The 288,358-nt window shown below is 37.2% G+C and overlaps 3 protein-coding genes and 1 long non-coding RNA gene across 12 annotated transcripts; 2 read left to right on the top strand and 2 right to left on the bottom strand.

Annotated features, from left to right (window-relative positions):
- Positions 1–72,073: 72,073 nt before the first annotated feature.
- EXTL2 (exostosin like glycosyltransferase 2) lies at positions 72,074–95,958 on the bottom strand. Of its 4 annotated transcripts, none has more exons than XM_032155241.2 (6): positions 95,339–95,958; positions 94,639–94,791; positions 88,455–88,530; positions 77,169–77,596; positions 76,481–76,551; positions 72,074–74,113 (listed from the first exon to the last, which is right to left on the bottom strand). In XM_032155241.2, the coding sequence occupies exons 3-6, from the start codon at positions 88,457–88,459 to the stop codon at positions 73,625–73,627; spliced, it is 993 nt and encodes a 330-aa protein (XP_032011132.1). In that variant the 5' UTR covers positions 88,460–88,530; positions 94,639–94,791; positions 95,339–95,958; the 3' UTR covers positions 72,074–73,624. The 4 variants fall into 4 exon arrangements, with proteins under 4 accessions (XP_032011132.1, XP_058295514.1, XP_032011133.1 ...); XM_058439531.1 differs by lacking the exon at positions 95,339–95,958 and adding an exon at positions 94,935–95,122; XM_032155242.2 differs by lacking the exon at positions 95,339–95,958 and having other exon boundaries at positions 76,481–76,548; positions 94,639–95,123.
- Positions 95,959–96,094: 136 nt separating this feature from the next.
- Positions 96,095–182,354, top strand: SLC30A7 (solute carrier family 30 member 7). 4 transcript variants are annotated; one of them, XM_058439530.1, is made up of 12 exons: positions 96,095–96,117; positions 96,576–96,677; positions 97,610–97,667; positions 106,815–106,928; positions 110,983–111,070; positions 112,030–112,156; positions 113,586–113,729; positions 117,985–118,035; positions 121,635–121,770; positions 161,458–161,548; positions 165,322–165,471; positions 174,356–182,354. In XM_058439530.1, exons 4-12 carry the CDS (start codon positions 106,843–106,845, stop codon positions 174,401–174,403), a joined length of 921 nt encoding a protein of 306 aa, XP_058295513.1. In that variant the 5' UTR covers positions 96,095–96,117; positions 96,576–96,677; positions 97,610–97,667; positions 106,815–106,842; the 3' UTR covers positions 174,404–182,354. The 4 variants fall into 4 exon arrangements, with proteins under 4 accessions (XP_058295513.1, XP_032011129.1, XP_032011128.1 ...); XM_032155238.2 differs by lacking the exon at positions 97,610–97,667 and having other exon boundaries at positions 96,098–96,348; positions 174,356–174,448; positions 174,773–182,353; XM_058439529.1 differs by lacking the exons at positions 96,095–96,117; positions 97,610–97,667 and adding an exon at positions 96,128–96,348 and having other exon boundaries at positions 174,356–174,448; positions 177,311–182,349.
- Positions 182,355–189,550: 7,196 nt separating this feature from the next.
- On the bottom strand, positions 189,551–266,660 carry DPH5 (diphthamide biosynthesis 5). Of its 3 annotated transcripts, none has more exons than XM_032155232.2 (8): positions 266,554–266,655; positions 224,454–224,611; positions 220,795–220,919; positions 212,875–212,983; positions 200,962–201,082; positions 194,605–194,644; positions 192,127–192,230; positions 189,551–190,116 (listed from the first exon to the last, which is right to left on the bottom strand). In XM_032155232.2, the coding sequence occupies exons 1-8, from the start codon at positions 266,573–266,575 to the stop codon at positions 189,893–189,895; spliced, it is 903 nt and encodes a 300-aa protein (XP_032011123.1). In that variant the 5' UTR covers positions 266,576–266,655; the 3' UTR covers positions 189,551–189,892. The 3 variants fall into 3 exon arrangements, with proteins under 3 accessions (XP_032011123.1, XP_032011124.1, XP_032011126.1); XM_032155233.2 differs by lacking the exon at positions 266,554–266,655 and adding an exon at positions 224,831–224,952; XM_032155235.2 differs by lacking the exon at positions 192,127–192,230 and having other exon boundaries at positions 266,554–266,660.
- Positions 225,074–284,068, top strand: LOC116469703 (uncharacterized). The gene is made up of 6 exons (XR_004248321.2): positions 225,074–225,214; positions 268,809–268,989; positions 271,603–271,924; positions 277,381–277,492; positions 279,946–280,059; positions 283,633–284,068. It is a non-coding gene; the product is annotated as an uncharacterized LOC116469703 (long non-coding RNA).
- Positions 284,069–288,358: the final 4,290 nt, after the last annotated feature.

The following is a 288,358-nucleotide window of genomic DNA, read 5'->3' as shown; positions in this document are numbered from 1 at the left end:
ACAAACATTTATAAGGATGAAAGAAACATGATTAAATTTATGTTTGAAGATGCAAATTCAGACTACAATGCAGAAATGAAGCAAGTGAGGAGATGCTGATGGATGTGATGGAAAGGGGGGAAATACTGATAGAAACTGTGAGGGCTGAAATTAAGCAAATGGTGATAAGAATAGAGAAACCACTAAACTTCAAAGATAGTTGGTACAGGTAGTTGCAGAACAGTATACTTGTAGGAAGAGATATATTTGAGAAACATACTACTGAAAACTCAGAAATGCTGAGAACAAAAAAGAAGGAAAAGATTTTACCTATGTCAAGAATGCATTCTTCTGCGTTTATAGTTCCAGCATCTCTTGAGTCTATATTCTAAATTAATAATGACTGAGCCCCAGTTGCTTGTTTACATTTTATGGGCCTAATTGAATTAGGAAAAACAATCACCTGCAAGCAAAGATGATGTGATTCACTTCCTGTATGACCAAAAAATACTCTCAGATTACTACATTCTCAGTCTCAGGTACAAGCTAAGTAAATGAGGCAAAAAGTTCTAAAGATGCTGGATTAAGAGATAATCAAGAATAGATGCAAGAACAACTGAGATCCAGTGCACAGGAGGAGAGATGAAGGTAATTGGCCCTTCCCTTAGTTGATGTGTAATAATTGCTTGTTAAATAAAGTAATGACTACCCATACCACTGACAAGATGCTATGGATGGGGCCTGCCTCAGTGGCTCATGCCTGTAATTTCAGCACTTTGCGAGGCCAAGGCAGGTGGATCACCCAAAGTCAGGAGTTCGAGACCATCCTGGCCAACATGGTGAAACCTGGTCTCTACTAAAAATACAAAAATTAGCTGGGCGTGGTGGCACATGCCTGTAGTCCCAGCTACTCGGGAGGCTGAGGTAGGAGAATCGCTTGGACCGGAGAGGCAGAGGTTGCAGTGAGCTGAGATTATACCATTGCACTCCAGCCTGGGCTACAAGAGCAAAACTCTGTCTCAAAAAACAAACAAACCAGCAAACAAAAAAACCAATGCTATGATTGGAACAGATGGAAAATGGTAACTCTCAGAGGAATAGTTTTTTACAAAAGGAACTTACTGGCTATGTTTACTTAGCTTTGCCAGAATTTTCTCACTTTCATATTAGGAAACGTCTACATTATTTAGTCATCTTCCCAATACATGCTGCTGTGTTTTGAATGTATCTCCCAAATTTCATGGGTTGGGAAGTTAGTACCCAATTTCCTATGTTGATTGGAGGTGGGGCCTTTCAGAGGTAATTAGGATTAAATAAGGTTATCAGGGTGGGGCCCCTAAGATGAGACTGGTGGCTTTATAAGGAGAGGGAGAGAGACCTAAGCTGACGTGCATGCCCTTGCCCACTTGCCATACGATGCCCTCAACCATGTTATGACCAGCAAGGAAGGGCGTCACCAGATGCCAGTGCCATGCTCCTGAACATCCCAGCCTCTGGAACTGTGAGCTAAATAAACTTCTATTCTTCATAGATTACCCAGTCTCAGTTATTCTATTACAGTAACAGAAAATGGACTATGACAGATACTGAATTTCTAATGAGCAATCACTTCATAGCACCTACCACAATGATTAGTAATTGTAGACTTTGAAATTAGACCTGAGTATGAATCCTAGAACTGTCAGTAGTGTGTATCTTTAGAAAATTACTTAAACTCTCTGAGTCTCAGCTTCCTCTTCATGGACTTGCTGTAGTAAATGAATAAGTAAATGTATGTTAAACACCTAACAAAATGCGTTACACATAAAAACCATAAATTGCCAACATCACCAATTCAGGGAGATCATAGTGCTTGTCCCACAAAGTTTCGAAAATTCACTAGGGAAATACATATGTTCATAGAATAATATATTAGAAAAATAAATGGACTTTTTTTACCCACAAGTTTGAGCTCCTGAGTATAAAGATGTCTCTTACATGATATTGTCTTTACCACTGTGCTAAATGTGACAAGTTGAACTGAATTTGGAAATTGCAGAAAGTTTATTCCAAGGCATCCACATACTTTAACCACATGATTTTTAGTCTTTTCTATGTTATCTTATGCACAGAGCCCTACTGGGAAGCTATCTGAGAAGCATGTTGTTAGTGGCACATTTAGTGCTGACATATACCACTATTAAAGGAATCTTTTTTTTTTTTTTTTGTCTAAGGATGTATATATTTGATTTTTCTTGAAGCTCAGGTTTAAACTTCTTTATTTCTTTTTTTAAAATTTAATTTTTATTTTTATTAAAGTAATAAATGTACATAGCTAAAAGGTCAGATAGCACTTAAAAGCTTGCACTAATGGTTACAACCTCTACCCAATCCTACTCTCCCCTAATTCCTGCTTTTCACAGGTGACCACTTGCTTTTCTTGGAGCTTCTTCAGCATAATCGCCTCTAATTTCTTTTTTTTTAAATTTTATTATTATTATACTTTTAGTTTTAGGGTACATGTGGGAGTTTAAGCCAAGTTAAGTTTGTAAAATTGGAGGCAAGATGTCCAACAATCTCTGTGGCAAGATATGCACCATTCTTAGGTATTTTACTTCTCCTGTTACATCCAACTAGTAATTTACAATTTTACTTCTCCATGAACACAAATATCAGTCAAAGATGAGTTAGAATGACTTGGAAACTCAGTGGCTTAAAGCAACAAAGACTTATTTCTTTTTCATGCTTTATATCCATTTTGAGGCAGTGGGGTCAGAATAGGGGGACTCAATTTATCCCAGTCAGGGACCCAGGCTGATGGAACAACCATTATCTTACACTTATCAGTCACTCTGCAAAGGAAAAGAGAAAGATCTGGGGGTCTCATCATAAAAAATTAAGTGTTTTAACCCAGAAGTGGCACATGTTATCTTACTCATAACTCATTGGAAAGAACTTGTCACATGATACCCTTCCTAACAAAGAGGGGACATGGAAGTGTAAGCCCATAATGTGCTCAGAATGAGACAGAAACAGAAATATCTGGCAAAGAGCACCAATGACTACCACTAACATTGAGTCTGAAATAGGATTAATTGTCTTGGAATGATGAACAACTAAGTTTGGCCATTTATGACATTCTGTCTCTTTAAGTAGTTTGCATGCATCTATATGTTTCTTACATTGATAAGTAAACAGACTTCTGAAAGACTAGAATGTAAGACAGAGAGAAACAAGGCCCACCTGAGATGAGCAGACCAGTAATTATTTAGTCATATTCTTTCAATGTGCCATTTGTAGTGACATGTTGCAGGAAGCTGACAACATCTCCCTGGAAAACAATTCTGCTATTGTTTCCCAGGGAGAAAGAAAACAAGTCTGGGAATAAAATACTGTCTGCTGTGCATTCACTGAATATGATTCATTTAAAAAATCTCTGCTTACACTAAATATTTCCATTGTCAACAACATCTACTTATCAGTAATTTCCATAGCTTTCCATATTTCTAAATATTAAACCTATGAATATTAAGACTGTTCTAAGATACTCAGCGAACTTTCAGCTAGCCACAGTAAAACAGACAAACAAACAAAAAAAAACACCTCCTGGTACCAGAAAATGAGAGCACAAGCAGTACCATAGACACAACTTGGTATTTCATGAGGAAGAGGAAGGCTATGTCTGTAACCACTCCAGAAAAGTGGGGGAATGCTGAGGTAAGGACTTTGGTGTTTGCAGCTCAGTTATATAAAGACAGCTAAGCTGGTTTATATTTCCCCATTCCTTTGACATTCCAGGCTAGAAACAGGATATTTGCTATTGAAATGACTATTAGCTACAGTCACTTGAGAGATTTGTCAAATGCTATGAAACAGCAATTTGTAAAGAGGTTTGATGGCCCTAGGAACACAGCGATTCACAATAAGCACCTCAGACCAATTTCCTAGATTCTCAGTTTAGTACTAAGGAGGAGAAAGGGTCTCTGGACTAGCATGCCAGGTAGTATAAAAGTCACTGTGTCATTCTGTGTCATTTCACCCAGATGCCTGTGGTTCCCTTTATGGGTTCTGGGTATCTATCTCCCAGCTTCTGCATGCTTTACTCCTAAAGGCTGGCACATGCAGTCTTCCTCAGAGAACTGCGTGTGGGCTGATAGGATCCCTCTGCCCAGCTGCCCTGAGACCAGAAAGTGCCCAGAAGCCGATAGCCAATGACTACCTAGTGCAGGAATATGAATGCTTAGCTGTTTTGCCTCAACGTGACCACATTAGTTCTGACTCGTGGAAGATAGAAGGAGTGATAAGACCCAAAGCGAGTCCTGATGGGGTGAGGTAGTATGGACAAGGATTACCCCAGAAGGAAGGGAAATGTCTAACAAAATGCACATTGTTACCTCCCTTTCCCAAATGACTTATACCATCTGTGTGATTCATTAAAAATAAGGAATAAAGCTGGGCCCATGTGTTTTTAGAAACAGGAGTCAGACAGATTTTTAAGTTCCTGGAGAATCAGATAACAAATTGAGGTTTTGCAGCTACCAGTGTATTTAGAAGATCAACTAGCCAAAGAAATAATCCATGAAAAGGAGGTTCAGAAAGGCAGAACTAGCAGGATAATCCATGTTCACACACACACACACACACACACACACACACACACACACACACACACACAACACACACACACACACACACACACACACACACACACACACACACACAGTTACGGGAAGTCAGGGACCCCAAACGGAGGGAGTGGCTGGAGCCACGCCAGAGGAACATAAATTGTGAAGATTTCATGGACATTTATCACTTCCCTAATAATACTCTTACAATTTCTTACACCTGTCTTACTTTAATCTCTTAATCCTGTTATCTTCGTAAGCTTAGGATGTATGTCACCTCAGGATCACTGTGTTAATTGTACAAATTGATTGTAAAACATTTGTATTTGAACAATATGAAATCAGTGCACCTTGAAAAAGAACAGAATAACAGTGATTTTTAGGGAACAAGGGAAGACAACCATAAGGTCTGACTGCCTGCAGGGTCAGGCAAAAAGAGCCATATTTTTCTTCTTGCAGAGAGCCTATAAACAGACATGCAAGTAGGAGAGATATCACTAAATTCTTTTCCTAGCAAAGAATATTAAGACCCTAGGAAAAGAAGTGCATTCCTGGGGGGAGGTCTATAAAGGACCACTCTAGGAGTGTCTGTCTTATGCAGTTGAGATAAGGACTGAAATATGCCCTGGTCTCCTGCAGTACCCTCAGGCTTATTAGGGTGGGGAAAAAGACACTCCCTGATAAATTTGAGGTCAGAACGGTTCTCTGCTCTCGAGCCCTGTTTTCTTTTTTGTTATTTTTAGTTTCTTTTTTTTTTATTATTATAAGTTTTAGGGTGCATGTGTACAACGTGCAGGTTTGTTACATATGTATACATGTGCCATGTTGGTGTGCTGCACCCAGTAACTTGTCATTTAACATTAGGTATATCTCCTAATGCTATCCCTCCATCATCCCCCCACCCCACAACAGGCCCCGGTGTATGATGTTCCCCTTCCTGTGTCCATGTGTTCTCATTGTTCAATTCCCACTTATGAGTGAGAACATGTGGTGTTTGGTTTTTTGTCCTTGAGATAGTTTGCTGAGAATGATGGTTTCCAGCTTCATCCATGTCCCTACAAAGGACATGAACTCATCATTTTTTATGGCTGCATAGTATTCCATGGTGTATAGGTGCCACATTTTCTTAATCCAGTCTATTATTGTTGGGCATTTAGGTTGCTTCCAAGTCTTTGCTGTTGTGAATAGTGCCGCAATAAGCATACGTGTTCATGTGTCTTTATAGTAGGATGATTTATAATCCTTTGGGTATATACCCAGTAATGAGATGGCTGGGTCAAATGGTATTTCTAGTTCTAAATCCCTGAGGAATCGCCACACTGACTTCCATAATGGTTGAACTAGTTTACAGTCCTATCAACAGTGTAAAAGTGTTCCTATTTCGCCACATCCTCTCCAGCACCTGTTGTTTCCTGACTTTTTAATGATTGCCATTCTACCTGGTGTGAGATGGTATCTCATTGTGGTTTTGATTTGCAATTCTCTGATGGCCAGTGATGATGAGCATTTTTTCATGTGTCTTTTGCCAAATCATGAGTGAACTCCCATTCACAATTGCTTCAAAGAGAATAAAATATCTAGGAATCCAACTTACAAGGGATGTGAAGGACCTCTTCAAGGAGAACTACAAACCCCTGCTCAATGAAATAAAAGAGGATACAAACAAATGGAAGAACATTCCATGCTCATGGGTAGGAAGAATCAATATCATGAAAATGGCCATACTGCCCAAGGTAATTTATAGATTCAATGCCATCCCCATCAAGCTACTAATGACTTTCTTCACAGAATTGGAAAAAACTACTTTAAAGTTCATATGGAACCAAAAAAGAGCCCGCATTGCCAAGTCAATCCTAAGCCAAAAGAACAAAGCTGGAGGCATCACACTACCTGACTTCAAACTATACTACAAGGCTACAGTAACCAAAACAGCATGGTACTGGTACCAAAACAGAGATATAGACCAATGGAACAGAACAGAGCCCTCAGAAATAATGCCATATATCTACAACTATCTGATCTTTGACAAGCCTGACAAAAACAAGCAATGGGGAAAGGATTCCCTATTTAATAAATGGTGCTGGGAAAACTGGCTAGCCATATGTAGAAAGCTGAAACTGGATCCCTTCCTTACACCTTATACAAAAATTAATTCAAGATGGATTAAAGACTTAAATGTTAGACCTAAAACCATAAAAACCCTAGAATAAAACCTAGGCAATACCATTCAGGACATAGGCGTGGGCAAGGACTTCATGTCTAAAACACCAAAAGCAATAGCAACAAAAGCCAAAATTGACAAATGGGATCTAATTAAACTAAAGAGCTTCTGCACAGCAAAAGAAACTACCATCAGAGTGGACAGGCAACCTACAGAATGGGACAAAATTTTTGCAATCTACTCATCTGACAAAGGGCTAATATCCAGAATCTACAATGAACTCCAACAAATTTACAAGAAAAAAACAAACAACCCCATCAACAAGTGGGTGAAGGATATGAACAGATGCTTCTCAAAAGAAGACATTTATGCAGTCAAACCCTGTTTTCTGTTGTTTAAGATGTTTATCAAGACAATATGTGTACAGCTGAACATAGACCCTTATCAGGAGCTTTTGATTTTGCCCTTTGCCTTGTGATCTTTGCTTTGCCCTTTGTCTTGTGATCTTTATTGGACTCAGAAGCATGTGATCTTTGTTCTCCTTTTTGCCCTTTGATGCATATGATCTTTATCACCTACTCCCTGTTCGTACACCCCCTACCTTTTTGAAGTCCTTAATAAAAACCAGCTGGTTTTGGGGCTCAGGTGGGCATCATGGTCCTACCGATATGTGATGTCACCCCTGGAGCTCCAGCTGTAAAATTCCTCTCTTTGTACTCTTTCTTTTTATTTCTCAGCTGGCCGACACTTACGGAAAATAGAAAGAACCTACACTGAAATATTGGGGGCAGGTTCCCCCGATAACACCCCATACAAAACATATATACATAGAACCACAAAAAGAACCCAGGTTGAGAATAGGCAGGAATTAGGAGTGTGGCTAGGTAAAAACTCTGAAATTCAGGAAGACATGTTAGTCAAGCCAAAAACAGTACAAAATGAACCTGATGCTGAAGCTAGGCCATGCTTATGTACCTGACTATCACAGCAGGAGCACAAGCAGGACAAGTGAGAAGACCTGTCCCACAAATCTTGGACTTTGCTCCTGAGGGGGCACCTCAACAAGACGTTCCACAATCTCCCACCTTTCAACTAATGAAGATGTGAGTGATCGCTGAATTGCTAGAGATATGAGGGAAACTATGGAGAGCCAGGATTTTTAAAGAATTTCAGTATCTGTTGATATCTGAAACTACAATTGTGTGCCATAAAGCATTATGGAGGAACTGATATAATATACTGTTTGTGGGTTGATTTGTATTACCATATTTTTATCTAAGTAATTTATAGTTACAGATTTCATTTATGTATTTATTATTTCCAAGCAGGCACTTTAGTCCCTGAGTATTGTAAAGACCAAATTAGTCCTATATATTACTTGTGATAATGAGCTAATTCCTGTTTAAAATAATTTTATACTTGTCGCAGGCCTGACTACAAAGATACCAACATATGCATCTTCAGACACCAGTGTTCTTTTGTGAATTGAAAGTACATATAGGAAGGGTAAATATAGTCAAGTTCAAGGTCTGTAAATTTAACATCAACAAGAGAAAGCAAATAAAAATGGAACATACAGAAAGATAAAGTGAAAGAAGGAAGGAAATGTGCTCGAGAAAGTAATTACCATTGTTATAGTGAGGCAACTGAAAAGAAAAATAAGAAAATTTGACCCACTATATGTAAGATTGAAGTAATATGTAATTGTCATAAAGAAAACAACTCTAAGGAGCTTACAAATATGTATAGAAAATAAAGTTAGGCTACTTCTGCTTCTATTAATAGGTTTGGGATAAGTCGATAACTGATTTACTGAATCAATTTTTTAATGAATGGATAGGAATAAATTTGTTAATAACCTAGCTTCTGAATAAAACATAAGTGAAAAACAAAATGGTTACTGATTTGTTTAGATGATATCCTGTTTTGTAACATGTTAAAAACTAGCTAAATAAGCAAAAAAAGGTGATGTATTAAATTAGATTAATACAAAGTAAACTGAGAAATAGATCAAATAGAATACAAATATGCAGTCCATTATGAAGGAAATTTAGAACACAAGGAGAAAATATTGAGACAACATTTTAGGCCACCAGGTTGATTTCAAATAAATAAAATTTCAGATTTGATATCTTCTAGCCATTTGACTACAAGTGAACAATGTAATTTTATTTATTCATTTATTTATTTATTTGAGACAGAGTCTCACTCTGTCTCCTAGGCTGGAGTGCAGTGGCGGGATCCTGGCTCATTGCAACCTCTGCCTCCCAGGTTCAAATGATTATCCTGCCTGAGCCTCCTAAGCAGCTGGGACTGCAGGTGTGTGCCACTACACACAGCTGATTTTTGTATTTTTAGTAGAGACAGGTTTCCCCATATTGGCCAGGCTGGTCTCGAACTCCTCAGATGATCCACCCACCTTGGCCTCCCAAAGTGCTGGGATTATAGGCATGAGCCACTGCACTCAGCCAATATAATTTTAAATGAAGAAATCCATATTTTTTTATTTATGCTAGGCTTTATATTTTAATATTGTTTTCATCTTATTTCATCTTACTAGTTCTTCATGACACACACTTTTGTGGATGAGATGCAAAAATTGAGCTCTCATGGGTAGAAATAAAAAGGCAATAATTGTTGAGATTTTTGTCATGACTCACATCCTGCAGTCTCAAAATGCATTTATAGGATTATAATATTCACCTGTGAAATATACCAACTGTACTGTGCATGACATCTATATTATCAAAGGGGATTTGGGACAAGATGCCACAACTCCCAACTTATACATGACACATAGACCAACTCTCCGAACTGAGAGTGTTCACTTCTCCTCTCACTTCTGATTGGATGCCACACTATATTCTCCCTCTTAGAATCAGAACCCCACTTTTCTCTGGTGTCATATTGTTCAAATTAAGACTTACATAAAAGATCAACAATGTCATTGTTTATGCTCAAAACTGTGGATAAGAGTTCATTTTTATAATCACTTGTTGGTTGCTGTAGTGTGCAAAAATGGAGTCTATATTGGGATAGGCCTTGGTTTTTCTAGAAGTGGTGATAAGGTCATCTGGACCCAGTGCCACGCATTTACCTAATTCACTGAGTTCAACAGTCTCAGTATCCAAGGTAGCTGCCCGAGATCTGGGATGCAGCATAAATACAGAGCAGAGAGGAGTCTGCAGGGGCTTTAAGAGAAGTGAGGAGCTAACCCACAAGCACAGCTTCATGAACACTGTGCTTTAACCAACAGGAGACACTGAGAGTGATAACAATGATCATAAATGTACCATTACTAGATTGAGACAGTGGTATGTTTTAGAAATGGCAGTAGAAATATTAATAAAGGCAAAAAGCTCCCTAATCCTATCATCCACATTTTAAATTACTGAAATCTATGAGAAAGTGATTTTGACCTATCAGTAAACTCTGTATGACAAATGCAGCTTTATTTCATATCTGTGTTCTTCATTCCTTTGTATTTCCTTATCCCTCCTCAGCTCTCACTTCCTTTCCTCTGTCCTCTTTCACACCTTGTCCTATTCTCCTCTTTTTCCTTTTCCCCTCTCTCTGAAATGCAAGAGTTTTTCCCCATTTGCTTTTGAGACTGTTGCACAGTGTCTTTGTAAGTGGCAACATGTAGCAGCTGTCTGTTAGTCCCACTCGAGTCACAGCCTCATGGTGCACTCCTGGGGTTGGGGGCTTTCTTAGCAGGGTGGGTGAGTGCAGACATCAGCATCTTTCACAGAGCTCATCTTAGTCAATTCCGAAGTGCTAATTCTCAACCCCCTCAGCCATAACATATGCCCTATCCTTACTTTTGAAGTCCAGATGGTACTTGCCAAATTATCAGGACACATTTGAATACGTGCAACTTCACAAGATGTATATTCAACTTAAAAGAATATTCTGCTCAGCATTGCCTGCCCATGAATTCTTACCACTGTCCTTGCCTTTTCGTTTTACCTGCTTATTTTTTCTCTGCCTATTATGAGGGCATTTTCTGTCTGTTTTCTCAAGTTTACTAGTGCATTTGGGTTAGCCAGTTCCACTTAGAGGTAATATAATATAGTAGTTGACAGTATGGATTCTGGAGCTGAAGCACCTACGTTCAAGTCACTCATTACTGTGTGACCTCAGGCAAGTTATGGCTGTTGGGGATTCAGTGAGTTAACATGTTTAAAGCTGTAAAGTTTTGAACGCAATGTTTGGCACACAGTAAACAAGCCCTCTGTTCATATTCAGAACTTAAGGACTGAATAAGCCTATGCCCTAGGAAAGTATTGTTCAATTGTAACTCCGTGTAATCTGGATTCGATGGACAAGTCTCAGACTCCCAAACACAATACACTTGTTCCCCCTTATCAGTGGGGAATATTTTCCAAAACCCCCATTGGATGCCTGAAACCATGAATAGTAACGAATCCTATATATACTATGTTTTTTCCAATACATACATACCTATGATAAAGTTTAACTTATAAATTGGGCACAGTAAGAGAGTAACAACAATAATTAATAATCAAATAGATCAATTATAACAATATACTGTAATAACAGTTATGTGCAAGTGATCTCTCTCTCTTTCTCTCTCAAAATACCTTATTGTAATATGCTCACTTGTTTTTGGATTTCAGTTGACTGTGGGTAACTGAAATCACAGGAAGGGAAAGTGCAGATAAGGGGGGACTACTGTATAGAAAAAGCAGAGCCTGGGGTACTGTGCAAGGATTTGGTTCTGGAGCTGGGCATAGATGTGAGAGGTGAGACAGGCTACTCCAAGAGTTACAGAATGTGTGACAAAAACACTGAAAGACGGTGTGGGGCAAATCAAAGTATTTGAAACTAAACAAAAAAATCCAAGTAAAGAGTCATTCTGAAAGTGTCTGGTGGAGGGAGAGAGAATTAACCTCAGAGAAAGGAAAAACAATATAAAGACAAGCAAAAAGGAAGAGCTTGATAAAACTTTGAGGAATTACTTGAGACTTCAGCCTTACTCATTGATAAGAGGGAACCTGGCAAAGACCTTGAGTTTGTTCAGACAAATTCAGAGTTCTTTGTAGCATTCCAGTTTTAATATCACTGTTAATTAACTACAAGACCATAAGCAACACAAGAAACTGTCCTATGACCCAATTTCATTATCATTAAGATCTCTTTTAAATGCAATGCAATTTATTCATTCAACAAACCGTACATGGAGTGAAACAATCACTGGACTGGGCACTAGGAATACCGCAGTGATGATAAACATTGCCCCTGCCTCCCCAAAGCTATGGTTTCATGCAGGGGTGTCTGATCTTTTGGCTTCCGTTGGCCACGTTGGAAGAAGAGGAATTGTCTTGGGCCACACATAAAATATGTTAACACTAACAATAGCTGATGAGCTTTAAAAAAATCACACAAAAAAATCTCATAATGGTTTTAAAAAAGTTTATGGATTTGTGTTGCGCTGCATTCAAAGCTGTCTGGGCTACATGCAGCCCACGGGCCACGCTTTGGACAAACTTGGTCTAATGGGAGAGACCATGCTTCACATTTGAAAAACAGAGCCTATCAAGGAGGAGCCACCCTAGTCCAAGGTCAAGAAAATCTCCCCTGAGGAAATGACATGTAAGCTGAGAATTGAAGGATGAGTAGTATTTAGAACAATAAAATGGCTCTAGATAGAAAGAGCAGCAAATAGGCCAGGTGTGGTCACGGCTCACACCTGTAATCCCAGCACTTTGGGAGGCCGAGGTGAGTGGATCACCTGAGGTCAGGAGTTCGAGATCAACCTGGCCAACATGGTGAAACCCCATCTCTACTAAAAATACAAAAATTAGCCAGGCGTGGTGGCATGCGTGTAACCTCAGCTACTTGGGAGGCTGAAGCAGGAGAATCACTTGAACCTGGGAGGTGGAGGTTGCAGTAAGCAGAGATTGCACCACTGCACTCCAGCCTGGGTGAGTGAGCGCGACTCCATCTCAACGAAAAAAGAGCAGCGAATAAAAAGGCCCTGTACCAGATACTTTCTGCTACAGAAATATTCTAAAAATAAAATATGCCTTCTTAAAATAAAATTTTTAAAAAAGACTGGGTACTTTAACTTTTGTTTTATTAATACCCAGATCTAACCAAAATGAGTTATTCATGCTGAGGAATGATTGATGACTGATTTCATTCTGGAACCATTTCCATTTTAGTGAGCAAGATTCAGCAACATTTTATTTGGTATAGACTGTCAAGCCAAAAATTAATTTTTAATAGGGAATATTAAAATAAATTTATCTAACATCTGTCTATCAAAATGGAAATTAAAACTTCTAAGTATAAACCCAGCATAATAACTTGATCTGGAATGAGCTTCTAAAGGAGACTGTGATCACCTTCCAATTGATCCCATTGCTTCCAAGTTGATTCCAAGGGCCTGGCTGGTCTCATCAAGGAATTAAGCTGTATATGGACCCAGCTCCTGGCAGATTTGATATCTCACAGCAGCAGTAGCAAAATTAGCTTTAGTGAATGGGATCCCACATAATCCCTCATATCCTTTGGCGCTGTCAACATGCCTACTCCATTCATGAACCCATTGTGCTAGCACAGGAGTGGCTGATGACAGAGGCCGGATAATGTAATGGCTGAGTCATTCTGTCAAGTTGGAGGTTATTCATATGCCTCTTTTCCAGAATTTCTTATCCCTGATCTTTAAGTATTTCTCTTTCCAGCTTCTAAATATTCAGCTAAGCCATTCACCATTACCCATGAACGTCAGTATATCCTTATTTTGAGGCACTTCTTCTACACAAGGAAAAGAACACACTCCACAAACCTGTGTCCATTGTGAGGATATCTCCTTACTGCTGAATCTTAGGGCCATACCTCAGTGGCACTGCAATGCAGCAGCAGTCTTCTTTGGCTTGCACCCACACATTGAGCTACTGTATCCATAAACTAAGGGTGGCTTTTTTCCTCTTTCACCAGGTGTCATAAAAGGAATCCCCACCCTTGTGACCATACATACAAGCTAAGGATGAGAGCCCAGGCAGCAGTGTTCAGTGACATGTGAATCTGTGGCACTTGTTCATGCAGCTACTTTTGTCCTCTGGCCTGTACTCATGGCTGCTTCCAGATACAGCATTTCCATCTTAAATGAATACTGGTGCTAGACTCACCAAATCTTATGACTTTGTGAATCTGACAAAACTCAACTTACGATAAGCAGCTCTGGCCACATAGTTACTTGTTGCCTCCCAGTCAGGCCCTCTGTCTACCAGTGTGCCTGGTAGCATGCCTGGAGCTGTTTTCTGAATTGTTTATAATTCTTCTTGGCTGATGGCATGAACTTTCTCTAGAACCCTAGGGTTCTACATGATGATTCTCTTAGCTTTAGTGGAACAACCCACCAAAATAGGATTTTAAGGATATAATAATATTAAGGTTATTTTATAGATATGTCTTTAAATCCAAAAAAATGCACATAGGTGGTAAGCTTTTTTACTGGATAAGTAAATCACAGACCTCATATTTTATACTTTCATAGGAGCTGGCCAGTTTATCGTTAGTATTTCAATACGTGGATAGTATAATAAACATTGCATTTGAACTTTTTCACACTTTTTAAAGCTTATTTTACATGTGTCTAATATTATTTTCTTTTTTCTTTTCTAATCCCCCTTCTCTGATTCTATTACCCCTCACTACCACTACAACTATCACCATTATACATATATGTCAAATGGGATCTGAATGTATAGTTCAATCCTGATTTTATGCTTCTGCAGTGAGAAATTGGTTTGTCATTTTGTATTTAACATAGCAAGTGTCATGACAATTGAATGTTATTGGTTAGGTGGCGTTCCTTTCTTTCCATATACCTAAAGTATGATGGTTGCTATAACAACAGAACAAGGAGTAGAAAGCATTGCTTTTAAACAGATTTCTGACACAAAAGGGACTTTCAGGACAAACCTTCAGAAAAGAGCTCATAGATTTAACTACTTAAATTATTGGGTATTTGTAGGAATATAGGCTATGACTCTATTCCAGAAATGTGCAGGCAGTAATCAGTCTGTCACTAAGGGTTGAACACTCATAGCTCTGTTCTAGCCTTGTAATGTCAGAGATATTTTGTACAGTTTGATGGAATTTCAGTGATTCAGTATAGATGGATCTCGTTCATGTATGGGAGTGAGAATTTCCCTAAGTGCTCTTTGGAGGCTTCTAACAGGATGAAATGAGAAGAGGGATTTTATTGCTAAATAGGCTTCAAAAAGAGATGATTCTAGTAAGGTAGAAATACAGAAGAGTTTATATTTATAGCATAAAAGAAGTTTCTTGTTCTGTGATGACTCTGAAACTGTGTTCTGTGCTGATTTTCCCATTCATAGTTTAGAACATGAAAATATATGTAGTATTTATGTATTTGAAGAAAACACAATTTATTCAAGGGAATAAGTAGACATTTGTCACTAAAATATCAATATGATCACTCATTTATAAGGCAGACCACTTGATTTCTGGAAATTACTTTATGTCCTTTTCACGTAACTTAGAGATCACAGCCATTACTTTTTTTCTCTTCAATTACTGACAATAGAGGTGGATTTGCTAGATATTTACAGTTATTTATTTTATTACTTATCAGCTGCTCATGATTGACAATAGAAGATCAATCTTGCAGTCCAGTAGTGGATAAGAGATACTTATATAACTTGTAAATAACAAGAAAAATTATTTAAAATTTGTATCATATTCTGAGATAAAATGGATATAATATCTAATACATAGCTGGGCACATAACAAATGCTCAATAGCTTTCAGTAAATTCATTGATAAAGTAATTTATCAAATAATTAACATTTCAAAGTTTTTCAGCTCCAACTTTTTTTGTAGAACTTTGAGTAATGGAAAAAGCAGAATTTATTTCTTTAGAATCTCCAAACGCCTGTTCAGGAAGGGAATGCTATACATTTAGATAACAATGGAGTTTTAAGCAGGGGAATGGCATAATCCGATATATATTTGTAAAGAGAAGGCAGACAATTATTGGTACTGGAAGCAGGGAAGGCCAGAGGCAAAACAACCAGGTAAGAGCCTAGTCAAGATGAAAGAAGCTCTAAACTAAAGGGTGGCAGTAATACTGCAGAGGAGCAAAAGGACATGGAGAAAATAAGGGGTAGGCCGGGCGCGGTGGCTCACGCTTGTAATCCCAGCACTTTGGGAGGCCGAGGCGGGCGGATCACGAGGTCAGGAGATCGAGACCACGGTGAAACCCTGTCTCTACTAAAAATACAAAAAATTAGCCGGGCGTGGTGGCGGGCGCCTGTAGTCCCAGCTACTCAGAGAGGCTGAGGCAGGAGAATGGCGTGAACCCGGGAGGCGGAGCTTGCAGTGAGCCGAGATCGCGCCACTGCACTCCAGCCTGGGCGACAGAGCGAGACTCCGTCTCAATCAAAAAAAAAAAAAAAAAAAAAAAAAAAAAAGAAAATAAGGGGTAGAGGGTGGGTAGAAAGATAAAGTGTTCATGGAAACTGCCAGAAAATGAAATCAGCAATGAATCCCAGATATCTAGCTTGGGCACAAATGTGGAGAAAGGTATCATTGATCAAGGTGGAGAAAAAAAGGCAAGATGTTTTAGGAAATACAAGTATGAGGCATTTTTGAGATATCAAAATAGAAAATCCAAAAAATGGCTGAAGAATGCAGGTCTAGTGCTCAGAAGGTATCAAAACCAAGAATATGGTGAATAAAGGAGCAGTGGAAATGAAGGTATGTGGAGTTGTTAGAGATAAGGCCCAAGAATAATGAAGACTAACATTTTAAAGACATATAGAAGATGAAGAGCTTGTTTTTTAAAAAAGGACTGAAAATGTGTGAAGAGAGAGTTAAGAGCAAAATCAGAAGAAGATGGTGCTGTGGAAGCTGAAGCAAGAGAGAATATCAGAAGGACGTAGTCCATGGTGTCCTTGTTAGAAACCTAGACACCCAAAGACAAGAACCACGAAGTACACCTGGGAAATTCATTGCAAAAAAATCATTGCCCAGGCACATTGTCATCAGGTTATCTAAAGTTAAGATGAAGAAAAGAATCTTAAGAGCTGTGAGACAAATGCACCAGGTAACCTATAAAGGAAAACCTATCAGATTAAGAGCAGATTTCTCAGCAGAAACCCCACAAAGTAAAAGGGATTGGGGCTGTATCTTCAGCCTCCTCAAACAAAACAATTATCAGCCAAGAATTATGTATCCAGTGAAACTAAGCTTCATATATGAAGGAAAGATATAGTCTTTTTCAGACAAATGCTGACAGAATTCGCCACTACCAAGCCACTGCTACAAGAACTGCTAAAAGGAGCACTAAATTTTGAAACAAATCCTGGAAACACGTCAAAACAGAAACTCTTTAAAGCATAAATCTCACAGGACCTATAAAACAAAAATACAATTTAAAAAGCAAAAACAAAAAACCAAGATATACAGGCAACAAATAACACAATGAATGGAATAGTGCCTCATATCTCAACACTAACACTGAATGTAAATGGCCTAAATGTTCCACTTAAAAGATACAAAATTGCAGAATGGATAAGAATTCACCAAGCAACTATCTGCTGCCTTCAAGAGACTCACCTAACACATAAGGACTCATATAAACTTAAGGTAAAGGGGTGGAAAAGACATTTTATGCAAATGGACACCAAAAGTGAGCAGGGGTAGCTATTCTTATAACAGACAAAACAAACCTTAAAGCAGTTAAATTTATAGCAGTGATAAAAGACAAAGAGGGGCATTATATAATGATAAAAGGCCTTGTTCAACAGGAAAATATCACAATCCTAAACATATATGCACCTAACACTGAATCTCCCAAATTTATAAAACAATTGCTACTAGATTAAGAAATGAGACAGACAGCAGCACAATAAGAGTAGTGGACTTCAATACTCCACTGACAGCTCTGGACAGGTCATCAAGACAGAACGTCAACAAAGAAACAATAAATTTAAACTATACCTTGGAACAAATGGACTTAATAGATATATACAGAAAATTCCATCCCACAACCTCAGAATATACAGTCTATTCAACAGTGCCTGGAACTTTCTCCAAGATAGACCATATGATAGGCCACAAAATGACCCTCAATACATTTAAGAAAATTGAAATTATATGAAGCACTCTTTCAGAGCACAGTGGAATAAAAGTGGAAATCAACTCCAAAAGGAACCGTCAAAATCATGCAAATACATAGAAATTAAATAGTCTGCCCTTGAATGATCATTGGGTCAAAAATAAAATCAAGATGGAAATTAAAAAATTGTTTGAACTGAATGACAATAGTGACGCAACCTATCAAAACCTCTGGGATACAGCAAAAGTGGTGCTAAAGTTCATAGCCCTAAATGCCTAAATCAAAAAGTCTGAAAGAGCACAAAGAGAAAATCTAAGGTCCCACCTCAAGAACTAGAGAAACAGGAACAAACCAAACCCAAACACAGCTGAAGAAAGGAAATAACCAAAGTCAGAGCAGAACTAAATGAAAGTGAAACAAACAAAAAATGCAAAAGATAAATGAAACAAAAATTTGGTTATTTGAAAAGATAAATAAAATTGATAGATCATTAGCAAGATTAACCAAGAAAAGAGGAGAGAAAATCTGAATAAGCTCAATAAGAAGTGAAGTGGAAGATATTCCAATTGACACCACAGAAATACAAAAGATCATTCAAGGCTACTATGAATACCTTTGTGCACATAAACTGGAAAGCTTAGAAGAGATGGATAAATTCCTGGAAAGACACAACCCTCCTAGCTTAAATCAGGAAGAATTAGATACTCGGAACAGACCAATAACAAGCAGCAAGATTGGAATGGTAATTTAAAAATTACTAACAAAAACAAGTCCAGGACCAGATGGATTCACAGCAGAATTCTACCAGACATTCAAAGAAGAATCAGTGCCAATCCCATTGACACTATTCCACAAGAGAGAGAAAGAGGGAACCCTCCCTAAATCACTCTATGAAGCCAGTATCACCATAATACCAAAACCAGGAAAGGACATAACCGAAAAAGAAAACTACAGACCAATATCCATGATGAACACAGATGCTAAAATCCTTAACAAAATATTAGCTAACCAAATTCAGCAATATATCAAAAAGAAAATCCACCATGATCAAGCAGGTTTCATACCAGGGATACAGGTATGGCTTAACATACACAAGTCAATAAATGTGATACACCACACAAACAGAATTAAAAACAAAAATGACACGATCATCTCAATAGATGCAGAAAAAGCATTCGACAAAATCCAGCATTGCTTTATGATTAAAACTCTCTGCAAAATGGGCTTACAAAGGACACACCTCAATGTAATAAAAGCCATCTATGACAAACCCACAACCAACATAATACTGATTAGGGAAAAGCTGAAAGTATTCCCTCTGAGAACTGGAACAAGACAGGGATACCCACTCTCACCACTCCTCTTCAACACAGTACTGGAAGTCCTAGCCAGAGCAATCAGACAGCAGAAAGAAAGAAACGGCATCCAAATCAGTAAAGAGGAAGTCAAACTGTAACTGTTTGCTGAAGATATGATTGTTTACCTTGAAAACCCTAAGACTCCTCCAGAAAGCTATTAGAACTGACAAAAGAATTCAGCAAAGTTTCCAGATACAAAATTAACGTACACAAATATGTAGCTCTTCTATACACCAACAGTGACCAAGCTGAAAATCAAATCAAGAACTCAACCCCTTTTACAATAGCTGCAAAAATAAATAAATAAATAAGTAAATACTTAGGAATATACCTAACCAAGGAGGTGAAAGATCTCTACAAGGAAAACTACAAAACACTGCTGAAAGAAATCACAGATGACACAAACAAATGGAAACACATCTCACGCTCATAGATGGGTAGAATCAATATTGTGAAAATGACCATATTGCCAAAAGCACTATACAAATTCAGTGCAATTCCCATAAAAATACCATCATCATTCTTCACAGAATTAGAATAAAAACAATTTTAAAATTCATATGGAGCCAAAACAAAGCCTGCATAGCCAAAGCAAGACTAAGAAAAAAGAACAAATCTGGAGGCATCACATTACCTGATTTCAAACTATGCTATTAGGTCATAGTCACCAAAACTGCATGGTACTGGTATAAAAATAGACACATAGACCAATGGAACAGAATAGAGAACCCAGAAATAAACCCAAATACTTACAGCCAACTGATCTTTGACAAAGCAAACATAAACATAAAGTGAGGAAAAGACACCCTTTTCAACAAATGGTGCTGGGATAATTGGCTAGCCACACTTAGAAGAATGAAACTGAATCCTCATCTCTCACCTTATGCAAAAATCAAGGACTTAAATCTAAGACCTGAAACTATATAAATTCTAGAAGATAACATTGGAAAAACCCTTCTAGACATTGGCTTAGGCAAGGATTTCATGACCAATAACCCAAAAGCAAATGCAACAGAAACAAAGATAGATAGTTGGGACTTAATTAAACTAAAGAGCTTTTGCATGGCAAAAGGAATAGTCAGCAGAGTAAACAGACAACTCACAGAGTGGGAGAAAATCTTCACGATCTATACATCTGACAAAGGACTAATATCCAGAATCTACAAGGAACTCAAACAAATCAGCAAGAAAAAACCAAACAATCCCACCAAAAAGGGATAAGGACATAAATAGACAATTCTCAAAAGAAGATATACAAATGGCCAAAAAACACATGAAAAAATGCTCAACATCACTAATGATCAAGGAAATGCAAATCAAAACCACAGTGTGATAACCTTACTCCTGCAAGAATTGCTATAGTCAAAAATAGTACATGTTGGCATGGATATAGTTAGCAGGGAACACTTCCACACTGCTGATTGGATCGTAAACTGATACAACTACTATGAAAAACAATGTGGAGATTCCTTAAAGAACTAAAAGTAGAGCTACCATTTGATCCAGCAATCTCAGTACTGGTTATCTACACAGTGGAAAAATCCCAGTACTGGTTATCTACCCACAGGGAAAGAAGTCATTATATGAAAAAGATACTTGCAAACGCATGTTTATAGCAGCACAATTCGCAATTGCAAAAAGGTGGAACCAACCCAAATGCCCATCAATCAATGAGTGGATAAAGAAACTGTGATATATATTATATCACATGTACATATATGTGATATATATCACATGTACATATATGTATATATCACATGTACATATATGTATATATCACATGTACATATATGTACATATACACATATATAACATGTACATATATGTACACATACACATATATAACATGTACATATATGTGTATATATACACACACATATATGTATATGTGATGGAATACTACTCAGCCATAAAAAATGAATTAATGGCATTCACAGCCTCCTGATGAAATTGGAGACTATTATTCTAAGTGAAGTAACTCAGGAATGGAAAACCAAACATCATATAGTCTCACTCATAAGTAGGAACTAAGCTATGAGAATGCAAAGGCATAAGAATGACACAGTGGACTTTGGGAACTCAAGGGGGAAGGGTGGGAAGGGGGTGGAGGATAAAAGACTACAAATAGGGTGCAGTGTGTACTGCTCGGGTGAAGGGTGCACCAAAATCTCACAAATCACCACTTAAGAATGTACTCATGTAACCAAACACTACCTTTCCCCAATAATCTATGGAAATAAAAATAAAATAAAATAAATAATTAAATACATAAATAAAAATTTTTTAAAAAGGAGGCCATAGTCCATAGTGTCAAATGACGATAATAACTTACATAGGAAAAAAAAGCTGAATAACATCGTTTGGATTGGCAGCTAAGTGTTCACTAGTAATCTTGATTCAAGCATATTCAGGTGGAGGGCTGAAGACAGAAACCAAATGGCATTTGGTTTGAGGAGTGAAAGGGAGGTAAGGAAATTATGTGCTACATTTTTAAGAAGTCTGATGTGAAAAGAAGGAAAACAGAATAATGTCTGCAGCAGGGTTTGGCAAATATTTTGTGTGGAGGTAAAACAGTAATTTTCAACAATTCATTGTTATTATAGAAATACAATCGCTTTTTGTATTTCTCTTGTAATCTTGCTAAGTTCATTTATTAGCTTTAGTAGCTTTTTGGAAAGCCCTTAGAATTTTCTAGATAAGTGATCATATTATCTGAGAATAGTTTTACTTCTTTCCTACTAATATATATGGTTTTTATTCCTGTTTGTCCTTATCGTATTGGCTAAGACATGAAGTACAATGTTAAATAAAAGTGGTAAGGGCAAACATCCTTCCCTTTTTCCTGAACTTAGAGGGAAAGCATTTTCCTTTCACTATTAAGTATAATGTTAGTTGTAGCTTTTGCCTAGATAAACATTTTCAGGTGAAGAAAGTTTCCCTTTATTCCTAGTTGAATAAAAATTTTTAAAAAATTACAGTGGGTGTCATATGCATTTTATTCATCTATTGAGATGATTTTTTTCATGTGCTAATATGAAAAATTGCATTGACTTATTTAAATACAAATACAACTTTGCATTCTCAGGATATATCCCACTTGGTCACACAGTATTATCTTTTAAATATATTGCTGATTTTCATTTGGCAACATATTCTTAAGGATTTTTGCATCTATTTTCATGTATGGGTATTTTCCCAAAGTTTTCTCTTCTTGTAATATTTGTCTGGCTTTAGAATCAGGATACTGCTAGCCTCATAAAATATGTTAGAAAATGCTTCTTCTCTTCTATTTTCTGGAACAGTTTACGTAGAATTAGTATTATCTCTTGCCGAAAGTTTTGGTAGAATTCACCTATGATGCCATCTGAGACTAAAGTTTTATTTTGTTGGGAGGCTTTAAACTACAAATTGAATTTCTTTAGTAGAATATAGGTATATCCAGGTTATCTATTTATATTTGAATGAACTTGGGAAGTTTTGTTCATCTATTTTACTCATGTTGTTGGATTTTATGGCATAAATTTATTCATAATATTCCCTTATTTACCATTAATATCTGTAGGATCTGTTGTAATCTTTGTCCATTGTATCAGTAATTGTGTTGTCAGGAGTCTGACTAGGGAAGTTTCTCAGTAACAATCAATACTAATGACATTAGGGTGGGGGGGCAACTAGGGTACTAGTGACATTCTTGGTTGTGGGAGACTGCCCTGTGCATTGTAGGATGTTTGGCAGCTTTCCTGACCTCTACATTCCAGTACCACCTCTCAACTGTGGCAACAAAAATGTCTCTGGACATCATCAAGTGTCCTCTGGGAGGCAAAATTACCTCTGGTTAAGAACGACTGACCTAGAAAATTAACAATTCTATTGTTCTTTACAAAGGTCTAGCTTCGGGTTTCATTACTTTTCCCTATTGTTACTCTGTTTTTTATTTCAGTGATTTCTGTTCTTACCTTTATGGATTCTGTTTTTCTTTATTTGCATTTAATGTACTTTTTTTGTAGGAGCAAAAAGGTGGAAACTTTGATCATTGACTTTTAAATCTTCTTTTCTAATATAAGCATTTAATGATATAAAATTTCTGCTACAAGCACTGGTTTAGAAGAATTCTCTAGATTTTGTTTTTGTTTTCATTCACTTGAAAATATTTTCTAAATTCCCTTATGATTTCTTCTTTGATTCATGAGTTAAAGTACATGTAAAGTAAATGGTTTAATAGCTAAATATTTAGGATACTTTTTAGATATATTATTAATTTATGGTTTAATTCTGTTGTGGTCAGAATATACTTTTGTTATTTAAATCCTCTTAAGCTTAAGACTTATTTATTGGGAAGACACGTCCAAGATGGCCAGATAGGAACATTTCCGATCTACAGCTCCCAGTGATATCAAGGCAGAAGATGGGTGATTTCTGCATTTCCTACTGAGGTACCTGGTTCATCTCATTGGGACTAGTTGGACATTGGTTGCAGCCCACGGAGGGCGAGCCAAAGCAGGGCAGGGGCATCGCCTCACCCAGGAAGTGCAAGGGGTCAGGGGATTTCCCTTTCCTAGCCAAGGGAAGCCAAGAGTGACTGTACCTAGAGGAGCAGTACACTCCTGCCAAAATACTGCTCTTTTCCTACGGTCTTCACAACTGGCAGACCAGGAGATCCCCTCCTGTAACTGGCTCGGTGGGTCCCAGGCCCACGGAGGCTTGCCCACTTCTACAGCAGCAGTCTGAGATCAACCTGCAAAGCGGGAGCTTGGCGGGGGAAGGGGTGTCTGCCATTGCTGAGGCTTGAGTAGGCGGTTCTATGCTCCTAGTGTAAACAAAGCTGCAGGGAAGCTTGAATTGGGTGGTGCCCCCTGCAGCTCAGCAAGGCCTACTGCCTAACACAGGAACAGAAAATCAAACACCACATGTTCTCACTCATAAGTGGGAGTTGAACAATAACACATGGACACAGGGAGGGGAACATCACACACCGGGGCCTGTCAGGGGGTTGGGGGATAGAAGAGGGATAACATTAGGAGAAATACCTAATGTAGGTGACGGGTTGATGGGTGCAGCAAACCACCATGGCACGTGTATACCTATGTAACAAAACTGCACGCTTTGCGCATGTAACCCAGAACTTAAAGTATAATAAAAAAGTAAAATAAATAAATAAATTATAGAGTTAAAAAAAAGACTTGTTTATTGCCTTGAATATAGTCTACCTTTGTTAAACGTCCCATATTAACTTGAGAAAATATACATGTATTCTGTTGTTTGGTGCAGCATTCAAAAAATGTGTATTATTATTTTTCTTTTTCTTTTTTTTATACTTTAAGTTCTGGGATATATATGCAGAAGGTGCAGATTTGTTACATAGGTACACATGTGCCATGGTGTTTGCTTCACCCATCAACCCGTCATCTACATTAGGTATTTCTCCTAATGCTATCCCTCCCCTAGAACATCACACACCGGGGCCTGTTGGGGGATGTGGGACTAGGGGAAAAATATGTATTATTAAGTCAAGCTGGTTGATAGTTTTGTTTAAGCCTTTTATATCCTTGCTGATATCTTATTTACTTGTTTATTAACTACTGAGGGAGAAGTGCTGAAATCTACAACTATCATTGTGAATTTATCTATTTATTCCTTTAGCTCTATAAATACGACCTGGTTTTGGGTGCATACCACGTAAGATTGCTATAATTTCCTAAAGATTTGACTCTATGTCATCATGAGATAGTTTTCCTTATCCTTGCTATTACTTTTCATCTTAAAGTCCATTTTGATACAAATAAAACCACTGCAGGTTTCTTAAGTTTGCATGATCTTTTTTCAATTATTTTAATTTTAATTTATGAATTGCTTTGTATTTAGGCAACTACTTTTACACAACATATAGTTGGCTCTTGCTTTTTAATCCAATCTAATAACTTCTACCTTTTAATTTGAGGAATTTAAGCTATTTTTATTTAATGTAATTATCTGTATAATTGCTTTTAGGTTTATCATCTTGCTATCGTTCTCCCACTCTGTAGGTTGCCTGTTTGCTCTGATGGTAGTTTCTTTTGCTGTGCAGAAGCTCTTTCGTTTAATTAGATCCCATTTGTCAGTTTTGGCTTTTGTTGCCATTGCTTTTGGTATTTTAGACATGAAGTCTTTGCCCATGCCTATGTCCTGAATGGTATTGTCTAGGTTTTCTTCTAGGATTTTCTATTAGTCCTGTCTTCTTGTGGTTCTTTCTCTCTCTGTTACTGCCTTATTTTGGATTATCTTTAATGATTCCTTTTTATCTACACATTAGCTTATTAGCCCTACTCCCTCTTTTTCAATGATTGCTTAATGGTTTACAATATATATCTTTAATTTGCCACATTCTACCCTCATATGTAGCATAAGAAACTTACAGTAGTCTATTTCCTTCTCCCATATTTTGTGCCATTGTTATCATATATTTTACTTCTTCATGTGTGGAAGTCTCACAAGGAGCTGTTTGTGCTTCTTTAAGCAGTTATCTTACAAAAAAATTAAAAATTAGAAAAATACATTTTTAATACTTGCTCATATATTTATTATTTCTGATACTTTTTATTCCTTTATCTAGATCCAAATTTCCATTGGGTAGCATACTTCTACTCCCCAAATAACTTCCTTTAATATATATGTGTCTTTACCTTAAAATGGATTTTTTGTAAAGAACACAAAGTAGGGTCTTTAAAATTGTTGATTCATTCTAACAATTTCTCTTTTAATTGGTATATTTAAACCATTGATGTTTAAAGTAATTATTGATATAGTTGGATTTATCTGCCATATTTGTTCTTTTTTACTTGTTGCCTTTATGCTTTGTTCTTATTTTTTCTTCCACTCTTTTATTTTGCCTTTTGTGGTATTAACTGAGCATTTTATGGGATTCCATTTTCTCTCCTTTCATAGCATGTCAATTATACTTCTCTTTTTTTTTTTAGTAGTTGCCCTAGAGTTTGTAATATACACTTACAACTAATTCAAGTCCATTTTCAAATAACAGTATATCTCTTCATAGGTAATGCAAGTAACTTGTAATAACAAAATAATACTAATATCTGAATCCTGTCCTTTGTATCATTGCTGTCATTAAACATTACATAAGTGTATATAATATATATGCATGTATAATACATATGATATATAAGGAAACATAATTAAAAACTTTGTTGCTATTATTGTATCAAACAGTTATCTGTTAGATTAGTTAAAAATAAGGAAATGAAAGGTTTTTTTTACCCTTACTTACTCTTTTTATAATGCTCTTCCTTTACGTAAAGCCAAGTTTTTGACTTGCATAATTTCCTTTCTCTCTGAAGAATTTCTTTTAACATTTCATGCAAGGCAGATCTACTGGAAACAAATTTCTTCAATTTTTATCTGAGAAAGTATTTCTTCTTCACTTTCGAAGGACAATTCCACATGGTACAAAATTCTAGGTTGGTGGGTTTTGTTTTCTCTGAACATTTTAAATATTTCACTTCATTCTCTTCTTGCTTGCATGATTTCTGAGAAGTCCGATGTAATTCTTATCTTTGTTTCTCTATAGGTAAGATTTTTTTTCTCTCTGGCTCCTTTCAAAATCTTTTCTTTGATTTCCTCGAATATTAGAAATACCTTTGAATATTAGAAAATATTCAAACTGTAGTTTGATATGCATAAATGCTGTTTTCTGGTATTTATCCTGTTTGGTGTTCTCTGAGTTTCCTGGATCTGTGATTTGTCTAACTTTCACAGTCATTATGATTCACAGTCATTATGGCTTCAAATATTTCTCCTCTTCCTTTCTTTTTTCTCCTAGTAATATTCCCATTATGCACATGTAACACTTTTTGTTGTCTCACAGTTTTTGTATATTCTGTTCCATTTTTTTCAGCCATTTTTCTCTTTGCCTTTCCATTTTAGAAGTTTCTATTGACATCCTCAATCTCAGATATTCTTTCCTCAGCAGTTTCTGGTCTACTAATGAGCCCATCAAAGGCATTCTTTATTTCTGCTAGAGTGTTTTTTATTCCTAGCATCTCCTTTCTTTGTTTTGCTTTTTTAGAATTTTCATCTCTTTGCTTACATTGCTCATCTATTTTTGCATACTGTCTACTTTATACTTTAGAGCCCTTAGTATCTTAATCAAAGTTGTTTTAAATTGTAGATCTAATAATTCCAACATCCCAACCATATCTAAGTGTGATTCTGATGGTTGCTTTGTCTCTTCTGACCATGTTGGTGTTTTTTTTTGTTTGTTTTTGCTTTTTAGTATGCCTTGTAATTTTTTCTTTCTTTTTTTCTTTTATATATATATATTTCTTTTTTTATTAATTTTTTTGTACACAAAACAATAAACATTTTCTAAAAATACATACAAACAAAAAGATGCATATCAAACATATTAGGAAGGTTGCACATGGGAAGACGGGGAATAGAAATGGGGAGTGGGAATTAAAGAAAATAAATGAGAGAGGGACTTTGTATGGATCAACGATAATAACTCAATCCTCTATTTGACAAAGAAGAAGGAGAAGGAAGAGGAAGAAAAAGAAAGTGGGATAAAGGATCAGAAAGGGAGGAAAATAGAAAAAATTAGAGTATGACTCCAGGGTAGACCTGTTTTGTTGTCGCTGGGTTGGTTGGTTGGTTTGTCTGTTGTATTTTTCATATGTTTCACCATGTTGGCCAGGCTGGTCTTGAACTCCTAGCCTCAAGTGATCAACCCACCTCGGCCTCCCAGAGTGTTGAGACTACAGGCGTGAGCCACCACATCCAGCCGCCACATTGCGTCTGGCCTCTGTGGTAGACCTCCCAGACGGGGCGGCCGGGCAGAGGCGCTCCTCACATCCCAGACTGGGCAGCCGGGCAGAGGCGCTCCTCACATCCCAGACGGGGCGGCAGGGCAGAGGCGCTCCTCACATCCCAGACGGGGCGGCAGGGCAGAGGCGCTCCTCACTTCCCAGATGGGGCGGCCGGGCAGAGACGCTCCTCACTTCTTCCCAGTCGGGGTGGCCGGGCAGAGGCGCTCCTCACTTCCCAGACGGGGCGACCGGGCAGAGGTGCTCCTCACTTCCCAGACGGGGCGACCGGGCAGAGGCGCTCCTCACATCCCAGATGGGGCAGCCAGGCAGAGGCACTCCTCACTTCCCAGACGGGGCGGCCGGGCAGAGGCGCTCCTCACATCCCAGATGACGGGCAGCCGGGCAGAGGCACTCCTCACTTCCCAGATGGGGCAGCTGGGCAGAGGCGCGCCTCACATCCCAGAAGATGGACGGCCAGGCAGACACGCTCCTCACTTCCTAGACGGGGCGGCGGCCGGGCAGCGGCGCTCCTCACCTCCCAGACGGGGCGGCCGGGCAGAGGCGCTCCTCACATCCCAGACGATGGGCGGCCAGGCATACACTCTCCCCACCTCCCAGACTGGGCGGCGGCCGGGCAGGGGCTGCAATCCCAGCACCCTGGGAGGCTAAGGCAGGCGGCTGGGAGGCGGAGGCTGCAGCGAGCCAAGACCACGCCACCGCACTCCAGCCCGGGCGACACCGAGCACCGAGTGAGCGAGACTCCGTCTGCAGTCCCAGCACCTCGGGAGGCGGAGGAGGGCAGACCACTGGAGGTCAGGAGCTGGAGACCAGCCTGGCCAACATGGCGAAACCCCGCCTCCAGCCATAGGACAAAAACCAGGTAGGGGTGGTGGCGCGCGCCCGCAATCCCAGGCAGCCCACAGGCCGAGGCAAGAGAATCACGGGAGCCGGAGGCAGGCAGTCTGCAGGGAGCCGACTACACTCCAGCCTGGGCAACAGAGGGAAGAAAAGAGAAAAGGGAGGGAGGGAGGTGCCTTGTAATTTTTTCTTGAGTACTGGGTAAAAGGAGCTGCTGGATATAGGTCTTTAGTAATGTGGTGTGTGATGTGAGGGAAGGGAAATGTGCTACAGTCCTATGATTAGGTCTCAGCCTTTTAGTGACCAAATGCCTCTGGACTGTGCAGTTCACAAGTATTTCTCTGTCTCCCCCACCCACATGCACACACTTAGGTGTGACAGGATGGATAAAGTGGACTGGAATTGGGTATTTTCTTTCTCCACATTGAAAGATAGCAGAGGCTGGGGTTGAGCATTTTCTTTCCTCATGTCAGTGAGACTTTGAAAAAATCCAGTAGTTTAGGCACTGGTAAAATATTTTATCTGAAGGGCAGGCCTTGTTAAGAACAGAAAGCTCTGACATATTTTACATGGTTACCTTTCCTCTGCCTTTGTCAGAAGCATGAGGGGACTTTTCTCCATTATTGGCTGTAAGAACCTGGTTGAGCTCCTGGAAACAAAACTTACAAAAGTGTGGGGACAACCTCCACCCCTGGGACAGGGCCCTCTGGCATTTATAACTCCCAGGCTTGTCCACACTGAGCCTTCAGCAATTCGTCAATTATAGTGATTGTTTTCTAACCCCTGCAGTGATTCCCACAGAGATTTCTGCTCATGGGTTTCTGCTCTGGTGTTTGGAATTCTCTGTGTTTGTCTGCCTTTCTTGTTTTGGGGGCAGCAATTTTCCCCATGACCTCACTTCTATGACAGAACCAAGAAGAGTTGAATATTTTTTAGACTGTTCAGCTTTTAACTTGTGAGCATGTAGTGATCACTTAAAAGCTCTTTACATGCCAGATTGAAAACTGGTCTCTCCCATTTTATCATTTTAAAAAAAAACTATCAAGGTCTATTGCTTTGGTGTTTGCTGTCACATTGTATTATGCCAGAGGCCATAATTCCAGCCCATAGAGTCCCCTGGTTTGAGAGAATAAAGCCTGATCTTTACAGAGAAGCAGAGCCCAGAGTTAGAGAGAAAGGGTCCTCGGCCTGGATATTCCTGTCCTCTTTAGCAGTTTAATTAGATGACCCTCTCCTTTTGATTTAACTACTTACAACCACTCATATGGTCTCTATACTAAATGAGCTTGTTCTCTAAAATAAGTAACAAGGAAAAAATGTTAGAGATACACATGAATACAATAGAAAAATAGCTTATTTCTAACATTCGTACTTTGAATTTTCAAGTTTATGTACTTTCTTATTATAAAACAATGTTGTTCCTCTGGCTAACATTTTTTGTGATGCTTCTTAACTTAAAAAATAAATGGCATATAAGCCCTTTACAATATAATTCCAGCCAGACTTCCCAATGTGTCTCCAGCTATTCCCTCTTACATATTCTAAAATGATCCCCATCAGACTATTTCATGTTTCTAAAACATGCCATAAAAGTTTTTAAGTTCCAAGATATATGTGCGGGATATGCAGGTTTGTTACACAGGTAAACCGTGTGCCATAGTGGTTTGCTGCACCTATCAACCCATCACTAGATATTAAGCCTAGCAATGATTAGCTATTTAATCTGATGCTCTCACCGCTACGCACCCCTCCCTGCTGCTGACAGGCCCTAGTGTGTGTTGTTACCCTCCCTGTATCCATGTGTTTTCATTGTTCAGCTCCCATTTATAAGTGAGAACATGTGGTATTTGCTTTTCGCTTCCTGTGCTAGTTTGCTGAAGATAATGGCCTCTTGCTCCATCCATGTTTCTGCAAAGGACATGATCTCATTCCTTTTTATGGCCACATAGTATTCCATGTGTATATGAACCACATTTCCTTTATCCAGTCTGTCATTGATGGGCATTTAGGTTGATTCCATGTCTTTGCTATTGTGAATAGTGCTGCAGTGAACATACACATGCAACATGCCATAAATGTTAATCATCAGTGTTAAAATAGAGTTACTCAAATGTAGACATGTAATATTTTCTAAACATTCACTGATATTAATAATTAAACAAATGAAGAATAAACTTTAAAAATTTATCAAGCTATTACTTGAAGAAAAGTCACTGTAAATTTTGATGAGCAAATAAAGAATTGTGGATATTCTCTAGAAAATATCTAGGTATTTTCAAGGTCTGTAGTAATAAAGATTTTGTTTGTTGTTTTCAATGTTGTCTAAGCTCACACCAAAACTTAGTACTTTCATTGTTCTTGCTATAAGTAAGTAATTTTAAATACCTATGAATAATATATAACTATATTTCCAAGGAGGCAAACTCATAGTGACTATCCTTTCCCCAACTCTGACTCTACGTACTTTGGATATTCTGGATTTTTCCAGAAACCACTGGAGTTCATATAGTTTAACATGGAGGCCTTAAAGTCAGAAACAGATTTAAACTGTGTAAATCCCAACTCAATCACCTACTAGCTGTATGAGCTTGTATGACTAATGTGATTATAATAAACCTTTGTTTTATGATATGTAAATGATCATTGGACCTACCTAGGAGAACTGTTGTGGAGAGTAAATGAGATAATACAAGTCACATGCCTGATATGCAGTATGTTTCAATAACTATGAGCAATTATTATAAGCATGGATGATGGCATCAGGCTCCTAATGGAGTGGGGCTGAAGCCTATGGCATGATTTAGATGTCAAGGTTCTCTGTGTAACCAGTCTGGCCTTGAGCACTGATTATTAGTAAAGAGCAAGATAGGTCCATTCCTACTGCTAGATTTATCAGATTTTTTAAAATGCAATGCATTCTAATAGCACTGGAATGATCATGAGAGTAGAGCCATGGATGAATGCATAAACCTGATTCAAAGTTAGGAAAAAATGTTATGGGGACCCTCTCTTTTACCTCTCCCACTCTTTCGGGAGAGCTGAGATACTGTCCTTTCAGAGGATGCTAACCTGTTCATCTGTACAGCAAGAGAGATAAGCATGGGTCTGAGTAGGTGCTAAACCTCAGTAACACCCAGCTAGCTGATCCACCTACCAGTCAAGCAAAAGTTCAGAATAAGAAGATTAAAACAATGTTATGAGAGGTAGTATTAGCAGAAAAGGAAGAGAAGCCACAGCAACTTCCATTCATGAAATTAAGACCCCGATGCCAGTGGCCTTCTGTACAGAAGAGGCAAGCCTGATTCCAATACTTGTATATTGACTAGGAATTATTGTAAGGACATACTGAAGAAATACACCAAGTATTATAGATTATTCCAGCAAAGAGCCCCTAAAAGATTAGTTGAAAAAGACTCAGTATTGGTTTCTGCTAAGAAAGAGAAGATATGAAGAAATAGCTTTCCTTCATATCAATTTGTAGATACCTCACTCATAAGCCTTTGGCAAAGGTAACAGGTATTGCTCTCCTGAAAACTGCACATATACACACACATTATTTTGCTTGCTCTTTCGGTAGAGATATAAAACCCCAAAGACTCCCCCTCCACCAGTGGATCTGGGTTTTGATGCTGAACTTCTGCTCTTCCAGTACAGAAAATGACTTAAACTTATTGATAGCCCTCTGAAAACTCACTGTTTCTCATCTCATATGTTTTGCTTTTTTTTCCATCACTACTGTCATTTATGCCTTAGAGATAAATTTTGTACATTGTTCCCCTACTCCTAATAATAAACCAATGGAGAACACAAGAAAAACCTTTTTTTCTGTTTTACTGTGCCTGGTCTTCTAGTGATTCATTAGCCAGCAGTAACAATAGCTCAGCAACCTCACAGTCGGGATTAGCTTTCATCTTAACACTAATTACCATATTACAAAGGAATAGATGAGTATAAGAACAAAGACAGTAGACATACTGAGCGCCATCACACCACACACAAGAATGGGGCTCAGAAGTTTGAACAGAGAGAACTGCTAAAGATAAAGCTTTAGATTTCACAGTAAAATGTGCAGAAAATTTTTATTATGTTCATCAAGGTGAGAAGTTTAACACTAACTTGTAATGATATCTCATTAAAAATATGACTTCTTGTCACTGATGATATGCATTTGTTAAGAATACACTAATAATTAAACTATACCAAAGTAAAAATGTAACACTAATAACTAACATTGGTCATAGCATGACATGGCTAATCTCAAGAGTTAGGGTTTTTGCTTTGTGGTCTTTTTTTTAATGGGTTGACTGATTAGTCAAAGAGATGTACTTTCATACACTACTGATGGTGGAATGCTACGGGACATCAGACATCAGATAGACATCAGACTATCTGGGAAGAATTTTAAAAATATAATTGCTTGTCACCAGCCCTTGTACTGCGCCCTGGATTCCCCATCTTTAATTAGAAATTTTGTCCACAGGCCCAGACAGCAATGTTTATTGACAGTTCCTCAGGCAATTCTAATGAGCAGTCAGAGTTGAGACCCTCTTGTAGACCCTCTGTATCAACTTCCAATTTAAATATAGCCATTTTGATGCTTTCTCTGATTGGAGCCTGTGATTTGCCTTTTAAGGAAACTGGTGAAAACTAAATCTAACACCCCTTGTTTTCACAATAATTTGAAGACAGAGTAATTATTCTGAGCCATCTTGCAAATATGTCCTGTTATAAAGGTTATTTTTAACAAATTTATATAGTTTAAGGCCCATATAAAGAAATCAATCTATTTGCAGATAAACAATGTTTAATCTGTAAGAGACAAGTCCCGAAACTTATCTGCAAATGGGCTAGATTTTGCATATGGCAGATAACTTGTAACTTAGTGGATATCCCAACAACTCTGTTGTCTTTCTTTAGCACAGTACGCTCTTATCTTCCCTGGTTTGATTCTGTCTACCTATGCCCTAATAAAGTCTTACTATATGGTTTGTTTTCCTATCATTTTTATGACATGCATTCCCCTTTACATTAAATAAAAGTTGTTCTTAGTCTTCATTAATTTCCTTTAAACTTTCCTGACAGCATTTCACCTGCCTCTCTTCTCAACTATGTCAATTGACATTGTCTTTTTCTTTACAGATTCTGTTTCAAAAACATCCTAGGAGTTAGAGTTAAGCATCTTTCTTAAGTACTTGATGTGTATTTAGTAGAATTAATGTACCCATTATCTTTGTTTTACTTGTGAAGGCCAAAGAAGTCTATGCTTTGGAAATGTTCAATGACTTACTCAAATGAAAAATAAAGGTTTCTGTTAGAAATAAGCTATTTTCCTCCAGAGTAGCAGTTACTGAACTAACCATAGTTTATGGCCTATGATTTATGACATTGATAATAGGAATAATTGAAGTATCTTCATCACCAGTTAAGGAGGTGGAAAAAGCATCAGATTGGGAATAGACTGGGAATTGATTGGATTTCAAATTCCAGTCAGTTGAAGGGAGAAGATCTGGGCTCACATTTTATCTTTTCTGCTTGCAGTAACTTTGATCAAGTTACTTAACCCTCTGTGATCCTGTTGAGGATAATAGTAGTCTCATCTTACTGGGTTGTTGTGGAGAAAACTGAGATAATAACAGAATAGGAACTCAGTGAATGTTTGAGGCTATTTTAAGGCATATAATTTTTTTTTTGCAAACATGGACTAATAAAAAGCAAATAGCTTTGGAGTCCAGGAGACCTGAACAGCTGTGTAACTTCTGGCAAGTTACTTAACTTCTCTGTTTTCTCTTACTGCCATGAGGATTAAATAAAAGACTTATGTATATAATTGACTATCTTCCCTGGTATCATCAGTATGTGAGAATGAATGCAGTAAAATTAAGAATACATTTTATCAGCTCCTCCCCCTATCCCTTGCTTACAGCCTCCATACTTTTTGGGGCTGAGACTCCTCCACATCCACTTGCCAAGCTGCAGTTCGGCAGGGCCATGAGGCTTCTGATTATTGATTTGTAAGTAGAAGCAACATGTTTTTTATTACAACCTAACTTCTCTTGACTAATACATTCATCTCACTGTCTAAAGACTTTCTAGAAGTAATAGTGAATTTCTATAAGTGCCAATGAATATACTGTCAGTTAACAGGGGAAATCCAGGAGATCCCACTGCTACTTCTGAAGTATCTGCTACCTAACCACCGGGGGCTATCATCACCTACTGGGCATTTCCATTTTCACTGTCTCCCTCAAGATGCCTGATATGGTTTGGCTTTGTGTCTCCACCCAAATCTCATGTTGAATTGTAATCCCCAGTGTTGCCCTAGTGGGAGGTGATTAAATCACGGGGGCAGATTTCCCCCTTGCTGTTCTTGTCATAGTGGGTTCTCACAAGATCTAGTTGTTTGGCAGTGTGCGGCACTTCCCCCTTTGCTCTCTCTCTTCCTCTTGCTCCAGCCTTGTAGGACTTGCCAGCCTCCCCTCTGCCTTCTGCCATGATTGTAAGTTTCCTGAGCTACCCCCTACCCCAGCCATGCTTCCTGTACAGCCTGTGGAAGTGTGAGCCAATTAAACCTCTTCCCTTTATAAATTGCCCAGGCTCAGATGGTTCTCTGTAGCAATGTGAGAGCAGATGAATATGGCCAAAACTATTTGTTGGGTTGTAATAAAAAGGGGGCATGCCTCTTTTCCTTTTTTATGTTACATTGAATTAGAAGACTACCAAAGTAGTGTTGCTGGTGCCAATACCTTACTGAGTTTTAGTGGAAATGCCCTTTTATTGCTTGCTCTCTCTCCCTGACTGAGACAGGGTCCATGAGCAGGAGACAATTCCAAGTGACCCAGTATTATTGAAGACTGAGTAGACTCAAAAGTTGCCCTCTCTTCTGATGACTAAGGCTTTCATATTGGGTTAGGCACATGGTGTCTTACTTTTTCTGCCCTTAAGGTGAGTTATTTTCCAGGAGGATCTCCTCAGCACCTTCATAAGAATGGATTTGCCCAAATCTGTTCAGACATGCCTGAATTGCTTACGTGGATGCACTTAGCCTCAAACTGAGCTATACTCTCACGTATGTGTACAGCACCCAGCGGAGCACTGGGAAACAGGTCCCACAACGAGTGGTGCTGCTGGTGGGAAAGGTAGTCACCGCAGCTTATATGGTAAGTTCTTTTTTCTTGTTTCTAAGATTTAAAATAAGTTCCTTTCTCTCTTCTTCCAGACTTCTCTATTTTTCATCCTTTGATTCATTATTATCAGAGAATTTGATTAGCTTTCAGTTTTATGCAGAGCAGCGCAGTCTTCCTGGCCACTGGGTTGGATTTATTTTTATATCTAATAGGAATCAGGTCACAGAAGATGGTTTCAGAATGTCTCACATCCGGCCTTCCTCAGTCACTAAAATGTTAAGCTTTGTTCTTTTAAAATATTGATAAACACAATTGTTAATGAATTTTCCTTCAGTTTTCAACAGATCTGAATCTTTAGACTTTTGGAATCTCATGAATCATGGGAAGTTCCCAAGGAAAATGGGACTTTTTGGTGCTACAAAGTTTTTAAAAGATTTTGGTCTTTCTTTCAAGGTACTCTTCATGGGGAGTATGTGTGTCAAAATTTCACTTAGCTGATGTATTGCTATTAAAAGTGAATTGTTTCATTTCCTTTAGGCAATACTAAAGGGAATGCTTTCTGCCGCTTTTAAGCGATAAAAATCTAAACACAATAGGTCTTAGTATAATAAGCATTTGGGTGTTACTTTTTCCTCTGTTAAGAGAAAAAACAACCCCATTTATAAACTGTTATTAAATCAAATTATTAATCCCAGTGGGACTTGAAACTCAGTAACAAAAATAATTGATATAATGTTACTTTTTCTGATTTTCCTGGGCTTCTTTACTAATTGGAAATTTTATTGCAAAATGAAAGCCTAAATAATAATAATAATAATTTTTTTTTTGAGACAGAATCTCACTCTGTCACCCACACTGCAGTGCAGTGGGATGATCTCAGCTCACTGCAACCTCCGCCTTCGGGTTCACGTGATTCTCATGCCTCAGCCACCCTAGTACCTGGGATTACAGGTGTGCACCACCAAGCCCAGCTAATTTCTGTATTTTTAGTAGAGATGGGGTTTCACCATGTTGGCCAGGCTGATCTCGAACGCCTAACCTCAAGTGATCCACCTGCCTTGGCCTCCCGAAGTGCTGGGATTATAGGCATGGGCCACCACGCCTGGCCAACAATTGAATTTTTGAACTGGGAGAAAACCTATTTAACTGAAACATTTATATTTATATAAATTTATATTTATGTCTCTCTGTTTCCATACACACACACACACACACACACATGCTGAGGCCCAAAGAGTTTACATTATGTACCCAATGATACTGCCTTAGTCCGTTCAAAGTACTGTAAAAATCCCACAGACAGAGCGACCTAAATGACAAACATTTATTTCTTACAATTCTGGAAGTTGGGGAGTCCAATATCAAGGCACCTGCAGATTCAATACCTAAGGGTTTACTTCCTGATCCACAGACTACTCTCTTCTTGATGTGTCTTCACATGGCAAAAAGAGCAAGGGAGCTCCCTGAGGTCTCTTTTATATGGGTACTAATTCTATTCATGTGGCTCCACTCTCAGGACCTCATTACCTTCCAAAGGCACCACCTCCCAATACCATCACCTTGGGGATTAGGATTTCAACATATGAATTTGAGGAGGACACAATCATCCCATCTATGGCAGGCACAAAGCTAGTTAATGAAAGATCTGATTACATGGTAGTTTCTATTTATTAGTATAAAAATAGCTCCTTATAATAGGCTTTGATTTATGTCAAAAATATTTATATTTAGGCAAAATGTAAGCAAGAATTTTGCTAACATTGTGCACATACCATTAATATATACTAAGCTCAGTCTACTTTTTTCCTCATCTTTTTGTTACAGGTACAAAAATCTCCTTCTGTTGCTAAATATAAGTTAAGAAAGAAAGGGAAGTTCTATAAAATAAAGTGTTGAAACCTACTTTTATGAGAGAAATGCTAGTAATCTCCCATCTCCCTAAAGAAAAAAATCTTAGTTTTAAATACTTCAGAAGGTCTCATGCTGAAATCTCCTTTGCAAAAATTATGACAATGAGAAAAATTTGACATAGGAAAATTATGACAGGGAAAGAAATCTGACCAAACTGACTCCATCTTGCTTCTAATCTCCAAGCTGCCCTCGCTCATCCCTGGGTGAAGGCCATGCTAACTATGGGAGGAATTTACTTTACTGTTTAACTTTGAGAAAAGAATGACAAGAGCCCCTTCCCAAAACAAACTTCTTCCTTGTTTGGGGACAAGACCACCTTTGTAAAACTAACAAATTAGTCATAAGATTAGAAATTATGGCTCAGGAGTGATGTAGCCAGAGGCCACAAGATTCCTAACCTCTCCAATTGCTCTTGTAAATAACATCACTATGGTAAAACCTAAGACTTGTGTTTGAGGTATTTTTCAGACCCTGCAATCAGATGGACTGTCTAGCACCATCCATACCAGTAAACTGGCTTATCTGGTCTTGTGGCCCCCACCCAGGAACAGACTCAGAACAAAAAGACAAGTTTTGACTCCCTATGATTTATCCCCAACCCAACCACTCAGCATTCCCCATTCCCTAGCCCTCTGTTCCCCAAACTATCCTTAAAAAACCCTAGCTTCCAAATTTTCATGGAGGCTGATTTGAATAATAATAAACTCCTGTCCTTTCACTTGGCTGATACTGCGATTATTAAATTTTTTCTCTATTGCAAAAACCTGCTGTTCTCAGTGCACTGGTTTTTCTAGGAAACAGCAAGATTAACCCTTCGGGGGAGTACAAGACTATAATTGTATGAACTTGGTGTTTCACACTACCAAAATAGGTACATTGAAATTCCAACTTCATGTCAATACACTGCATGTTTTTACAGCAACGAAAGCATCAGCCTCCTTACCACATATGGATATTCAATTGAAATCTGAAATAATTAAAAATTAAGGTAACGACCTTTAGTAATATAAAGAGAAGTTTACAATTACATTAACAAGTGTGATGACATTTATTTGAGGACACTATTCTGCTGGGTCACAGAACTGTGAATCTTTTCCGTGAAATCCCTACCTCAATTGAATTAGGCATTTCCCTAGTACCCTATACATACTTTTATCATAGAATGCTTATTAGATATCTCTTGCACACTACTTAAAATCCTTTCAGCCTCACTTCTTATTCCAGCCACTGCTGCAGCTACCTAATACCTGCTTTGGTCAGTTTCATCCAGGAGTAAACTGACAGTCTCTCCCTATGTGCCTCTCACTTTCTACCTTGCCTGGGGCTTTTCTGATGCCTTCAGGTATGGGACACCTACAAAAACTTGCCCAAAACTTGTATCAGTCTGAGTCCAATAAGAGAAGCAGAACCATTAGAGGCTCAATTTATATTTATATTTGTTACCAGGATTTCACCTTAAATAATTGATGCTAGTTAGACTATCAGTGTAAAGCCACAGTATTGTTTTAATATTGTCTCTTTTTTTTACTGTAAATAATCATGTTTCATTTTCAATGTAAAGTTCAATGTCCTTTGTACCTGCAAAGGACATGAGTTCATTCTTTTTTTATGGCTGGTGGTTTGTTGCACTCATCAACCCGTTATCTACATTAGATATTTCTCCTAATGTTATCCCTCCTCTTGCTCCCCACCCCCTGACAGGCCCCATTGTGTGATGTTCTCCTCCTTGTGTCCATGTGTTCTCATTGTTCAATTCCCACTTATGAGTGAGAACATGTAGTCTTTGGTTTCAGTTCCTGTGTTAGTTTACTGAGAATGATGGTTTCCAGCTTCATCCATGTCCCTGCAAAGGACATGAACTCATTATTTTTCATGGCTGCATAGTATTCCGTGGTGTATATAGTGCCACATTTTCTTTATCCAGTTTACTATTGATGGGCATTTGAGTTGGTTCCAAGTCCTTGCTATTGTGAATAGTGCTGCAATAAACATATGTGTGCATGTGTCTTTATAGTAGAATGATTTCTAATCCTTTGGGTATATACCCAGGAATCCCATTCCTGGGTCAAATGGTATTTCTGATTCTAGATCCTTGAGGAATCGCCACTCTCTTCCACAATGGTTGAACTAATATACACTCCCACCAACAGTGTAAAAGCATTCTTATTTCTCTACATTTTCTCCAGCATCTGTCGTTTCCTGACCTTTTAATGATCGCCATTCTAACCGGTGTGAGATGGTATCTTACTGTGGTTTTGATTTGCATTTCTCTAGTGACCCGTGATGATAAGTGCTTTTTATATGTTTGTTCACCACATAAATGTCTTCTTTTGAGAAGTGTCTGTTCATATCCTTTGCCCACTTTTTGATGGGGTTGTTTGTTTTTTTCTTGTAAATTTAAGTTCCTTGTAGATTCTGGATATTATCTCTTTGTCAGGATAGATTGCAAAATGTTTTCTGATTCTGTAGGTTGCCTGTTTACTCTGATAATAGTTTCTTTTGCTGTGCAGAAGCTCTTTTGTTTAATTAGATACCATTTGTCAATTTTGGGTTTTGTTGCAATTGCTTTTGGTGTTTTAGTCTTAAAGTCTTTGCCCATGCCTATGTCCTGAATGGTATTGCCTAGGTTTTCTTCTAGGGTTTTTATGGTTTTAGGTCTTATGTTTAAGTCTTTAATCCATCGTGAGTTAATTTTTGTATAAGGTGTAAGGAAGGGGTCCAGTTTCAGTTTTCTGCATATGGCTAGCCAGTTTTCTCCACACCATTTATTAACAAGGAATCCTTTCCTTTCCCCATTGCTTGTTTTCATCAGGTTTGTCAATGATCAGATGGTTGTGGATATGTGGTGTTATTTCTGAGGCCTCTGTTTTGTTCCACTGGTCTACATATCTGTTTTGGTACCAGTACCATGCTGTTTTGGTTACTGTAGCCTTGAGGTATAGTTTGAAGTCAGGTAATGTAATGCTTCCAGCTTTGTTCTTTTTGCTTAGGATTGTCTTGGCTATATGAGCTCTTTTTTGGTTCCATATGAAATTTAAAGTAATTTTTTCTAATTCTGTGAAGAAAGTCAATGGTAGCTTGATGGGAATAGCATTGAATCTATAAATTACTTTGGGCACTATGGCCATTTTCATGATATTGATTCTTACTATCCGTGAGCATGGAATGTTGTTCCATTTGTTTGTCCTCTCTCATTTCCTTGAGCAGAGGTTTGTAATTCTCCTTGAAGAGGTCCTTCGCATCCCTTGCAAGTTGTTTTCCTAGGTGTTTTATTCTCTTTGTAGCAATTGTGAGTGGGAGTTCACTCATGATTTGGCTCTCTGTCTATTATTGGTGTATAGGAAAGCTTGTGATTTTTGCACATTGATTTTGTATCCTGAGACTTTGCTGAAGTTGCTTATCAGCTTAAGGAGATTTTGGGCTGAGATAATGGGGTTTTCTAAATATACAATCATGTCATCTGCAAACAGAGACAATTTAAATTCCTCTCTTCCTATTTGAGTACCCTTGATTTCTTTCTGTTGCCTGATTACCCTAGCCAGAACTTCCAATACTATGTTGAATAGGAGTGGTGAGAGAGGGCATCCTTATCTTGTGCCAGTTTTCAAAAGGAATGCTTCCAGTTTTTGCCCACTCAGTATGATATTGGCTGTAGGTTTGTCATCAATAGCTCTTATTATTTTGAGATACATTCTGTTAATGCCTAGTTTATTGAGAGTTTTTAGCATGAATGAGTGTTGAATATTATTGAAGGCCTTTTCTGCATCTATTGAGATAATCGTGAGCTTTTTGTCATTGGTTCTCTTTATGTGACAGATTATGTTATTGATTTGCGTATGTTGAACCAGCCTTGCATCCCAGCGAGGAAGCTGACTTGATCGTGGTGGATAAACTTTTTAATGTGCTGCTGGATATGGTTTGCCAGTATTTTATTGAGGATTTTTGCATCGATATTCATCAGGGATATTGGCCTGAAATTTTCTTTTTTTGTTGTGTCTCTGAAAGAGTTTGGTATCAGGATGATGCTGGCCTCATAAAATGAGTTAGGGAGGAGTCCCTCTTTTTCTATTGTTTGGAAAGTTTAAGAAGGAATGGTAGCAGCTCCTCTTTGTACCTCTGGTAGAATTCGGCTGTGAATCTGTCTGGTACTAGGCTTTTTTTTTTGGTAGGCTTTTAATTACTGCCTCAATTTTATAACTTGTTCTTGGTCTATTTGGGGATTCGACATCTTCCTTGTTTAGTCTTGAGAAGGTGTATGTGTCCAGGAATTTATCCATTTCTTCTAGATTTTCTAGTTTATATGTGAGGAGGTATTTGTAGTATTCTCTGATGGTAGTTTGTTTTTCTGTGGGATCAGTGGTGATATCCACTTTATGATTTTTTATTGTGTCCATTTGATTCTTCTGTCTTTTCTTCTTTAGTAGTCTGGCTATCAGACTATCTCTTTTGTTGATCTTTTCAAAAAACCAGATCCTGGATTCACTGATTTTTTTAAAGGGTTTTTTCTGTTTCTATCTCCTTCAGCTCTCCTCTGATCTTAGTTATTTCTTGTCTTCTGCTAGCTTTTGAATTTGTTTGTTCTTGCTTCTCTAGTTCTTTTAATTGTGATGTTAAGGTGTTCATTTTAGATCTTTCCTGCTTTCTCCTGTGGACATTTAGTGCTATAAATTTCCCTCTAAATACTGTTTTAGCTGTGTCCCGGAGATTCTGCTACGTTGTGTCTTTGTTCTCATTGGTTTCAAATAACTTATTTATTTCTGCCTTAATTTTATTATTTACCCAGTAGACATTCAGGAACAGGTTGTTCAGTTTCCATGTAGTTGTGCAGTTTTGAGTGAGTTTGTTATTCCTGAATTCTAATTTGATTGCACTGTGGTCTGAGAGAACATTTCTTATCATTTCCGTTCTTTCGCATATGCTGAGGAGTGTTTTACTTTCAATTGCGTGGTCAATTTTAGAATAAGTGCTTGTGGTGCTGAGAAGCATGTATATTCTGTTGATTTGGGGTGGAGAGTTCTGTAGATGTCTATAGGTCTGCTTGGTCCAGAGCTGAGTTCAAAGTCCTGAATATCCTTGTTCATTTTCTGTCTCATTGATCTGTCTAATATTGACAGTGGGGTGTTAAAGTCTCCCATTATTATTGTGTGGGAGTCTAAATCTCTTTGTAGGTCTCTAAAAACTTACTTTATGAATCTGGGTGCCCCTGTATTGAGTGCATATATATTTGGGACAGTTAGCTCTTCAGGTTGCATTGATCCCTTTACCATTATGCAATGCCCTTCTTTGTCTTTTTTGATCTTTTTGGTTTAAAGTCTGTTTTATCAGAGACTAGGATTGCAACCCCTGCTTTTTTTTTTTTTTTTCTTTCCCTTTGCTTGGTAAATATTCCTCCATCCCTTTATTTTGAGCCTATGTGTGTCTTTGCACATGAGATGGGTCTCCTGAATACAGCACACCGATGGGTCTTGACTCTTTATCCAATTTGCCAGTCTGTTTCTTTTAATTGGGGCATTTAGCCCATTTACATTTAAGGTTAATATTGTTATGTGTGAATTTATCTAGTCTTTATTATGCTAGCTCGTTATTTTGCCCATTAGTTGAAGCTGTTTATTCATAGTGTTGATGGTCTTTACAATTTGTTATGTTTTTGCCATGGCTGGTACCGGTTGTTCCTTTCCATATGTAGTGCTTCCTCCAGCAACTCTTGTAAGGCAGACCTGGTGGTGACAAAATCTCTCAGCATTTGCTTGTTTGTAAAGGATTTTATTTCTCCTTCACTTATGAAGCTTAGTTTGGCTGGATATGAAATTCTAGGTTGAAAATTCTTTTCTTTAAGAATGTTGAATATTGGCCCCTACTTGCCTCTGGCTTGTAGGGTTTCTGCAGAGAGATCCACTGTTAGTCTGATGGGCTTCCCTTTGTGGGTATTCCAACCTTTATCTCCAGCTGCCCTTAACATTTTTTCCTTCATTTCAACCTTGGTGAATCTGATGATTATGTGTCTTCAGTTTGTTCTTCTCAAGGAGTACATTTGTGGTGTTCTCTGTATTTTCTGAATTTGAATGTTGGCCTATCTTGCTAGGTTGGGGAAGTTCTCCTGGATAATATCCTGAAGAGTGTTTTCCAACTTGGTTCCATTCTCCGTGTCACTTTCAGGTACACCAATCAAATGTAGGCTTGATCTTTTCACATAGTCCCATATTTCTTGGAGGCTTTGTTCATATCTTTTCATTCTTTCTTCTCTAATCTTGTCTTCATGCATTATTTCATGAAGTTGATCTTCAATCTCTGATATCCTTTCTTCCACTTGATCAATTCAGGTATTGACAGTTGTGTATGCTTCACGAAGTTCTCATGGTGTGTTTTTCAGCTCCATCAGGTAACTTATGTTCCTCTCTAAACTGGTTACTCTAGTTAGCAATTCCTTTAACCTTTTTTCAAGCTTCTTAGCTTCCTTGCGTTGGGTTAGAACATGCTGCTTTAGCTCAGAGGAGTTTTTTATTACCCACCTTCTGAAGCCTACTTCTGTCAATTTGTCAAACTCATTCTCAATCCAGTTTTGTTCCCTTGCTGGCAAGGAGTTGTGATATCTTGGAGGAGAAGAGGAGTTTTGGGTTTTGGCATTTTAAGCCTTTTTGCACCGGTTTTTCCTCATCTTTGTGGATTTATCTACCTTTGGTCTTTGATGTTGGTGCCTTTGGATGGGGTTTCTGTGTGGATGTCCTTTTTGTTCATGTTGATGCTATTCCTTTCTGTTAATTGTCCTTCCAACAGTCAGGCCCCCCTGCTGTAGGTTTGCTCGAGTTTGCTGGAGGTTCACTCCAGACCCTATTTGCTTGGGTATCACCAACAGAGGCTGCAGATCAGCAATGATTGCTGCCTGTTCCTTCTTCTGGAAGCTTCATCCCAGAGAGGTACCCACCAGGTGACAGCCGGAGCTCTCCTGTATGAGGTGTCAGTCAACCCCTGCTGGGAGGTGTCTCCCAGTCAGGAGGCATGGAGGTCAGGGACCCACTTGAGGAGGTGGTCTGTCCTTTAGCAGAGCTTGAGTACTGTGCTGGCAGATCCACTGCTCTCCTCAGAGTCAGCAGGCAGGAACACTAAAGTCTGCTGAAGCTGCGCCCACAGTCGCCCCTTCCCCCAAGGTGCTCTGTCCCAGGGAGATGGGAATTTTATCTATAAGCCCCTGACTGGGCCTGTTGCCTTTCTTTCAGAGATGCCCTGCCCAGAGAGGAGGAATTTAGAGAGGCAGTCTGGCTACAGCAGCTTTGCAGAGCTGTGGTGGGCTCCACCCAGTCCAAACTTCCCTGTGGCTTTGTTTACACTGTGAGGGAAAAACCGCCTACTCAAGCCTCAGTAATGGCTGATGCCCTTCCCCCCACCAACCTCCAGCATCCCAGGTCCACTTCAGACTGCTGTGCTGGCAGTGAGAACTTCAAGCCAGTGGATCTTAGTTTGCTGGGCTCCATGGGGGTGGGATCCACTGAGCTAAACCACTTGGTTCCCTGGCTTCAGCTCCCTTTCCAGGGGATGGTTCTGTCTCAGTGGCATTCCAGGTGCCACTGGGGTATGAAAAAAACTCCTGCAGCTAGCTCAGTGTCTGCCCAAATGGCCGCCCAGTTTTGTGCTTGAAACCCAGGGCCCTGGTGGCAAAGGCACCCAAGGGAATCTCCTGGTCTGTGGGTTGCAAAGACCATGGGAAAAGCATAGTGTCTGGGCTGGATAGCACCATCCCTCACAGCACGGTCCCTCATGGCTTCCCTTGGCTAGGGGAGGGAGTTTCCCAACCCCTTGCACTTCCTGGGTGAGGTGCCCCACCCTGCTTTGGCTGGCCCTCTTTGTGCTGCACCCACTGTCTAACCAGTCCCAGTGAGATGAGCCAGGTACCTCAGTTGGAAATGCAGAAATCACCCACTTTCTGAGTTGGTCTCACTGGGAGCTGCAGACCAGAGCTTTTCCTATCGGCCATCTTGCCAGCCACTTTCTTAGCCATTTTAAATTACATGGGCTATCTCCCTTGTTCCATGCCCTGTCCACATGCTCTTTTTAAAAACATTCATATTTTAGTTTAAAAATACTTTATGATGTAATATTTTATATGCTCAAAAGAAATTGTATAAATTGTGCTAGCTTAAAAAGTTAAAATAATAAAATAAACACCTGTTAATCCATTACCCAACCTCAGAAATTTACTATCACCAATATCGTTGAAGCAACCTGTTTGTTCCTCCCTGATCCTATTGCCCTCTTTCTCCCAGGCGTTAACCACTATCTTGAGGCTTATGTTTACTTTTAGTCTTTCTATGGTTTCACCACAAAATCAGCAATGTATTTTTTTGGTTTTGAAATTCATAAAAACAGCATATCACACAACATGAAGGGCTATCAGCATATCCTCACTAGAATGTCAGCTCCATAAGAGTAAAGCCTTTTGTCTATTTTGTTCACTGATATATCCCAAGTAACTATAAAAGGATCTGGCACATGGTAGGCACTCAACAAATATTTGTTAACTAAATTAATAAAAATATAAGCCTTCCAAATAGTTTTGTCCATTTCCTCATATCTGAAGCTTGACAATTAGGCTTAGTTGCTTAAATGATTGAACACCATGATTGTCAGGTACCATTTTTGGTGGTTTACTACCTTACCTAATACAGCTATTTCACTTGTGGCCTTAGTTAATGCTCTATGCATGAACTAAACTCTTGTAAATATATCCACTTTGATAATGTAAGTTTTCTTTCTGCTTTTCTCCACTGTCTGATTATAATTAGCCCAAACAAGAAATGCTTCTTTAATACAATGAATTTTGCCTCAGTCATAGAAACTGTAAGATAGGACAAAAGAATAGATTTCTTTCTTTCTGCTGCTGAATCACAGATTCTCCTATGTAAGGAATACTTACTTAACCCAACATCTCAGGAATTCATAGGTCTGACCAAACATTAGAGTTCTTTGTTGTCTTGTAATATGTATGCTGTTTTGCTGTATATCACTATCGGCATACTTTATACATTTTTAATGTAATTTACAATGCACAATTCCTTGAGTCAAATGTCCTGCACTGAGAACTCTTTCAGGGATTAGTTTTTTTTTTTTTTCAAATGTGCATTTCTTAGGTTTACTATTTCCTTAGTATATATATTTAGAGTGCGTGTGTGTATATATATATATTTTTTTTTTTTTCTTTTTCTTCCTATTGCTGTCATGGAATCTTTGCTGGAGGTCCTGTGTGATAAAACCTCCAATATGTGGAATGTTATTAACATTTGCTAAAGACCTTTGGATGCAATGCAGAGCTTCATTTTCATGAGAGAATTGTGCAGTGGAAGAGAGAAGACTGCTTTGTGATTATAGCAGTTCTTTAACTGAATTAAGAGAGGCAATCATTGGTGTTTCTACTATGTTGCCAGGGACTTATATTTATTATCAAGGCATCCCTTTATATTCTGCTTTGTAAAACTGGAAATTCCCTGAGAAATCTCCAAGAAAGCTGCCATATAAAGGAAAAGAAAACTGAAACTAAGGAGGACAATATGTGGGAAAAAAAGAAGCTAAGACGTTAGAACTGTGCTACTTCCTGAAGATTAACATGTGTTTGAAAGATATAACAATGTTAGTTTTTGGACATAAACATACATATTGTTTGTACTAAGTGTTGCTTTTTCCTAGTCTATAATCAATGAACAAGCATCTCTTGAATATATAGTATTTACTTAGCACAGTTTGAGACACTGTGGGATATTCTAAAGAATAATCTGTAGAGCCCTTGCCTTTCAATAGCCTACAATTGAGTAGGAGGAATACAATGACACATTTAAGCCATGAGATAAGGCAAGATGATACTTAATTACCATAAGTACTAAATTATGAGGTACAGACTATTAGTACTGTAAAATGTACTGGGTTCCCAGAACACTTTACTTCCTATCTGAGTGGTAGTTACATGGGTATTCTTTTTACAACCTGTTTTAAAACTGTACACGTTTTGTTTACCTTTTTTAAAATCATAATTCACAATAAAAATGTTAAGTGACAGAAAGAGAAGGAGATGAATAAGGCCTGGAATAACTGGAATAAAAGCTTGTGGGGAAAATATAACTTAAGAATTGGCACAGAAGAGAGAGCAGATCAATACGAATGCAAATGTAGCACAGCTGTGGATGAGTTGGGGTGCAAATGGGTTGCAAGGAAAGAGGGTACCAACTGGAGTGGACTTGGAGTTTGGGGTGGGTTTTATGGGGTGGTGCAGTAGCTAACATGAGCCTGGACAATTTGAGAGTCAAGGGTTGTGGGGTTGAAGGAGGACCTTGAGATGGAGGTAGAGAAGCTTAGACCGACGTACCAGGTCATCCATATGTTTGGGGTTTTAAATCAGGTGAAAGATTGATGACAATGGAATTAAAGAAAAAACTAATGAAATTAAAGAAAAAACTCCATGAAAACAGGATAGGAGCAGGAGTGAGAAAGGGAAGCAGCAAATGAATCATGTAGCAACGAGAGCCTCCTCATCATTACTGGAGAGGAAGAAGTAAATGTGAGAAACACTACAGGTGAGAAATGCTCGTGACTACGTAGCTGAGAGGAAGTGGGGATGAGCAGGATAAATGAACCACGTATTTTATGCTCCTGGGAGAATAATAGTGCCAGTGATAGAGTAGTTGGTAGAAACAGTTGGTTAAGAGGAGGAGGTAATTCTGGTCTTTCAAATGTAGAATTTGGAGTGATAATGACAGTAGGAAGTAGCTATATGAGCATAGGACAAGGGCACATAGAGAAATTTTGATGAGCATTTTCAAATATAAAATACCACAATCAGAAATGAATCCTCATATTGTGTTATATGACAGATATCATGAAGCACCTAAACAATGCTGCTGTCACATCAAAGGCTAAAAATCAAGGTAATTCTCCCTCGTTGAATGTGGTAGCCAAACCCACATATTCCTCTCCCTTTCCATTTCTGAGAGTTCTATAAATACCTAAATTAAAAGCAAAGCCTGTTTATTTTATTGGGGAGAAAGCAGATGTTCCAGCTGTTGGTGATTTCTATGCAAGATGAGCCATCCTTACTATATTTTAAATCATTTTGAACTTGTGTCTTTTTAGCAAACTTGGAGAATTATACTATACAAATGGAAATCTATAAAACTCCAAAGGGCAGACAGAATTAAGGAGGCAGATTTTGATTCAATAAAGAAGGAACTTTCTAAAAATGTGAATGATCCATAAATGGAAAAAACCTAAGTATATTCCCTCTTCTGGAAATATTTTAGCAAAAGCTTGACTCTGTAGAGATTCTATATATAGGATTCTTACTTTGAGTCAGTGATTGGACTAAAAGACTTCCATGACACTTTATATATTTATTTTCTCCCTCTCATATATTGAGGCTCAGTGAGGAAAATTTTAAATAATACCAATAAATTGGTTCATTTATTCATCCAAGCAGGTTTGTTTTTCCTATGAGCCAGGAACTGGGCTAGGCATTGAGGATGAAACAGTGAAAGAGACTCTGATCCTTGTCCTCAGTAATCTTGTAGTCTAATAACGCATACAGTGAACAAAGTGTTAAATGCTAACATGGAAGTAAATACCTGGAACTCAAAGTGAGCACAGCTCACTCTTAAGGAGTCAAAGAAGACCTATCTGAAACATCAACTATTGCACCAAACTGGACTGTTGAAGACAGAAGAGGCTTAAGTCCTTTCTATCAGTCTACTTGCCCAATATTCACTATCTGCACACAAAAATTCTATTAGCAAAGTCCATTTTTAGAAAACGCAGCCTTATAGAAGGACTTTCAATATGACAGAATGAACTACAGTTTCAGAAATGTAGTTTGGCTTTCTAGAAAACATAAATCCATTTGAGTCTAAAATATTTTAAAACCTAAAAAAATCCTTATCCCCCTGAGATGATATTGACAAGTATTAATTGTTTCTTCTATATTACCTTGACCCTGAACCTCCCCTATCCAGGCAACTAAACTGAATCATTCCATTGGCCCAAGCAGAGATGTGAGGAAGAAGGGAAAGGGGGGGAATTACAGCCCGATCAGAAAATAAATACAACACATTCTTGGCTTTTCAGTTTAAAATGCCCACCTATGTGATACAAAGATTAAATCAAATATTTGCTGGAGCATTTTCCTCTCTCAGAAGGAAATAACTTAAACCTTTATCTGGACTAAGAGAAGAAAAGGGATATAGTGGAGATGGGAAACAAGATTGTTAAGACATTGATGAAACTCTCTTAGAAAAGATCACCAGACCCTACTTCCCCATACCTCTCCCTCAGTAATTAGCCCCTAGCGGAGATGAAAGCAATAGAATCTTTAGATGAAGTCAAGGTTCTGAGGGTAAGTTGCAACTCTATGCTGTATCTCTGATCAGTGCTTTGCAAATTTCAATGTGCATAAAAATTACCTGAGGATTTTATTAAAATGCACTTTTAATTGAATAGTTCTGGAATGTGGCCCAGGATTCTGCACATTCCCAGGTGATCCTAATGCAGATAATCCATGGTCCACTCTGAATAGTAAGATCATGGGGAATTTTTGAAGACAACATTGTCTCCAGAAATTCCGTCTACCGTCATGGAACAGGCTTAGTAGCAGATATGGTTGTGTATGTGGGTGTGGGCACTTAGAGCCCAAGGTCACCTTACTGAGCTTCCTAAGAGCCAATAGTGGTGTATGAGAGGAATTAATTTTCTTGTTTTTCAAAAGGGGTGCAGAAACTAGCCAGAGAATTGGCAAGGGGCTCATGGTCATAATGAGGTGACTCCATGATGAGGGGGAAGCAGGAGGGACCACACCACTATATGGTGCAGGTGGGACCAGGGACACCTCTGCAGATGCCATCAAGAAGGTTTGTGCAAGTCTCCATGGGCTAGAACATCTCCATGGGAGCCAATATGAAGGACAGATGACAAGCATGAGCCAGCTATCCTTCCACCACTCCCATCAGAAGCCACAATGCCATAAGCTCCTGGAAATTAAATTTCACATCAGAGAGGAGAGAAGACCCTAACAACTGAGTTTACCCAGAACTGATCAAATTATTTTATCTGCTACTGGGGAAAAAAAAAGGATATCTTAAAATCAAAACCAAGTTGTTACATAAAAATAAAATTATTTTCTTAAATGCTCATACTTATGACCCAAGAACTTCATACTCACTATAGAATATACATAAGAAATTTGATGGTTAATGCTCCCAAATAGTAATTTACATGAAAATTAAAACTACCAGCAAATTACAGGTTTATTCTGAGAGAAGAAACTGATGTTTTATAGAGTCTTGTATTCCATGTAGGCCCTAGGACAGTACTTTAAAGAGACTGGAGGATTCAAAATGATTTTAACTTCTTTTGGAAAATAAAAATTTGAAATGTTGTGAAAAAGATGGATTAAAAGTCAATTAAATTAAATTAGAATTTTATCTCAGTTTTTTAAAGAAATAATGCAGAAAGTAAAAAAAGAGAAAAATCTGTCCATGGAGAGAAGGAATTGCTATGTTTTGATTACCCACTATGTGCCAGGCATTGTGATGGGCACCCACAATAACAGAAACTTGCCCTAATGCTGTCAACAGCCATGTAAATAGATTTAATTCTTCCCCTTTGTAGATGAGTAAATAAAGGCTGAAGAGGTTATGTGGTAGAGCCAAGGTTTAAATTCAGGCTTATGTGGTTACAAAGAGTCAAGTTTTTGGGGTTTTTGTAAATGAAGATGAAAGATCCAAAGAATAATAAATGTTTTAAGATCAAAGATGTGGGATTAGCAATGCCAAAAACTTAGTCATAACACAGTAATAAGAATAACAACCATCAGACAGAGACATGGGGTGAAGAACACGGTAGGGCACGGAAGAAAAGATAAGGAAAACTGGCATTTATTGATGTCTAGAACTGAACCAAAGCTTGAATGTTCATTAATGCTCACAGCAGCAAGAAACTTCACTCTGCAACCATTCTGTGCAGATCACTTTGGAGCAATAGCTTTAGAAAAGATGTGTATTCAACATATTAAAGAAAAGTGCTCCATCTTAGCACATCTATTCCAAATGATAATAGCTAATACAAATTGAATATTTATTATATGTTAGGTAATATTTTAAATACTTATATGTATCAATTCATTTAATGCTCACAAAAAATCCTATGAAGTAAGTATAATTATTATTATACAGTGAACACCTGAGAAACTGGGGCAAAGAGAGTTTATGTCATTTGCTCAAAGTCACACAGCTCAGGAATAATGGAGCCAGGATGTGAACTCAAGCACCAGGCTTCGGTTTCTAGGTGTATTACTGATGCCCTCACTCACTTTCAGTCATTTATTCAAGCATGGAGCATCAGCTATCTTCGCAGACCTGCATTAGGCTCTCTGAGGCATATAGAAAAGCACAAGATATGTTTTCTGCCCCAGCTTATAAAATAATAAAATAAACTATATTGATTTGATGTACCTTTAAAATGTGTGTGTGTGTGCGTGATCATTCCAATGCCTGAAAATTGACTGTTGTGATTACCTAAGGCCATTTTATGCTGTTCATGAGACAAGAGTATTGTAGGTCCCAACACAAGACTGAATGGATCAGTTCTAGCAATTGGCATTCACTGAGTAATTTATTTTGAACCCATTCAATATGATCTTATGATGAGAATTATGTTAATTATAATAAATAGTTAAATATATTTCCTTATGCATGTAACCAAACATATTAGGAAAAAAATACTTGAAAAAATATTTTCCAAATATTATAAAATAACAGTAAATAAAACAATAACTATTGGAACATAGCCAAATTCACTAGTCTAGCTTTAATTATAATATATTCAAGGACTTTGCATGCATATTCACTAATCCATTTAAAATGAGTTTTGAAGAATCACTGACAACTGGAGATAATCCAGATGACTAGAAACAATACTATAGCTTCTTAAGAAAGAGAATATCCTTGGTAATTGCTATCCTTCTGTGGATGACATTGCATTTGAGATACATCATTCAAGTATATATATATTTGAATAAATATGTATATATATTTGAATGACGTTATCTCAAATGCAATGTCATATATATATGCAACGAACTGGTGATGGAAATATGAACAACATAAGAAAATTATATCTTTTACAGGACAGGTCGTACTGCACAATTAACAATTTCTTTTCAAATTTTCAAATTAATAGGTAAAAGAAGGAAGTGTGTATTGATTACCAAACTTTAGTAATAAAATAGTGCCTCTCAAAAATCATCTCGCAAAGTTCGTGTGAATCTGGATGGAAAATCTCACACACACAAAAAAATATATATCCAGTGGCAGGCCTAGTAAATATGTTTTGAGGATAAAACTCAGATATGAGAGATACATTTTCTTTAACTTTTAACTCAGTTTTATTTTCTCCTTATTTCAGGTGATTTAAAAAAACTATTTTCATACACAAATCCAGGTAAACTTAAGACCTTTGTGTTTAAATTCAAACAATTCATTGTTTTTATACCATCCCAAATAGTCCTTGGGGTAACATCCAATTTCCAAGAAAAAAATTTATAGGATATACCTCGTTTAATCTATGCTTCTGATGAATGGCATTCTAGAATTTTTTAAAGCTATATCAACCTTACATTTTTGAGATAATTCAACTTGATCATGATGTTTCATAATCATTTTGTACATTGTACATTGACAGTTTCAATTTGCTAATTTTTTTAAGGATTCTTACATCTACACTCATTAGTAAAACTGGCCTGTTATTTTCCTTTCTCCTACATTCTTTGTCTGATTGTTATCAAGGTTATACTGAACTCACAGAATGTGGCAGAAAATGTTCCCTCTTTTTCTATTTTCTTTGGGAGTTTGCAAAAGATTAGAATAAGCTTTTCCTTAAAAATTTGGTAGACAGGTCAACAAAACCGTCTGGGACTTTTTTTTATGAGAAGATGTTGAATTACTTTATCAGTGTCTTTAATTGTGACTAAACATTTCTGAAGGTTTAGACACACACACACACATTTTTTGGGGGGGACAGGGTCCCGCTCTGTTGCCCAAGCTTAAGTTCAGTGTCATGATCCTCCCACCTTAGTCTCTCAATTAGCTGGGATCACAGGCACATGCCATCATGCTCGGCTAATTTTTTAAAAAAATTTTGGTAGAGACAAGGTCTCCCTGTGTTGCCCAGGCCAGTATCAGACTCCTAGGCTCAAGCGATTCTCCCTCCTTGGGCTCCAAAAGTGTTGGGATTAAAGGCATGAGCCATTGTGCTTAGCCTATATATTTTTTTTAAATTTTCAAATTTATTGGCATAAAATTAACCAAAGTATTATTTTAAATCTTTAAAATCTTGCTGGATATGAAGTTATTTTCCTTTTTCATTGCTAAAATTATTTATTTGTGCCATATCTCATTTTCTTTTTTAATATTGCTAGTGGTTTATCTATTTTATTTTTCAACTTTTATTTTAGATTCAGGGGATACATGTGCAGATTCGTTACTTGGGTAAACTGCGTGATGCTGTAGTGTGGGTGTGAAAGACCCCATCACCCAGCAACTGAGCATAGTACTCAATAGTTAGCTTTTCAACTCTTTCCTTTCTCCATCTCTCCCCACTCTCTAACAGTCCCCAGTTTCTATTGTTGCCATCTTTATGTCCCTGAGTATCCCATGTTTAGCTCCCACTTATAAGTGATAACATGTGGTATTTGGTTTCTGTTCTTGCATTAATTTGCTAAGGATAATGGCCTCCAGCTGCATCCATGTTGCTGCAAAGGACATGATTTCATCATTTCTTATGGCTGTGTAGTATTCCATGGTGTATATGTACCACATTTTCTTTATCCAATCCACCATTGATGGGCACCTAGGCTGATTCCGTGTCTTTGCTATGGTGAATAGTGCTGTGATGAACACACACGTACATGTGTCTTTTTGGTAGATTCATTTTCTTTTGGATATATACCCAGTAATGGGATTGCTGGATTGCATAGTAGTTCTGTCTTAAGTTCTTTGAGAAATCTCCAAACTGCTTTCCACAGGGGCTGAGCTAATTTACATTCCCACTAGCAGTGTATAAGCGTTCCCTTTTCTCCACAGCCTCATCAGAATCTGTTATTTTTTGACTTGCTAATAATAGCCATTCTAACTGGTGTGAGATGGTATCTCATTGTGGTTTTGATTTGCATTTCTCTGACTATTAGTAATGTGGAACGTTTTTTCATGTATTTGTTGGCCACTTGTGTGTCTTCTTTTAAGAAGTGTCTGTTTGTGTCTTTTGCCATTTTTAAATGGGATTATTTGTTTTTTGCTTGTTAAGTTCCTTATAGATTCTGGATATTAGCCCTTTTTTAGATGCACAGGCTGTAAATATTTTCTCCCTTTCTGTAGTTTGGTTGTTTACTCTTGTTGATGGTTTCTTTTGCTATGCAGAAGCTTTTTAGTTAAATTAGGTCCCATTTGTCAATTTTTTTCTTGCAATTGCTTTTGAGGATTTAGTCATAAGTTATTTCCCAAAGCTAATGTCTAGAATGGTGTTTCTTAGGTTTTCTTTTAGGATTTTTTTTCTTTTCTTTTCTTTTCTTTTCTTTTTTATTTTGAGATAGAGTCTTGCTCTGTTGCTCAGACTGGAGTACATGGTGTGATCATGGCTCACTGCAGCCTCAACTTCCTGGACTCAAGTAATCCTCCCACTTTAGTCTCTCTAGTAGCTGGGACTACAGGCATGTAACACCATGTCTGGTTAATTTTTGTATTTTTTGTAGAGATGGGGTTTCACCATGTTGCTCAGGCTGGTCTTGAACTCCTGGACTCAAGTGATCCACCTTCCTTGGCCTCCCAAAGTTCTGGGATTACAAGCATGAGCCACCACAATCAGTCTCTTCTGAGAGTATTATGGCTTGAGGTCTTACATTTAAATCTTTTATCCATCTCAAATTTATTTTTGTATATGGTGACAGGTAGGGGTCCAGTTTCATTCTTCAGGATATGGCTAGCTAGCTACCTGAGCACCATTTACTGAATAAGGAGTCCTTTCCCCATTGCTTATTTCTGCCAACTTTTTCAAAGATCAGATGGCTGTAGGTGTGCAGCTTTATTTCTGGGTTCTCTGCTCTGTTTCCTTGGTCTATGTGTCTATTTTTGTACCAGTACCATGCTGTTTTGGTTACTGTAGCCTTATGGTATAGTTTGAAGTCAGGTAATGTGATGCCTTCCACTTTGTTCTTTTTGCTTAGGATTGCTTTGGCTATTTAGGCTCTTTTTTGGTTCCACAGGAATTTTAGAATAGTTTTTTTCTAGTTCTGTGAAAAATAATGTTTGTAGTTTGATAGGAATAGCATTGAATCTGTAAATTGCTTTGGGTAGTATGGCCATTTTAATGATATTGGTTCTTCCAATTCATAAGCATGAAATGTTTTTCCACTTGTGTCATGTATAATTTCTTCTAGCAGTGTTTTGTAATTCTGATGTAGAGATCTTCTATCTCCTTGGTTGGATGTACTCCTAGGTATTTTATTTTTTTTCTGTCACTATTGTAACTGGGATTGCAACCTCCATTTGGTTCTTAGCTTGAATGTTTTTGGTGTATAGAAATGCTACTTATTTTTGTACATTGATTTTATATCCTGAAACTTTACTTAAAATGTTTATTATTTCCAGGAGTCTTTTGGTGGAGTCTTTAGGGTTTTCTAGGTATAGAATCATATAGTCCTTGAAGAGATATAGTTTGACTTTTTCTTTTCCTACTTAGATGCCTTTTGTTTCTTTCTTTTGCCTGATTGCTCTGGCTGTCCATTCCAATACTGTGTTGAACAGGAGGGGTGAGAGTGGTCATCCTTGTCTTATTCCATTTCTCAAAAGGAAATCCTTTCAGTTTTTTCCCATTTGGTATGATGTTGGCTGTGGGTTGTCATAAATGGCTCTTATTATTTTGAGTTATATTCCTTCAATGCCTAGTTTATTAAGGGTTTTCATCATGAAGAAATGTTGGATTTTATCAAAAGTTTTTTCCATGTCTATTGAGATGATCATATGGTTGGGTTTAATTCTGTTTATGTGGTGAATCACATTTATTGATTTGCATTTGTTGAACCAACCTTGCATCTCAGGAATGAAGCCTACTTGATCATGGTGAATTGACTGTTTAACGAGCTGTTGCATTGGTTTGCTAGTATTTTGCTGAGGATTTTTTATCTATGTTCATCAGGGATATTGGCTTATAGTTTTCTTTTTTTGTTGTTTCTTTGCCAGGTTTTGGTAAAAGATTGATGCTGGTTTGTAGAATGAATTATAGAGGAGTCCTTCCTCACTTTTTTGGAATAGTTTCAACTGAGTTAGTTTTGACTATCTTATTATTATTATTATTATTACTATTGAGATAGGGTCTCACTCTGTCACCCAAGCTGGAGTGCAGTGGCAGAATCATGGCCCACTGTAGTCTTGACTTCCTGGGCTCAAGTCATCCTTCCACCTCAGCCTCCTTAGTAGCTGGGACTACAGGCACACCCCACCATTCTGGCTAATTTTTTTTTATTTTTGGTAAAGACAGGGTCTCACTATGTTGCCCAGGCTGGTCTTGAACTCCTGGGATCAATCAGTCCTCTTGACTTGGACTCCCAAAGGGCTGGATTATAGGTGTGAGCCACTGAACCCAACCTGTTTTGTCTATTTTACATCTTCTCAAAGAACCAACTTTTGACTTTATAGATTCTATTTATTGTACTTCTGTTTTTGAGACCATGAATTTTGCTCTTAACTTTATCATATTCTTTCTTACAATTTATTTTGTCTTGTTCTTTTTTTTTTTTTTTTAGATGAAGTCTCGCTCTGTTGCCTAGGTTGGAGTGCAGTGGTGTGATCTCGGCTCACTGCAAGCTCCACCTCCTGGGTTCACGCCATTCTCCTGCCTCAGCCTCCCGAGTAGCTGGGACTACAGGTGCCCACCACCATGCCCGGCTGATTTTTTGTATTTTTAGTACAGACAGGGTTTCACCGTGTTAGCCAGGATGGTCTCGATCTCCTTACCTTGTGGTCCACCTGCCTCAGCCTCCCAAAGTGCTGGGATTACAGGCATAAGCCACCGCATCCGGCCCTTTTGCAGACTTTTTAAGTTGCATGCACAGCTTGCTCATTCTTTCTTAACACAAAAATTTAAGGCTATTTTTCTCTAAAAACTGCTTTTTCTAAGTCCTTTATGCTTTGATATGTAATCTGAGGGAAGATACACATTCCAGGCAGAGAGAACAGCCAAGACTGGAGACAAGTGTATGCCTGAAATGTTTAAAGAACAGTCCAGAGCTGATGTGGCAGAGGAAGGTAAGTGAGGCACACAGTGGCAGGTCATGGGGTCAGGAGGGAGGGTGAGACCAGATCACTTAGGGACATGTAGGTCACCCTAAGAACTTTGGCTTTTGAGTGAACCAAAAAGCCATTGGAGAGCCATGAGAAGAATTGTGATATGTCCATCTTATCTTCTTAGAAGTGCCCTCCATTAAGGCCAGGGTCAGGAGTTTGATTAGAGAAGCTCAAGAATGCTAGATTCATTTAGTTTCATTTGCTGCCTTTAGTAAGTGATTACTAGGTGTTAGACACTGTGCTAGCTACTTTTCAAACATTTTATTTTAATTTTCAACAGCTCTGTGAGAGAGCTATAACAATAACAAACAATAATAACAGCAATAGGAATAGTTGACATTTATTGACTAGTTACAATGTGCCAGGCACTATTTTATGCACTTTCATCACTTAATCCACCCCCAAACCAATGAAATAGGTAAAACTATTGTCCCCATTTTATAAATGAGTAAACTGAGGAATAGAGAGACTAAATCACTTGTCCAAGGTCACCTGGCTAAACTCAGGCAAGCTGGCTGCAGAGCTTTACCTCTTGGCCAATATATAATACTGCCTCCCTTGCAGTAAGCTGCACTTTGAGGATGAAGAATGTTGGGCTTAGTGAAGTTACAAAACTTGCCAAGGTCACATCCTAGTAAGTGATGGCTATGGATTTTGAACCCAAGTTCATCTGACTCCCGATCCTGATTCCCTAGTGGCAGATGGTACCAGCTGATAGCCTCTCTGAAAATCCTGTTGGACATGAAAGGTCAGAGTGAGAGAGAGTAGGCAACATCAGCTTAGAAGAGAATGGCCAAACTATTCTGTAGGCCATGTATTTTCTCCTTTTGCTCATTCTACCTTTCAGATAGAACTATTTTACCCTGTGTAACACTTGATGTGCTTGTTTCCTTCCATTCCTTGAGAACACTGGCCACTTCTTGGCCTTCTCTGTATCTTGAGCACCTAACACAGTGCTAGGAAGTAGGTGCTTAATAAGTGCTTGTGGAATGCTAAAAGATAATTTAACCTCTTTCCTAGAAAGGAAGACCCAGATTCATAGGAGCTTAACCTAATGCATGAAAAAGAGAGATCTCAACACACCCAGTGTCAAGTAGGGTACCCGATCCTAGCCAATATATTTTTCATCATAACAAATAAGGTGAGAAAATATATAGTTAAATTATATACATTGCTCAAAACAAAATACATTGATCTAAACTGCTGAGCTTTAATTGATTTTTGATAAGTATTGAAATAAATATATCAAGAAAGTTAAAAGTTGTATTTTTAAAAAACAGCTTTTTAATAACACAGTGATTAATAGCAAATGATAGGTAAATATTACTGAAACAGAGATACAAACTAAATCTGACTTTTGATGTGATATACAACTATATCAATAATGCTATATGCAAATTCATCAGAACTAGAAATTTTCTGGTTCTGTCCTCATCCCTTCTTCATCCACCATCCCTGCAAAACAAAACAAAACAAAAAAAACCCAAGAAGTTTCTAAACTTTTAAAATTGTTGTGAAGAGGGAAGTAAAGACTATGGCTGACAGCTATTTAAAATGAGGGAAACTCAATGGAGCACAGAGAACTTTGCTTTAGACATTGTATTAGTTTCACTGCTATAAAGAACTACTGGAGACTAGGTAATTTATGAAGAGAAGAGGTTTAATTGACTCACAGTTCCACAGGCTTAACAGGAAGCATGACCCAGGTGGCGGGGGCAGGGTGGGGGGGCTCAAGAAACTTACAATCAGGGCGGAAAGCAAAGGAGAAGCAAGGACCTTCTTTCCATGATGGTGTAGGCGGAGAGAGAAGCGGCAAGTGCCACACACTTTTAAACCATCAGATCTCATGAGAACTCACTTACTATCATGAGAGCCAATCACCTCCCACCAGGCCCCTCCTCCAATTCGACATGAGATTTGGGTGGGGAAACAAATCCAAACCATATCAGATGTTCTGACTAAAAGGACCTATTATGTTTTGCATTTAGTCTGTAACTCTGCATCATGTCATGAATCACATTGCTGCCAAGAATGTGTAGTGAGCTAAATGCATTGCAGGAGTCAAATTACAAAGGAAAATCTCCACTGTCTTCAGATACTCTCTTGAGGTCTTAGATAACCTCTTCTCAGCCCTCACATCTCCATTTCAACTAAAGGGGATTGAAGGAGGAGCAGAATATTTTCTCAGTACAAGTAATTTTAATCCTTTATCAGAACTCAAGACTGTCCTACTGGGGTTGGAGGCTAAGGGCAAATCACTCTCTGTACCTTGTTCCTTCTCCAGTACCTTGTTCCAACTCCACTTGCCCTTCCCTAGCCCATTTCAGTAAACAGGTAAAACTGGATTTAAGTAAGCCTCAACGAGAATCTTGCAAGAGAAGAATCATAAAGCAGTAAATTGTAGCAATTAATTACATGCATTTTTAATGAAACAGGTGAGTTTTTTTTTTAGCACTATCTTCATTTATTCCCACCACTACTCCTAGAGTTACTAGTATCTTTGGCTTTCCGAAGAGTAGGGAAATTACAAAGCCCTGGTCAGGGCAGTGGTTTTTATTAATGGTAGCCTGAGTAGGATATATTATTAATAGTTAAGAATATAAGCTTTGTAACTGACTGACCCAGGTTTGAATTCTGACCTTTTACTTTGTGGCCTTGAACAAATTACTTAACCTCTCTAATTCTTAGTTTTTTAAATCAGTTAAATAAGGTAATAATACCTATTTCATAAGATTTATTTGAGAATATTAAATAAGAACATTGTATAAAGCATGATGCATGCTACGTTGTAAATACTCAACGTGGTAGATGTTAATATTACTATTATTATGATATTTTATTCATTCAGTAAAGGTTATTGATTAATTATGAATCCGGAAATTGTGCTGACTGGACTCACTTTAAATTTGTAACTACAAATCTCAAATGACTCAAAACAGTCCCAAATTATTCTATCTCATTGCCCTGGTAACTTCATTTTCCGCCTTTCCAAGATAGCTATTTCACAATGTTCTCTTCTCTCAAATCCCCATACCTCCCACATACACACACACTCACACTCAACTGATACTCATACTCAGACTTTCATCATAGACAATAAATGTCAACATGTAAAATGCCCTCTTTCTCATCACAAAATCCACTTGCCTGCCTACATCCTTGTTTATGAACTTTGTCTTCCCTCCTCTTCCAGGAAAACAGAGTTCCTGCCCCTTTGGCCACCCTTCCCTGCGCCTGGAACACATCCTCTAGGGCCTTCCCAGGCACCTCACTTCTGTACTCATGTACGGGCTTCTTCTGCTCACTAGAACTTCAATTCTGGAGTGTCTCAGGCTTTGTCCAGCCCTCTCTCCTTCTCTATTTATGCTATTCTGCTAAATGATTTGACCAACTCTGAGGGCTCTTAATATCATCTATGCTTTAATGATTGATCTCTAGTCTTCCTCGTTTCAATAAATATTACCAACATCTACCTCATGTCTTCAGCAAAAAACCCAGGAGCCCACATCTAATCTGTCAACAAGTCTTGTATGTCTTACTGGCTAACTCCAAACATACCTTAAGTCTAACTACTTCTGACAAACTTCATTACTACCACCGTGGTCCCAACTACCATCATTTCTGTCTAGATCAGGGTTTCTCAATCTTGGCATTATTGACATTTTGACCAAGTAATTCTTTGTTCTGAGGGCTGTCCTGTGCTCTGTAGGCTGTTTAGCAGCATCTCTTCTCTCTACCCACCAGATGCTAGTCACACTCCCACTATACAATTATGAACACCAAAAATCTCTCCAGACATGGCCAAATGTCCCTTATGGGGCTTGGGGGGTGTCAAAATCACTCCCAGTTGAGAACCACTTCTCTGAATTAGTGCCAGCAATCTCTTAATTTGTCCCCCTGTCCCACTCTTGCCCTTCTAAAATCTACATCCTATGCAGCATCCAGAGTGATCTTATTAAGCACATGAATTGTCATATCCCATCCCCAGTGAAAACATTTCAGTGGCTTCCTTTGTACTTAATCCACAGCTCAAGATTCTGACATTATTTCCTTCTACTCTCACCTCAGTTACTGCTCTACAGTCTTCTGGCATTCTTGTCATCCCCCAAACTTGCCAAGTTTATTCCCATATTGGGGCCTTTGCCCCTGATGTTCTCTCTGCCTGAAATTCTCTTCCCACAGAGCATGCCTTAACAACTCATCATTCAAACCACGCCTCACATCCTCCTCCAGCTTTTCCCGAACCCCCAGTGAAAGAAGTCTCCTATAGCTACTCTTCATCACATTACTCTATTTTCTTTATCGGGGCCAGAGATTATATCACTTATTTTCACCAACTTATTGTCCCCCTGCGAAAATGTTTACCCATGAGAGGAGGGGCTTTATTTGGTCTTGTTTGCCTCTTGCCACTTTAACATTAATTTCCTGAAAAGTGCCTGACCAAAATAAAGATCTGGAAAATATGAACCAATATATTTTTATCTGATCAATTAGCTGATTAAACACCTATGTGATTCAGGTTTGGGGTTTGGGGGCTGTGGCTAGAAAAATAAATAATGAGACATGGTTCCTGCCCTCAAGGAGTTAGATCCAGTGGAGGTTTTGGAGAAGTAAAAAGGAAATTACAACATAGAATAGGAAGTGCTATAATAGAGGAAAGCTTAACTCAGATCTAGGGCTTCAGAGACTTCCTAGGGAGGGTGACATGAGCAAATGCATCCAGAGGGGTGAGTGAGAGTTACCTGGGTTAGTGGGTGCTAGGGTCTGAACTGTGTCCCCTCCCAAGTTCATATGTTGAAGCTCTAACCCCCAGTACCTCAGAACATTACTGTATTTGGAGACGGGGCCTTTAAAGAGGTAATTAACTTAAAATGAGGCTGTTAGGTTGGGCTCTAATCTAATCTGACTGATGTCTTTATTATAAGAAGAAGAAACATGGATACTCAGAGAGACACCAGGGTTGTACACACAAAGGAAAGACCATGTAAGGCACAGCAAGAAGGCAGCCATCTATAAGCCAAGGGGAGAGGACTGGAATGGATCTTCCCTCATGGCTCTCAGAAGAAACCGCCCCTGCTGACGCCTTGATCTTAGACTTCCAGCCTCCAGAACTGTGAGAAAATAAATGTCTGTTGTTTAAGCCACCCAGTCTGTGGTCCTTTTTACAGCAGCCCTAGCAAATGAATACAGCAGGGTGGGAAACTGAGGTGTGTGGGTGGGGTGGAAAGCACCTGCGTGTGGAGCACAAGCTGTATGGTGGTTACAGGGGAGGCTGGAGAGGTTGGCAGGGCTGAGCGCATTTGGCCTGACCAAATAAAGGCCAGGATAGGAGTGTCAGCACTATGGTGAAGATTCTCAAGAACACTGAAAAATCACAAGCAGCACAGTAAGGTGATCAGAGTTGCCTCTGAGAAGAATTTTAGTGGTAGCGTGATAAGTAGAGTGTAGGTGAGGAACACCAGAGATCCTGAGAGCAACAAGGAAGCATGTAGCTTTGCAGTCCAATAGACCGAGGTTCCCATCCAGGCTGTGCCATTTAGAATCCCTATGACTTTGGACAAGTTCTTACGCCTCTTTGGCTTCTGTTTCCTCATTTGTAATTATAGGTATGATTCTTACCTCAGGGGATAATGTGAGAATTAAATAAGACAGCATGTGTAAAATACTTGGCATAATACCTGACAAATTAGAAACAATGATTGCCGGTAGCTATTAGAATGTCCAAGACAGTAATAGTAGAGCTGGGAAAAAGGGACAAGCTTGAGATATCTTAAAGATGAATAATCTTTAAAACTTGGCCATTGATTTTATATTTGGTGATGTGAGAGAAGATAAAGTAAAAAATAACATCTAGACTTTTGATTCGGGCAGGTTTTGGATTGTAATGTCATTCACCAAAGTAGGAAATGAAAACAAAGAAGCAGGGAGGGGAAGAGGATGAGTTTAATTTTGGATACGTTGAGTTTGAGGGATCCTTGGTACATATCAGAAGAATGTCTCATAGAGAGTTGAATATAGAGATCTGGATTCAGGAAAGAGGCTTGGGCTAGAGATGTAGACTAGATTGATAAAGCATTTCATTGAAAGTGTGCAGAGTGAGAAGAGAAGCAAAATAGAGGTGGAACTCCAGGGACATATCCACCATCAGAAGAAGAGAAGACAGGACAGGAGGCTAAAAAGGAGCCTACAAAGAACAAGGAGAAAGAGAAAAAGTTAAGTCAAAGGAAGAAAGACATTTTAAAAAGAGAGTAGTTAACAGTGAAAAAGCCAAAGAGAAATCAAATAAGGTAAGAACCAAGCCATACCCACTAGACTATGTAATGCCTAGATATCAGGCAAGACTTGGAAAAGGATGATTTTAGGCAGTGATAGGGATATAAACCCTATTGTAATGAGGTAAAGAAAAAATGAGAGGTGGGGAAGTGAATATTATGAGCTTTATTATTCCATTTTTATTTTATTTTATTATTTTAGAGATAGGGTCTTACTATGTTGCCCAGGCTGGTCTTGAACTCCTGGGCTCAAGCGATCCTCCCGCTTCAGCCTCCCAAAGTGCTGGGATTGTAGGCATGGGCCACCACACCTGGCCAATATTGTGAGTTTGAGAATGAAAGAGAGAGAGAGAGAGAGAGAGAGAGAGAAATCTGTAGAAGAAAAATCCTTTTGTTCCCTCACCCTTCATAACTCCTTGTTTCCCAGCATCCTAACCTCTATTCAGCCCAGGGGTTTTAACCCTTAACCTTGGGTTCATAGATCCACCTCAAGTGGGTCACAAACAGAATTTAAGGGGTCCATGTAATTTTAGAAAACATTACAACTTTAATTTCATTCGACTGAAGTCTAGCATTTTCACCAATTGTGAATTTAGGCAAAAACTACAGAAGATCAGCAGTACCTGTGACTGTCAAAAATATTTTTTCATATCATGTTACAGTTGTCGCAGATTTCTCAAAATATCATTTACACTCTTCACTTTTACGAAATTATAATAGTTATTTTAAGCCTACTGCTAGATCTTATAAATAGTTTTAAATATTTTGATAACTATATTTAAATTCAATTAGTTTTCTTTGTAATCTTATGTGTTTTATGTTTTTAAAAACATTATTTGGAGAAAGGTTGATAGGCATCCTCAGATGTCTTTGCACAATAAGATTAAGACTTCCTGCTAGTTCATTCCATAAGCCATGTATCTGCCCCATTATCTCAAATTTTTGGATTCTATATGCTGCTGCCCTTACTCATCTTTCTATAAGTCACAATTATCCCATATGCTTTTCCAGGGAAAATAGGCATGTGTCTCTACCTGTTTTTCAATTGATCTCGCCACCCCTTAGTCCTTTTACTTTTCACCTGGTCATAGAAACACCACCTGTTTTGAGATGGTAAAATTGTTTCAAATATTCATTTACTTTTTTGTTCACCATCAACCAACCTTTATTGAGCACAAGATGCTATGCTGCCTGCTTGGGTACACAGCACTGGTATAACCCAGGAATTTATGGTTTGAAGAGTAGTCAAAAGAGATGAGAAGTAGATTTATACATAAATAGTTATAAGACAGTGTGGAAGTTGCTTTACTTAGGGTACATAAAGTTTTGTGGTGTCGGAGATGCCAGGGGAAGGCTTCATGCAGGGAGCGACACAGAATGACGAGGATGCTGTTAAAGGACTGAGTGTGGCAAGCCTGGGTAAGTAATGCCCATAAAGCCATTGCTTTGTTTCCTAAAAATCTTTGAAACATTAAACATCATGGAGTAAAAGATGTTTTTTTCCATCTTTATATGTAGATTTAATTAGCATACCTGATGAGGACTAAGAAAAAAATGGAGGACTGGATTGAATTCTTAGGATATCTTCCTTCCTGTAAGCATTTACCCAGAGAAACAATATTCATAATCGCTACAAATGAAAATATGAAGCAAACATTCATTTGAAAAAGCATTTGGATATGAGAATTATCAGTTTTTCGTAAATGAGTGAATGACACCTGCTGGCCACATTGAATAATTACCCTCTCTGAAGGAATGGTGAGGGCTAATAGTGAATACTGTGAACCCCATTTCTCTACCAAAGCAATTACATGTGATACTTGGGCTTTTCTTGAATGATCAGCAAGGGGGAGAATTTTTGGAACGGTGAACCTCATCCTTTTTGGGGTTTGTTTTTCTAGATTGAAGAGTCCAAGAAGTTTAAAGAATTTAAATATTTAATGCAATTTATTTAATAGTAACTTAACTGAGACTTGGAGAGAAGTAATGCCTCACTCAAGGTCACACAAGTGGGTTGGCAAGCTAATACAAGAGCCCTGGTTTCTGTTCTCCTGCATTCCCAGACTAGGCAAAGATTCGGGTTGTTTGTTAACTCTTCTTCTATCTCTTATTGTTTGACTCAACTCTTCAGAAATTTTATTAATGGTGATGTCACTAATACTTTCTATATGTCTAATGTCTTTCACTTTTTAAAAAAAGTCTGATTTGTTGAAGTAAAATTTACATAAAGTAAAATTCACCAATTTTAAGTGTACAATTCTATGAGTTTTGATAAATGTATATAGTCATCACCATTCACCACAATCAGATCTAGAATATATTTATCATCCCTGGAGATTTCCTTGTACCCTTTCATACCCAATCCCCCACTTCTACCTCCAGGCCCTGGCAATCACTGATCTGTTTTCTGTCCCTAGAGTATTGCCTTTTCCAGAATGTCATATACATGGAAGTATATGGTATATGGCTTTCTGTGTCTGTCTCCCTTCACTTGGCTTAATGCTTTGGAGGTTCAGCTATGCTGTTGCATGTAAAGGTAGTTTGTTTCTTTTTATTGCTGAGCAGCATGCTACTGTATGGATAAACCACAATATGTTTATCCTCTAACTAGTTGTTGGAAATTTGGGTTGTTTTCAAGTTTTGATGATTATGAACAAAGTTTTGATGATTATGAACAAAGTTTTGATAAATATTTGAGTATAGGTCTTTGTGTGGATATATATTTAATACATCTTAGGTAAATACCTAGGCATGGGATTGCTATTATATGGTGAGGGCATGTTTTACTTTATCAGAAATTATGGCTTTTGCTTTTCAAAAGTAATTGTACGCTTACTCTTTCATTTATTCTTAGTGTACTTCTCCTTGTGTGCCATATCATTGTTGTAGAAATATTTTGTATAAAATATAGTTTTAGCATTAAGTGTGATAAATGATGAGAGGCCTTTTCAATAAAAGGTCATAAAATAGCATTTTTAAAGGAATGGAGTATTGCATAAAGGGAAGAGTACAGCCTTGGAACTATCTGAAGTTTGTCATTTTGGCTGCTGTGTAACTTTTATTAGAAAGATTACCTAACCTCTTTGAATGTTAGTTACTTTATCCTCAAGATGTGGGTGACACAGGCCTCTACATGGCAGAGTTGTTAGAAAGATTATATGGGATAATATAAGCTGAGTGTTCAGCACATAATAGGTGCTGCTGTTATTGTCATTACAGTTACAATTTTTGCTGAATGCAAAAGGCTGCATTGTAGAAAACAAATGGTATCACATTACTAATGTTTAGTCATTGGGAATTAATGGGTTCTTCCAAGGCTTTGTATATGTCACCCAGAGACAATTAAGTTACATTTGGCTCAAGTGTCTATGATATGTGAGTTTTTAAAATAACGTGCTAGTCTAACACTTCGCCACAGATTAGCATTTTGTATTTAATTAAGGTCATGTCTTCTATATGTCACTGAGAAATGCTATTGTCACATAAATTATAACAAGGTGTCATAACTTACGTAATATGATTTATCTAGGCAAGGACCCATTTAACTTAACTTTTGAAGGATTGATATTTTCTGTAGCTCTACTAAGATATTCTTAATCAAAAACATTGACAGTAGGTTTTTAACTTTGCTATTTTAAGCCTGCTTCACTTAGTTTACTGGCAGGTATTTAAACGACTAAAAATGTTAGTTAATTAGGTTGCACTGACATCTGCTGGTCAGACAGTAAATTCCATAAAAATCGTGTTTCACCAGTTTACATGAAATCAAATAATTTAATTGTTTTTACAACTTGTATTTGCATTCTGGGTTTAACAAATTAGCTGCTGTATATGATCATTTCTGATTCATAGCTCAATTTGAGTCAAGTGGTTTGTTAGCCTGCTGTAACTGTCTTCGAGTTCTTCATAATGGCCAGTGGTATCCATTAAATAGCTTTGTGAAGAAGTAAAATATCTGTGAAATCACAACCTCTTCCAGTCGGTGTTTACCACTGAGTGATGACATCATCATCACGTATTTTGGCCCAAAAACACAGCAAACAACTAGTGATGTTTATTAAGTTAGAATTCACTTGGAGACAGTGTTCCTGGGGAGATAGGCTTAGGATGTAGGGGAGGTTCCAACAGAGCTAGACTCTATGGGATAATTTTTTCTTGCTGGGAAGTATAATATAGCTACTTTAAAACCTACTAATTCAATACTCAAATTTAGGGTTACAGAATTTTACAACGGGAAATAAATTTCCTGACCATTTAGTTCATCATTCTCTTTTGTAGATGTGGAAATTGAGACCCAGATAAATTTAATTAACTTAGTCACCTAGCTGATACTAGAAAGAAAGTTCCCTGATTCTCCCATTCCAAGATTCTTTTCTATATAAATTGTCTTCACTAGCTGTATATTATTTATTGTTTAAACCAAAAATATTTGGACATACATACATACTCACACATAAGTATGCTTACTTGAGAATTTATATTTAGCTTATTTTAACTCAACCATGCTGACTTTCTCTAACTAGAGACACTATCAAAATACACAACATATTATATAATATTTCTCTGTGGTGCTTCAGAAATATATATATTCATTCATATGTTCCCTCCCAGAAAATCAAGCTCCATTCTCTATTTCTTCAATATGTGAAAATAGAAAGAGGTATGTGGATCAGAAAAAGAAAATGAATCAAAAATAAACCTTAACCAGGGAAATTTCTGGCTCTTTGATCAGGTTGAGGGTCATAGTATCATGCATCAGCTGTCTTATCAGAAATATAAGCACATTTTGTCTTAATGTTCTGTTCCAATAGGCATTGTTATACAGGATAAAACTTAAAAATGCAACTTTCATTGTGATAAGGAGTGTGATATGATACAAGACTGATGAAATATTCCATAATATAATGCCAAATATATTTTTTCTCAACTTTAGCACTACTGACATTTTGGGACACTTAGTTCTTTGTGGTGAGGGCCTGTCTTGTGCATTGTAGGATGCTTAGCAGCATCCCTGGCCTCGACTCACTAGATGCCAGCAGCAAGCCCTCCATTGTAACAACCAAAAATATCTCCAGACATTGCCAGATGTCCCCTCAGGGGAAAAATCAGTCCAGGTTAGGACCTACGGCTATAAAGTAAGACTGATTTCTTCAGATATATTTATTTTTAAACTACCGAAAATATTCCAATCAAGAATTTGATTCTTTTAGATAAAAGAAATATTGACATAAGAAAAAAGAAAAGAGACTTGAGGCATCTCTAGATTAAATACTTCATTTACATATTCCGCGCTAGAGCTAAAGTGGGCTCCTTGAATTGCTTTCAGTACTTGCATATTTACTCTCGCTTCTTTTTATACTCTAAGGTATAATTTTGACACAGTTACTACTTCACAACCAAGCTTTCTTTTTAACTGTTGGCCAAGCTGCTGTTTATCAGTGATGGCTTTTACAATATTCTTTAATTTTCCTGCTATTGCAAAGTTCTCTTTACACATTATGGCCTATGAATCTTAGAGCAGGTATTTTCATCCTTATTCTTCAGATGAAATTAAGTCAAGCCAGGACTCAGTGCATGTTTCCAGGGTACCAAATGGTCTTTTTTTCATCTATGGTAGCTATATGTTTGAATTGTATATTAAGAAGGCTTTCAAGCAGTGGAAGAAAGAAGAATGAGGGAGGGGAAGAAGGAGGGAAGGGAGAAAGTGAACAAAGTTGAAAGCACCTTAGTGGAACAATAAACAATAAAAGCTGGCATGGGATAGAGGATGATCTAATCTCACCATTTAAGTCATTGTGGTAACCTTTGAGATTCAGTACCTTCATACTCCTCCTCCAACACAGCAATATCCTCCACTCCCTCTCCCACATTCCAACCCCTGCCCCTCCTACCCCCTCAAGTGCATGTATTCTAGCACACACAGATATCCCTTCCTGACCTCGGGTTCAAAGCCTTAGGTCTTCCCAGGGGAAAACAAGTGTGGCCATTTCTGTTGCTTCCAAATGGTTTATTGCTGGTACCAGGAAATTTTCATTGTTTATACTCTAAAGCTTGGAGTAAAGTTTTTAGAAGCTGTCAAATGCTCCCTGAAGCTTATATTGCCCTTCAGTTTTTTTGATAGTTGATTGCCTGCCTTTTCAGCCTCCTCAATACAGAGTTCTATGAATGAGCAGCCTTTCAAATCCAGCACCATTTGCGTATTTTATATATAGAAAAAATATATGAAAGAACCTGTTAAATAATACTCAATTTTGGGAAAACTGACAGGAAACAGGTGCTCTCAGATGTGGTATGAATAGGCTAGCCATGTCAACACCTCTGGAAGCATTTAGCAGTATGTAGCAAAACCCTAAAAGCACACACACTGCTAGATAGACCCAAGTACTGAACTTTGTTGGACTTGATTTTAAAGAAATAATTATAGATATGCTCAAAGATATCTTTTCAAGGCAAAGATACTTATCCAAATGTTCTTATAATGTGGTAAAAAAGTATAAAATAAAATGGTAGTATGATTGAGTACATAAATTATGGCTTATTCATATAATAAAATACCAGATAAATCATGCTACTAAAATATATGCCTAGAAAAGTCTGCAGGAATAAATACAAAAATGCCATTGTTAATTGGGGTAGTGGGCTTTTATTTACTTCTTTATACTTTTCTGAATATGCCAAAATTGCCAGAATGAATATATACTGCTTTAATCATAAGAAAAATAGTATTTGACAGAGCAAGATTCCGTCTCAAAAAAAAGAAAGGAAAAACAGTATTTGAAATAAATAATGAATAGGAGATGAAACTGCCATGGTTCCTTGCCCATAGTTAAATGTAAATAATTTCCTGAATGTCTCACCTGGTGGATGCAGAGGCTTCCTAACACCTAGGTGGTGAGTGGAAGGATTAATTCTGTCCTTATTATCAATAACAGTCATCCCAACAGCTTTCATTTATTGAGCATCTAAAATGGGCAAGGCACTGTGCTGTATTTATGCAAGTTATCTCCTTTATTCCTTAAAACAAACCCCAGGCAGACATTATTCTTATTTTGCAGATAAGGAAACTGCGTAAAGTGAAAATGAGGTCTAGCAATGATTTGAGCCCAAGTATTCTAATGGCAAAGTGTGCATAATTGACCTGCTACGCTGCATTGCTTCTCTTAGAAAGTTTTAAGCCTGAGCATCTCTTCTCTGGATCATTTGAGGCAAGAATAAGAGGCGTTCAGGGAAAGACAGCTTTAATAGGAGTCTACCTACAATGCAAGAGTCTTTGTAATGTAGACTGAATTGCATTTTGGTTTCATATTATTTGCTCTATAATATCTGAAAACATGATATGATTAACTTATGTGATGCTTAAGACAAGTTTAAAGACATAAGATGGGAAATAAAATTTGGGAATATTTTTTCATGGGTAATGTGGCTAATGTCTCTACCTTATTCTCAGCAACAGATTAGAGTATCATATCTAGAAATGTGTAAGAACACCAATCACAAAAACATGAGTCTGCTTAGTTAACACAGAACACATGGATGGCAAAAGTTTATTTTATTTATCTGCTAGAGGAATCATAAGAGGCAAAAAAGTACTACCAATATTGGACAAAACAGATAACTGACACTATCGATTTTTAGTAAGGTTCTTAGTTTCTTTGTTTTTGTTTTTTACAATCTGACTGCATTAAGACACATACACTCTTTAATGTAAAAAAAACCATCATATGTGGAACTAAATGCACAAAGACCTCATTATTGGAACATTAGCCATGATTATTTTAATATTCTCACAGCTTTGCAATTTTGAGAATATACTAGCATTATATAAGAAGAAAGAGGAGAAGGAGGAAGAAGAGGGAACGGAGGGGAAAGAGAAGGTGGTAAACAGAGGCCTAGTTAAGAATTCCTAGCCCTAGCGGTGAACAAGGACTAAACACAGACAATAGGTGGAACACAGATGCTAATTCCCATAACAGAGAGTAGGCAACCTTAACAATGAATTGATGCAGACTCCTATAGAATTCCTCTGTTATGACTGGGTTCTTATTTTCTCCTCTTTGTATGTAGTTGAAATTTCATCATTATGAATAGTACCTTGGATCTTCTTTTTTTAAAGTTGTGAATGCAAGTGTTTGGCTTTGTAATATAACTTTTTAGTATCCAGAAGATAACCAGTGCTCTATCAATAAAGATCTTTTGATACAAAGGGTTTTAACTTCTGCCAATTCTTACTCATTTTTTTCAGGTTTTTTACACATTTCTTAAACAACACATACATTACGTAAAATATAAGAATGTACATTCTCAAGGTCAGATTCAGTGACCAAATGCACTACCCGAATCTAGTAACACATTTACTCTTTGCTGCATATAAGTTGCATATAAGAAATACAGGGTATATTGTTTTGTGATCCATGCAGTAAATGTTCACAAAAATCAAGCAAACAACTAGACGTTCTTCAGCTACTAAAATTAACTGTCCCAGTCACAAAAGACTTGACAAAAATAAAAGCACGGATGGTTACATCAAAACCATGCTGGACTGAGTTCGTCCTGGAAGAGCTGGTTGGCAGGGCCACAAGGAAAGCACTGGCAGCTGCAAATTTTCCTCTTCATATGTGACTGAGACTACTCTCTTCTTACATGGCTTTACCCCATACCACAGGCTTTTGCTAAAGAGGCATTTCAGGCTTCAAATTAAAACAATTGACCTTTAGTGAAAAAGCAGAGAAATGCCTCTCTTGAGGTTCTGATCCTAGAAACAGCTTGCTATAGGTCCTTAAGGCAAATGCCAGGAGTCAAAGAAACTGTAGAACAGTCTCAGGATGTAAACAATGAAATCACTGACCAAGGAGTTATATCCCTGGATGAAAACTCTTCATAAGAAGACCTAACTGGATAAGACCAACTTCTTGGCTTTCAAAAGTAATGTGAATTTTATATCCTAGAAGCACTGCACTTTTTTTTCTATTGTAGAGACTTCTGGAGTAGATAAAAGTTCATGATGTTGCTTAAAAAAATACATAGCATGGAGAAGCTACTCAAATGCCAAGCAGTTTTCAGGTTTGTTTTTGTTTGTTTTACTTTTATATTTTTCTTTTGTAGTTGGCATATGGAAAACCAAACTGGGAAATCATAATGTTGGAGTATTTTAAGGGCATGCTATCATAGATATTAACAAGCTTATTTATACAATAAGACCTCTGCAGAGCGTGCTCAGCTCGATGCCACATTCCAGAATAGCCACTGTTGGTTTCTTTTTCCAAATTGTCCATGTTTACAGGCTTCACAAATATCCCTGAAGTCTTGCCAATATGCTTGGCAATGATAAAATTCATGGCAATATCATCACAATTTTGAGTATCATCTATCAAAGCATGGACAGCTGCAGGTTGCCTCTGAAATAATTCAAGATATTTGCTATTGAAGAATGAGGCTCCAATCAGCACCATAGAGTACTGGTCACCATTTCCAGACCCCGGTGCTTGCATTTCAAAACTTCCATAACTGTAGATACCTGATGAAGTAGAGACGTGCTTTCTAGGAACAAATCCTACAATTTGATCAGGAAATTGCTGAAAAGGGGGAAAAAGAACAATTAAATGTCACATATTTTTAGAGAAGACATAGTGAAAAAGGCAATGATTTATTACAGAGAGAATGAAACTGATTTGTCAACTCTTCCTTATTCCTGGTTTCTACATTTCAGTTTTATCTAGCTCCAGGTAACTTCATAAATCTATGTTCTGATATGTTTACAGGTCAAATTGCATCACAACCCAAACATCTCTGAAAACAAATATTCTACCCTTACAAATGTTCTCCTAATTCAAACATTACCTGACATTAACAAATTCCAGTCACCAAAAAGTCCAGTCCTTCAAAATCTGCTGCGAGAAAAGTTGACTGCCTGAATGCTATTTATTGTAGAAGATAAGAGATAATGGGATCATTTTGAAAATTTGTTCTAATCTCGCAGGAGTATATAAAATTATGGACCTACATGTGTGATTATCTCTTTTTCATGTTGATTTTGATGTTCATAAAAGTTACTGTTGATTTTAAACAATGTTATATTTTATCCTATTTCAGCTTGGGTGTTTCCTTTTTTAAAAACATGAGATAATATAAAAAATGTTTATATTTATCTATATAAAATAAATGTTTATATTATATATATGTGAGAGAGATGCATGAGAATCTTTGATGAAAGGATAGATGGTAGATGAGCATGACTAAAAATAAAACAACAATCAGCAAACAAAAAAAACACTGAAGCATGGGAAATAGGTAAGAATTTATAGGGTTGAAAATTTCATTCACTCTCATAAATAATTTGAGTTTCATTCATTTATTGAACAGACGCAGAACTAGGGACACACACACACACACACACACACACACACACACGAGGCTGAGTTAAATGCTATTTCAAAGCACTTATAGTCTAGAGAGGGTAGAGGGGTATGATATGGATATGCAAACAAGGAAATACAATACTGTGAGAAAGTTGTTTTAAGTGCAGCTGGGTAAATCCGATGAGAACATTGAGGGTAGGATGACAACTGTGTTGCTGGGAGGCAAAGGGGAAGGTCAGGGGATGGGGGATAAAGGCTGGGAGGCTTCAGAGAAGATGCGCTATTTACACAATCTAGGAGAATGAAAGAAATTTCACAGTTGGCTAGAGAGGGAAAAGGGAAAACACTAAAAGTGGAGGTAACTGGGCAAATACAAAGACACAGATGAATGTCTACTTGAATCTCGCTTGCTTATACACAAACCTCAGATCATTATGCTATGCAGGGTTTGGGTTGGACTGAATTTAAGTTGGTCAATGGATTGAAATTGTTTTTGATATTTTTATAAATAAAACCTGAAATCATATTTATATATCTTTAATTTATAGTTTACTCAGATGGTTCCAATTAACCACAGTCCCCAAATTCTGCCTCCATTTTTACATTTTGGGCAAATGGATTTCTAAGCGTCAATAGAAATCTCACAGTTGAATTATCACAGTAGAACTTTTTGTCCAAGAAGCTTTCATTTATTTCATTTCATTCCAAGGGCTGGAAAAAAAATTGTTGATATGGAAAAATTTCGTTGATCAGCACACTAGGCATGAAATTAAAAACTGAGGTTTTAAAAATGCTGATATCTGCTGAGTATTGTGATCACTTACCATTAATATCTAATGCTGTTATATCCCAAGAAGCTAATTTTAAAAGTTACCACGGTATAAATTAGATCATTTACTGGGTAGCACAGTGTTTAATTATTTGACACGGCTTCCAAGTACTTCTATGCAGTTCTGGTTTCAGGTAATAGCAGTGCAACTTGTAAAAGTTAGCTATTACTAACACATATTCAATAGGAGAGAGCTGCTTTTATAGGATACTGACCAATTTATGCCTGCTTATTCAAGCTGGGAGTTAGGAAAAAACAAAACAAAATAAAACAAAACCTCCTACCACAATGGTACATGTAAAATTATTACTGCAAAATTTCTAAACAATCCTCTCAGAACCAGGATTATGTTTTGTGGAGGTAATAAATACTTCCTTTTACAAAAAGTTCTACACAATATTAATATAGAAATATGCTTATCATTTGAGACACATGTCTGTGGTCTAGGCAAAATATCTCCTCATTCTAGTTTTTGCTGGACCACATCATTTCCCCATTGTTCTCTGGAAGGCAGTTCTAGCTCTTTTCCCTAATACACCAAAATATAAATTAAATCTAGATAAAAGATACTATAACTTTCCGGTTGGCTGAACTAAGCTCAGAAAATCTTGATTAGCCTATAACAAATTCATCCATCTTTTAGATAAATATTATCTAAAATATTTTAGGTAACATCTATATTAACCATGTTGCCCTGGTTAAGTACTAGTCAAGATCTTATAAAGATGGTTTAATAAAAGAGACAGCAACATTACCTGCCAAACTGAGAAAGCAAAAACAAGGTCTGGGGTGCTGATGAGTGTGTCATCATCTACCATCAACACTGCTAAAATGAAAGGACAAAAATTTAAGTTGAATAGTTTGGAAATTAAAACAAAAGTAGTAAAATACAATAGTGTCTACATAGATCATTCAAATGAAGTATTTTCTGACCCAATAAGTAAATAAGCAATGTATTCTTGGGGAGATTTGTCCAGTAGAAAAAAATTTTTTTGGTATCATAACTGATTGTATAACTGCCTGAAGGGAAAATAATCAAGTAGTTATTATCCATCATCCTAGAAACTATTGGGCCTATAAATAAATAAAGCCAAGATTCTTTTAAGCAAATTGCAACCTCATGAAACTGTCAGGAATGGGAGGAAAAGAGGAGTGGCAAAAAAATATATTAAGCATAAGCTAAATGGCATCTTACTATCAACTGTAATGCAATAATATGTAATTATAGCATATCCTTTATTGCAATATTAACCTCTTTCTCAGGAAACCACTTCTTGACATCTTGGAAATTGTCCCTCAAGCTTTCCAAAGTGCTTTCTTAGGACTAACTTCCTTCATTTTTCTCCAGACAGTTAAGACAAGCAGAAGGCCAGAAATTCACTTGTCTGTCCCAGCTCTGGATAGCGGCAGCCTTTCCAGGCTGAGAACTCCACTGCAACTCACCATTGGTTTCCAGTTCAGGAAAGACCTGGAGTCGATTTCTCATCCTGTTTGCTGTCTGTTGTTTGAAGATCACAGGGATAGGGTGGGGCCCTAGAGAATTCCATAATTCATCTGGTGCCTTCTCTCCAATATTGTTCCATACCACAATCACTTTGTGCAGATTTGGTACAGCCTGATAATGATTTAAAAGTTTCAATAAGAGATCTGTTCTGTTGTACGTCTGCATTATGAGAGTAAAGGAGTCCATGGTGGACTTGCCCTGGGATTTTATTTCCCTACGCAACATGAGCATCTTGTCTTCTTTGACACTGGGAAGTAAGGCAGTCAAAGCACCAGCTACCAGTAATAATACGAGGATGACCACCAAAGAGAATCGAAGCACTCGAATCCCCATTACTCTCCCAGGAAGTTTGCAGATGTGGCAACACCTAGAGTAGAAATGGAAACAACATACAAATGTTAGCATTCTTACTAGTCCCTGTGTTTTCATGTTTTTTTCCAATGAGGAAAGATATCAATCTTATTTTAGTTGATTCAAATTCAGTTCTCCCTTCCTCCCCAATAAGGTAATTTGGCCTAAGAGATTTTAAAAAACCAGTTTAATACTCCCTCCCTTCTTGCCCTGCTTGTTACGCAGTTGCAGACAAAAGATGTTATACATACGAAATTGGAAAAATTAAGCATTTAAAAATTTGCCATCATTTTATCACTAAATCTCCAGACCTGAGATTATTTTTCAACTGGGATTTTATTTCGCTTAGTAACATATTAATTTCAAATCTACACTTCTGTAGTAGCAGACTTTTTCCCAAACAAAATCATACAGAGCCATAATACATGAGGCAGCAAACAATTATGGTAGGTTTATTACTTATCAGCCCTGTACTATGTGCTTCATATACCACAGTATGTACTTACTCATTCAACAGATAGTTACTGAGCACTTACTTTGTGCCGTCACTGTTCCAAGTTCTGTGGATACAGCAGTTAATGAGATAGAAAAGGTGTCTGCTGTTAGTAGCAGAGGAGATGATAGGGAGAAACAGATAACATGATAAACAAATTCAAAAGATAATCTGGGGTAGTGGGTATGAAGAGAATCTGTTTATAAAGAGAATAAATCAGAATAAGCAAGGGCCAGATTATGTGGGACCTCTGACCCTCATTAAAGAGCCTGGATTTTACTATACGCCAGATAAGAAGCCATTGGAGGGTTCCTGGATCTAATTTATTATTTATTATTATTATTCCCATTTAATAGTTTAGACACTTACAGAGATTACATGCCCTTCCCAAGATTACCAAGTAATTTCAGTAATAGTGCTAGGATTTCCAACAGGAAAATCTGCCCCCAGAGCCCAGACCGTTCATGGGCTTGGGGGTGTATTGCCTGGCTTTACATCTAGGTTGAACTGAGGCACAGCCCTAGAGCTTCCACAACTCCCTCTCTCACAGTACAAATCACAAGGTATTATTATCAGCTATGTACTCTCCCATCTTCCTTATTGTACCTAAAGGGTCTTCCAGAGACAGCCATAGAACAGTAGTGAACAAATTGGTAAGTACAGTCTAGCTATCCACTGTCAAAAAATTTTGTGTAATCAAATCCCTTGCTTATATGAGAAAAGGTTAAATCTCAGTTTTATAGATCCCTAAAACTCTTATTCCCTGGATTCCAATAACATTTCATTTCCACGCTTGCTGACTCCTGCTATAGTACTGTTGGCTTTCAATTATTTCTGTTTTTTAGTCTTCTGCTATTTCTGCTTCTGATTCCAAGCTACTTACTCTTCCACAGGCCACCAGAAGCATTTTAGGCATGGTCCTTGTTGTGTACTTTGGCAACTGAGTCTTCATAGCCATTTCAGCACATCATGGATCTATTTTACTACTCTATTCAAGTGCAAAGCCAGAAGTGAGGAAAATGAACTATTCAAAGAAATTTACTTATGAAAAGAAAGACTAGAAACAAAAACCAATCAGGAGTTTCTAAACAACATATTTAAAACACCTTTAAGAAAAAAATAGACCTCTGAGAAAGAATAGATGAGATGTTATTCTTGGTGACCTTAATTAACCCATAGTCTATCCCTTCTCATCCCCACTTCCGGTACAATTTCTCTTCTTGGCTATATGATAAACAGTTACTCTCATCTATTGCTTAATACTGACAGATGCAATACAGCTGGATAAGACTTTTCACTGCTAACCACAGCTGAAGTATACTAACTGCAAAGAGCTACTGTCACTCTTCTTCTTGGTATAACACTGCCTCTGTACATTTTATTTTTGGTACTCCCCCTCTTCTTGGAAAAGTGAACTGTATGTATACTTACATAGTAATATCTAAGCTCTTGATTTCATGTCTTGTGGCTAAAGTTAGGCAATTGAAGCTAGGCCATCATTCCATAGGCAATCCTAAGCCTGTAGTCTAAATTTAGTTTGAAATAGAATAGACTAGTTTTGGAATATTCTGTTCCAAACTAAATCTCATTTTACTTTCCTAATGATATCTACTCAACATGTTGTTTTTCACTGAGGAGACTTGGCAGTGGTTGGGTTAGTAACCGTCATATTCCTGTAAGCTTGTTTCATGTTGTGATGTGCGTTTTGTAATGGTAGAAAGTTTCCTCTCTATAGTTCAAGGACATAGAGAGATCATATACACCACGTCTTTAACATTTTCCTTTGAAGTTTATGAGAGTTTAGAGAATTGCAAGAAGGACAAGGGCATACTCTCCATGACAGGACAGTATGCTTAGGCATGTGCAAGCAAAGGAAGAGTTTGTCCACAAAGACAAGGAGAAGATCATTGTCATTCAGCAGCTCTCACTTTTCAACAGTCCAGATTTGAAAAGTAATGTCACCTTTAGAGTAAGCTTTTGAGAGTGCTTTCAAGGGTTTCTCTCCTGGACTTTCTCTGCAGCTTGTTCTATTAAAAAGAGCAATTTTGTGTTTCTGCTTCTATCACGGCCTCACTCTTAAGGTATAAATAAAATAAATTATTTTCAAGGTAACCTCAGCTTTTCCATGATTATTTTACAAGGATAGTAACTTAAAGCTTTAGTGTACCATGTTTTCATTTTATGTACTCTCTTACTAAAACAACATGTAATGTGCTCAAAGACATATCATTATGAATTAATAATCTTGGTTCAAAGTCCTTGAAAATCCTTTGAATACTGAATGAAAAGTAGGTCCCATAACACATATTTTCAGTTCTACATAAAAATGACCAGTTATAAGTACTGAGAGTAAAGAATCACTTTGACTAACTGCATTATAGTATACCATGATTAAGATCTTTATATTCATTTTCTGCAGCTGAGTAGGAATAGCATATTTTAAAACTTACACAGAAGTGTTTCTGATCTCTAGACACTAATAACTTACTATCTAGCAGTTTTAATCTAGAAAAAGTAACAAGATTAATTACTATAGCTTACTATAAATATACACTGTTGAAGACACTCATGAGTGACTGCTTCCTTCTTATGTATTTTTCTAAGTAGGAGTTTATCCCCTGTACCCATCATAGACATTTCCTTTCAGATAGCTCCTAATCCCCCAATTTTACCTGTATCAGAAAGATTTCAGGAGATATGAATAATTTGTCTTTAGAAACATAGTGTAAATATTTCATGTGGTATTTATTAAATAATGCAGCCCAATAAAATTATGTAAATTTTAGTTTGCATAGTACAGTAGGAAGAGCAAGGACTTTATAGACTGTAGTGCAAGTGGCACACTGTACTTTGACAATAGCTGAGGTCTAGAACTCCATTGTAGGCCCATTAGAAACAGCTTCAGTACAATTTGGAGAATAATGATGACTTTATGGCTATAAGGATTTCACAGTTTTTGGCGTTCTTCTGTTCTTCTTTTAGAGAAAGAACCTATCATCTAATTTGCAGCTTTGAGTTTTGAATGAGAGATATGAGAAAAAACACATCTGGATGACCTATGTCATACTTGGGAAGAACTAAGAAGTAAACATAAGCACGTCAGTTCTCTTGCCCTCAATTTCTAAACTTTCCCTTTAGGTTTTGGTTTTTCCTTTTTAAGATATGTCTTTATATATTTGCTGACACCCTGCGTCATTCCAAAAAGGATCTGACAGCTTTTAGTCTATTCCCTTTCTGTCCTTCACCCATCCCCATGACTGCAGTAAATATAACTTTGATAAATACAGTAAATGCCAACAAAACAAAAATCCTTCCTCTTCTCCTTATGAACTAAAAATATCCAAGATTTCCCCCAGTGATATTTTCTGCACGTCAATTCATTAGTTCTTTATAGGTAGAGAACACATCCTTTTAGTTATTTTGATACATTGTTACTTAGCGTCTTCTACACCAGAGGTCCCCAATCCCCAGGCTACACACCAGTACTGGTCTGCAGCCTGTTAGGAACCGGGCTGCACAGCAGAAGGTGAGCAATGTGTAAGCAAGCATTACCACCTGAGCTCCACCTCCTGTCAGATCAGCTGCGGCATTAGATTCTCACAAGAGTGCAACCCTATTGTGAACTGTGCATATGAGGTGTCTAGGCTGCATGCTCCTTATGAGAATTTAATGCTTGATGATCTGAGGTGGAACAGTTTTATCCCAAAACCATCCCCCACCACCTGTCCATGGAAAAATTGTCTTCCACAAAACAGGTCCCTGGTGCCAGAAAGGTTGGGGACTGCCGTTGGGGACACAAAGGGTTTTCAACCAGAGATGATTTTGTCTTCCAGGGGACATTTGGCAAAGTCTGGAGATATCTGTGATTGTCACAACTGGAAGAGAGATACTATTGCTATCTAGTGGGTAGATGTTAGGGATGCTGCTAAATATCCTACAATGCATAGGATAGCCCCCCATGGCAAAGAATTATCTGACCTAACATGGCAATAATGCCAAGGTTGGGAAACCCTGATCTACATATAGGTAGCTTAATAACACACACTTAAACATCATGAGGAGGACTACTAGAGAGGTGGCTTCTGAAAATCCTACTGCTATTAGTTATACTCAAACAATAAAGGGCAAAGCCCTGTCTCTAAAACTGACCGGGTAGGCTAAGCATGATGGCTCACATCTGTAATCCCAGCACTTACGGGGGCAAAGGCAGGATTCTGCCTGAGCCCCAGGGCTTGAGACCAGCCTGGGCAATGTCATGAGACCCCATCTCTACAAATAAATTAAAAAATCAGCCATCTGTAGTGGTGCATGCCTATAGTCCCAGCTACTCAGGAGGCTGAGGCAGGAGGATAGCTGGAGCCAAGAGGTTGAGGCTGCTGCAGTGAGCTGTGATTGTACCACTGCACTCCTGCCTGGGGACAGAGTGAGACCCCATCTCATAAAAAAAACAAAGAACACAACAAACCAACTAAAAAATATTGCCCCAATAATTACATAATTATATGACTTATTGCACAAACACAGAAACTCAGAGAGCTGAAAGAGACTTCAGAGCCCTCCTCAGCCAGTTTCTTTGTTTCACAGATAAACAACTCAAGGTCCAGGGATAAGGAACTTGCCTAAGGTCATGCAGCTGCATGTAGCTAATCAGCGGCAGAACCAAGAGAAGACTCTAAACCTTCTGATGGCACAGTCCACAACTCTTTCCACTATGCTAGGGTAAATTCTGCAAGGATGTGTCAAAAAATAAATAAGGAAGACTGTCACTAACCTGCAAGATAATAAAAAAAATTATACTTGCTATGTTGGAGTTTTTTTTTAGTATCTTTAAGGAGAGATCACATACCATAAAATTTACCCATTTAAAGTATACAGTTCAGTAGCTTTTAATATAATCACAGAGTTCTGCAATCATCACCACAATTTAATTTTAAAACATTTTCAACACCCCAGAAAGAAACCCCAGACCCATTAGCAGCCAATCGCCATTTTCACTTCCCTTAACCCCTGACCTCCATCCCAGCCCCAGGAAACCACTAATTTATTTTCTGTCTAAGTGGATTTGCCTATTCTGAATATTTCATATGAATGGAATCATACAATATATGACCATTGTATCTGGCTTTTTTCACTTAGCATAATGTTTTGGAGGTTCATCCATGCTGTATATATCATGAGGTATATATCAGTACTTCATTTTTTTGTTGCCAAGTAACATTCCATTCTATGGATAGGCCACATTTTCTTCATTCATTAGTTAATGGATGTTTGAATTGTTTCCACATGTTGGCCATTATGAATAATGCTGCTGTGAACATTCATGTACAAGTTTTTATGTGAACACATGGTTTCAGTCCTCTTAGGTGCTTACCTAAGAGTAGAATTGCTGGGTCATTATGTCACTAATGTTTAAACATCTGAAAACTGAAGTAGCTTTTGAAAGAGCATTATTTGAAATTATAAGTAATTTTCTTAAATGTGGACATAGAATAAGAAAGTAAATAATACATAGTCTATTAAATAACAGTACAAATTCTGTCATGGATGTCTTTAAATGGACCAGGCAATTTGAATTCCAAAGATCTGCTATAGAGTTACTTACTACATAGTCTATCAAAGTTCCCTAGAAGAAACACCGTTGAAGGATTCTTTCCTCAAGGCTAGTTCCTTCAGACTGGAAAGCAATAATTATCCAGAGAGAAGCTGAAAACAAATATGCCAGCACACAGCATGAACAAAGATTATGTTCTCTGACTCATAAGGTAGAAAAGCAATGAGCAACGTGGTGTTGTACAATGAGAAGCTGTCATTTTTATTTTGATGCCACAAATGGTAGAAGAACGATAACTATTCTGCCATTTCACTACGAGATTTGCCTCATACTGTCCAGATTGTTTCTCCTCTGGCTCATCTTCCAGAATATTTACTTGCCTATAAACTGATGAATATAGAATATAGATGCTCAGAAAAGGGGCCTCAGCTGCCAAGAGATAAAATCATTCCAATGTTGAATACAGAGGCCAATGCAGAACCTGAGCTGACGCATTTAAGAAGGTGCAAGAAGAAAATTGGAAGAGACGGGTCTACAACCAATGACCAGTTTCTGACCAGGTTTATGGCATGCAGATAACCAACACTGTTTAAACTAAGGCAAAGGAGCATGTGGTGCCAAATTCCAAAAAGACATTTCCCCTCAATGGTACCTACATACAGCGAGCCGATCCATGACTCCATGTATTGGTACATGCTATTTTCTCTACTTACAAAGCCCTTCTCTCTCTCTATCTGACAAACTCCTACTCCCTGCCCCTCAAATCTCTTTCAAATATCACATCTCCTATAAATGTTTCCCTCACCACTCTCCACCCTGAGTATTCCAGTGAACTCTGATTACTGTGTTTCTAGTCCTTGTTTTCAGGTATTTCAACTATCGACTGTTCTTTGGCTGTTTTTTTCAGTCTTAATGTATCTTGAGGGAAGTTTCTGTCCTTCTTTATAATCCAGAACAGTGTCTGGCCCATTTTTTGGCTCAGTGCTCACATCACTATAGTTGAATTAAATGAGGGAATTTATGTCTAAATTGTCCTAAATGTCAATGAATGCCTGAAACATTAACAGAATAAACTCAGATTAAATGCAAATCAAGGCCTAATTAAGACTAGACAGTACCAAAGCAACTGTTCCCTACATAGAAGAGCTGGGTCATCACCCATCTGGTGACTAGAAGAGCATGTCATGAAATGTGACCTCAAACACAGACCACACAGGCCCCCTTTCTACATGCAGTTCTATGGCCAAGCCACTTGATAAACAGAAGATGTCTCAGATCTCTGATTTTTTTTCACATCTTTTCAAAGATATTCTGCATTAAAATATATTTGAACATCCCTGTTTCTATGAAAGCTCTCAGTGAATGAGCTGATTTGCCTTGGGGCGAAAGCATCATTTGATGGATAATATCATCCTTGTGAATTTCCCCAAGGAAGTTTAGCAGGTCATGATAACCAGAAGCTATATTATTTAATGTGGCAGGCAGCATACATGATTTAAACAGACAAAAAAGTCTTACTTGGTTGAGAAAAGAAAATTTAGTTTGGATTCAGAAAGTGACAAAAACTACAGACTTCATGACAATTGGCAGAAAAAGAAAACTAAGTCAGAACACTACACAACTCAATTCAGTATTGCCCATGGTAAGCTTCTTCCATTAAAATTATAAGCAGCATAAACTAGAATTTATTTCATTGCAAAATACAAAATGCCAGAAATGGTACATGAAAGGTCACTTTTCTTCACAAGTCTTTTCCAGGTGCTATACAAGATTCTGGGAAGAGTTTTTGATGTAAGGTTTTTACCCACATTCAGGAAAGTCATTCTTTTCATTGTTGTTTTAGAAATGCCATAGAGCTTTTCTCATTTTCTACCAATTCTGTGCTCTCCTTCCTAAATGATTTCCCTTCCCCTTTTCCTAAGGAGCTCTTCTATTCTTATGAGGTTCTTCTTAATTCCTGTTACTTTTTTCACAAATCTAAAACAAAATAATTTAAATTAGTTTGTGTTAATAATAAATATAGTAGTAAAGGCAGGAATAGGAATAGACTTATAATAATAAAAGAGTCCATGTAGTGTCACAGATTCATCTTGTGATCTTGTGTTTATGGCCAATTACAGTGATATGAATGGATCACTTAGATGACTACAATCTGGATCAACTACGTTACGGACTAGTTATTAGGGTGGAAGTGGTCCATCTTTTCTATTGACAATAGAATGGCTACACATATATATGATCATTGATAGCCAATTTAAACCTTGTTATTTAGAAGGCCTAGCCCTGCCCTTGTTACACTTTTTAGACTACAGTTTTGAACCAATTGCTAAAATATTGAGAAGTAGCTACACGAACTTCAATATCACATTTAAATAGAATGATGTTGCTGCAATAGGCCATTTAGCACTGCAAGCTGTGAGGAAAGCATCTCTTTGCTGATTACATTAAATATCAAGTCTTCCTTCTGGCAGCCAGGTTGAATGAGCCATTTCTTAACAGGTAAATCAGGCTGGAATGAACAACAAGGGCAGCACTGAAAATGGGATACAGGCATTAAGTACCTGTGTTTCTATTTCCCTCCTCAATCCTAAGCTCTTATGCATTGCAAAAGCTGCTGATCAGTCCTAGCATTTTCTAGTTTTCCTCTTCCTCTTTCCTATACAAAGGATCTTATTCCTTCTCAACAATGCTTCAGGCAGCTAATATCAATTAACTAGAGTTTGCTTTGTTATCACTTATTTACAGGGAAATAACATAAATATTATGCATAAAGTTGTTTTAAAGCATCGCTTGCTTCCTTCAATCCAGCTATGTGCTACTGAGGTAGACAATGAGGTCCTTTCTACTTTCAAACTGCGCAGGTCTGAATTATGTTAGATAAAAGTTCTTTCTAGTTTTGCACCTATCTCTTGGAATAGTCAATTAATTGTAGCTATTGATGATGATAATGATAATGATGATGATGTTTGGAGATGACCAGTTCCATGGACATGTATTAGGGCAGGAGTAAGAGTGGCCTTATTCCTAAGAGGAACATATCCATGACTCATAGGATCCAAGGAGACAACACATCCTAAGAGGAAAACCTAGAAATAGAAAAGCGTTTTTAGCTCAGTACAGTGCCATGCAAAATTAGTTCTAGAAATGGGTCAAAAAGAAACCAAGTACATCTGCAAATATTGTACTTTTACCATTCCAGGATACTGGAGATTTTCATTTGAATCTCTGTTTTGTCAGGCAAGAGATCCCTGTTCTGTTCTATAGAATCCTTTCTCTTTTATCCAATATTGGTTTTCAGCCATTAACTAACTTTCCAAAATCACTTCTGTAAGAGAAATGGATTTCATACAGATGAATTATAGCTTATAAATATTTTTAGGTATCAAACCTAAGATGAAAGCAATCCCACTTCATGTGAGCTTTCTTACTTTATTAGGGGAAGGTCAAAACATCCAGCAAATATTTATAGGTATTTACCATATGCCCCGTACCAAGTGCTAAGGGATGGTACTGAGCAAGAAGAACCAATTCCTGCCCTCACAGAGCTGAGCATTACTAATGAAAGTTGTCAGAGCTCTCCCTGCTTCATGTTATAGATCACCTCAAATTGATAATGTTTCAAATCTTTAGAAAGAAAGGAAATAAGGTGTATCCATCCCATTGTGCAGACAGGACATCTGAGATTGAGAATATAGTATTAAGCGATTTTTCCTGAGCCACAGAAAGAGTGGCAAGTCTAAATCAAACTCTCGACTCTCTCACTTGAGCTACACTGTATTTTCTTTTTTTCTTTTTTTTTGAGACGGAGTCTCGCTCTGTCACCCAGGCTGGAGTTAAGTGGCACCATCCGGCTCACTGCAAGCTCCGCCCCCCAGGTCATTCTCCTGCCTCAGCCTCCTGAGTAGCTCGGACTACAGGCGTCTGCCATCACACCTGGCTAATTTTTTTGTATTTTTAGTAGAGACAGGTTTCACCGTGTTAGCCAGGATGGTCTCGATCTCCTGACCTCGTGATCCGCCTGCCTTGGCCTCCCAAAGTGCTGGGATTACAGGCGTGAGCCACCGCACCCCGCTGGCCACATTGTATTTTCTATGTCTTCTGAATAGTCTCTATATCCAGCTTTGTTCTGGTCTACAAGAATATTCAACTCTATAGGTACTGACTTCATTCTGTAACCTGGACTACTACTTCAATGGACTTAAGAGAGGTCTCTCAGTATTTTCTAAGATTTTGGCCTAAGTAAGAACTCGTGTTTTCAAGGAAATAAAACCAACTCTATAGGAAATAATTTTTCTCAGACAAAAGTACTGGTACTTCACCCATGTTCATTGTGGCCTTATTTGCAAGAGCCAAAAGGCAGAAGCAACCTAAAGGTCAACTGACAGATGAATGGATAATACATTTAGAAAATGTGATACATAGGTACAAAAGAGTATTATTATTCTGTTTTTACAAATTAGGGAATTCTGATACATGCCACAACATAGATGAATCTTGAAGACATTATGTTAATTGAAATAAGCAGTCACATAAGACAAATACTGTATGATTCCATTTATTATGAGGTACCTAGGAAAGTCAAATTTATAGAAACAGAAAGAAGAATGGCAGTTGCCAGGGGCTGGGAGTAGGAAGAAATGGACAGTTGTTGTTCAGTGGGTATAAAGTTTCAGTTTTGTAAGATGAAAAAGTTCCAGAGATTGGCTGCACAACAACGTGAAAACAGTTAACACTACTGAACTATTTATTTAAAACCCGTTCAGGTGATAAATTTTGTGTTATATGTATTTTATGACAATTAAACAAAAGCCAAAAAATACTGGTACTTACCTCATTGTGTTAAAGTTTAATTTTTGAAAAATCTCCTTATGGCTTCAGTAATTGATAGAAGCAGGCTCTCTTGTCACTATTAAGGTAAATCAAAGAATTTTCTGTGATGTTTCTGTCAGTCAGCAGGAAATTAAAACAAAAAACAAAAAACGGTGCTTTCAATGCCATTGTCCATAAGCCTTGAGTTACTTTAGAAATTAAAATTTGTTATTCTGTCTTCTAAAAATTATATTTAGGCAATGAGGTAGATGATGACTTCCAGTGAGGTTGGTGCTATATTTTGGTTTTCATCTTTCTATTGAGGGTTGTATTAGTCTGTTTTCACACTGCTATAAAGAAATACCCCAGACTGGGTAATTTATAAAGGAAAGAAGTTTAATTGATTCATAGTTCCACATGGCTAGGGAGGCCTCTTATGACCATCATGGAAGATGAAGCAGGCACCTTCTTTACAAGGGGGCAGGAGAGAGTGAGTAAGCACAGGAAAAAACTGCTACTTTTATAACCATCAGATTTTGTGAGAACTCACTCACTATCACAAGAACAGCATGGGAGAAACTGCCCCCATGATCTAATCACCTCCCACTGGGTCCCCCCCACAGCAAGTGGGGATTATGGGGATTACAGTTCAAAATGAGATTTGGGTGGGGACACAGCCAAACCATATCATTCTACCCCTGGCCCCTCTAAATTTCATTTCAAAACACAGTCATGCCTTCCCAACAGTCCCCCAAAGTCTTAACTCATTCCAGCATTAACCCAAAAGTCCAAGTCCAAAGTCTCTTCTGAGGCAAGGCAAGTCCCTTCTGCTTAGGTGCCTGTAAAATCAAAAGCAAGTTAGTTCCTTCAAAGGTACACTGCGGGTATAGGCATTGGAAAAATGCTCCCATTCCAAATGGGAGAAATAGGCCAAAAAAAAGGGGCCACAGGCCCCATGCAAGTCCGAAATCCAGCAGGGCAGTCATTAAATCTTAAGGTTCTTAAATAATTTCCTTTGACTCTGTGTCTCACATCTAGAGCATGTTGATGCAAGAGGTGGGCTCTCAGGGTCTTGGGAAGCTCTACTCCTGTGGCTTTTCAGGGTACAACCCCAATCCTGGCTGCTTTCATGGGCTGGTGTTTGAATGTCTGTGGCTTTTCCAGGCACACAGTACAAGCTGTCTGTGGATCTACCATTCTGGGGTCTGGAAGATGGTGGCCCTGTTCTCACAGCTCCACTAGGCAATGCTCCAGTGGCGACTTTGTGTGGAGACTCCAATCCCACATTTCCCTTCCACACTGCTCTAGCAGAGGTTCTCCATGAGGGCTCCACCCCTGCAGCAAACTTCTGCCTGGACATCCATGCATTACCATACACCCTCTGAAATGTAGGCAGAGGTTCCTAAACCTTAATTCTTGACTTCTGTGCACCCACAGGCTCAACACCATGTATAAGCTGCCAAGGCTTGGGGCTTGCACCCTCTGAAGCAATGTCCTGAGCTGTACATTGGCCCCTTTTAGCCATGGCTGAGATGCAGGGCAGGAGTAGGGCCCTGGGCCCAGCCCATGAAACCATTTTTCCCTCCTACACCTCTGGGCCTGTGATGGGAGAAGCTGCTGTGAAGGTCTCTGACATGCCCTGGAGACATTTTCCCCATTGTCTTGGTGATTAACATTAGGCTCCGCGGGGCGCGGTGGCTCATGCTTGTAATCCCAGCACTTTGGGAGGCCGAGGTGGGCAGATCACGAGGTCAGGAGATCGAGACCACGGTGAAACCCCGTCTCTACGCCTCCCAAAGTGCTGGGAGGCCGAGGTGGGCAGATCACGAGGTCAGGAGATCGAGACCACGGTGAAACCCCGTCTCTACTAAAAATACAAAAAATTAGCCGGGCGTGGTGGCGGGCGCCTGTAGTCCCAGCTACTCAGAGAGGCTGAGGCAGGAGAATGGTGTGAACCCAGGCGGAGCTTGCAGTGAGCCGAGATTGCGCCACTGCACTCCAGCCTGGGCGACAGAGCGAGACTCCGTCTCAAAAAAAAAAAAAAAAATTAGGCTCCTTGTTACTTATGCAAATTTCTGCAGCTCGTTTGAATTCCACCTCAGAAAATGGGTTTTTCTTTTCTACCATACAGTCAGGCTGCAAATTTTCCTAACTTTTATGCTCTGCTTCCCTTTTAAACATAAGTTCCAAATTCAGATCATCTCTCTCAGGTTCAAAGTTCCACAGATTTCTAGGGCAGGAGCAAAATGCCACCAGCCTCTTTGCTAAAGCATAGCAAGAGTGACCTTTGCTCTAGTTCCCAGTAAGTTCCTCATCTCCATCTGAGACCACATCAGCCTGGACTTCATTGTCCATATCACTATTGGCATTTTGGTCAAAACCATTCAACAAGTCTCTAGGAAGTTCCAAACTTTCCCACATCTTCCTGTCTTCTGAGCTCTCCAAACTTTTCCATCCTCTACCCATTACCCAGTTCCAAAGTCTCTTCCATATTTTTGGATATTTCTATACCAATGCCCTACTCTCTGGAGTACCAATTTACTTCACCAGGTAAAAAACTATGACCTGCTGAGGTGCTTGCTGAAAGCAAAGGGAATACAGAATAGGTAGTAGAAGAAGGTAGTGATCAATACCAGCTATGACCACATGACCAGTTGCAGAAACTAGGACTGTAATTGTCATGAGTTTTCCTCCTTATTTTGTTAAGAATATGTTTATGCATGTATACACTTGTACTAAGAATATATCTTTATTTCCCCTCTTTTTCCTGTATCATGTGACATTTATTGACATCATATCAGCATTTAAGTGTTGTTAACTTTACATAATAGCATTTACGTTAAGGATTAGTATGCTTCTGGTTGTATAAAGGATAGCTGTATTGTTAGGTGTAATTATGACCATATTATTGTTTTTATGTAACCATGCAATGGGTTCACCTTGCCTGCTGCCTAGACAGAACGAATTTATCAAGACAGGGGAATTGCAAAAGAGAAAGAGTAATCTATGCAGAGCTGGTTGTGTGGGAGACCAGAGTTTTAATGTTACTCAAATCAGCCTCCTGGAAAACTCAGGGATCAGAGTTTTTAAGGATAATCTGTTGGTTAAGGGGCCAGTGAGTTGGGAGTGCTGATTGGTTGGCTCGTGGATGAAATCTTAGGGAGTCGAAACTGTCCTTTTATGCTGAGTCAGCTCCAGGATGGGGGCCACAGAACATGGTTGGCAGGTCCAGGTGGGGCCATCCAGTTATCAGAAATGCAACAACCTGAAAAAACATCTCAAAAGGCCAATCTTAGTTTCACAATAGTGATGTTATCTTCAAGAGTAACTGGAAAAGTTGCAAATCTTATGACCTCTGGAATAATGGCTGGTAATATTTAGAATTCTAGCCCCTCTCATCCTAACTTGGTGCCTGGTGGCCTTTCAATCATTTTGCAAGAACAGTTTAGCTTTTGGGAAGGGCTATTATTTAAACTATAAACTAAATTCCTTCTCAAGTCTAGTTTGGCTTACGTTCAGGAATGGACAAGGACAGTTTAGAGGTTAGAAGCAAGATGGAGTTGGTTAGGTCTGATATCTTTCACTGTCATAATTTCCTCAGTTATAATTTTTGCAAAGGCAGTTTCGTTTATTTGGAGATTAGGTATGATTTCAAGAAATGTGTATGGGTTCAAGTTGACAAGGGATGGACTTGTGAAGGTTAATATTAAGTGTCAATTTGATTGAATTAAAAGATGCAAAGTATTGTTTCTAGGTGTACTTGGGTGTTTCTGGGTGTTGCCAGCAGAGATGAACATTTGAGTCAGTGGACTAGTAGAGGAAGACCCACTCTCAGGAACACCCACTCACAATGTGGGTGGGCACCATCCAATTGGCTGCCAGCATGGCTAGGAAAAGCAGGCAGAAGGTGGGAGAAGCTGACTTGCTGAGTCTTTGGGCTTCATCTTTCTCCTGTACTGGATGCTTCTTGCCCTTGAACATCAGACTCCAAGTTCTTTGACTGTTGGACTCTTGGACTTACACCAGTGGTTTGTCAGCGGCTCTCAGGCCTTTGGCCACAGACTGAAGGCGGCACTGTCGGCTTCCCTACCTTTGAGGTTTTGGGACTCCGATTGAGCCACTACTGGCTTTCTTGCTCCTCAACTTGCTGATGGCCTATTGTAGCACTTCACGTTGTGATCGCATATACACATCTATCCTATTAGTTCTGTCCCTCTAGAGAACCCTAATACAAGGATCCAGAAGCAAAATAAATGCACACGATCCCAACTATCTAATGTTACACATTTGAAACCAGAGGATGTATGCCATGGAGCAAAACATCTGAACATGTTAGCAATTTGCGTTTGTATCCAATTTCTAGATTTATACGAATTTGTGTTCTTATGTACCTTTACAACTCCTTTTCTTTACCAAGAGTTCCCAGGGTACTCAATTTGAAGCATCTAAAAGGGTCAAATAGGGTTGCAGATAAATGCCAGGGTTGATTACTGAGGAATGACAGCATCTTTCCTATTCCTTGCTGACCATTGCCCAAAAGGAGCTGAAACCATGACTGAGATGAGCTTCAGTACCTTAATTCTCTCTGCTTTCATTTCTCAGAATCCTCAATCACATGTCTGAGCAGCTGGGGTTTTTCCACCCATTGAGTCTGCATAGCTAACCTAATGCAATTAGTTGGTAGGAGAGATATAAAAACATATTTCAAAGTTCATGGTAGAAATCCATTTTTTAGTTTAAAAATGTTCAATAGTATATGTATTTTATGATCTTATAAACCTGTTTAATCTTGTACCATACAAAGGAATTAAGAATTCTGATTGGTGACTTGCAAGATACCATTTGAACAGAGTTGAAGAATCATTTTTGATTTTCCAACAGAACATATTGAAAGGGCAAAAGGAATGGTTTAGTATATATAGAAAGACTTACTGAGTGATAGCTGTCCCTCCACACTGCTCCAAGGGCATCCCTTGTGTAAATTTTAAACATCACAGAGTTCTAAAATACTGGACTGATCTGCCTGTCACAACCCCTCCTTTCTTCATAACTACTTCTTTCCATAAAATTCCTCCAGGGAAGGAACTTTTGATTTATCTGGCTTTGTATCCCCAGCGCCCAGCCCGGAGCCTGGCACATAGAAGACATTCATTAAATGACTGTTGAATGAATGAAAGAAACAAATTTGATATGACAACAAAGATAGGTTAACATATATGGGACAAACATTATTACACAATGACAAAAGAAGTGAGGTACAGCCTAACGTTTTTCACTTATAGAACTTTTCCTGATTTAAATAGTGTCCACCTACACTTTTATATTGCAAATAAAATGTCTTTAGTTTTAAATTTGGTCATTATGCTCTTCAAGATGGAAAGATGTGAAGACATCACTGCCACTTTTTGAAAGGAGAAGGTCCTCATGGGAATACCTATCACGTATCTTTGGGGATGGGGAGTGGGGGAATTTGGGAGGCTCTGGAAACTGATGTAACTGAAATTAAACTTCAATTTCTCGTACCCATTTCAAAACTATTTGAAAAGGGGTAATGTAGGTTTCTCCATAAACCACTTAAGCAATTTCTGATTTGTAGCAATACAGTATAAAATATAGGACTTATTTTCAAAGGCAGAATACAAAAAAGTTCAAAATGCAGCTGACCTTGATGAGTTAGGATTATGCTGGAAATCAGTTGCTGAAATTTAATTATTTCTATTACTTCTCCCTCCTCCCAAGTTAAATCATATTGAATAAGGGCGTTTTGGAGAAAAATCCAATTACCGTAGAATTATTTATCTTTAAACTATCTAGTTTGCACCCAATTAATTTTTCCTCAGCAGTGCAGTAGAGTAAAATTCAAGGTCTACTGCTAATACAAAAACTTCCTTCCAAAAAAAGAGTAAATGCTACTAATTTTAAATATTTCTACATTTAAATTAAAAGAATGAAATATACGCTAACAAAGGCAAATACAAAATACTCTTCCAGAACTTACTTCTGAAACCTAGCTGTTTTTACACAGCAGTTTTAATTAACATGAACATTTTTCAAAATTGTAAAGTACGTATTTTCAAAAATAAAACCACCGAATTACTACCCCATACACGCACGCAAAGTTCCCAGAACGAGAGCAAAACATGCATATATCCTCAATGCAAAAAGAAAAATACTAACACTGGAGCATTTTGCTGTGTCTCCTTACCTCGAGTGCAGTAGATTGCAGTAGGGCCAGCCGAGTTATTTCCTTGCAGCTTGGTTATCATAAAACGGAAGGGGCGTCTCGTTTGCTCATTTTTGTTTCTTTTCTAAACCAAGTAGCGTGCGTCTATCCTTCCCCATTCGCTGGATTAACAACCTGGAAAAAGCGCCGCCCGCAAAGTGAGCGCCTGGAGCAGGGGACAGTCCCCGAGTGGCCGCCCCTCCCTTTCGGTGACGCTTCACTTCCTGTCAGCCCAAAAGGCATTCCCAGGAAGCTCGGTTTTGTAGTTTCCAGCCCACCTCCGAAAGCCAATCCTTTCCCCAATTTCTTCTCCAAGGTAACAACTTTTAAACATTCACGTGACGGACCACCTGCCCTCAGCCAAACAACTTCCCGGAAAGGGGCCCGAAGGAGCGTTCCCATCCACCGCGGGTGCCCAGCAAAGGCCTGTGGGGCTCTCCTCCCCGCGCTCCACAAGCCCTCGCATCCCACCGAGGCGCCAGCTTCTGCCTGCACGTTGCAGAAACTGGCCTGGAGGTTCTGACAAGAATTAGAGCAGCGGCCGTTGCCCCGGGGATGACCTGGAAGCGAAAGAGACCTGTACGAATTCTAGAGTTTCGGGGTTTCCGCGGGTTGAGATTGTACGGGAAACAATGCATTAACCAAACCTAAAAATCAAACAAACACGTCTGGTGGGACCTACCATTAAAAAGCTTCTTTTCTATACACGTTTAACAGCCTTTATTTTGAAAGACATTGATTGATGCCAGGCGTGGTGGCGCGCGCCTGGGGTCTCAGCTACTCCGGAGGCTGAGGAGGATCACTTGCGCCCGGGAGTTCCAGGCTGTAGTGAGCCTCATTGTGCTCCAGCCTAGGTGACAGGGCCAGACCCTATCTCTTAAAAAAATAAATAAACAAAGAAAAACATTGATCGCCTCCTGCGTGGCAGTCCAGAAGGGTTAAGCGCTGTTTTCGGGGTGGCGTGGAATGGATTCCTAAGATTTGTGCGCCCATAGAGTTAACGCAGCAAAACGAACACTTGGGTTTCCTGCGGACTGGCGGCAATAGAACACGTGGCTGCCTAGACTCTTAATCACTGATATCCACCACACCAGGATTTAATGCCAGTTGGGAGGAAACGGTGAAAGGGCAGGCGCTGGAGCCCACGCATCCGGAAACACTGGTGGTAGGCGGTCGGGTGGGCGTGAGCGGGCTCTCCATCTCCCAGCCCAGTCTGCAGGTTGCCACCTCAGGATTTTCTTCCTGAGTCCGGGTGGCAGGATTCCATCCCAGGTCAGCCCCTCACATCCCCTGGTAGTTGCCACCTACAGGCGTCCCTCCAACAGCTCCAGCACCGTTCTCATCCCGCCCCCGCCGCAAGCCACGCCCTCCGCCGCGCAGGCCCCGCCTGCGACCGTCCTCCCTCCTTTCCCGTCCCAGGACGCGTTGCGCGGCCCGGGCCGGAAGTAAGCGAATTCCCGGGTGTGTCTGTGTCTGTCTGTGTCTCGCAGCGGCGCGCGGCCCCGGGCAAGCGCTGGGGATTCCCGTTTGAGGCGTCACTACTGTCACTGCCATCACCCCACGGAGCCACTTCTAGAGGGGAGTAGACCCGGCCCTTCGCCGGGCAGAGAAGATGTTGCCCCTGTCCATCAAGGACGATGAATACAAACCACCCAAGTTCAATTTGTTCGGCAAGATCTCGGGCTGGTTTAGGTGCGGGGTGCTGTGTTTGCGGGGAGGGGATGTCCGGCAGAAAGGGAGAAGGCCCAGACCTCAGGATGGCCCGAGGTCCAGGGAGGGAGAGTCAGAAACTCCCCGTCAACCCCTAGCTGTGAGGAAAGGAGCATGTGAACTGGGAGGGTCTCGAAGGGGGTACCCAGCCTCGGGGTCCCGGCACCTCCTTAACTCTCCCGGCTCTTTTCCACGTGTATCATTCCCAGGTCTATCCTGTCCGACAAGACGTCCCGGAACCTGTTTTTCTTCCTATGCCTGAACCTCTCTTTCGCTTTTGTGGAACTACTGTACGGCATCTGGAGCAACTGGTAACCAAAGGGGAAAATGGTTTGGGCGGAAGCTGGGTGTGAGGGAGACGAAGCACTGTTTGCTTAATGCCACGTAGCTCCTCACCAGGAGGTTCAGGTCCTACCTTTCTTACCTACCTCTGCTGCTGAGTTGCTTTCTCATACCCACACCAATCTGGTAGGGCTACAGTTCTTGAGTAAGATCTGAGGCCTATCCTGTGCAACCTCTCTTGTCACCCGCCCCTCCAGTTCCATCAGACAAGACTGACAAGCCCCTCCTTATTTTAGCAGATGGACAGAATCCTTCATTTCTAATTGTAGGCCTTAGGTTTACCCACTTTGTTGGAATTGGGAGAAACTTGTTTGCTGCCTCTCTTGTGGGGGGAGTGGCATTTGGATTTCACCCTTAAGATTCTGAGAGAGTATATCTGAGATGTTCTACTTAGTTTGTTATTGGAGCTTGGAATGGGAGGTTTTATAAAGTGATATCGGGAGAAATATGTGTCATTCTCTTCTCTCTTTAATGCCGAAACTGTCTCATGATTTTCCTCTAGTCTTAACTGCGATGTAAAAATCCCATGTAGTTTTCTAGAAACAGCATTTCTTGGGTTTTGGTGGCACCTTTGAGGGTTTTTGTTTTTTTGAAACATCCTTAGGAGGAGGAAAATCTAGTGTGTAACTCTATGGCAGTGAAGTTACTATTATTCAGGTATTTGCTATTGAGTAACTTAAGGTCTTATGAAGTTGTTCTGCTAACAATAAGACCGTCACACTCCTAGGTGTACTAATTCTGTCTTTAGATCCCAAACTCATTCAAAAATCTGATGAAAGCCAATACTCAGAATTGTACATAAAGCTTCAGGATGTTGTTGGGTTCCCTGTACTAAATCTTGGACTCTAGATTAAGAACCTGTTTTCTATTTATTAAATAGACTTAATCTCTGTTCTTTAAGACCCATTTTCAGAGAAAATTGCTGTCCTTGATCTTCTGTTGAGATCAAACATTGACAGGTAATATCACCAGGTTTTGTGACATGTATACTTTTATGTAATGCGTGGGCTTCTTTCAATTCAACCATCAATTCAGTTCTACAAAAAATACTTAATAACCAGCAGATTATGAAGGTTATTGGTTTAGTCAACAGTTGGTTATAAAGGCATATTGGCACAATGAAATCTTAATATATGTAATAACCATTTTGAATCCTTTGGGAATCAGATGTGTTTATTTGAAGGATACCCCGTCATAGATTAATTTTTTAATCCCATAATATTAACATACTTTAATATCCTGTAGATGTTGAAAGCACTTGTACTTGAATAATCACACTTTATCATAAATATATAATATTTACAGTATATTTTACATTTTTCTCTTCCTAAATTATGCCAAATTAATTTTGGCATATGTGCTGATTGTATCGAGTGTATCATAGCTTATATATGCACATTTTGTATCAAGAGTGTATCATAGCTTATATATGCATATTGTGCTACAGATAGTTTCTATTGCAGTGTTTCACTATGGCTTTCCATTGCATAAGTCACTCTGTGAAATATCTCATTTAAGAGATTCACACTTGAAGTTCCTAAATCACCTTTCATGGAAAGTTAAGTATATAGTAACTCTTCTGATCTGTAGAGATCTGTTGGGGAGATTACTAAAACCATTATTTTTTAAGTCAGTATGCATCAGTGCATAACAAAAACATCAGTTGTAGGTGACTTGTTCTTTTACCCTTAGGTGACTTACTTTTCTTTACTGGTACAGCTTATATACTGTTTTTCATTGTGTTAGGTCTTCTAGCTAGATTTGAAATCTAGCTCCAGTGTGTGTTGTACTTAGATCATTTAGCACGTATCTGTCATCTCATGCCCATTTATGTTAATCTCCAGATCTACAACCAATTATTCTTAAATATTAATTTTTAATACAGATCTCATTGATATTTGGGCAGATTTAGACATTTCTCTGGCCTTTTAATAATCTAGCTTTCTGTGTTTTATTTAGACACCAAAATTTTTAGTTCCTTTTGTTGACTGATCAATAATTTCTTTATATGACCAGAAGATTATCTATGTTCCTGTTGATTATATTAGCTTTTCAGTTCCTTGATTAAATTTCTTCCAAAACTCATTTTGTGTGTTAAAGTCAATTCTGCGTTGAATTTCATTCTGTAAAAATAAATTTCAACTTGCTGAGAACATGAAATAACCAAGAATTTTTTTTCCTGTAGAGAACTGAAACATGAATAAAACACTCACTTCACAAAAAAAGGTTCATAGAAACAGTTGATCTAATTTTAACAAATGTTAAATTGTTCTGGTTCTTTTTCAGAGCCTTCATTTTAAAGGAAGAACTTAATTATAGTTGATTTATATTTTTGATGATGAGTAGGTATCTTCATTGGAAGAATAGGTAGTTGTTGTGTGTTTTTCCCCTCAATAAATATCTGCTACCTTTCACCTTCCCACTAGAACGTAAACTGTATTAATGTAGGGATCTTTTCTATCTTATGCAGGCACTTCAGTACATAGCACATAGTGGATGCTTAATACATATTTGCTAAATGAAAGAATGAGGGAATAATTAATGTATGGAATTACACTACCTATACTAAAAATGGTAACTACCCCGTTAAGGAAAAACAGCAACGACAAAACATTAAATTCCATTCTCTCACTCTTAGAAATTGGGAGGAAAATGGTAGAAATTCTATATGTGATTTTTCTCTTCCTTCTAGTATTTTATTTTTCATTTACTAATTTATTGTTGAGTAACTGACTAATCTCAAGGTAACATAGTGTAAAAGTGTGGTTTTGTATCATCTAGGGTTAAGTTTGTTTTCAAGTTACAGAAAAACTCTGCACACCTGTAATCCCAGCTACATGGGAGGCTGAGACACCAGCATCCCTTGAACCTGGGAGGCAGAGTTTGCAGTGAGCCGAGATTGAGCCACCGCCCCACAGCCTGGGCAACAGAGTAATACTCTGTTTCAAAACAAAACAAAAACTTAAAATAGTTGTTGCTTACACAAGATAAAACTTCATTTCCAAGATGGGTGCTAGTGTTTCAGCCATCCTTGGCAGCATAATGTCTGGAATGCAGAGAAAAAGAGGTAAAAGGTGTGCACATTGTTTTTTTTTTTTTTAAGATTTACCTGGATGCTAACACACAATGCTTTTCACTAAAAGTTTATCACATGGTTATGCCTAGTTGCAAATGTAGTCTTTATTCCACTCAACCATGTATTCTGTGGAAAGTCAAGGATTTTTTACTAAGGAAGAAAGAGAATATGTGGATAGTGTAGGTTCTGGAAGTGGGACTTGAGAGAGAGAGAGAGAGAGACAGAGAGAGAGACAAACTAACCTGTCATCTTCTATAGTTGGAAAATTGAGGCCTAGAGTTTTTTACTTCCCAAGTGAGCAGCAGAGCCTATAGCACCTATTGTCCAAGTTTGATGTCCAAAAAACATCACATTGTTTTTTTCTAGTATCTCAATATAGTTTCTGTGTTTTTATGTTCTTACATTTTTACTTCATTATTAACAGATTTAATTTCAGTAGTATTTCTTACCAAAGCTGTTGCAACCATTTTTCTCTTAGACATAGAAGACACTCAGGTAACTCTAAAGGTTAATGTCTTTGTGTTAACAAAGTAAATATTTGTTGAAGAAATGTTTAAGACAATACCAGACATTTATTTGGTTCTACTTCAGTGTAATATTTCACAGCAGATGTTTGTAAAGTAATTCCTTAGTGAAGAAAAATACTTCTATCAATCCCATGTTTTTCTATTAAAATTTTCATATATCTCAGTCTTTTAAAATCAACTTTTTCCTTCTCAAAAGGCAGCATTACTTACCAGCTTATGGTGATGCCTTTTGCTTTCCTATAATTTTATTTTCCACCTTAAAAACATAGATAAGTATTCCATTTTGCTTAGAATTTTTTTTAAAGTAACAGACTATATAATGGAATGTAGTGGAGTTGTGGGTTATTTCACTGTAACTCATTTAGTTTATTGACTTTGCTAATGTCAGGATTCTAAGAATTTTCTAATTTCCTGATAATAAATCGATAGTGTTTTTCCCTGACTTTCCACTTCATGGAAAGTACCTGGTAAGGGATTTCTGAATTATGATGATTCCTTATTTTCAGTTTTGAACACGTTTAACAAACAATATAAATATACCATTAGCTTAGTTACCAATAGACCTTTTAAACAATTTTTTATCATGGGGTATTTTAAACATATATAATAGTAGAGCATTTAATGGACCTCATGTACCCAGCACCCAGCCTTAACGTTTATCAATACATGGTCTATCTTATTTCATCTGTTGTCCGTGTCCCACCATTGGATTGTTTTAAAGCAGACACAAGATGTAATTTCATCCATAACTATTTCATTGTGCTTCTCTAAAAGATAAAATCCACCCCCCCTTAACATAACCCGAAACCATTATCACCCATGAAAATTAATGACTCATTAATATCCAGCTAGCGAGTATTCAAGAGTCCCTCATTGTCTCATAAATTCTTTTTACGTTTGGTTTTACAGATTAGAAATCAAACAAGATCCATACATAGTATTTAGCTTATATGTCTCTTAAGTTGCTCTTAATTTATAGATTCTCTTTCTCCTTTCCTTTGTTTTTGCCTCCAATAGACCCTAAATAAAATTCTTTTCAAAAGTTTCTTTTGCCATATATTCTATTAACATTTGTGCTGTTTTTGCTTCTGTATTCATGTATTCAGGTTTCTCCTTTATACACTTAGAAGTTTTCTTTTTCTTTTTTTTAAGACAGAGTCTTACTGTGTTGCCCAAGCTGGAGTGCAGTAGCGGGATCTTGGCTCACTGCAGCCTCTGCCCCCTGAGTTCAAGCAATCCTCCTGCCTCAGCCTCCCAAGTAGCTGGGAGTACAGGTGTGTGCCACCACGCCTGGCTAATTTTTGTGTTTTTAGCAGATGGGAGTTTCACTGTGTTGACTAGGCTGGTCTCGAACTCCTGACCTCAGGTGATCCACCCACCTCAGCCTCCCCAAGTGCTGGGATTATAGGCATGAGCCACTGCATCCGGCTGGTTTTCCATGTTAAAATGTCTTTAGAAGGTAGTCATTTAAAAAAGGGTACAAATACATTTTAGAGAAACTAGCAGTGCTTAAAGAGGAGTCTACAAGAAGTATGTGGATTTTCACAACCAGCTTTACTTTATTATGGTTTACCGAAGTTGCCTTTGGTGTTTCAGTCATATAACCTTAGATATTCTCTATGCTACCTTTATTTTTTAAGGAAATTTATGCCATATAGTTTAAATATAATTCATAATCAGAAACATTTGCTAAGATTGAATATGAGCAGTAAAATTGACCTTCCTCATAAGCAGTATTTTTACATGTGATAGATGAGCAGAGAGCTAAAAGTAGACTGTTTTTCCCATGAATTTGTGTATTTGCAGGTAGGTAATTTTTAAATCATGATATCAAGTTTAAGGGAAAAGATCTCATATTGCAGTGTTTTAAGAGAACATAACGTTCTTCCATCTCAGAAGAGGGAGTAGTTTTTCAGGTAGTCACGTTTTATTAAGTACTAAAAATAACATTTTAATGCTAATTAAATTTACTTAAAATTTAAATAAAATTTCATTTTGGTGAGTATTAAAATTGCCATGCTGTATCCACACCTCTTTAAAAGGAACCTGACTGCTATTCTGTGCAAAAGGAATTTACATTTTTATTTTTATTTTTATTTTTTGCATTACGGCAATGTTTGGTCTATGTTGGACGCATATAAAGTAAATTTATCGAAAAAAAGGGGTGTGTGTTAGTTTGCTAGGCTGGTGTAATAAAACACCACAAACTAGGTGGCTTAAGCCACAGAAATTTATTGTCTCACACTTCTGGAGATTAGAAGTCTGAGATCAAGGTGCCATCGGGGTTGATTTCTTCTGAGGGCTCTGAGGAAGAATCTGTTCCATGATCTTTCTGTAGCTTCAGTTGGTTTTCTGGTAATCTTGGACAGTCTTTGGCTTGTAGGAGCATCACCTGATCTCTGCCTTATCTTTGCATGGTGATCTATGTGTCTTCTTCCAAATTTCTCTTTTTTATAAGGACACTGGATGAGGGCTCACCTTAATGACCTAATATTAACTAATTATATCTGCAATGAGCCTGTTTCTAATAAGGTCACATTCTCAAGTACTAGAGGTTAGGACTTCAACATATGAATTTGGGGGCAGGAACACAATTCAACCCATGACAGTGTTTTACTAAATGTATAGTGAAATAGTAAAATATAGATCAATAAATCAGTAAATGTTTGTTTATATTTATTTACAATGAATGCCCTGCCTTCTAAAACTGATTACAGTCATTTAAAATAAAAGCTATATATACTAATAAAACACTTACATTAAGAAATAAAAACATTTAGAAACCATACCTAGGGAGGAAAAAATAAATCTCTTAAATATATAGTCTAATTTAGCTCCAAAATTGACTTTAAAATTTAGTTATAAAATTCCATAACGTGAACACAACTCTATCATTTTATCAGAGTAGAAAGATAGTATTTTGCCATATTAATCTTTTCTTGGGGGATCGAAAACAAAATCATAGACAATGTCTTTATTAATGGTTTTATCACAGTATAGAGAAATTCTTCACATGAGTCTTTCATACTTCAAAATAAAGTTAAATCATTATTTCCCATGTTACATAGATGTTATGGTTCAAGTGTGTAATTTTCGGTAATCTAACTATACAAGGACAAATCTTAAAATATTAAATCTAAGAGAATTGCATGAATAATATGCCCCTTACCTTGTCCTCATGTATCAGTTTTATTATTCTGCTTTATCATTTATTCACCAATTCTCATTCTGCTTTGAGTTAGATGTCAGGTGAGATGGTTAAAGTACTATCTGCACTTAAACTAATATATCTATATTCAGTGGAATAAATAAGTTTCATGATAAAAGTTTAAGACATTTTCTAAAATCTTTTGTAATGATTTGGCAGAGGTTTATAAATTATTGTGCTTTTTCTTGTTGGTAAATAATGTGCTTTGACTTAGTTTCTAATTATATAATTATTCCAAATTATGAGAAAAATTTAAAACCATGCTTTTTCTGTATGTGTGAAGAATGTTTTTGACTTTCAGTTTGTAGCACTTCCAACTGATGAAAGCTCTAGCATCTAGCCAAATATTAAGATGTATGGGTTGTGCTTGGGAACACCAGGTATTATAAGCATTAATAATAGTTAATAATTAACAATGTAACTTATTAATAATTAGTAATAGGAATATTAATGTGGTTTTAATGTGACAAGCATTGTGGTAAGTGTTTCACATATATTAACTCAATTATAACAATTATGACACTTTTATGCTATTACTCTAAGTGATGGCTAAATTGAGGCACAAAGAAGTTAAGCAACTTACTGGGTCACGGAACTAGTAAATTTGGAGCTGGGATTTGAACCCAGGTATTCTGACTTCAGAAGCTTGTTTTTAAAGACTGAACTGATGATTGCTTTCAGAAAATTTTTATTGACTTCTCTTCAAGTTCACGGATTTCTTTCCTCAGCTGTGTCCAGTCTGTGATAAGCCAATTGGAAGAATTCTTTATCGCTGATAACTTGTTTTTTTGTTTCTAGTATTTCCATTTGATAGTTTTTTATATTTCCCACTTCTCTACCAAATTCCCCATTGGTTCATATTTTTTGTCCACTTTTTCCATAGATCCTTTAGCATATTAATTAGAGTTTATGATAGCTCCAGTATCTGGGTCAATATCTTGGTCTGGTTCTGTTAACTGCTTTCTCCACAGTGACTTCTTTTTTTTTTTTGGCTCTTTTTGTGTACTTTGAAATTTTTAATCAAATATTGGACATTATGAGTAAAAAACAGTAGATACTGAGGTAACAGTATTTATGATCAGAAATAGGTATGCCTTGTCTGTCAGACCACTAGTTGCTTGGACTTTGTGCTTTTAGTAGTCTCTGTATGGTGCCTGTGCCACACAAGCTCTTTTCTTCATGCTGTTACCCCTACCCAAGCTATAGACTGCTGTTGCTTGTTACTCAGTACCCAGTTTATGGTGAAGGCAGAGGGGTATTTGTTAACTTTAACCCAAAGCCTCTCTCTTTGTTAGGTTCTGTAAGCCTCAACCTCAGGGGTATGATTTTGTCAACATTTTTACTCCTTCTCCTGTGACAGCCAAACTCTACTGTGTGTATGTGTATGGTCCTGGATGGAGACAACTTTCCTGCTCCATTCTCAGTGGTAGCAGAACGTCTGCTTTGTGTTGGTAGAGGATTTCCTACTCTTCTTTTGGTGGCTTTTCTTAGTGGGTGCTTTAGTATGTATAATATTAATCTTTAAATTATCACAAATAATATGTCATTTCATGTATCTGATAAGAACCTTACAATAATACACTTTGATTTTCTTATTCCATTCTGTTTGCTATTATTGTCATATCTTAGGTTGTTGACAGTATTTTTTTTTCTCTTTCAGTACTTTAAAGATGTTGCTCCATTTCATTCTGGCTTGAATAGTTTCTGAAGAAAAACATGCTATAAAATTTATATTTTTTAAATTTACTTTTTCTCTTTTTTCCCCTCTGGTTTTCAAAGATTTTTTTTATTTCTCTTTGATGTTTAGTGGTTTGTGAAGTGTGCAGGGTTTTTTCCTTGCTTGGGTTCATTAAGCTTCTTGGATCTGTAATTTATTTTCTTTTATGAATTTCAGAAAACTCTGAAACATTTTCTCTTTAAATACTTTTCCTATCCTTTTCTTTTTTTCTTTTTGGTTCCTGAGACTCTAAATACATGTATTTTAGTATGTTTGATACTTCCAGACAGGTTTGGGATGCTCTGCTTTTTTTGTTTGTCTGTTTGTTTGTTTCCACTCCCTTTTCTCTTTGTGTTGCACTTTGTTTAACTTCTTTTGACCTAACTGATTCTTTCTCTCTGTGTCCAGTCTGCTCAGAAGCCCATGACTGTTATTCCTCCATATTGTAATTTTTAAAAAATTATCATTTCCATTATATTCTTTTATAGTTTTTATCTGCAGAAATTCTTCATTTGTTAATGAATTTTCTCTAACTTTATACCACATCCTTTGACATATTAATTGTATTTGTTTTAAAGTCCTATCTAATAGTTCCAACATCTGGGCCATTTCTGGTTCTGTTGACTGTTGTACCTCTTAACAATGAGTCTCTTTTTTTCTTTCTTGATTTTGTCATTGAGTGCTGGACATTCTGTTTAAAAGAATAATAGAGACTGTATATGTCCGGAAATGGGCACACCTATTTTTCTGTCTGGCCATTAGTGTGGGAGTTTTGAAACTGTCTGCTCTGTAGTTGAACTGGGGTTGATCTGGGTTTTGTGTTTTGTTGTTGCTGATTTCAGCAAATCACAGCCTTTAAATTTTTCGGTGGTTCCTACTACTTTGTGATTAGTATTGGATTTGGAGTACTGGAGGAGTTTTTCAGGGTTCTTGCTCCACTGTCAGCTTTTAGCAAGTTCTGCACATACCTCTTTGTGCTCTCACTGGTAGTTTGCTGTTCCTTATACTTTATTCAAGACTTGGTGGGGAGGATGGGACTAGGTTCTCTTGTTGTATCCCTAGTCAGGCAAGCCTGTGCCCCTCAGTTTCAGGGTGAGTATTAATGATCTTGCAGCTCTCCCTTCTGCCAGCCTGTCCGCACTGTCCTCAGCCTGGTATCAAAAGGGAGGAGCAGGATACTCAGCAATAGCAGACCTTTGCTTTGTAAGATCCTGGGTGCAAGTAGGTATCAGCCTCGTCCCAGTAGTAGATGGCTTTTTTTTCCCTACCTCTCTTTCAGTGGCAGCTGACCTTTGCAAGTGACCAAGGGGTGGTCACATTCCTACCCCTCACCCAGCAGCAGATAGTTTTTGTTTCTACCTCTGTCGCAGCAGCTGGGCTTTTCCTTGTGCAGGAGGTATGAAGGTTTGCTTTTTAGATATTTAAAACTTATTCTCAAAGCTATCTATATAGCATATTGAAATTGTTGTTTTAGATGGTTAATTCCTGATGAGCAAAGGCTGAATCTTAGACTTTCAGAGAAAGATGCCTACTATTTGGTTTTTATTATAATTTGTCAATGTGTTTGTTCTTTTCCAGCTTAGGCTTGATTTCCGACTCTTTTCACATGTTTTTCGATAGCACTGCCATTTTGGCTGGACTGGCAGCTTCTGTTATTTCAAAATGGAGAGATAATGATGCTTTCTCCTATGGGTAAGACTTTAAGAAAAAAATCTTTTTATTGAAGTATAAGATATACACAAAAAAACACTAATCTTAAGCTCAGTGACTTGTTACAAATTGAACACAGGTGTAACTTTTGAATCTTTGAAGCCCCACTCAGGCCTCTTCGAGTTCCTACCTCCCCAAGGGTAAACACTTTCATAACTTCATGGAAGAGTTTTTGAATAGTATATAATTGGAATCTACAGTAATTTGTTGAGATTGTTACCATATAGAGGAATTTCTCAACTTTATTTTTTAGAAGATAGTTTTAGTATATGAAAATAGGATTTTTTTTTGCTTTTGCTTTTTTCTTTTTGAATGGATACTTTGCTGTTGATTTATTTAAAATCATTTTCTAATATGGTTTTATATTCTCTTTAGCTCTGCTTTTATGTAACAGTTCTTATATGCTTGCTGAGTTGGACAATTAATCAAATATTTGTAGAGTATCTATATGCTGAAGGGACTACATTGGATCATGTTAGGGGCATAATTTGATTTCTGCTACCTCTGATTGGAGGAAGCAGTGGATTTTTCATTATTTGATTACACTGCCTGAGTGTTTCCATTTTTGAGTTCATAGAATATTTTGCAGTATAGCTGTATATATATGTAAGCAGAGCTCAGGGTGCATACTCTGTTTCTTTCTCTTCCCCACCCCTTTGTCTTTCCTATTCCCTCTCTCTTCTGCTTTCTTACTAATTCTTCCCCTGTCCTTTTCCTCCTCTTCTCTTCCTTTCTGCTGTGAGTGCTCTTTTACATTCTCTTCCTTCTTCATCTGTCTCTCATATTTTCTGTCTCTCACTCTCGTTGCCGTCCTCAGCCTCTTACTCTCTCTTATCTTCTCCTGAACTCCCTTTTCCTTCTCTTGTCTTTGCTTCTTGTCACTTGGGCTTGTGCTCATGCTTTTTTTGTTTCTCTTCCTTCTTCTGTCCCCCATACCTTTCCTGTCTTATTCTTTGTTTTCTCCTGGTCTTTACCTTTTAACCCTTTGTCTGTCAGGCTCAATCTTTCTTCCTCCTCTTAACTTCTTTAGCTCTATTTCTTTTTTGTCTCCCTTTCCAAGTCTCTCTTTCCTTCTTTCACTGATTCTCCTTCCCTGAGCTCTCCCTTTCCTGTGCAGTTTCTCTCACTCTCTCCCTGTCCTTTTTACAGCCATCTTCTTACATGTACTGTCTCTTAGGCCTCTTGTTATGTCTTTTACTCTCGGTCCTTCACTGCTCCCTCTTTCTCCCTGGCTTTGCTTCTTTCCTTTAGCAAGCACACACTCTTTCTTTCACATGCTCTTGTTCTCTTTAGATATTTATTGAGGGTCCATATGAGTCAAATACTTTTCCAGTTCTAATGATGTAAAAATGATCTAATGATGTAAAGACAGGCCTTCTGCCTTGCTGGAACTTGTCTCTTGGGGAAACAGTTCTGTAAAAATACAATAATAGCTATATATTGTGACAGTTGCCAAAAAGGAGATGTGAATTTCTGTGGCAGAACTTGCTGATTTTAGTTATAAGAAAGGGATATGGTTATTTTTGAAATTATAAAAAGTGAGCCAAAAAATACTAATTGTACATTTTATAGTATAGAGTACTAGATCCTGTATATCTATAAATTCAAACAGCTTGACAGCTCAGATAAGAACGCTTTTTATGGCATGATATTGGTGATATGCAAATAACTTAAACAGTAGCTACTAAAAGATTCTTAAGTATATTTTAGATTATTAAAGAAAGATCATATCCAAAGTTATAATTTTTGTTGGAAAATTAGTAATTTATATTATATATCAGAAATCTAATTAGAATAGCTTATTCAACAATCTTTCTGAATAAACAGTAGCTGACTATTAAAAATTCTCAGTTCTTTAATGCTTAGAGTTTCTATTGTTTCCAATTTAGAATGTATTGTCTCCTGCTCTAAAATGGTTTTTAGGAATAACTTTGAATACCTTCAGTACCATAGCAGATTTTAATGTTCAGCTTTAGCTAGTTGATGTAAGAGAAAAATATTCTTTCCACCTTTAATTTAATCCTCTCCTCTCCTTATGTGTGTGTGTGTTTTGTTTTGGGAAAGATTAAAGAATAAAAGCTTATACAATATTTAACACTGAATAATTGGTATAGTAATAAGTAGCATCATTTGTAAACTACTGGTGTCAGTGAATCAAAATGACACTGATTAATTCACATTAAGCATAGGGTTGAATTCTCATAACCTCCCACCCCAATTCAGGATGACCGCAGTAGCTGACTGACTCTGCAATAGAAGAAAGAGTTGGGGAATATGAGAGCAAGCAAAGACTTTAAAGTATTTCTTTATATAAAAGTCATCTTTGTGTCTTGCCACACTCTTATTTTTTAAAGAGCAAAGCCAGCATAAAAGTAATATACATCCAGTAGGTAGATAGATACATACATACATGCATATGTACATATGTACCTGTACTTAAATCTTTTCTATTTTTTTTCCGGCTCAAGAATCTAAACACTAGCCATACTTAATTAGGCAACAGCACATTCATGAATTACATGTTCTAATTCTAAGACCTACTCAATCTGTTAAGTAAACACAGATATTTGTAAAGGCAAGTGTGTTTAGTTTTCATGTGTTTTTGTTTTGAACCCACAACCAAGTTTAACAAATATATCTTAAACTCAAGCTAATTAAATCACTCCAACATTTTATCTGAACTTAGGTAGCACACCTACTAAGCTAGGAATTAGAAACAAAAAGATGCCTGAAAAACATTCTTGCCTTTGATCTTGAAATCTGGTAGAACTCAAACACAAAAGGCTTTCAGTCAAGCATTAGTTATGGGACTACAGGGGTAGATTAAAAGAAAATACTTTTTACTTTTGGATGGTAACCCTGCTGATTTATTAGATAAATTCCTAAGTGTAGGCTGTGGAATGCTGGCTGCAAATTATTTGAATTTAATGAACTTTTCTCCAGGAAAAAAAAAATATGTTTTGACAAGTAATACGTTATTTGGATGTGTTAGAAGATAGAAATATGCATTATTTCTGGCATAGAAATACATACTATGTTGGAATGCACTTGACAGGACAAACTCCAATATAACTTGATAGAGTACATTTTCAAGAATTCTCTTTAAAAATATTTTTACAGTAAAAATCATATTACCTAGAAGTTAGCATAGAAACCTAGGAAAAGCACGAGTTTTGATGCTCTCATTATATCGTTTAAGGACCAGAGTGGTTAATTGCTGTTAGCACCCTTTGAATGATGTTTGAACATGTAAAAATGCTAAGTTAAAGTTGTTTTTGATGACTTTAACTAAGCCAAATATACCATATAGAAAAATAAAATCTTTCCCCAATGCTTCACACAGGTAGGAAGCAGAAAGCTTCAGAACTCCATGGAACAAAAGACAGGTATTTTAAAAATAGTTTAATTAGAATTATGTGAAGCTAAAATTGATTCTAAAAATAGGTAATTGAAAGTTTATGCTAAATTTATTAATCTTAGAAAAAGTATTAGAAATATAAATCTCAAGTTGTCTCTGGCATAAGTCAGAAATAAGTTTATTTTCCTTTAGATCGAAGCTCTGTTTTCCAAAGATTTGAAAGCTAAAAGGTACAAAGCAGAAAGCATAAGGAGTTCTTAGAAAAAGAGAAATTAATAAGTTTTAAAAACCTCCTTTTCCAGACCCTTTCTTCTACTTTTTAGCCGTTAATCCTTCTTTCTTTGTCCACTTGTCTGGTTCTGTTTTTCCTTCTCCACTAGCAACTTGAGATTTAAATTTCTGTGAAAGGTCTTTCTAAAACTACTTACTCTAAGAAGGTCTTTTGATTGGCTTGTAAAAATCTGTTTTGTGGTATTCTGCTTTTAAACAATTCATACTAATTCATTTCCTCATTTCTACTATATATAAAATAAAATGCACTGTACTATAAACACTAGGGCTTCACTGGCCACTTATAACCATATAATATGGTTTGGAATCTCTGAATGTATGTAATTTTACGATTTAATTTTTAAGAAATAACATAATAATTCCGTTATTTACTTTGTTCCTCTTTAGGTATGTTAGAGCGGAAGTTCTGGCTGGCTTTGTCAATGGCCTATTTTTGATCTTCACTGCTTTTTTTATTTTCTCGGAAGGAGTTGAGGTATAGTAGATAATTATTAAAGTCAGTAAATTACACTCCTGTAATGAAAATGTTTATTAATTAAAGATATATGTAACAGCTTTTTTCAACTATTATTAAATATTGTGGACAATCTTGGATTAGATATGTGCGTACAAGAGGAGCTTACAAAATAGTTGAAAAATATATTTAAATCTTCTTGGAAGTGAAAGCAATTAAATGATAGTGCTTTACAAGTTATAGATGAAGTGTTAATACTATGAAATGTAGAGGCACAATCTGGATAGTGAGGTCAATAGGCAAGTGTTTCTAAAGAAGTTAGAACCAGTGAATCTTTAACATTTGGCATATTTTTTAAAAAGGAAGAAAACTTAAAGATTAGTGAACTTAAAATGAAATGCAGTATTTTTTTTTATTTTTTATTTATTTAGTTTTTGAGATGGAGTCTCACTCTGTTGCCTAGGCTGGAGTGCAGTGGTGCGATCTCGGCTCACTGCAACTTGCGCCTCCTGGTTTAAGCGATTCTCCTGCCTCAGCCTCCTGAGTAGCTTGGATTACAGGAGCCCACCACCATGCCCAGCTAATTTTTTTTTTATTTTTAGTAGAGACGGGGTTTCACCATGTTGGTCAGGCTGGTCTTGAATTCCTGATCTCAAGTGATCCGCCTGCCTCAGCCTCCCAAAGTGCTGAGATTACAGGTGTGAGCCATGAAAGGCAGTATTTTAAGATACCACATAAGAACAAGTTTTGGACCAAATATTTATGCTTTTAAATATTTATATTTATTTTAAAATAGTAATTGTTACTTTTTCTACAGTATGTGAGCACTGGTTTTATTTCTATGAACTGTTTTGGGAGATTTTTTTTAGTGCTTTTAATTGCAAAAATAACTGAAAGTGTTTAATGTTGTCTTATGATTTTGTTAGTTGATCAATCAGAAATAATATCAATGCTATTTGTTTGTATTATGTGTTTTCTAGAGAGCGTTAGCCCCTCCAGATGTCCACCATGAGAGACTGCTACTTGTTTCCATTCTTGGGTTTGTGGTAAACCTAATAGGAATATTTGTTTTCAAACATGGAGGTCATGGACATTCTCATGGCTCTGGTATGATGGTTAGGACACTTTGTTTCTTCATTTTCTACTAGGTTTCTGTCATAATTATTTACTTGAGAGAATTAAGTTAAACTATACTGATTTCTGATGTCAACAGACTATGTGAATATCTTCCTGAACTATCCCTTTCACTTCTTTATGCCCCTCCATCTCAGTGCCTTCTCAGAGCTGTGCTTGTTATCATGGATCCCACCAGACCTTAGTAGCTTATCTGTTTAGCATGATATCATTTATATAAAATAGACAAATATCAGAAAACCACAAAACAAATCTACTTATCAGAAAGTTTTGTGTGGGCTGGGCACAGTGGCTTACACCTATAATCCCAGCACTTTGGGAGGCCAAGGCAGGTGGATCACTTGAATCCAGGAGGTTGAGACCAGCCTGGGCGATATGGCGAAACCCCATCTCTACAAAAAAATACAAAATTAGCCAGGCATGCTGGGTGACAGAGTGAGACTCCATCTCAAAAAAAAAAAAAAAAAGAAAAAAAGCCAGGCATGGTGGCGCATGCCTGTAGTCTTAGCCACTCAGGAGGTTGAGATGGGAGAGTTGCTTGAGCCCGAGAGGTGGAGGTTGCAGTGAGCTGAGATCATGCCACTGCACTCCAACCTGGGTGACAGAGCAAGGCTCTGTCTAAAAAAAAAAAATGTGTGTGTGTTTATGAAATGTACTATGTAAATATGTCTTGGAGATCCTCATAGTCATGATTTTTTCATATAGTGCAGTGCTGGATTTAATTTACTGGTATTTAGAATTTTTGTAAAAGTGATATTTTTGACTTGGATAGCATCTACTCTTTTTCTGTCCTTTAGAATAGCTTGTATAAGATGTTTCTTGGTGGTTTAGTTGTTTTTAGGTACGCTGTGGAGAAAGGATTCGGCATTCTTTTGCATTTAGCTTTTTCTACCTGCTTTAATGTAATTTTACTGATTCTGTTACCAAATGCAGCAGCTTTCTTGTGTCTGCCTTAATGTGAGCATTTGCATATGTCTTGTTAATCTTTGTTAGTGTGTGTAATAGTACTTTGAAAAATTTTGGCCATGAATTTTGTCTTTGTTGTTTACTGCCTCATCTCCCGTGCCTAGAATGATTCCTATAGTAGAAAATGTTACCAATAAATGTTTCTCAAATGAATGAATAACATCTGACCTCTTTGGAGATATCTGTATACTTCCAGTCAGTACTTATTTTCATTTTCAGTAGAGTCTATCACTTTCCTCTATGCTTTCATTACCTGCTGGTACTCCATAGCAGAAACTTAGGATTGTTTTAATAAATGTGTAACACTTTTTACAAGTAAATGTTTATTGAATTGATCTGAGTTTAGAGCTGATTCTTTGGGCTAGTGTCAGTATAATTGTAACCATTTATATAATATATTTTTACATACCTTCTGTCCTAACACTTTGTTTTCTAGGCCATGGACACAGTCATTCCCTCTTTAATGGTGCTCTAGATCAGGCACATGGCCATGTCGATCATTGCCATAGCCATGAAGTGAAACATGGTGCTGCACATAGCCATGATCATGCTCATGGACATGGACACTTTCATTCTCATGGTGAGTACAGCCTAGAGACAAATGGACAGACTCCAAATAAACAAGAGTTTTGTGGATTACTTTTCCTAGTTGAAATAGTTTATTAAAAAAGATACCCAGTCAACTTCTTTTCTAATGAATCAATCTAAATGGTTCCCAGGGCTAGTTTATTTTTTGTATAGCATGAAATTAACTCATTATAAGGCAGTGGATGTTCGCTTTTTTCCAGGGGGTATATCATAATAAAACGCCACTTTTTTATGTATTTATTTTTAATTTTTAATTTTTGTGGGTACATAGTAGGTGTATATATTTATGGGTTACATGAGACATTTTGGTACAGGCATGTAATACATAGTAATCACATAAGGGTAAATGGGGTTTCCATCCCCTCAAGCATTTATCCTGTATTATAAACAATCCAGTTATACTCTTAGTTATTTTAAAATGTACAATGAAGTTACAAATTGACAATAGTCACTCTGTTGTGCTAGCAAATACTAGGTCTTATTCATTCTACTATTTTTTTGTACTGATTAACCATCCCCCCTTCCCTCCCCCCAAATGCCACTATTTTAAATGAGTACTAGTGAATGAGGAACAATTGCATTTTAGGAAATGAAAATCATAATTTTTTAAGCATCATGAGGCCTTTTGTGCTATATTGGCTTATAAAAATATGGTAGAGGTTTTCAGTTTTTCACATTTGTATTATAATTTTTGATGTCTGTCACCTGATATTTACCTCTATGTTTTTTTAGAAATCTTTGGATGCTAACTTATATAGCATTAGGTACTAAGTTATGAGGTGTTTATCAACTTAATAGCTTAATAGAAGCTGCTTGGGTGACACAATTTGATTACTCTCAATAGAGTGTGTGCTTAAGTATTATCTTGTATTTGCAACATAGACAGAATCCTAAAGCTTTAGAATTGAAAATATGAAAGGGACCTTGGAGAGTGAGCCTTCTAAGCCCTTCATTTTTCAGTCTTTGAAATTTTTCCATGAGGCAAGAAAATAGCTTGAACCCAGGAGGCGGAGGTTGCAGTTAGCTGAGATCATGCTACTGCACTCCAGCCTGGACAACAGAGCTAGACTCTGTCTAAAAAAAACCCAAATTTCTAACTACTCTATTGAGATATGATTGACATGTGAAAAGAGATAAATACTTAATGTGTACAACTTGATGAGTTTGAGGTAAGTATGCACCCATGAAACCATCACCATGATTTCTCCAATAAACATATCCATTCCCACTGAAAGTTTCCCCCTACTCTCAATTCTTTCTTTTCTCTTTTCTTTTCTTTTTTCTTCTTTCTTTCCCTCCCTCCCTCCCTTCCTCCTTTCCTCCCTTCTTTTCTTTTCTTTACTTTACTTTTCTTCTTTCTTTCCCTCCCTCCCTCCCTTCCTCCCTTCTTTTCTTTTCTTTCCTTCTCTTTCTTTCTTTCTTTCTTTCTTTCAACTTTTGCAGTAAGAGCACTTAACATAAGATCTACACTCTTGGCAGATTTTTAAGTATACAATACGGTATTAGCTATGGGCACTACGCTATACAAATCCCTAGGACCTATTTATTTTGCACAACTGAAACTTTGTATCCTTTGACTAATATTTCCCCTTTTCCAACTTCCTCCAACCACTGGCAACCACTATTCTATTCTCTATTTCTATGAGTTTGACTATTTTAGATTCCTTATATAAGTGATATAAATGTAGTATTTGTCCTTCTGTGTCTGGCTTATTTCATTTAGCTTAATGTCCTTCAGGATCATTCATGTGTCAAAATTAGAAGGATTTCTTTCTTTCTTTAAGGCTGAATGATATTCCATTGTAAGTATATACCACATTGCTTTATCCATTTATCTGTTGATGGACATTTAGGTTGCTTCCATGTCTTGGCTATTGTGAATAATGCTGTAGTGAATATGGAAGTGCAGATATCTCTTTGAGATCTTGATTTTAATTCTCATGGATATATACCCAGTTTGCTGATCATACGGTAGTTCCATTATTTTTTTTTGAAGACCCTCCATACTGTTTTCCATAGTGTCTGCACCAGTTTACATTGCCACCAGTAGTATGCAAGGGTTTCCTTTTCTCTGCAGCTTTGCCAACACTTACCGTCTTTTGCTTTTTTGGTAATAGACATCCTAACAGGTATGATATGATATCTTATTGTGATTTTGATTTGCATTTCCCTGATGATTAGTGATGTTGAGCATCTTTTCATGTACCTGTTGGCCATTTGTATGTCTTCTTTGGAGAAATGTCTATTTTATTCCTTTGGCCATTTATTACTTTTTTATTTTTTTATTTTTTTAATAAATTTTTTTATTTTTAATTTTTGTGGGTACATAGTAGGTGTATATTCTATTTATTTATTTATTTATTTATTTATTTATTTATTTATTTTTGAGACGGAGTCTCGCTCTGTCACCCAGGCTGGAGTTCAGTGGTGTGATCTCGGCTCACTGCAACCTCTGCCTCCTGGGTTCAAGTGAATCTCCTGCCTCAGCCTCCCGAGTAGCTGGATTACAGGCGTGTGCCACCACACCCAGCTAACTTTTTGTATTTTTAGTAGAGACAGGGTTTCACTGTGTTAGCCCAGATGGTCTCAATCTCCTGACATCATGATCCACCTGCCTTGGCCTCCCAAAGTGCTGGGATTACAGGTGTGAGCCACTGCTCCCAACCAGTGGGTGTATATTGTTATGGGGTACATGAGATGTTTTGATACAGGCGTGCAATGTGAAATAATCGCATCATGGAGATGAGGTATCCTTCTCCTCAGGCGTTTATCCTTTGTGTTACAAACAATCCAGTTACACTCTTTTAGTTATTTTGAAAGGTACAATTAATATTGACTGTAGTCACCCTGTTATGCTATCAAATAGTAGATCTTATTCATTCTTTTTTTTTTTGTACCCATTAACCATCCCCACTCCTCCCGCAGCACCACACTACCCTTCCCAGCCTCTGGTAACCATCCTTCTACTCTCTGCGTCCATGAGTTTAATTGTTTTGAATTTTTATACTCCACAAATAAGTGAGAACAGGCAATGTTTGTCTTTCTGTGACTCTTTGACCATTTTAAAATCAGGTTATTTATTTACCTTTGCTGTTGATTGTGAGTTCTGTATATATTTTATCAGATACATAGTTTGCAAATATTTTCTGTCATTCTGTAAGTTGCCTTTTCATTTTGTTATTTGGTTCCTTTGCCTTGCAGAAGCTTTTTAATTTGATGTAATCCTTCTTGTCTATTTTTGCCTGTTGCCTGTGTCAGTCTCTAAAATATGCTGTATTTTTATAACAGTTACACTGGTATGCTTTAAAACCTTGCTTTTCCAACTTTTTTGCTCACATGCATCCCAAAATAATGTTGAAAAACTGCATATCTCTTACACTTTTGGCTATCAGCTGGATTTTTCAGGGTAGCTACTTCTTCATTCCCATACAGCAGTACAATATCTAGATAGGAAATATTATATGGTGTTATGCTTTTATATTTCTTTGTTACATTATTGCAGAACATTGTTATAATGCTCTGTCAAAGCTGTACTGATAAGGGTACCTTGACCTTTTTGGTGCTGTGAGCCATGAACAAATGATGATAGCAGGTACATTGTTAGTTATGATCAGAAAGCTTGTCAGTCTTCCTGATGATCTGTTTAAACAAATATTGCTCATCTTTTGTCTTGTTTTCCTATATTTCCTGTTTTAATGTTAAAGCTGATTAGTAATTTTCAAGATGTTTAGAGATAGAAATTATAGCATTTTTTCATCATAAAGGCAAAACGAAAAAAATTATTTTTATCTCTTCTGTATCAAGAGTTTGCCACGTTAATCTAGAAGCTGTTGAAAAACTACTGTTTACCATAGTCAAGTTATCTTTCTATCCTGGCTTCATTTCTTGGACCTCATAACTTCCAGCAGTACATTTGGGTTTCTCTGAATTTTCCAATTGTAAGAGTATTAAAAGATATTTTATGAATATTGGAAGATTTTCACGATGTCTTTAATTTCCTGTGCTTTTAATCTTTTTAATACAATAATTTCTGAAATACTCCATACTTTTGATGAATTTTAAAACTACTGCCACTAAATTTACCTCCACTCAATTATTTTATTAAATTTAAAAAATAAATTTGTAAGTTTGATGTGGCTATATAGTCATGCATTCTTGACGATGCATTTGAATGAAAAGGACTCTGAATTGTAAAAATTTGAATGAGGAATTGAAAACATGTTTTAAAATAACTTAATTCTCTACAGATGGCCCCTCCTTAAAAGAAACAACAGGACCCAGCAGACAGATTTTACAAGGTATGACAAGCAATTTTTATGTTTCTTAGTTTTTTGAAAGTGCTTTTATAGTTTTGAAGTTTTAGTTGTCTGAAGTTTTCCTTTAAGAAAAATATAAAACATAGTGTTTGTGTTTAGTGTCAGCCTTTCTAGTGATTATTTTTTATATACTATTAGATATATTAGCAGACATTCTTTTAATTATCATTTGACTGTTTTCTCTGATTTGATAATAAAAGCAAAATATTGAGCTGGGTGCAGTTGGCATGTCCCCACAATCCCAGCTACTCAGGAGGCTGAGGTGGGAGAATTGCTTGCTTGTGCCCAAGAGTTTGAGACCACTCTGGGGAACATGTGAGACTCACATCTCAAAAAGATTCGGAAACTATTCTGCTTAAATATAAGTAATACCCACGCCTGTGACTATAAACATTGTATAGATGCTTCTTGATTTACTGTGGGGTTGTGTCCTAATAAACCCGTGGTAAATTGAAGATACTGTAGGTTGAAAATGCATTTAATACACCTAACTTACTGAACATCATGGTTTTGCCTTGCCTACCTTAAATGTGCTCAGAACGCTTGCATTAGCCTACAGTTGGGCAAAATCATCTAACACAAAGCCTATTTTATAATAAAGTGTTGAATATCTCATGTAATTTATTTAATATAGTCCACTGTAGAGTACATTATCAGTTGTTTACCCTTGTGATTGCATGGCTGACTGGGAGCTGCCGCCTACTGTTGCTGCCCAGCATCATGAGAGATGATCATAGCACATTATTGCCAGCCCAGGAAAAGATCAAAATTCAAAATCTGAAGTACAGTTTCTACTGAATGCATACTGCTTTCACACCATCATGAAGCCAAAGTCATAAGTTGATCATTTTAAGTTGAGGACTGTCTGTAGGAGTATGTTTGCTTTTACAGGATTATTACATAGTTTTTCCAAGAATAATATTTAATATGTCTTTATGTTGTGGGAAAATTTAGAGCGAAAAATCTAATGCAAAGTGAGAACTCCATCATATTTGTAGGCCATCAATAGCTAATACCTGTAGGAGCTTACATGTTGTGTAAAATTGTATATTACAAAGTTTTACAAGCCAGAGAAAATCAATCCTGTCTATGAATTACAGTAGTTTTTTTTTGTTTTGTTTTGTTTTTGTGGGTGGGGGGGTGGGTTATGAACCAGTCTCTGGCTCTGAGTTTCCATTTAGACTTTATTGTCAGGGTTTCCTAATTCCCAGCTATCTACTTGCCTTTATTAACTTTTGACTTCAGTCTGACTTTCTGAATGGCTTCTGATCTAATCTCAACTGCACCTGTTTTTCTTCACTATTTCTTTATATAACTCTCGTTTTTGATTTTTTCACTGTGAATATATTCCTTCATACTGAGAAACATATTTTCAGAAGGCTTAAATGTGTCTTCCAATCACAAGTTTTCCATTTAAAAAATATATGGAATTGTTTTAGAATAACATTTGCTGAAATAACATATAATCATGCATATGTGATGCATCTATATCAAGTACTATAAATTAGCCTTGATAATAAGAATTTAATTTTGAAAGTCATCACAAGTTGGAGGAAAGCAAGTTAGATTTGCCTTCCTAATTCTTTTATATAAGTTGTTATGAAAATAAGTTTATATTTTCTGAATATTTATCAATTTATGGTGGCTGAAGAGCCCGGTAAATAGCTGAAGAACAGAGATAACTACCTGGCATTAAAAACTTCTTGTAAAATGACCAGGTAGATAGATACTCATACATGAAAAACTTGAATTAATTACGTTTTTCAATTCTTTGCTACATCTTGACTCCTGGCTTACTAAGGTTTTGGGGGGTTAGGTTATCAGTATCCTACCACATCTTCTAAGGCTTTTAACTTTGTATAAGTTAAACATCCTAGTTTATATTTCTTTCTTAGTGATTTTTTTCTTAAACAGTTTATGTAGTAAGAAGGCCTTAGGTAGTTTTAATGACACTTACTAATAAAACCAGTTTTCAGGTTAGCAAATAAATGGTAGCCAGGGACTTTCCAGTCTAAGGAAAATCAAGAACAAATCATTGTTTTCTTTTTCCTTTCATGTTTAGAGTTATTTTCATTTTTTATTCTACCAAAACACTGATTAAAGAATATAAAGGCTTAAAAGCATGTATCATATATAAGAGTTTGTAGTTAGGGACCTTCAATCTGCTTTGATGTGTATTTTTTCTTTCCAGTTGTAGTTTTAAAAGTTAAAGTGGCCCCAACATTATTAACCTATTTAATTCACTGCTATTTGAAATACATGATAGGAACCGAATATTTATTCTATAAGTATGTCTGACAAAATTTATTTCTTTTGGAAAAATTTTTAAGAGAGTTGTTCTTAAAGAACTGTTCTTTTTGAAGAACAGTTATAATAATAGAGTTAAACTGTATATAAATGAAAAGTTATATGTAGGTAGTGAGGGATGATTTATATTTAATATAATATTTGATATAAATTTCCATCAGTGGCAAATAAAATGAAGTATAATTTCCCAGAACACAAGATTTGATTTGACTCATTAGCAGTACATTTTTAAGTTATGAGAACATTTCTTGAGTTTAAGTTTGTGTTTCTATACCTAAAAATAATTACAGTTTACCCTTTATTGTGCAGTGAATACTAAAAAAGAAAAATCAAGTGTTTGTCAACTAGATACATGCTTTTTATGCATTAACTATTTCTTTTCAGATAGGGCAGATGATGGTATTACAGAATGTTCTTATTTTAGCAAGACATGGTTGAAGTTTAAAAGAATGTTTTGCAGTATAGAAATTTTGTATTAAAGATCTAAACGTTGAATAATTTGTCTTAGTTGAGTTTTTTTCAGAAAGTATTGTACATAAATCTTACTTCTTGACATTTTAAATGGTTTTCTGGGCAACTTTGACTTACTAAATGTTATTATGTCTAAGTTCTTAGAATATCAGTATAACATCAGTATCCTACAATTTAATATTTAATTATTAAAAGTTCAACATGTATTTTATATTTATTTAAAAATATTCAAATCAGTGCCTGCTTTCACATCACCTCTGAGTGTAGTATGTAACCAATTTAGATAGAGCTTTTAGGATAATTAATAAGTGTAACAGGATAAGTAGAATTATGGTTTATGGGAAATTGTAGTCCCAAATGGTAATAATTGTAATCACCAGCAGAGGGCTCTGTATGTACGTATATCTATAGTTAAAATGTTTTCTTGACCAGTTCTTTTAGCCTAATGAATGCAGTTTCCGTCCCATAACAAATTACTGACTTTTGGACCCCTTTTAGCCAGAGGTGAATGTTCACAAGCAATTTTTAAAATCAACTTGCTTCTCTACTCATTTATATCATTAAGAAAAAGTACAATTTACCAGTCAGATATTTCAACCCCTGTTGATTTGAAACAGAAAAAATGATTTTAATTCATAAATGTACTATTACATGGTTACTAAATGGTGAGTATATATGCTTACTTATTTTTGAAGTTGATATCTAGTTTTTTATTTATAAAATTAAGAGTATAGCTCCAGGATATATTCGTATTTTAAATTAACCAAAACACTGTTTTGATTTTTATTATGGTTTATTTCTAGGTGTATTTTTACATATCCTAGCAGATACACTTGGAAGTATTGGTGTAATTGCTTCTGCCATCATGATGCAAAATTTTGGTCTGATGATAGCAGATCCTATCTGTTCAATTCTTATAGCCATTCTTATAGTTGTAAGGTAAGTGTTATTGTTACTTTCAAGTATTAAAGTAAGACTAAGAGAGAAATATGTTACTAAATATAGGTCTAAAATACAAATAATTATGTTGGTTTTCCTTTGCTTGCTTTTTGTTTTGTTTTTTTGTTTTTTTGTTTTTTTTTGAGACAGAGTCTCGCTCTGTCACCCAGGCTGGAGTGCAGTGGCACTGTCTCGGCTCATAGCCATCTCTGCCTCCTGGGTTCAAGCAATCCTCCTGCATCAGCTCCCAAGTAGCTGGGATTACAGACACCTGCAACCAGCTGTACATTAGCGCCCAGCTAATTTTTGTATTTTTAATAGAGATGGGGTTTCACCATGTTGGCCAGGCTGATCTCAAACTCTTGACCTCAGGTGATCCACCCGCCTCAGCCTCCCAAAGTGCCGGGATTACAGGCATGAGCCACCGCACCCGGGCAGATACTCTTTTCATCTTCATATGTTTTCTGTGTTTGCCATGTATTTCTTATCTGAGTTTGATGTTTCTTTTTGATATTTGGCAGTTAAACTTTTTGGTCATAATTCAAATCAGTAGTAATTTTCTTGAATCCAACATTACATGTATAGAGTAAAATAATGGAAATATAAAATATATTCACTATAGTTAGTGTATTAATCCTTTGACATCTGCAGCTTACATTATTAAATGCAAAAGAATACCAAAGACTCCTCTGCTAGAACCATTTTTATTCATAAAGTCACATTATCATTGTAGAAGTCTTGTAAAAATGCGACCTGAAATGAATTATGTCTGTCTTCCCATCTGGCTTACAAAATTCTTGAGGAAGCATCTGCCTCCTAGCTCTTTATCTTTCTGTTTCCTACTATAGGGACAATGTATGTGGAAAGATAAATGTGTGTAGGTGTATACATTCTCAATAAATATTTGCTGAATTAGATTGTACAGTTGTTATCTTTTAAGTTTAACTCATCCTGAGATACATTTTATTATTGGTCTAATTTTTATCATAATGATAAGACATTATGTTCCATTTTAAAGTCTTCAGTTATTTAAAAATTTACATATACACTGTGTATGTCTTGACTGGACTGTTTTTATTTTTTCATTGTGATTTTACTGTCAGGAAAACTTTTTTGTAATGATAACAAAGATCTGCTAGAGGCCAGACTCAAGATTTTTATAGCTCGTAGTTTATCAGAATAGATTTAATAAGGTATGATGAAATCATAATGTGAGTCATAAATGGAGATTTTTTTAAAGTTTCTGCCTAAAAAAATAGGATATACATTTTAAACATACAGATTATTTTTTAATTTTCTCAAATTATTTGAACAGGGAAATAACTCTGCTATATAAAAGTCTGTTACAGGCTCAGCACAGTGGCTTACCACTATAATTCCAGCATTTTGGGAGGCTGAGACAGGAGGATTGTTTGAGGCCAGGAGTATAAGACCAGCCTGGGCAACATGGTGAAACCATGTTTCTACAAAAAATTTAAAAATTAGCTGGGCATGGTGGTTGTGTACCTATAGTTGCAGCTACTTGGGATGCTGAGGCAGGAGGATCTCTTGAGCCCAGGAGTTTGAGGATGCAGATAGCTATGATGGTGCCACTGCATTCCGGCCTGGGTGACAGAGTGAGATCCTGTCTCTATATGAAAAGGAAAATAAAAGGATTTCATAAAGTTTGAAATGCCTTTTCTTCTTCTTTGGAAATCTTACTGTACCTTGTTGAAATTTCAGCTTAGATGTCCCAAATTCTGTGAAATCTGACTTTTGGTAATTTATTCACTGTTACAACTATACCTGTTTATTTGTGCTTTTAGTGTTCACTTAACTGCTTCTAATACTTAGACTAGGATTTTAATATTCACTTTTGTCTCCACTCTTACTATTCTAATTCTGGCTACAATTATGTCTTGCCTGGAAAACTGTAACAATCTCCAGGTTGACCTTTCTGTCTCCCTCTAAACACATCACATTGGCTAAAATTATCTTTTGTTAATAAGGATTATATTACATATAAAATTATTTAAATCTTTTAATGACTCTTACCCTTAGGATAGAGTCTGAACTCCTTAACAGGCTTCATGATATATTAACCTTGTTGACCTCTGGTCTCTCTCAGTACTTCTCAATTCATGCTTTGCTCTTCAGCCACAGTAAGTTAGTTTTAGTTCCCTGAGTATGTTATCAGCTTCTGGGCTTTGCTCATGTTTCCTCTGTTCAAAATACTCTTATACTTCATGTCTTTCTTGCCACATCCTCCACCCCTTCCCACCAGCACATGTGTATGTATCACAATTACTCATCCTTTAGATCAGATTCAGTTTAAATGGCATTTCTTTGGGAAGCATTTCCTGATTCTCTACCTCCCAGGCTGGGTTGATTGTACGTATAGCACCTTCTACTGTAGTACCCTTTTCATGGCATTTACTTACCATAGCCTGTTTGTTATTGCCCTCGAGCTCCATTAGGGCAAATTGTTTTTTCATTGTTTTAAAGTCAGCACCTAATTTTCCCTGGCCAAAAAAAAATGGTACACTTTGATTTGAATCAAAATAAATTTGTGGCTTTTTTTTCAACCTCAGAGAATTACTTTAATTCCAAATTGGGAATTCTTACTTAGTTCTGTTCTCATTCATTTATTCCTCTAGTATAAATAAATAAACATACACAGAAACACAAAGAAAACTTGTTTTACTGAATATAACACACATTAAGAAAACTGCACAAATCCTCTTCACCAAATATTTATTAAGCAGGCCCTCTCACCTACTTAATCTTAGACAAGATCTTCACTGTCTTGATCCTATAATAGGAGAGTGAGACAACAAACAAATTAGTAAATTAGACTGCTCAAATGCCAAATAGTTATTTGTATTGTGTAGATTTAAAATAGGATTATGTGATAGTGACTGCGTTGCCACTTTAAATTGAGTAGATCTGGAAGACTTCTGAAGAAGAGGCCTTTAACCTGAGATCTTATTGTTGTAGGAAAAGCTTGTCAGAGGAAGAACATTCTAGTCTAGGGATCAGTTGGTAGAAAAGCCTTGTGGTGAAAGCAGCTTTGATACTGGAAGGAGGTCAGCATGGCTGAAGTGTAGGGAGTAAGAGGAGAGTGGTTTGAGATAAAGTTGGAGAAATAGTCTGGGGAAGACTACCTAGGGTTAGGAGTTTGGATTTTATTCCAAGTGCAATGGGACACAATAAGGATATTCGTTTTAAAAAACGATTTTGGCTGCTTTGTGGACAATAGATTATAAGGGGGCACAAGTGAGAACAGGCAGACCAGCTAGAAGGCTGTTATTTAAAGTGGACCAGGTAAGAGGCCATGGTGGCTTGGTCTTAGGTACTAACCTTAGAAATGGAGAGACACAGAAAAGTTAGAAAATGCTTTGGGGTACAGCTAACAAGATTTGCTTGAGAATATAAATGTATGGGTCAGGGTTGAATGAAAGAGGGGAATTAAGGATAGTTTCTAGAGTTTTTAATCTGGGCAACTGAGTGAATGAGGTGTCATTACTAAAAGAGAGGGGACTGGGAGAAAGGTAATGTTTTTGTTTTTAAAGAGGACTGTAGATCAAAAGTTCTGTTTTGGATGTAAGTTTGAGATCTCTCAGACATTGATATGGAGAGTTCAGACAGACAAAGAGTGTACAAATAGGCATTCTTGGAAGCAGCCAACTGAACAGAAAGGGTTGAAAATAGTCCACACCTGGATTTAAAGTCTTGGAGTGGTATTCATCTGGCATTGGAATTCATCTAGCGTGAATGCCACAATTCCCACCCCTTCTGTTTTCCTGGAAAATATCCCTCAGTATGGTACTCCTGCCTGCTAAAACTGATTTAGCTTCAGGGGCCCTTTCAATATAGTGCTTCAAGCAACCACAACCAGCCAACTACAGTTGGTTTCCAAGGTAAAACTTACTTGTCATCCTTGTCTAGGTCCTACTGACCTACTTATAAACTTCTGTGTAACTTACATAAATACATAGTTTCAGGTCATATAATTGGATTCCTTTTTGTTATTGTTAAGCTTTAATATTTTTATTATTTGCTCTTGTTTTTCTGATAACCAGAGTAATACTTTGCATTGCTATAAAGATATACCTGAGACTGGGTAGTCTATAAAGAAGAGAGGTTTTATTGGCTCACAGTTCCGTAGGCTTTACAGAAAGCATAGTGCTGGCATCTGCTTAGCTCCTGGGGAGGCCTCAGGAAGCTTAGGCGGAGCAGGCATGTAGCATGGTGATAGAGAGAGAGAAAAAAAAAAATGACTAAATCTTGAAATAACTCACTAACTATTGTGAAGACAGCACCAAGCCATGAGGGATCTGTCCCCACAATCCAAACACCTCCCACCAGGCCCTACCTCCAGCACTGGGGATTACAATTCAGCATGAGTTTTGGGCAGGCACACATATCTAAACTATATTAGCATTCTTATTGTAAAAATTTTAAACATTACTGAAATGTATAACTTACCTATTGAAAGGTTCTCATAATCCCACCCTTTGAAGATAACAGAAAAGTTTCATGTATCTTAAAATTCAACAAATGTTTTACTACCCACTCTGTGCCAGGCAGTGAACAACATGGGCGAAGAGCCTACCCTCATGGAGCTTACATTTTAATAGGGAGACAGTCAGTAAAGCAAATGAACATGCAAATAGATAATGGACTGTCAGTTGGTGAAAAATGCCATAGAGTAGGCTAAGATGCTATTTTAGAAGGGCTTGGAAAGTCTTCTGCATAGGGTAATATTGGAGCAGAGACTAAGTGGAGGAGGGGGACATGGGACTGTTCAGAGGAAGAATATCCCTGGTGAGGGAACTTCAAGTATAAACACACTGAGGGAGGAGCATGCCAGATACAAGGATGACAAGAAGGGCAGTGTAACTGGAGCGCAATGAGCAGGGCAGAGAGTGGTAGATACATGTTTATATATCTGCATCTCTAGAGTTCATGGAGCAGGTTGGGGTGGAAGATAGAAATTTGGGTGTCATCAGATTATATATGTTATTTAAAGCCATATTTAATAGACAGTTTGCTCTGAGACCGAGTATTGATAGAGGAGGGGAGGCCTGAGAACTGAGCCCTGGGAGTAGTCAGGAGGCAGGTGCAACCAAGAAGAGTAAAGTGGAATGACCAGTGAGGTGGGAAGAAAGATACAACCATATGTTGTTTTAGAAGCCTTGTAGAGAAACCTGTCAAACAGGAAGGACTAATCAACTCTGCTAAATGCTGCTGGGACTAAGAAGAGTGATGAGAGTGAAAGCCTGATCAGACAGAGTAGCTTCAAGAGAGAATGGGAGGGGAGGAAATGGAGATAGCAACTAAGTCAACTCCTTTTCAAAGCCTTTCACTGTAAAGGAGAGCAGTGTGATTGCCTGGCAGCACAGAGGGCCCACTTTGAGGTTTGTGGTCATGAATTTAAAGTGCAAACAACCAGAATAGTTGTATGTTTTTCTTCAGTCTTGTTCAGCTACTTGGTAAGAGGTATGGAATAGACAGAGAGTTGGATTTAACAGGTTTGGGGTTTTGTCAGGTGAGTACTGAGTGAGAAAGGGGCAAGGCAGGGATTAGAGTGGTGAGAAATTAAGATATAAAGGTAATTGATACATGCTTTAAAAAAAGGTGTTAGGTTCAGTGGTCTAATCCACTTAGTGGCCTAAGATAGGGTCAGTCTAATCCACTGACCCTATCTTCCCTGTTTGGGAAGAAGTATTAAGAGCAGGGGTATTAGGGGAATTGATCCAGAAATGGGAAGGGTTGTTCAGATTATGAGATGCTTGGAATTGAGATCTTAAGGCTTAAAGTGTGATTATAAGGGCAGAAGATAAGCTTAGCATATACAGACCCGATGTTGGGTGGATTGCCCACATGGATAATTTAAATCAAGAATAATGAGAAGAGTAGAGGTGGAAAGATAATAAAGCCCATTACCAAATTTTTCAGTGACTGAAGGGGGACAATCAGGAATTGTAACCCTGGTAATCAAGATGGGTAGAGGGTGAATGATCTAATGGCACGGGCCTTAAGGAAATTGTGCTGTAGGGAAGAAGTAGTAGGAACTGTGATAAATAGTGGTAGTGACAAGCAAGAAGGACATCTGCCTCACCACAAGCCCCAACAGTACTGGAGTGTAGGAGAGAAAACGGCACTTCTTAATAGTGTTCTAGGGAAGACAGTGCCTTCCATTGGTGGTCAGTTTTCAGGTAGAGCATGAACATGCTATGTGGCTATTTAAAGAAGAAGCTGAGGATTTAATGAAATTGCATATTTAAAAGTAGTTTTTTAAATTATGGAAATAATTATGTTGACAAAGAAACTTGGTAAAATATAGAAAAAGATAAGGAAAAATTACCGTAAGAGACCCCTGTTAGTATTTTTGTGAGTTTTCTTTTGGGTTTTTTCTTTTATTCTGAGATTCTTTTGTTTTATTTTATTTTGTTTTTCATAATATTTTTGTTTGTATTATGCATATGACATATTCTTTGTAAGAAAATTTTTAATAGTTTTCTGATTATAAAATATGATCATGGTAGGAAATTTTGAAAATACTGGAAAGCATATGAAGTAAAGAAAAGCTAGGATCACAACATGCAGAGGTCACATAACCACTGTTAGCAGTATTTCTTTGCAATCATTTTTAGGCATATTTTAAATTATTGAACTTCTACTATATGTAGATTGTTAAGCTTAGTCAGCATCAGAGAGCATTCACAGGTTTCAGATGAAAGGTAATAGTATAGTCATTACTTTAAGTCAATATTAAGTTTTGGATGACTAAGTTGTCAGCAAAGGCTTAGATTCAGTGGTAATAAATGACAACAAGGTACAGAGCAACACATAAGAGAAATTCTTGTAAAAGGTCTGTGTCTAAACTACGCATTTATCTTTACATGTATGAGGGAGAAACTGCATATATATATAGAGAGAGAGAGAGTGTGTGTGTGTGTGTGCGTGCACACACCAGATCCCAATTAGCATTCATATATAGAGAGAATATATTTCCCAGAATGTTAATTGGCTCTCTCTGGGTAGTGTAATTTTAAAATTACATCTCTTGCCTAATTTCTCTATGGTAACATTTTTTACTTAGACCTTAAAAAAGCATAAGTTTTTTAATGGAAGTCAGTTAAAAAGTAGCTCCAAAGTACAAAATAAAGAAATTCTAGTTCAGCCTTCTTTTCATTTGAAAAAGAAAACAAACTGAATTTATTTAAATGTACACCTGATAATGAACTATTTGCAAGGAGATCACTCTGAGATGTTTTTCCAATTGGTAAAAATTTGCCTGATTTTAGGAAATAGTGAAAACTCTTAAAAAATCAACTAAATAGAGTATAAAGAAGTATTTTTCCCTACCATTGATTTTTATGTATTCAGTATTTGTAGTTCATCAATAGCAAGAGAAATAGTGGCACTTCTTATAAATTCTCTGGGTCTGCTGTTGCTCAGTTGAAAACATGCCATGGAAATATATGTCTGTCCCTTCTAGGTTGCCCAGTGTTCCATTTTCACTTCCACAGTGTAAGTGATTTCTTAGAAAAAGACAGGTTTTTTTTTTTTTTTCCAACACTTTTTACACAGACAAAGGGTGATAATAAATTTGGGGGTAAAACCGAGTTGTATTGTGATGAATTTTGTTTCCCAGTGAAAAACAGGAGAATGAATATAATAAGAGTGTGATTTTTTATTTTCCGAAAATATGGTTCCTATAAGAGCTTTCAGAGTAGTTCTGCTCCTTGTTCCCTAAGGTGAGTTGGGATAGAAGATGAATTCATAACTTAGAATGCAGAAATCTGAACAATTAGTTGTAGCTTTGAATCTCACTGCAGTTTAGAAATGAGGCAATTTACATAGATCCGTACCTTGATTTTCTTTTTTTGTTCACTTAAATGAAAGGGTTACCTATGCATGATGGATAATTATAAAACTAAGCAGGAGATAGAAATACATTTTGTTACTGGTGTGGTATTTCTGAAGCCTTGCTAGATTTTTCTTAAAAATCAATTTTCTGCAACTCACCAGTTACCATCTTGTGGTACTTTGTTTTACATATACATATCATAAAATCATTTGTAAGTACAAAGAAAAGCTTTTAACCAAAAGAAAGTCTTTTTGTTAAGTCTAAAAAGTTTTAAAATAGCAGCTTAATTTTAGAGGAAACAAATTTTTAGAAGCAAACTAAGGTACAGACTTTAGAAATGATAAATAATGGTCTGTATGAAATAGAATATATACTAATGGAAACAAAATTATAAACTTGAAATTCTAAATTATAAGAGATCATCATTGTTCATGAATATAGGATTTAGACCCTGTACTGATTTTGATAAATGTTGTTGATTTCATATTTAAATGGAAAGAGTTGAATAGAACAAATTTGTGGCCTGTATTAAGTAAAAAGTAAGCATTTTTTTTTTTTTATATGTAGAAAGTTACCATATGACAAATTCTGGAGATTTTACTTTTTTCAAAATTGTTTTTGGGTGTTCCCTAACAATTTCCTTTGTGGTTTGCCTTTCAAGTGGTTATAATTTGTGAACTATTACTTTTGGGGACTAAGATAAAGGTAAACAGTTGCCAAGGTTTTAACTTGCTGCTTGTATATGTGCCTATATTGTAAAATTGAACATATGGGAACATTATTGCATAGTTACTGTATTCTTTAATCATACATAAAACCATCATAGCAAGAACATTTATAAAAACTGATTAGTCTAACAGCCTTTCTCAATTGGAAAAGAACACCCTAATACTATAAAGCCTCAATTTGTATGGAATTATTAACTTCTTACCTATGTATCTAGATAAGTACAGTTATGTATTATCCTTGGGGGAATTGAGAAATAGTCGGCTAAGATCATTTTCTGTGTTCATTGGTTCAGATGAGAAGCCCTAGTTAAGAAATGCTGGCAGAGGGTTTTATAATACTGGAAAGAACACAATGAGCATAGTAATGGTAAACAGAATTTTGAACTTGAGAACCTAATTATGTAAGAATATCATTTAGCAAAAATTCAGTAGTTTTTATTGAAACATCTGCTTTGTCCTCAACACTTTCTTAGGATCTGAGGATACAGTATCAGGTATTAATTCAGTACAACTACCAATAAACCACCATTAAATATATTTAAAAAAATTCCTGACTTAAGCAAAATCTCCACTCGTTTCCTCTCTCTGCCATTACATTACTACACACATAAACACACACATGCACAATTCGTAAATATGCCTTAACTGTCAATGCCTCCAAAAGGTTGTAACTGCTAGTATTAGAGATAAGGTTATCTCCTGGCCAATGAAGAGGGAGCAGGGTTTTGGTTATAGGATTGCATACTGGATTTTATTTTCCATGCTCTTATTTGAAACTCACTGAATTTTTTTTTTTAATTTTTACTGTTCCGTTACCAGAGTTTAGTACCAGAGTTTAGTACTGTGCTCTTATTAAAATATTCACTGTAGAACCTAACTGCTTTTTGCATTGTTTCTTGTGGGAAATTGGTGGTTTTTAAACAGCCAACTTAAAAATACCTTAAAATACAACCAATTTGTAAATTAGGAGTCTATTTGTAAACTGGATTTGTAAATTGGAGTTAAAGTCTTCTGAGATACCATCTTCCAATCAGAGTTATTCAGGAATTCATTGTTGAAATGTATTTGGTTTCTTTTTAAACATCAAGCATAGTATTATTTTTTCCTTTACCCTAAAGCCAAAAACTCCTCAAAATGTCAAATAAGAAGAGCTGTGTACAAACACCAGAGTGTGCTATTTCTGCTTTTAATCTAACCCTACCATTTTTGTTGTTGCTATATTTGAACTGTAGTTTTTCTAAGAAATGCTGTATGTTTCATCATTGACTTTATTGGAGTATAAAACCTAAAATGAAGGAAGAAATTTAAAAATCAGAGTGTTATTCCTTTTCCACAAAAGTTTTAGAGTGGTTAGTCCCATAAGAAACTGCTTAATGGCCGGGCGCGGTTGCTCACGCCTGTAATCCGAGCACTTTGGGAGGCTGAGGCGGGCAGATCACCTGAGGTCAGGAGTTCGAGATGAACCTGGCCAACATGGTGAAACCCCGTCTGTACTAAAAATACAAAAATTAGCCAGGTGTGGTGGCACACATCTGTAATCCCAGCTACTTGGGAGGCTGAGGCAGGAGAATCACTTGAACCCGGGAGGTGGAGGTTTCAGTGAGCTGAGATTGCACCACTGCACTTCAGCCTGGGAGACAGAGCAAGACTGTCTCAAAAATAAATAAATAAATAAATAAACAAACAAATAAATAAATAAGAAACTGCTTAATATGGACTTTTTGTGGTTTGCAACTGATATTTCTATTACAAAGCGTGAAAAATGGAAATGTCAGTGGTGTAATATAACTAGATGTATATGTTGGTAGTAATTTAAAATCTAATGATGGTGTATATGTGTTGGTCTGTGATTAAAAATCAAGTCAACACTTTTTACTTTTTATTTATGCCTTATCATTGTTTGATATGGGATTGCTTGGTTTGTGTAGGTTTATTTAAGGAAACTTACTGGGAGTGTGTTGGAGTGTTCTAGAGAAGTGGAATACAAAGATCTCACCAAGTAATATGAGAGAGAGAAACCTATACACAAATAAAAACAATACAGAGCTAGACTATAAAAATGAACAAGGTACAGTATAGATGGTAATTTAATCAAGGGCCCCCTCTTCTAAAATTGTTGATGTCTTATCTCTGTTTACAGAATAAATCTTATGGTTAAAGAGCTCTGTTATCTGCCCCAACCTCCCTTTCAGCCAGTTATTTTCCATAGCAGTTTGTATATATTATACCACTCTTTTTCTTTTCTTTTCTTTTTGTTTTTTTTTTTTTGAGATGGAGTCTCGCTCTGTCACCAGGCTAGAGTGCTGTGGCGCAATCTCAGCTCACTGCAAGCTCTGCCTCCCTGGTTCAGGGGATTCTCCTGCCTCAGCCTCCCGAGTAGCTGGGATTACAGGCATGCACCACCACACCCAACTAATTTTTGTATTTTTAGTAGAGATGGGTTTTCACCATGTTGGCCAGGATGGTTTTGATCTCCTGACCTCGTGATCTGCCTGCCTCGGCCTCCCAAAGTGCTGGGATTACAGGTGTGAGCCACCGCACCTGGCCACCACAATTTTTTTTAGCTTTATCACTTGTTATTTATGGAGGATACTCTGTATACTTTGCTGCCCCTGTACCTTTGCTCATAGTATTCTCATCTTGAATGTCTTTCTTCCTCATGATTCCCATCATTGTCCTAACAATTCTTTTTTTTTAAATATATATTTTTATTATACTTTAAGTTCTAGGGTACATGTGCACAAGGTGCAGGTTTGTTACATATGTATACATGTGCCATGTTGGTGTGCTGCACCCATTAACTTGTCATTTACATTAGGTATATCTCCTAATGCTATCCCTCCCCACTCCCCCGACCCTACTACAGGCCCCAGTGTGTGATGTTCCCCAAGTGTTCTCATTGTTCAATTCCCACCTGTGAGTGAGAACATGTGGTGTTTGGTTTTTTGTCCTTGCGATAGTTTGCTGAGAATGATGGTTTCCAGCTTCATCCATGTCCCTACAAAGGACATGAACTCATCCTTTTTTATGGCTGCATAGTATTCCATGGTGTATATGTGCCACATTTTCTTAATCCAGTCTATCATTGTTGGACCTTTGCGTTGGTTCCAAGTCTTTGCTGGAGGCATGTCCTAACAATTCTTTAAGGTTCAGTTCTAATACTGTTTCTTCCATGGAGCCTTTTCTTCCATTTCTAAACTATTTGTTTTTACCTTTAAATTTATCAAGTTATTGTTTTCTTAAATGGTGACATAGTGTATCTCTGTATACATAGGTATACATACCAGTACATGAGCATAGGACTGAGTCTTGTTCAGCTTTGTATCATTGTGCTTTGTGCACAGTAATATTTGTGGAATTTTGGTGACCTAGATTGAGATTCAGAAGGTTTGACTTATAGTTCTGGCTTTGTGACACTCAAGTTTCTGGACCCCTCTGTTTTCTCAAGTATGGATTTTTGACTTTATTCTAATTTTCATGGTTGTACAAATAAGTACCACTTCATGGAGTGTTTACACATGATACCTTTAGCATGTTAAAAGCCAAGGCTAATAATGGAAAGTAAGAATTCTCAGAATATAGCCTACTTCAATGATATAGAGACAGGAAGTTATCAGGACCTGAGAACAGAGATTGCCAGAAAGTAGAAATTAAATATTGCAGACTTAGAGAACGCAATAAGGGGCCATTTAGGTTATGAACTATAAGAATATAGGACTGTCATCTTTTCTTTGCTCTATTATCCATGTAAACCACTTAGATATTTTCATATTATGGTAAAAAGAATAAGGAAGTCAGAGGTTACATCTTCTTAAGGTGTGGAGATATAATATTTTCCTAAGAAACTATTTAAACTATCTCTTTGTGTAAATGGAAGAAGCAGAACACATCTAGTGAGGATACACATAGATTATCTGTATCTATATCTATATCTATCTATATATATATATCAATGTATGTAGGAATGCTTGTGTATCTCTTCATTTTTGCTTAGCATTTTACATGTTCTTGTAATTTATTTACCTTTTCAGTATTGCTGAGAAATAAATCAATGTTAAAAGCAAATACAAATCTGCTATTACTACCTACAGACATACTATGTACCCATGTAAGAAACTGCTCAATTGCAAATTTGTGTCAATAATTCAAAACATCTGTGGGAGGATCACTTGAGCTTGGGAAGTCGAGGCTGCAGTGAGTCGTGATCATGCCACTGCCACTGCACTGCAGCCTGGGTGACAGACCAAGACTCTGTCCCACAAAAAGAAAAAAAAAATCAGTGCCACGATTTTCTATTTTTAGCTCATATTTGAAGCTTCAAACTATTTGTGTTTAATATATGCTAATCAAAGCCTTCCCACTACAAATTTAGCTCATTTATTTTTAGAAATACCCTCTATATAACCTAATTGTCAAAACTAGCCTTCATTGTCAACCCAATCAGTCAAATCATACTTTCAGAGAAAGTTCTTTCTGTCAGCAAAAGTCTTGCTTCATTTTTCAGTTACACAAATAACAACCGTCTTTTGACTGCATCAAAACCTGCATTCCTCACATAGCGCTTTTTATAGGCGTGAATTCTAGTATGTTTCTAATAGTTACATCCAGTGCTTTATGCAAGCCAGTTTAAACTTTTCAGAAACCAAAACTAGTTCTTTACGATTTTTGCTACAATCTGGTGAAGTGTGTCTTCTGCCATTTTATGCATTTTATGAAGCAGAGTGGTATTGGAATAGGGAATGGAGCTGTAGTGATAGACTTGGTGTCTAACTTATTTTTGGCTATCACCTATACATTGGAATAATCACTATCAAGTGTGATTTCTTAACTATCATAGTGAGCAACAATACTTTATATGAGGTTTTTAAAGCCAACTTTGATGATGGCTTGGAATTGTTCAAGCTGTTTATTGTTTTTTAACCAATACTCCCAGCTTTCCTCTAAAAAAAATTAATAGATTTATTTTAAGGTCTGGATATTGTGTAAATAAATGACATTAAAGAGATACAGGTTGTTACTATTGTTTGACAAAGGTTTCTTGGGACTTCTCTCAGGAGTGATAATGTTCTTTGTCAGTATCTGGGGGACAATAGAAGAGGGATTATTACTAAACCTATCATTACTTTAGTCATCCCACTTTACAATATGTCTGAACTCAGAACATTCCTAATATGGGCCAGAATACCTTGTTCCTAATACCACTCTTTGCCCTTAATAGGAATTACATAAAACAGGGAAGCCGTAAAACTATACCTCAGGTTTATGAGCAAAGGCTTTTATTAAAGGCTTACCAGATACCAATATTTCAAATTGTCTTTTCATTTTTTTTTTTTTTTTCTACTCCAGTGATTTTCAAACTCTGGCACAGTTTACCACAGTAGTGTTTTCTATGGGTGAATTACATGCTTTTCTTTTGTCAAGTGGCTGAACTGGTAATTGTGAAATGGGAGGGGAGCAATAGAGAACTTACTAATTTACTAGACCAGTTGTCTCAGTCTGGTGTCTGGTCAGTTTTGGAATGAGTACCTGTGGAAGTGGAGGATCTGATATTTTATTCTCTTATAACTATTCTAAACATCTTTCAGAAAGTATATGGGTATCCCCAAGGGTATTTTTTTGTGATTAGCGTCACCAGAATTGTGAAATGTAGTACACACTCCTATATGTACTCTAATTTGAAGACTCCTGCCTTAAATCTCAGTGGTACCAAATTGTTTGCACTTTTTAGAGCATGTTAAGTTAGTTTATACTTCTGTATCTCTGCTCATCAAGTATCTTTTCCTTAGAAAATCTTGCCTACTAATGTCTACCTTTTCAAAATAATTGTGATAAACATAAAATTTACCATCTTAATCACTGTTAAGTATACAGTGCAGTGGCATTAAGTACAGTCACATTGTTGTGCTGCCATCACTGCTGTCCATCCACAGAACTCTTTTCATGTTGCAGAACTGAAATTCTGTACCCATTAAGCAATAACTCCCAATTCACCCTGCACCTCAGCCCCTAGCAACCACTGTTTTTTTGTCTCTATGAAGTTGTGACATATATAAGTGGTACCTTATAAAAGTAGAGTCATACAATATTTGGCCTTTTGTGACTAGTTTATTTCACTTACAATAATGTCCTCGAGTTTCATTCATTTTGTAATATGTGTCAGAATACCCTTTCTTTTTAAGACTGAATATTTCTACTTCTGAGTATTTACTTATACACATAGATTTAGTATATTTACTCATACACATAGATTATCTATATCTATATCTATATCTATATCTATATCTATATCTATATCTATATCTATGTATGTAGGAATGCCTGTGTGACTCTTCATTTTTGCTTAGCATTTTACATGTTCGTATTATTTATTTACCTTCTCAGTATTCCTAAGAAATAAATCAATGTTAAAAGTAAATAAAAATCTGCTATTACTACTTACAGACATACTGTGTACCCATGTAAGAAACTGCTCAATTGCAAATTGTCAGTAATTCAAAACATCTGTGGGAGGTTTTGAATTATTTATTTAAACATCTGAGTATTTATTCAGAAGTGGAATTGCTGGATCATATGGTAATTCTGTTTTTAATTTTTTGAGAAACTGCCACGCTCTTTTCCATAGCTGCCACACCATTTTACATTTTCACCTACAATGCAGAAGGGTTGTAATTTCTTCACATGCTTGCCAAAACTTGTTATTTTCTGTTTTGTTTTTTGTTTTTATTTTTGTTTTTTGTTTCTGTTTTTATCTACCAGAAAACCCATTAACGTAATGCATATCAAGTGGTCTTGTTGTTTTGATTTGCATTTCCCTAATGATTACTGATGTTGACCATTTTTTCTTGTACTTATTGGCCATTTTGTAGATCTTTGGAAAAATGTCTATTCAAGTACTTTGTCCATTTTTAAATTGTTTGTTGTTGTTGAATTGTGGGTATTCTTTATATATTCTGGATATTAACTGTTTATCAGATGTATAATATGCAGATATTTTCTCTTTTTCCATGATTTGCCTTAATTTTAATGTTTTTTCTCTTGTTTCCTAAGCTTTTGGTGTCATATCTGAGAAATTAACCAAACCAATGTCATGAAGCTTTCGCCTATGTTTTCTTCTAAGAGTTTTATAGTTTTAGGTCTTACATTTTATTCTGAGTTAATTTTTATATATGGTGTGAGGTAAGGGTCCAGCTTCCTTCTTTTGCGTGTAAAAATCCAGTTTTCCCGTCACCAGTTATTGAGAAGACTGACCTTTCCCCATTGAATTGCCTTGGCATCTGTGTTGAAAACCATTTAACCATGTATGTCAGAGTTTATTTCTGGGCTATTCTATCCCAGTGGTCTATATGTCCGTTTTTATGTCAGTGCCACACTGTTTTTGTTACCATAGCTTTGTAATAACTTGAAATTAGGAAGTGTGAGACCTGCAACCTTGTTCTTTTTCAAGATTGTTTTGACTATTATGGGTTTCTTGAGATCCCATAGGAATTTTAAGATAGATTTTTCTATTTCTAGAGAAAATGTCGCTGGGATTTTGATAGGTAGCTAATGTCTACCTTTTGAATACCTCTTATAAAATTCAGCTCAAGGGGCATCTCCTTTGTGAAGCCTGTTTTAAACTACTATATAGAATTAATTGTTTTTTTTTTATTTTGTGCCCTAAGCATTTCTAACACCTATCACACTTCGTTAAACTTACTTAAGTGTTTCTTTTTACTAGACTGAAGAATTGCCATATGTATTAGTTTTCTGTTGCTGCATAACACATTGCCACAATTTTTCCAGCTTAAAACAATACTCATTTATTATCTCACAGTTTCTGTGATCAAGAGTCTAGGCACAGCTTAGTTGGCTCCTCTGTTCAGGGTCTCACAAGACTGCAACTAAGGTGTTGGTTGGGGCCATAGTTTCATCTGAGGCTCAGGGTCATCTTGCAAGCTTATATGGCTGTTGGCAGAATTTGTTTCATTACAGCTGTGTAACACACAGCAGCTTACCTTTCCAAGGTCAGCAAGAGAGCATCTGATCTCAGGGAGAGCTGCAGTCCATCTGTTAAGGGCTTTGCATCTGGTTAAATCAGGCTTACCTGGAATAGTGTCTCCCTCTTTTTCTCAATTTCAGCTTTTATTTTAGATAGAAGGGGTACATGTGCAGGATTGTTACATGGGTATATTAGACCCAGGTAGAGAGTATAGTACCCAATAGGTGGTTTTTCAACCCATCCCCCACCCCCTTCTCTCTCTAGTAGTCTGCAGAGTCTATTGTTCCCATGTTTATGGCCATGTGTAAATCAATAGATAATTCCTTAACATGATAAATTACATGCATCACAGCCCTAAAGCCTAAATCTCTTTCTTAAGGTGTAACACTAGAGGCATTACTACCAAAATAGGGAACTAGACAAGGATTCTCTCTGTTGCCTCTGCTATTTAACATAGTATTAGTGATCATTAGCCAGTAACATTAGACAAGAGAAAAGGATTTGAGACTTAGAAATTGGAGCGATGGTTTTTTTTTTAATGCCAAGTATATAATTATATGTCTGTAAAGCCTGTGAAAGTTGATGGGAAAACTATGACAGACAATTTAGCAAAGTTACAGATATAAGATTGATATACAAAAATCAATGTTCTTTATATGTAAACAAATTCCAATTGAATGATGTAATTAAAGAGAAGACACCTTTTCAGTAGCAACAACAAAGATAACGTAGAGGTTAAATGAGTAAAATTTACACAAGGAATTTAAACCCTTTTAAAAACACAGAAGTAGACTTGAACAGAGCCTTTTTTGTCAACTGTAACATTTTAAAAAAATCAGCTGGCTGGGCGCGGTGGCTCTCGCCTGTAATCCCGGCACTTTGGGAGGCCAGGGTGGGTGGATCACGAGGTCAGGAGATTGAGACCAACCTGGCTAACACAGTGAAACCCTGTCTGTACTAAAAAAAAAAAAAAAATACAAAAAATTAGCTGGGCATGGTGGTGGGCGCCTGTAGTCCCAGCTGCTTGAGAGGCTGAGGCAGAATGGCATGAACCCAGGAGGCAGAGCTTGCAGTGAGCTGAGATCCTGCCACTGAACTCCAGCCTGGGCAACAGAGCGAGACTCCGTCTAAAAAAAAAGGCAACATGTCAACGCTTTTTATGTTTATTTATAAAAATTTTAAAATATTCTAATAAAAATACCAGTAGGTCCTTTTATTCTGAGGAGGAAGTAGTAAACATTGATTTTAAAGTTTATGTGGAAAAACAAACAAACAGGAGGAATAGCCAAGTAAATCCTGGAAAAGAAGATATAAAATATAAAGCCTTTATAATGAAAATAATGAGATACCTGAAAGAGCAAGAAGACTAATGGAGCAGATTAGGAGGTCCAGAGATGGGTTTATGTATATATAGTGGCTTACTAATGATAAAGACAGCACCTCAAATCAATGGAAAAAAGATGGCTTTCCTAAAAACTGGATAGCCATTTGGAAAAAGATAAATTTAGAGCTCTATCTTATACTATATACCTGGAAAAATTTCAAATGGGTTAGTGTTTTAAAAGTAAAACATGAAACCATGCTAGTATTAAAAGAAGGCATGGCTGAATTATTTACGGTAGCATGAGAATATTAAGGGGTAGCTGTGGCTCAAAGCTAGAAAATCAGTAAGAGAAAAGATTAATGAATTAAGCTACATTTTTAAAAAGAAGAATTTTGGCATAAGAAAAAAGCCTCATAAGGAAAGTCATGAGACACAATAAGCTAGAGTAAGTATTGGCCACTTAGATCATGAAGGGCTAACATTTCTAATATAAAGACAGCTTCTAAAAATAAAAATGTAATTTAATTAAGAGACCAACTTCCTGATAGAAAACTGGGCAAACATATAAGTTCATTTAAGTTACAGGAAAAGAAATACAAATTTAATGTAATTAATTAATTTAAAGACACATTCAGTGTCATGATTGGACTGTAACATTTAGCAATCAACAGCATGGATGCAAAAAAAAATCTTATATTAAAACCCTTCGGTAGGCTGCTTTACACTTTCCACAGAACATGAACTAAGATAACCTGTTATTAATTGTTATATAATTAATCACAAATGTAGTCTTCATGTTTTTTGCCCATATACACAAATACTATCTAAAACATGTCTTCTTTGTAGCAGCTAGGCCCTGCCACCACTGTGCTTGGCTGAATTCACAAATCTTTTGTAACCTGTAGCTTCCCTGTCACTTCTCTGGCTCTTCTCTCCTGCTAAGCTTTATTTCCTAGAAGTAATTAACATCTTCTGCTACTGCCATAGCTTCTGCAGCTATTGGAACTGCCACAGCCACCTTGGTTTCATAGTTTAGCAAATAATTTGCCTCCACCACCATAGGGGCCAGATCTTCTGCCACCAAAGTTTCCTTCCTTCATGGGTCCAGAATTTGAAGACTGTTGTAATTGTCAAGATCATTGTAGCTTTCAGCACCTCCATATTTGCTTCCATTATTACAAAATCCATTTTAACCATCCCACTGCCACCATATCCACCACCACCAGGGCTACCACCAAAGCCACCATGACCACTAAAGTTTCCACCACAACCAAAATTGCCATTCCCACCAAAACCACCTCCACAACCACCACCAAAGTTTCCAGAAGCACTTCACCCTTTTTGGCTAGATGAAGCACTAGCCATCTCTTGATTTGACAGAGCTTTCCTAATTTCACAATTGTGGCCATTCACAGTATGATATTTCAGAATGACAATCTTATCCACAGTCATGCTTACAAAGGTAAAGCCTTTTTTCTTGCCGCTGCCTTGATCAGTCATGATTTCAATCACTTCAGTTTTTCCATACTATTCAAAATAATCTCTTAGGTGATGTTCTTCAGTATACTCTTTAATGCCAGCAACAAATATCTTTTTCACAGTTAAGTGGGCACTGTTCTTTGAGAGTCTTCTCTTGAGACAGCTCTCTTTGGTTCCACAACTCTTCCATCTACCTTGTGTAGCGTGGCATTCATGACTGCATCTACCTCCTCCACAGTGGCATACGTGACAAATCCAAAGCCCCTGGAGTGGCATACATGACAAACCCAAGGCCCCTGGAGTGCTTGCTTGGTGTTTGGATCTCCTATTACCACACGGTCTGTGAGTGTTCCCCATTGCTCAGAATGGCTCCTCAGATCTTCCTCAGCTTTGTTTCAAAGCTCAACCCTCCAATGACAATGAAGAGCTTCCACAGCTGTTCGGGCTCTTTAGGAAACTGACTGCGACATGACAGCAGTGGGAAGAAAGATTTTAACAATGCCTCCTTGGCAGCATCCTCTGGCAGGAAGCACAAACAACTTTTAGAAGAGTAGTTCAGCTCAACGTATAAGGAAGAAATAGAAATTAAAACTGCATTGAGACACCACTTCTTACCCATCAGTAGATAAATGTCCAAAGGTTTGCATAATCTTTTGGCAAGGCTATGGGTAAAATAGGTACTGTCATACTTTGCTGATAGGAATGAGAATAGTATTAACTCAGAGAAATTTGGCAATGTCTAGCAAAATTAAATATGCATATACCTTTAATTAAGCAATCGCAGTTTTGGGAATATATCCCAAAGGCAAATTTGCAAAAAATATAGAAGAACATATCTGTAAAATCATTCTTTGTGCCTTTATTTGTAATAGCAAAAGATTGGAAAGAACACAAATGGCCATCTCTGTGGAAAAAACACACTCAAAGTGCTTTTTCTGTTCTCTCACTCAGCAACAATCAACACAGTAGACTTCTGTGAAATGTGTGGAGTTTTTTCCCCAGACACCAAGCAAGTGTTCACATGAAATAATCGAAAGAATCAGAGTCTAGCTTTATTCAAGTGAAAAGCTGAGAATGGCCATCTGGGAAACACAAACTCCAGAGAAATGGAGTCTGTGCTCCCAAATTAAAAGTTAAGGTCTTGCTTATATAGGCAGAAAACAAATATATTAGGATTATAGCATTTTCTATGCAAGGCTGGTTTATGAGTTATAACAATCTAATGAGTTACAGCTTGCTTTCATTTCCTTTTCAATTTAAAAGAGTGTTTTTAACATTTCATCTTAGACATGATAGTCTGTGTATGAGAAAAGTAAAAGGGCGGTTAATCTACAGTGAAGAGAGAATGGGGCTGCCTAGGTGCCCTTTAATCATTTACAACATTTTATAAAACTATGTGGGTAAGAGAGAAGGCAAATCTAATCAGAGAAACAATGGTTACAGTTCCCTGTTATGTGACTGAGGTCCTATAATCACATTCCTTTAAGGCTCAAAATATTTTGAAGTTCCAACAGCTTAGATTTTGAATTACTTATTTTCACACAATCAGTTCTCCAGCAGACAGTAGGCAGTTCAATTCTGACACTACCTGGAGACAGTGTGAGATCTCACAGGTTGAGGGATCCCACTTCTGATGCCATTTGCAAGCCCCAGGTTAGTTTGCCTGTGCTTCTGACTGACCGGCTATGAACTGGGGATCCCACAACCCCCTCCTTGGATTCGATTAATTTGCTAAAGCAGCTCACAGAACTCAGGGAAGCATGTTTACTAGCTTATTATAAAGGATAACAAAGGATACAGATGAAGAGATGCATGGGGTGAGGTATGGGGGAAGGACAGAGCTTCCATGTCATTTCTAGGTGAGCCACACTCCAGGAAACTTCATGTCTTCAGCTATCTGGAAGCTTCCCAAACCCTGTCCTTTTGGGTTTTTATGGAGGCTTCATTACATAGGCATGATTGATTAATTGGCCATTGGTGATCAACTTAACCTTCAGCCTCTCTCCCTATCTGGATCTTTCTAATCATGCCTTGATCTTTCTGCATGACCAGCCCACATCCTGAAGCTACCTGCAGGCTGCCAGCCATCAGTCAACTCGTTAGAAAGACATCACTTTAGAGATTCCAAGTATTTTAAGAGCTGTATGTCAGGAAATGGGGTCAGAGACCAAATATGTATTTTGTAATATTACATCATCAGTAAAGCAGTTCTGTGCAACCTTAAAAAGGAGAATAAAGATGATCTTTATGTGATAATGTGGTATGATTTTCAAGAATGTTATTAAGAAAACAAGATAGCACTTAATATGTAGCACATGATATATAGGTTTATAGCATAAGCTATATAAAAGCACTGCTACCTTTTATATAAGAAGAAGAGACATGCATATAATCTATATGTTTTCATATAATTTTGAAAAGAAACACTGGAAGAATAAACCAAAAGCAAATATAGTTACCTTTTAGGCAGAGGAAAGGGATTAGAAGTGAGACTTTGAATTTTCATTTTATTTTATTTATATATTTTTTCGAGACAAGGTCTGGCTCTGTTGCCCAGGCTAGAGTGAGGGCAGTGGCACAGCCTCTGCAGCCTCTGCCTCCTGGCCTCAAGCCATCCTCCTACTTCAACCTCCCAAGTAGCTAGGACTACAGGTGCACACCACCACGCCTGGCTAATTTTTGTAGAGAAGGGGTTTTGCCATGTTGTCCAGGCTGGTCTCAAACTCCTGGACTCAAGCAATCCACCCTCCTCAGCCTCCCAAAGTGCTGGGATTATAGGTGTGAGACACGGTACTCAGACAGAATATGTTTTTAAAATATTTTTGCCTTAGGAATCATCCACATATTTAGCCCTTCAAAGAAAAGTAAGTCAAAAAAGTGAAAAGCATGTTAAGATTTTTTAACTTAACTTACTAGCTGCAAAAAGAAAAAAAAATTGGCTCCTTTTGGTTCTTTAGTTTATTTATTTATTTATTTTTTATTTTGTTATACTTTAAGTTCACGTGCACAATGTGCAGGTTTGTTACATAGGTATGCATGTGCCATGTTGGTTTGCTGCACCCATCAGCTCGTCATTTACATTAGGTATTTCTCCTAATGCTATCCCTTCCCCCGCCCCCTACTCCCCGGTGTATATGCGCCACATTTTCTTAATACAGTCTATCATTGATGGACATTTGGGTTGGTTCCAAGTCTCCTATTGTGAATAGTGCTGCAATAAACATACGTCTGCATGTGTGTTTATAGTAGCATGATTTATAATCCTTTGTGGGATCACTGGGTCAAATGGTATTTCTAGTTCTAGATCCTTGAGGAATCGCCACACCGTCTTCCACAATGCTTGAACTAATTTACACTCCCGCCAACAGTGTAAAAGCATTCCTATTTCTCCACAACCTCTCCAACATCTGTTGTTTCCTGACTTTTTAATGATCGCCATTCTAACTGGCATGAGATGGTATCTCATTGTGGTTGTGATTTGCATTTCTCTGATGACCAGTGATGATGAGCATTTTTTCATGTGTCCGTTGGCTGCATAAATGTCTTCTTTTGAGAAATGTATGTTCATATCCTTCTCCCACTTTTTGATGGGGTTGTTTTTTTCTTGTAAATTTGTTTTAAGTTCTTTGTAGATTCTGGATATTAGCCCTTTGTCAGATGGGTGGATTGCAAAAATTTTGTCCCATTCTGTAGGTTGCCTGTTCACTCTGATGGTAGTTTCTTTTGCTGTGCAGAAGCTCTTTAGTTTAATTAGATCTCATTTGTCTGTTTTGGCTTTTGTTGCCATTGCTTTTGGTGTTTTAGTCATGAAGTCCTTGCCCATGCTTATGTCCTGAATGGTATTGCCTAGGTTTTCTTCTAGGGTTTTTATGGTTTTAGGTCTAACATTTAAGTCTTTAATCCATCTTGAATTAACTTTTGTATAAGGTGTAAGGAAAGGATCCAGTTTCAGCTTTCTACAAATGGCTAGCCAGTTTTCCCAGCACCATTTATTAAATAGGGAATCCTTTCCCCATTGCTTGTTTTTGTCAGGTTTGTCAAAGATCAGATGGTTGTAGATGTGTGGTGTTATTTCTGAGGCCTCTGTTCTGTTCCATTGGTCTATATCTCTGTTTTGGTACCAGTAGCATGCTGTTTTGGTTACTGTAGCCTCGTAGTATAGTTTGAAGTCAGGTAGCATGATGCCTCCAGCTTTGTTCTTTTTGCTTAGGATTGTCTTGGCAATGCGGGCTCTTTTTTGGTTCCATATGGACTTTCAAGTAGCTTTTTCCAATTCTGTAAAGAAAGTCATTGGTAGCTTGATGGGAATGGTATTGAATCTATAAATTAGCTTGGGCAGTCTGGCCATTTTCATGATATTGATTCTTCCTATCTGCAGGCATGAAATGTTCTTCTATTCGTTTGTATCCTCTTTTATTTCATTGAGCAGTGGTTTGTAGTTCTCCTTGAAGAGGTCCTTCACATCCCTTGTAAGTTGGATTCCTGGGTATTTTATTCTCTTTGTAGCAATTGTGAATGGGAGTTCACTTATGATTTGGCTCTCTGTTTGTCTGTTTTTGGTGTATAGGAATGCTTGTGATTTTTGCACATTGATTTTGTATCCTAAGACTTTGCTGAAGTTGCTTATCAGCTTAAGGAGATTTTGGGCTGAGATGATGGAGTTTTCTAAATATACATTCATGTCATCTGCAAACAGGGACAACTTGACTTCCTCTTTTCCTAATTGAATACCGTTTCTTTCTTCTCTTGCCTGATTGCCCTGGCCAGAACTTCCAACACTATGTTGAATAGGAGTGGTGAGAGGGGGTATCCTTGTCTTGTGCCAGTTTTCAAAGGAAACGCTTCCAGTTTTTGTCCATTCTGTATGATATTGGCTGTGGGTTTGTGATAAATATAGCTTTTATTATTTTGAGATAGATTCCATCAATCCCTAGTTTATTGAGAGTTTTTAGCATGAAGGCCTGTTGAATTTTGTCAAAGGCCTTTTCTGCATCTTTTGAGATAATCATGTGGTTTTTGTAGTTGTTTCTGTTTATGTGATGGATTGCATTTATTGATTTGCATATGTTGAACCAGCCTTGCATCCCAGGGATGAAGCCCACTTGATCGTGGTGGATAAGCTTTTTGATGTGCTGCTGGATTCGGTTTGCCGGTATTTTATTGAGGATTTTTACATCGATGTTCATCAAGGATATTGTTCTAAAATTTTCTTTTTTTGTTGTGTCTCTGCCAGGCTTTGGTATCAGGATGATGCTGGCCTCATAAAATGAGTTAGGGAGGATTCCCTCTTTTTCTGTTGATTGGAATAGTTTCAGAAGGAATGGTACCAGCTCTTCTTTGTACCTCTGGTAGAATTCAGCTGCGAATCTGTCTGGTCCTGGATTTTTTTTGATTGGTAGGCTATTTATTATTGCCTCAATTTCAGTAATTATTGTTACTGGTCTATTCAGAGATTCAACTTCTTCCTTGTTTAGTCTTGGGAGGGTGTATGTGTCAAGGAATTTATCCATTTCTTCTAGATTTTCTAGTTTATTTGCATAGAGGAATTTCTTGCCTTCTGCTAGCTTTTGAATTTGTTTGCTCTTGGTTCTCTAGTTATTTTAATTGTGATATAAGGGTGTCGATTTTAGATCTTTCCAGATTTCTCTTGTGGGCATTTAGTGCTATAAATTTCCCACTACACACTGCTTTAAATATGTCCCAGAGATTCTGGTACATTGTGTCTTTGTTTTCATTGGTTTCTAAGAACATCTTTATTTCTGCCTTCATTTCATTATTTACCCAGTAGTCATTCAGGAGCAGGTTGTTCAGTTTCCATGTACTTGTGTGGTTTTGAGTGAGTTTCTTAATCCTGAGTTCTAATTTGATTGCACTGTGGTCTGAGAGACAGTTTGTTGTAATTTCTGTTCTTTTACATTTGCTAAGGAATGCTTTACTTCCAATTATGTGGTCAATTTTACAATAAGTTTGATGTGGTGCTGAGAAGAATGTATATTCTGTTGATTTGAGGTGGAAAGTTCTGTAGAAGTCTGTTAATTTTGCTTGGTGCAGAGTTGATTTCAAGTCCTGGACATCCTTGTTAACCTTCTGTCTCGTTCTGATATTGACAGTGGGGTGTTAAAGTCTCCCATTATTATTGTATGGGAGTCTAAGTCTCTTTGTAGGTCTCTAAGGACTTGCTTTATGAATCTGGGTGCTCCTATGTTGGGTCCATATATATTTAGGATAGTTAGCTCTTCTTGTTGAATTGATCCCTTTACCATTATGTAATGGCCTTCTTTGTCTCTTTTGATCTTTGTTGTTTTAAAGTCTGTTTTATCAGAGACTAGGATTGCAACCCCTGCTTTTTTTTGCTTTCCATTTGCTTGGTAGGTCTTCCTCCATCCCTTTATTTTGAGCCGATATGTGTCTCTGCATGTGAGATGGGTTTCCTGAATACAGCACGCTGATGGGTCTTGACTCTTTATCCAACTTGCCAGTCTGTGTCTTTTAATTGGGGCATTTAACCCCTTTACAATTAAGGTTAATATTGTTATGTGTGAATTTGATCCTGTCATTATGATGTTAGCTGGCTATTTTGCCCATTAATTGATGCAGTTTCTTCATAGCATTGATGGTCTTTACAATTTGGCATGTTTTTGCAGTGGCTGGTGCCGGTTGTTGCTTTCCATGTTTAGTGTTTCCTTCAGGAACTCTTGTAAGGCAGGCTTAGTGGTGACAGAATCTCTCAGCATTTGCTTGTCTGTAAAGGATTTTATTTCTCCTCTGCTTATGTAGCTTAGTTTGGCTGGATATGAAGTTCTGGGTTGAAAATTCTTTTCTTTAAGAAATTTAAATATTGGCCCCCACTCTCTTCTGGCTTGTAGGGTTTCTCCAGAGAGATCCACTGTTTGTCTGATGGGCTTCCCTTTGTGGGTAACCCGACCTTTCTCTCTGGCTGCCCTTAACATTTTTTTCCTGCATTTCAGCCTTGGTGAATCTGACAATTGTGTGTCTTGGGGTTGGTCTTGTTGAGGAGTATCTTTGTGGTGTTCTTTATATTTCCTGAATTTGAATGTTGGCCTGCCTTGCTAGGTTGGGGAAGTTCTCCTGGATAATATCCTGAAGAGTGTTTTCCAACTTTGTTCCATTCTCCCTGTCACTTTCAGGTATACTAGTCAAACATAGGTTTAGTCTTTTCACATAGTCCTGTATTTCTTGGAGGCTTTGTTACCTTTTACTCTTTTTTCTCTAAACTTGTCTTCTTGCTTTATTTCATTAATTTGATCTTCAATCACTGATACCCTTTCTTCCACTTCATCGAATTGGCTATTGAAGCTTGTGCATGCATCATGAAGTTCTCATGCCATGGTGTTCAGCTCCCTTAGGTCATTTAAGGTCTTCTCTACACTATTTAGTTAGTCATTCATCTAACCTTTTTTCAAGGTTTTTGGCTTCCTTGTGATGGGTTAGAACATGCTCCTTTAGCTCAGAGAAGTTTGTTATTACCGATCTTCTGAAGCCTACTTCTGTCAACTCATCTAAGTCATTCTCGGTCCAGCTTTGTTATGTTGCTGGTGAGGAGCTGCAATCCTTTGGAGGAGAAGAGGTGCTCTGGTTTTTAGAATTTTCAGCTTTTCTGCTCTGGTTTCTCCCCATCTTTGTGGTTTTATCTACCTTTGGTCTATGATGTTAATGACCTACAGATGGGGTTTTGGTGTAGATGTCCTTTTTGTTGAGTTTGATGATGCTATTCCTTTCTGTTTGTTAGCTTTACTTCTAACAGTCGGGTCCCTCAGCTTCAGGTCTGTTGGAGTTTGCTGTAGGTCCACTCCAGACCCTGTTTGTCTGGGTATCACCAGCGGAGGCTGCAGAACAGCAAATATTGCTGCCTGATCCTTCCTCTGGAAGCTTCATCCCAGAGGGCCACCTGCCTGTATGAGGTGTCTGTCAGCCCCTACTGGGAGGTGTCTCCCAGTTAGGCTTCATGGGGGTCAGGGACCCACTTGAGGAGGCAGTCTGTCCATTCTCAGAGCTCAAACACCATGCTGGGAGAACCACTGCTCTCTTCAGAGCTGTCAGACAGGGACGTTTAAGTCTGCGGAAGTTTCTGCTGCCTTTTGTTCAACTATGCCTTGCCCACAGAGGTGGAGTCTATAGAGACAGTAGGCCTTACTGAGCTGCGGTGGGCCCCTCCCAGTTTGAGCTTCCTGGCTGCTTTGTTTACCTACTCAAGCCTCAGCAATGCAGATGCCCCTCCCCCAGCCAGGCTGCAGCCTTGCAGGTTGATCTCAGACTGCTGCGCTAGCAGTGAGCAAGGCTCTGTGGGTATGGGACCCACTGAGCCAGGCATGGGAGAGAATCTCCTGGTCTGCCGGTTGCTAAGACCATGGGAAAAGTGCAGTATGTAGGTGGGAGTGTCCCCTTTTCCCAGGTACAGTCTGTCATGGCTTCCCTTGGGTAGGAAAGGGAAATCCCCCGATCCCTTGCGCTTCCTGGATGAGGTGATGCCCCGCCCTGCCTCGGCTCGCCCTCCATGGGGTGCACCCACTGTTCACCCAGGCCCTGTGAGATGAACCAGGTACTTCAGTTGGAAATGCAGAAATCACCCGTCTTCTGCGTCGATCACGCTGGGAGCTGCAGCGGTTCTTTAGTTTTAATGGTCACTCTTAATCTGTGTATAATTTCAAACTCTCCACCACTAGGTATAGCCTGCCCTTAAATTAATCTGTTGTTTTGCTTAGTTAATCCTTTGGAAACATGAATTCCAGTCATACCTCAGCAAATAAATATTTTAATATAGTTAGCATCCAATGTAAGTAGCAATTAACTTACTTTGAGATATTCAATAAAAAATACATTCTCACAGTGAGATTTAAAATTTTGTATTTTACGTAATCAGTTAAATAAGAGTTCTTTTTCTTTGTTTTTATTTCACAATTTAGGTTTACTTAAACATGTAACTTTGGAAGTCAGCATGGAGTTTGGGCCCAGAATGGAAATTAGGTGTCAGAGATTTGTTTTTGGTCATGTCATTTGACTGTACCAGTCAGCTCTATGATAGCAGAAAACTTTCACATTGTTTTCTATCACTGCCTCTTGCCAAGGTCCACTGGGGTTATTTTTAGTGTTCGTGTTTTCCTGAGCTTTTGCATTTTTTTCTGTGGGCTGGTCCTTTTATACACTTTAAAAATCAGCTTCTCCTAAAATCAGGACTTTACTGTAGGCAAAGCTTCTCTGAAAGAGCCCACAAAGTCACTTTTATAACTTTAACACTGACTAGTTAAAAGCACTCACTATGTTGATGAAATCCTATTTTAGTTTGGGTTGCCCTAGAGACATAATTCATGTCCCCCTGTGACATGGATTCAAGTGCAAGTAGTTTTTCTGGGAGGTGATCCTAACAAACACCTGTAGAGGAGTGGAGAAGTGAGACAGGGAAGGGAAGGAGCCAGCATCAGGTTCAGTGTCAATTAAGTTACCACTGTAGGCAACTGGAGCTTAAGTTGCTGAGTGACTCGGGGAGCCAGTGTAGGAGTCGTGTTTCAGAGTTATCCCACTGGAGGGGAAGAAGGGAAATGGGATTTATAGACCAACTCCTCAGTCGTTGGAAGACAGCTGCTGAAAAGGGAGGGAGTGGTGAATCAGATTTTTTCCACTTGGCAGGTATGCAAAGCAAGCTTTGGGGTCAGAGAAAGATGTTAGGCGAAATGCTGGCAGTTAGAAGGAAAAGGGGTGCGAAGCAGGGGAGGGGTATGTCAGGGTACTGACACAAAGTACCCCTTTGTCTACTACAAAGCTAGAACTCATTTAGAAAAAGCAAAGCAATAACAACAAATAACAACGAAAAAGGGAATCAGCTTAAGGGAATCAGGAAAGACAGAAAAATGCTAATCAGAAAAAAAAGCTTTGTTATAGAATCTTAGTTAATCCATTCCTAATTTTCAGCAAAGAACATCCACAAATTATACTAAAATGTTGCTTGTGAAAAAGGAGGCACTACCCTCTAAGTCTCGTAGTTGAAGAAGAATGGAACCCAACTTTTCCACAGCATTACTTCCCATAATGCTCCAAGGTGCACCTCTTTTCTTCAGTTAGAGGTGTCTCCCTACTGCCCAGTGTGCTCATGCCCAGCTCGCGGTAACTGCTGTGCCTTTGTTCGTGATGCTCAGCCTGCCTGGAATCCTCTCTCTGTTGTGAAAAGTCTTCCCACCTGGAAGACCTAACTCAGGCCCTCCTCTAGCCAGCAAGGTCCTGCCAACAACCTGATTTCTCCCTCCTTACCCACCTGGCTAGGGTAAGAAGAATGGCTGGGCAGAAGAATGGCCCCAAAGATGGCCAAGTCCTAATCCCTGAAACCTGTGAATATATTACCTTACTTCACAAAAGGGACTTCTCAGATGTAATTAAGTTAAAGATTTTGAGATGGGAGATTGTTCTGCATTATCCAAGTGGGCCCAATATAATGAAAAAGGGGTCTTAAAAGATGGAAGTGGAAGGCAGAAGAGTCAGAGTCAAAGAGAAATCTGAAGAGGCTATGCTGCTGGCTTTGAAGATGGAGGAAGAGGCCGGGGCCAAGGAATGCAGGTGACCTCTAGATGTCAGAAAAGTCAGGGAAACACATTCTTTCCAGAGCCTGTGACACCTTGATTTTAGCCCAATGGAACATATTTTGGACTTCTGACCTCCAGAACTGCAAGATAATTAATTTGTGCTATTTTAAGTCACACACATACATACACACACACACAAATTCACTATATAGCCAGAGTGCCTGGGTTCAAATCCTGTTTTAACTTTTTAGCTGTGTGAGCTTGGACAAGTCACTTAGCTTCTCTGTGACTCAATTTTTCATCTTTAAAATGGGGACAATGATAATACCTACCTCATAATTTGTTGTGTGTGACTTAAATGGGTTAAGATGTGTATATAAAGTCTTGAACAGCACCTGCCACACTTCTAGTAAAAGTGTTAATTCTTGCCTGCCTTTCTTAAAGGAAAGCTATTGGGAAGCAGACACCATCCACTTAAAGGTAGTCTTCTCTTACTACCGTGACATGTTGTTTCATGTAATTGACTCTTACTCATTCATCACCAAATAGGGAAAGACAGAGAGAAAAAAGGCAAGAAAAAAAACAAAGAGATATAGTTCATCTATGTCTTCCCTAGTTACTTTGGAATGACTAGTTCTTGGCTACCTGATGGGCCAGGTCCTAAACCAAATCCAGATAGGTTCTACCTGCATCATTTAAGAGGACAAAAGATTAACTATATTTTCAAAGATGCCCTTCTCTCCTTTTCTGCAGTGTCCTTCCTGGATGCTGAATTTCTTCACAGCAACATACTCGGCCATTAAGAGTCAAAGCTTTATTACCATATTGTGAGGAAATGATAGAGTTTGAACACTATGTAGATTGGATCAAATATAAGTATACCATTTTTAACTTGTACTAGTGATATGGTTTGGATTTGTGTCCCTACTCAAACCCCATGTCTCATTGGAGGAAGGACCTGGTGGAAGGTGATTGGATCATGGGGGTGGATTTCCCCCTTTCTGTTCTTGTGATAGTGAGTTCTCATGAGATCTGATGATTTAAAATTGTGTGGCACTTCCCCCTTCACTGTCTCTTTCTCTCCTGCCACCATGTGAAGAAGGTCCTGTCTTCCCCTTCACCTTCTGCCATGATTGTAAGTTTCCTGAGGCCTCCTACTCATGCTTCCTGTTAAGCCTGTGGAACTGTGAGTCAATTAAACCTCTTCTTTTCATAAATTACCTAGTCCCAGGTAGTTTTTTATAGCAGTATGAAAGCAGACAAATACAACTAGGTAGACATAGTTTAACTCAGATTCCTGATAGCTAGTTGAAACCAGAGATTAATTAGCATTTTGGTCCCATTCCTTTTGGATTTTTCTTGCTGACCTTTTTGTTCTGGGCTAATACTTGTCATTTCTGAAGCTACCTGAATGGTAATTCATTCAATTTTGATAGTCTTAACAAGTACTTCTTGTTGTCTCATCTGGTTTTTCTAAACAAGGTCCTGTTTCTTGACTTCTATGCTTTTTAAAATGCAGATTTGCCTAAAGAGCTTCTTCTCCTTCCTGTGTCCATCCTTACCTAACTGCTGCTTTCAGATGCAGTGGGGCTGTTCCTCCAGGTCTCATTAGCATTTCAATACAAATGTTACCATATTTAATATGAATAATATGAATTTATTCCTGCCTGATCTTCTCTCAAAGCCGTGTATATTTTGTGGAGCTTTTTGCCCAATACTGTATTGACTTTAGTCTCTTCCCATTTTAAGATTTAATTTTTACTTATATTGCTGGTGTGATTTTAGTTTCTTATTCATAAAAATGAAGAGAAGAGCTTTTATTAAGATAAATTGCACATTGAGAATTGAGAATGCTGATTGTTCCTGTCTAATTCTTTCTAATGTATGTTTGAGTGGAGGATAAGATACTTTGCTTTCTGTTTATTAGAGGTTCTTTTTTAGATATGACTGAATTGGGAAGCTCTTCACTGTTATGCTATTTAGCTATTATTGTGAAGGGTTGAAAGTCACGTCAAACAAGGGCTAATTTAGATGTCAGTAATCTGCCATTTGAAATTTCTAAGTATATAATACATTCTTCAGCAGATGTGTTAAGTGGTTATTATGTTCTAAGCATTGTGCTGGGCTCTAGGAATAAAATGAATACGGCATTTCATTCTTATTCTCTTAACTCTAGAGAACGTAACTGTGATGAGATACTGCAGTGTGTGCAGAGCTTTTGTCTTGGCAGTGTAACACCCAACTCTGCCACTAACTCTTACCTATGTATAACAAAGAACAAGTTATTTGAACCTCTCCAAGTCAGTTTTCTCATGGGTAAAATGAGGGAGTGATTTTAACATTTTCTTAAAGGTTACTTAAGGTTGTTGTGAGGATTAAATTTAAAAAAATTTATGAAAGCATTTTAAAAGCTATTAAGTGCTATCTAAACAATGACATTACTAATTATTTACAAATTTGACATTATACACTGGTGTTTTTGGTCCAAAGACCAGATGCATTAGGTGTTATAACTAAGTTCCAGAAGCTTATGGAAAAGGATGACTTTTTCATGACTTTGGCTCTAAGTTCTAGGGGTACCTTAGGGCATCTTAATATCCCCATTATTGGTAAAGTAGGTTCTCTGTAAATATGCATTGATTTGAGCCAGATGTTTCAGAACCACAGTATAATTATAAAGTAAACCACAATCCCAGGTGATAAGATTTTGGGTTATCTATTCTATGGAAGGTTTATGAAATTCTGGATTAATAGGTAATTATCCATCACTATGAATTAATTATATTTATGCAAATGTGCCTGAATATTTAATTTAAATGTGAATTGCATTACCATTATGGGCCAGTTTTCTTTGGCTTTTTTGTCCCCTGAAAATATGGTATACAACATATGCCAAATTTATTTTTAAAAGTATAATTTTCTTTCTTTATGTTTGTAGATTGTAAGGGGTTTGTTTGTAGATTGTAAGAACCCCTACAATATATAGGAAAACTTAGCTCATAAGCTGATTCATCAAGATGAATCTGTAATCATGTTTTAATTCATATTACTTGACATTTATTCTCAGATCTAAGTAATAATTTTAACTGAAATTTTTTATTGTTAAACATTATGATTGTCAGTAGACTGTTCTTCAGAAGTTTTCGTAATGCATACCCTTTTTTGTTTGGTTTGTTTATGATTACTGGTAGATAATTTTATTTACTGTTGAAGTAGTGAGCCTCTTTCACGAAAAGCTGCTTCTGAAGTAAGATTTGAATATATTTTTACTTGTAAAATTACTGGCAGTAAAGAGTAATAAGTAACTACTGCTCATTTAATCTGTTAGCATTTAAGGGTAAAGCTTTCAAATTAATATTATGTTTATGATTATATGATTACGAATTTGATTTACCTTCAGCTTTTGAAGAATAAAATCATTGCCCTGTTTTACTGGTAAACTCATACCTAATGACTCATCTCTTTTTATTTATGATAGGGAAATGGTGCTTCATTGTGAATGCTAGAATTGGGTTAGTCAACCAGAAGTGAACCTCTAATTGTTTCCAAATGCTTACTTTTTGGGTTTGGATGCAGCTCTAAGTCTTAGCTCAGTCAGGAATTTGCTAAGCTTGTCTTTTTCTACGTATCCTTTCATTATGGCTAGATAGATCCAAGCTAAAATCTGGTTTGTGCTTCTCCATTACAATAGTTAATCAGAAAAATATGGACACAAACTCCTGAGCTAAACACAATTTTAAAAGGCAAAAACTAGAGTTTCTAAAGGTTTCTTTTACATATTTATGACTCTTTAAATTATTATAGAAATTGGGCTTGTTCTAAATTGCGTATCACCGTGTGATTTAGTAAGTGGGTACCTTTATTCTCTACCATAGTTTTATGACCTAGTTATTGCTCCTATAGCTGAAATTCTTGCATTATTTTTAAATTGCTATTGGAGAAAGTTAATGTGACATATCCATTTGCTTTGGTGAAATGCTTGCTGCTGTTGAGTGTAAAGATTTTGTTAAAATTCTACCTAAAAAGGCAACCATTCCAAATTTCAGTATAAGCAAATCAATAAAAACCACAATTGATCCTAATGAAAAAAAGAGATAAAAATGCAGTATAATTTTATTTCCTTATATCAGTTATGATGTCTTATAATTTAGTTAATTTTAAAATGTATGTTTATTTCTAACATTTTATTAAAATGTTTATCTACATATGGTTCTTGAATGGTGTTAAAATGAGTGATCTCTAAATTTCCTTTTAATTCTAATATGATATTATCTGTGATCATGTAACTTCTTTACTAATTCTAGAGTCCTCAAACTAAGGGCCTCATGTGAAAGCGAATTTTAGGAGGAAAAAAGGAAGTATTAGGTTATTTTTTTAAAAGGTGGTGGCAGGGAGTGGCAGACTTTGGAAGGCAACACACATGGAATACACACATAAAAATTTGAACAAAGATTCGGATAAATCTGTAGATGTTTTTTCTATGTGACTTATTAAGAGACTGTTGGACTAAGGGAATGTCTTTAATGTTTTAAGGCTGATCTCCTCAAGGATTATTATAGATGGGATTCACCATCTGTTACTGTGTTTTAGCTCCTTGGGAGAAACAACTAGACTAAACCTGAATATTCTAAAACAATAAATTTTTAAAAGTTGTTCGCAAAAGTTATTTCACACCTATTGCTTAAGTAATGTTATTTCTCATACTGTATGCCTTCTGTTGCAGTTGAGTCAATGCCTCTTCTATTCCTTTTTCTCTTCCCCTTTACTTTTAAAGGTATGTTTAAAAAGAAGTTATCAACATACCAATTAAGAAAACCATTTACCAAAAGTTCATGGAAAGTGAAAATGGATACAAGCGTAATATGTAGTTGCTTTAAATTCATATGTGCCTTCTTCTAAATGGTTGGCCCTAAATAAGATTGATGCCTGATTTCCATTGCCTTCTCTGCAGGCTTATTAAAAATAAAGTTATGAATTTCTCTGAAGTGAAATATTCTATATTATTTATTTTTGTATTTCCAGTGTCTAGCACATGCTTGCTACATGGTTGGCATATAACAGATGTTTTTTGACTTGAACTTTTCAAAAACTGAACTTGGAGTCTAACAACCTGATCTGTTCCAGTTCTCCTGCTTAATAGCTGTGCCCTTAAACAAGTTACTTTGGTGCTCTAGGCCACCATTTCCACAACTCAAGAGTAAGGTCCCACCTGGTTCCAGAAAATCTGATGCCAGATATATAGTAGTAGATCCTTAATAATCACTTAATATTGATTGCTTAATAAAATTCATTTGCTGGATTATCTATCATGATAGAATAAATCATTTTGCCAAGCATATCTATGTGTCATTTGGTAACACTGCTTTTTTCCCCTTAGTATATAAAAACAATTTATATTTTCTTTCATTTCCAAATATATTCTCTCTCTAGTATTCTTTATAGTTTTACCACTTTTTCTTATTGAATGGAAAATATATAAAAGATGAAAGAAATTGCCTGGATGTTTAGTCTACTCCTTCATTTTATAGATGAGAAAACTGATGCTCTGGAAGACTATGTGATTTGCTTAAAGCTATTTAATGGCAGAATCAGAACCCAAGTGTCATGGTTTCCATGAGTGTAATTTTCACGTCAGATATGTAAACATTGTTAGTAGTTCCCTAGATTAAAATTGGAGAAGAAATTATTAAAATAACTAAACTTACGAGGTAGGTGGGAAAAAAACCTTTTTTCTTATTCTCAAACATAATTCAAGGAGAACTATTCTTGTGCTCATTTTCTGAGTACAGTTATTAAAAGACAAAAATTTTAAGTTTAATATATGAAAACATTCTGTGATGGATTCTTTTTTTTTCCTGAGAAATGAGGATGGAGAGAGTAAAGAAAAATGATGGTTGAATTGTACCTAATTAATATGCCATCATTTTTTTCTTTGTCTTTTTTGTAAACACAGGAAGTCTTCACCTGTTTAAGAGCAACACAGTAGGTAGAAACAGATCCCACTCTTTAGTTTAGATGAATGAATAACCAATATTCTTGACTGTCAAAATCCTTAAGTCCATTTGCAGTTGTTTTCTACTCATTTTTTTTCTCTTTCTCCAACCTGGCTTTTACTCTTCTTGAAATGTTACAGTGGATGACCTCAAACAATATTTGCGTTGTTGTTGTTGTTGTTTTGAATGGAGTCTCGCTCTGTCACCCAGGCTGGAGTGCAGTGGCCCTATCTCGGTTCACTGCAAGCTCTGCCTCCCAGGTTCACGCCATTCTCCTGCCTCAGCTTCCTGAGTAGCTGGGACTACAGGCGCCCGCCACCACGCCCGGCTAATTTTTTATATTTTTAGTGGAGACGGGGTTTCACCGTGTTAGCCAGGATGGTCTCGATCCCCTGACCTCGTGATCCGCCCGCCTTGGCCTCCCAAAGTGCTGGGATTACAGGCGTGAGCCACCGCGCCCGGCCAGTATTTGCATTGTTTACTCTAATGGCCTTTTTCTGTTTCTGTTTTTCTTCATTGAGGCATTTACTGTTGCTGGAAATATGTTTCCCCTTTTTCCAGATGTTTTACTTACTGTGACTTTACTTTCTTTACCTAGTGCCTTTTCTTAACTGCTAATGATTCCATATATTATTTAAGATTTAGTATTGATCCCTAGCCTTAGATATACTTTTAAAATTTATGAATTAATTATGTTTAACGGATTCAGCTACAAATTCTGTTCCATAAACATTTATTTGCCAAACACCATCTGAGATGCTGGGTTTACAAACATAAATAAGATAATTCCTACCTTAAAGCAGCTTTCTGTTTAGAGGGAGGGGAAATACAATCTGGTAATTATCATGCAATGTAGTAATAGTATAGGTGGCACAGATTTTTTTCATAGGAACACAGAGAAGACACTTCATACAGTGTAGAAGACAGTTTGGGATCAGGAAATATACCCGAAAAGAGGTGACACTTGAGGTTTTAAAGAAGAAATGTAAGACTGTAGGGCAGCTTAGGGACATTCTAAGCAGAGGTTATAGTTTGAGCAAAACCATGAAAGTAAGAAACAGCATAAGGTAAAGTACAAGTATGTTATATTTGGAGAGCTTAAAATATGAAGCAAGGATTAATAGGAGGTGAAGGTAGAGGGGCCAGATCCAAAAATATACCATGTTAAAGTGCCAGCACTTAATTCCCTAGGCAGTGGGGTGCTTTTGACACATTTCTTAGTGGGAAACGGATAGGGTCACATACCTATTTTATGTAGATTAGTCTAACGTCTCTATAAAATATGGTTGTATTAGTTATCTGTGGATACATAATAAAATACCCAAAAACCTAGTAGCTAAAATAATACACATAATTATCTTATACTTTCTGTGGTTCAGGAACCTGGGCATAGCTAACTATACTGCTTGGCTCAGGATCTCTCACAAGGCAGTAATCAAGGTAGCAGCCGGGGCTGCAGTTATTCCAAGGTTTATCTGGGGGAAAATCTACTTCTGAGCTCATTCAAGTGGTTACTGACAGAATTATGTTCCTTTTGGGCTGTTGAACTGAGGGTCTGTCTAGTATTTCTCAAGAAGTATCCTTCAGTTTCTTGCCACATGGTCCTCGCTATAGCACAGCTCACAACACAGCAGCTATGAGAGAGCAAGTGAAAGCAAACGAGGAGGTTATACAAGACAGAAGCCAGAGTCTTTTTACTTAATCTTGGCAGTGACGTCTCATCACTTTGCCATACTCTGTTCATTAGCAGCAAGCCACTAAGTCCTGAAATTTTACATAGGGCATGAATACTACATAGGGCAGGGTCATTGGGAGCCATCATTGAAGCTGCCTGTTACGTGGACTTGAGGAAATAAGCTGAAGGGACCACTTAGGAAGCTATTATAATAATCCACGTGAAAAATACGGAGATTATTGTTGTGGACATGCGTAGTACGATGAAGGGGAAGGAACTGAGTCAAGAAATATTTAGGATATTAAATCACGAGAACTTGGTGATTTAAGGGAGAAAAAGGAATTAAGGGTGACATCTAATTTTTCTTGGTTCTTAAATCACTATTGACTAAATAATATTTTTACTTGAATGTGACTGAAACCCCTGTCCACATTTAGCTTTCTATCCTCGTCACTGCCATCTTCTCCATATTTTTTAGTAATCTGTTTGTCCTTAACATTGCTCTCACTGTGTCTTTCGTTAGATCCAGTTAGACACCAGTTGTTTCTATTTGCTTAATTTTCCTATTTGTCTTTGTTCCTATGGTTACCCTGCTTGTCCAAGTACTTATCACTATACACTTAAAGTATGAAAACAGTCTCCTCATTTCTTTCCTGTTCCCTATGCCCTTCTTCAGGGCAGAGTTTGAAACATTTGATTATCTGTATTTCTGTCATTTGTTTAACCAACAATTGGGCCCGCTTTATGACCAGCACTTTGCGAGACCTTAAGAATATAATAGTGAGCCAGATAAGCATTGTCTCTATTCTTTTGGGTCTTTCTTGGTACCTCTCTTTTCATCTGTCAAAATACCACCAGTCCTGAAAGTACACTTGCTTCTACTCTTCTTATGAGATCTTCCTTGAAAGATGGATGTTCTTTTTATCTTCATCATCTACAGCTATTATCAGAAGTTTTACTTTGAAAATTTTGAAATTCTGTGAGCACTGATTGAAGCTATTAAGTGTAGTGAAGCCATTTCTGACCTCCCCTCTGAATCTACTTCAAGCAGTAGAACAGTACATTACCATTCTGAATCATTGGAATCACATGGAGAGCTTTTTGGACATTCCCTCAAAGATTCTGATTCAATATATCAGAAGTGAAAACAAAATAAGACTCTAAGGTGAATTGGATATGTGCTAGATTAGAAAGCCATTGCATTAGAGTCACCCTCACCATTCTACTATTAATTGTTTTGTGGTTTTTTTTTTTTTTTTTTTTTAGACGGAGAGTCTCGCTCTGTGGCCCAGGCTGGAGTGCAGTGGTGCGATCTTGGCTCACTGCAAGCTCCGCCTGCCGGGTTCATGCCATTCTCCTGCCTCAGCCTCCCCAGTAGCTGGGACTACAGGTGCCCGCCACCACGCCCGGCTAATGTTTTTTTTTTTTGTATTTTTAGTAGAGACAGGGTTTCACCGTGTTAGCCAGGATGGTCTTGATATCTTGACCTCGTGATCCGCCCACCTTGGCTTCCCAAAGTGCTGGGATTACAGGCGTGAGCCACCGCACCCGGCCTGTTTTGTGTACATTTAATCATCCAAATAGCCTAAAGCAGTAGTTTCAAATACTAATTGAGGACTAGTTACATCAACACATGCAGACTTTTGGGCACCATCCGTAGAGGAGCTGAGTTCATTTCACTGCATCTGTGGTTATCGCCAGACTTCTATATTTTTTAAGTAATGAAATATGACTGATATTGGACAAATAGACTGATGTATTCATTTTTTTGTATTTTCCTTATCAGTGCTACTATGATTACTTTGGAAGGTTCTGACCATGTGGAGTCATATTTTAACTAACAGTTGAAAATGTGCTGGGTTTAGATGATATGATATTATTTCAGTTTTATAGCTTTACTCTTTCATACATTAATACATTTTCTCTAGTTCTTTTACTTTTACTTTGGATAATTTACTGATCACATGGAAAATCTAAAACAATGACTGGTTGATTGTTTTTTCTCATATTATTCCAATAAGTCCTATTATATTCTATCATAGGGAGACATATTATTACTTTCTTGCTGGATGGGATTGTCAGAATGTGACTTAATAAATTGTTGTCTTCCTTTTCCTTAGCGTTATTCCTCTTTTAAGAGAATCTGTTGGAATATTAATGCAGAGAACTCCTCCCCTATTAGAAAATACTCTGCCTCAGTGCTATCAGAGGGTGAGTTTCAAATACTCCAAACCATTGGAGTTTTTGCTGTTTTCAATCTCTTGATTTTCAGCTTTCACAAATGTGAGTAACATGTGTGTATAATTGACTGTTTCTTCCAAGATTGAATGCCGACCATGAAATGTCATTTATACAAACCAGAATAAAATTGTCGGAAAATATTGAACTTTACTAAAGAAAATGTGGTAGAAATTGTTCTAATCTAGAAACTGAGCAGTTTTTAAAAATATAGAATATCTATAGCAGAGATATTCATTCAACATAGAGTTTTTGAGCTCCCACTCTACCAGATACTCTTCTGAAGTACTGAGGAGGTAATGGTAAACAAGACAGACAGTGCCTCTGTTTCATGGAACTTACAGTCCAGTGGGGAAATACAGTAACTAAACAGTAAGTAGATAAATAAGAAAATATCAATGAGAATTACTATAGTAGAAATAAAACAAAGTGATGTGATAGTCATGGATGGCTACCTTAGATTCACTAAGGAAGTTATATTCAAGGAAATTGAAACTTTGAAGACAAGAAAGAGCTAGCCATATGAAAATACTGGAGAAGAATGTTCCAGGCAAGGGAAATTGCTAATGTAAAAGTGCTATGGCTGGATTTAATTTGTGTTTAAAGAACAGAATAAAAAAGGCCATTGTGGCTGAAGCATATTAAATAAAGGGAAGAATGGCTTGAAAGCCTGGAGAGAATGGCAGGAGCAAGATCATTTAGGGTTTTGGGTCATAGATTTAGATTTAATTCTAACTCAGTGGGAAGCATTGGAAAGCTTTTAGGCAATAGAAGTGTCATAAATCCTATGTTTTTAAGAGATTATTGTGTTTTCTATGAAGAGAACATATTCTAGGGAGGATGAAAGCAAAGAAAACCAGTTATGAAGTTATTGTCCTCTAAGTGAAAAACAATGGTGGTTTAGATTACAGTTGTAGCAGTGAAGATAAATACACATTTAGGATATGTTTTTGGAAGTGGATTATATTAGCAGAGGGGAGAGAAAGTGTTGGTTTATTACTTGGTAGATGGTAATGCCACTTACTGAGACTGAGGCCTTGTTGGTACAGGTTTGAGAATGGAAAATCTCCCCAAATGAAGAGTTCTATTCTGGATATGTTAAAATGGAAATGGCTACTATACTTCTAGGAGAAATGTTACTTAAGTAGTTGGATATGAAAATCTTGAGTTTTGGGGACAGATTAGGACCAGAAAGAGTTATAAGTCATCAATATATGAATAACATCTAAAACATCAAGATTGTATTGATTACCTCTGGAGAAGTTCTAGTTCTACTCTTTTCAACTCTAAATTTGGAGCATAGATGAGAAAGCCAGGAAAGGTAGTGGTTAGTGGTGTGCTGGAAAACCAGAAGAGTGTAGGATCACAGAGTTGAAGAAGAGGAAGTAATTAACTGTGTTGAATATTTCTGTGGGGTCAAAGAGGGTAAAAACAAGAAGTAATCATTGGCATTCTGGATGCCATTATTGACCTTGTTAAGAGCAATTTCATTGGAGTGTTGGAGAGGGGAGCATGATTTGAGTGGATTAAGGAGAAAATGAATGGGGAAGTGACAACTCCTTTAAGAAGTGTTCTTAAAGGGAGCAGAGAAATGCGTTGATAGCGGATATGGATGTACTATCAGGAGAGAGGGTATTTGTTTGTTTTTAAAGTAGGACGTTTAGAACAGCATTATCCCACAGAACTTTCCCCAATAATGGAAATGTTCTATAATCTGCACTGTCCAATATGGAAGCCACAAACCACATGTGGCTAGTGTAACTGATTCTTTTTAACTTAATTTCCATTCATTTAAATAGTCACATGTGTCCAGTGAGTTTTGAATTGCACAGCACAGTTCTAGAACATGTGCATTAACTGATGGTAACAGTCTGAGAGGAAGAAATTGTTATAGTACTAAAGGACATTATTAAAGGAATGACATCATGAGACGATGAGAAAGGATAGAACCCAAAGCACAATGGAAGGATTTATTGTTGATAATAGCAGGGGTACTAGATCCTCTGAGGGAATGCAGAAATGCTGACATAGATGAGAGGTCACTGGTAGATTTAATGGTAAAGGATAAGGGATTTTCTTTGTACTTCTGTTTTCTCTATAATGTACCAGGCAGTGTAATCATGCAGAGAGATCAGAAGGCTAGAGGAAAAAGGAGAAGGTATAAAATAATCTTTTGATACAGGGAAAGTACATATTGCCCATTCAAGATTTGTGGTTATTATTTTAAGGTAGCATCAATTAGCATAATTGTTACTAATTGTTTTATATATATATGTATATATATATATATACACATACACATATATATGTTATATAACATATATATTATATGTTATATGTGTTATGTAACTATATATGTTATGTGTGTGTGTGTGTGTGTATATATATAGACATATATATATATATATATATTTTCTCTTCTTCACAATTAACTACAGGGTGAGTATCATCTTCCTTTCCCTAGGTAAAATTGAGGCTCACCTTAGGTCCAAATGCTAGTGGCTGAATCAGGATTCTAATCCACGTCGTCACTCTGACTGTAAAGGTCATGTTCTTTCTACTGTACCACACTGCCCTTTTCATCTGTAACTACACTTTCCTCCCATTTTTTAATTTGTAAAATTAAGCCAGTTTCTACAGGAATTATTCTTTAGTTTGTGTTTTAAGATAACTGCAGTCATGTACTTGTACTGCTACATATGGAAGTAGGAGAAATCTTTTCAACCAGGTTATTTCATTAACAGTGGAACTCACCTTAGGCCTTATCCATGAGGATGCCATGTAGAAAAATGTGGAGGGATATCTGGCTAAAACAGCTATGTTGTTAGAGTCCAAAAAGAGGAAGAAAAAGTACACCTTGATCTTTTTCCCCAATAAAAGCAGTTTTAAAAGAAGGCACGGTAGATATTATCTCAGTTTCCCATCAACTGCCTTGGAGTTTATAGAAAATAATGACTACATTCATCAAATTCTGACAAAAAATAAATATTTTTGATAGATATAAGATCAACATTTTCTTAACTTTCCAAGTAGATTATGTAAAAATCAGAATCTCAGAACTGAAAAAGATCTTATTGTACATTTGGCCCAGCCTTCTGTCTGTTGCAAAATCTCCTCTATGACATCAAGTTGGTATTACAGCTTCTTGACCATTTCTGGAGATAAGTAGTTAACACACTCACAGAGAAGCTCCCTCTTTCTTTGTAAACTGCTGTAATTGTTACAAAGATCTTTTCACATTGAGCTTTTTTCTTTTAACTTCTGGTTGTTGATCTTAGTTCAGCTCCTCCAGATCAATATAGAGATGCAGAACAATGGCAGTGATTTGGGTATCTGTCTTTTTCCTGATCTTCAGGGAATACATCTAATGTTTCATCCTTATTTTCTGTACATTTTTCGTAGTTAGCCTATATTAAGTTAATAGTTTTTTTTCCAAATCATAAATAAGTGTTGGACTTTATAAAGTGATTGTTACTATAAATTTCCCTGTGGGGCACACTCTCAGGTGTGTCCTACAAATTTTGATACGTGTTTGTTTATATTTCCCAAATACTTGTCATGGTACCTGGCACATAATTAGTACTCGAGTATTTATTTATTTATTTATTCATTCATTCAAACATCCTCCTTTCCTTTTTTTAAACTGGAGGATAGAATCCATGTTTACTGATATGTTGCATAATAACTTAAGTAGAAGGGAGTGCTTAACTTGATTATGATGTTAGTATCTCTCCTTTATATTTCAGGTACAGCAGTTGCAAGGAGTTTACAGTTTACAGGAACAGCACTTCTGGACTTTATGTTCTGACGTTTATGTTGGGACCTTGAAATTAATAGTAGCACCTGATGCTGATGCTAGGTGGATTTTAAGCCAAACACATAATATTTTTACTCAGGTATGTCTTTTTGACTAACTTCTTTTAAGGGTCTTAACATTTTTTATAACTAGTCGTTTTAAAAATATTTACAAGGCCAATGTGAGAGGATGGCTTGAGGCTAGGATTTCTAGATCAGTGTGGGCAACATAGTGAGATCCCGTCTCTACAAAACATAAAATCAGCTGGGCATGGTGGCATGCGCCTATAGTCCCAGCTGCTTGGGATGCTGAGGCAGGAGGGTTGCTGGAGCCCAAGAGTTTGAGGCTGCAGTGGATTATGATCCAGTTGCACTCCAGCCTGGGCCACAGAGCAAGACCCTGTCTCAAAAAAAAATTGCTATTTAACATAATAAATATATATACTACTATAAGGTAAGCATAAAACCACATTTTTGGCTGGGCGCGGTGGCTTACACCTGTAATCCCAGCGCTTTGGGAGGCTGAGGCAGGTGGATCATGAGGTCAGGAGATCGAGACCATCCTGGCTAACATGGTGAAACCCCGTCTCTCTACTAAAAATATAAAAAATCAGCCGGGCATGGTGATGGGCGACTGTGGTCCCAGCTACTCGAGAGGCTGAGGCAGGAGAATGGCGTGAACTCAGGAGGCGGAGCTTGCAGTGAGCCGAGATCATGGCCACTGCACTCCAGCCTGGGCGACAGAGCAAGACTCGGTCTCAAAGAAAAAAGGAAACCACGTTTTTTTTTTTCCAACCACAGAGTCAAGTTTGGGAAATATCTATTTTAGTTAATATTCTTCAGGAATAGAAAGATAGTTCCTATATGCTCATCGTTGTACTTATTTGAGTTCCTTCAAGAAAAAGTATATTATCCTTTACTGCACATTTCTTATAAGATATGTTAGGTACTATTTGAAGCCAAGAATTGTGAAACAGTGTTTGGAATAAGAATAAGTGGCTTTAGCTGAAAGCAGACTGTTAACTTTTTTGTGTGACAGCAAAACTATGGTCACCTACTGAGTAATTTAATAACTTTATATGCTGTTGAGTTTTTCTTAATAATGCATTTGGAATCATGAATTAGTCAGTGCATGGTCTACAACCAAATTATTTCAGTTAAGGCTCATGCCATCATGAGTTAACATAGCTATGTAACTGACAAAGACTGATTACTATGGTATGTATTGTGTATATATTGGGAGAATAAGAAGGTCATGTTAGTAACATCTGAGAAAGAAGTAGAGAGAATATAAATTCTGTTCTCAGTCTAGTTTGCTAGAAACATTTGGCAAAAAACCCTAGACATTGATACCACTGTCAGAATCATCTAACACAGCGGTCCCCAACCGTTTTGGCACCAGGGACTGGCTTTGTGGAAGACAATTTTTCCGTGAACAGGGGTTGGAAGTGGTGGTGGGAGGGATGGTTTTGGGATGAAACTGTTCCACCTCAGATCATTAGGCATTAGATTCTCATAAAGAGCACACAGCCTAGATCCCTCGCACGTGCAGTAGCTATGAGAATCTAATGCCACAGTTCACCCGCCACTCACCACTGTGAGTGGCCTCGTTCCTAACAGACCATGGACGAGTACTGGCCCATGGCCCAGGGGTTAGGGACCCCTGATCTAACACATAGATCTAATGAAGAAACAGGTTCCATGTGTTAAAAATCTGTGGTTGAAACTGACATTATATTCCTCCTGATTTGATACCATGGGGAATACAGAACATGAGCTATGTGGTACTCCTACCAAAAACGTTTCACTTGAATCTAACCACGAGCAAACATCCAGACAAATGCAGCTTGTGAGAGCCTCCACAAGGCTGTTAACTTGGATTCTTTTAAAAAGTGTCAATGTCATGAAAGGAGAAAAAGGTAGGGGATAATTCTAGATTAGAGGAAACTTCACAATTAAATGCAATGCATGGTACTTGATTGAATCTTGGACTGGGGAAAAAAAGCAACCACAAAGGAAAGTATTGGATAATCAAAGAAATTTGATTATAGACTGTAGTAGTTCATTTAATTGTATGGGTGGTTAAATTTCTTGGATGTGATAATGGTATTGTGGTATAGAAGACTGTTCTTAATTCTTAGGAGATTCATGTTGAAGGATTTAATGGTGAAGTATCCAGATATTTAATTTTCAAATGTTTTGGCAAAAATAAAAAAATTGCATATAAATATATATGTAGAGAGATGAAGCAAGCATGGTAAAATATTAACAATTGGTAAATATAGCTGAAGGGTTCACAGGTATTTATTGTACTATTATTTTGACTTCAATTTTTTTCAAAATAGGCCAGGCGTGGTGGCTCACACCTGTAATCCCAGTGCTTTGGGAGGCCAAGGTGGGCAGATCACCTGAGGTCAGGAGTTTAAGAACAGCCTCACCAACATGGTGAAACCCCATCTCTACTGAAAATACAAAAATTAGCTGGGTATGATGGTGCATGCCTGTAATCCCAGTCACTCGGGAGGTTGAGGCAGGAGAATCGCTTGAACCCAGGAGGCAGAGGTTGCAGTGAGCTGAGAGCATGCCATTGCACCCCAGCCTGAGTGACAGAGTCAGACTCCGTCTCAAAAAAAAAAAAAAGTTTTTTTCCAAAATAAAAAGTTGAAAAATAAAATCTTGGTGGCGCCTCATTGCCATCCAGGTAAAGAAAGCCCAGACTTTTTAGCATGAACCAACAGACTTTTAAAGTCTCCTGCTTTTCATTGCCGTGTACTTTATACTCCAAACCCACCAGACTGTTTACTTTTCTGTGAGGGACAAAAATCCTACTCTTACTTAAAGATCCAATGCAATTGTTACTTTCTCTCTTTGAAGCCTTAAGTGTCCCACAAAGCGGAATTACTTTATCCTGTGTCATACATATCACATTGTACAACTTGTGTGCAAGTTCCTACCAGCTGTCATGATTTTGCATTCCCAGTGCTTAGAAGAGTATATGTGTGTAATGAATTTGTTATATAAACAGATTTTAAAAACTGTATTTGATTAAAGCCATCTTTATATATGCTAAGTATGGAAAAATATTGTGGGGTTCCCATTGGTCTTTTTTAAACACAAGTTCAAAAAGATCTTAATGAGATCTAAAATCTGTCTTTCTGATAAAGAGAAATGTGTCATTAGGTCTCTTTGGGAATAAATTAATGAAATAATCTTATGTATAATTAGGATTTACTCCAGTGCTAATCTTATGTGTAATCAAGACATACACTACTACAAAACAATATGAGGGTACCACTTATTTATTTCAGAATTTTAACAACTAGGTGTCTTTCTTAACAGACACTGTAAGTCTATATCATGACATTCATAATGAAGCATGCAAGACCTTCACAATGTGTCTGAATCCTTCTTACACCTTCTACATGTTTCAGGGACAACAAGATAACCAGGCTAGCAGTAATGTTTCTTTTCACTGACATTTCCAGATTATTTTTCCCTCCTTTACCTTGAATTTTCTCCTAGATATGCAATGTCCTTTCACCCTCATAGTGTGAGCTTCTGTTGAATTCTAGGACACCCCATATTCTCCTAAGACTTTGGCACTTACTCACAATTTGCCCTCTGAAAAGGAATGCAATTTCTAGTTTTAGAAATGTGCAAGCAGCTGTGTCCGGGCTTAGGAACTGCTGAAGTTGTCATTCAAGTAAGTGGAAGGAGGTTCTTCCGGTAACTTTAGAAATTTTGGCTTTTAAAATGGCTGAAATTGAAAGTTTATTCAGCTGCTTCTTTGGTTTTGGAAACTGAATTTGAGCTTTGAATATTTTAAGCCCTGAAAAAAATATTTTAAGCCTTTTTATCACCTAAGGTCAAGTCCACTTTATTTCATTCCTTGCAGAGACCAGGGATTCTTTGAGACTTGCAGTGAAGGTGGCTCAATACATTTTTCCTAGGGGAGAGGGGAGTCACCCTACTAATGACTTTCATTCCTACATTTAATGATTTTAAAATTGTTTTGTGATCACTGCTTTAGTTCTGACTTATGCAAATTGAAATTTTCATGAATTTATTTTCCTTTTCTGCATATACCCTAGTAATACATGGTCCTTATGTAATTAGTATATGCCAAGGCTTGCAGGAGCATTTTTATTTTATGAAATGAAATTTAAATTAAAAAAAATTTTAATCTTAAATTACATCTTATAAATTTTACTTATCAAAAATAAGAAAACTCAAATTGCTCCCTTTTTGATCACAGATGCTTCAGGTGTATTTCTTATAGACAGATTCAAAATACTGGTGGCCTTAGTTCCGAAATACCAAAAGAAGGATTTTTTTCAATAATAAATTATAGCTTTTGGTTTATTACATTTTTGGGTATCTTTCTTATAGCCAGTCTTAAATTAGAATGTAAGTGATAGTTTTTGGTTAAAAATTGTTTTGTTAAAACTTTTATGAGGATAACTTTAAACTGAGAAGACCAATATCTAAAAGTTGGAGAATTATAACTTTCTATTTTGTTAATAAAACTATAGTTTTGTGACTATATCTTAGGCATTATCCTTTTTAATTTCATTTTCCAGAGTTACCAATCAATCTTTAACTGCTAAAGAAGTTGGCTTGCGTACGTCAATATAAACTAATGCAAGTGGATTGCTAAAAGCCACTTCAGTACTTAGAGTGCTTTGGGATTAAGTGACGATACAGTTTTTAAAGTACCAGGTTTTCTGTTGACATGGAAAAAGTCCTCTCCCTCTTTTTCCCCTTGCACTAATTTTTTTTTAATGAGTTATCATTTGGGAATTGATAAAATAGAGAGTTTACCTTTTGTGTTTAGTGTACAAACAGCAAAAAAAAAATGGGATACTAGATTAGGAAGGCAATTAACATCTTATGTTTTAAATTGGCCAATAGTATTTGTTAATTTTTTTAAATAGCACACTTCACAATCTAACTGTAATCCTAAAAATTTTAATATACTTTTTTTGTTAGAAATAATGTTTGAAGAAAACATATTAAAGAAACATGTAGAAATATGTTTGAAGAAAAGTCTAGAATGCGCTTGGGGTTTATTACCATTATCAGTTCCACAAAACACAAAAGATGGTCTCACCTAATACATATTTACTCCTTGATAGAACATCTACCTTTATTTCTTCCATCTTTTCTACTCTTTTGCCTTTCCCACTTGTGCCCGATAAGTCCTAAGCCCCCAACTTCCTGCTTCAGCTTTTTGTGCTCTATTCTCTGTCCTCAAAATAGAAGTTAACACTGATAGGAAGGAAGGAACCAAAAAGCCTCCTCACAAGTCCAAGTAAGAGTGCCCCAAGTTTCAGAAACTTTCTACCTCCGTAAACTCTTCCTAGGATCATAATCCCTTCCTGTGGCTTTATCTAACTTTGCTCTGTCTGCTTGAGGGAGGGGGTATGGAGTAGGAGAAAGTGGATTACTATTTTTCCACCTTTCCTTTTTTTTTCTTTTAAGCTTTTGGTCAAGGGCTTTAGTTTCCTAAGTATTGATTTTGGTTGCCTGCTGTGCAGTTTTTCCTTATCCATCTTCCCATTATCTTTCTTCATCATTTGTACTTGAAGTCCGCCAGAATCTGACCTCCTTTGGAGGTTGGAGAGAACAACCACAGGTTGTGAGGCCAACAGATCCCTAGGTTTATTGTTTTTAAGTAATCCACATGATTTAAGTGTTCACTGGTTGATGAATAGTGGTGGAAGTAATAACAACACCAGCAGCTAGTATTTATTGAGAGTTCATCATGTGCCAAGTACTGTGATCGGTACCTAACATATTAAATGAGCCTCAAAAGACAATTTACAGAAAAAAAAAACCCACACTCAAGTTACTGTTATTGACTTGTAATTTAGTCAGTTACTCATTATTTTGCTAACTCTGAAATGATTTAGGTTTCACAAGGAAGAGTAAGGCAATTTTTCAAGACTTCATTTTAAAAGGATAAAGGATGAATATATGTTCAGTCGAAATAATTTTCTATAGTCATATTCCTGTTTATTTCTCTAAAATTTTTACTTCTGATTTGTTATCCTTTCTACAACAATAAATATGTATTGAAGATATTCTAAGCCTATGGCACCAGGTTAACATTTATTTTCTTAGGAGCATAAAAGTGTTCAAAATAGGTGCCTTTCCCATTTATAAAAATGTTGACTGGAGTATGGTTTGTACATTATTCTCAGGATATTCAATGAGTACTATATGGTTTTCACATTTTAAGGACCTGTCAGCCAGCCTCTGGCTCCTGGTCCCGTTCTAGGGGTAGAATTTATGATGGACCTGAGGAGTGTTTTCATCTGTTGGAGTGTCTGTCATGTCTTTGTGATGTGAATAAACTATAGAAAACTTAGTTTGCTTTCAGGGAGTAGGTGACTTACCATAGGATTCTTCTACTTTTCTCTTTACTTTAAAGGAAACTAGAGGACGAAAATGAGAATCTGTAAAACTTGAAGCTGTCCTCATCGGGCCAGATGGATAAAGCAAAATTTTTCTTTTTTTTTTCTGTTAGACTGAGCTTTTGTGGAAAGCTGTAAGCCCTCAGGGGAAGGATATCAGCTTGAGTAATTAACTCATGATTATGCAAAGATAATTTACCTAGCCTCTTTGTTTTTCCTTTCTTTTTTATTGCCTTGGGCTACTTCATTTTTTATTACCATCTTCTCTGTGTTAGGGCTAGGAGTAAGGAAAATGACAGAGACAATAAAAAGAGCCCAACTTGTTTTGCCCGTTTTGCTTTCACTAACAATGTTGTTGAAAAATAAAAGAAATTAAGACAATTTATTTGAACAATATTTGTTTCCTCTTATGGTTTGATATATAAGAATTTTTAAAGAGTTCCTAAGTACAGTCATTTCAGGTGTCATCTGGATAATGTCAGATCATATAATTTAATCAATCATAATAATTTGTTTGCAATAGCCTTTTATAAGTGCCTGGTATATAGCAAGGATTTATTGAATATCTGTCAAATATTGGATGAATTTGTAACAATTTTGTGAGATTAGTAGGGTTGGTGTTTATCAACGCTTTTAAAATAAGAAAAAATGAAGTTTGATTTTAATTTGTAACTCAAGAACATACAGATACTAAATTCTGTCTTTTTTTCTGCCACATCATCTTAACTGAGGAGAGGATGCTATTAAATATATTTTTCTTAAATTTGAATAACAGAGCTTTAACTTTCCACAAGAAGGCCTTTTATTAAAAAAAAAAAAAGAAAAAGAAAAAGGAGAAGCACCAGCAAAATTAAAATATGTTTCTTTTGCTGACAAGCTTCTAGAGCCTCAAAGCCTTTTATCCATTTGAGTAGTTCCTGAATCCTTTCAAGCACTCAGTATTGTACAGAGCCCTCCTACCTGAATTCTAGAAAAAAAGCCAAGCTAGAAAACAGTGCTTTGAGGAGTCCAGAAATTACTGTAAGAAGGTAGTGCTAATAGATTTTTTCCCCCACTCTGGTTTTTTCCTATTAAATATTCCAATTTACCTTTTATTCTGTGGTACTGAGAAGAAAGGGCTTATTGTGGCTGATGAGTTCCTTTAATTAAAAGTAGATTATTTTGGGTTGAAAGAAGGAAATTAGTAGAATTTCAGTTAATTCAACAAATACTTATTGATCACTTACTGTGTGCTGGCTCCCACTTGAGGTTCTAGGAGTCAGCAATGTAAAAAAGAAGACCAAATCCTTTATCTCGGAGACATTATATTATAGTGAGAGGTCAACAATAAACAATAAACACTGTGAATAAGTTGTATAATACATCACAAGGTGATAAGTGTACTGGGAGTGCTGAGGTATTTACCAGCTCTTGTACCGAGCTTTATTTTTTTCTTTAGCCTTTGGGGATTTCAGTTTTCAGAGAGGAGTAAGAACTAGCAGAGGAGACTGAGAAAGACTGATAAGTGAGGTAAAAGGGCAGCCAGTGAATATTCTCTGGAAGCCAAAAGGGATGTATGTATATATATATATATATATAGGCAGGAGTGACCATCTGTATTATTGCTGATAGGTGAAGTAGGAAGAAGAGGCCTGAGAATTGGATATTAATGTGAGCGATGTGGAAGTGACCTGGACAAACAGTTTTGGGGAAGTGTTGGGAAGCAAAAGATTGGTTGAAATGAGTTCAAGAGAGAAGTGAGAAAAAGGATTTTAGACAGCAAATATGGATAACTCTTTTGAGGCTTTTTGCTGTAAAGAAGAGTGGAGATTGGGAGCCCAGAAGGGGATGTAGGGCTAAGTAAAGATTTTTGTTGTTGTTTTTTTTTGTTTTAAATAGCTTTAGGGGGTACAAGTGCAGTTTTGTTTCTAGGATATATTGCATAGTAGTGAAGTTTGGGCTTTTAGTGCAACTATCCCCTGAATAGTGTACCTTGTACCCAAAAGATAATTTCTCATGAGGTTTCTTCAAAGATAGAAACAGCTACAGTGTGTTTGTATGCTAATAGAAGTGATCCAGTTGAGAGGGAGTAAACTGATAATACAGAAGATATTGGGGAGAATTTAGAGAGCAGTGTCCTTGAGTAGCAAGTTCATATCCAACAGAAGAGAGAACTTGGAGTGCAAAATAATTCCAATAGATGGTTATACTTGCTAAATTGTTTACTAATCATTTATCACAGGAGGATTTAGACAGGGCTGATGTATCAATTTCAGCTAGGAGCCAACCAGTCAAGCATCATGGTGTCCTCTAACAGAGTAATTGTAGAAGGGGAACTGCATTTTTCTAAGTATCACCTGGATATCTGGATAGTGTGTGTGACTGTTAACATGGCTCTTTTTTTTTTTTTTTTTTGTAGTGGTAAATGGAGATTCTTTTTTGTAGCTTATGAATATATTTGTTTCTGAAATAATTCTTTTCTTTTTTTAAAAAAAGTGAGATTTGTAAAAGAAAAGAATTACTTTCCTGAAATGTGTAGGGTGTTATTAGCTTGTTAGATTTTCTAACTTTTTTTTTTCTTACTTTTCAGGCTGGAGTGAGACAGCTCTACGTACAGATTGACTTTGCAGCCATGTAGTGAATGGAAGGAAATTATGCACCTTTTATGGACCAAATTTTTCTGGTACTGTACGATCCAAAACATTGTACCCAGCTTTTTAAAAGAGAGAAATTATCACTACAACTCCCGAGCACTAAGTAGACTGGGTAGAGTCAGCCGTTTATGCTCTGTGGGGAGTTAACAGCTAAGGGATCAGATTTAAGAGGATATCTCCTGGAGTTTTGGTCTTTTCTTTTGTGCTCTTTCCTCCAAATCTTTTTGACTTCTGAGGTTTTTGGCTTAGGGTGTTGATTTGTCCTTCTTTCTTTCTTTTTTTGTTTTTGTTTTCTGTTTGTTTGTTTGTTTGTTTTCATGTTGAATGCCCACACCACCATCCTCTCATCCCAGCCACTAAGAATTTCAGATTGTGGGCCTCCAGTCTTCCGGAATGTCTTCACTGAAGCTCCTGGAAACCACTGCTTTCATTCCCACAAAACCAGTGTTACTTTTTTTAAAAAAAGAAAGAAATTGGAAATCTGTTCTATACGTAATGTCACAATTGTTGACGTTCTTCAGTATAATCGTGTTTGTAAAATTGTTTGTACCTTGCAAACTTATGAACCAAACCATATTGGGTTTTCAAAGTGCCTTTGTATCCAAAAATGTATTTGCCAGCATAGAAATGTACCATCAAGAGTCATGTATGTTTTATTTTTATTTTTATTTTTTATTTTTTGAGATGGAGTCTCGCTCTGTCGCCAGGCTGGAGTGCAGTGGCGTGATCTCAGCTCACTGCAACCTCCGCCTCCCAGGTTCAAGCTATTCTCCTGCCTCAGCCTCCTGAGTAGCTGGGACTACAGGCACACGCCACCACGCCCAGCTAATTTTTGCATTTTTAGTAGAGACGAGGTTTCACCATGTTGGCCAGGATGGTCTTGATCTCTTGACCTAGTGATCTGCCCGCCTCAGCCTCCAAAAGTGCTGGGATTACAGGTGTGAGCCACCACGCCTGGCTATGTATTTTTTTTTTTTAATGGATATTCTGTAATCTGTATAAAACAAGACTATTGCTAGTAATGTATACAAATTGTCTTTTTGTGTACTTCCAGCATAGGTTTGGATATATGAACATTTTTCTTTTATTGTTTTATCGTTACAGAAAATAAAAGGTGTTAATTTGCTTTTTAAAACAAATTTAATTATCACATTTTAAATTACTTTGTGGACTGTGTTTTCAAAACTTTGCAAATTCATCTGTTACACAGAAAATTTTGACTTAAAACATCTGCTGAATTCCAAATTTCTGTAAAAGCTACTGTATCTGTGATAAACTTTCCTATATCTTTCCTTGCCATTTCTATGGATTTTATAATGAAAGAAAAAGGCATTGGAGACTGAAGGCAGAAATGGTTGTGACAGTGCTGTTTGGCTTTTTCATTCTTCAAATGCCAAGTCATCCACTTTGTTTTCCTGTTTAGGCTTTGCACAAATACAATTGCTTTCAGGAATCCTAAAGCAGCATTTTATTGAGTTTGAATTATTAAAGGTACAGAGGAAATGTGGTGATGTAGAACTTTTCCTAACACAAGTATCTAGGAAGTAAGTGCTAAGTTGATTTTCTAGGTTCTTACGTATTTGAAAAATAAAATTGCAATTTGAGATAAGTGCTTGAGCACTCTACTTAAGTATTCTCTGTGTTTTATGAAGAGAAAATGATCTGATTTTCCCATCATACTTCATTTTACAATACATATTCCCTTTTAACTTTAAAAAATTGTAAATGTGGGAGAAAAAACCCTGCAGGATGGAAATGATGATTAAGAATGTAGATCAATAATAAGTACTTTTTAGTGATGTGGCAGAAATCCCTGTTGATTCTAAGTTTTAGAGTGTCTTTTCCCCTATTTCTGACCTACAAGTATAAACTGCTCTCTATTAGGAGAACTAGACCACTTTCTTCATTCTTTTCTCAACTGCTACAGATCGCCATGAACTCTATCAATAGTCTCTTTTCTGCAGGCAAAGTAGTATTTTCTAAACATGTTTGCTTACTGCCAGGTGGTTCGAAATCTATGATTTACTGCAGTAGTATGTGCTTAAAACAACTGTTGAGGTCTTTTAAGTGGGAAAGTTCAAAAGGAAGTGTCCTGATAATGGTACTGGTTTTTCTACAAATATAAGTAGTCATTTAGAAGTTTGCAACCACCACCAAATCTGAGAGAACTCTGGGATATTCTGTGGGTTTTGGCATATTAGATAGAGAAAATGACAGATCTAGATGAAGGGAGATTTTGGATGTGTGCCTTTAAAAAACTGATTATGTATAACTACTGATATTTCACATATGGAGATATTTGAAGACCCAAGTCTGCCTTTCATAGAGCCCTCCATTCCAAGTTTAGTTTTTGTTAAAATATGAATCATTTTATTTGACTGTACTATCAGTACACAAATGCATGAGTATGTTTATATAGTGTTAGACTGATGCGAATTTGCATTTGTTACATGACATTGCCAGCTCATATCATTTAGCAAGTTGGCATTAACATTTAGGCTTTAATTAAATGCCAGTATACCTATGTGTGCAGCAGTAAAAAATTAGTGAGAAAAAGCAACTTTTTGTCACTCTTAGGAAATATTTTGTCTTATTAGTGTTCTTGGCACATGTGTGTTACTAAAGTAGATAATTCCAGTGAGAAATACTACCTGATTATTGTTATAAAATTAATTTACTATGTCCCTGATATTGGGCTCTTACAAAAAACAAACAAAACTTGTATCTGATTGTAACTTTGCCAATATTTTAAAAGCCAAAATATTCTCTGGACAACAAATTTGTATTGCTCAGGGACAGTTTACCTTGCCTGGTAAACCTTCCCAAACAGAAATATAGCTATACTATCTTTGGTTTTGTTTTTTAGGGTTTTTTTTGTTTGTTTCTTTTAGATGGAATTTCACTCTTGTCGCCCAGGCTGGAGTGCAATGGCGCAGTCTCAGCTCACTGCAACCTCTGCCTCCCGGGTTCAAGTGATTCTCCTGTCTCAGCTCCCTGAGTAACTGCGATTACAGGTGCACGCCACCACGCCCGGCTAATTTTTGTATTTTTAGCAGAGACGGGGTTTCACCACGTTGGCCAGGGTGGTCTTGGACTCCTGACCTCAGGTCATCCTCCTGCCTCGGCCTCCCAAAGTGCTGAGATTACAGGCGTGAGCCACCGCGCTCAGCCACTAGCTTTGGTTTTTTAAACATAGATTATATTCCTCAAGATGAAGGGCTTAACATACCCACAGCTTCCTCAGTTTGCTAACTCCCCATGCGTCTTTGTGAAGGACAGTATCTAGTTTATCTGTAGGTCAGTGTTCCTTGTGCTGTCATTTCCCTTATATGTGGAATTTGTCAGCATTCCTGAAAACCTACACGTGTATATCAGTAACCAAAATGCTATGACTTTTTTGCACCTTTGTACAGCAGCCAAATCATGAACTCAAAATGTATTTGATCACAGTTCCATAATGTTTTTACCTACCTACTATGGAATAATCAGTTTTTACAGGGATTATTAATATGGTAAAACCCTGTTATGTAATGCCAAAACTTAAGAACCATATTTACATTGCTTAACACAGAATTTTACATCTAAGCAAGGACTGGCTTTAGAAGCAGTCTAGTTCTACCTCTCATTTTACAGATGAGAAAACCGAAGCCCAGAAAATCTCTCATTTGCTCAAAGTCACAGAGATAATTAGTGGCAAAGCCAAAAAGATTCAGATCTTCTGACTCAAAGTTGAGAGTTCTTTATACTCTATTATGCTGCCTCTCCAATGTAATATTTGCCTTTCTGTAAGTGGGATTAAATATGATTTGTAAATAAAGGACATCTGACCTCCTTTTTTGGTACATTAAGGCACTTTATAAATGGACTTTTGTCGTCTCATTTTTTGTATATAATTATTTCCATCATATTCTTTATGGAAGATGTAATTAATTTTAACTTTTTTACTCTTATAAAACCAGTTCCTGACATTTTAAAAAACGATATCTGTAAAATGGATCCTTTTATGAGTGAATTTTTCTGTTAATTGCCCAAGGCTAAATCCAATGTAAGGATTGCTTAGTTTCTTTATTTTGTTTATGGTCTCTGAACTGGTATTTTTTTATAAACCAGGCAAATTCACAGGTCATACCATTTCAGTTTTGTCGTGCTGGCTTCCAGTCACTGGAAAAGCTTTTGCATTTTAAAGATTTTTAGAGCCATGCAAACCGGGCATTAAATGTTGCATAAAACAAATCTTTTAAGTAAGGTAAAATGTTGAAGTCTTAACCAGAATTCCTAAAACTAATTACTAAAACTGCTATTTCTAACTCTTCATGAAAGCATTACCTTTGGAAAGTTAAGCTTTTTTTTTCCTTTCATCATCATCTTTGAAACAAATCATTTTCCAATTCATAAGAACTTTGGTAAAAAAAAAAAAATAAAAGGAAATTATATGTTTTTCTTTGGACATTCATTGGAAGGCTTGTTGAAGACATGATCCCCCAGAAGGCTTAGTGACCCAGATCTCAAACAGAGACTCAGGATAGCCTCAAATACAATGAAAGATTATGTATCCAAAAAAAAAAAAAAAAGGAGAAAAGGAGCAGAGAAGGACAGTTCTAGTTAAAGCCAAATGGATGTGAGTCTGACAAGGGTGTCTTTGGTTTATATTTCTTAACTGCAAATTACACAGAAAGCGAGAATGGGGAATAACTTTTATTAAGTATTTATGTGCCAGGCGGTTAGTGTGGCCTTCATGTTATTATATTTAATCCTCAAATTTCTACAAAGGAATAATTTTGCATGATTTTATGATTGACGGAGCATTTTCAAATCTCCTCTAATTCTCATAACATCTCTGTGAGGAAGGAATTTTTATCCTTATTTTACAGATGAGGAAGCTGTTTGGAGATAATTTAAGTGACTTGCCTGGGGAATCTAGCCAGTGGTAGAGCACTGATTAATTAGGTGCTGACATCTGCTCTGCTTTGTGTATGTAATTCAGCAGTGCTTCAAAGATCCAAGAAGTTGTAGCAGATCTCAATACACTCTCCTATAAAATTAGTGAACAATCACCATGACAAAATTGGTATGGGGAACAGTCATTATACATTATTTAGACTCATTCCTTCTTCCAGTGCCCTTAGGCTTATTTCCTACCTTTACCATTGATCTTAAACTGTGCAGGCTAAAAAGGGGAACCAGAACTCCCTTAAGCACTTTTAAGACTATTTAAAAAATAAAGTTTTGTTGGCATTGAAGAGTAAGCTGCTTAAGGGACTGAATGAAAAGATAGCACCCTCTGTGGCTGTATGAAGAAAGAAACTGAACTTCTACCGAAGAGACCTTAATTTAGTTTATTAGGGAATTATCTTCCCCAAAAGTACAAGTAATTTTGCACTGCAGGAGAATGATAAGTAGATTTGATTTACATTACATTTTATACGCACCTTTCAAAAGGAAGAAATGTTTCATAAATAGTAGTAATCTATGTTTAAACTTAACATTTAATGTTGACTTCTTACAACAGCCTTGAAAATTATTTGTAATTTTGATCATGATGTTGGAAAGCTTGTAATAAAGAATATCTTTCTCTTCTGCATCCTTTTATCCTCAAACTTAGCATGGATTCACATGCTCAGTAAATGTTTGGTTAACTAGTGAACATTTTAGATAGTTGTGTCAAAAGTAAGGGTTAGGGATAGGTAAAACCAGTAATTTACTGTTTTTTACAGAAGACATCTCAGCATTTCTTTGGTGGCATTTTTGCACAAATAAATGACTATATATTCACCTTGCCATTTTTTTAAGTATCCCTGTGAGCTGCTCATTCTTTTTCATAATACAGTGGAAGTATACAGATGTTAACCATTTTACAAATTGTTGGATCGGAATTTGACAGAATTGGGACTGTGGAACCTGGGTCACTTGAATTTTCTATATTTTATATGGCCAAATCAGGAACCAGACAGTCTCCATAGTCTCCTTTGTTTTTATGGAAAATTGCCATATTCACATATTTCATTTATCCTAATGTATTGTCATCCAAAACGAAAGAGGTCTTTCTTGAAGGTGCTTTAAAGACATCACTACATGTATTCAATTACTGATTTAAATATTCCCAGAATTATTTTTTACATTTCTCTTTTTCCTCTCAAACACAAAATTTTAGTAGTGCCTCCCTCTATTTCTTCACTGATTTTTCATCTGTTTTCATTGTTATTTCCACCATAGAACTTCTACTTTATACTAGCGGGGAAAATATTTTTTATTTTGAATTTTGATATTTGAATTTTGTTTATGTATCACATACTGTGCTACAGTTAGCCTCAATGAAGATTCTATTTTGAACTAGACATCCTGTCAATAGTTTGTCAAGTAACTTCATTGCTTCCTTTAATAGCAATTCAGTGAAATTTTTTCCCAAGTGATATTTTCCCCCAACTTTTGTGAGTTTGATAAACAGGATGAGTCTTTTATATTGGAAATACTGTGAATGGAAAATTGCCACATCCCTTCTTAGTATATTTTAAACACCCCTACAACGCTTTACCTCCCTGCCTTTAGTGGTATTTAAACATATGGCCAAGTTAGTATTTGGGTTTGATTCCTTTGGAGAAGATTAAGGCATCAAGACATTTCTTAAAATGTTTGAGTACAAGGCTAAGTTATAATGTCAACTTTCAAAGACTATGTTGTGACTTGGTTTGAATATGCTGAAGTGAGCAGTTATGATTTGCCCAAGTGCAATACAACAAATCTATAATGTATATTTCACATTTTCTACTTGAACACATTCATGTATATATTTTGTTAAACTTCATATGTATTTAAAAAGAATCATGAACTGTATCAAAATTCTTTCAATAAAATTTGTTTAAAAATCTCTACCTGAATTGTGTCTATCAGTTTGACGAACTGAAACAAACACTGTGAATCTTACAGGTATTGGAATAGATTCTAGAGGACTTAAGGAATGAAAGGCAAAGAATGATTCTCAGAGCCAAGAAACAGAACTTATTAGGAGAGAAGAGATGCTAGGAGGTTGGAAGTATCTTTACATTGTGAACAGCCTCATTGTGGCTTAGTCAGCATCTGACCTCATAAACATGTCTCGAAATATTTACTTCCAGATATTTCCATCACTGCCAAATTGTTCTCTCATCTCAGTTTCTATGGATGACTTCGTCTTATATGATGTGAAGACCAAAACATCTGATGTGAGCCTCCATTATCCTTCCAAATTTTTCCCTCTGATTAGAAGCAATTCTTTTTTAAAATAACTTCTTCCACAATATCCCAGGCACCACTCATGTCACCTTCCTTCTCAAAGGTATTCTTACAAAGCAGCTTCTTTACTATCAATCTCTGCCATACTTCAAGGCTTTATCCTCAGCATGTCTGCTGTCAGATTCCTTATATGTGGTCTACATTTGCTGCTTCTACCTCCTTTCTAACTATTTCCTTCACTCCTCCCTATTTTGTAGAAGTTGCTTCAAGGCCATCAGTGGCTTCTTGTCACATTCATGGCAGAACTACCAGCATATCAAATTCAAAATTGAAGAAAACAAATCTTTCCCATTCAATTCTCAACTACCAATTTGTCGGAATTCTTCATAGAATTCTTAGAAAACTAAGCAATGCCTTTATCACCTCCATTTCCTGAATCCCTTATCATAAAATGTCTTTCTTCCTTTGAAATCTTTTACATTCTTTTCCATTCCCACTGCCCTATTCCAGGATTTCACTGATGACTGAAAGCAGAATCACTTTCCTTGCCCAACTCTAGCCACCTCCATTTCAGCCCCCACCCAAACAATTTTGGCTTTGGCAGGGAGTACAAGGAATTTTTGTTGAATCCAACTTTTGTCCAGGCACTTTTGAAGCATATGTCCTTTCCTGGCTTCCTGAATGCCGGGAGCTGGCCCCTCTGCATACATGCTAGATTGAGACTCCCTACGTATCCTGTGTTCTCTATAATTAGCCTCTGGCCTAATTCTACAGTGGCCTGTCAACATTCCTACGGAACAGCCTCTTCTGTTTACACACTGGGTTAGGAAGTTGTTTGGTACAATACTGCACCGACCAATCTTATGTAGAGTTTTGGCTTTCCTAACCACAGAAGCCACCCCATGTTACAGTGGTCTTGCTTTCCCAGTTTCCACTTGCAGTCCTCTAGCTCAGGAATCTTGAGTGGCTCCCTAATGCTTATCAAGTGTAAACTCTTCTGAACAACTTTTGAAACTTAAATATATTTCTTTCCCTCCTTATTAAATCAAACCCTTGATATGGCACCAAACTTTTCATTAGTCTAGAGCAAAAAAACAGCAGAGACAAGGAGCAAGCAGGTTCAATAGATGTAGACAGAATGACAGCAATTTACTACTTTTTTTCATTCTTTCCAAAAAAAAAAAAAAAAAAAGAAACAGCATTTTAATGGGATTCTAGTTCATTAAAACATTATCAGGTCATCCAGTTCTACTTTGAGGCAAAAAGAAAAAAAAATCTACCATGAAATTCAGGCTTAGCACATGCTACCAACATTTAAATTCACAATTCAAATTTATCTGCTAATGTTAACAGTAAGAAATGCATAGTCTGGCACAGTGTAGGCAAGGCAATCAATTTATTGAAAAAAATGGATGAATTTTGCTTTTTAATGTAAACTTTAACTCCTCTTTGAAAAGTGATTCTGTATGAATTGTCAAAGTGAATAGTACTGTTTTTGTGAAAGAGCAACTGCTAAAACTAAAGAATAAAGCAAAATAATACAAAGACATTATAAAAATTATTTCCTGAATGTAGCCACCAAATGGCATTGTTTAAATGTGGTATTTTTTAAGTAAACAGGATACTCAGATTCACATATAAGCAGGAGCACTTTGATAGCAATTAAGGCTTGGCTTGGCCATTTGGCCTGGACTTTTGAGTATGTCATTGTGACTTGTAAAATTACAAATAAAATAAGGTCCATCTGATTAGCCGTCGCTGTCTTCCACCCTAGACAATAAGTTAGATCATAATGTTCAGCTTTATGGGGTTTATTGTCCTGTATGTGCATCATACTTCTTTCCCCATGAACAATAATTTGTACACAGGTCATGTTGGTTTCTACAGACTTCAAAAGAAGGCAAAGTTACTACATTTGTAGTTACATTAGTTGGAGGGAAGACTTCCGACTGGCTTCCAAAAGCTTCCGCCAGGCAATCCTGTGGTGGTGGCCAACAGCTGTGTAAGCCCATAGGTGCTAAAACTTTGAGGGAGGGGAATATTTCTGTCTGGTAGAGTTATGGTTTTAAAAGGGTACAGCCACCCTGTTGCTTTTTTTCTCTCTGTACCCCCTCCACATGGAGCAGAATGCAGGCCCAGTCATGAAAGTATGAAATAGTATCAGAGTAGAGTAACTAGATGCCCAAGTTTCTGGCTAGAGGATCAACCAAGAAAGGGAGCCCAGGGAACCAAGAAGTAGTGGAGAGATCATGGAGTGGGAGGAAACCGGGAAAGCAATCTCATAAAGTTGTTTATGAACCCCAAGGATCATCCTCAAATCACTAATGCTTGGATCTGATTCTATTTAGCCTTGAGAATCTTGAGAACTAAACTATCCAACAGACGACTTCATAAGTCCCAAATTGCGTGCCACAAACTTGAGATAGATCCAAAGAGAACTGCAGTCTTTGAAAACCGAACTTACACTGGAAGTGTAGCCCATAAAGAGCAATCTGATAATTGCATCCTGAAGCTAACAGGTTGGTTGCCTGCTAGAACAAAAAGATTGATATTCTTCATTAAATCTGAACAAGACCCAGCAACTCACAACATAATATTCAAAATGTCCAAGCTATAATCCAAAATTACTTGATAAAGTGCTGCAAAAAATTTCAACTTACAGAAAATCAATAGATGGTAAAACTGAGATATCAATCTTAGAATTATCTAACAAAGACCTTAAAGCAGATATTTAAAATTCTCAAACAAGCAATACAAAAATGCTATATGAAATGCTCAAACACCTACAGAAAAATACATGACAAAGAAATCACAAATAATCTTGAAACAAGTGTTAAAAAAACAGAAGATATAAAAAGAACCAAATGGAAATTTTAGAACAGTAGCCAAAATTTTAAAAACATACAGAATGGACTCAACAGCAGAATGGAGAAGACAGAGAAAAGAGTCAATGAATTCATAGATGGATAAAAATTATCAGCTCTAGGCAACAAAGAAAACAGACTGAAATAACAACAATGAACAGAGCTTGGGAACCTGTTGGACAGTAAGAAATGTCTAACATTTGTATTTATCAGAATTTCTCAAGGAGAGGATAAAGTATATAGTGCTGAAGGAAGATCTACAGAAATAATGGCTGTAAACTTCCCAAGTCTGGTGATGTACACCTAGAGTCAAGAAGCTGGACAAACCCAAAACAGAATAAACCCCAAAATATCCACACCGTCTCAATTCCAATCCAAATCTCACAAGCTCTTTTGTGTATGTCAACAAGCTCATTCTAACATTTATATGGAAAGGCAAAGGAACTAGAGTAGCTAGAACGACTTTGAAAAAAGAATGTTAAAGGAACCACACCACCTGTTTTTAAGAGTTACTATAAAGCTAAAGTAATTAAGACAGCATAGTATCATAGAAGGGAGGGACGCACAGATCAGTAGAACAGCAAGAGTTCAGAAAGAGACCTACATAAATGGGCTTAATGATTTTTACAGTGGTGCAGAAACAATTCAATGGAAGACAGCCTTCTTAAGATGTTGTAATTAAACATTTACATGCAAAAAAAATGAGTGTGGATCTAAAACACACTTCATACAAATATTGAGTCTGTTGAATTTGGTGATGGGATCTTAGACATGGCAACAGAAGCATAATCCATGTAAGAAAACATAAACTGGATTTAATCAAAATTTAAAACGTTTGCTTTATCAAAAATGGTTAAGGGAATGAAAGGACAAGCTACAAATGGGGAGAAAATGTTTGCAAGTCATATATCTTACAAAAGCTTTTATCCAGAATATGTAATAAACGCTCAAAATTTAACCATATGGAAACAATCCAATTTAAAAGTAGGCAAAAGACATGAACAGATGCTTCATCAAATAGGATATAAGAATGGTGAATAAGCACATGAAAAGATGATCCACATCATTAGACATTGGGAAATACAAATTAAAACCACAACAAGGACACCACTGCGGCCGGGCACGGTGGCTCATGCTTGTAATCCCAGCATTTTGGGAGACCAAGGCAGGCGGATCACCTGAGGTCGGGAGTTCGGGACCAGCCTGACCAACACGAAGAAACCCCACCTCTACTAAAAATATAAAATTGGCTGGGCGTGGTGGCACATGCCTGTAATCCCAGCTACTTGGGAGGCTGAGGCATGAGAATAGCTTGAACCCAGGAGGCAGAGGTTGTGGTGAGCCGAGATCGTGCCATTGCACTCCTGCCTGGGCAACAAAAGCAAAACTCTGTCTAAAAAAAAAAAAGACACCACTACACACCTATCAGAATAGTTCAAAATACTGCCAACATGAAGTGGTGGCAAAGATACAGAGCAAAGGAAACCCATACAATGCTGGCGAGAATGCAAAATGTACAGGCACTTTGGAAATCATTTTGGCAGTTTCTTATAAAATTGGGTGCACACTTAACCATGTGATCCAGCAATCCCTCCAGATAAAATATCAGGCAAAAACCTGTTATGTTAATGTTTTAACAACTTTATACATAATCGCTAAAAAGTGGAAACAAACCAATTATCTCTTAAATAGTGAAGGGATAAACAAACTGTAATCTATCCATATGAGAGAACACTACTTAGCAATAAAGAGGAATGAACTAGAGGGATGAATATAAAGGGACAGTGGGAGATCTTGTGGGTGATGAAACTGTTCTGTATCTAGATTATGGAATGGTGTTTCACTACATGATAATTTTAAAGAACTTTATAGTACTAAAGAGCTAAACATTATTAAATAATCAAACAAATGTATGCAGCCTTCAGGTATTTCTATTTTAACTAACATTGGTATTTCAGAGAACAGACTGAAAACACTGTTGTTCATCCTTTCCCTGCTGAGTAGTGCAGTGTTCGTTTTACAATTTCATTTAAATTGAGGTTAAGTTACATACAGAACAGGATTGCCAGATTTAGCAGACAGAGGAACCTGGTTAAGTTTAATTTCAAATAAAAATTTGGTAGGTTCCCTGCTACCACCCTTGGTAGCTTTTTTCTTTTATCCTTGGTTTTCATCAGCTTTACCTGTTACGTTAGGTATGATTTTCTTTATTTATTCCACTTGGGGTTCACTCAGTTTATTGGATCTGTGAGTTGATCGCTTTACCAAATTTGGGGTAATTCTGGCCTGTAAGTTACTTATATTTTCTTCTGCCCTATTTTCCTTCTGTTCTTCTGGAAATCCAGTTACATATGTTAAATTGCTTGATATTTCCCCAAATGGCATTGAGGCTTTGTGCTGTTTTCCTTCTAATCTTTTCTTCTCTTTTCCTCAGATTGGACTACTTCTTTCATGTGTCATCTGTATTCTGCAGTTAAACACAACCATTTTTTTTAATGTTACCACTTTTTGGGTGAGAGTATACATCTATATTCATTCATTACAACCACCCTACCTTTTCATCCATGAACATAGTTCTAAAAACTGCTTTAAAATCCTTGTCTGCCAATTCCACTATCATCTAGTTTATGTTAGGATTTTTTTTTTTCTGTTGTCTGCTCTTTTTTTTTTTTAAAACCATAAGCTATAAACCGTATTTCCTTATTTCTTTGGATACCCTATAGCATTATATTGTATTCCGGTCATTGTTTATATATTATACCGATTCATTTTATTATACTCTGAAGAGTGCTAAGCTTTGATCTCATTTAAATTATTGGCTAATCACCTTGATTTTATATTATGTTAAAGGTTTTATCCTTAGTTTTAGCATAAATCTTTAGTCTTGTGCACAGCCTTTACTAATACATGGCCATTCTGGGGATTGGGAAGCTCAAGATTCTATCAACTCCTTCTAACTTGTCAGAATTCAAACTTGAAACTCTGTCTTCTATTGCAATAGAAAACAGCCATCTCTGTTCAGCTTCTTGAGCCTTCCAACTGTGGCTTTCCACCAAGGTCCTTGGAGTCTTCCCGGGGCGTGTACGGTTCGAGAGTTAGCTAAGGATTTAAGGAGAGATCACATGCAGACAGGAAGCCTCCTCCATTTCTGACACCTTCATTTCTAGGATCTGCTGCTTTAATTTTCTGTTCTTCTAGCAGCCTTTAATTCCATCCTAACACCTCAAGCCAGTAAGATTGCAACTTTCTCTTGAGTTCCAGCCACGCCTTACCAAACAGTCTGGGAATGACCGAAGGGGAAAAACCATATATAGTTCACAGCTGGTTTCAGTGACTCCCTAGAGTTTTTAGACCGTTGTTTATTATATTTTGTCCACAGTTTATAATTGGGAGGGTTTGTACATTACAAGCTATTACACCATTACCAAAACCAGAAGTCCTTCATTATATAGTTCTTAAATGTTTAGTTTAACATATGAGAAGAAAATAATATACAACTGGTATTTAAATGTACTTGGCTCTCTCCCCTTCTGTGTCTAACAGATTGAAAATGAGGCCAGCCATAGTGGCTCATGCCTATAATCCCAGCACTTTGGGAGGCCAAGGCGGGTGGATCACTTGAGGTCAGGAGTTGAAGACCAGGCTGGCCAACATGGAGAAACCCCATCTCTACTAAAAATACAAAAAAAAAAAAAAAAGGAGCCAGGTGTAGTGCCGTCGCATGACTGTAATCCCAGCTACTCGGAAGGCTGAGGCAGGATAATCGCTTGAACCTGGGAGGCAGAGTTTGCAGTGAGCCAAGATTGCACCACTGCATTCTAGCCTGGGCTACAGAGTGAGACTCTGTCTCAAAAAAAAAAAAAAAAAATAGAATAAAGAAAAAAGAGATGTTTCATATATATATAAATATCTTTTATCTCACTTGAAGTAAAATAAGTCAAATAATCTTTAGCTAATTGATGATCCCAGGGAGTAGGGAAATCTTTGTTCAAATTCCAATGAATTTACTAAGTAAAGAGCTCAGAAAAATTGGCTAGGCCATGGAAATACTTAAAGTTGGACCAACTGAACTAGCATATAAGAAAACTATTTCTATTCAGAACTGAAACTCTTTGGTCATGAAATATAATCAATGGACTGTTACTTAAAACTAGTAAGAAGAGTGTGGCTACTAGCACATACACAATGGCATATTAACTGAATTAAGTGATATGGCATATCTTGACTAATCCATTGTTGCCTTAAAACTTACATTTGTAAAAATTTTATTTTGTAGTCAGCAAGTTTTCCATTTGTCTGCTTGGATGTGAAAGATGCTATTTAAAACCAAACAGCAACTGTACAAGGCTGGCTGAACATTTATAATTAAACAATTTTATAACCTCCAAATACAGCAGAATATGAGCCACATAATTAGGATGTCAGCTAACCAAGACAGTGAATTCAGAAGAAGGTCATTTTGTGGCGTGTGCTCAGCTGAGCTTTAAGTCGGACTGCTGGATGGAAATGTAATCTTTCTACCTTTGTTTATATACACTAATACCAGCTGCTGTCAGGACAATTCCTCATGCAGTACGGACAGCTAACTTTTTTAAAAAGAAGAAAATTATAAACATATTTTGTGAATGTTTACTAATCTTTTATTTGCTTTTCTTGGCACTCATAACATTTTTTACCCTTTAAAACCGAGATTCAAGTGATTCAAATTCCAATTACCTCTAAGTTATATTCTGTTAACAATCACCTTGTATAAATTGGTTTCATAAATAAAAACTGCTCTTAAATGATTCTGTCAGTGGATGTCTATCCACAAGCTTTCCAACCTGGTCTGCTTTATGTGTGTACATTCTGAAAAGTTGCCAAAATAGCAGCAACCGATGATATCATAGGGAAAAAACTCACTGCCATGAGAAACCAAGCATTGTTGAGTCAACTTCTTTTTGGTCACTTGTTTTATACTTACTAGATAAGCCAAAAGACCTGTTTGTTACACAAACATGCATGCATCCATGTATTAGTCCATTCTCACACTGCTATGAAGAAACACCCAAGACTGGGTAATTATAAAAGAGGTTTAATTGACTCACAGTTCCACATGGCTGGGAAGGCCTCAGGAAACTTAACAATCATGGCGGAAGGCACCTCTTCACAGGGCAGCAAGAGTGAAAATGACAGCCAGTAGGGGAAATGCCAGGTGCTTATAAAACCATCAGATCTCATGAAAGCTCACTATCATGAGAACAGCATGAGGGAAACTGCCCCCATGATTCAATTACCTACCACAACACCTGGGAATTATGAGGATTAAAATTCAAGATGAGACTTGGGTGGGGATATAGCCAAACCATATCAATCCATATATGGCTGAAATTTACATCAGACAATAGTAAATATCTATGTTCAAAGTCCATTGATGCTTTGAGATTCTGAGCTATTTTCTGTTATGGAAAACAGACTTAGCATCTCCATCTCCATTGGATGTATGCTGCCTCCTGTGATGATCAAGGAATGCAATGGTTCTCCCAAGTCCACAGTACACATTTGCTGTAAAGTGCCTGCTGCAATTTTCTGGTCGTCGGCTCCAACCCTGGCTAAGCCAACACAAAGTGTCTCCTCGGTAATTGCTATTAAAAAAAAAAGATACTGCCATTCAATTCAGCAAATGCATCATCCAACAGTCAAACAAACATTAGTACCACAAGTATATTTCAAGAAGCCCCAAATATCTTAAATCTCTTTTGCCACTTATGGACCAGTTATCCATTAATTCATCCAAGGGATTTTCTAAATCATTTGTATTACCTAATATAAAAGAGTACTTCCAAACTTTACTCTTTCAGAATTACAAAGGCTTACACTAAGCTTTTAGGACTTGACAAGCTGTACTTACACTCTACAATTGCACAGCATTTGTTTTTAAATAAGTTCTGAGTAAACAATGTTTATTACACACTTATGTTTTTAATAACTTGCTTGAGATAATGTTCATATTGACCTAGATATACTGAAGAAACCATGAGATTATGAAATAAATTCACAGATTTGAGTTTCTGCCTTGCCATCCAATTAGCTATGTGATAAACTTCAGTTTTCTCATTTTTTAAAATGTAATACTCTCTCTTTTAAATCATGGTAATGAGGGCTAAGATAGTAGATATGAGACTAGTAGACTATAGATTCCTTAACAAATAATGAGCATTTGGCATTATTTATGTTTTTAAGTTAAAAACAGCCAACCTTAATGAGCTTTAGTATTATTCACTCTGGTGCTACAGCTAAAGAGCTGACCCTTTAATGGTTGTATTGTTTAGTTGGGAAAGGGGTCTTGATTGAACAATGATCAAAAGGGGGCAAATGGTTTATCCAAGGACAAACAGGAATGCAGGAAACCTCTGTACAAAGTTATGGATATAGAACATCCTTGCAGACTATCTGTTTCACGACTTTAACATGGCCTACTAATGAGAATAAAATAAGCAACAATCACTCAAGAATCTCTTGACCGGGCGCGGTGACTCGCACCTGTAATCCCAGCAATTTGGGAGGCTGAGGTGGGCAGATCGCTTGAGCTCAGGAGTTCAAGACCAGCTGGGCAACATGGTGAAACGCCATCTCCACCAAAAATACAAAAAAATTAGCCGGGTGTGGTGGCATGCACCTGTAGTCCCAGCTACTCAAGTGGCTAAGGTGGGAGGGTGGCTTGAGCCCGGGAGGCAGAGGTTGCAGTGAGCCATGATTGCACCACTGCACTCTAACTTGGGCAACAAAGCAAGACCCCATCTCAAAAAAAAAAAAAAAAAAAAAAGTCTCACAGTGGGCCAGGCGTGGTGGTTCACACCTGTAATCCCAACACTTTGGGAGGCTTTGGGAGGCTGAGGTGGGAGGATCGCTTGAGCCAAGGAATTTGAGAAAAGCCTGGGCAACATGGTGAAACCCTGTCTCTACCAAAAACACACAAAGAAATTAGCTGGGCATGGTGGCATGCACTTGTAGTCCAGCTAAGGTGGGAGGATCACTTGAGCCCAGGAGGTGGAGGCTGCAATGAGCTGAGATAGCGCCTCTGCACTCCAGCCTGCGTGACAAAGTGAGACCCTGTCTCAAAAAAAAAAGAACCTCCCATAAAGATTTATTGACAATAAACATTTCTATTATATACCACACACTGTGTCTACATATTAGGAATATAAGAACAAATTTTCTCTTATATTTACCCTGAAGAAAACGATTCCTAGTCTCAATGTTAAGAATGAAAAGAGGGAGAATAAAAGAAGGATAAGTATATTTTTGCAGGATAGATCTCACCATTGATTAGGGATAACATGATAGATATATTTTACAAAAATATTTATGTACTAATATATTTATATCAAATGTGACATGTTTAATTTGTGAAAAATCCTCACTTTCTGGAATGGTGTTAATTATACTATAAAAGAATGCCAATTTTTTTTTCTTTCACTACAACTTGAAGCCTATGGGATTTAAGTTAAAGTTGGACACAAATGACAAGAAATAGTACAATACAAAAATACTGACTCTTGCTTCCATGGTGGTATGAGATATTAAGTCATATACACATCTAAATGTAGTAACACAGGAATAATATACGAGAGCCCTTCTAGGGTCTTGAGTACCTGGTTCTTCTCCTCGTATTCTTTGATTCTGAACAATCTCCAGAAGCTGCTGGGCTGCCTGGTTTACACTCATATACCGTGGAGGTTCATAGATCTTCCTTCCCCTATAGGCAGAAAACTAGATGCCACTGTTCTTAGCCGTGAAACTACATAATACGTTATTAATGCAACTACTCTCCCAGGTATACTCAAGTACCACAGTCTACATTCTGTTTGATGTTTTTTACATGTACTCACATTAAGCATATACAAAAGCATGATGATTGTTCATTTCTTAAGCTTTTTCATTGTTCTAATTCAACTTTCCTCTGATCTCACTGAAATGATGGCAGGAACAATAAAGATAGATGTCTAAATGAAAGTTATCTTTATTCAAAGTGATATCTTTGGCAAAAACAATTCAAAGTTAAGTGGAAATTTGGTCTATACTCTAGCTTAATCAGGTTATTTAGTGTCCTTTTCATGACCATTTTTAAACCATATAGTCTTCTTTTCACTGTTTCCTCTAAGAAAAGTAAACTAAAGCATCTTGGATGCTTAAAAATCTCAGGTGATGGCATATGTTTATTTCTATATGCCTCAAAAGCCTATCAGGCTTGCCGAACTATCATATTAACAAAAATATAGCTATTGCAGGCCAGGCGTGGTGGCTCATACCTGTAATCCCAGCACTTTGGGAGGCCGAGGCAGGTGGATCACAAGGTCAGGAGTTTGAGACCAGCCTGACCAACATGGTGAAACTCCGCCTCTACTAAAAATAAAAAAAATTAGCCGGGCTTGGTGGCTCACACCTGTAATCCCAGCTACTCAGAAGACTGAGGGAGGAGAATCAATTGAACCCGGGAGACAAAGGTTGCAGCGAGCTGAGATCACACCACTGCACTCCAGCCTGGGTGACAAAGCAAGACTCCGTCAAAAAATATATATATATATATTATATATATATATATATAGCTATTGTGGCTTACAATACAGTTCAAATAGATTATTTTACTGACTCTCAAAAAAATTCTCTAAGTCAGTGCTATCCAATAGAAATATACATGAAGCCATATATGGAATCAAGTTTTCTAGTAGCCATATTAACAAAAAAGTTTGGAAAAAGGCAATTTTTTTTTTTTTTTTTTAGACAGTCTCACTCTGTTGCCCAGGCTGCAGTACAGTGGCGTGATATTGGTTCACTGCAACCTCTGCCTCCTGGGTTCAAGCAATTCTCTGCCTCAGCCTCCCGAGTAGCAGGGATTACAGGTGCCTGCCACCACGCCTGGCTAATTTTTTTGTATTTTTAGTAGAGATGGGGTTTCACCACCTTGGCCAGGCTGGCCTCGAACTCCTGACCTCGTGATCCACCTGCCTCGGCCTCCCAAAGTGCTGGGATTACAGGCGTGAGCCACCACGCCCAGCCAAAAAAGGCAAAAATTTTAATAATATATTTTATTTAATCCAAAATGTTGTAATTTAACACCTACTCATATAAAAATTATTAAAGAGATTGTTTTTATATTAAGTCTTCGAAATCTGGTATGTACTTATAGCACACCTTAGTTTGGATATTAAATTTTCATTGGAAATAGTTGATCTGTATTTAAATTTCATAAAATTTATGGTTGTAACAGTTGATTTATATACTAAAGCTGTTTCAAACATACTTAAAAGTTTTCCAATAACAAAATTGAGTATCATTTTTTAATTAATTAAAATTAGATGAAAAATTCAGTTCCTCAGTCACATTAGCCACATTTCAAATGTTCCTTAGTCACAAGTGGGTAGGGGGTACTGTATTAGACACTGCCTCTCTAAGTAAAAAAGGATTAGTACTATCATTATACATCTGAAGAAAATAAGGCTCAGAGATGGAAGTAACTTGCCCAAGAGCACTCAACTAGAGGCAGACTCAGGACTCAAACCCATGTCTTTATTTTTCTCACTCTGTTACCCAGGCTGGAGTGCAGTGGCGTGATCTCAGCTCACTGCAACCTCTGCCTCCCAGATTCAAGCCATTCTCGTGCCTCAACCTCCCAAGTAGCTGAGATTAAAGGCACGTGCCACCATGCCCAGCTAATTTTTCCATTTTTAGTAAAGACGTGGTTTCACCATGTTGGCCAGGCTGGTCTCGAACTCCTGGCCTCAAACAATCCACCTGCCTCAGCCTCCCAAAGTGCTGGGACTAGAGGCGTGAACCACCGCACCCAGCCTCACACCCATGTTTTCAGAATCCCAATGCATTAATTCATTCCACAAACACTAAGTGTCTGTTAGATGCCAACCACTGTTCTCAGTGTTGAATCTACAAAATATATTGCTATTTCTACTCTATTATACTGTTTATCATTTCATAAGAATAAAAATGTTTAATGTTCACACTGTTAATGAGAGCTCATTTTCAACCATCTTTAGAACTCACGTCATTTAAGTAGAATTTATTGAATTGTTCAAGGAAATGAAACAGATGTATGCATTCTCAGAATAATAACTTACTTGATTAGATTTTCCAAAGACTGCTCCTTTACTTTGATGTCTGTAGGAAGTAAAAATAGTTCTTTTAATTTAATTAAAAACTTTATCCAAAACCCTATGTGTAAACCTCAGTTGAGTCACCTAAATTTTGGGGAAACATTCTTCCCTCACATTTTAATTAGCCACTTTCTTACAGTAACATACAGAAGAATGGAAGCTTGTGGTTGTGCCACTAGTTGGAAAACAAACATGAGCTTGGCCCTGAGACCATGCTGCTAACATCTAATTTCCTTTTGGAAAAGAAGACAAGGGAAAGAATTAGATAAACATTGGCCTATACACTACTAACAGCTAATCACAATCTTTGTTTTCATTTCTACCAACTAGTAACTGCACAGACCCACCTGAAAGCCCTTTGATAGATGGAATGTAAGTAGAAAAAAAATCTTTTCCACATTTAAAAAAGTCTTTTGCTTTCTGTCGAATGTTAACACATGCCATAATTTTGCATAAATACTTTAATTCTAAGTATTCATGCTTTTAACAGGGATTTGAGCACGGACTGTGTGTCAGACACTGCGCCAGAGACTGGGACACCACAGGGACCTGACCAGATATAACCTCTGCTCTCAAGAAGCTTGACAGTCCAAGCATCACAAATATTTGATTCGGTATACTTTTTAATCACTCATGCTCAACTGAACTATTTGGTAAAAGGTAAAAAAGCAGAATCACTCTACATCCTCAAAGGAACTCAGTATACAACAGCAACAGCAACAGCTGCTTCCTGCTTTACATGCTGAAAACAAATGGTTCAGCCAAAGTTTGTTTTTGCAAAAATAAACACAGTGCAACTGAGGAGTCTTTAATAGACTTATGCAGATTTCCTAAGTGATTATAGAAGTGTTTCTTATAAAGGATATCAAAGAGTTTGCTTGGAAATTATAGCAGAGTTAATATTAAATACACATTTTTAAACGTTCTTGGAACCAGCATTGAAAGCCTTTTTCAGGTTTGAAATATCATTATTTATTTAGTATTTCTACTTGTCTGTCACATTATGGAGAAAAAAATGAATGTCTGTTATTAAGAATGTGGCCTCCCTATAATCAATGGTGTAAGTCAACTTTTAGATTTCCTTTAAATTATGTTTCTAAGATTTTAACAATTTTAACCCATTTATTAATTCATTCACTCTGAGCTTCTGAAATGTTGTGACGAGATTTTTCATATTTTCAGTTTTCTTTACTTTTCAAATATGCTCTATAGAATCTGATTTTTAAAATGAAGAGGGTTGAGGAGAATTTTTACAGGCAAATCCTTTTTAATCAAGGAGTGCATTCGTGACTTCGTCTCAAGCCAGACCCCGCATTACTTTTCCCTTGTCTTCACACAGTCCATAATTATTCCTCTCTATTTCTACTTGCTAGAATGTAACGTTCTCTGATTCATCTTAGTACCAGGACCTAGCATAATGTGAAGTACCCACAAGACACTCTATAAATGTCTACTGAATAAATTGACTCATGCGGCTCTCCTACCACTCAGTCACCAGCCCATATTAAACTATCCACCCTCTGGGCAACGTAAGTCCTAACTCCTTCATAAAGTCTTTGTTGACTTCTCCTCAAATGCTTTTTGTTCTTGGAAAGATCTACACAATTAATGCTATCTTTTATTAACCTCTAATTGTATCACATATATTGGTCTTGTCTTTCTAAGTAAATTTTAAATTCTCTGTTTTCCTGCCATGGTTTATCCTCGCTAATCCCTATGGAACTTAACCCACAGCAAGCATTCAATAAATACATACTAATTTAAATAATGAGAATGCCAGATGATAAAACGATGAGAACTATGGTTTGAGGATTTGAAATCATGACATCCTATACTTCACACCCTGTTCCTGCTTTTGTTAATGGAGCAAGGAAGATATATTGTTTAACCTTGTTTGTCTTTTCCTAGGAAAGCTAAGAAAAGGGGCAGCTCTTAGAAAGACAACTCAAGAGCCAAACTTCTGGTTTGTCCTTCCTGCCTCTCCATACAATAGAACTTAATTGTTCTTTAAACTTTCATGTGCACAACACATTAGTTCCAAACTAGATTTCAAAGCTTTGAGAGCAGGACCCACGTCTACACTTCCTTAGTATTCCAAAAGAAATTAACTCTACATGGGGCATAGGGTAAGCACTCAATAAATACCTGTACACTGATCTTCTATCTGCCTTTCCAAAACTTCTGAAAAGATAAGTGCTGCTTGCTCTCCTTCCTGTCTTTTTTTTTTTTTTTTTGAGAAGGAGTCTTGCTCTGTCGTCCAGGCTGGAGTGCAGTGGTGCAATCTCAGCTCACTGCAAGCTCCGCCTCCTGGGTTCACGCCATTCTCTTGCCTCAGCCTCCTGAGTAGCTGGGACTATAGGCACCCGCCACCACGCCCGGCTAATTTTTTGTATTTTTAGTAGAGATGGGGTTTCACCGTGTTAGTCAGGATGGTCTCGATCTCCCGACCTCGTGACCCGCCCGCCTCAGCCTCCCAAAGTGCTGGGATTACAGGCGTGAGCCACCCCGCCCGGCCTTTCCTGTCATTTTTAATGGATATATGGGGAGGTTATCAGGTAGCCTGCCTCTCAGATTCTTCCTTCCCTGTTCTGTTTTAGAACCTTTCAGTACTGTTGTAAAACACACATTCTAGTATCTGAGCTCCAATGAATCCCCATTTTTCATTCCTCAGATACATCTACTTCTTCAGCAAAAGTCCTTTTAAAAATTATCCTTCGCCTGTCATCTACTTTGACCTTCTACCCACAGGTGGCTTTAACTGGATCTAACTTTGGGATAACAAGACGGATATATCTGATGGCATAGTCCACACCAACTCACAAGTCTTACAGTGTCCTTGTTAGTAAGGACTATAAAAAAGTAAGATCAGTCTCTTTTTACATGGAAAATTCAAAGACAAAATTATAAAGCTAATTAATGATGAATGAAGCACTAAATCACACTGGCAATAAACTAAAATAAGAAAACATCATACTAGCTGATTGCAAACATTGGCATAAGACAAAAGAAAATGTGTTAGAGAAGCGTTTATGGCCTAATCTAGATCTATAATTAATTAGATGTCAAGAATAAAAGGGGGGCCGGGTGCAGTGGCTCGAGCCCGTCATCCCAGCACTTTGGGAGGTTGAGACGGGCAGATCACCTGAGGCCAGGGGTTTGAGACCAGCCTGGTTAACATGGCAAAACCCCATCTCTACTAAAAACACAAAAATTAAACAAGCATGGTAGCAGACTTCTGTAATCCCAGCCTCAGGAGGCTGAGGCAGGAGAATCGCTTGAACCTGGTAGGCAGAGGTTGCAGTGAGCCGAGACTGCACCACTGCACTCCAGCCTGGATGACAGGGTAAACCTTATCTTAAAAACAAACAAACAAACAAAAAAACAAGAAAAAAATTGAATTAAAAGGAGTGTATTCTGGCTGCACTTGATTGAACTAGCAAGAGTTAAAGATTTTCTGTGCCAATGGGTCATAAGACCAAGTCTGAGAATATAGACTAAATAAAACTTCAATTAACTTCCATAAATATTTATTTAGTGCCTACACTGTGCTAGACTTCTAGACATTAGGAAGAGAATAATGAGGAAGATAAAGTCTCTGCTCTTATGAAGCAGTGAAGAAATCAAGTTAATAAGGTAATTCATATGGCTAGTAAGACTATGAAAAAAGTAATGTAAGGTTATAACACATCACTGAAGGGATTCAGGGTGCAGCACATGAGATTAGATAAAATTTCACTCAAGATCAGGAGCCAGCAAACTTCTGAAAAGGGGCAGGCAGCAAATATTTTAGGTTTTGAGGACCATATGGTCTCTGTCACAACTACTCATCACTGCTGTTGTGGCATGAAAGTAGCCACAGATAATATATAAATGAAGGTGCATGGCCATGTTCCAATAAAGCCTTATTTACAAAACAGCAGGCCAGATGTGATCCATGGGTACTTGTTCGCTAATCCCTGCTCTGGATATTAATTTCTATCCTAAGAAATGCCAATCATTAGTAAAAATGTATTATAATCTTTTCTATTAAGACATACAGCCAGGCACCATGGTTCACTCCTCTAAGCCCAGCACTTTGGGGGGCCAAGGTGGGTGGATTGCTTGAGCCCAGAAATTCGAGACCAGCCTGGGCAACATGGCAAAATCCCATCTTTACAAAACAAAAATTAGCTAGGTGTGGTGGCATATGCCTGTGGTCCCAGCTACCTAGAAGGCTGCGGTGGGAGGATCACTTGGGCATGGGAGGTTGAGACTGCAGTATGCTAAGATTGTGACACTGCACTCCAGCCTGGGAGACAGAGCGAGACCTTGTCTCTTAAAAAAACAAACAAATAAACAAAAAATTTATTTTGTTGCTTAAAATTAAATATTGTTAAATAATAGAGATTGGCTATATTATGCAAATAGCTTAAAAATTTTTGGCAAATAGGCCAGGCGCAGTGGCTCACACCTGTAGTCCCAGCACTTTAGGGAGCAGAGGTGGGCAGATCTTAAGGTCAGGAGTTCGAGACCAGCCTGGCCAATATGGTGAAACCCCATCTTTACTAAAAATACAAAAATTAGCCGGGTGTGGTGGCAGGCACCTGTAATCCCAGTTACTCGGAAGGCTGAGGCAGGAGAATCGCTTGAACCCGGGAGGTGGAGGTTGCAGTGAGCCAAGATCGCACTACTGCAATCCAGCCTGGGCAACAAGAGCAAGGCTCCGTCTCAAAAAAATAAAAATAAAAGGCCGAGTGCAGTGGCTCATGCCTGTAATCCCAGCACTTTAGGAGGCCGAGGCGGGCGGATCATGAGGTCAGGAGATGGAGAACACCCTGGCTAACATGGTGAAACCCCATCTCTACTAAAAAAATACAAAAAATTAGCCGGGTGTGGTGGCATGCACCTGTAGTCCTAACTACCCAGGGAGCCAAGGCAGGAGAATCACTTGAACCCAGGAGGCGGAGGTTGCAGTAAGCCGAGATTGCGCCACTGCACTCCAGCCTGGGCAACAGAGTGAGACTCTGTCTTAAAAAAAAAAAATGTGGCAAACAGAAATCTTGTTTAATGTTCTGAATATCTGTATTTAATATACAGAGGCCAAAATCATGGGTTTATTCTCTGCCCTGATATTGTGCTATGTGATAGACATTTGGTGAGTGACTTCACGCACAGTTTCACTAACACAGTACAATTCAAAGTATGATCTCAGCACCAATGCCAGTATGTGAGCTTTGTGTTACCAGTAAATGATGAAGTAACTACAGGAGTAAGAATATGTACAAAATTTATAGTAACTTGACACTGACATAAAAGATTGAAAATTTAAAAATCAAACATATGTTTTAAACAACCCAACCATGGTTCTTTACCACAAATAGTTTGAGAAGAACTGCTCTATACAACTCCATGAAGTAGGAGGAATTATTCCTATTTGATAAATATGAAGGCTGAGGAATGTTTACAGTATTCTCTAGCTAGTAAGTAGTAGCACTGGGATTTGGTCTTCTGATTCCAAGTAGAAGTATCATTTCAAAGTCATCAAAAATGTCAGTTAGCTGTGTTCTGTTTAGTCACAGATTAAGTCTTTGATACCAGTATTTCTTTCTACAACATATGCTACTAGAATAGGGGCTGATTAGCAAATGTGAATCGGTAAAATTTCAGTGCCTCTACTAGAAAGAAAACACCATGGCTTTCTGAAACTCAGTACTATTATCTTGGTAAACAAAGATAGTGATCCCAGCTCTTTCCATACTACACAGGAAATAGGATTCGGGGAAGAAGGTACAGTGAAATGAGCTATTATTAAAAGGCTATCTGATTCTACCAGTTCTGCCACCAATTGACTAGGTGACATTGGGGAAATAATTCAATATTCTGGGCCTCAACTTCATCTGTAAAACAGGCCTCAATAAGATGATCTCCAGAGTCTCTTTTAGATCTATCATTGTGAATCTGATAGCATCAATACTGCAGTATTCAAAGAACCTCCCTAGGAAGATGCAGGATGGTCCTTGGTGAGACTTGCTCAGTGCATGTCTATTGGATTGCAGTAAATCCTTGATGGACAAATGAGTAAGATAAGGAATACTGGAGAGGATCTACTAGGGCCTAAGAGGGAGCAGCATAACTATGGTGTGTATGCAGAAACAGCCACGTGGTACTTGAAGCAGAAGATGCACGTCTAAGAGTATGGGAAAGATTGTGGTCTGCATAGAATGGCTAGACTGTGTCTTTTCTTACCTCTAGCTAATTATCCACAGACCTTAACACAAAATCAAAATGAGAACAATATGATAGTTCCATATTGTTACTTCAAGGAAATTCCAAAACCCTTACCTAGTAAACATAATGTGTGCATGCCATTTTGTCTGTTCTTCTTCACTTTGTCAAAGAAGCTTTCTGGTCTCCAAGTGTCTGTCCAAAAAACAATAGAAACTGTCTCTCCAAACTTATATAACTAGAAAAAAAAACATTAATTAATGATGGAACAATTAATTAACTACTATTTCATAGATAAGAAGAGAATTTAATCATTTTACAACCAAAATAAAAAGTGAAAACCCAACTTGAAATGGGTTGGGGATCAAATCTGTCACCAAAAAAGGTAACAGGAACTTCTCTTTGGTTCATGGTAGCTGGTGTCTTTCTGATGCCAGTAGTAAGTAAGTTTCAGTAGTAAGTTTCTAGTATTTCTGCATTCTGTATAGGAACATGTGTAACAATTTCATAATTTAGCTATATAGTTGCTAAAAATACTGAAATGCAAAGAACCCAGGAGAAAAAAAAAAAAGAGTTCTGAGCAATCAGAGCAGGGTTCATGAGGTTAATTAATATTGTTCTCATTTTACAGATGAGACCATCAAGGCTTAGAAAGAGCAACTGACTTAGCTAGTCACATAGCTAACTAATATAAAAATAAACACTTAAATCTAGCCTGAGGGAATGCTCCCTTCCATCACACTATCTCAAGAAAACAAAGCATATACTCACTCCCACCATTGTTCCAAACCTATAGTCCCTTAATTTGGCAAGATTCTATTTGTTCCCTCACTATAGAGTTCAGGGATGAGGGCCTTTTTCCAAACCTTCTCTTTAACCTAGAAGTGGTCCACCCGGGTTGACCATCACTACAACCAAGAAACTTGCTTCTCTGATCCAGACTGGCTGAACTAGCTTGCTTAAGTGAGTCCAATTTCGAATCTTATGTGAGAAAATCTACTTTTGAATTCTGGCTCTGCAACTTGTTGGCTGTGTGATATTACTTTAAGATTTTATCTCTAAAATAGGAATAGTGATAAAATTCTGTTCTTTCTACTCTTAGGGTTGTGAGGATCATATTACATGTAAAAAGTTATTCAAACTGTGAAACAATAGGTTAATATTAGTTCTTATCTCAGCACTGAGCAAAGGACATTTATTTTCAAAGACTTAATATAAAACAGAATACTAAAGTTGTATAAAGATTTAATTATTCAATTTAAATAGTACTTGAAATAATTTATAATAGAACTGGTAAGCACTAGACTCTGAAAGTCACATCTAGTCCTCTGCCACAAATTAACCATGTGCCTGAAATAGCCGTGTGACTTCAGGAAGTCACTTTTCTCAGCCTTGGGTTCTTCAATTAAAAATGCAGAAACTGGTCTGGAGCAAGGATTAGTCATCCTCTGCTTCCAGTAGCCTAAGGCTTTTCAAATCAGTTTCAGAGGCTCAGCAAGATATGAGGGGAAGACAAGCAGGAAGGAAACAGAGAAGGTGGGGCATTCAGGTGCTTCATCCCTAATTCCCTAGAGCAGCAACTCAACGTTTCTCAGTTTTTACATAATGAGGTCCTATACAACTATAATCAATACTCATAATGGTGACTTTGAGTTCTAAAGGGAAGGTTCATCATGTTCCTCATAGGCCACAGCCTACATCTTACCTACCAACAAGGTTTACTCCCAAAGTCCATTTGAAAGCTGCCTAAAAACATATTATCTCATAGAAGTTATGCTATTCAGTAGCAATCAAATTCACAGGTCAGTGTACAAAGACCCATGTAACTCCAAGTATTCAGTCATGAAACTTCCTGCCACATGTGACAAGGTTTCCCTGTGACAATGTATTTCTAGTTCCAATGTGGAATGCCAGGAATATGTTCACTCTGTGCCAAGGTACCAGGATCGGTCCTGGCCCTGCTGAGGGGTTTTGTTATTATTATTGGGTGATGAGAGGCAAACTTAGCCAACAAATACTTATTACAGATCATCTACTATGTACCAGGTATTATGCTAGTCACGGGTTTAAAATGAGAGGCAAAACACAGCTCTGGCTCTCATGGATTGTGCAGTGTTGCTCATGTCTCATACAGCAGGGAAAGGCTCTGCAGTCATGGCATTGGTTCTTACTATGATTAATCATGGACAAGTCAAGTAATGTTCCCAATCCTTGGGAGGAACCCTTCTACAAAATGGGTATAATAACTGTAAACATAAAAATGTGGTTTTTAAGGGTTAAATGACACAAAGTATGCAGAGTGCCTAGTAGTGCCTTGCCCATGGAAAAGTCTCAGTGTTAGGAATTTGATGATATAATAATGATAATGTTTTAATAATGAAGATGTTCTAAAATGCTGTGTCGTGCTTTAATCCAACTGCTTTCCTTATTGGAGTAAGCTCAAAAATATTACTAAATATTTGAAACTACATTTATGATTTCATTCTGACAAGTTCAACTGTTTACATTCTAAAAAGGATTTTTCACATCTCTGATCAAACTATGAAATATTAGTATTATTCCATAAAAAAAAACTTCAAGGTAAAACTGTTAAAAAATTATATATGCAATAATACATACTTTAAATGGGTCTTAAATACTTTAAGAGTCATGGGAATACAGTCATGGAAGGAAATAAGTTCTTCATTCAAAAAGAAAGTGACAGACCACTTAAAGAATTGAGATGCAAGTCACATATAAACACTAAAGCACTTTGTGTAGCAGTGTCTTTGAATTGTCTAATTTGAGAGATTAAAGAAAACCTCACACAAGCACTGCTCTCCAGGACCCTGTTTTATAAACTGTAACCACTCCTATAGCTGTGGTGCAAACTTCTTCAGTGAATCCTGGAACATTATGCAAACAATTTCACCATATGTCAATACCTCAAAGAACAAAAGAGCCAGTTATTTGTGTTTCACAATCCAAGGGCTTACCAGTGAACTATACTAGAGCAAAATCACACAGTGATGAGAACTGAGATTGCAGAAGCCTAAGTATTGAACCATTCTATAATATTCATATAAGCCTTTGTGCTGTGATCACTTTTCCTCCAAAACATTATTGCTGCAAATCTAAATTTAAAGACTACAAAAACAGCTGTTTTGTAAGAAACAGTAGGTAAACATAGGCCTTTTTAAATTTTAACCTGGAGTAACCTATAGAGAAAGCAGTTTACCTAACTTATATTGGATTATGTTTTATCTAGGACAAAAACCAAAAAAACTCAAAACATCCACTCATTAGGCATAAGGCACAACCTAGTTAGAAGATGCACAAGAAAGACAATAGAAGGTAGTAATAATTATTATTAAATATGCTATAGACTCTAAGCATTATAAGAATTCAGCATTTCCCCCACGAAGAGGGCATCTGAAGGCATCTTCTGAAAATACAAGGTGTAAGCTAGACCTTGAAAGACAGTTAAGATTTAAGACTGGAGAAGCCGAACATGGGGACAGAATGAGATACTATGAACAAAGAAACAGAGGCGGGAAGTCTTGGGCAATATTTTAAATGGCATTAAGCCATTACCCAGAAATAGCTAACTGTGCCTGACTTCTCTCTAAACATATACCTAATTCCTGACATCTTATTTAGTGCCAATTCCTGTAAATTCTGCTGTATAATTTATATAGCTGACTACTCATTTCTTTCCCTACAACCATGGTTTGAGCCCTCAATATCACTTGCCTGAATAACCTTAACAGTCTCCTAACTCATCTCATAGCCATCAATATTTCTTTCCTTTTAGAAGCATAGATGCTTTGTAAAACTCCATTTAGACTTCAATGCTTTTGTTATTTTGTGTAATAAATAAAAATATTTTCTGTGGTATTAAAGCTAAAAAAATCTGTTAAGAAAAATTAAACTTGCTAAGAACTCTATTAAGCCCTGCAAGTATCATATATTTATATCCTAAATTAAATCAGTTAATCTGTGAAGTGAAGGAAAGCCAAGCCAGCAAAAATGTCAAAAAATGGACCACAAAACCACAAAATCAAGAGTGACTAGTTTTCTCTTCTATACAGAATACTGTTCTTGGGGTTGGGTTTTGTTTGTTGTTGTTTTTATCCCCACATACAATTTGCATACCATTGATGTAACATTGATTTTTGATGACACTAAGAAAGAGTATGCACATGGCCACACACTAGGTACATAAAGTTGAATGACTACATAGAAGAGCTACAAGATTTATTCTCACACATAAATGAGAGCCACTTGTAAATTAAATTTTAAAATGACAATTTACAGCATATAATTTCAAAGACAAGATCGAATTCCAGGGTGGAAGTCAGGGGGCTGGGGGAAAAAAATAAATAAGAAATTCAACTCAGCAAGTACTTGTTACATATTGATTATATGCATGGCACTGTGATAGAATGCAATGGCAGATAGGAAAATGAGTAAATCAAAGAGTTTATAATATGATAAAGTCATAAACATATATAACATAGCTTGGATGTGTCCCCACCCAAATCTCATCTTGAATTGTAGTTCCCATAATCCCCACATGTTGTGGGAGGGACCCAGTAGTGGGGGAGGTGAGGGGGGGCAGTTACCTCCATGCTGTTCTCATGATAGTGAGTTCTCACGAGATCTGATGGTTTCATAAGGGGCTTTCCCCCCTCTTTACTCTGCACATCTCCTTGCTGCTGTCATGTGAGGAAGGATGTGTTTGCTTCCCCTACAGCCATAATTGTAAGTGTTCTGAGGCCTCCCCAGCCATGCTGAACTGTGACTCAATTAAACTCCACAGTTTATTGACCTCAAAGTCAATTTGACCTCAAAATTGAGTCACAATTGACCTCAAAGTCAATTTCCCAGTCTTAGATATGTCTTTATTAGAAGCATGAGAATGGACTAATACAACATACAAGTAACTGAACATTCTATATAGGATGGGGATTAATTTACCAAAATTGTTTTAATAGAAGAATAGCACAATTATATTTACAATTTAAAAAGAAAACTATGAAGTAGGAAAAAAATGATGGTAAGGTGGCTATTAAAAAAAATAATGATTAGAACCAGTAATAAGTGGAAACAGAAAGGAAGAAAAAAAATTAAATATGCTCATGACTTAGCAGGTAGTCAAAAACTGTTCCTAAGTGACTAAAGAATAGAAAGAGCTTAGATTATTTTCTTCTAAGACCATAGAAGGATATAGAACTCTAGATGATAAAGTCTAGCTTAATACAAAGAACACTAAAACTAGGTGTTCTTTGTATTAAGCTAGGGTTTTTCATTACCACATTAGTCCCTGGACAACAATGAAACCAATTAATGCTTCTGAAAAGTAACAATAAGAATCACTACAAGGTCGACAATGCTGACTATCACAATGAATGTTGTGGTATTAAAAAAAGAGGAAATGAGTTGTTACTTTCCGAAAGTAATATACATTTTTCCAAACTAGAAATGCATTATATAAACAGATGAACATATGGCAATACTCAAGGTCACTCATGCAATAGCAAGAGAAAGTGGAAACATTTCACAATGATAGGAAATTATACAACCTTTTCTCTGAAGTCAGCCACAACTGATAATGCAGTTTTTATCTAAAATCATTGCTACCTGGTTTCATGGAACTGTCTCATTTATCTGCCTTTTAAAATGTTTTAAAACCATTTCAGTCACCAAATTTCTATAAGAGAACTAATATATTCTATCACACAAATGATTAAGAAGATAATAAAATTCTATACAAAGAAGTATTTCAGAATTTGTAATTTCTTCTAATATTTATTTGGCCTATAAGATCAAGTAAATATACACATATTAAGTGTTGAATAAAAAGACTGAAATGTGCCAAAATTGGTAACTGTGGATACCTCTAGGTGGTGGTACTATGGATGCTTTTTTATTTTCTTTTTATACTCAATATATCTTCCTAATTTTCTGTGAGCATAGAAATCATTTATTATCAAGGAAAATGGTTCTTCTAAAGCAGGAACAATGCTAAATGGAAGCAGTTCTGATTCTGTATGTCTAAGCTAACTGCTTCTGCAGAAATGTTAAACTCAAGAATTCAAGAAAAGGACTTTGGCTGGGCGCAGTAGCTCATGCCTGTAATCCCAGCACTTTGGGAGGCCGAGGCAGGCGGATCACGAGGTCAGGAGATCGAGACCATCCTGGCTAACACAGTGAAACCCCGTCTCTACTAAAAATATAAAAAAAATTAGCCAGGTGTGGTGGTGGGCGCCTGTAGTCCCAGCTACTCGGGAGGCTGAGGCAGGAGAATGGCGTGAACCTGGGAGGCGGAGCTTAAAGTGAGCTGAGATTGTGCCACTGCACTCCAGCCTGGGCAACAGAGCGAGACTCCGTCCCCCCCCACCCCCCCCAAAAAAAAAAAAACAAAGAAAAGGGCTTTATTCTCCTATCTTCTGTGTATTGAGAAAAATCTCTGATTTATTAAGATTGATCCTCAATTTATTAAGCAAATTTTCATTACCAGGACATCTAAACACAACCAACATTCCTGGCTTTAGACATACAAATAGGCTTTTCTTTCATTAGAAAAATCTGCAAAATGTTAAACAAATACAAGTGTTAGAAGTATCTGTTAGGAATTTAAAAACATGATTTTAAAGTATATGTGTTTATAACTATTATTTTAATGTGAAAAATCCTAAAATTTATTGAATTAAAATTTGAGTACCTAATGTATCTCAGTCAAGATAATCTTTGCTAAATGTTGGAAAAGAGGCTGGCTTTTTGGCTTCCAAATCTGTATTAGACCTTATCCAGTTTAGTAATTTTCATATATTTTACTGGCACTTAGTGTACATTTAGTTCTTTTTTTCTAAATGAACTATTCTTAAGTAAAACATCAATAGAGTTAAAGATAATGATTGGGCTCCTTGAGGATCTAAATCTTTGTTATTTGGTGTTATGTCATTACTTCATTGTCTGCAGAATCCCTAAAGCGTCTTCATACATCATGGTGTGGTTTGAAAACCAATACTCTCATCCAATCTCCCTCCCAATCCTCACCACATACCCTTACAGTAAAGGAATCTGAGATCCAGAGAAGATGACGCCTTAGTTATTGCCTAGGCAAGAAGTAAAACAAGGCCTTTTAATTTGAAGTTCAATTCTGAATCTTTTCCATCATATTTTTCCTCTACCAATTCTACCCAATATGTAGTCAATTTTTATTCAACATATATATTCTAAGCCTCAGTAAATTACCACGCTGTGCAACCATTGCCGTACTTAGTTTTAGAACATTTTTCATCACCCGACTAAGACCCCTTATGTCCATTCACAGTTAATCCCTGTAATGCCCAGCCCCAAACAACCATTAATTACTTTCTGTCTCTACAGATTTGCCTTTTGGGGACACTTCATGTAAACAGAATCAAATAATACATGAACTTCTATGTCTGGCTTCTTTCATTTAACATACATGTATTTAATATCTACCCCATGACTTTAACTCTTCCCAAGACATTAGCAGAGACTTCAAGGCAACATCCATACCCTCAAGAGTCTAGGAGTAAGATAAACCTAATCATACTCTTCCACATAATCAATTCTATGATTAATATATGGTCCTGAAAGCACAGAAAGACTGGCACAGGGCTCTTAGTGACAGGAGGCAACTGCTCTAGCAATAACAAGTTTAACAGAACCAACCAAAGTAGGAAGCCAATCAAGCAATAGTAATAGAAGAATCCAGGCCTATAAACAAGTCTTTGGGGGTACAAACCATGAAAACTGTGGTAGTGGAGATGGTGGAAAAGGACCCATTAGCATAAAGACCCCAATTCCTTTCCTAGGACTATCAGTAAGGTAGAAATGGCTCTCTACATCTCCCCAAATCTCAATTCTCTTAATAGAAAATGCTCTTACGAGTTCACTTTCTAAATCTTCTCTTATGCCCTACTCCATACAGTACAAGCCACCATCACCTTTCCTCTAAATGACTGTAATTAGCCTCCTAATTGATTTCCTCAATTCCAATCTTGCCTGGCAGTAATTCAATCTCCACATATTGGCCAAAGCTTATGTTTTAAAAAATTTATCAGATCAAGTATTTATACTGCTTAAAACCCTTCAATGTCAATCTATGTCACTTAGGATAACATCTAAATTCCTAATGTTGGATGAGAGCCTAGTGATCCAGCTCTATCCACCTATCCAACCTCAGGTCACTCTTCCCCTTGCCTGCTATGGTCCAACAAGCCTTTCCTTGGTTCCTTTAACAAGCCAAGCTCATTCTCACTTCAGGGCCTTTGCACTGACTGTTTCCTCTGTATGGAATATGCTAGTTCCTTCTTGATTCATCTAGAATCTCAAATGTCACCTTCTTAGAGATACCTCCCCGACCTCAGTACTGACTTAGTCACTCTCTAAATACCAGTCTACTTGAATTTCTTATGCTTACCATTATCTAATATTTATCATTTTATTGATGTTGTCTCTTCTGCCCACTAAAACAGAATCTCTTTGACAGCAAGGACCCTATTGGTCAAGTTTATCACTGTATCCAAAGGCACTTAGAAAAATAAGTAGGTTAACAGTATTTGTTGAATGAATGGATCACTGTTCTCTTTAAAGATGTCTAACTTGGAAGCCTCTAATATACTTTTTATTTTACAAGGAAAATTTTCATCAGGAATATGGAGTTTGTGGTAAAGAATTTTATTTTATGGCAAGCCTGTAGGATAGTGCATATCAACTGGCTGTGTGTGTGAATGTCTGCGTGTATGAAGGAGTGTTAGATAGTTACACAACGATTTTTACCATCATAGTGATAAACAGAAATTTTCTGTTGGCTAATAAACTACAAAGGTAATGAACAATACTCAGTGGTTGATTCTGAACGCTGCATGTTGTTTCTTTAGAAAACAACAAAAACAACAGAATAGTTCAAATGGGGTTGATAAATTGATAGCTGAAAAGTCTATTTCTAGGTTAGAAATTTCATACTGCTACTCTTTAATCTACTCTGTTCGATAACTTGATGGCTGTTTTTGAACTCATGGAAAGCTCTTTTGCGGAGATGACAGAATGCCTTTTCAGAGTGGTTCTCATCTCCCTTTTAAAAAATTGAGCAAGAGAGCATGGCAAGATAACCTCTCAACATCCTACAGTTAACAAGTGTCTACTGGGAATTAAAAACCTACTCTTCCAATCCTGCCATGCCAAACAAAAGATAACACAGTTCTTTCACTTTCTAAGTTTTTAATTTGTCTAGGTTGGTAATTCTCAAAGTATGGTACCTGTAGCAATAGCTTCAGCATCACCTGAGAATTTGTTAGAAATACAAATTCTCAGACCCCATCCCAGATCTACTATATCAGAAAGTCTGAATATGAAGCCCAGCAACCTGCCTTACAAGCCCTCTAGGTGATTCTAATAAATACTAAGTCTGAGAACCACAGATTTAGGTTATTGTTTCTTCCATAAGCGCTAATCCAAATAGCAAAAAGGCCAGCTATTATAAGGAAGAAGACTTTGTCAAAATACTTGCATTATGCAGGATATCTATACATTTATTTTAAAATTTAAGTGTGTTATGCATGGTTTTTAGTGCTTTTTATATTAGAAAACTGTACAAAATCAATCAATAATTACCTCTTCTGATATGAATAATTTCAGTGGTACAAGAAGTATATCTTCATAGAAATGTGAACATTATATAAGACAGAACCTAAAAAGGCACCTCCTGTTTTTCACACAAATAGTCATTTCATATCCAGATTAGATAATAAAACTAACCTGGGGGAAAATGGTGTGTGGCTGTTTAGAGAAATCCCACACACAAGTGTGAGAAAGTTTTTTGAAAAATAATATGTGGATATGACTGTCGGTGCTTATATGAAGACTGCTAATTCTCACCATAAATTCCTACTCAAATACCTTCACCCAACTTAGACACAAGAACAATTACACTCTACCTATCTATCAGTGTGGAGGATCAGAAGGACAGGGTCACCCAGGTTTAGTTTTAACCAGTCTACAAAACAGATTTATATGGGATGTGTTCTATTTTTATGCTTAAAAAAGCAAAAAAATTAATTAAAAACAGCTATAATTTAGAGCAAAATATGATGGAGAAAGGGCTAGTTAACTTTCTTTACAAGACACAAAATTATATGAAATATGGTAAAAATGTATGTCCTATTAGCTTAAGGTTTACATATCTTTATTTATCAAATGATAATTTATCTCCTTTTTTTCTTTCTTCTAGCAGTTATCAATTCTTTTTGAGATGGAGTTCTCACTCTTGTCACCCAGGCTGGAGTGCAATGGCACGATGTCGGCTCACTGCAACCTCCGCCTTGTGGATTAGGGTGATTCTCCTGCCTCAGCCTCCCTAGTAGCTGGGATTACAGGTCCCTGCCACCACGCCCAGCTAATTTTTGTATTTTTAGTAGAGACGGGGTTTCACCATGTTCGCCAGGCTGTTCTTGAATTTCTGGCTTCAGGTGATCCACCTGCCTCGGCCTCCCAAAGTGCTGGGATTACAGGCGTGAGCCATGCCCAGCCATCCATCATCAATTCTTAAAAGGCAGCATCGTCACAAGCTTGTCCAATCTGCCTTATTTTGTTGTGGTTTTTCTGTTCTGTTTTGTTTTGTTTTGTTTTAGGCTTTTAGCAGCCTGAAGCCATGGTTTTTAGTTTCTGTCTCTAGTGATAAGCAGAAAAGAGGGATGAGGAAGGGGCTTTACTGGTCCAACCAGCAACAGAAACTAAGAACTCATGACTGTACTCTCTCCCTTGGACACCCCCAGAAGGGAAGAATACTGGACTAGGGATCAAGAGTTTTAGGTCCATCTACCTACTTGAATGACCTTGGGAACATATTTTGGCATCATTTTCGCCATCCCTATAGCATTCTTTGTAGCGCTAACATTTTATAGTTCCATGAATAGCATTCAACTTACTCCAACACAGAAATGTTCAGAAGAGTTTCAAAACGGGAAAAAAAGACTTGAATGGGCAAGGTTTTTTAAAAAGTATGCATTTTGGACAAAAAAGATAGCAAAATTCCATGCTAATTTAAACATAACAACTAAGAGCAAGTGGTGAATACTGTCAGGTCAGGTCAATCATTTATACTTTTTCTCTAGTTCTTCACAAACACAGGCAACATTTTGACATAAAAAGCCAGTATTAGTCAATTAAATTGAAATATTCTCTCCAAGTCATACAGAAAATATAGTCCTCTAAAGCTATAGACATAGCATTGGTGCCTGATGCTAACGTATCTTCTTGAAAATATCTATTTTTAAATTACGCGTTTCAGGAAGACACATTGGGGAATACTTTATTTCACAGCTTCTAAGATGCATGTTGTTTTCCTATTATGATATATCTGAAAACAGGAATGTGTCTTAACAATTGATGATGTCTTAAAACCACTGTTAGCCAAGCAGCAGTCATAGTTGTCATGGATTATCCATGTGTGAACATCAGAATACAAACACCAAGCTTGGAAAATGAGTATCAGTAGCTAAGAAGTAAATCTTGGAAACAATTGTGGGGCACTCTAACCCCTCAGAACCAAGACTGTTGGACACAAAAATAACAAACTTTACAAATCAATAACTGCAAACCTGGTTTAAAAGCCTATATCACTGGCTTTTAGCTTTTATACTGATTCTATGAAGAAATGCAGCATCACAATGCTCTTGACAGCACACAAAACAATACTATATGAAAAATCATGGGCCTCGACAATGCTGAGTACGTCATTGTGATTAGTTTATATTTTCCTTTTTATGTAAGTACAAGTTGGATATAAGGTTAAAATCATTTTTCTAGCTAAATCTAAATGTTCGATTCCAATAAGGGGGAAAACCTAGCATAAAAAAATTGGTGTTAAAAAATTCAATGTATATACTAAGTAGTCTAGTATCAAACAGTAGTATGTTTTATGATTCATAAAATACAATTAAATGTGTTTTCAATTTGTGGAAAAATAAAACATTTTTGTTTAATTCCACTGAAAAACCTCCTTTGTTGCATTACCTGTAAACCACAGCAGCCTACAGCATTCATTATGGAGGCATTGTGAATAACTCTATAAGGAATTCCCAGCTTTGTTGCTCTTAGAACAAGATCACTGTGTGTTGTAGCCCTGTAGTGAGAAAAGATTAGATTGGATTAAAGCAAACAACACTTTTAAGACAGTAAAGCTATAATATTTCCTGAGTTCATGTCAATTAAAGAGGCAGGAGCACTGCCTTTCTTCAAATTCTTCCATGCACCTGCATAAGGCTTTCATCTGAGCTTTTTAGCAAGAAAATGCAAGACTAAACATGCCCTTCAAAATGTTGAGCTGCTACTATAACACTCCTAAAGCAGCCTTGGCAACTACTTAAGAAAGGGACCTTAACTTGCCCTTTGTCCTGTAAATACCTGAAAAAGACATCTATGAAATATAAGCTCAGCAACTTAACTCTTGAGCAGCGATTCTTAAGCTCTTTGGTCTCAGAGCCTTTTTAAATTCTTAAAATTACTGCTCTAAAATTCTAAATTAGGGCACAACTAGAATCACTGCTCTATTTTGAAGGCTTTGTCTCTGTATTTAAAATATAAGGCAGAATATACAGGTATACCATGAAGATATGGCAAGTTTGGGTCAAGATAACCACAATAATGTGAATATCAAAATATAGACAGCCAAATTTTTTTTTTGTTTCTTAGTGCATATAAAAGTTATGTTTATACTATACTGTAGTCTGTTAAGTGTGTAATAGCATTATGTCTAGAAAATGTGCATATCTTAGTTTAAAAATACTTTATTGCTACAAAATGCCAACAATCATCTGAGCCTTCAGTGAGTTGTAATCTTTTTGCTAGCGGATGGTCTTGCCTCCATGTTGATGGCTGCTAACTGATCAGGGTGGTGGTTGCTGAGGATAGGGGTGGCTGTGGCAATTTCTTAAAATAAAACACTGAAATTTGCTGCATTGATTGACTTTTCCTTTCATGAAAGATTTCTCTGTAGCATGCAACGTTGTGTGATACCATTTCACCCACAGTGGAACCTCTTTCAAAATTGGAGCCAATCTTCTCAAACCCTGCTAGTAATCTATCAACTAAGTTTATGTGATATTCTAAATCCTTTGTCATCTCAACAATGTTCACAGCATCTTCATCAAGAATAGATTTCATCTCATGAAACCACTTCTTTGCCTGTCCATAAGAAGCAACTCTTCATCTGTTCAAGTTTTATCCTAAGATTGAAGTAATTCCATCATATCTTCAGGCTCCACTTCTAATTCTAGTTCTCTTGGTATTTCTACCATATCTACAGTTACTTCCTGCAATGAAGTCTTGAAGCCCTCAAAGTCATTCATTCATTCGACCACTCCCAAACTCCTATTAATGTGGGTATTTTTAACTCTTCTCATGAATCATGAATATTTTAAATGACATCTAGAATGGTGAATCCTTTCCAGAAGGTTTTCAGTTTACTTTGCCCAGACTCATCAGAGAAATCACTATGTAGGGCAGCTACAGCCTCACAAAATGTATTTCTTAGACAGAAAGACTTGAAAGTCAAAATTACTCCTTGATCCATGAGCTGTAGAATAGATGTTGGGTTAGCAGGCATAAAAACAACAGTAATCTTCTTGTACACTGCCTGAGCTCTTGGGTGACCAAGTGCATTGTCAATGAGCAATAATGTTTTGAAAGAAATCTATTTTTTTGAGCAGTAGGTCTCAAGCGTGGGTTTAAAATATTCAGTGAACCATGCTGTAAACAGACGTGCTGTCATTCAGGTTTTCTTGTTCCACTTACAGCACACAGGGAGAATAGATTTAGCATAGTTCTTACAGGCCCTAGGATTTTCATAAGGGTATATATATGAGCACTGGCTTCAATCTAGAGTCACCAGCTGCATTAGCCCTACCAAGAGTTAGCCAGACCTTTTAAGTCCAGCATTCACTTCTCCTCTCTAGCAATTAAAGTCCTACAAGGCATCCTCTTCCAAAAGAAGGCTGTTTCATCCACATTGAAAATCTACTGTGTAGTGATTCATCAGTTATCTTAGCTAGACCTTCTGGATAACTTGTTTCCACAGCTCATACATTTATGTTATAGAGACAACTTTTTTCCCTAAACCTCATGAACCAACCTCGGCTAGCTTGGAACTATTTTTCTGCAGCTTCCTCACCCCTGTCAGCCTTCATAGACTTGAAGAGAGTTCGGGCCTTGCCCTGGATTAGACTTTAGCTTAAGGGAATATTGTGGCAGGTTTGGTCTTCTATACAGAACACTAAAACTTTCTCCCTATCAGCAATAAGTCTGTTTTACTTCCTTATCATTAGAGCATTTCTAAGAGTAGCACTTTTAATTTCCTTTAAGAACTTTTCTGGCCAGGTGCGGTGGCTCACGCCTGTAATCCCAGCACTTTGGGAGGCTGAGGCAGGCAGATCACGAGGTCAGGAGATCGAGACCATCCTGGCCAACACGGTGAAACCCCGTCTCTACTAAAAATACAAAAAGTTAGCTGGGTGTGGTGGCAGGCGCCTGTAGTCCCAGCTACTCGGGAGGCTGAGGCAGGAGAATGGTGTGAACCCGGGAGGCGGAGCTTGCAGTGAGCTGAGATCGTGCCACTGCACTACAGCCTGGGCGACAGAATGAGACTCCTTCTAAAAAAAAGAACTTTTCCTTTGCATACATAACTTGGCTGTTTGATGAAAAAGGCCTAGTCTTCAGCCTATCTTGGCTTTCCTTTTCTTTTTTTTTTTTTTTTTGACACGGAATCTCGCTATGTCACCCACGCTGGAGTGCAGTAGCGTGATCTCGGCTCACTGCAACCTGCACCTCCTGGGTTCAAGCAATTGTCCCTGCCTCAGCCTCCCGGGTAGCTGGGATTACAGGCACCTGCCACCATGCCCAGCTAATTTTTGTATTTCTTGGTAGAGATGGGGTTTAGTCATGTTGGCCAGGCTGGTCTTGAACTCCTGACTTGAGGTGATCTGCCCACCTTGGCCTCCCAAAGTGCTGGGATTACAGGTGTGAGCCACTGCACCCAGCCTCTTGGATTTCTATATGCCTTCCTCATTTCTAGCTTTTGATTCAAAGTGAGAGACATGTGACTCTTTCACTTGAACACTCTGAGGTCATTGTAGGGTTACTAATTGACCTAACTTCAATATTGTTGGGTCTCTCATAAAAGGGAGGCCCGAGAAGAGGGAGAGAGAGTTAGGGGAATGGCTGGTTGGTGGGAGCAGTCAGAACACACACAACATTTATCAGTTAAGTTCGCCATTTTATATGCGCTTGGTTTGTGGCAACCCAAAGTACAACAGTAACATCAAAGATCACTGATCACAAATCACCATTAACAGATGTAATAATGAAAAAGCTTGAAATATCACAATAATTACCAAAATGTAACACAGAGACAGGAAGTGAGAACATGCTGTCAGAAAAAAATGGCACCAATAGGATTGCTCAGTGCAAAGTTGCCACAAACCTTCAATTTTTAAAAAATGCAATGTATGTGAAATGAAATAAAGCAAAACACAATAAAACAAGGTAGGCCCGTACATAAATTTTCACAGCTTGTCACTCAGTCTTTATATGAGAGTCCTATCTCATATAATATTGCATTTTATATCGGTCCAGCAGTCGTTTTATTTATAACTGTTTTCATTTGGTTATTGTGTATAATTAGGATGTGTGTATGCATATATACGTGTATGCATATTTGACCTGTTGCCTTTCCTTTTTTAAGATAAGATCTCAAGATTGTAAGTAGGTAGATTGGAGTAAAGAAAGACTATAGATAAATATAAATATGGACACGTGAAATGTAACCCCTTATCAATTTAGAACTGCATTTTAAAGGCCTTTTTCCCTCCTAATAAAAATTCCAGGCCCTACTGGGTAAAGCAACATTAGCATGTCTGAGAAACCACATGCAAACAAGCAGAACCTGTGGACTGGTCAATGCATACCAAGTAGGAAGATAAAGGGCTTTCACCCCATGAAGCAGTCAGATACATATTAACAAATGCCCACTAGGGAAGCCTGTTTTTAATCACATACATAAAATAAAACTACTATGAAAAATAATCATTAATTTGATTTCAAATAAGCTTTTAAAAAATAACATGAATATCAATTATAAAGAATTGTTTTTAATATCACCTTCAACAGACTCTCACTACTTAACATTAAGAGTAAAGAAAACTAAATCAGTTACTTGGTGAGTTATTTAAGTAAATGAAAAAGAAAAACTGGTTCAAAATTACATCTCTATCACAAGTTTATTTAAAATGAGTAGACACATACATATACACACAAACAAATTTACTATTTCTAGGTATATGGCTCTATCTAAAATCATATATGTGTATAGTATGTATGCTCAGAAATAGTAATAAATGTGTCTGTAATAACATGCTTGTTACTTGAAATTGTTCTAAAGGCAATTTCAAAAAAGGAGATCCAAAAATGTTCTGATTAATGGAATCGATAAAATAAAGTACATAAAGGTGACCAATTTGAATATACAAAATCTGATTTTTTTTTTTTTTTTGAGACAGAGTCTTGCTCCATTGCTCAGGCTGGAGTGCAGTGGCACGATCTTGGCTCATGCAACCTCCACCTCCCGGGTTCAATCAATTCTCCTGCCTCAGCCTCCTGAGTAGCTGGGATTACAGGCGCTTGCCACCACGCCTGGCTAATTTTTTGTATTTTTAGTAGAGATGGGGTTTTGCCACGTTGCCCAGGCTGGTTTTGAACTCCTGAGCTCAGGCAATCCACCCGCCTCAGCCTCCCAAAGTGCTGGGATTACAGTGTGAGCCACCGCGCCGGCTAGTATGTTTGTTTTAAATTTTATAGTGCCTCCCTTTTTGACATAAGTGTGGCTGCTGGGCCAGAAATTCAGTAATGTTTACAATGATATAGTGAAAATGAGGTTTTCATGAACTATGGAAGCACTAACACTTGGCACTATCCTTTTGAAAAATAATTGACAATATGCTTTATTCTAGAAAATGTCCATGTCCACACCTTTTGATATTTGATTTCTAAAAACCTATTTTGGAGGATCTACCATAAGGAAACAATCTAAAATATGGGGATAAGGAAGTGGGAGGGAGGCAGATATCACATACATAAATTTATACATGATAGCTTTATTTATACTGAAGAAAAATAGACTAATAATAATAATGCTGCCATTGATTTTATAGTTATTAGGTGCCAAGCACTGTTCACATTCATTACATGGAATGGAAGCAGTCAAACAGCCTACATCAGGACATATTATCTGTATATGTATGCCACTAAGGAAAAGGCATACAACATAGGGATAAAAATTTCGTATTCATTATAATAATACAGTTACAGAGCATATTGAAATACAGAATGGAATAATAAAACAGAACCATCATTAGAAACAGTGTGTTTAATAAAGACTTCTTATGCAGAGAATTAGGGATAGAATGTTTGAGACTGTCAACTCTCACAGTGATTAAGTTCTATTGATTTAGTCTATTTTTTTAGACTCATTTACTTTCTTCGTGTGATCTATTTCCATATTCCTTTCAATAACCTGGGTAAAAGAACAAAGATGAGACTACATGAACTTACTTAACTACGACTTTAAATTGTCTTCAAGAACTTCATATTGTTGGAGATGGACAGTGCTGATAGTTGCACAACAATGTGAATGTACTTAGTATGCCACTGAACTGTACACTAAAATGGTTAAAATGACACATTTTGTCATGTGTTATTTTACCATTTTAAAAATACTGAAAAAAAGAATTTAAGATTCAGCATCTTAAACAATCTTATTTTTATATATTTTATTTAAATAAGAAGGGGTCTTAAAATTAAATAAGGGATATTTTTTGCTCATATCTACGAATTTCAGTGCCTTGCTGCATTCGATATTCCTTACCTGATTTCTCCTCCATTTAATCCACTCAAATTCCAATTCCAATTACACATTCCCCACCATGCCATTTCCAACTATCATATCCTAACTATAATCTGCCAGTAAATAAAAAATAACTGCAGTACAGTAAATATTCCTTAAATCTGAATTTAAATACAAGGTTATATACGATGAATCACTAAGAAAGGGCAAATTAAAGGAGTTTAAAATGGAAAAAAAAAAAGGCACTCTGGAATAAAACAGGAATGAAAGAGGTAGCATCTGAGCTGTATACTAATTTTATAGTACAATTAGGTATAATTAGGAACTGAGAAGAACTGTTTTAAGGAAAAAGCTTGAGTAAAGAAATGGGGGAAGAATATTATAAAACACTTATGAAATGGAAAGTTGTACCATTTGGTTCTAGCATAGCAGTTAAAGAGTAGCTAGAGAAAAAAAAAAGACTTCAAGATTTAAGGTCATGAGAAGTCACTGAAGGTTTTTGAGTATGGGAGCAATTACATAAAGGTACTTTCTCTGTGCCTCAGTTTTTTCACTTATGTGAGCATTCTTCCTCTACCTTTCTCCTGGCCCACCCCATAATCTCCATCTGTTGAACTCTATCCAAACCCAGCCCAGGTTCCAACTCCTCCATAAAACCACCACTAATCAACTCCAAACATCATGTCTTTAAATTCATACACTTATTTCTGTCCTCATCTTACAGTCAAATTTTCAGTGTTATATTGAAGCTATTCAGTCTTTCCTTTTTGAATAGTCTCTTTTCCTGGCTTCTGTGACAACATACTCTCTTGCTTTTTCTCCCTCCTCCTCTGGCTCTAGGTACACGATGAAATTCCAAGGTTTCCTAGGGCTATCCTAGGTCCTCTTCTTTTCCCACTCTTCTCTCCTAAGCTGATTCTATCCATTCCTCCAGCTTTAAACACTATAAACATACTGATGACTTCAAAAGCCATTTATCTAGGATGACCTCCCAACCCAAGCTCTAGCAGCAGCTAACTGCCTACTTGACATTTCAAAGTTAACATATTTCCAGAACCAATTCTTGTTTCTCCAAATCCTGTTCTCTACCAGTTTTCAAGTGACATTATCAACCACTCATTTATAAAGCTAGAATCCTGGGAGTCAGATTTACTCCTTTCCTTTTCCTTATCCACCACATTCATCTTGGCATTCTTCTTCTAAATATGTTCCCATCTTTTTCTCTTTTCCATCAAAAACATTCTTGCCTCCCTAAAATCCATTTAGCTAAGCATTTAGAGTGATCTTTTAATGCTAATCAGATTTTGACTTTTCCTGCTTTGAATCCTGCAAAAGTTTACCACTGTATTTAAATTAAATTCCTATCCCCTCCAAGGTCTTACATGGTCCTTATGTTCCTTAAATCTGTGATATAAATCTTAGGTAACCAGCTGTAGACAAAGAACTCTTCTGTTTGGCTTGACATTAGAGATTGATGATGCTTGACTAGGCAGTAGATGCCCATCTTCATGGTAATGACAAAGAACAGGGTTCCCAACAGACATAAGAAATTGAAATCAGAGACTTGATAAACGATAAATTCAAGGCAAGCAAAGTGATGGCAGTATTGCCAAATAGTAGATGATTACAAAAGGAAAAAAAAAGCCTAGGACAAAAGAAGTCAAAGATGCTTGAAATTATCAGCAGCAAATGGCAGGCATGACTTTTGATAATGTAATGAACTATTTAATAATGATATACCAGTTAAGGCATTTGTTGCCCTGCATGACCTTCTAAAACAGCAGAAGCAATGATACAAACTTTGTAGTTGACACTTGATAATGTAGTGATACATATGATGATATATTTACTAAGTAGCTTTTCTTCATTAATCTCAAAGATTATGAAAGTTTAAACTATGACATTTTACATAGAGCTTAAGTAAACAGAGTTCCTTATCAGGACCTGGCAGGTAAAAGTTTTAAATGCAATAGAATAATTCTTACTGATTAAAAAAAAAGTAAATGAGTTAAAAACTCAAAATGTCTGCCTTGACTTACCCAAATGGATCACCAACCACAAGGAATGCAACATCACTGATATCAGCATCCTTTAAAATATTATCTGCTTCTTGTTCCACTTCTTCTCTATCAGCAAGAATCAATTTTCTTCTGTAAAACTCTTCCTACAGATATAAGAGACAGCAGGTGACCATTCTAACACACATACACACACACACGCACACACACACACACACACACACACTCTTTGTTTGGGACTGGTGCATATCTTGGCAACCACCCAAACACAGATCATTCAATACAACTCATTAGTGAGCCAGTATTTTATATCATGTTGCAATTAAACTCTGTATCTGGGGCTGTCTTAATATCCCAAAGGAGGAGAACCTCTTAACATCTGAGGCTTTTTGCATTTTAAATTTATTTCTAAATTTGGTTCAAAAGGCCAAGCAGAACACTGTAGGATGAATACGGGATAGGTACACATGAGCCCTACTTCAGAAACATGATGTAATACAGAATAAATATATTAAACAATAAGTTTAAACAAACATGGTGGTTTGGCTTTTATTAAATTTTCAATGGTTAAACATATGGCAACTCAGCTAGAAAAAAAAAGGCAGCACCAATGAGAAATAATAGAAAATTAGCTGTTTACAGAACCAGTGAACATTCCTACATAAATGCAAAAGATACTAATTTAAAACTATATTCCTTAGTTTCTGCTAAAAAGGCAGAGTTGCAGGAGCAATAACTGAATTCTAAATATGTAGGAAGTTTGCAAACAAATTGGTTTGTGATTTAATTCCCTGCAGCTCAACTCTAGAGAACAAATCCAGTAGAGAGTGAGCTAGTAAGCTAGTGGTCATCTGATAGTGGTTACAGGCTATTATGCAAGACCATGAATCCTTTTCTTTTTTTTCATCTCGTCAGCCAGTACAGAATGAAGGATCATGAATCTTAAAACTGATTTCCTGAGAAGTAATAAGTAATTCAAATGGAGTAAAACTGGATGCATAGATAAATAATATGGTTTCTTACATACTGAGAACTTTGAGTGAGTTACTAAAAGTTATAAGGATTGCTGTAGTGCAACGGTGTCTGGTACTCAATAATATCTGTCAAACAAATGAGTACATGAACAAATTATTAAGCAGGGCAGGATCCAGCATTGACCATTTTGCTTGAATCCTACCTTCTCTGTAGGTGTTCTGTGAAGTTACACTTTGTGTAGCTATTATCTATCCTTAAGAATACAGAGGCACAGTACAGTGTAGAGGTCAAGAGTGGTAAACCTCCGCCGGGTGCAGTGGCTCTCACCTGTAATCACAGCACTTTGGAGGCCGAGGCAGGTAGATCACCTGAGGTCAGGAGTTCGAGACCAGCCTGGCCAACATGGTGAAATCTAATCTCTACTAAAAATACAAAAATTAGATGGGCGCAATGGCACACGCCTGTAATCCCAGCTACTCAGAAGGCAAGAATTGCTTGAACCTGAGAGGCAGAGGTTACAAGGGGCCGAGATCACACCACTGCATTCCAGCCTGGGCAACAGAGCGAGACTCCAATTCAAAATAAAAAAAATAATAAAAAAAAAGAAATAATAACAATAATAAAAAGAGTGGCAGGCTTCAACTCAGGACTGCTTTGGTTCATCTCCTGGCTCTATCATTCACTATCTGTATGAACTTGGGCAAGTTTGTTAACTTCTCTATCCCTGCAAAATGAACAGTAATTAGAATAATAATCCTAATCTACATGTAAAGCATTTAAAACAGTGCACAGTAACTGTTCTGTAACTGTTCTATAAATGTCAGTACTTCTTATTGTGGAGAAACAGATATTCCAGCACCTTAACAAAGTACACATAATTTACTGTAGATAAGGCTGGGTCCAGCTTCAGGTCTTGACTCTGTAAGTAATAACTCCAGAAGTTTTGACTTTGGAAAAAAAAGCTTTACAAAATAACAGCAGCCAAAATTAACATTTAGCTACCACTGAAAATTTACAAAGCACTTTCATATACATCATCTCAATAAAACACTACATAACCCTCCAACTGGTAATTGCCACTTGACAAACGAAGAAACTGAGGCTCAGAGAAGTTTGGAAATGTGACCATTGACAATTTGTATTTCTGAACACTTTTGTGCCACGTACCATAGCTAAGAACCTATGCTAACAACTATGCTGAACACCAAAAGTAGGTGTTTTTTACCCCATTTAAAAAATACACTAAAGTTAAAGGGCTTGTCCAAGGTCACATTAACATGTAACAAAGTAAAGACAAAACTATATCCAAACTTTCCTCTATGCCATCCCCTGATATCTCATTCTATCAAACTGCTGTTTTGTTATTTGTCTCTCTTTTCTTGAAGGTGTTAAGTTCTTTTTACTTTTCCTTAATCACTAATTAGAGAGGCACATTTCCATCATTTCGAGCTTAGATATTTTGGTTCTATCCTAAGAGTGAAAAAAATGAGAAAAAAAAAGTTTTTTAAATCAAAACTGGCCTTAGGCTGGGTGTGGTCGCTCATGCCTATACAATCCCAGCACTTTAGGAGGCCGGGCGGGCAGATCGCTAGAGTCCAGGAACCTGTGACCAGCCTGGGCAATGTGGCAAAACCCTGTCTCTACAAAAAATACAAAAAAGTTAGCTGGGCATGATGGCATCCACCTGTAGTCCCAGCTACTCGGGAGGTTGAGGTGGGAGGATACTTGAGCCCAGGAGGTTGAGGCTGCAGTGAGCCATGATCGTACCATTGCACCCCAGCCTGGGCAACAGAGTGAGACTCATTATCTCTCTCTCTCTCTCCACGTATATGTACATATCAAAGTTGGTCTTTACACACAACTTTTATTTAAATGCATGGCCAAGTCAAGTAGCAATTCTTAATTCCTTAAGATTTTAAAGTAATCTGAGGCCTAAAAATTTTAAGTCTATTTTTTGTTTGGAAGATATGACAATTCTAAAAATCTGCTCCCTCCTCCCATAACATATGTATTAATCTTTTGATTTACATTCTACTTAGAGTTTGACAATGAACCTGAAGTTGACCCTTCCCTCAAATTTACTGGGCCCTTTAGAGGGTCAACTAAATGTATAATATACTAACAAATACTCTGGTTACTTAGTGTATACTCATATAAGTGTATACTTATACATTTGTATATATTAAGTCCAGGCTCACTTAATATATACAAATGTATCAGTATAAGCCTTATTGGGAGATAGTCTAAGATAAGATCTCTCTGGATATGATACAAAAAGGCAATCACCATTCCCTATGGACATACTTCAAAGGGGGAAGCTTTCAGCTTGGGTTTTGAATATATAACCAACTCATTAAGGCTGTGTCAGCACCTCATTAGCACTCAACTCAGAAAGGATTTCTTGACTACCTTATGAAATAAGGGGTTTTGATAACTACCCCCCAAGAGTATAAAATAGCTTTCCTATTTACTGGAGAAAGCCACAAAATTAGACTTGTAAAATAGGACAAAGCACCCTTTCATTTTCCAAGTCACTTGGTTGGTGTATAATTTCCATTCTTCTGCTCCTCAGATCATTAATGAACAAGGGATACGTTTCAAAGGGTTTAAACAAGCAGACCTGAAAATTCTGTTCAGCTTAGTGTATGAAAATCAGATGTTAGACAGCTTTCTTCCCAGGAGGCTGGGGAACCCTCAGCACTTACCAAGGCTTCCTTCCCTACAGTCAGGACTGAGGTGTAGACTTCCAGATACACTCGACTGCAGCGTCTAACAACTTCCAGGCCCTTGACTGTGATGTCTTTGGCATCTCCCAGGCCCAAGCCGATGAGATAAAGCATTTCAAACTTCAGGAGAAGAGAGACTGCAAGACGAAGTGGACAGAAAAACCGTCAGTTACGCCGAGGACATCTAAAATCTAGTGATGAACACGAAGATGACAACCAAAGTAGCACAAAAGAAGCGGCAAGTCACAAGGAGGGGTTTGGGAACCTTATGTCACGCTTAAGGACTGGGATAAGAGGTTTTAAACAACCCTACCAGTTTTGCCGCTTGTTACACAAACCTAGGAGCAGCCAATTACCCGCTGAGAGAATCGTAGCTAGTTCCCTGGCCTTTCCAAATTCCGAACTACCACCTTTCCGCCGAAGCAACTAACTGCCAAGGCGCCCGCTCCGTGCAGAGCAAAGACCCACGCCGCCGGCCTCACCTACGGTGCCGCAAAATGCTGGTGCCTTTACTGCACTTTACGACTAGCGGGAGGGGGCCGGGCTAGCGGGCTACTGGGCTGCGGAAACCAGACCCCGCCTCCGCCGGTAGAAACCAGCCGGCCGCTGGGGCAGGGCGGCGAAAGGTCAGTCGGCCGAGAGGATTCCGTGGAGCAACCGTTTCATAGCCTCAGGGAAAGGACCGGGCGTGCTCACAAGCCCCCTAACCCATGGCTTAAACACCCACTTCCTAAGCCTGGGTAAGTGCAGTAGCTCTTCGCCCGAGAGGAGCCACGTGGGAGAGAGTCGGGAGGGGCCCTCTGCCCTACTCCTCGTCTCCAGAAACTGGGAGGGCTGGGAAGGATTTTCCGGATTTGGCCCAGTGCACAGATTTTAATTCCCGCCTTCTCATCCTCCTGTAGTTCAACTAGGTGTCTTCCTGGTGAAGCATCAGATTGGCAAACACAGCAGTGAGTGTGCTTCTGATATTTATAAATATGCCTGTCTAGGCATATTTATATTTGATATTCCATTAATGATTTTTTGGTAGTTATTTAAAACCTACCACCATCTGTATTTAATAAAGATGGAAAAATACGTAACTCAGCTACTAGTGGATAATGATTTATTCAACAAACATTTAATACCTACTGTGTGCAAGGGATAGTGCTAAACCTTAAAGATGAGAATGCAAATAAGATGCAGTCCCTGAATTAACTAAATCAATAGTTTGGTAAAGAAGAAATACAAATGAACAAATATAAAATCTCAAATTGGTTAGTAAGTATATGTAGAGTAATACTGTAATGAAGAGGAGAAATTCCTTCACGTCATATGCTACTTTTATTTTGAAGTAATAACATAGTTGAGTCACTACATTACATTATGGACAAATTATAATTACCTTACATTTAAGAGAAGTCATCCTTCAATTGTCCTGTTTAAGCAGTTTGTCTATTGAAAAGAAGACATCAGAGTGACTGACTAAACTCCATCTGACCTTACTGTGAATGAAGAATATTATTTTACTCTCAAGCTGGCCCTTTAACCTACATGTTCCCAGAGACTGCCTTTGTTAGAGGAAATCTTGGTTAATATTTGTAGAGCTCAGACTCTTAATTGATTGTCATTATTTTCTAACAATTCACAAATAAGTGATAATTAAAGATAACATTGCTTTAGGATAAGGACTTGTATTTACTAAGGTTAAAAGATTTGAAGTTACTTTATAGTACACTTGTTTACTTAGAGAAAAAGTCACTTTTTATAAACCCAGTGATTTTAAGTACTCATTCACACATTATGTTAATCATATGATGTAAAATGCATAAATAATAAACAAATCTAGAGCTATTTTCTGTGTAAAATGTGGAAATTTTTATTGTCATTCATCCTAGCTTAATAGATTGAATCAGTAACAATATGGACTGTCGTAAAGAAGTCACCTAGAGCCCTGCGTTTTTGTGTAAAGTAGCTCCCAGAATGTTCCCTTGAGTGCCTGCGTGTATGTGCATGTATGTGTAAACTTTGTTTACTTCTAACCCATTTTTATATATGACAGGTCCTTCCTCCAAAGTCTATTGCTAAAAAGGCAGAATCAGGGATACATAGTTCACTTTTTTTGCACTTAAAAAAACTACAGGCCGGGCGCAGTGGCTCACACCTGTAATCCCAGCACTTTGGGAGGCCGAGGCGGGCAGATCACGAGGTCAGGAGATTGAGACCATCCTGGCTAACACGGTGAAACCCCGTCTCTACTAAAAGTACAAAAAACTAGCCGGGCGTGGTGGCGGGCCCCTGTAGTCCCAGCTACTCGGGAGGCTGAAGCAGGAGAATGGTGTGAACCCAGGAGGCGGAGCTTGCAGTGAGCCGAGATCTCACCACTGCACTCCAGCCTGGGCGACAGAGCAAGACTCCGTCTCAAAAAAAAAAAAAAAAAAACTACAGTGTCCTTTTAAGTTTTTTTAGAGAAACATAGCTAAACTAGCCAAGATTTGGTGAGAGAAGGGGAGTGGTTTCCCTTTCATTCAAAAGCTGAAATTCATAAAAGTGAATTACCAGGCTGTATATTAGCCACACACACATACCCTCACTGTTTGCACCACTCCCCTAGTTCTCCAGCCTCACCTCCTCGTCTCCGTACCCCTGTCCCCTACAGATAGCTGTGTGGCTCTGGCTCTACTTCCTTGAAGTCATTGTTCAGAATTCACTTCCTCAGTGAGGGCTGTCTTATGTAAAACTACAACCAACATTTCTAATCACTTTATCCACTTATTTGCCCCTGTAGCATTGCTCACTTTCTAACACAACTGTATAATTTACTTATTTATTGTGATGTTTTTTGTCTATGTCCTGTTAGAATATAAGCACCACAAAGGCAGGATTTTTTTTGTCCCTGTTATGCTCTAATGTGAAACAAACAGCTAGAACAGTGTTTGATGCTCAGTAAATATATATTGAATGAATGAGTATACATCTACACATGGTAATAAGTTATAAATAAATTTCTTGAGAAGAACTGAGCAGAGGGGATTTTTTATAATGGTTGAGAACTCACATTTTGGTGTCATTCAGACCATGTTTTAGTCTAGGCTTTTCACTCAGTAGTGTATTCCTTGCATTCCCTTTTTAAACCTCAGTTACTTCTTCTATAAAATAGGGATAATAGTAACATCTTTCATGGGATTATTGTGAGGATAAATGAAAAAATACATATAAAGGGCTTAGCATACTTTCAGACAACTAGTAAAGACTCAGAAAACATTGACAAACATTGATACAGAGTTTGAAATTAATTTTAGAATTATCTACAGTGTCTGTCAGATTATAATATGCAAGTCAAGTCCACCTAGATTGGTTCTCATTTTTTTCCCCATTCACAAAAGTTCTATGAATCATTTACATAATTCAGTAATTATAGACCAATCCACTAAATAGTTTATTGATTGACAAAAGTCATCTTAAGCAAACATTATTATTTTAATATTATACTCTGAGGTATTCTTTCTGAGAGAAACTGTCTTCATTTCAATTATTCTGTCATTGAGTTCAACACTATAGACTTGGTTGGCACCAAAGAAATGTTGTCTGGCAATTTGTTAAAACTTAAGGTAGAACTTAAAGGAAGTGGAGCCAAATGTGGTGGTTTACAGCTGTATAATCCTAGTACTTTTAGAGGCTGAGGAGGGAGAATCACTTGAGCCCAGGAGTTCGAGACCAGCCTGGCCAGCATAGCAAGATTTTGTCTCTACTAAAAATAAAAATTAAAAAGTTAGCTGGGCATGGTGGCATGCACCTGTAGTCCCAGCTGCTCAGGAGGCTGAGGCAGGAGGATTGCTTGAGCCCAGGAATTTGAGGTTGCAGTGAGCTGTGATCACATCACCGCACTCTAACCTGGGTGACAGAGCGAAACCCTGTCTCAAAAAAAAAAAAGCGAATGGACTTTGCTTCTTAGTAGTTTAGTAAACAAAATCTGCTAGTGAGCAGAGAAAATGTTCATTTGGAAACTGAATTCTTTTTTAAAAAAAGCTTTTTAGATGCCCAACAACAATAAAAAGAATCATTGTGTTGTGTGATACATTCATGTAATACAATGCTATACAGCAATCAAAAAGAATGAATTACTGCTACATGAAACAACCTGGATGAATCTCACAGAAATGGGATATAGCTTACATAAAGCAAAGTGCACCAAATTTTAAGTATACAATTTGATGAGTTTTTACATATGTGTATAACCATGTACCCATCATTCTGATAAAGATACGGAACATTTCCGGCATCCCAGAAGGTTCCCTTTTGTCCTCTCCCAGTAAATGCTCCCCCCCACTTCCCCAAGGTAACCGAACCACTATTTGACTATAAGTTAGTTTCGGCTGTTCTTATACATGGAATCATATAAAATGTACCCTTTCGCATCTGGCTTCCTTGGCTCTGCTTTACTCGTCCATATGTTCTGTGTAGTAGTAGTTCATTATTTGCTGAATAGAATTCTGTCATATGAATGTACTACTATTTATCTTCTTTATTTTTGATGGATGTTTAAGTTTCAGTTTGGGGCTAATATGAATAAATCTGCTATGAACATTGTTGTATCTGTCTTTTGTTAGACATTTAAGTATTCATTTCTGTTGGGTTATGTTACCTAGGAATTGGAATTGCTGGGTTATAGGATATATGTTTTCACTTTAACAGATTGTGCCAAACAGTTTTCCAAAGTGTTTGTACAATTTACATTCCCACCAGCAATGGATGCAAGTTCCAGTTGCTCTGTATCCTTGCCAACACTTGGTATTGTGAGTCCTTTTAATTTAAGTGGGTGTGTAGTGATATATCCTTGTGGTTTTAATTTGCAGCTCTGTGGTGGTTAATGGTGTCAATTGCCTCATACATATTTTTTTCAGTTATTTTAAATTTTCAGTTATTTTTCAGTTATTTTCGTTATTCTTCAATATGAATAAAATCAATATCACTTTTTGTATTAGATGAAAGTGCTTTTAAAGTCAGTATTAATTAAAACCTCTTCAAAGTCAATTTATTTATTTTTGAAGAGAAAAATATTTCTTTCTCCAACCACAGTGATATTTAAATGTGGAATCTGTACTTGTAGTTGAGTAAATCCATTTGTGAATAAGATACTTCCTTTAAAGGGGCCTTAATAGTTTCACTAATAAATATGTGTGAAATATGTTTTAATGTATCAAAAGCACATAGTGCCTGAAACATAGTAAGTGCTTAAGTTTTTTTAAAATAATTAAAATATACTTAAAAAAATATATACATATATATATGTTTTGCCTGGAGCGAATACCTGTTGTCAGGACACCCACTTCTCATTCTGCTTCTGCTGCCAGTAACTATGTGGGTTTGGACCATTTTTTGCTATCAGTAACATGAATGCTTTTAGTTAGATGATTTCTAAGTCACATTGTAGGATTCAGTAGCTTCGTTTCGGGTTAGAATGGAAAGAACACTAGACTGGTAATCAGTCAATGTAAGTTATTTATGCTTGTGAACCTTTGCTTTGTTTTCATGACTCAAAACCCAATAAGAAATATCTTTCCCCTCCTCCTCCTTTTCTACCCTTCTTCCTTTAATAGGTTTTGATATAAAACTGCAAGCAATACAGTAATTCCTTAAACCTGGAAATTAGCATAACCAATATAATTTTTTTTAAAAAAATGTAAGTTGTTACTAAATTTTTTACACTAATAAACTGTGTAGACCTTGAGTTATTCTTCACATAACTGTACTTCACTGTAAGTACAGTGATTTTTTCATAACTTGAAACTTTTTCAACCAAAATTAAACTGATACCTATATCAAGTTGCAGAATTTTCACAGATTTAATTTTCTCAGAGTGATTTTGGTTTGCATTTCTAAATCCTAGGTAGCCATAGAGTATGATTCACCCTAATCTTATTTCCTTACATTTTGTTTTATGTTATTAGGGTCTTTTGTTTGTTTTGCAGTAATTTTTCTATTGTATACTTTGAGTAGCATTGGTTTTTTTTTCTTCAACAATTTTTACACCTTACTATCAGAGCTCCTTACATTTTCTGATAAAGGCTTATTGGGATTCAGACTCAAACTCATATAGATTCTATTTCAATCTTATCTTTGCTTCTGGCTATTGCCTCTCTTCTGGCTATTGCCTCTCTTCTTGTGTTCATTAAATAAAACTTGATGAAATCCTATCATATCAAAATATTAGTAGTAGTATTAGTGGTATCAAAAATATTGTTTTCTCCAAGCATACCAATTGCAGAAACAGTGAATAGCAGTGGTTAAAAGCCTGGACTTGAATGTCATGGGCTTTAGAGTCAGACTACAGGATTTGAATTTTGGCTTCTCTTACTAGCAATGTGACCTTAGGAAAGTTCTTGAATCGTTAGTTATATTGCCTGTAAAATACATATAATAAAGGCACTTATAGGACCATCATTATGATTAAATGAAGTAATACTGAATATAAACATTGTCTTTGAACAGTGTTTTGCACTTTGTAAGTGTTCAATAAATGTTAGCGATCAGTATAAATATTATTACCTTTAGGGTTTTGTGAAGATTAAACGTGATAAGTAAACTGTATATCTAAAGGCCTGCAATATAGTGCACAATTAACATTAGCTAGTATTACTACCAAAAATATTCTCTAGCTAGCTGGTTTTACAGAATTTCTGTGTGTTCTAGGTAAAGTTGCAGTTTAGGACCATCATCCATCTCCCTTGACACCAAACAAAAAGTGCATTTGTAATTAGAATATTTAGTACTCAGAAAACATGAACATCCAGGCTAAAGCTCAAAGCTTTTAAAAATTGTAATGTAGCTGCAATGTTATTTGCAATGAAAGGCAACAGAAAGTGGTATTAGTAATTTTAAAGATAAATTTTTTCTTGAATGAGGTGTGATGTTTAGTTCCTAATAATTTTGTCCTGTGACCAATTAAACCCATCAGTAGGTTGAAGGTGTTTGGGGCATGGTGATCTGAGACTGAGGCCAGTCATTTTGTTAGACAGAGAAGCTATAAGAAATCCTATGTAGAAATGACTTAGTGTCACACTAATTTTGATATTTGCATCACTTAGATGTTATTTACTTTCCTATTATCTGTGCTCCTGCCTGGCCTCCCTGCCATCTCAGTAATAGAGTTCCTTGCCTTCTTCCTAGTCATCAGGACCCGCATCTCTGCCTTTTATTTCAAGAGGTTGAACCTTGCTACTGATTTCATTCTTCTGAGAGACTTAAATTCTTACCTTGGCCCCATCTACCCATGATTGGGTTCCCTTTTACAAAGCTAGGCTCCCGCAAAGGTAGACACTCACCTATCTGAAATTGCCAGGGTCATTGAGCACTTTTGAACAGGTGTAGTCACAACTTCAAGAGGTACCGTTCACATAGATGACATACAGCTGCCCAACTGTACACAGTGGCTCAGTGGCCAGTTGCCTGTTTCTCGAACTATGGTTGATCACCTGCTGTGTTCCTGCTTGGTGGTCTTCATTAGACAGCTCAGGCTGAGATTCTTGCCCCAGTGTTTGTGGTCTTCAGTTTTTTTAATTATGTGGTCTCAGCTGCTTTTATCTTGCTTCTGGTTAATTTATCTCAAATTTCATGGCCATCCATTGCTCAATGTGTTGCCCCTACCTGGAATACTTCCCTACTTTATGTCATAGGAATTATCCTTAAAATTCTAGTTCAGAAACCTCTCATCTATAGTATTTTCCCACCTCACATAACTGCAAAATTTTTTCTTATTTTGATTTTCTTTAATAGTCTATTGCTATTATATGTTTTTCTTAAGTAAGACTATAGATTTTAAGGGCAAGGCCAATGTTTTATCTTTGTATTGTCTGTAACTCATGTATGGTGTTCTGCTCATAATAGATGTTAAATGAGTATTTGTAGTATGTCTTGATGAAAGTGCTACTTAACAAAAGCAGGCAAGTCAAAGTATGCTAATGAACTGAGAAAGGAGAGACTAGAAACAAGGAAAGTGACATGATAAACTATTGCGGTGATCTATACATGAGCTGATAGTAAATCTTGCGTATACTCAGTGACAAAAGAAGTTGAGATGTGTTAATTATATAAATCAGTGGGGATGATCATGAACATAATTAAATGGGGGAGGGGAGGAAAAGGATTGATTAAAGCCAGATGATGATGCAAACTGGATCCTACTTCTTACTTTTAGAAGTTTATATCAAATGTCAGGAAAATAAAAGTAAGTTCACATTTAAATTAACAGTATTCTACATTCAGTTTAATAATGTTTAAAACTATGAAGAGATTTAGCTTAATTCCTTGCACAACTAACTTGAAGTCTTATGATACCTAGTTGACCTTAATTGTGTCTTGTTCAATCCAACAAATGCTTACTATCTCTCATGCATAAGGCTATGTGCTCTTAATTCTCAGGGATAAAAAGAAGCATAAATCACTATTTGTACCATCTAGGGATTATATTCAAATGAAGAACACAGGACACCTGTGCTCTATAGGGATATCACAATATGTACAGTGATATATGCTATAATAGAAGTGCAAGCAGCAAGGCAGAAAAGGAGGAAAAAGATTAATTAAACTGGATACTGTTCTAATAGCTTGATCTGACCTTATTGTTTATAATATTTAGGTAACACATGGAAGCTATTTCTGGATTCTTGATGGTTTAGATGACTCATCACAAGATAACCAGAGTTTATTTATGTCATGGTTTAGAGAGACTAAATTGGTATAATGTTGTCCAGGAAGCCCAGACATGTTGCAGATAGGACAGCATTGTAGCATTGCAGATGACCTTCATCCTTACAAACATGCTAACTGGATTTTTCTTAGGATACCCACAGTACCAGTTGCTTAGCAACAGACTAACACTAGCTATGTTTATCTGTTTCTGGTATACAAAAGTCTGGCTGCCAGTTTGTTCACTTCTATTAGGGTCTAGGAAGAGGTGAGCAATATGTATTTCTTTTTTTTTTTTTTTTTTGAGATGGAGTCTAGCTCTTTCGCCCAGGCTGGAGTGCAGTGGAGCAATCTCAGCTCACTGCAACCTCTGCCTCCCAGGTTCCAGCAATTCTTCTGCCTCAGCCTCCCGAGTAGCTGGGATTACAGGTGCACGCCACCATGCCTGGCTAATTTTTTTGTATTTGTAGTAGAGATGGAGTTTCACCATGCTGGCCAGGCTTGTCTCAAACTCCTGACCTTGTGATCCACCTGCCTCCGCTTCCCAAAGTGCTAGGATTACAGGTATGAGCCACCGCGATGGGCCAGTAATGTGTATTTCTAATTAGGACATCCCTTCTTTCAGATGCCAGTTTGCAGGTTACTTGATGAGCATAAAATCGTAACAGGTAAGTGGGTCTAATTACCTAGATGCTTGGAAGATGCAGAAAATATCTTTCTTCCACATAGTGTCCTAGTTAATGGAATTCTTTTGAACCCTGTAAGTGCCCTTTCTGAACTCTGTTTTCTGGACTAACATATTCACATTCATTCTTTCCATTAAAAATACCATTTAAGCTACAGTCTAGTTGCTGTTTCTGAGGGCCTGGAAGAATTCAGCCTCATCCCATTAAGTGTAGGTGTATTTGACCAGCTCTCTGTCCTCTTAGGCCCATCCCTTTATTACAGTCTATATTTTAAGCTTTAATGTTTATAATTAGAATCTCGTTTATTCTTTTCTGGTACTCCTGAATAACCACAGTTTTACTAACAATAATGTAAAAATATTTCAGCCACTACATGAGCCCCATTCAAGAAATTTGTTTCAAGTTAGTTCGTTGGCTGGAATTACAGTGGCACTAATATAACACTTGCTCCAAGATCTATGATCTAATGCTTTAATCACACAGGATGCATCTAGTTACTCAAATCAGAGATTCTAGATTCACCATGAGTGTTCTCATACTCTCCAGGTAATTGCTCTGTCTTGTCCGTTTTGTCTCTTGCTTATCTCTTGAATCATTCCAGTATTCTTCATGCCTACTGCTCAAGCTTTAATTCTGGCCTCTGTCCTTTTTCACCTACGCTATAGGTAGCCTGCTAACTAGTCTCCCTATCTCAAGTGTTGCCCTAGACCATCTTTACACTGCAATAGTGTTTTCTCTATAAAGATTCATCATGTAATCTTAAACTTTTTTAATCCTTCTATGATATCTTATATAAAAGTTCAAATTCCTTAGAATAATATACAGACCCTTACTATTTAGATTTTGCCTATCTTTCCAATCCTTTCTCCATTCTCCTGTTGTATACCTTTCACTCCTGCCATGCTGAACTCACTTTCCAGAAGTAGGGTTTTTCTTGCCATCACCATTTTGCACATGCCGTTTCACTCTTTAGAGAACTCCCACGACCATCTTCCAGGTAGATTTCTATTTATTTTCAAGAGTCATCTTAGACATTCCTTGCTCCAGGAAATCTTGCTTATGCTCCCAGATAAATGTGATGCCTTTTCTGTTTCCATTCCTATGTCTAATAACACATGCCATCTTAGAGTAATTAATTATTTGTGGATTCGCCAATGGACTTTGTACTTCTGAGAGATAGAGACAATGTTCTCTTCCTTTTTGTGACTGTCACAATACTAGAACATAGTGATAATATTTCTTTTGAATGAAGTAGAGTAGGCACTTGGCATTCTGGTTTTAATTTCCTAGCTTGCAAGCAACCTTGAAGATTCATCACTTGTACTAATTTGTATTATAATTTGCAGAGGCATAACTTTGACTCAAGTGCCCTATGGGGTTGGTATGTAGGAATGAGTCGCTAACCTTGTGAGAATTCTAGCCAGCTACTTGATGCTGCCCTTTCAGAGTGGCTTTGCTTTTTTCTTTATGGAAATTGTCAAGGTTCTTTTATTAGTTTTCATACTGCTATAAAAACATACCTGAGACTGGGTAATTTATTAAGAACAGAGGTTTAATTGGCTCATGGTTCTGCAGTCTGTACAGGCTTTTGATTCTGGGGAGGCCTCAGGAAACTTAAAATCGTGGTGGAAGGCAAAAAGGAAGCAGGCATGGCCTTCATGTGGCCACAACAGGTGAGGGGAATAGGGAGGTGCCACACACTTTTAAACAGCCAGATCTTGTGAGAACTCTATTATGCAACAGCACTAAGGGAATGGTGCTAAACCATTAGAAACCACCCCCCATGTTTCAGTCACCTCCCACCAGGCCCCACCTCCAATACTGGGGATCACAATGCAACATGAGATTTCAGTAGGGGCACAGAGCCAAGTCATGTCATTCTACCCTGGCTCTTCCCAAAACTCATGTCCTTCTCACATTTCAAAACACAATCTGGCTTCCCAATAGTCCCCCAAAGTCTTAACTCATTCCAGCATTAACTCAAAAGTCCAAGTTCAAAGTCTCATCCAAGACAAAGCAAGTCCCTTCCACCTATGAGCCTGTAAAATCAAAAACAACTTAGTTACTTCCAAGATACAGTGGGGGTACAATTCTCTCATTCCAAAACAGAGAAATTGACCAAAATGAGGGGGCTACAGGCCCCATGCAAGTCCAAAACCCTTCAGGGCAGTCATTAAATCTTAAAGCTTCAAAATAGTATTTGATTCCATGTCTCAAATCCAGGCCACACTGATGCAAGGGATGGGCTCCCAAGGGATTGGGCAGCTCTGCCCCTGTGGCTCTGCAGGTTACAGCCCACACAGCTGCTTTCACAGGCTGGTGTTGAGTGCCTGAGGCTTTTGCAGGCATCCAGTGCAAGCTGTCAGTGGATCTACCATCCTGGGGTCTGGAGGACCCTCTTCTCACAGCTCCACTAGGCAGTGCCCCAGTGGGAACTCTGTTTGGGGGCTCCAACCCCACATTTCCCCTCCGCTGTGCCCTAGTAAATGTTCTCCATAGGGCTCTGCCCCTATAGCCGACTTCTACCTGGACTTTCAGATGTTTACATACATCCTCTGAAATCTAGGTGGAGGCTCCTAAGCCTCAACTCTTGCCCTCTGCACACCTGTTGGCTTAACACCATGTGGAAGCCACCAAGGCTTGTGGCTTGTACCCTCTAGATCAGTGGCCTTAGACATATCTGGGGCCCTTTTAGCCACAGCTGGAACTGAAGTCCCTGAGACAGAGGGTGCCATGTCCTGAGGCTGCACAGATCAGTGGGTCCCTAGGCCTGGCCCATGAAACCATTTTTCCCTCTTAGGCCTCCAGGCCTGTGATGGAAAAGGGTGCTGCGAAGGTCTCTGAAATGGCTTGGAGGCATTTTCCGCATTGTCTTGGTTATTAACATTCAGCTTACCTTATGCAAATTTCTACAGCTGGCTTGAATTTCTCCCCAGAAAATGAGTTTTTCTTTTCTACCACATGGCCAGGCTGCAAATTTTCCAAACTTTTGTGCTCTGCTTCCCTTTTAAATATAAGTTCCATTTTCAGGTCATTTCTTTGTTTATGCAAATGAGCATAAGCTTTTAGAAGAAATCAGGCCACACCTTGAATCCTTTGCTGCTTAGGAATTTCCTCCACAAGATACCCAAATCATCTCTCTCAAGTTCAAAGTTCCACAGATCCCTAGAGCAGGGGCATAATACCACCAGTCTCTTTGCTAAAGCATATCAAGAGTGACCTTTACTCCAGTTCTCAATAAGTTCCTCATCTCTATCTGAGACTGCCTCAGCCTGGACTTCACTGTCCATATCACTATCAGCATCTTGGTCAGAACTATTCAACAAGTCTCTAGGAAGTTCCAAACTTTCCCTCATCTTCCTCTGAGCCCTCCAAACTGTTCTAGCCTCTGCCTGTTACGCAGCCTCAAAGTTGCTTCCACGTTTCCAGCTATCTTTATAGCAGTGCCCCACTCCTGGTACTAATTCTCTGTATTAGCCCATTCTCACATTGCTATGAAGACACAACGGAAACTGCATAATTTATTAAGAAAAGAGTTTTAATCAGCTCATAGTTCTGCAGACCATACAGTCTTCTGCTTCTGGGGAGGCCTCAGGAAGCTCACAGTCATGGCGTAAGGCAAAGGGGAAGCAGTCACATTCTTTACATGGCCAGAGCAGGAGAGAGGGGGTAGAAGGGGGATGTGCTGTACACTTTTAAACACCAGATATTGTGAGAACTCTATCACAAGACAGCACTAGACAAATGGTGCTAAACCATTAGAAACCACCCCCATAATCCAATTATCTCCTACCAGGTCCCACCTCCAATACTGGGGATCACAATTCAACATGAGATTTGGGTACGGACACAGCCAAACCATATCATTTCTATTGTAAAATTTTAGTTACAGGATGAATTTATTCCATTTTCATGGACTTTTTATGAAACTTTTCATAACCTACATATTAATTTCAATAGTTAAAAGGAAACAGCATGGAACTGTTTCTTACTCTTTGGTTTATTTATGCATGATATTCCTCTGTAGAGAATATATATAAATTGTTACTTGGTTTGTATCATTTTCAAAGATTAGCAGGCTCAATAGTATTTCCGTTGTCAGTGAATTCCATCTTGCAGTTGTAATTTAAGTGTTCTCTTTCTAGCACTCTCCCCACCATTGTTTTGTTTTATTTTCACTCAAAATACAGTATTCCTCATCTTGCCAAACACAGATCCCTCTACCCCTTTTCTGAATTTCTTCTCCCACTTTCACAGAGTCCTGTTATCCTCTTCCATAATTTCAACTACTCCCTCCCCACTGACTTTTACCCTTCAGCATATTAGAATACTCCCATCTTAAAAATAATCAAAACAACTGCCCTCTAATCATTGCCCACTTCTAGCTATTTCTCAATACTTTTCCTTTTCACCATAAGTGTTTTGAAGAAATGTTCAGAGATCATCTCAAATTCTTCATCATCTCTGCTGTTTTCTTAATTCATTTTATCTGACTTCTACCCCTACAAGGAAACTGTTTTTGCCATGATCTCTAATTATCTACATATTATTAAAATAGGGACAGTCTGCTACTGGATCTCTCTGCATATTTTGATTCTGTTGACCAATCCTTCCATGGTTTGACACCATTTTCTTTTGAATTTCTTTCTATCTGTTCTAAGTTAGTCTACTCCTCAACTACTGGTATTCTCAGCATTCCGTTCTAGGTCTTGTTCTTCCCTCACTCTATAAAATTTCTATTTGGTGATCTTATTTACTCCCATGGCTCCAAAATCACTTTTAAAATTATTACTTTTACTTCTTTCTTTCTCTCTCTCTCTTTCTCTCCCTCTTTCTTTCTCTCCTTCCTTCCTCCCTCCCTTCCTCCCTCCCTCCCTTCCTTCCTTCCTTCCTCCCTCCCTCCCTCCCTTTCTTCCTTCCTTTCTCTTTCTTTCTTTCCCTCCCTCCCTCTCTTCCCCCGTCTCTCTTTCTTTTCTTTCTTTCTTTCTTTCTTTCTTTCTTTCTTTCTTTCTTCCTTTCTTCTTCCTTCTTTTTCCTTCCTTCCTTCCTTCCTTCCTTCCTTCCTTCCTTCCTTCCTTCCTTCCTTCCTTCCTTCCTTCCTTCCCTCCTACCTTCCTTCCTTTTTTTCTGAGACAGAGTCTCACTTTATTACCTGGGCCAGAATGCAGTAGTATGATCAGCTCACTGCAGCCTCAAACTCCTGGGCCAAAGTGATTCTCCTGCCTCCCCAGTAGCTGGGACTGCAGGTGCATGCCACCATACTAGGCTACTTTTTTTTTTTTTTTTGGCAGAGATGGGTTCTCATTATGTTACCCAGGCTGGTCTCAAACTCCTGGCCTCAAGTGATTTTCCCGCCTCAGCCTCTCAATGTGCTGGGATTACAGGCATGAGCCACATAATGCTCAGCTAAAGTTATGACTTTCATATATATTTTTTCACTTGGGATTTCTTTCCTGAGCTGCCATCCCATATATTCAGCTGAATTTTCCACAGCACCTCAATACTGTGTGTGCAAAACTGAACTCCCCTTTTCCCACTGTATATGCTTTTCCTTCTGATTTTCCTTTTCCTCTTCCTATCGTAATTCCAAGACCTTATTTCTTTCCTCCAGAATTGCTTCATGGCTTTCTAAGACTGATTCCAGTCTCTTCTGACATTTAATCTTCATCTTCATCACTACTCCCAAAGTGATTTCTTTTTCTGAAACACATCTTTATTTTATTCCTCTGCTTGAAACATTTCAGTGCTTCCCATTACATTCAAGATAAAATGTATGTAAGTATACGTACATGGTGTATTTAAGTCAATTTATGATCTGGCTCCAGTATTTCTGTGAAACCACAACTTTTGCCTCTCCTGTGTGCTGGTCAGCTTTATATCAGGTCTCAGGGAGCACTCTACTGTCTACCTTCCATGCTACCCACTTTCCCCCCTCTGACCTGTTCCTCCTGCACAATTCTCATTCTTGAAGCTTGATGTCACTACTTCCAAGCCTCTGTTTTTCTTCCCCATCCACTCATCCGGCATTGCTATTCTTCCTATTTCATATTTCTTTTATAGCATTGACTAATTAAACTATAATGGTTTGTCTGAGTGTTTCCTAAACTATAAGCTTTCTGACAGCAGGAATTACGTGCTTTTCTTTGTATCCTGACAAGTAGAATGTAACTATGGAACCTATTTAATAAAAGTTTGTTTGATGAATAATGTCTGTATTTAATTTACTTCAAAAATAATTAATAGTACCTGTAATTACAATGGTTTCTTTTTCATTGTATAATGCAAAATAGGTTCACCCTTTTAAAATGGCCACAACTCCTATATGAACTTAGAGATATGAGAAAGTACCTCAGGGTAAATGTAACCACAAGTGATAATAATATGATAAAGCCTTTGCAATACAATTCTGACCTGAATTACCCAGAGGTAAGCTAAACTTCATAGGTTAAGGGCATAGTTCTCCACAAGACTGCCCTCATTTCAGACACCAGCCACAAGCTTGGGGGCTTCCAGGGCTACTCTCACTTCTGATCAGCTGGTTACAAATACATGAGGATACCTACAAACCCTTCAGTTTCAATCATTAAGAATTATTAGACTTACAGAATATAGGAAAGCACTATAATTATGATAAAACTTTATTATATCAAAAAGAGTACATACCAGAACCAGCCAAAAGAAGAAACATGTATAAGGTCTTGGAGGGCCCAAATATGAGGGTTCCATGTCCTCTCTCCAAGGAGTTAGAATTCATCATCTTCTGGTAGATTGTTGTGTGACAGTTGCTAACCAGGGGAGCTTACCTGAACCTTGGTGTTTAGAGTTTTTATTGGGGTTTTATTACATAAGTATGATTGACTGAATCAACCATGCAGTGGAACTCAACTTCCATACTTCTTCCCTCCCTGCAGGTCAGGCTGGTATCACATGGCTGAAAGTACCAACCTTCTAATTACATGGTTGCCCTTTCTGGAATGTCCAGCCCCTATCTTGAGTCATCACATTAGTTCAAACTATCATTAGCCCGCCATAAATAATGAAGACACTCTGATCATGGGGAAATTTCAAGGACTTACCGTCTCTCTCCTAGGGACCAGGGACAAAGGCTAGCTACATTCTTTTTTTTTTGTTTTTTTTGAGATGGAGTCTAGCTCTGCTACCCAGGCTAGAGTGAAGTGGCACAATCTCTGCTCACTGCAACCTCTGCCTCCTGGGTTCAAGTGATTCTCCTGCCTCAGCCTCCTGAGGAGCTGGAATTACAGGCATATGCCACCACACCCGGCTAATTTTTGTATTTTTAGTAGAGACAGAGTTTCACCATGTTGGCCAGGCTGGTCTCGAACTCTTGACCTCAAGTGATCCGCCCACCTCAGCCTCCCAAAGTGCTGGGATTACAGTACCTGCTTTACGATAACAGCCTTGATCACCTAAAATAAAAAACAGATCTGACCATCAAAACTAAAATTGCAAAACCTAAATTATATTGGTAGTCCAGAATTCTTGTTCATTTATCTGTTTTAATCATATGATCAAGAAAAGTCCAAAGAATTTGGAATTAATGTACAGATTAGAAGTCTGAATGGCACTATAAAATTGAGTTGACAGCATTAATTTCCATTTGGAAAAGTCTGCTAGAGGTTTTTCGTACAGGAAGAATTTATCAGAATTTGGAACTATCTCTAAAGTAGATTACACATTTTTATTTGGTGAATGTTTCAGAAATTGTGTTAGTGTGGACAGTTAAGAAACTAAAACTGAATGATCCTTATAAAGCTGATGGTCTTGTGAAATTCTACCTACATCAAACAGATTCAATAGAGTAATCTTTATCCATTAAGTATTATTTCCTATTATTTTATATTACTGATTTAATAAATTTAAAATCTATTATTTATAATAGACAAGTATGGCTAGGTTTCATTTATAATTAAACTAATTAAATCTTTATTAAAGTTTCTGCTTACATTATAGGTATCCTAAGTAGCCCGATTAAACTCATTGTACCAATAGTGACACTTTCTTATTAAGAAAGCCTGAGTGTAAAGTATAATTTCTGGGAAGGAATTGAAAAGTCTGTCTAAGACATTAACCTCCAAAACTTTGAAAAATTGTGTAAGGTAAGAAAAGAGGGTGGACAAACACAGTGATTTAAGTAATGTGAGTAAAAATCACTTGTGATCGGAGAGTCACTGTTTCTAGCAGAATGGCAAAATACCCTGAATAATTCTGCTACTGAAAATGGCCACAGATGCTGGAAGAAATATATAACTGAGCTGAGAAGAAGTTTAAGAAATTCACAGGTCAAAAGCAAAATGAATACAGAAACCCAGAGAGATAAGGTAGGACTCAAGCTGCCTTTTCCAGGGATTTGTGCAAAATCCTCTTTCTTTACTCTGAGCTCAATTTGCACATTGAGGCAGGTGACAAAGTCTAAAACCTACCAAAGAATCTAATGATACCTCTGTTGTAAAGAGATTTGTACCCAAATGGCTTTACCAGCATGTTTGGGGTGAACTAGAAATAAACCTGTCTCACAAAAGGGGACAACAAGGAACATCGACAGAAACAACTTTCTCTAGGCCGTGGGACAGCAAACTATAACCCCTGGGCCAAATCTGCCTACTGCCTGTTTTTGTACAACCCGTGAGCTAAGAATGGTATATATATCTGGAGTGCGGTGGCGCGATCTCCACTCACTGCAAGCTCCGCCTCCTGGGTTCACGCCATTCTGCCTCAGCCTCCTGAGTAGCTGGGGCTACAGGCGCCCGCCACCACACCCGGCTCAGTTTTTTGTATTTTTATTAGAGACAGGGTTTCACCGTGTTAGCCAGGATGATCTTTATCTCCTGACCTCGTGATCTGCCCGCCTCTGCCTCCCAAAGTACTGGGATTACAGGCGTGAGCCACCGCGTGCAGCCTTTTATATTTTTTAATGATTTAAAAAAATAAAAAGGATAGTACTTAGTGATATAAAAATTGTTATGAAATTCAAATATCAGTGTCCATAAATGGAGTTTTGTTAGAACACAGTCATGCCCATTCATTTATGTGTTGTCTGTGGCTGCTTTCACACTATAGCAATTGAGCTGAGTAGTTGTACAGAAACCATAATGCTTGCAAAGCCTAAAATATTTGCTATCTTGCCTTTTACAGAAAAAGTTCACCAAACTCTGGTTTAGGATTTATAATGGTTAGAAATAGTTTGAGTTTTCTTCAGATTTAGTTCGAATCTCTAACCCATGTGATAATACTACATAATCCTTTGTTTAAGTAATAGATTCAAAATAAACAATAGCACAGTTATTGTAAAGTCAAAGAAATAGAAATTAAATTAATTCTGCTATTCTTTGTGACCACTTTGAATCTTTGTGTTTAAAACTTTAAAACAATGAAATGGTGCAAACTTTATGGTATAATACATGTTTGATCTAAAATTTATTCACAAAATACCTTACTGAATTTTTCTTTACAGTAGAAATACATTCTTATTCATTAACTATTAACTCTATTAACTTTTTAAGATAAAGAACAAATTAAAAGACAATTTATTACAGAGGGCACAAAGCACTAACCCTAAAAGAAAAAAATTGATAAATAGGGCTTCATTAAAATTAAAAGATGCTTACCAAAATATATTGCAAGAAAAAAGTCAAGGCAGAGATTGAGATAAAATATTCAAAATATATATATCTGACAAAGGACTTACATCCAAATAAATAAATTCTACTGCTTAAAAATACAACAACCCAATTTTTAAAATGACTTGAATGACACTTCACCAGAGAAGATATATTCATGTATGTAATCACAGGAAGAAGGTGTGCAGCATCATTAGTTATTAGAAAAATGCAAATTAATATAACAAGGCTAAAATTAATTATCATACATAACTGGCATAGTGTAAAATGGTGAAAGGACTTTGGAAACCTGTTTGGCAGTTAAATGTTGTATACTCTGTGGCCTAACTCATTTGACTCCTAGTATTTATTCAGAGAAGTGAATACATGTGCTCACAAAAAGACTTGCACAAGAGTGTTTGTAGCAGTTTTATTCGTAATAGCCTCAAACTGAAAGCAATGGAAATATCAGTCAGAAGGAGAATGGATTAAAAATATATATGTGATACAGTCATGTGACAGAATACTATAAGCGACTTAAAAATGATCTACTGATACAATCTGAAAGATGACTGAATATCAGAAACATTATATTGATGAAAAGAAGCCAGATGCAAGGGAATAAATGCTGTTTGATCCTATTTATGTGAAATTTTATAATGTGAAAGGCAAAACTAACCTATGCTGATGGAGTAAGTGGTTGCCTACAGGGGTGAGGCTTGATTGGAAAGGTGCTCTAGGGAAATTTCCAGGGTGATACACCCCTTTTTTTCTTCCCAAGACAGGGTCTCACTCTGTCACCCAGGCTGGAGTGCAGTGATACAATCCTGGCTCACTATAGCCTGGACACAGCTTCAATCAATCCTCTCATCTCAGCCTCCTGGGTACCTGGGACTACAGGTACAAGCCACCACACCTGGCTAATCTTTTTATAAAAATTTTTTTGTAGAGATGAGATCTCACTATATTGCCCAGGCTGGTCACAAACTCCTGGGCTCAAGTGAACCTCCTGCCTCGGCCTGCCAAAGTGTTGGGATTATAGGCTGAGCCACTGTGCCAAGCCCCAGGATGATAATCTTGATTGGTTATTGGTTATATGTGTGTATCTGCTTGTCAAAACCTATCCAGTTTTGCACTTAAGATTGCATTTCTGCAGCCACAAAAAAGAAAGAAATTATGTCCTTTGCAACAATATAGAGCTGGATGCCATAATCCTAAGTGAACTAACTCAGAAACGGAAAAACAGATACTGCATGTTCTTATAAGTGGGAGCTAAACAGTGGATACATATGGACATAAAGATAGAAGTAATAGACACTGGGGACTCCAAAAGAGGGAGGTTGGAGGGGGAAAAGTGTTGAAAAATTATCTATCGGGTATAGTATTCACCATTTGAGTAATGGGCATGTTAGAAGCCCAATCTTTACTGGTATGCAATATACCATGTAACAAACAAGCACATGTACCCCCTGTATCTAAAATAAAATAATAAAATAAATCTGTGCATTTCACTGTGTAAATTTATTAAGCAAAATAAAACAAAAACTTAGTATTCACATAACTTACAATCAAATATTCCTGGGAGTAATCTAGAGCAAAGATCTTGCTTAACACTTTAGTTAACTAGTACCTCTGGATACCATTATACATATTGCATTATTTTTTAAAATGGCATGTTATGTGATAGGGTAAAAAATAATTTCCAAATGGAAAGCTGCTTGTCTAAAAATAACTTATCAATAAATCATATTCTCTTCAATTTACCTTCATCATAAATTAAATGCCTATAACTAAATGAGTAATAAAAATAAAGGATACAGGAGATCAGCATCAAACTGTCAAGTCAAAATTAGGATCACGAGAGGAGCTTACTATCAGTTAGGTGTTTTATGTTCATTATCTCAGTTAACCATAATAATAACTCTGGTAAATAGGTTTAAGCTCCCTTTTACAGTTGAGTCTATTGAGGTTTAGAAAGGTTAAGCAGCTTGATCACAGACACAAAGCTAGTAAGTGTCTGACACTCAGTTTTTGAACCTAGTTCAACCGACTTCAAAATTTAAGCTCTGTCCAGAGTACCCCATATTTCAGAGATCAGTGAGAAGGGGATAGAAAAGCAGTTTAGGATTTACAGGCTGAAATAACAGTAGGGTCTGAAGGATAGATCATTCCAGTAAGGCTTAAGGGCCTTGACTACTTGACTGCCCCTTCAGATATCTCTTCCACTGCCAGACCCAGGCCTCCAAGTAATCTCTGCACCTCGTCATTTTCCTTTGGGTGCTCTGAAAGTCAAAAGCTGGCCCATATATCAGTAGCTCAGTTACAGTTCTACCGATGTGATCCATCAGTACTGAAAATAGAGATGAGCCAAAGGGAATAGTGAAGGTAAATCAGTGCAATACATTCTTCAATAGCAGAGGAAAATACTGTGTTTCTAATTATGATAAAGAGTAGTGGAAGAGAAAAGTAGAAAAACAAAGGACAAATGGGAAAGTAGACTTAAAGGCAATTGAAAGTATACTGAAACAGGTGTATTTTCTATAAAGTCTAGCTTTTTTAAGGAAAAAACCCATGTTCTAATGAAAAGCAATGGAAAGAATTATGATATTAAATAGTTGCTGACTCTGAGACCAAATATTGGTTTGTGCAGATCTTGAAAAGAAGTGTGGCTTATTGTTATTTTGGGAAAAGTGGTAAGAATTAAATAAATGTTTTGAATGTTTAGACTAATGTGGAATATATGAAACGTGCACCAGCACACTTTGAGGAAATGCTTAGTTCTCAGAGTGAAGCCTGTCCCCAGTTAAAGCATTCTGAATTTATTCCTAACTTGTCTGCCACTCGCCTTAGACATTCTTTTGGAGACTGAATGTTGCCATCTAGTAGATGAGAGGTTTGGACTATATATGTTCTAATAATAATAACCACTATATTTTATTGATTATCTTCCATATACTAGGAACCACACTAGATGCTTTAAGTTTTCACAATTGGTGTGTGTGTGTGTGTGTGTCTGTGTGTGTGTGTGTGCGTGTGTGTGTGTGATATTGCCTATCTTATTAATGAGGAAACTAAAATTCAGAGTGTTTAGCTCTGGGATTTGACTCTGACTCTATCTGGTTCCAAAGCTTTTAACCATTGTGTTATTTTGCCTATCTATGGGTCCTTCAACTTTAATATGCTAAGATTCTATTTCCTTGAGTCAGATCAATAAATAGATTAAAGTTAGATGTAAATCCTTGAAAGTCAGAGGACTTGATTATTGTCTTACTTTTATCTTTATCTTCAATGCCAGCTACATTTTATGCCTGGCTGCATTCAAGTGAAAGGAACCAAACAGATTAATCATAATCTTTGTAAGGAGGATTGTATTTTTTCATTGCATTCTGGTTGCCACCACTCATGCGGTCCTCTTTCCACCATGTTTAGCATGGTATTTTGCATGTAATGTACACTCAGCAATTTTTGACTGATTACAAATAGAAAAAGGCTCAAAAATGATCAGTTCTTTTTGGTAGAAATTAGACTCAGTGCTTTCATCCAAACACAACAGCTGTTTAATGTGGTGGACTGATAACAATAGCCACATGTTTGAGGTTGACAGTGACCTTTCATAGCCAAGAGAGGCTCAGAAAGGTCACTCTTAACAAAAGAAATACTTTGTAAATTTTAATATATAGAGCCAATGGACTTTCTCATGAATGCTAGAAGAAGCCTCTCACAGAATAGTTTTGGCCTTAGGGAGGCCCAAATAATTTGTGTATGTATTTTTAGTTAAGAAGAAACATATGTAAGATTATTATCTTACTAAATAGATATTAAGATTATGTGTCAAAAAACTTTCTAACAATTGTGAAATTTAAGTATTTTAGATGGCATTTTTATTCCAAGTAATAGTTCTTCTTGACTTCGTTAGAGACAAATGAATATTTACCTTGATAAACAACCAATTTAAGTTCTATTTAATCATGATGAAATAATCCTATGCACTCATTTGTCCTAAGTGTACTCTATATGAAGTGTGTTTGTTTTTAATCAGCCAGACTTTAAGTATGACCACTTAACAAAACTGGGCATGTCACAGATAGTTGCAATCTTTCCTGATACCAGAAAAGAATATAGATGACAGCTAACTTTTTAAAGTAATATTATTTGATAATGAATATATTTCCATGTCTTTCTACAAAAAAATTTTTAAAAATTTCTAGGGATTCTCTAATATATCTTAAAGTATTACTAATAATGTCTAATTTGTCATCTGTGACATGAAACTAATTTCCATAATGCTTGGCATCTACGCAGCCGTGACTGCACCTGTTGCTGGGTTATCCCCTCAGGGAGTGGTTTTAGCTCTGGGGGAAGACCCAAATAATTTGGTGGTAGAAGGAAGGGAAAATGGTTTTTAGAACATTTCAATTATTGTTTCTACAAAATATATTGCAATAATGTCCTTACTCCCTCAACTCCCTATCATTTATCAGCTCATTGCTATCTTGCTTACTTCTTTAAACTATACTGAAGCAGATCATTCTAGGTCACAATTAACTAAGTGTCAAATTCCATGAAGAGATTTAGGCTCTTATGTGACCTCTTAATAGGGCTTGACACAGTTGATCATCTTGATAATCTCTGCTTTTTGGCTTCTCTGATCCCTTTCTTCAAGTTCTTTGCCCCTCTGACTACTACTTGTCAGTACAGACAGTCCCTGACTTACAATAGTTCAGCTTATGATTTTTAATTTTATGATGGTGAGTGATACATGTTTAGGAAAGGTGTGCTTTAAGTATCCCTTCTTCTTTTCACTTTCAGTACAGTATTCAATAAATTACATGAGCTTTTCAACACTTATAAAATAAGCTTTGTGTTAGATGATTTTGCTCAACTGACAGCTCATTTAAGTGTTCTGAGCACATTTAAGGTAGGGTAGGCTAAGCTATGATGTTCAGTAGGTTAAGTGTATTAAATACATTTTCAACTCAAGACAATTTCAATTTATGATGGGTTTATTGGGACAGAATCCCATCATAAATTGAAGAGCATCTGTATTTCTATACCTTTGTTTTCCTATTAATTGTTAAATTTGTTCTTTACTCCTGTGAAAGTTAGTTTTATGTGTCAACTTGTCTAGGCTATAGTATTTGGTTATTTAATCAAATTCTAATCTAGATGCTGCTGTGAAAAGTATTTTGTAGATACGGTTAACATCTACAATCAGTTGACTTTAAAGAAGATAATGCAGTGAGTTGTATGCACTCAGTTGGAAGGGTTTAAGAGCAAAAACTGAGGATTCCTAGAGAAGAAGAAATTTTTTCTCAAAACTGCAGCATTAACTCCTGCCTGAGTTTCTGGGTTTCCAGCCTGCTGATCAGCCCACCTTAAAAATTTCAGACTTCTTGCCCTACAAGTTTCAAAATGTCAGCCCCTACAGCCACACAAGCCAATTCCTTTAAATAAATCTCTTTAAAAAAATACACACTCTCATATACATATACATGTACAGATAAAGATACAGATACAGTTATGCCCCAGTATTTATGAGGGATTGGTTTTATGTCCTCCCTACGATACCAAAAGCCAAGGAAGCTCAAGTCCCTTATATAAATGGCATAGTATTTGCATATAACCTATGCACATCCTCCTGTATAAATCATCTCTAGATTACTTATAATAACCAATACAATGTAAATACTATGTAAATATACCATACTATTTGGGCAATAATAACAAGAGAAAAAAAGCCTGTACATGTTCACTACAGATACAATATTTCTTTCAAATATTTTCAATCCATAGTTTTTTGAATCAGCAGATGTGGAACCCACCAATACAGAGGACCAGCTGTACATCCTATTTGTTCTGTTTTCCTGGAAAACTGATTACAAATCCTTTTATCATTTTATTCATCATGCACTCTTTATATAATTCGTCCATTTCACTTCTTCAACTATGTTCATAATGTATCTTTTACTTCAGAATATTTACCCCAGTTTTTTTTTTTTCTTTTTCTTTTTTTTTTTTTTTTGAGACGGAGTCTCACTCTTTCGCCCAGACTAGAGTGCAGTGGCGAGATCTTGGCTCACTGCAATCTCCACCTCCCGGGATCACGCCATTCTCCCGCCTCCACGCCATTCTCCCGCCTCAGTCTCCTGAGTAGCTGGGACTACAGGCGCCCGCCACCACTCCAGGCTAATTTTTTTGTATTTTTAGTAGAGATGGGGTTTCACTGTGTTAGCCAGGATAGTCTCGATCTCCTGACCTCGTGATCTGCCTACCTTGGCCTCCCAAAGTGCTGGGATTACAGGCGTGAGCCACCACTCCCGGCCAGTCTTTTATCTGAACTCCTAATCAACATTTTCAACTACTATGCATCCCTATATTGATGTCCCAGTCCCATCTTAAATTCAACATGTCCAAATGAAATGGTTTTTTTAATCCCCACCTCAACTCCCTTCTCTCCTTATTTCCAATCTCAATTAATGGCAATTCTACACCTAATTATCCTATGTAAAGATCTCTGAGCTATTCTTCATAACTTTCTCTGAACTCTGAAGCAGCTGAAGTTTTTTGTACTTGGTTGAAAATTGTTCCCCCAAAATTCATGTCCATCAGGAATCTATGAATGTGACCTTACTTGGAAGCAGGGTCTTTGTAGATGTAATCCAGTTAAGCTGAGATCACGCTAGATTAGAGTGGGCCCTAAATTCAATGACTGGTATCATAAAAAGAAGAGGGAAATTTGGACATAGAGACACACACAGGGAAAATAGCCATGTGAAGAAGGAAGCTGAGACTGGAGTGATGCCACAGCTCTAAGCCATGGAATGCCAGGGACTGCCTGAGGCCACTGGAAACAAGAAGAGGCAAGGAAGGATTCTTCCCCAGAGCCTTTGGAAGGAGCATGGCCCTGCAGACACCTTGATTTCAGGCTTCCGTCCCCTGGAATTGTGAAAGAATAATTTTCTGTTGTTTTAAGCCACCCAGTTTGTGGTAATTTGTTACTAGAAAACTAGTATAAAATTCATAGTCCCTTCATATTCCTCATTTTCCTTGTTTTAAGGAAGACTTAATTGTACCTTTTAAAATTTATTTTTACTTATTTTAGAGACAAGGTCTTGCTATGTTGGCCAGCTTGTCTTGAACTCCTTGCCTCAAACAACCCTCCTGCCTCAGTCTCCCAAAGTGTTGGGACTACACAGGCCTCGTATCTTTCTTAATAAAATTCTTGCATTAAATTTTAAGAGTCCACTAAGATCTTCATGAGCTCTTTTCTCTCTTTCACTTTACTGTGGGCTTAATCCAAAACCCTTTGCCCTTCTCTTCATTCTTTCTCCCATTGGGACCACTCCCAATCTAGTGATTTTAATCACTGCTTCTATGTTAACTTCTAAACCTAAATTTCCACCTTTGACCTATGTTTTTACCTTTAAATCCTATGTTTTCAGTAATGGTAATTTTAAATTCTGTATTTTAAAAAATGTTATAGGCATTTTTCTAGCAAGAGCCACATAGCCACTTAGCCCTTATGCCAAAGACTTTACATACATGTTAAATATTTGCAAAAACCTTATGAGGCCATTACTCTTATTATCCCCCAATTGAAAGATGAGAAAGTTGTGTGAGGCACTGAGTGGTAAAAGAACTTGCCAAAGGTCCGACAGTCAGTAAGTAGTGTAGCTAGGATACAAACCCACCACAGTGCGCTTTAAGCACATAGGCAACCCAGACCTCTTTATGGTCGTTTGCCATAAAAATAATACAAAAAGTTTCCTGTGGGAATTGAACAATGAGGACTCATGGACACAGGAAGGGGAACATCACACTCCGGGGACTGTTGTGGGGTTGGGGGAGGGGGGAGGGACAGCATTAGGAGATACACCTAATGCTAAATGATGAGTTAATGGGTGCAGGAAATCAACATGGCACATGGATACATATGTAACAAACCTGCACATTGTGTACATGTACCCTAAAACCCTAAAGTATAATAAAAAAAAAATTATGGGAAAAAAAAAAAGTTTCCTATAAAATATTAGAAAGTTCATACATCTCTTAGAAGTCTATTTATGGATCCCAGGTTAAGAACACCTGTACTGGATTAGCCGGGTGTGATAGCACATGCCTGTAGTTTTAGGAGGCTGAGATGGAGGATCACTTGAACCCAGGAGTTCAAGACTGCAGTGAGCTATGAGTATACCACTGCACTCCAGCCTGGGCAACAGAGCAAGACCTTGTCTCTAGAGAAAAACAGAAATTAAACAAAAAATATCTGTTTTGGAAAGAAGTGAGTCACAATAAATATACTAGTAATAAGAGAAACATAGCTAGATTCAATGGTCTAATTTTCTTCATCAGTTTGATTCTCCAGGAAAGTGTAATTTATTTTAGCAAATTAGTAGATCTTTATTTTAAAGAAAATAGTGAACATCATGCTCATTCATTTGACACAAATGTAGTGAATGACTCCAAATCCAGAAGGGAAGATAAAACATGTAAACCAAAAATTACAATATGATGCAGCAGTTGTGACAACAACAATAATCTTTGTGAACTGTGCAGAATAATATGAAAGAAAAGTACCGTGTTGAACACAGAGATCGGGTAAAAAATTACTATAATCAGGTAAGAAAAAAATCCATGCAAGAGATAAGTATGGAGATTCTAACCTAAGGCAGTGGAAGTGGTGAGAAAGGATTAAATCCAAGGGTTACTAAGGAGGAAAATGCCATCGGAGTTTAGTGGTTGATTAAATCAAGATGAAAGTGAGAAAGGAATGAAGAACAGCTCATACATAGGATGATTAGGTGTAGAGATGCCATTAACTGAGATTAGAAATAAGGAGAGAAAGGAGTGAGGTGGGGAGAAAAAAACATTCCATTTTGGACACATGATAAATTATATAGAGATAGAGATTCAGAAATAGATATATAGACACAGATATTATATAGTTATGTAACCTAAGCATATTTTTAGGCAAAAGTGGGTGACAGAGGGAAGGTTATCAGGTATAATTGTGGGGGGGTTAGTTGGATAGGAGACAGGATACCTGTTTCTCTGAAATAAGGGGACAGACTGCATTCTGCAGTTCCAGTAACAGTTCAAGAAACAAATGACTTATTAATCATATATTATTTAAAATAGTATCCACTTGAGTGTTTGTCTGATTTTAAATTGTAGATGTCAGTTACATATTTATCCAAGAGATCCATTTTTTTTCAAAAGCAAATCTGAAAAGCTTATAATTAAAATTGACTATAGCCAGCATGTTGGAATCCAAAGTGTATTTGATAATTTTCTTACAGAAAATGTTTTAGGCCCACCAAGGAACTTAGTCTAGTATAGTTAGAACCTATAATTTCACACTCTTTCAGAGTAAGCATACTAAAAAATAGTTATTTTAATAAAAGTGTGCAAGTGATTAAATCCTAGTCAATTGCAAAATGTGTATTTCTGTGATGGCATGTGTATTTCAAAGCTTTGACAATGTTAAAATGCAACTTGATGCTCTTCCTTAGCATGGTTAAATTCAGCATGCCATCACCCTTTGTGGGAATCTTCATGAGGGTAAGTAGAGCTTAAATAAGTGAAGTTTCCTGATAATGAAATGGCTTTGTTTCTGTGGGTCTTGATTTAGTTTTGTTTATGCAAATCAATGAATAAATATACATCCATGGAGACAATATGTTCAGATTATACATTTATATTTAAAACCTTTCTTTCCAACTTTTTACTTTACAGATTTGTTCAACTTACTTTAAGTCACTAGAATGTAATTAAACACTGCCTTCTCACCTGGAAGAAAATAGGCTGTTCTCACATAGTTGGGCTTTGTTAAATAACAATAGATTTAAATAAAACTTCAATAGACTAGAATATGTTTCTTGAGATATTATGTGGCTTGATTGTGTAATATTAAGATTCAAAACATTGACATTTACAGTTGTAAGGGACCATAGAGGTTATCAGTTTGTGCCCTTTTTCAGATCAAGAAATGACAGTTCAGAGCAGTAGGTTACCCAGAGCCAAGAATAATTGTATAGTGGATTCTATAGGCCAAGCTGTGTTCTAAACAGTCTACATACATTTTATATATTAACTTATTAATTCTTAAATTCACCATTTTACAGAGAAAAAATAAACACTCGGAGGTGAAGTCACCCAAGAACCCATACCTAGTAAGTGATGGCCCTGGGATTTGAACCCATGTATTCTTCCTTTGAGTCACTGCACTTGACTATGCTCCCAGTTTCTACAAAGGGCAGTGTTGAGATCCTGAAACCATTTAACCTTCTGATATGGTTAGGCTTTGTGTCCCCACCCAAATCTCATCTTGAATTGTAATCCTCATAATCCCCACTTATCTAGAGAGAGACCTGGTGGGAGGTGATTGGATCATGGGGGTGGTTTCTCCTATGCTGTTCTTGTGATAGTGAGTGAGTTCTCATGAGATCTGATGGTTTTAAAGCATCTGGTATTTCCCCTGCTCATGCTCTTCTCTCTTCTGACACTATGTGAAGAAGGTCCTTGCTTCCTCTTTGCATTCTGCCGTGATTCTAAGTTTGCTGAGGACTTCCTAGCCATGTGGAACTGTGAGTCAAGTCTCTTTCTTTTATAAATTACGCAGTTTCAGGTATTTCTTTATAGCATATGAGAACAGACTACTACTACTACTACTACTACTCCTTCTCCTCACACACACACACACATGCTAGGTGTAATACACTGATTTTATTGAATTACATTTATTTATGTAAATGCCAGTCTCTTTCACTGGACTGAGATGTTCGATAGATCTTCGATAGCAGGAACCATGTTGTATTCACCTCAGTGAAGAGTTCGTTACTTGGTACATAGTAGGTGCTGCATAATACTTTTGGATAAATAAATGAGCCAATTTATACATGAAGAATTTTTAGGAAGGTGAGTCTAGAGGTAAGGAAACAAGTTAGATGGAGAGTGATCTCTCTTTGGGAGGTAATATAATACAAAATTCAAGCGGTGAAGTGATTTTGTTAAGGGAAAACATTGAACAGATGAGAAAAACATTGCAAAGATTGGAGTTGGTGATTGCTGTGAGTGACAGAGAAATCAAAACAGCTATATGACCAGTTCAGTCTATCACAAAATTTATTAATTTGATTAATATTTTCAAAGTTGGGCTGAAACAAGGTGTCTTGTTTTGTTTGTTCATTTTCTATGCATTGAACAATACCATAAATTTTGTCATGTCCTTCCTTCTGCTTATTTTAGGTTTCATTTGTTCTTCTTTTTCTCATTGCTTCAGGTATATGCTTAAGTCATTAATTTTAGAACTTTCTTCTCTTTTAATATAATTATTAAATGCTATAAATTTCCCCCTAAGATAACTGCTTTAGCTATGGTTAATGAGGTTTTGATGTTTTCATTTTCATTTGGTTCAAAAAAATTTTTTGAGACAGAGTCTCACTCTGATACCCAGGCTGGAGTGCCCTGTTGCAGTCATGGCTCACTGCAGCCTCAACCTTCAAAGGTTCAGGTGATCCTCCCACCTCAGCCTCCTGAGTAGATGAGACTACAGGTGCATGCCACCATGCCTGGCTATTTTCAAAATATATTTTAAATTATTTATGATTTATTCTACAGCCCATGATTATTTATAAGGGTTTTTTTAAGTTTCTAAATATTCAGAATTTTTTTTCAGATATCTTTCTGTTACTAATTTTTAGTTTAATGCAATTTTGGTAAGAGAAATTGTCTATTTGATTTACTTTTAAAAATTCGCTGAGACTTCTTTTGTGACCCAAAATCTGTTTTTTCTTGGTGAATGTTCCATTGGCACTTGAAAAGAATGGATATTCTGTATTGGTTAGAGTGTTCTATATATGTCAGTTAGGCCAAGTTGGTTCATAGTGTTGTTTAGGTCATCTACATGTTTAATGATTGTTTTTCATTTACTAGAGAGGAGTGTTAGAATATCAAACTATAACTGTGGGTTTACATATTTTTCTTTCAAGTTCTGTTAGTTTTAGCTTTATGTATTTTTCAGCTCTGTTATTAGATGCATGTACTTTAAGATTGTTATATTTTCTTGATTAATTGACTTCTTTATCATTGTGAAATGTCTCTCTATATCTACTATATCCCTTGTTCTGAAGTCTATTTTAGCTGATAATAATATAGCTACTCTGCCTTTCTTTTGAGTAATATTTACAAGGTATATCTTTTTCTATTCTTTTCTTTTTAACCAATCTCTGTCTCTATATTTAAGGTGGATTCCTTGTAAACAGCATATAGTTAGATCCTGCTTTTTCAGAAATCCAGTCTGACATACTTTAAAATTATAGTGTCTAGAGCATTTAGAATTAATGTAATTATTGATGCCATTTGTTGTATGTCTACCATCTATTTGTTTTATATTTATCTCATCTGGTCTTTCCCTTTTTTCTCTTTTAAAAAACTTATTAATTGGGTATTTAATTTCTACTATTAGACGATTTTTTTTAGTTGCTGATTTATTTTTAGTACATATCTTTAACTTGTCATAGTCAACATTTAAATTATAATACTCATCCTTTATGCTCTTATTATGTCACACATTTTAAGGCTATATATGTAGTATCAACCTCATAATACATTATTATTTGCTTTAAACAGACATAAATATCTTTTTAAGAAATTAAAAATGAGAAAAATTATTTTTTCTATATGTTCACATATTTACCATTTCTGTTGCTTGTCATTCTTTGCTGTAGGTCCATATTTCTATCTGGTATCATTCTTCTTTGGCTGCAGAACTTCCTTTTACAGTTGGGTGTGTGTGTGTGCGTGCACACACACACGTGTACCCACGCATGTGTGTGTGTGTGTTCGTGCGAACGTGTGTGCTGGTCTGCTGGTGATGAATTCTCTTGAAAGAATTCCTCTGAATAAATCAATGTTTTCCCTATGTATTCGAAAGATATTTTTACTGGGTTAGAATTGTAGGTTGACAGTTTTATTTTGTTCTGTTTCCTTTCAGCACTTTAAAGAGGTCTTTTCATTATCTTCTGGTCTGCATGGCTTCTGATAAGAAATTGGCTGTCAGTTTTCTCTTTGTCCCCCTGAATATAATGTGCCTTTTTTCCTCTGGGCATTTAAGATTTTCTCTTTATCACTGATTTTCAGCAATTTGATTATGATTTGCCTTAGAGTGATTTTTTTTGTTTCTTCTGCTTGGAGTCATTGAGATTCTTGGATATATCTGAAAACTTGCTTTATATATTTTTTTCAGGTTTACTAGCTGTTTACAGTGAAAGTGCAATGCCCATGGCAGATGTCTTAGTCTGTTTGGGCTGCTATAACAAAATGCCATAAACTGGTTGGTTTATAAACAACACAAATGTATTTCTACAGTTCTGAAGGCTGGGAAGTTCACAATCAAAGTGCTAGCAGATTTGGTGTCTGGTGAGGTCTGCTTTCTAATTCATAGATGGTGCCTTCTCACTGTGTCCTTATATAGTGGAAGGCATGAGGCAACTCTCTGGGACCTCTTTTATAAGGACACTAGTTCCATTCATGAGGGCAGAGCCTTCATGATTTAATCTACCTACCAAAGACCCACTTTCTAATACCATAGCATGGATGATGGGATTTCAACATATTAATTTGGGGGAAACATGAACATTCAGATCATAACAGCAGGTAATATTTCATGTGTGGAATCAGAAGTCTTATTTTGTTATTATTGTTAGAAGATGGCTTTTTCACTTATAATTCATAAACTTGTTATTAATAATGTCTTCTAAAATTTTCAGATTTTGTTGTCAATTTGAGAAAACTTCTCTCATTTTTTCTTGACTTAGCCACATACCTTCAGTGCCCGACACTGCAGGACCCATTCATATACCATGACCACCTCTGGACCTGCATGTTTGTGTCATGATTCTAGATGAGTCAGTACTCAGGGTGACAGAAGTATTGCTAGAAGCCAGTCTTGAATTTGCTTGGCTAGTTATAATATAACCATACATAAGACTCTGCAGGCCACATAAGCCTATCCCATTAAATCCAAGCTAAATATATCCCTAACTCAACCTCCATTTAGCTGGATCTTTGTTGTTGTTGTTGTTGTTGTTTTTCTTAGAAATGGGGTCTCACTCTGTCATCCAGACCAGAGTGCAGTAGCTCAATAATAGCTTACTGTAACCCCAAACCCCTCGGTTCAAGCAATCATCCAGTCCCAGCCTCTCAAGTAGCTGGGACTACGGATGTGTACCACTATACCTGGTTAATTTTTTAAATTTTCTTGTAGAGAAGGGGTAACACTATGTTGCCTCGGCTGGTCTCAAACTCCTGGCCTCAAGTAGTCCTCCTGCCTAGGCCTCCCAAAACACTGGGATTACAGGCATGAGCCACCGTGCCCAGCCAGGTGGATATTAACATTCACATAGCCACTCCAACATACCTACCATGAGGAGAAGTAATGGAGAAGACATAATGAAAAGAGATGCTGGTATTAATTGATTGCAGTTAATATATCTCACTTTTACAAATTGTACGAAAGTGTATGATCACTAAATACAATGCTGGTGTTTCTCTGTGGGCCTTGGGAGGGGTTTGTGCAGAGAAGCCCTGTCACTTAATGTTTCATTCACTTTACACTAATTCTGCTCTGACTTTACCATCGGTGTTTTAAAAGCAGGATCATTCTATGTCACATATCAACTCAAAATTTTGGAATTATCCATTCACTAGTATAATCTTGGGCTGTAATAAAAATGGTTGTTCAGCACCGAAAACAGGAATGAGGAAACGTGCTGTTGGTGTGTCTCTTACTTCAGCTATCTGATTCTGACAAAATCCAAGTCAGTACTCAGTTATATACTGTTTCCCCAGCCTAGTGGAAACAAAAAATGAGTTTAGTAGAGATTTGGGTTAAAGGAAAAAAAAAAATCCCTTTTGCAGTTTAGAGGTCTTAATGATTGGGGCCGGGCACGGTGGGTCACGCCGGTAATCCCAGCACTTTGGGAAATCGAGGCAGGCAGATCACAAGGTCAGGAGATCGAGACCATCCTCGCTAACACGGTGAAACCCTGTCTCTACTGAAAGTACAAAAAATAGCCGGGCGTGGTGGCGCATGCCTGTAGTCCCAGTTACTCGAGAGGCTGAGGCAGGAGAATGGCGTGAACCTGGGAGCCGGAGCTGGCAGTGAGTGGAGATCTGTTACTGATCTCCAGTAACAGGGGGACAGAGCAAGACTCCGTCTCAAAAAAAAAAAAAAAAAAAAAAGAAGAAAAAAAAATAGAGGTCTTAATGATTACAAAACAAAAATAAGTTAAGCAAAAATTTTGATTCAAAAGTAGAAAGTGTGTATGTCATTTCACTTTTGTACTTAATAAGTGGCATAGTTCTCACTTGTTTGTTGTTTCATTTGTTCCCTCAGTCTGTCACTTGGAAATAATGAATATGTAAACTTGATTTTCACAACTTGGTTTGCTGCAATATAGCCCCCCAAAGTAATTGGGCTTTTATTAGTTTTTATTGCAAGTATTCCAGTTTTAACAGCTTTGATAGCAACTGTATCTTAATTTTTTCTCCTATGAAAATACTGAGAATCCCTTTTCATAAACAATTGTTTTTTTTAAAGATAACTTTATCAACATGGCAACAGTCTCTAAGTTTCAGATGTGGTGCTGCTTAGTCCCTTATAAAGAATGAATGGGGTTGGGCGTGGTGGCTCACACCTGTAATCCCAGCACTTTGGGAGGCCGAGGCAGGCAGATCACAAGGTCAGGAGTTTCAGACCAGCCTGACCAACATGATGAAATCCCATCTCTACTAAAAATACAAAAATTAGCTGGGTGTGGTGGTGTATGCCTGTAACTCCAGCTACTCAGGAGGCTGAGGCAGGAGAATCACTTGAACCTGGGAGGTGGAGGTTGCAGTGAGCTGAGATCACACCACTGCACTCCAGCCTGGGTGACAGAGCAAGACTCCATTTCAAAAAATAAAATAAATAAATAAATAAATAAATAAATAAATAAATAAAGGACAAATGGAATTCTTTTGCACACTTAATAGCAGCACCTAGACTATAGTCATGTCTGGCTGCTGATAGGAGGTTTAGAATCCTTTTCCTGTTCTGAATGTTCATTCCTGCTTTGAATTGTTGATTAAGAGAACAGATTTATTGACAGACTTCTGCTTTTGATTTCAAGTATCAGTGTTGATTGACTGTCTGCTGTAAGCATAATAGTGATGGATATAAAGCCACTAGTAATACCCTTCAGAATAATAAGATTTAAATACATTAAAAGATACAATGCTGAGGCCGATTTCAGAGAAGGGAGCGAACTCTATGACCTAAAGATTCTAGAACTCAAGCTGGGCTTTAAGGTTGAACAGAATTTGAAGAAGGACGTTCCATGGTGCAAGCAGAATACTCTTACCTAATAAGAGTAAAGGCAAAGAGGTAGGAATGTGCAGGTCTCATTTAATTTTGTTTAATTCAACAACATTTGTCAAAAGCTTATTGTCTTCTGAGTATTTTTCTAATTAAAGATACAAAAATAAATATGGAATAGTCTTTACCCTCTAAGAATTTAATAATCTAGGAAATGGGAAATGACATTGATGCAACTACTACTAGACAGAGGATTTCTATGAATAGAATTTATATCATAACTTTTTATTTAAAGGTTGCCTGAGCAACAAACTTTGGGTCAGAAAGATCTGGGCTTAAAATTTAGCACTGCCTCTTCTTGGCTACGTAACCTTCAGCCCCTTTGAATTTACTTTTATCTGTGTCTATCTTCCACTGTATTTCACAGATGCAACCTGAAGCTCTTCATCAGCAAACTCATTCCCACCAGGTCAGAGAGAATTTCACTGCCAGCTGTACTATCAAATAAATGGAACCTGGGCTACCTTTCCCACCATAGGCTTTGTATCATGTTGCTCCATACCAAGGCTACATTAACCCAGTCCAGATTACTGGGCTCCAGTTCCCGATATCTGTCTACAGTCATTGCCATCCTGCCTCACCAGCTAAATTAACTGGCCCTGACTCTTCTCAAAACCACATCTACACTTACCATTCTTTTCAAAGTAGCTCATTGGACTACTCCAAAATATCAGGGTGCTGTCATTTCAGTTTCCTTCCACCTCTCACTCACAAGGTAACTGTCTCCTTTTGTCCAGGACTCAGGGGATTCCTGGAACTTGGGAATTTCAGGGCTAAAACTGGGAGAATCCCAGGTGAAACAGGATGAGTTAGTCATCCTAACACTAGCCTGCTTTGGTCCTCTAGCCCTTGTTTCTGAAGTGTCGACATATCTGCTGCTTAACCTAATCCAAATTTGGCAGTCTTCTCAATTTTTTGGTGGGGAGGGGTAGGTGAGATGGGGTCTCACTATGTTGCCCAGGCCAGCCTTGAACTCCTGAGTTCAAGTTATCCTCCCACTTCAACCACATGAGTAGCTAGGACTACAGGCCCACACCACTGCACCCAGCTACCTTCTTAATATTTTGAAGGTCAAAAGACATACATATGACAGGTAACTCCCAAAATGTATTAGTTAGTACTGAGTGAGAATGCCAAACCAGTTTAAAACTAAAAGCAATAGCAGGTTGCAAATTAAAACTTCTTGGTGCTCAAAAAAAATTAAGGACTTGAAACAGCAGCCAGATGGTTGGAGTGAAAGGTTTATATGATGTCATAGATAAAGCTGGTAAGTGGGTTTGACCAGGATCCCTTTTCTGTGTGTGTGCACATGTGCAGATGGGCATGCACGTGTGTGTACATGAATATGAGGGAGAAAGTTAAATGCTATGAACAAATTTTGGAAAAATCAGATTGTAGAACTAAGATAGTAACTGGATATAGCAGGTAAGAGCAACTTAACTAGGAAAATGGATTAATTAATAAATTATTCTCAAATTTATTTTTATCATAAATTTAAGTAAGCCCTTGGTTCCTTTTATTACATTTCTATGATAATCTAGTATAAGAGAATACCTGATATAAATCCAAAGCAGATGATTGGTTGTTTCTAACTTAATATATCAATATTCACAGGCAAGTTTGAGATGCATCAAATAATTGTCAGAAATAGGGAAAGAAAGATGAGTAGGCCGGGTGCAGTGGCTCATGCATGTAATCCCAGCACTTTGGGAGGGTGAGATGGGAGGCTAACTTGACCCCAGGAGTTCAATACCAATCTCTACAACATAGTGAGACCTGTCTTTATTAAAAAAAAAAAAAAAAAACAGATAGTAGAAGTATTTATTTAGAACATTTGTGCAATTGATATTTTTAAATTAAAATGTTTTAGAAACTTTTGATATTCTTTTTCTTCACAACTTTATGATAATTGGTCTTGCATTTGATGACTTTAACTAAACATATTAGTAAATAAACATATTACAATATGTTTAAATAAATAAAATAAAATAAACATATTACAACCACTGATTTATTTCCATAACTGATTTTATAAAAAGTTCCCTTAATAGTCAATGAAATGAGTTTCCTAACTTAGAGCGCTTTTTTTCCACTCAGAGCTAATTAGCTATGCTTAAGACTTTCTCACAAGAATTTCTCTACAGAGGAAACAGTACTTTCACTTTGAGGCTCTTCACTAGAATAAAACTATCTATGGGAAGGATCATGTCCCCTCTACCATCCCCATTTTCATATAGGCTGTTAAATGTTCAGGAATCTGTTGGTGTTCACAGAACTGCCTTTTCTAATGCAATGATTTTGAGGCAAGATGATTTGAGGAGACAAAACTACAGTTTTACTAAGTGAATTTGGGCATCTAAATCAGTAACAAAGGGCATATCAGATATTCAAAAAAGTAAATTCTGAATGTATAAATTCAGGGAGTTTCTGTTACCATATTAGTCTGTAGCTGTTAATATACCACAATAGAGACAATTCATACTGAGTATACAGTTACAGATAAATTGATCAAATTCATTCACTCAATAAATATTTATGGGGTACTTTCTATATTTAAGAAACATTTCTAATCACTAGGAATTTTGTCAAAATATTAGCCCTGTAGAGTTTACAAAATAGCTAGTAGAATTTACAAAAATCTCTAGCCTTGTAGAATTTAAATTCTAATAGGGCAGACAGACAAAAAACCCAAAAGTAAATAGTATGTCAGATGGTGATACATGCTATGAAAAATTAAAGCAGCTTAAGAAGGTTAGGGAATGATCCAGAGTGGATGGGGCAGGTATGCTGCTTGAGATATGGTGTCAAGGAAGGCCTCTCTGAAAAGGTGATTTGAGCAGAGACCTGAAGGAATTGAAGGTGTAAGGGAGTGGGCCTTGAAGGTATCTGAGGAAGAGCAGATGAGGGAACAGCAAGTGCCAATATCCTGAGTCAGAATTGCTGGGCATATTCAAGGAATAGCAAGGAGGTTAGTTTGGTAGGAGCAGGATGAGAAGGGAGAGAGTGGCAGGAAATGAGGTCAGAGAGGTGGGGGCAGGGTGGCAGATCTTGTCAGGTTTACAGGTTACCGAGGATATTTTGGGCATTCAATCCCAGGGAGATGCCTTTAGAAGCAGAAAGTTGCATTTTTTTCTTCAATTTTTATTTTAAGTTCTGGGGTACATATACAGGATGTGCAGGTTTGTTACATAGGTAAATATGTGCCACGGTGGTTTCCTGCACAGATCATCCCATTGCCCAGGTATTAAGCCCAGCATACATTAGCTATTTTTCCTGATCCTCTCCCTCCCTCCACTCCCCAACAGGCTCCAATGTGTGCTGTTCCCCTCAATGTTTCCATGTGTTGTCATTGTTCATCTCCCACTTATAAGTGAAAATATGCAGTGTTTGGTTTTCTGTTCCTGCATTAGTTTGCTGAGTATAATGGCTTCCACCTCCATCCATGTCCTGCAAAGGATGTGATCTCGTTCCTTTTTATGGCTGCATAATATTCCATGGTGGATACATGGAATATTAAATTTTCTTTATCTAGTCTATCAGTCACTGATGGGCATTTGGGTTGATTCCATGTCTTTGCTATTGTGAATGGTGCTGCAATAAACGTGTGCATGTATCTTTATAATAAAATGATTTATATTCCTTTAGGTGTATACCCAGTAATGGGATTACTGGGTCTAATGGTATTTCTGCTTCTAGATCTTTGAGGAATTGCCACACTGTCTTCCACGATGGTTGAACTAATTTACGCTCCCACCAACAGTGTAAAAGTATTCCTATTTCTCCACATGCTCGCCAGCATCTGTTGTTTCTTGACTTTTTAATAATCGCCATTCTGACTGGCATGAAATGGTATCTCGTTGTGGTTTTGATTTGCATTTCTCTAATGATCAATGATGTTGAGCTGTTTTTCATATGTTCATTGGCCACATGAATATATTCTTTTGAGAAGTGTCTGTTCATGTCCTTTGCCCACTTTTTAACGGGATTGGGTTTTTTTTGTAAATTTGTTTAAGATGCTTGTAAACTCTGGATATTAGACGTTTGTCAGATAGATAAATTGCAAAAATTTTCTCCCATTCTGTAGGTGAGGGTTGCATTTCTTAATTAAAATGTCCTCAAACCAAATTGTCACAATACTGGCCTTAACCAACCCATTTATGCCCAGTGTTCCATTTTTTGATTGCCACATAACAGTGGAACACAATAAAAACTTTTTCTCTTCAAATTCTTGTTCCTTAAATTTTTCTAGGTAACATATATGAATTTCATGCAAAAATTCAAAAATTGCAACCTCAGGCATAAATGCGTTATGAAGACTAATTGCTACTTTGAATTATTTTTCAAATTTAGATGGATCATCCTATAAGCATATTAATTCAATTTTGGGAAAGACTTGCCTGGTAATATGGCAGAAGCTCTAGTTGTCAAAAAGTCTTAGAACAGCTTGACTATTTCTCAGGTTTTCCATCTTTCACATCTCTAAAATGTTCGGTGCAAGTTTTTAGTGAAGTAGGGCTGATATTTTTGTAAACTTATGGTATATTATTGATAATTTTCAAATAACAGAAAATCTAGTCTATTAGCTACAATAGTTTCATTTACTTCAATTATTTATTCAACAAACATTTACTTTGCATTTATTATATTCCAGAATTGTATTAGGTCCTCAAAATACAAAGATATATAAAGGCTCTTTCCTCAAAACAGATTCGTAAATAAATAATTGCAAGATGATATGGCAAGTGCCTACTATATAGTAGTTGCTCATTAGATACTTGTTTAATGGATGAATGATGGTAGGACCGAGAATGAAATGATTATCTTTGTCTGAGGAAGTGAGGGAAGGGGGAAGGAATCACTTTTGACCATTAGCTTCATGGGAAAAGGGGGAAAGGGCATTATCTTGTTCATTGCAGCATCTAGCATAGAATCCAGCAAATAATCAGTGCCCAGTAAAAATGTATGGAATGAATAAATGGATGAGTGAATGAGTAGATGATTGAGCAATGTCTAAGGGAGGAATAAAATTTGGGAGGCAGGTGCACATTGCTTGTCAGGGGAACAATGTATACAGAAGGCACAGAGATGTGGAAATGTATTATTCCATTCCAGTAATAATTTTGGATTTTCATTTAAAGTACTCTGTCACGTATACACTAGAGACAGAATTGTTGGTACACATGCTTCTTTTTGGTGTATTTCATATGAATCTATATGCATCTAGAAATTTTCTACAACACTCTTGGTATATGTGTGTGTGTGTGTGTGTGTGTATATATATATATTAGCCAGATGAAATATCTATGTTTTTAAAAAGCACAGAAACTTGTGTTGTCACAACTTATTTTAAATAGTATATTTACAAGCAAGAACAAGTCTGAAATCAGAACAGATAACATTGCCCTAATAATACAAAGATTAATTCACAGAGCACATTTAGAGGAAAAAAAAATTATACATTTTGCCACATAGTAAAGTGTATTATCTTGTCCGTTAGTTGTGCAGTTAAACCTTTATCAAGGTATAACAAGCCCTCAAAGTGATTTCAATTGAATGACAAAAGGGATGGAATAAAATTCATTTAAAACTGGTTCACACCAGCTCTCCTGCGTGTACTATTAACTGCTAAGATCAAGTCACAAAACATTATTTTGAGGAGAAAGGGTTTAGTGAACCCTAGAAATTGGGTTTGATTTATGCCAGAAAATCTGCCTTTTCACTGCTTGAGATTTCTATGGAAGAAAGCCACAGTCTTTTACCAAATGGTTTCTAAGGAAACCCCTTATAGCACAGCATTGGAAAACAATTTGGTTGTTAATGAGAAATGGTTCTCACGGTGGGAAAGTGTTGACTGAAAGAAAAGGCTTCTGGAGTTGGCGGTCAGTCTGTAAAAAGTGTTTACCGCTCTACAGTTACGTTTATGAAATTTCTACATAGAGCAAACATTTTTAGGTCCCATTTTGCAGTCATTCTCACTTGTAAATATATTTTTTAAAGAAGCTAGGGCAATAGAAAAGTTTTTGTCTAAAAGTTTAGATACTTGAACTTGCAAAAATGTATTCAAACAAGTTGTCTTCCAGAATCTGTGCACTCCAGTGAATTTTTCAATCTGTTTCGGGATTGCAACATTCTAGAATTTATATGTTAGCATTAAAATATAAGTAAATTAATTTTGCATAAAATATTTCTAAAAATCCTGAAATATAGTAGGGTATTTGTATATTTTTAAAACATTTTAAAAATGTATTCTGAAATGCCCCATAAGTTGTATTTATTTTACTTCTTTAATTTCTCCATAAAAATAAAATAATTAATTGCAATGAATATTTTAACTATAATCCTTTTATAAGAATTTCAAGATTAAATTTTAATGTCTAATGAAGCACTAAGCCTGGTAGTTAAAAAATAAATGCTAAGTATACACGAATTCTTCTAAATGTACCTATTGAAGTCAGATTCCAAAATAACTACACCTATATTTTCCTGATAATCTTTAAGTAATGAAAGCCAAGGAAACTCATGCAATAACTTTAAATAGATTTTCGTTTGTAGCATGATTCAGAAACATGAATGAATATATGACAGGAACCAAAAAAAGTGACCATCAGAAGTTCAGAGTAAAATATTTAGAAATATTTCTTGCTTTGGGATTTTTATAAGTTTTCAAGTCTGTTTAAAAATATAATACTCAGTTGTTAAGTCACTTGAAAGCATATTGGTACATCGCTTTGCCCAAAGCTGCCATCAGTCCATCTGTCCACAAGTGTGTTTTCTGCTTTAGACTTTTGCACAGGGCAGAGTTGCCAAGAGTCTTCGTGTTGTCTTCCGTTGTTTTCCTCATTTGACCCCCACCTCCTTTCTCTTTCTTCTCTGGTCTTTGAACTTCCTCAACTTTGGGCAGCTGCTTTCATTTGCAGCTCTGCTTTGAGCAGGGAAAAAATTCTGCCAATGAAAACAGGAAAAATAAGAAAACAAGAAGGGTTGCAAGTGTTTTGCATGTGTTGCAGCTTTCCGGCTGTCCACTTTGGGGTCTTCTCACCATTGGGTAGTATACTGAGAAGGAATCTGTTGTTGGAAACTGACCCTAGGTGACCAGAGCTTATCTAAGGGACACTTTTTTTTTTATCATCTTACAATCAATAAATTTATAAATCATTTGTGTTAAAAGAACTGTGAAAGTGATATTTTATGTTTACTCACCCACTCCATATTCTGAGGTATATATTTATCATTTGGTTTGGTCAGATCTGTGATATTGTCAAGTTACAGTTACATATATATATATATTGCTATATGATATATATAATATTTTAGAGACAGGGTCTCACTGTGTTACCCAGGCTGGCCTTGAACTCCTGGGCTCAAACGATCCTCCAGCCTCAGCCTCCTAAGTAGCTGGGACTACAGGCACTTGCCACTGTGCCCAGCTATAATATTTTTGATTAAGACATTTGAGAGGGAGAGAATATGACCTGTTTTTTTTTTTAACTCTCCTTCATTCCCTACAATACACACAAAAAGCCCCACAGGGCAGGAACTTCTCTAACTTTCTCAGAGTAGTATATGATAGATATGCATGTACAATACATGAGAGTACTTCATAAATATTAGTTCATGGAAATAATGAAGAAAACATCTTTTCTAAGTCAAAAAATAGCAAGCAAATTCTTAATAGTTGCTGTTATTATGCCAATATGCTTGAGTCTGAAGTTTAGTGAGATCTTTTTTGAATGGCTAAAAAGGGAAGAGATGTAAGTCTTCGTTGATAAAACATCAGGAGGATTGATTGATGATGGTATCTGAATAATATACTCAAAATTGGAATGTAGTTTCTGCCTTGGCACATCTATCTTGTTTCCACTTCTTTGCTTCCTCCTTTTTCCACAGTACCCACTGCAGCACCACAGGATGGCTCCCCAGATAAGGCAACAATCTAATGGGGCAGCTGTAGATCTCTGTGTTAGAATTAAGAATGGAGTATTTGTCATTACTTATGTAACCCACTCTGCATCCACACTGACATATATAGCTGAAAGAAGAAATCGCTCAAGCAAAATGTTGCCTCCCTTTGACCTTGTCTGAGTGCCATTCATTGTTATTATGAGCTGAACAGTAAACAGCAGGAACCACACAACAGTTGTAAACAAGTACACGGGAGAAAAAGAAGTAACTATTTGCTGAGTCAAGATCCATGTAAAGGAAAGGATCACATTTCCCTTTCTTGGAAACACTTGAAAATATTTACAGTCTCAAGTTCATTTAAAATATTCTCATTAAGTGTCTGCTCTGTGTTAGACTCTTCACTAGTAACTGTGAATACAGAGATAATGAAGTATCTTGCTCATGGAAGAGCTCACAGACTAGACTTATGATAACCTCTCTTCTCCTTAGAACTTGGAGGGCTTTAGATGGTTTCCCCTAGATTTTTGTTTTGTTGCACAGTGTTACTCTTATTCTCTTAATGAATCTCTAATGAAAGGCCTATTTGGCGGTATAGTAGGAGTCCTAATGATGAATGAGTCCTAATGATAAATAAGACATCATTAGGACTTCTACTTTTTCAGTCTGTTTTACGAGTCCCACTCCACTAGACTGGGACCTTCTGGAGGGCAGGTTCCAGAAGGTCCCAGTCTAGTGGAGGAGTGAGACTTGTAAAATGGAAGTTATAGTACAATTTTTATAGAAATGATCAAATCATACTCTTTCTGGAACACTTAACTTCTGAGATTGATAGATCTTACTAGTTAAATGAGTATACACATAAGGTGTTGTAGCATTGTATCTGGCAGATTGAGAGGACATAAAAGATGTTAACTACCTCCTTTACCATTATCACCTTTAGCTTTCCTGTTTCACTGTTCTTATGCCAGATATTGAATACAAATCTAGCCCTTCCATATTTGACCTCTTTAAATGTCTCATTAACAAAAGTCAATCTACTTTCTAGGTGACATGAGACTCCTTATGTATCAGCATATCATTATCACTTATGTTCTTCCACGGTTCCTGAATATCACATGTGGTGATAAACATGAAGATGTATGAAAAATTGTGTTCGTTGAGAGAAAATGGAAGGCTTTTCATTCTACTTCCACATTTTCATTCCAGCAGCTTTTCTCTTTTGGAAGGTGAGTACTGAATCTTGCAATGAAATTTTTTTAACTTAAGCAAGGTATATTTTAGTGAGTTCCGCTCTGGATGACTGTCTGATGCCGTCGTGAATATTCAACTAACTTTTATTTTATTTTTATTTTATTTAATTAATTTATTTATTTTTGAGATGGAGTCCCACTCTGTCGCCCAGGCTGGAGTGCAGTGGCATGATCTTGGCTCACTGCAACCTCTGCCTCCTGTGTTCAAGCGATTCTCATGCCTCAGCGTCCTGAATAGGTGGGACTACAGGCATGTACCACCATGCCTAGCTAATTTTTGTATTTTTAGTAGAGACAGGGTCTTACCATGTTGGCCAGTCTGGTCTCAAACTCCTAACCTCAAGTGATCCACCTGCCTTGGCCTACCAAAGTGCTGGGATTACAGGCGTGAGCCACTGTGCCCAGCCAAATATTCAATTAACTTTTAGATCAGCGTTTCTGAACCTCAGCTCTGTTGACATTTCCAGCCAGATAATTCTTTGTTATGCGGGCTGTCCTGTGTGCTGCAGGATGTTTGGCAGTATCCCTGGCCTCTACCTACTAGATGACAGCATCCCTGCACATCTCTGACATCCAAAAATGACTCTAGACATTGCCAAATATCCCTGGGGGGTAAAATCATCCCCAATTGGGAACCACTGCTTTTGATCATCTGGCCATTGATTTTCAGCCAATAGGATGGAGCTATGTGACTACAAGGGTGTGTGGCCTTTCTTCTGGTAGGTGTAGGACTTCAGTCTGCCATGCTCCTTCATATACTCAGTGCCTAATTTGTGCAAGGTAACAGCAAACCATGAGGAGAAAGGTGGTCCATGTCTTGAAGAAACTCATAGTCTAGCAATTTGTAAATTAAGTTGATTTTTCAGGTTTTGGAAATATGCTAGGCGATTCTTGGTAATGCTTTGAAGTGATACCTTGAGCTTCTTAGATGCTGTGATAAATTTCCAAAGTTGGGTATTAATAATAATAATGTGTTATCAAAATACTTCCAAAGCAGTGGACAACCCCTATACTTTTCTTGAAATTTTTCATTGAATAGTTGATTCTTGTGTAAGGAATAGATTGAAATTTGCAGCTTTGTTTTACTGGGATATTTGCTTGTTTTTTTAATGTTTAAGCCTTATCCCTCCAAATCTTTTATAAATCAACACTTGTGTTGTAGATTTGGAGGATAATAACAGCACCTGTCCTGATACATAGAGTACTTATTGTTTAGACAGCTGTCTACACTGAACATCAGCTGTCTGTACTCTGATTTCAGGGGTGTGTATGTGATCTAGGTTTGGACAATAAAAATATTGAACCCTCCTTCCCTGGACCTAAAATTGTTTAAGGGATGGGAACATGCAAAAGTTGGTATAAATTTCAATTCTAAAAGAGTAATTGTACAATAAAAAATCTTACAATTGTGTAACTGAAGCTAACCTAAGTGTTCAGCTTACTATCAAGTATATAAAAACTTTAAAAAGCCTTTAAAAAAACAAAAAATTCCAAATACTGTAATTAAGCATTTGATTCATTTAAAATCAAGTATGGAGCAACATATAATATAGCATTTAATATCACATTTGAACTGGTAAATCACTAGGACAACTTAGTTAAATAGTAATAAAATAATTAATCCCCAGGATTATAGCATTTCTCTGGCATTTATCTAGTCTTTTGTACATAACAAAGTGATTCAGCTCTTCATTCATAAAACTGTGTTAGGAATCTGAGTTGTATGGTTTTCTGTGTGACAATTTAGACATTTTAGTCTTTGCATTCTAAAAACATTAGGAAAGTTTTTATTTATTTGAAATAGATTCCAATGATCTGTTCTAATTTATTCTGATGAAAAAGGTAAAGGGAAGTTTCTCTGACTTCTAAACTAACTTGAGAGATTTCCCTATTGCCTCAGTCTGTCCTCCCACCCCTAAGCTACATAGAAAGACAGATATGTGTGTACACACTATAACATTGTTTAAATGATACTCATATTATTGTTCTGAAATAGCCATACTTTAAATGGTTTCAGATAATTGGCTTCAGTTTTGCTAATATAATTTATGTAAGTCATATGGCTAGGTCAAATTTAATAGAAAATTTTGGAAGAAAGGTATTTAAAAATATATTTTATGATGAAAACTATCTTGATAAATTTTCTTATTTATTTTATATGATAAAAATCATTGGTTGCTCCCTAATAAAATATCACTTAACTTACATTACAGTGCTGGGCATGTATTACAAGTTTCTCATTTTTAGAGCTAATTTATGTAGCATATTTGCATGTGTGTGCATAAAAGATTGTGACAGAGATAAGATAAATAAGTGAAATGTTCACTTATTCACAATATAAGTGAATATAATCTATTAATATTCAAATTAAAAACTAGATAGCAAGTCCGTAGTTCATTTAGTTGAGAAAATTAGGGGAGGATGGGCAACTAACAATAACGGTACTATTATTATCATTCCTATTTTACAGACAAGGAAAATGAAGCACAGAGACGTTAAATAACTCTCTCAAGGTCATGCAGTTGAGAAGAGATGGGACTTGAACTCCAGCGCCAGCCCTGTTAATCACTATTCTGTACTGTCTTTCAGGTTCTTATGCCTTTGTTTGAAAACCATGGTTCCCTGTGAAATTTTACATGTAGAAGAAAGCTTCACACTACGAGAGCTCTCAGGATATAATTATTTCAGACAGATACTGGGAACATAAGATGGCTTATCAATCTAAGATGGCCTTCCTGTCCTTCGGATTGAACTGAAAGCATCCCTGATTGCAGGGATAGGTAGATGATCCAGGCTTGGACAATCAAAATATTGAACCACCCTGGACCTACAAGTGTTTCTGGGATGGAAACATGCAAACGTTGGTCTAAATTGTTGTGCTAGGCAGCCCAGTACATTTCTCCAATGCCTGGTAAGCTCTAAATATCTCTAAATGTTTGTTGCAGAATGAATGAGAATAAAAGTATTCTCTTAGAACATATCCCTGACATTAGGTATGGGATAAAAGTGGAAAATGCAGTTTGCCTCATAAAAATACCTTTCAGAAATGACTTTTCTACAACAGCCATTCACCAGTATTCTAAAGGGCATCTGTCAAGGAGTCACTGCATTTTCAAAAGTACATTTATTTTCACATCACTGGCCAAAGTTGATCTATTATCATCACATTAGGCCCCTAGTATAGAGATGGCCCCTAAATTAGAAGCAGATATGAATTGTTGAGACCTAAAAGCTTAGTTCCCTTAGAAGACTTTTTACCTGAGGGCAAGGAGTATAGTGAGGATCACCTGCTTTGAGTCATACTGGCCTGAGGTTGAATCGTAGCTTTGAAGTCAACTGAGGAATTGCATACTATGCATAGCATGACCAGCGGCATACTATGCAATTCCTCAGTTGACCGAGTAATTATACCTACCCATAGGATTGTTTTGTGAGTTAAAGGAAAGCTATATATACTCACATAAAATAAGTTGCATTATTTTACTTTGTTTTACAACTCTCAGTTGCAGGGATAAAAGGGAAGGAAAGAAGGGAGGGGGTGGAAGGAGATAATAATGGAAGGAGGAAAGGAATTACAACAGAAAATTGGCTAAAAAAATTAACTCATTACTAAAATATTAAGGGTTCAGACAATATTCTCAGGACTTGGTCTCTGCATTTCTACAGCCTATTTTTCTTAATACTTGCTTTAACTGTCAAAGGAGTTATTTTCTAATGTCATCCTTTAGCAACTCTAAACTTACATCTTGCCATTTTCTAATATAACATAAAAAAGAGCAACTCTCCCCGAAATACCTATAGAAGTCTTGGCCTCACTTTGATGAGACAAACTTGCATGTTTCTATTCCTAAAACAACTGTAGATCCAGGGGGATTCAATATTTTGATTATCCAAACCTAGATCACATGCATGTTCCTGAAATTGGATAGTTTCAGCTCAATCCAAAGTAGGGGGACCGAAGGCACAGGAAGCATGGTGTCCAAAGAAAATTGTTGATAGTGTTACCAAAAGAAAGGGGAGTGAATGTTAGATGGTAAAATCAGAAAAAAATGTCCACTACACTGTCACTTAACTAAATAGCAGTTATTATTGTGTTTTGTGCCACTTACAAATTCCTATTAAACCTACTACTACATTTAAAAAAATCACTCTATTTGACAACTTTATTCAGAAAATATATTTAGATTTCCAATTTGGGATATTGCGATACATCTTCTACCTTTGCTTCAAGATGAATATAATTAGCAGGAATTCCTTGACAGGCCTATGTGGAACTCTCATTTAACTTTTATGAGCCTCAGTTTTCTTCTCATTGTCTAGAGAGTTACCCAAACAATTTTCTTTACTTTTGGCCAAGGTATCTCTGCTCCCTGCAGAATATAACAGATTGTTGTCCTATAACTTTTCTCCTTTTCTCTTGTTCCAGAAGCAACAGTTACTTCTTTTAGGCTATTTTTCTGTTTTGTTTCTTTTTTTTCCCTCTCAAACTGCTAATAACTATATACATACCACTACTTCTCGCTTCTCTTTTTTTACTTTGGCTCTAGATGGAATGATAGGGTACACATAAATGTTCATGTGGGCTCTGGAGTATACCAGGAACTGAAGTAAGGTACATAGATGTCTTGAATATTGTAACTGTGAGATGGGCAAGCCTACACCTTTGCAAATAAAGGAGGATTGGGAAAGATTAAGGTGAGCTTTCTCGCAAAAAGATGGGTCATGGTAATAAGGAATTCTGAATGCATGAACAGTGATGCTCAAAAGCAGGGGGTCTTCAAACTATACTCAAGGACCAAATCATTGCCTCTTTTTATAAGTGAAGTTTTATTAGAATACTGCTCCACCCATTCATTTAAATGTGGTTTATGGCTGCTTTAGGACTTAAAATGCCAGAATACTTGTGACAGAAACCTTCTGGCCCGCAAAGTCTAGAATATACACTATCTGGCTCTTTAAACAAGTTTGCCAACACCTGCTCCATTGTAAGGAGGATATTAATCGGGTTCTAACAGAATTGCTTGTTGAACTAGGGTTTAAAACACATGGTAGAGACTCCACTGTCATAACCAGAGAGAAGACTGCCAAGAAATAGGATAACTTGTTCTCAGGCAAAAGGGCTACATAAAAGGCAGAATCTCAGTTCTGCAGGACCAGTGCAGGAGGTGAGGAGGCAGGGGTTACACTGGTGTCCGTGGGTCATTGTTCATGCAATGGATATTCAGTCTGGTTGAGGGATACATGCGAGGCTAGAATTTGTGCTGAGTCACCAGATTTAAGATCTGGGAAAAATAACATACATTTCTTGACTTCAAAGACATGGGGGCCATTAATCCAGATTTTCCCCTTGTTGAACTAACTCAGGAATGGAAAACAGTCTTGGTGAGGAAATGGGACCCTGAATAGGGATACTTCCTACCAGCCCAAGACTAGGGTTAGGGAAGGACTTCCTTATTGGTAAGAAAGGATTTTTGCCTCTACAGACCTTTACTTAGACCTGTACTTAAATGAGGTAAGAAGTGAGAAAGCAATATTTTTCAAGTGCGTACAAACCTGAGGAGTCTTTTTCCATTTGTATGTTACTCAAGATCTCAAAATGCCACAGCTCTTTAAAAGGGCTCCTTCTCTCCTTTGTACTGTGGCTTGCAACATGCTATTTGAATCTTTCAGCAGGCTGACCTGTTTGGCTAGTGCCATAACCCAAATTAATTGTTCTTTCCTCTATGTTTTTATTTATTTATTTATTTATTTTTGAGACAGGGTCTCACTCTGTTGCCCAGGCTGGAGTGCAATGGCGCGATCTCGGCTCACTGCAAGCTCCGCCTCCCCAGTTTACGCCATTCTCCTGCCTCAGCCTCCCGAGTAGCTGGGACTACAGGGGCCCGCCACCACGCCCGGCTAATTTTTTGTATTTTTAGTAGAGACGGGGTTTCACCGTGTTAGCCAGGATGGTCTCGATCTCCTAACCTCGTGATCTGCCCGCCTTGGCCTCCCAAAGTGTTTTTATTTTATCTTATTACAGTCGTCAGCATATCTTGCCTTGTATTATATTTATATGTGTACATGTAGTCTTCCCCCAGACTAGCCATTACTTGAGAGAAAAATTTTAGCCTTACCCTTCTAAATATCCCCCAAGTGCTTATCTAGTGAATGCCTAATTGTAATGCCTATTGACTTAAATGGAATTTAATTAAATGGGGTTTGTTATATTCTGCTAAGACTGTAGTAGATGTAGACACAAGTCTGATTCTTTTCTTATAACTACCATTTTCCCCTGTTATGGATATATCAAATTACTTACCACCCTTAACATCTCCTCCAGATTAATTTGTCTTGCATAAGCTCCTAGTTGACCAAAGCTGATAGCTGATTAAATTCCCCCAAGGGAACTCAGCCACACAGCCACATAGGTTTTTTTTTTTTTTTTTTTTGATTGCAAAAAGCAGAAAGGTGCATATGTATGCAACAGAGACCATCTTAAACACGAGAATTATTAGAGTAGCTCACAGAAAGGTATCACTGAACAAGCAAGCTTCAGGAGGTTAGAAACCAGGACAATTCTGAGGACTCGAGCATTGAGAACTCATCAACTCTTTGACCCAGAGCACCCCAAGGCACCTCCACTTAAGACTCAAATTCGAAGGATCTGTGTAAGCCAACTTGATTCAATAATCTAACTCTGTGCTCAGGAAACAGGTGGTTCCTTTTTTTGTTTGAATCAGAAATTGGAGTTAAGAGGATGCAGGGAGAGTGGTAGACGAACGGAAACAAGTGTTACCATAGCAATCTATTAGAGGGCAAACTAAGCCACCAGGAGTCTCTCAAGAATGTGAATTTAGAGGCCAAACAAACAAACAAATGTTATGAATGACTTTTGGCTTAAATGTCATGTAGACTAAGACTGGAGGCGCAATGGAGAAGGAGGGAAAACTGAGAGCTGATAGAAGCAAAATGAAGGATAGGAAGCCGGGCGAGGTGGCTCAAGCCTGTAATCCCAGCACTTTGGGAGGCTGAGGCGGGCGGATCACGAGGTCAGGAGATCGAGACCATCCTGGCTAACACGGTGAAACCCCGTCTCTACTAAAAACACAAAAAATTAGCCGGGCGTGTTGGCGGGCGCCTGTATTCCCAGCTACTCGGGAGGCTGAGGCAGGAGAATGGCATGAACCCAGGAGATGGAGGTTGCGGTGAGCCGAGATCGTGCCACTGCACTCCAGCCTGGGGGACAGAGAAAGACTCCGTCTCAAAAAAAAAAAAAAAAAATGAAGGATAGGAGTGCGCATCCCCTAAGATGGACAAGGTGGCTTCATTTCCTAATGGTTTCTCCTCTTCTTTTCCTTGAATCTACCAATGTGTGGTTATTTTCCTTGCAATATTGTGTTGTAAGATATCCTTCCAATTTAGAAACAGAAAGGATGGTAATTGCCTCATGTTAGAATATTTAGCTATAGAATAATTGGAATCAAAATTATTTTAGACATAAAAGAGTACAGAAAATCAAAGATAATCTGAGGCAACAAGACACAAATCCCATTTGTCAATTCTGCCATTTGGTGATCATGATGGTAGTGATTTGAGATATGTCTAGCTAAGTACCAAGCACTATTTTAAGCATTTACATATATTGTTCTCTCAAAAACTCTGAGGTATAGGTAGAATTATTAGCCTCATTTTACACATAAGAGAGCTAAAGTATACAAAGAATAAGTAATGGAGCCAGGATTCAAATTTCCTAATTCAACATCGAAACCTAAATTCCTGAAAGTGCAAGTCTCTTCACAAACTTCAGGAATTCCACAGCATACCAGAAATCTTAAGTTTTATGGTGGTTCAAAACCTTGTAAATCCCTTTGAGTCAAAAATTTCTCTTTTTTTCCAGATCCTATTCAAATGTCAGTGTTACAATTTAGCCTTTGATATCTCCATTAAAGGCAACTTCTTTCTGGACCCAGAAATAAAGCTTTACATTAGCAGCTTCCATAACAGCAATAACATGAATGACCATCTACTGAGCAATTGCAGTGCACCAGGATTATGGTTTATGAGCACTTTATGTTTATTATCTCACAACTCACTGAGTTAGATACTCTCCACAACCCAGTGAGGTAAATACTATTACTTCCACAGTATATATTATTATATAATAAAATGCTTAGAATATACACACAGTAACTAAACAATACTTATATCATAAAATATGGCTCTGGATATCTTCATGAAAACATGAAGGAATTAATTAGCAATATCTCTCTGTAGCCTTTAGCCCTCAAGAATCATGTAGAAAAGAGGAGCTGTCTTCTCTTTTAGCAGAACATCTGTCAGAGATGGTTTCCCCTGACTTAGATAATTGTGTTTTTTTCCCTACAGAATGATTCAGTCTCAGAATTGTTCTTTAATCCTCAGTATTTCCATTAAGAAAAGCTTCTATCAAGTGCTTCAAAAGTACCCAATGTGAAGGAGTAATAATGACTCCCTGCTGGTGAGTGAAGCGTGGAGGACGCAGGTCCCTCAGCCGTCCACTGGATGCTGCACTGTTTGGCTTGAGCCAGCGTGGGCAGAAATACAGGTGGCAGCATAAGCAGATGCCAAGAACCTGTCTTGCTTCTACTGTTTTCATTGGGTTACTGTATCTCCTTTGTAGTCCAACCTGCAAATTACTTTGAGAAGGGGAGATACGCCCCGGACCAATCTAGGAATATATTTGTTCCCTTGCTAAAGTAGGAAAAAAAATACAGAACCTTTAAATATTGAACTCAAGGACAACTAATTTAAATTCCTTTCCTTTCATGTTGAAAATCTTTTGGCTGGGTTATTCTGAAGCCATAGCAATTAGGTTACAGTTTACTTCTCTGTTACTTTACAATCTTTAAATTTGGCACCTTCAGCAGGTTGTTCTGTGTGTTTAAAAAAAAAAAAAAGGAACTACAGTTGGATATTGTATTGTTGATGACCGTTATTTGATTCTGGATTCTTTTGCGTGTTTGTGTCTGGGTTTTTTTCGGTTGTTGTTTGTTTTCTAGAGACAGTGGGTCTCACTATGTTGTCCAGACTAGATTCGAGCCCCTGAGCTCAAGGGATTCTCCAGCTCCAGCCTCCTGAGTGGCTGGGACTGCAGGCACCCGCCACCACACCCAGGGACAGTTACTTGATTCTTAATAGTCCAGTCATAATGAGACAGGATACTGCATAAGCCAAAGACCACACAAAATATCAAGGTTAAGAATCAAGAGGGTGTGGAGGAAGTGGGTTACAACCACTTTGTCTACCAACTGTTGTATGTTTTGCCTTTAAAAATTTTTTTAAGAACGTTAAACTCTAATGTACTCAGATGTGGCCAAAACAATGACAAAACATTAGTTTTCTTTAAATATGCATGACTTTTAAGTTTTTCCCTTTCCCAGTGACTTGCTTCTCCACTAAGCTCTTTTTTTCTCTTTTTTTTTTCCTCAAATATTATTGTTTCATGTCACTGTGACAAGTTTAGTCTACTGGAAATTCCTATGTCCTCTGTAATTTAGGTTTTAAGCAACATATGATTTATCTTGTTATTTTAAAAAAATTATCTGCCTTCCCTAAGTGGGCAACTCTCTGGCATCCTTAATATTCTTCTATAGAAATTGTGATGAAAGAACAGATAAGCCTAAGTAAATCTAGCGTGTGGAGCTCCTTTAAAATGTGAAGACCTTGTCAACTGGTTAAAAGTAAAACTTAGTTTTGTCCTAAATATCCTTGCTGGGCCTATTATGCATAAAAAAAGGGGCCACAGCCCATTTGCAAGGCTTCTGAATGAACTCCATTCATTCTGTACTTGGAAATGTCTCTTCAGCCACAAAAAGAAACAATAGTTATAACCTAATTTCTTTGGTGCCAGTATCAGCAGAAGAAGAGCCAAGAGACCATTATGAAAACTCTAGTAAGTTCTCTTGGTGATTATATAATTCTGTATTCGTTGATCGTATTTCTGTATTTAAATAAGTACATTTTTTAAAACATCATAAAGTGGATCAGTAATGCTGTAATATCACATTTCATGTATTATGCAACATTTTTAAAATGGAGTACTCCAAAGTAATTTGCTTCTTATGGTTACCAAATTTTAAAGAATACCCTAACATGCACTCCAAGATTTTAAGAGGAAAGCCTTTGTGTTTTTCATTACTGTATTTTGAAATCTGAGAGTGCAAAACTAGTTTTCTTAGGTAAACCTCTTAATCAGTTTCCACATTTACCCGTAAAAGTCCGTGGAGGGCATACATCTGGAAGTAGTAGTGGCGGTACACAATGTGTGTTAATATGATTTCCAAGGGGTATCTAGAGTGAGCTTTCTTAATCACAGATCTGATCTCAGCATGCCACTCCTTTCTTAAAATCTTTTGTTGATTTTCCATTTCCCTAAAAGGAAGGCCCACTGGAGCATGGGCCTTGCAAAGTCCTCTTTCTGGCTTCTGCCTGCTTGCCTTTTCACCTTCGTCTCTGCCATCTTCCCTGAATGAGCTTGTGTCAGTGGCCTGGCTCTTTCTTCCTATGGGATGTTGTTTCTGCATGTTCTTGCATGGAATTCTCTTCCTCCCAACCCTGTTTCATTCCTTTAATCTGTACAACTCTTTCTTATCCTGAAGTCTTTATGTTAAGGTTGTCTTTTCAGGAAGACTTTCAATTGTATCAACTAATTAATTAATAGTCTGATGTATTTGGAGCTGAGATTCTATGGGGATTAGTTGCTGGAGGGTAGTTTAGAGCCAGATTGTGAAGGACTTTCTAAACTGTTCTTTCAAGGTTTTGAACAGGAAAATGATGTAGACGCTTTGTTTTTTATAAGTTTGGAGGATGGCTTGTGTCTTAGAATATGTAACATAACCATGTAATTTGTGAGTAGTGGACTAAGGAAACACCACTCTAACCTTTTACTTTCTGCGATAATCCCATTTTCAGCCTCTCAAGCACTGTGAAAAATCACTTTCTCTGGTTGTATTCTTGGAGCCCCTGCTAATTCGTTATTGAAAAATACCTGCTGCCTGCATTTGACCTTCTGTTGTCATTTACTTGGTAAGTAAAGCTAAATATAATATTAACTAAAATTAAAAGACCATTAAATTATTGGATAGTGTCTACTATAGTGGTTTAGAGTACAGGCTCTAGAGAGATATGATTTAAAATTTTTGCTCTGCCACTTGCTAGCAATATAGATGTGGACAGGCTATTTAGATAATTTACTTAGCAAATAAACTTGAACTGAAGGGTAGGAGATTGAGGCAAGGAAGGTAGACCCTAAAGCAGTTTGCCAAATACAAAATCTCTTGGAATTTGAGAGTGTTATCTAAAAATCCATGTGAATCTTGTATTCTCTTCCATAATACATTTCTGTTTGTTTTAATATAAAAATCCTTTAAGTTGGAGGAGGGGGTTAAGTGGGTTGGTGATTATTGCCTCAAATTTTCTGTACAATTATTTCTCCAGGAAAACACACATTGTTTATTCATGGCTCGAAGCAGTGTTTTTTTTGTAAACATACTTTTGTAGTATACAAGCATGTGAACAGACTAAGGAAATTACCAGAAATGTAAATATAACGTCTCATTAGAGCAGAAATTCTGCATTGATCTTCAACCACCAATTTACAGTGTTTACCCCAATATTACTATATTCTAGATAAAACGTTAAAAATCTAGCTCAATAGTGTTACAAAATAAACTGATTTTTCCTTCCCCTCACCATATATACATCTAGATTATTCCATTCTTTCTAGTTACTTTCACAGGAACCTCAAGAGGCATGCTGGTTTATCTCTTTTCCTGCCTCCCCCCAAATATTTTAGTTAAATATCTTACTCTTTATACAATCCATTTTAAACATGTAATTCTTTCTATCACTTCTTTTCTTTTCTGTTTATTTCATGCAGTCAGCAGTCCATTTTAGGCTTTTGCCATTTTTTCTTGTCTGTAGTATCACTGTGAGTTCAAGACTAAGTTTTCTGTATACATTCTCTTTCCTCTTTTGCTTGGCCTGTGAACTGTATTCCTTTATTGTCTCTGCATCAACTACAAAGTTAAGTATTGGTTTCCAAAACAGGCCTGCCTTCCCCATATTATGCTTACCTTCTTTTCCAGCCCAATCTTTTCCTTTACTCTCCTTAATGGTCCATCCTTTACAGCCAAAATGAACCTTCCACTCTTCCCTGAGCATCCACTGACTCGCTTGTCTCCAGGCCTCAGCACCAATTATCCCCACTGCTTATCACTACTGTGTACATTGCCCAAAGCCTATCTCACAGGCCTCCTCCTCCTCCATAAATCCTTCCTTGATCATCCCAGCTGAATGTGTGGGGTCTCCCTCTCCTTTCATTGTTTTATTTATGGAACAGATATTTATCAAATGCCTAATGTGTATCAAGTGATAAACTAATGCTGGGGATTTAGCAATAACTAGGACAGAATTATTACCCATTCTAATGGAGGTTATAATCTAACACAAAAGTGGCATTGATAACTCATTTCAAGTTTCACGCATTTTCCAAGGGTCTGTGCATGGCGTTTAGAAGGCTACACCTTAGGCTGGGGGTCAAGAATGTCTTCCCTGATGTGAGGTTTACACAGAGATCTGAAGAATGAAGAGTTCAGCTAAGTGAAGTGGGAGCAGATTAAGGGAATGCAAGGACATGAAAGAGTGTCCTAGGCAGAGGGAACAACATATGCAAAGGCCCTGAGGTGGGAGTGAACAAGGAACAGTTGAAGAACTGAGAGAAGGCCACTGTGGAAAGCCAGATGCTGTGTGACATGAATAATGGGAAGGGGAAATTGAGATATTAGCAAAAGAGAGATTCATGACCCATAGACTTGAAGATGTACTGGAACTAAAGTTAAGGGGCGAGGATAAATAAAAAGAGGGAGAAATTGGAGAAACAGAGTGCTTGGAAACCCTGATGAATTTGAGGAAAAGGATGGTGATAGAGTTGACCTAGCTGGCTAGAAGAGTAGTACTTTTTAGTCAGTGAGCCCTCCATCCCATTTCTCATTAAGTCTTCCCTTTTTTTTTTTTTTTTTTTTGAGACGGAGTCTCGCTCTGTCGCCCGGGCTGGAGTGCAGTGGTGCGATCTCGGCTCACTGCAAGCTCCGCCTCCTGGGTTCACGCCATTCTCCTGCCTCAGCCTCTCCGAGTAGCTGGGACAACAGGCGCCCGCCACCACGCCCGGCTAATTTTTTGTATTTTTAGTAGAGACGGGGTTTCACCGTGGTCTCGATCTCCTGACCTCGTGATCTGCCCGCCTCGGCCTCCCAAAGTGCTGGGATTATAAGCGTGAGCCACCGCGCCCGGCCATTAAATCTTGTAATACTTTCTCGCTTCCTATATTCTGTCATATTTTATAGTTGTTTATATAATTATCTTACTTTTTATACCAATTATAGTTTTCCTGGGTGCTTATTATGGGTTAACAATTATATTATTATTAATAATATGGGTGAATGTTTACAAAGAAAGAAGTCTTTGTTGCTATTCTTATTTTATTTCTTTAATCTTTGATCAGATATTTTTATTTATGAATTCATCTTATATGTCACTTGACAAACACTGAATGCTGAATGCCACAGAGTACATGACACTTTAGCAGCATAAAGAAAGGCACCAAAACCAAACAGCAAACTACATGCTACAAACAACAATTTTTGGAATTAATGAATTAGGCTAATTTTCCAGAGTCCTCTCTCTCTTTCAAAATGTAGGAAGCGTTAGTATGGCCGGGCATGGTGGCTCACGCCTGTAATCCCAGCACTTTGGGAGGCTGAAGCGGGCAGATCACCTGAGATCAAGAGTTTGAGACCAGCCTGGCCAACCTGAGGAAACCCTGTCTCCACTAAAAATACAAAAATTAACCAGGCATGGTGGCGTGTGCCTGTAATCCCAGCAACTTGGGAGGCTGAGGCAGGAAAATCACTTGAGCCTGGGAGGCGGAGGTTGCAGTGAGCTGAGATAGCCCCACTGCACTCCAGCCTGGGCAACAGAGTGAGACTCAAAAAAAAAAAAAAATGTAGGAAGTGTTAGTATGTCTAGGTCTATTCACAGGTTTGGAAGGAGAATGGGGATAGAAGACAGAGCAGAAAATTAGTGGTAGGATTCAGTAGATCAGATCTCCAGCTTCTTAGTACCTTTGATATTTAGTCCAGTTATTGAATTTCTCTTCAGTTCTTCACTCAGAACTTCTTTTCATTACAGTGGGATTGCTTCACACTTATGAGAATTAATGTACTTACATAAAGCCATTTTCAGAAAGGAATCACTAATATTATTATGATGTAAACAAATGAGACTAGGTACTTTTCCCTTAAAGTGTCTGTTTTAAACACACATTTGTTTTTCTGCTACATCGAGTTCATTGAATCTCATTTGTATTTTCTTCGTATGTTACCTTATACAGATGTAGGCAGGATGTCCCTGTTTTTTCGGCTAGCTGTTAGATAAATTCACCATACATTCGCTTTCAACCTTGTATTTAAAACAAAATTAGTTACATGAAGTAGTCATCCACATGACATAAGAGACCTAATTTTAATAGGAAATAATATTAAAAATGTAACTCCTAGAAAATGTTAGTGATCATCATCTTCTTTTATTTTTTTCTCCTAGGTACTTCCTAAGGGTGGCTACTCCAATGAAGCTTTAGTATATGTACTGAAAGAAGATCCTCTCATACTGCCACAGCCAACAGATAAGGTTGTAAATCTTTATTGGGAGAAGCCGTCAAGGACAGTTCTGTGAAATGAAAGGATCTCTGGATCACCACAAAGTCTGGCTCGGTAACTATGGCTTTGCAAACACTAAACATTCCTATCTCAAGTCCTGTAGATGGCTTGAAATAGCATACATAAGCATGCCTTATAAACATCTTCAGTCTTTATCAACTCTTTGGAGATTCAGCCATTCTTTTTTATACTTTAGGGAATTAAATCATTTTATAATGTGGTATAAATCTGAGCATGGCAGATGGCAGAAGAAATTTTGTCATGTTTTTAAAGAAATAAAAATGTATTATGTTTTAAAATTCCTTTAACTGTTTTTCTTACAAAACTCCCAACAACTTAGTTACCAAGTAAACTATCTCAGATATGATTTTTCAGTCCTTGCTAATCTATGTATAAAATCTTTTGCTATTTTATAATCTTATTATTTGTGTCTGTCCTTAAGTGTTCATTTGTTTTTATGTCTCTGTATGTCATGTTTATTTGAGCTGTTTAATGTAAAGTAAAACAAGAACTCCCTGCATCTTATAGCCGAAAAAGCAATGTTTTTCATATTCTTACCCTAATAGAAACCCTCATTCACAGAGTGATGGCTAATGCTCTACCTTTCTGCAATTCCTAGTCATAGAACTGCCCAAGTCTCACATAACCTGCATCTTGAAGAAGAAACCTATCACAAGTTAGTTCTTAGCTATACAGGTTAACAAACTCAAATGACCCACTAACTAAATCTTGTTTCTTAACAAAAACACTATGGTCTATCATCATAACAATGTCAATTTCTCACATTATCATTTTGAATCAACAATATGCCATCATATCAAAGAGAACTTATCATATTAGCATATTGAATATAAAATTACAGTGCAGCTAGTTCCAAGACCTGAATGAGTGTGGTATATAAAAAGAGCAGTGGATTAGAAATAAGGCCATCTGACATGCTTATCTCAGTTCTGCTGATACTCGCTATGTGTATTTAAGGCTAATTATTTAAATGGGCTTTATTTAAAAAGGGAAAAGAAGTAGAGGCATGCCCATTCCTTTTAAGAATATGACCCGGAATTTCCATGCATCATTTCTGCTCATGTACCTTTGGCCAGAGCTTAATCAGTTTGTCCCAGGTAGCAGGAAAGGAGGCTGGAATATGTGGCCTTTAGCTGAAACTTCGAGGATTCTAAAGGAATTGGACTATTGAAAGACAAGTAATAGTCTTTGCCATTGCTCTCTTATCAGGAAAGCAAATGTTCTTTCCGACCCTCCTCCCCTGCCCCACCGAGTGATTCCATCAGATGAGTCCCTGTCTATGGCACATATACCCTTATGAAATCTGTATGCAGCAGATTTCTACTTAGGCCATAATTGAGCATATAGTTACCCCTAGATTTAAGAAAGCTGGGGAAGCAGGGAACAAGATTGACATGATTGGCTTTGACCAAAGTTTCACAAACTTTCTTGGTGCACAGCTCCCTTGGGTTCTTAATTTTTTTCATGGTACCAAAAGAAATATATAAAAGTTTCATATACAATTTAATAAGCATTTGAACTATGACACATAAATTGAAAGAAAAGTAATACCTTGTTCATTCTTAGATAACCACAGTTACTACTGGGCTATATATACCTGTTGGGCACTCTACAACTTCTCAAACCTTGGACTCAGATTGGATGGTTCCACCCTATGTCTTGCCAGACAGTGCTTGCTTTTTATCACAGCAACCACTGAAAACCCAGCTTTGCAATGACATAATATTCTAAAGAAAGGTAGCATGGTCTAACGTGGAAACTGTGAATCACCCCAACCTAATAGTGGTCATGCTGTCTGCCAGAAGTTGAGTCCCTATTTCCCTTGAAAATTTGAGTATATTATAGCTCCCCCAGTGAGTTTACTTTAGCACCCTTGAGGGCTGGGCACACAGTTTGGGAACCATGGGCTTAGACTAATCATCATTTATTTTCTGGGCTGGACATATTGCTCCCTAGACAAGAATTAGTCTTTTAAGAGGGGAAGAAAGACGAATGGAAAATATTTAGGAAACTGACTATTTCTGCTTCCCCCTATTCTAGCTAAACTACATGATCTTTACGAAAAGAGGCTATGTCTGTTTTTACACACTGTTTTCTGTGTGGCATAGTTCTGGGTACTTCGAAGGAACATAGAGGCTGGGTATGGTGGCTCAAGCCTGTAATCCCAGCACTTTGGGAGGCTGAGGTGGGCAGATCCCTTGAGGTCAGGAGTTCAAGACCAGCCTGACCAACATTGCAAAATACCATTTCTACTAAAAAATACAAAATTAGTCAGGTGTGATGGTGCACACCTGTAGTCCCAACTACTGGGGAGGCTGAGGCAGGAAAATTGCTTGAACCTGGGAGGCGGAGGTTGCAGTGAGCTGAGATCGTGCCACTGCACTTCAGCCTGGGTGACAGAGTGAGACTCCATCTCAAAAAAGAAAAAAAAAAAGGAACATACATATGTATTAAGTGATTAAGAAATGAAGTTCATATGATCAATGAAATATGATTAATAATATTAATCAACCATAAAATGCCAGATTATAGGAAATTTGTTGCCTATACAATAGGCTTCTGTGTAAATTCAAGGGCCTGGACTATGCGTTCCCAATTTCTTACCACCAGTGCCCAATAATTATTTGGTATATTGTAGGTGAGAGAAGAATGTTGGTCAGATGAATGGGTGAATGTCTCAGTGAGAGCTACTTCTGTTCCCAAACACCATTACAAAGGAGTTGCATTACACTGCTAATGAAAATGCTTATTAGTGGACTCTTAATGTAAATGCTCATGTTGACTGCCAAGAAAGAAAAATAACCACTTTCTCTTATCACTATGGATCTAAGGCTTTTTTTGTTACCACAATCACCACTAGAAAAACTGACGAAAAGAGAAAAGCAGAACTATTCTGAGATATAAGATGAATTTTTCTTAGAATGGTTTATGTTGTCAGCAGCTAAACTGTTTCAGTATTCAGGATTATTACATAAAGCCCAGAAAGTGACTGTTTTCAAAAGGGCTACCAAACTTTATGACAGTCATTTGAGCAAAATGTATCTTTTTCCTTTTTCTTGTTCCATAGCCCAAATTGGCTTTTCTCTGTTTTGATGGTTTTGCCATTCAAGCTCATTCTGTTTTCTTGGGAAGCTATGCGAGCTCTTTGGTTTCCGTGATTGTAAAGTGTATGGCTCTGTGAAATTCCATAGAAGAATGTGTATGTGCTAGTGCGTTAGATTTGTCTAGATCTAAACATTTTCTATGGTTATTTGATTTTTTTCAGTAATATATTTAGAAAACTATTTATGTGTCTGTCTCTATTACTAAATCAAAAGTATTTTGAAGGCAGGGACTATGTCCTTTTCATTTTTGAATCCCCAGAGCATTGCATCTGAACCCCCAAGACCTGGTACAGAGTAGGTACCCAGTTCATATTTGTCGAGTTGCTAAACTCTTCTTAGCAAAATTTTCCCAATAGCACAGTACAGAGTTTGTTCATAATAAATACTGAATGTATTTTTATTTTGTGAGAGCCTAAATCATTTTTAATTCTTTCAATGTTTCTGAAAACTAACAGACAGGATGTATTCTCTCTCTTTTCTACATGGAAAAAAATATAATTATCCTTAGTGATGGAAACCAAATCTTGAATTTATACTATACAAGAAATAATTTATTGACTTAAAATATTTTAAAACATTGTTTTTTTGAAGAATATTAGATTTCTTTGTTAATGTATTTCTTTTTTACCAGTTTAATAAAAGCTTTTGCTGGGCATTTCTAGATGTTCAGGGGCCAGACTGATGTTGCAGTTGTATATTCCTAGATTTTATTTCAAAACTGTATTTTTATTTATTTTTTGAGCATGAAAGTAATATATGCTCAGTGTAAACAATTAAGTCATTATAAATATATTTAACAGGAATACCAGAGATAACTTCTGTTAATAATTCAATGTATTACTACAATTTTTTCTATGAATTTAATATAATAATATTGTTGGAAATTTTGATGTAATTATTTATTTAAGTGAAATTGAATCATACTGCACATACTATTTTGCAGTTTTTTAATAGTGTATTTCAACTTTTAAGTGCAAAAGATTTTCAAGACTAGCAAATATAAATCTACCTTATTCTGTTTAATTGCTAGAGCCTACTTTTAGATGTTTATATTACCCTATACTCCTAGTTTAAGTTACTTACAAATTTAAATTTGTAATTAAATTATTTATATAACTGTAGGTTTCATATCTGTATCCCTAAATAAATTATAAATTCCATGCCTAACACATGCCGCATGAAATAGATACATATAATGGCAATAGGTGCTATGAATGAATGAATGAGTAAATGGTGGTATTCATCCCAGAACTTTCTTTACAAAGCCTGTGCTCTTTCCACAATGCCACATTTCCTCCTCTTAGTGGTTCCTTTATATACTGTGGGAATTTTCATAATATCATTATTAATGGCTACATTATTTTGAGTTTTATTACATACGTTTAGGTCAATTGTGAAGACAGAACTAAGCAATTTAGAAATTCAGAAATATAGGAATAATAATTATATACAGACATACCTTGAAGATATTGTGGATTTGGTTCC

The sequence above is a fragment of the Hylobates moloch genome, unplaced genomic scaffold, assembly GCF_009828535.3.
Source record: "Hylobates moloch isolate HMO894 unplaced genomic scaffold, HMol_V3 SCAFFOLD_5, whole genome shotgun sequence".
Classification (NCBI taxonomy): domain Eukaryota; kingdom Metazoa; phylum Chordata; class Mammalia; order Primates; family Hylobatidae; genus Hylobates; species Hylobates moloch.
Note: the sequence above shows the minus strand (reverse complement) of the source record. Positions and strands in the feature narration are given on the sequence as shown.

Bases quoted from the DNA above. Each gene is read 5' to 3' on its own strand.
- EXTL2 (XM_032155241.2), bottom strand. The intron at 76,552-77,168 runs GTGAGTTGCAGT...CTTTCATTTTAG, and splicing joins TCCTGAACTGGAAACCAATG to CAGTGTTGATGGTAGATGAT. The intron at 74,114-76,480 runs GTAATGTTGCTG...CCCCCTTTTCAG, and splicing joins TTGCTTTCTCAGTTTGGCAG to CAATTTCCTGATCAAATTGT.
- SLC30A7 (XM_032155238.2), top strand. From the start codon at position 96,269: ATGTTGCCCCTGTCCATCAAGGACGATGAATACAAACCACCCAAGTTC. The intron at 96,678-106,814 runs GTAACCAAAGGG...GTTCTTTTCCAG, and splicing joins TACGGCATCTGGAGCAACTG to CTTAGGCTTGATTTCCGACT. The intron at 121,771-161,457 runs GTAAGTGTTATT...CCTTTTCCTTAG, and splicing joins GCCATTCTTATAGTTGTAAG to CGTTATTCCTCTTTTAAGAG.
- DPH5 (XM_032155232.2), bottom strand. From the start codon at position 266,575: ATGCTTTCAAGTGACTTAACAA. The intron at 192,231-194,604 runs GTAAGTTATTAT...TTCTGCCTATAG, and splicing joins TCTTTGGAAAATCTAATCAA to GGGAAGGAAGATCTATGAAC. The intron at 190,117-192,126 runs GTACTCAAGACC...TTTTTTTAATAG, and splicing joins AATACGAGGAGAAGAACCAG to CAATTACCGAGGAGACACTT.